The sequence below is a fragment of the Falco biarmicus genome, chromosome 10 (genome assembly GCF_023638135.1).
Source record: "Falco biarmicus isolate bFalBia1 chromosome 10, bFalBia1.pri, whole genome shotgun sequence".
Lineage (NCBI taxonomy): Eukaryota > Metazoa > Chordata > Aves > Falconiformes > Falconidae > Falco > Falco biarmicus.
The window spans coordinates 7,340,262-7,601,402 of NC_079297.1; the positions used below are offsets into that span (position 1 = coordinate 7,340,262).

The 261,141-nt window shown below is 47.5% G+C and overlaps 3 protein-coding genes and 1 long non-coding RNA gene across 6 annotated transcripts; 2 read left to right on the forward strand and 2 right to left on the reverse strand.

Moving 5' to 3' along the window:
• Nucleotides 1-244: 244 nt before the first annotated feature.
• On the forward strand, nt 245-7,503 carry LOC130156337 (uncharacterized). The gene is made up of 2 exons (XR_008824384.1): nt 245-1,698; nt 7,451-7,503. It is a non-coding gene; the product is annotated as an uncharacterized LOC130156337 (long non-coding RNA).
• KCNB1 (potassium voltage-gated channel subfamily B member 1) lies at nt 3,662-136,797 on the reverse strand. Of its 2 annotated transcripts, none has more exons than XM_056354739.1 (3): nt 136,607-136,797; nt 133,898-134,550; nt 3,662-11,359 (listed from the first exon to the last, which is right to left on the reverse strand). In XM_056354739.1, the coding sequence occupies exons 2-3, from the start codon at nt 134,462-134,464 to the stop codon at nt 9,338-9,340; spliced, it is 2,589 nt and encodes an 862-aa protein (XP_056210714.1). In that variant the 5' UTR covers nt 134,465-134,550; nt 136,607-136,797; the 3' UTR covers nt 3,662-9,337. The 2 variants fall into 2 exon arrangements, with proteins under 2 accessions (XP_056210714.1, XP_056210713.1); XM_056354738.1 differs by lacking the exon at nt 136,607-136,797 and adding an exon at nt 135,666-136,065.
• A 27,538-nt stretch (nt 136,798-164,335) lies between these two features.
• On the reverse strand, nt 164,336-204,689 carry B4GALT5 (beta-1,4-galactosyltransferase 5). Of its 2 annotated transcripts, none has more exons than XM_056354332.1 (9): nt 204,404-204,689; nt 178,254-178,388; nt 173,791-173,904; nt 172,806-172,930; nt 172,015-172,131; nt 170,993-171,180; nt 170,633-170,755; nt 170,027-170,128; nt 164,336-167,428 (listed from the first exon to the last, which is right to left on the reverse strand). In XM_056354332.1, the coding sequence occupies exons 1-9, from the start codon at nt 204,528-204,530 to the stop codon at nt 167,281-167,283; spliced, it is 1,179 nt and encodes a 392-aa protein (XP_056210307.1). In that variant the 5' UTR covers nt 204,531-204,689; the 3' UTR covers nt 164,336-167,280. The 2 variants fall into 2 exon arrangements, with proteins under 2 accessions (XP_056210307.1, XP_056210308.1); XM_056354333.1 differs by lacking the exon at nt 204,404-204,689 and adding an exon at nt 188,129-188,339.
• Nucleotides 204,690-224,728: 20,039 nt separating this feature from the next.
• On the forward strand, nt 224,729-255,595 carry SLC9A8 (solute carrier family 9 member A8). Its single transcript, XM_056354212.1, has 16 exons — nt 224,729-224,886; nt 225,629-225,807; nt 230,394-230,474; nt 235,391-235,449; nt 238,513-238,596; nt 239,545-239,646; nt 240,328-240,362; nt 241,420-241,563; nt 242,860-242,998; nt 244,829-244,934; nt 247,383-247,499; nt 249,022-249,104; nt 250,888-250,999; nt 251,430-251,650; nt 252,748-252,894; nt 254,144-255,595. Exons 1-16 carry the CDS (start codon nt 224,879-224,881, stop codon nt 254,249-254,251), a joined length of 1,725 nt encoding a protein of 574 aa, XP_056210187.1. The 5' UTR covers nt 224,729-224,878; the 3' UTR covers nt 254,252-255,595.
• The last annotated feature ends 5,546 nt before the right edge of the window (nt 255,596-261,141 follow it).

A 261,141-nucleotide genomic window follows, 5' to 3' on the forward strand; every position in this document is an offset into this window, starting at 1 on the left:
GGCTCTTACAGAAATTGCATTCCAGTATAAAAAAATTCTGATGTAATCAACTCAGAGAAAATATTCCTGAGCAGTTTGAATTACGTTTGCTCGGATGACTTGCATAATTTAACCATCCCACTGCTTCAGTTAATGGGGAAGAAAACCACGGTGGCTCTAGTAGAAAGCCCAAGTTTTTGCCTCAAGTAGCAGCCAAAGCAGCTTGTTTGTATAGTTGTCACACCCAAAGCTCTTTGTCTCCAAACCTCGGCTGTTCTCCCATCTGCATCTCTCTCCACATCTGCACGATGAAGATGCCGATTTCCAGGTGCTGCGTGTGACAGGGATCTGCCCGTGCATCGCGCACACACAGAGAGAAGCTGGGAGATGCCCCGGTCCCCGAGCCCGGATGTGGCTATGGCAGATGAGGGTAGATTTTGTCCGTGTAGGGTGAGGACTGAAGCCCACAGGTTCATGCACTGAATCCGTCAGGCTTAAAACAGGAGGAGTCCAGCCCAGCACTGCTTTCCTGAATCACGGCTGTACCCGTGAGCAAATAGCATCTGCCTAAACCTGCTGTCAACTGCAATGAGCTAAAGCAGAAACTCGGTGCCAGCTGATGGTGGTTATATTTTTGGCCAGTACATATGATCATGAAACAGAGCAAATAAAGGCTTTGGTTTTATCCATACCTTTTTATTTATTTCTGTAGTCTGTAGTAAGGGACCATTGCTTTAAAATCCTTAGACATTTGGACATATTTTACAAGACAGTACAGTTTCTGAATGTCACACATTGATCACAGTTTCATACTACTACATGCATATAAAGACACTGATTTTTTTCTTTTTTTTTAATAATTTGTTTACGGAAACAACTGGAGAGGTCAATAAACTTCAACAAAGAATGACTAAATCAAAGTTACAAAAAATGTAAGACTCTAAGTACACTAGTATATGGCTAACGTTGCTGTAATCACCCCAAAGTGCCAGGGTATTGAAACATTGCTTAAAAGGGGAGAGAACACCTGCTGATGTATTGCCCCTTGGGTCGATCCAACATAACCCAATGAAGAGATTCTGCAAGATGTGCAGGATCTGCTGGGCTGGGGCAAGAGGCACTGCCCTTCACTACAGACACGCTGGGCTGGGTTCCCCAGTGCTCCCCCATTGCGCAGCTTCAAGACTAACTGCGGTGCAAGGCAATGGAGGAACTTGTCATGTTCTGCCCTTTCTCAAGCCAGGTCACAGTCAGTTCCAATTTCCAGCTACAAAAGCAATTTGATCTACGTGTACTAGAAGAGCCACAGGAAAGTTACATTTTTCCAGTTTTTATTTGTTGTTAAACATGACGTTTTTCTTTTAAAGGGAACCTCACAGCTTGCTTATCCTTCAATGACTAGGGATGCTCACCGCTTTGGAGATGCAACAGGGAAGCCCTCGCCCGGGGCTCGCGGGCTGCTCTGCAGGTCCGGCAGCTGGCAGAGCTCTGCGGGTGCAGCAGCTGTCCTGTGCTTTGGGAGAAGGGAGACCTGAGCTGTTCCCTGGCCTGTGAAACACTGAGCAGCCGTGATGTGCAGCACAGCAACGGACTGCCCCAGCGTCCTTCCGCGGGCATGGCGCTGACATCAACAGCACTTGCAACAGCTTCTCATCGAGTGTTTTCTCCCCATTCAGGAACTGCTTCACTGGCCTGATTAGAAAGCAGGATTGTGCTGCGGTAAGTAAGTTGGGGTACCTTTTTTTAATGCTAATCTATTTGGAAAGCGAGTTTGGTTGGTAGCTGTGGCTGGCCTTTCTGATTGCAGTATCATGGCTTCAAAGTTCAAAGGAACATGGAGATGCTGCTCCCCCCCAACACCAGTGGGGAATGTTTCAATGCAAAAGCAATTTTCTGCACCCACCACCAAAAAGCCAGAAAGAATGGGAAAAAAAAATGTTCTTTGTCTTTGCCACAAGCCAACAAAACTGATATAAACAGAACAGATACCAGTGGTCACATGAGCCGACATGCGGCTAATGATACTTAGAGGCAGTGAAACGTAACAGGGAGAAGTGGCATAAAGGGCAGAGCTCCTAAATGAAATATGGAGATAGAGAAGAACTGATGAATCTTAAAATGGTCTTAAATGTAGATTACCAATAGGACCAGAGGCTGTGACACAAAGGTGACCAATGGCCCATCTGCTGGTGGTGTCCTCCCAGCATCAGTAAAATCCCTGGATCGAGGGCTGAGACTGTTGAACCGTGTGGCTGAGCTTGTGGTCCTGCTGCAGGGACAAGTTATCTGCAAGTCTGGGGTGCCACTTGCAGCATCAAGCCCACAAAGAGTGAGCTGACATGGAGGGATGCTCAGTCAACATTGGGATGACATGATTATCATCCTTATACCTGAAGTATTCTGTCCTTTCCCTGTCTCCATTTCCCATTCCCTCACCCCACTGGTTTCCTTGTAGGTGCTGTGGAGAGACACCTCCATCCCTGAGGTCATTCAGAGCTTTTGTTTGCCGTTAGCTTTTAGAGCTATGGGTCCTAATTCTTTACTGGGCTAAACGGGGCACAGCTCCATTGACCTCAATGGACTTTTACTTACAGCAGTAAAGAATTTGGCATTTCATGCAAATTTGGCTCCCTGGCTTCCACAAGGCTCTGGTCTGGGTGGGTCTTTGTACTGAGCCTGGCCCAATTGTTATTTTCTTGAAGGTCGTGTTGCTACAGCCTTGCAAAAAAACCCCTTTACAAATGTCAAAGGTTAGTCCTTGTTCAGTCTTACAGAATATCAAGAATATTATTTCTAGGTATAAAGTGAAGCTTTCTCTTCTAAGCCTCTAGACTGAAAACTTCTTGTGCGATGAAGCCAGAATCAAGCAAAGCAAAATTCTGAGTAGTATTTACAGATAGGAACACTTGTGGCACCCTACCATTGGTGTCAAAGGACACTTATTTGTGGCTTAGGTAACACCAGCAACGAAGGGGATACACACCCTGAATGCAGACTTTCAGTTTTTCTAAGGTTTCCCTTGTCTGGCCAAGACAAAGTTTCAGTGCAAGAGCCTAAATCTGATCAGCATGGGGTGTGAAACACATGCTGGAAAATAACCGCCTCTTCTTTGAAGGGCTGGTTGGTATTTGGGTCGTTTCTGTCGTGGGTGGGCTACCTGCAGGGGCAAATTTAAGACTAGTCTGACTAGAAGCTTTCTATGGTTTTGTTGATTATGCTCAAACAAACTTACTGATATGGAAGGTGCCTTTTGAAGGGATTTATGTGATCGTTAATGACAGATAGGGCAGGCTATTGCATTAACTGCTTTCAAAAAAAGAAATATCCCACCCACTTTTAATACCTTCATGTGTGAATAGGTCTTGCTGACACATCACCACATGCGGAACTGTATCTCGTTGTTATTCTGTTCATTTGGGTGGTATCTGGACTGTCTGAAACACACGGTTTCCCAAATTAATTGTTTCAAGTTAATTGGCTCATGTGGTGGGCGTATAAGAAAACCACACAAGCAAACAAAAGGAAATGGGACCAGAAACTCCATCTTTGGAAAAACCCATGGTCACTGACCAGACTGCTGGGTGGATTCAAAGGGAAATGTTTGTGCGGAGCTACAGAGCTGGTCCAAAGCTCTTTGTCATGCTAGACTTCAACAAGCCATGAGATAGCTTCAGGACACACGTTTATCTCATGGACTTTTTATTCAGTTTATGTGATGGTACAGCTATAAAGGAGCAAGGAAGATCATTAAGTAAGCAGGTGTATGGATGGACTTTACCATAACAAAATCCAAATCCGGTCCCTTTCTGAATGTATACATTCAGGTTTTTCATTCCCCCATAATTTTTTCTTGTTTCCTGATTTTGTCTGGGGCTGAAAATAGAAGTTCCAAAACCCAGTGGGAAATGAAAGTCTTGACCCTTCTGTTTTAACCCAGGAAAAGCTCCCCCGACGGTGGGAGCTTTGCCTGAGCATTGTCAGGTCACTGCCTTAAAATAAGAGCCTGAATTTCAATGCTTATCCCAACTCCACCATAATGATGAGGACAATCAGATTCAAATCCTCTCTCTCTCCTTTATGCTCTGAGCTTAATCAACGTAAATCTGGAAAACCACTGAAGTCCAGGCTGTGGCTAACACTAAAGCCAGAGGCATTTGCTGACATTTACGCTGCCATAGCCGAGGGCAGAGCCTGGCCCACGCTGTGTTTCTCAGAAGGAACACCTCGGTTTCCATAGCCAGTCCCTGGGTATTTTTAAGTACCACAAACAGGAAAATACAAAAATGTGACAACATCAGACAAACTCAGTGACCTTTTGCAGACGCACTTCCAGGAGGGATGTTGCAGGTGTTTTTCAGAACAGAAGAAAAAAAATGACAACAAAAAGGTTAAGGGATCAGCTATGTAAATGAACACCAAGAAAGCATCTAATATATTATTCTGTAATACAAAAAGAAGAAATCTGACTTGATTACCCTATTATAAATTTGCTAAAAATACAGATATATATTTATATTTTTATATATATATAATTTTTTTTTTTAAATCTGAACAGAAAAATAGACTACTCTGGAATGCATGAAAGTCACATGACTTTTCCATACATCAGATACTTATAAAGCCAACACAATGGCAAACAGGAGGTACAGAGGTAACTAGAACATCTGTACTTTATTCAAGAACTATTTAAAGCCATATTCTCCCCAAGTGGGTGATCCTAAAGCAACCTAAGGTAACACTTGTTCAGTCTGATTACCGTAAGCAGAAGTGACAGACCAAACATGAAGACATCGGAGCTAATTTGGTCGCCAGGGAAGCTCCCCTCCCCATCCCGCTCCCGACTGAGCTGCACAGGAGGGCGTCAGTGCCACACGGTCTCCATCGCTTGGCTACTTTATTCAGTAATTCTACTATGCACTTTAAAATGAGGTGTTAGAGACTATTGGAGATCAGGTAATGTGGAGCTTACCGACAGAGAGAGAACTTGGCTTTAGAAACCTTGTCTTTGCGATGAGTTTTAAATACCCTTGTGATTTACTATAAACTGTACCAGTCATAATTCTGTCAAGACATAAATATACAATAGGTACAAATATTAACAATACATTACAATTTTACAGAAGAGAATACTGTTTTCCTTAGAAATGTGTATCTTATTAGCTGCAAGGGAAGAAAAGGCTACAGTTTATCACAGCCATAGTTGCCAAAGAAACCGACCGCCTCGGATGTGTTTCTGTGTGACTTGCGCAGACAGATATTCCCCGGCATTTGACACACAGCATGTTCAGGAAGGGAATGTGCGTTCCATGGGTTTTCTTTTCCTCTTTTTTATTTTTCCTTCTTCTACCTTTATTGACTCTCGAACCTTTCAGAAAAATATGGATTTCACAGGAGACTCTTTTGTTTCGTGGTTTGGTTTTTCTTTTTTCCCCCGTAAGTGTGCTTAGGTGAAGTTTCTAAGAAAAGGCACTGAGAAATCTACTGCAATGTGACTGCTGTTTTCCTCTATTCAGGGCTAAAACTCAAAGGAGCTTTGCCTCCTGGTTAAGAAAACTGCACCCATTCCTTCCGCGCATATATATATATTATATATATATATATTTTATATATATGTATTAAAAACGATGTTGATGACGTAAGATACAAGCAAGTGCAGGCATCACACGTACATAGTCCGTTCAGATATGATGTCTTCTGCAGCAGCAGGTGAAACTCTGTCGGCTTGCTTGATACATGATGCACAGTAAATTCGCAGACCTGAATGCCAAATATCAGTGATTAAACTGCACGCTTTAGCTCGATGCAAGAGATATTGCATATATTCCCCAACTGTTATGAGCTTTGGGAAACACGTATCAAACAAACTATAAAATGAAATTGTCTTTTTAGTGTCTATAGGATTTGATGAGCGTTATGTTTTCAAAGCACTGCCTTTCCTTTTGTAATGAGTACAGATTTAGTCTACCATAGCATTATGTTAGAGTAGATTTCCCAGTGCTTACATTATATATATGTGTATTATGCACACACACACATATATAGATACATACTTCATATTCAGACTTTATTTCATTAAAATAAATTAAACATACTTCCTTTTTAACTGGGCACAAAATGAGAGCTACATCTTCATACACAAATAAGAAAGAAATGCTCTTCAAGCATATTATATGCTTAATTTTAAATTATTTGCTTTCTATAAGAAATCTATAGGACTTTGGCTATTCAGACTTAAAAGGTAGATTTTTAATGATACTTTTGAATTTGGCTTTCAAAAGTGACTCAATAAAATGCTACTTTAAAGGTAGGACTAAATAGATGATATAAGGTGTGTGTCATGAGTGATCACACAAGGCAGACAGAGGGCCTTTGGTTACAAGGAGAGTTGCACCAGTTGATTATCAGTTAAAAAATGATAGAATTGTTGATCTATACATTTTTGTCAGTGCCATCTATAAACCAAATACATCAATTTGGATGAGAGTGTGGTAAATACTACACTATATGGCTATATTTAAATACGTTCACTTTCGTGATATGTAAAATATGACTTTTTTTTCCACATGAAAGCATCAGCTCTAAAAATATTTAACTTGGAAATCACTATTACTTACTTTATCAAAAAAAAATTCCCTGATTTTTCTTCTTTTTACATTTGTGCTGATGGCAGACATGAATGATCACTGAAACATAGAGATTATGTTAAGACTGTTCTTTTTAAGATTTCTTGTTGCCGCTCTATGGCCTCGGAAAGCCACAGAATAAATCAGTATTTAAAGCTTATCTGCTGGAAAGTCACTTTACTTTTTTGTGATGACTCAATCTTAACTAGTATCTCAGCAATACGTTGGTTCCTCTAAGTACACTTGTATTTACTATGGCCAAATCCTAAAGTCCTTCACCAGGCAAAGAGCCCACTCAGAGGAACGGTGGTTTTGGCTGAGTGGAGGCAGAGTAAAAGCTAACGAACCTCAGGAATTGGCCCTGTGTAAATACTCTGGAGAGTATTTTTTGCACACGTAGGTGCCTTGAACTTATTTCGAGTACCTCCCGCATCATTCTTTGCATGGCACGAGGTCTCCTTCGCTGCCGGCGGGCTAATTCGTGAGGTGGTGGCTCAGGTCTTACTCACGCCTTCCTCAGGGTCTTGCCTTGCTGGGGCGCAAGGGTGAGTTCTGAGTGGGGACCTCGGGCTGCGTCCCGCCACCCGGGGATGGGGTCGGCTGAGCAGAGTTAACTCCAACGCGTGTACAGTTTTGTGCCAAGGAGAGACCTAACAAAGCTATCGTCGTAACCCATAATAGTTCCTAAAACATATATGTGCTTATTGCTTTTGTCCGTACATGCTGCATTCACTATTACGGATTACAGACAGAAGTACTGTACAGCTTGGACGGACAGACATTTACATTCAGGACTAACCAACGTGGTTTTTGTTTTTTGTTTGTTTTGTTTTTGTTTTTTACAATAGGAAGGAACAAAACGCAGCAGGCTCGAGCGGCTCGGGGTCTTCCTCCCTCCTGTGCACCTCCGCTCCCACGTCCCATGTCCCGGCACGTCCCCGGACCTGCTGCCTGCAGATCGCCACATACCCCGGCAGGTACTCAGAAATAGGTCAGGAAACGCTCATTGACAGAGTTATTTACAATTGAGTTTTTACAGTAGAAACAGAGAACAACAGAAAAGATTACCATCACAGTTATCACAGGACAGGTTGTGACTTGCTACAGGCGTGTAACAAATCACGGTCACAACAGGAGGCACAAATTAAAATAGTGCTTGGTTAAAGTGCTTGATTGTTACACTCTGCTATCCTACTCCAGCATCACAACAACAACAACAAAAAGTCAACGTAAAGTGCTTTCCCCCCCCGAGATTAAAAACCAAAGACAAATTATTTCCTACACAATTTGACATAACTTTATTGAAACAATAATATTTTAAAAACCTAGGCTGGTGGCTGCTAGTTCTGTTCATTTAAAATGGTCAGATCTTTTTTTTTCTTTTTTTTTCTTTTTTTTTTCCTTTTTTTTTTTTTTCTTGTTTCCTTTAAAAATGACTGGATGTTATTAAAACATCAGGCCTGATTCTCCTGTCTCTCGCAGCTGCTTGACGCCACAGCTTTGCAGGAGCCTCTCCTGCCTGACCTCCTCACGAGAGAGAGCACAGCCAGGCCCGGGGCGGGTCGCTAACGAATCCCTCTTTTTGCATATTTATTTAACACTTGCATATCTTTCACTGCGCCGCTCGGGCGCAAAAAGCTTCAGACCGACCGGTTCCTCTCCTACGCCAAGGGCGAGCCTTTGGCTGAGGCCTGGGGTCGGCGTGCGGGCGGGAAGGGGAGGCCGGAGCCATCCCAGTACCCCCAGCACGCACCGCAGGGCCAGCCGCAGCATCCCCGCCACCGCGCTCGGCCATCCCCATGGGGCAGGGCAGCCAGCACCCCCCGGCCACGGAAGGGTAGGGTGAGAGCTGAGCTCTCCTTCCAGCCCTCCGCTCCCCAGCACCGGGAAGAGGGTCTGGCTGCGATGCCCCCGGAGAGTCCTGCTTCTGCATGGCTCCTTCACTCCTTCCCAGCGTGGGCTGTGGGTCCCCTGAGGGCCACGCGCTGGCCCCTGGGGCAGGGATCAGCTTTTAGCAGAGGGTAAGTGCAAGTTTCACTATGTCCTAGGGGATGTTTGGGCTTAGATACAAGTGGTGCAACTCACCCTGCTGATATTTCAAAAGAAAACATCAGGTCCTACAGGATATCATATTGTTAAACACACACAGAGCATTTTAATAATTGGTTTCTCTAGACCGTTACTAGTTTTAAATGGGTTTTGCTTGGATTTTTCCAATAATGTAAGTGTTCCCTGTTACCTTTAGACATAATATCCATCAGAGAAAGCTGTAGATGGGGAACAGCTGCCCTGAAGCAGTGAGCATTGTGTTTTTGATAGCTTTATACCAACCCCAACAATTTATTCCAGAGTTCAAATCTGGCTGCCTTGGCATCCTTTATGGAACTAATGGAAATCTGATGTTACTATTTCCAAAAGGAGCTCTAGCGTTCAGGGGGAATGGGTGGATATTTGGTCACATTGGCTTCACTGGACAACATGAAAGGAGATCAATGTGTGATCATGATTTGCAATCCTTATTTTTGACTGATGTGGGCAACGTCTTTAGAGTTGTTTCAGAGAAGGACATTTTCACAAACCCACACTGGACCTCCCCCAGACTTTTAGAAACAGGTGGCTTGTTTCAGCCAAGTTCATGCCATGCAGAAGCTCTTTTTTTTTTTTTTTTTTTTTTTTTGTGTGTTGACTGTAAAGACATTCCTTTAAACTTTCAGTAAGTTCTTTTGGAGCCCATCTCAGATGCTTTGCTCATGTGTGTTAGCATGTCCTCCGCTGCCTGGTAATACATGGACTTCTGGGGAAATGTGATTTTCTAGTCTGACGGTCTCCTGATTGCCCTGGGTTCTTCCAGTGATACCTTCCATAGAGTAAATGCAGTTTTGCCCTATCAGCTTAGGGGAGGTGGGTAAAGCAGCAGCTTCTAGATGATTCTTCTCTGTTCTATAAACATTGTCCTTTTGCTTTAGATAGCCACTGTTTGTAACATTGTACTTGGGACTCATATTTCCAGGTGGGCTTGAATCGTAGAGCAGCTGACCTTCATCATCTGTGTCAGCATCTATATATTTGTGTATACCAGCATCGTGGAAGTTGAATGCTATGGCTGTCTGCATCTCTGGTGACTTTGGGGGTGTTCTCGCACTCGCGGTTGTGTAGATGGAGGTTTCTGGGCTCATGAGAGATCTGTCGGAGAGTAGGGAAGAATCTGTGGCGGCAGCAGCAGCTCCCTGGCTCTTGAGAGGGCCTGAATATATTCTCAGTACATTTGATGCTGGTACTAATGTGCTGGTGTCCTCTTCCATGAAGTTGACTTTCAGAGATCGTAGCTTTAAAGGGTTAGTGGCCTTTATGGAGCTTTTGGGGCTTTCTATGAAAAAAGCAGAACGGTGGCTGCCTTCAGAGCTTGGGTTCATTTCCACAAATCTGGCCCCGCTCCCCTCCGGCCTGCTCTGCTCCTGAATCACGTTGATGCCACCTTTGCAGGGAAGGGTAGCGAGCGGGCTGTGGGAAAACCTCCCAGAGTCAGGGAACTCTGCCGCGCAACTGATGAAGCTGTCGATGCTGGACATGCTCCTCATGTCAATGATCCCGTCAGTGCGAGTCGTCAGCAAGGGCACCATAGGGCCGGGAAGGGTTTCCATTTCCAGCTCTTCCTTTTGCTTTCCAGGTTGACTCGACTCTTTAGTATTAAGGTTTGGCTGGGACTGAGTCTTTGCCATTTTGTTATACATGTCCTCTAGCTGTTGGACATTTAGGTGCTGGGGACTTGAAGACGACCTGGCTTTTTCTGGAGAACCTTGTTCCTTAGTTTCAAAAGATTTACTAGAGCTAGTTTCCGAGAGCGTTCTCTTCGTCCATTTCCATTTGCTGGGAGATAAATGATTGTCCTGAACTTTATCCTTTTTGGCTATGCTTTCTCCATTCTTTTCAACCACAATGTCCATGAGTTCTATACTGCGGGCAAATGCATCCTTCATGTTCATGGAAACAATACTGCCATTCCTTTTTGCCCTTTCAAGAGCTTCCCTGCGCTTAATGGCTTTCTCCTGCCTCTTCTGCTCTTTGTAGAACTCAGAGAAGTTATTGACAATAATTGGGATGGGAAGAGCAATCACCAGCACTCCAGCAATGCAGCACAGTCCTCCTACTATTTTACCTAAAAGTGTTTTGGGGTAGATGTCTCCATAGCCTACTGTTGTCATGGTGATTGTTGCCCACCAGAAAGAAGCTGGGATGCTCTTGAATTTTGTATCATCCTCGTCCTTTTCTGCAAAAAACACTAGACTGGAAAAGATCATAATGCCCATGGCCAAAAACAAGATGAGTAATCCAAGCTCATTGTAACTCCTCCTCAGTGTAAATCCCAAGGACTGTAAACCCGTTGAGTGCCGGGCGAGCTTTAGAATCCGGAGTATCCTCATAATCCGAAATATTTGGACCACTCGTCGTACGTTTTGGAACTGAAGTACACTTTTGTTGGATTCTGTGAGGAAGATAGTGACATAGTACGGTAAGATAGCTAGCAAATCAATAGCATTCAGCGGGCCTTTGAAAAACTTCCATTTCTTAGGTGAGGATAGGAACCGCAAGAGGTATTCCATTGTAAACCATGCGATGCACACCGCTTCCACGTGGGCAAGTTGGGGATTATCTGTGGTCTGTCCAAATTCATCCACGCCTTGTAGTTCAGGAAGTGTGTTAAGGGACAAGGCAATTGTAGATAGTACAATAAACATGATGGAAATGATTGCCAAAATCTGGAAAGGAAAGAGAAAACAGTGAGTTCATCTCCGAATGTATTATGCCGTCTACCATTGCCATTAACACATGGCTGTATTTCCACTTCTACATTTCAAGACCAATTTTGCTCTCAGCGCGTGGAAGTCAGATAACTGATGCATCCTGAGGTGGTTTTGTTTTGGAAGCTGCTTTAGTTATGCCAGATTCATAAAGGAGATAAAGCATCTACTTCAGCTCCTGCGCCTTCATCTCTGTGTAGTCAAGGAATGTGTACCAAGCAGCTAGGATGCCAGGAGGGCTGTGAAGCAGTTCACAGCAGGAGCTTTTGATTAACTACTAATGAGGTACCCAACAAAGCCCATCTGGACAACAGGCTCTGAAATCTAAGCAAGAAGGAATGTGATTGTGAATGGAAGATTCAATCAGAGCAATGTCCTCCATTTAATGCATGGTTACATCTGTGATTTTGGGTGCCTATGGCTAATTCCCGCGATGTGTGTACAATTCTGTTAGATAGAAGCGTACAAGTAATACACTCTTTTTTAATGACTCATCTCTAATCTGAAACTTGATGGCTGTGAAATACACCAAAACTTTATCAAGCTTTCTAAAACATTTTGAACTCTGAGCTACTCTGCATGCGATTGACTGGCCATCCTAGTTCCTCACTGCAGCCGGGGGAAGGAGCAAACTCATCCCGGCAAACCAAACTGCACAACATGAGACAGCCAAGGTGGGGCAGGTCCAGCCACTGGGGACCTCATCCATTGCCAGAAACCAGCGCCTGGGCTACAGTGCAATGAGAGAAGAAGGGTCTGCAGTGAGCAGCCTCTCTAAAAAGCCACGTAAATCCGCTTGGGTCCAGGGCCACTGACTCTGTGCAGAGCTGGAAAGTGTGAAGTGCTGGATTAGTGCATCTGTAGCTTTCAGGTGGTGTAGGCAGGCTGTCCTTCCATACCTGTTTTATATATACGTTAATGCTGTACTTTCTAGTTTTCCCTAATTACATCTTTTAAAATAAGTTCAGGGAGGTTTTAGAACTGACAGACAATTTGAGGAGTGTTTTTTTCTATCAGTGAATTCTTTCTTTAGTTAGTTAATTGGGTGGGATTTATCTAGTTTCTTAGGTTACTGCCAAAATACCGCAATGATTTCAAAACACATGTATATGTGACTCATGTTTTATGTATTCATTTCAGTGTAAGCTGGTCCCTTATGCTCGCTTTTCTCCTGCTTGATAGAAAAGCAGCATGAAATCAATTGCAACGTATGTGCGTGATGACTAGATACACAATATTAAGCAATGAATTGTAAAACATACACCGTTCTGCATCATGAATTGCAAATCTGACACACTCTTCCTTTGCCAATATAACTAGATTTTAGACTTCCTTACAGTGACCTTTCTCAGCCAGCCTTGCGATTACCACAATATCCACAGTTACCACCTGGAGCACTGGAGAAAGGAATTCTTGCAGGATTTCTCTTTAGCCAAGCCTGGCACAGATATTCTAACATTCAGGAAATATCAGACTTCTGAATGTTTAGCCCCCCATGGACAGACACTACAGAGGAACAAGCCTTGCTGCTGCAGGAGAAACATGCAGACCCAGTACAGTTCAGAAACCCCGCGGTCTTCTCGAGATAAGTGTCCAAAGCTGAAAGGCAGAAGTGCTCAACAAAGGCCGTAAGCTTTACTTGAATTAAATTCATATAGTAAGCTTAAGCTATGACTTTAGGAGAAAAGCCCATATACCTTCAAAAAATCCAAAACTAAGGCAAAGAGTTTCAATTCTGAAATTTTTATTTCAACAAGCATTTTGAAATCCACTCGCTGTTAAGAAAACCCCTTCCAAATCAATGTAATGAAACCATTTACCTTCTAACTCACTAAAATGTACTATATAACTTTGATTTGTACGTTACACTGCAGACCTAGTAATTTAATCTGAAGAATGAGATTTGACTAGAAACAAAAATTAACTCCATTAAACACTGGTTTCATTGTCTAAATTGGATTAAATGGAAGAAGTGAACACTGTAAATAGCCTCCTGTGCAATGCTCTAGTGCTGGGAATTTTAGAATAGCCTCGCTTGCAGTTGCTAAATTGTTGCCAGGAAAAATGCTGGGAGGATTCCTTTTCCTTTTTAAAGAGGTTGCATAAAATAATATTTGTGGCTCGCTGTGCTGTGCACCGTCGTAGTGCCAGTGAACCTTTTGCCTCCTCCTTGCCACCTTCCTCTCCCATAAATTTGCTGCTGAGATATGAACAACGCCACAACAACTTGTGCAATGGGGCATTTGCCTTGTTGAGAGACTTTGCAGGTCAGTGAGGCAAAGAAGCTGTGGGAAAGGCTTGGGGGGTGCAAAAAAGGGAGAAGAACCACGGGATGAAGAGAAACAGAGAGACACAGGGGAAAGTGCTTGAACTGATGGCTTCAAGCTCAGGAGAATAAAATGTAAGTATCTCATGGTGAGAAATGCAGATGCTAACTACTTCTGCACAGTTGTTTGTTTCAAAAGACCATCTTCTGATGACCAGGTAATGCCCCCAAGAAGCAGGGTGCCTGATTTGCTTTCCTAGAAGGCTCTTCTAGTGTTTTTGCTGTCATTTCTTTGTTTACAACCCAGCATTTCTGAAGGTGTTTGGGATGTTTTCAATGGCAATTTCAATTTTTTTTCACTTGGTTTTATCTCTGCCCACTATACACAGAAGGGCTTATTTGTAGACTTAGGTGTACCTAGTGTGTTTTATCTCTTTCACTTTCGGTGTAAATATTAACACTCCATCTTTATTCAGTGGATGGCATCCAGCAGCAGTAATTGGTGTCAAAGCTTCTGTTTCCTTTGATATACCTTCCTTCTTTGAAGATCAAGGCAATGCCAGATGAACATAAATTTGAAAACTAGGAGATCTGAGGGTAAAATTTGTTTTTGGTTTAGCAGATTTAGCCACAGAGCTAAGCAATAAAAAGAGAGAGACATTTATCATTTCTTCTGCAAGTTGCAGCAAGATGTCACCTGTGCTCCTAAGATACAGATTTTTCTCCCTATTGATCTACTGCAATCATACATCTTTGTGAATCTTGTCAGGCTAAGAAAAACTTCTAAATGTGAGTTGACTGTTCTCAGGTATTCAAAGCACTTTTCATTTTGAGAGTACAAAAACCTGAGAGATGGAATATCTCCAGCGGGGATTAGAGGATCCTTCTACTTCTCTAAAGCATCTAAAGCATCCATCAGCATGTCCTGGTAGCATCCACCATCCAACAAAAGACACCCAAGGAGCAGCTGTCTATGGAAAACTGGATCCAGCTGCTGTTGCCAGGCATTAACACTGCATCCAGTGGCACAGGGCTCTATGCCAATGAATTTACAGTCTGGGATTTCAGATTCTAGAAATCACCGTCCGTCTGTCTGGTAAGGTTTTCTATCTTAGCAGCTTTCGTATTTTCATATTGTCAGTAATAAGAGACAGAAAGCTGAAGGGAAGACATTTATACCACTGAGAATGCCTCTAGCCATGCTCTGTGTGGCAGGCAACTTTTTCATTTGATTCCTGGCCTTTCCTCTGTCCTTTCTTCTTCCACTTGCTCATTTTAACAAGAATGGGACAAATCTGGACTTGAGCAGGAACGATCCCTGTGCAGAGAACGAGGCTCCGGCTGCTTAGGCAAGCGGTCACCAGGAAAAAGCGCCTGTTGTCCCTGCTCCAGAGTGCTGACCCAGAGTCTGGCTGCCGCATCAGCAGCTGCTTGCAATGGAAGCAAGAATGGGCCAGGGGCCTCCTCCTGTAGCACTAGTTTCCATGTTTCCTTGAAAACCATGCAGCACAGCCTTGTGCTGGTGAAAACTTTTGGGATGGCAACCAAAGAGCTGAGGCTGAACAGGCTTAAGCACAGAAAAGTCCCTTGAGTGCCAGCTCAGACTTGCAGAAAGAACCAGGAGGGGAAAGTTAAGTATTAGGGGCCGGTTAAGAGTTTGTGAGTGCTGCTGAAATGTGCATATTCCTCCTTATAGAGCTAGCTGTACCCCCTCCTGTATCTTGCTGATGGCTTATCTGGCATATGCTGACTTGTTATGGGAGCTAGGGAAGGTACCTCCAGTATCCCTGCAGGCACATCCAAAGCTTCTGACTTGTCTGCCCCATGTCTGCAGTAGGTCCTATAAAACATGTAGCTAAAACCACAAAAAAGCTTGCAGCCTAAAATTTGGAGGCATAGGAAAAAGATTTGGAGGCACAAAAGTCTGAAAGAACTGGCCTGAGGACAGGCTACATTGGTGGCAGAGGCAGATGAGAGAATCCATGTACTCCTGGTGCCACCTCCATGAGCGCTGCTCTCCAGCATCCTCACACGGGCTCCATTGGAGCTAACGCCAGGAGCCCTGACAGCCCAGGTCTTGCTGGGCAAGTATCCACAACAGAACATCACAGACACTCCTTAAGCAGCTCATGAAGCTGGCAGGGTTTAAGACTAGTTTTTCCCCGCACAACTTTCAGACAATTTCCGCAGCAGATTGCCAGAGAGAAGCTGTGTAGCTTCCTCTTTGCTTCTGTATTTACTCTTACATTTCACCTGTAGCAACATACTATAAATTGTGAAATACCCCATCACGTACTTTTCTAGGTGACTTGCAGAGGGTGTTGGACGGGCTCCTAATGACAGCACTGGCTCGTAGTGCAAGTCTCGGTGTGTATGGGCAGGATTCCAGAGAAAAAAAATCTCCACTAAACTGACTGTTTCAGAAAGATTTTTGTTGAGTGAATCTCTGGATTGCTCTTATGGCTCCTCTGTGAAAGCTAAATAACCCAATGACAGGCAGGGCAAGGTTTTGAATGAATTTAAAGCAGTTGCCTCAAAGTGATTAGCATGATTGTACATACATGCTGGTTATTACACATGCAAATGAGACAAGCAAGCTGATTATGTGAGTAAGTGTAACCAGTTTGTGTGCAACTGCTGCTTCCTGAGGCAGGATGGATGTGCCATGCTTGCAAGCCACTAATCCCCATCTCTTCCAGCATCTCCCCAAAAACTGGGCAGGTAAACCTGTCAGGAGATACTCCCCTGCTCTGCACCTGGTGCTTGCTGGGTGAGAGTGGCCCCAGAGACTCACCCTTTGTGTTGGCAAGGTCACTGATATTTATCACTTGATTATCTGCTCTTTGGACTGCTAAAGACCATAACTAAGGTCAAGGCATAAGACCAGAGACTTTCAAGGCTATTGAAATTGGTGAGAATTGGCTGTCCCAATCCTATAGATGGCTCTAAAATCTCAGTGTGTAAGCACCCTGAGATCTATCTGCTCATGGCAACATGCCCTACACTTTTTTTGTCTTCATACTCAGTAATGAAGCTGATATAGCAAGGAGAAGGGGTGGTGTGTGGGAGAGAGTAGGAGGGTGTTTGAATATAGATTCAATATTCTTGGAAATACGATGAGGAAATTGTTATGTAATCAAGAAGTTCAATAATGGTTTTGTCTAATGCGCTTTTTTAGCTCCATCAAGGCCTGCAGAATAAACTTGGCATCAGGAACAGGTTTCATTCATATGCTCCATTTACTAAGGGATTTTTCCTGCAGCCCCCTTACTTCCTCAAGCAAACAATCTACTTTTGAGTCAGACTGTCCAGCTCCAACCTGCCATGCCTATGCCAGCCTCTGTCTCCCCAGGCTCTGAGAAACAGAGTGCAGGGTGTATTTTGAGCGATATCCAACATGCTGCAGAGTGCACAAACAGATGGAGAGTTCCTTAATCTTCCCCCTGCTTCATTCTGCATGGGAATAACGTCTCCTGCTCATGGCAGCTATACATGCCTATGGTATTTATTGTCAGGGACTTGTTCTAGGAAATAGTTCTTCACTAGAAAATGCCTATCTATTCATTAACTGGAAGAGCTCACAGAAAATGCTCACTTCTGATGTCATGATTCTGACCACTGGGCTTGCAGGACATTTTTTCTAGAAAATGCTGATGCCATAACGAAAAGTAACATTTGCTTCTTGCATTATGGCAAGAAGTTGAGGTCAAACTTGGGGATAGAGTTGCAAGGGAAATGCAGAGAACCTTTATTTTGCTTTTTCATGTGGAAGGATGTTAAGATGCAAAATCAACATTCTTTGTTGAATCTCCAAAACCCTTAAGGCCCACTGATTCCTGTGGAGTATAAACCATGCTGAAGAGCTTTCCCTGGTGTGGCACTTTACATGCCTCTTCTGCATCCTGCCCCAAGCGGGTCCTTGAGACCCATTTGCCCCAGGAGATCTGAGCTCTGGAGGGGTAGGACCCTGCACACACCAGCTCACTCACATCCCTATGGTGTCCCCAGTGACTGTGTCCACAGTCTATGAGAAAGGAAACTATGCTCTTCTGTAAGCATCACTGCATAGTATAAAAACCATAAAACCAAAATCAAGGTAAAACCATTCATATTTTGCTTTGGAAATACATGAGATCTTAATTGTAACATTGCCTGGAAAAGTCCAGATTGAATAACGGTTAATTACCTAATTTCGGTTACACTTGTAATGATTTTACCTGTTGAGGGGGTTAGTCTGGTTTAAAAGGGGATACAATACTTCTGCTGATTATATGCCAGTGCTTCGTTTGCCTACAGGCACCCAGAGAGCTGCAGCTACAACTGCTGCTGACTAAGCTAAAGTGGGCAGAAAAGTAGCCTTCAGGCATGGCTGCCTGCAAATTCCTTAATGCTGTTAAGAACATGTTTAGTTGTCAGAGAGCTATCAAGCCCCATTAAATGATAAATGGTGTCAGTCTTCCTTCTGAGCAAAGCCCAGATGCAAATGGTGTGCTGGAGAAGAAAATGATAAATGAATGAAAATACTGAAAAGGCAAACTTCAAAGGCATATGCTGCCTTCAGACATCTGTGCAGTGATAGTGCTCAAGAGAGGATGAGAGGGGAGCATCTGTCCTATTTCTGCTGCTGTTAGCCTGGGGAAAATCAAAAAAGAAAACAAACGCACGGCACATGGAAACTGAAGTTTCCCATTTTTTTTCTCCTGGCCTTGCCTTCTGCCCAGAAAGACTGCAACCCCAGCAAGCGGCACTGCTGCAAGAGACTCAGCCCCAGCAGCACCAGACAGACCCAAACTGCGTGTCCTCCCTGCACGTCCATGCAGATGAACCTTACTGCCATGCTCAAGCCGCAGCAGCATGCTCTGCTCAGGCCTCGCATGTCAGAAGGCGACACACGCTTCCAAGGAGGGCTCCAGCCGTGCCAGTACCTGCTGTCCCCAGCTCCCCGCCAGCCGGAGCAGGGGGTCTCCCTCCCCAGCCCTCCTGCCACCACCCTTCCCAGCCCTCTGGCCTGACCCACTATGCTTTCAGCTTGCTCACACCTTCCCACCCTCTGTGCCATGCAAAACGCTGGTCTTGCAGCACAGAAGGTGGAATGGCAGTGTGGTATTGCACAGCCTGGTCTTTCCCTGGAAGACAACTAAAGACACAGACACCCCCACACCCTCACCACTCCCACCCCCCCCATGCACAGAACATCCCAGCGGCTCTTCAACCCTTTGCACTGCAGCACATCATTAGCTGTTACCAGGGTCAGGCTCCAGACCACCTGCCCAGGCAAAGCCTTCCCTCCAGCTTGGTGCTTCGCTTTCAGGTATCTCTCCCACTCCTGCTATATATATTGCATTCAAGTAGATGATGGTTTGGATTCAGAAAAATAGAAAATAATTACAGAAAAGAGTGCTGTAACCCTCAGCACTGGTAAACGCCTTGGAACATCTCTTCAAGATGCTTTTGTGATTTTACTCTGCAACAGGAACAGAATATGTTCATGATCAACTCCCACTGTCCCAAACAGTCTGCTCAGCCTCAGACATTATTTACAGGGGATGCTGTGCTTAAAGTGTTGGTGTTTGCTGGAGTAGTTGTGGAAGGGGTTTTTTTAATGGTTAAATTCAATCAGGAATGTGCCAAGATAGCATGAAATCAACTAAATGTAATTAAGTAAAAACTATTAGCTTGATTGCTAAACCAGTCTTCCTCTCATGACTATGCATGAGAATAATTGATATTAATTCTTTTCAAATCTGAGCCACATTAGTCCTGCATATTATAGTGTGGAATTTTTTGGAAGAGTAAAGCGGTTCCACTGCCACTTTCTCACCAAAAGGTATAATTAATGTTGCTGCAGGGAGATTTACCTAGTCATTGATACCATACTGGGTTGCCACATAGAGAGGAAATTAGAACAGAGCTGAAGTGACGTTTTGTCTGCAAAAATGGTGACCTGTTTAATATTTCTCCCAGAAATGTGTTAGGAGAAGTGGCAAATCCGGTTACCAGCACCAGCCACACGAATGACATTACAAAGAGGCAGGGGAGCCTGCAGGAACAGCAAATCCCTATAGATAGAAAGGCAAAGGCAATATCTTCTACCTGTTTAATATGTTTGATGCTAGCATGGCCCTGTTACCGAAGCACCTGAGCATTTCAGGAGGCTGTTCCAAAGGGCTGGCTTTAAATTACTGGGGCTGCTGCACCTGGGCTCCTGCTGCCGGTCATGTGAGATGTCTCCATGGGGTTTTAGAGGTGTTTTTTTTCCATTCATGCTTGGAACAAGGGCACAAAATTCAGGCTGAAGCATTTCTACTGCCTCACAGGCTGGGAGAGAGAGACTTCTTTAGGGAAACAAATCCTTCTGTACCTTGGGTACAGCCTTCGCCTGGGCTGCACCGCCCCAGACTTTGCCCATACACTGTAAGGGGGGCTTTGGTGGCAAAGCTTGCACTGATGAGGAAGCCTTGGGCTCACACAGGGCATTACAGCTATTAATTGTCTCTTCCTTGCAAGTAGCCTGCAAGGAAATTGAGTACTAGCACCCCTCTTTTTGCAAAAGAGACATAGGAAACCTATAGGGAGCAGGAAACATCTCTGCAGGATCCCTCCAGTCTCTCAGCACCTTCTTAATTCTTAGTCCTTTATTTTGCTAAAACCTCTTTATTTCCTGATCAGCTTCTCTGCTTTCCATCATGCCCACTCTCACCTTCGTGCTCGGCAGGCAGACCCTCAATCAGACTGAAGGGCTTTGGTGCAGGGACGTGGCCACACATGGCCCAACCTTCCCAAAAGCGGCTTCCCAAGGTTTTGCTCTAATACAGCAGAGCACGGAGCCCTTGGTGAGGGCTTTGGCACAATGTGAATCAAGTGTTTTAATCTCAAACGTGGATGGTTCCTCCCTTTGTAAGCGCTGGATTAGATATCACATATTTAATAAAAAGCAACAACTGTATACAAACTGTGTAGAAAAGCAGCTAAAAGCTAATCCTTGGCAATTAATCACTCAGTACGAGGCAAGTGGTAAGCAGAGACAGCGGATAGCGAATCTGTTTGAACACAAAAATAAAGGCAGCTGTACATCAGAATTTCAACAAGAGAATTTCATCTCAGCTCAGTAAGACAAATTTGATGCATTCTAGCTATAAATATAGAGGATGAAACTGAAGTGTGGAGATGCGCACTTGGTTCTTTATTGGGATTTGGTTGTGTTTTTTTGGTTGGTTTTTTTTGCTTTTTTTTTTTTTAAACTGAGCTCAGAAAAAGCTCAAACTCTTTGAAGTGTTGGCTGGCAATCTGGGAACGCTCACTTGGGTACTTACTGACTTCTGGACATTGACACAACAATAAACCTTTCCAAACCACAAGAAATAAAAGCCTACCTCAGATAGCCCTTGGCTTTCTGATAGCTTTGAAACCTCTTCTGATAGCCTTTCCTATGTTACTGCCTCCCAGCAGGCTCCCAACAGACACAGCCCAGGCTGGCCAGCAGCAGGACAGGCATCACACAGCATCGCACAGCGCAGTCGCTTCCCTCTCCCATCCTCTCCTTGACCCAGACCCCTGAGATCACCCCGCTGCTGTCACCCTCCCTGGGTGGTCACAAACAGCAGAGACTCATTTATGCTACTGTGGTACCTGAGAAGTCCTTTTACAACAGGAACTTACCTTTTCTTTACTACACCTTTTGCAATGGTCAGGGGACTACAGAAAATCAGAGCTGAATGAAAAGAAATAAAAAAAAGTGTGGGGGGGAGGAGGAGAAAAAAAAAGGGAGAAAAAGAAAAATAAAGCCACTTTGTTTTGATAGGGAGCAGAGCTGGGGTTTGTACTGTTTCTTGGGTTTTTTTGGTTGTTTGGCTTTTTTAGTGGCTGTTTTACTGATATTTTGCCCTTTACCCTAATAAATGTCACCTGAAACTGGAAAATGCAGGTGTGCTGCCTTTCATTGAATGGTTTTTGAAGAGAGGGAGAGGAGTAGACAAGGTTCCCTGTAAATGGCAGCCGAACGGTACCAGGTGGCATATCATATTTTAATCCACGTGCAGAATAGCAAAGCCAGTCCAGAAGATTAAAGGGAACGATACACTTCCCTGGTTTTAGCGCGTTTTTCAGTTGCCTGTTTTGGTTTTTTTTTTTTATTTGGGGTTTCTGTGTTAATATAGGATGATACCATGGTATATACTGGCTGGCAGAAATTAATCTTGTCACGAATGTACTTCTTTGAAAGGCTGAGCCTTCCTGAGCTCTTAATTTGAGCTGATTTGACTGCCTCATTATCATAGCAGCAGATTTGAGAATAGCAAAGTTGAACCTTACTTGAACTTGCTGGCTACATTAGCACTGTTTTTCTCTCTCCTCCCCACCTCCATCCATGAATAATAATAGCCAGAATCACTTTTTTTTTTTTTTTTTAATCCTACCGAGGCCTCCTAGTAACTGTTTGCTAAACAAACACACGCTAACATGGCGTGTTGGGGGAGAAGCATATTAAAGAGCCTGAGTTTTGTTTGCCAAAGATAGAACTTGTCATTCCAGGGAAACGTGCGGTTTTGACGTCCTGGGAAACTCGGGATTTTCTGTCAGGCACGCGGTCCCGTTATCTCGCACACTGAACAGACTGCAAGCACGACAGCTTCAGCGTTTGCGAAACACATACTAAGTGTGGATGGGGGCCAGGTCACTTGGTTTTTGCGGTTTTGTTCTGAAATGTCATTGCAGTTCAGCTGCCCAGCCCTCGCCTGGCCCCGCCGTTTTCCCCCTTGGAGCGTGGCTCTGCTGGACTTGCCCTGCTGTGGCTCCCGAGCTCCAGCCATGTCTGGGCGTTTCAGCCAGCAGAAAATAACCTGTCCCTCTAAACACACACATCTAAATCCTGAGTGCCACCGTCCCCGCGGCAGAGGTGCCCATCCCTTCCATCTGCAATAACTTTCTTCGGAAAGAGAGAGCGGGTCTGCAGAGGCCGTGCCCTGGGGCAACACCGCGCAATCCAGTGCAAGGTCAGACAAAAGCCACCCTGTGGGTTCCTTTAGCCGCTGGATAAAGCTCTGTCTCCCATCAGGTTGCATTATCCCTAACGAGCTCTGGCAGATGCTTCAGCTCTCTGCTCTTCCATCAAGACAAACTGGTAAGACCCACCTTCCCAAGGGCAGCACTTCACCTTTTCCATGCATGCTTGCGTGCCCACGGGGAAGCCCGGCTATGAACTGGGTCCTGAACAAGGCACATAAATTGCTCACGGTCCTGCAAAATGCTGGTTGCTGAACTGGGGGATTTACCCCAAAGCTTCCCTGCTGGAATAGGCGATCCTGGGTTCTTCTGGAATGGGCACCTATTTGTAAATACATTTGGCCTCACCATGAGTACAACACCAAATGCCAAAACCCCCCAATGGAGCGAGATTAGCAAAAGATCCCAGCTCCTCTCTAGGTATTAAAATATGGCTTTTTAATGCATGCAATACCCAGCATCTCTCATCAACAACACTTGTGGCAATTATCTGCTGCCTGGTGCGAGCTGGTCTGGTGAGAAGTCACCCAGCACATTTGGAAACGAGACACAGAGGAAGCCTGGCACGGAGAGAAACCCACTGCTAGGTGGGAAAACCAAATCCAGTCTAAACTGGGAGTCGTTTAAAGAAGGCAAAACACTAACGGGGAAAAAAACCCTCAGCGTAGCAGGGAAATAAGTTTATAGGAATTACTAAGGAATCTAGGAATAACCTTTCAATGGTTGAAATCTGGCACAGATGTGAATGAGAGTCCTCAGCAGCTGAGGGCTCTCTGTGCGCTACGTGGAATGAGCTGGCAATTCCCAAGGCAGTCCCGAAAGGCCAGGCTCATCAAAGGAGCTAATCCTGGCTTGTTGTTTTCCTTTATTTCTTAGAGAGGAAAAAGCATCCTAAGGGTAGTGATACTGGAGCTGTGTGTCCCAATTAACCTGCTGCAGGTAGGGTCAGTCTACTTTCTCCTGCATCCCCTTCAGAGGGCACAAAGTGTGTCTGTTCCCATGGCCACTCTCCCCTGGGAAAGAAAGAGGGGAAGGAAAAAAGGTGCCGCTCTATTTATGTGATAGTCCTGCTTTATGGTGCTGCCCTTCCTGCAGCCTGGCTGAATGAGCTGTCTTTTTATTTTTTTCCTCTCATTTCTCTGTCAATTGATTGCTCACTGCCAGAGGGTATTGCTGACTTCAAAAGCTTCGTTTTCTGGTTCCTGATCTGCTCATCTTCTCGTGGCTCATTGCTGCTGCTGGAGGTCAGATCCAAGTCCCAGAGTCATTAGGCCATTTTGGGTTTGACCTTGAGAGCTTCCCTTGCTTACCCATCACACGAAAAGCCCCTTTGATCATTTCAGACACACAATTTTTAAAGAAAACTCCAATGGCAGGAGATCATTATTTCACTGGTAGGTAGAAATAAGCTGGAACCGAGATGTCCCCAGCTAGGGTTAAAGAACCCCAGTGTCTGGGGGTGTTCCTGCTCACTGCTGAGCTGGGGGGCTGCAGCAGCACCCCTGCACACACCAAAAACTTGCTTCAACTCTATAAACCAACTCAATTGTTCTCTGGCGCCAACTGTTGCTGTGGATGGATTCATGGGTTGCAAGATGTTTATAGTCTGCATGAAAACTATAGCCTGTTCCTGAAGGTTTTCCACCTGGACTGGAAATTCCCAAATTGTAACTTCCAGTTAGTGGCTACTGAAAGCACAAGCTGAAAAGAAGAAGTGGTGAATCCTAATCCTGAGCTTCTGTGCTCTGCTGCTCAACTCCACCCTGTCCAGCTGGGTAACTATGGAGAAGAAGGTGCAGTGGTAAAAATGCCTTACAGAGAACAATTATTTTCTTAGTTTAACACCTTATACGTTGCTCCCTGCAATATTGCAGAGGATTAGCTTGTTCTCTGCAGAGTTTTGCTAGCAAGGTCTCATGAGATTCAAATCTTTGACGTGAGATTTCTGCTACCTTCTGGGCGGGAATGTCTTTGTCAGGTTATCGAGCAGACAGTGGACTTGTTTAGGGAATGGTTACTTAGAGCATAAGATCAGCAGGGCAAGGAGCAGACGCTTTCCCTGGGCAGGCAGGGAGCCAGGCACAAGCTCTCCTTCCTTCTGGGGTGAGCAAACTGGACATGGAGCTGCTACTACTGCGGCTAAGCTTGACTGAAGATGTGTGGCTTGGGGCTGTCTATGCGTTAACTCATTTCCTCTAAGGCTTTGTACCTTTGCAGAAGGAATAAATAATGTTCCGTTCTGGATGGTCTCATCTTGTTTTGCTGCAAATGTGCCAGCGCAGGCTCCCAGCCAGAGGCTGTTAACAGGAGCCCCAGACAAGCCAGGCTTGTGCTGACTGTATCTGTGGCCCCATGGAAGACACAGGTGAGATGCACGCTCTGTGGACAGCTGGACTTAAACATCGACCTCCCCAGTTTAGGACCAGAGATCACAGGTGTCAACTCAGGAAAAGCACCGAGAAGGACCTAAGGCAAGGAGAGAGGCTGTTCACCTGTGGGACACAGCTGGGGACAGCCCACGTGAGGTGGTGTTTTCAGGAAGGGCTGACTTCTTCAGGATCGTTCTCATTTATGAACTTTTCCTGCTTCTGAAACTCTCTGAACATTTGATTTAAGGCAAGAAGAATAATAGTTCAGGGTTAAAGAGGTCAAAAGGAAAAGCTTTGGTAAAATAATTAAAATTTAAGATGAAAATATAACAGAAACATGAAAATAATGAAAAAGTAGCTTTGTTTCACACCCTTCTATAGCACAGGCAGCTTCTGTGTGTATTGCAGTGTTCGTGTGGTGAGTCCTCAGTCACCATCTGTTTATCTTGATGTACAGAGACGTGTCTGGAGGAGAGATGCAGTGACAGGATCCTGCTCCTGACCCGGCTGAGGTCAGCAGCAGAAATCCCTTGCTTCAGTAGGGCACTGTTTCACCAGGGGTCTTTCCTTCCCGTGTTATTTGCCAAAATACAATTCAGGGTGGAGGGATGAAGTCTTTTTCTTAACAAAAAGGATGCAAACACCGGGTCTGGCACTCAGCATGCTGGCAGGGTGGTCACTGCCTGCCCAGCCATGCCCCGCTGCCCTGCTCTTGCCACCAGCCCCATGAAGGGAGGCTTGAAAACTTCCCATTTCAATCCTGGCTTTGGGCAAGCTGGATACCAAATCGGACAAAAATGGGGCATTCTGGCTGAAACATTGCTCTTGGAAATATGAATAGTTACTCAGGCTTATTAAAGCTGCATGTAAGAGATGACAGTATTGGAAACCAAATAAAAAATCACGAATACTTTGTCAGCAGGGCAGGACGGGAAGGGATGGTTCCTATTTAAAGGTGTCTTAATCAAATGCAGCCCCTTCTACACCTCTACATTATGCTCCAAAATGCAGTTAAACCGCTAAGCTAACAACGATCGCAGTTACCGAAGGGAGAGATAATGAAGATACAAAGCAAGAAAATTAGCCAGCAATGCCATGCTCCTGGTTTATTTCACTGCTCCACGGGGAAGCACTGAAATGCTGACAGTTTACCTTTCAAACCTATCAAATCAAGCAACTCTTGAAAATTGCTAAAATATTATTAACACAAACAGCAACATAGCAGCAGGGTTGCTTTGTCAAAGTGACAGCAAAGGCCACGTCTCCCCTCGCTGCCAGCAGTAGCGTCTGACAGCCACACCAGGAGGGATTTGCTTCATGCACACCTGGATGCAGGATGCGGGACCCTCCGTTCCTGCACTGTTGCACTTCTGTGGGTGGGAGATGGTCAGCCTTGCTCATACACTGAGTGTGCTACTATTGCAGCCTGAGAACTCACTTAAAGAGAGGATTTTCAAAGGCTGTAATGTGTGAAGTAATGGACCTCTGCCTCTCAGCTCCATCTTTTGCAAAACCTCCTCTCTGCACCAAAAAATAATTCCCAAATAAGTGAGCTTGAAATTAGTGTGGGACCATGTTCAGCCCCTATGAAAGGCAGCCTGGAAGGAGGGGTCTGCCTGGAAGGAGGAATCAGGAGTGCCTTTTGCAGGGCTTACCCGTCTCTTCCAAGACTTCTCCCTCCAGGTTCGCATGCTCAGAGGAATCAAGGTCGGACCCTGTATCCCCCTCCAAAGTTGCTGTTTGCCAAAACTAATTGCGGCCGATCTCCCTCTATGCGAAGACGGCAGAAAACATAGAAGAAATGGGAAATTTGGAAGGAACTATACAGTTAGTCAAAGAAAAATGTCAAGTGTTATTGTTAAAGAAAATTCTGTTGAAGAAAACAGTAACAATCACCAGCTCTCTGCATTTGCAGCTCGGTGTCTGCTGCTTTGAAATCAGGCTCTAGTTGATGTTATTTTGAGGTATTCAAGCCAGACTCTTGCTGTCACCATCTCAACGTTCTTGGCTTTGTTGCTGTTTCTCTGTTTTATTATTCTGAAGAAAATAAGTCTATTAGTGTTCTTTTTTTGGCAGAGGAACGGCTGCGTGAGCACCAAGTGGACGGACTCCAGGTGGCACAGTGGCTCAATGCATGAGTCCTTCCTGCTACAGCAAGGCGCAATGTCACGGGGATTTCCCTCCTGTGGCACAGGGGTTTTATGGGCTCTCAGGGTGTATCCTTGCAGCATTAAGCACCTGAGCTGTGCTCCAGTCCTGTGGCCAAATCCTGCCAAATGGCTTGTGCAGCCTGGATGTGATGCTGGGGGCCAGGGAAAGGGATGCACATGAGCTGGCACCTGTGTGCACATCCCACCTGGCCCTGGTCTACCCCATCCCTGCCATCACGAGGGTCTGTGCCACTAGACCTGAACTTCACGGGAAAAAAACCCAATCCTCGTTATACTGCCAAAGTTAAAATTCTCTGTAAGGGTCACTGTGTGCATGTGCACAGTGCTAGTGAGCCTTTGCCTGCCTCCAGACACACAGGGCACTGCTGCTCCCCGTGCACAGGAGTGCTGGGTGTAAATAGATGCCAGCAGCAGAGGTGACTCTCCCGAGCACAGGCTATGAACCAACCTGTCTTCAACAAGCTGTTCTTAAGATTACCTGGTAATAGCCCGACAGAGAGCCAGGCAGATCTCCTCCCTCCCAATCATTTTCTTTTAAGAGTTTATTAGATGCCTGCTGTTGTAGTAAAGACTGGTGCTGTTACAGGCTCTTGTCTCCGAGCGCTCCTTAATTGTCCCCTGAAAACCCCACCACCCCTCAGTACCCAGGCAATTTACCAGCCAAACGTTGATGCCTGTATTTAAAAGGGTGACCCTAGTTTGAGAAAGCATTTTTTGGGGGCCAATCTGTAATTTGAAACGGTTTAAACATATTTTTAAGTAACCTTGTAAAATAACGTGCTGCCAAGCAAGAGCTTTGGGTTAAATTATACCCCCATGAAAATCACAGCATGGAAAGGCAGCTGCTGGAAGTTGACAGAGTGTTAATTATGGCAGCCCCAGTGGGCGATACAGCAGCGGTACAATCAAGCCTTGGAAAACCTGTGCTTTAAGGCCGCCGGTTAATCCTGCGTGCCTTGCGCATGTCCTGCTTTGGAGCTGTGCCGCTGGCGCCAGTCATGAGCCCTGAACGACGTTTTCAAGGGAAACAGCTTCAGAATAGCCAAGCGTGTCCGTCCGCTTGCTGGGGGAGGTTTCTGGGTTTTTTCTTCTCCTAGTTCAGGCTGCTCCAAAAAATAAACACAGAAACTGCTCTGCACAGTGTTTCTTGACACGAAGCCACCGCTCTGCTGTGTTGCTTTGCGACAGCGGCATCATAAAATATACGTTCCTTGTGCTGCTCTGTTCTGACATCCCCAGCTTGCGACTTAAAAGTCAACATATTCCCCCTCCTCAGTCCTCTCCCACACCATCTCCTACAGAGCCAGAAGTATAAAAACACTAAGCCCTGTTGCTAATGGCCTAAGCAAATGATTTAATCATAGTGATGTAAAAGGAGTGAGGAGCCTGTAGGATGGAAAAAATGCTGGATAGACAGTAAGACTAATGAGGTAATGTGTAAACCCAGGCTTTTTCTAACAGACGGGACGTGGCAGAGCTGACATGTGTATTCAAAGGGACATAAAAACATAGACAAAATGATAGCCGGGGTTGGCCATAGCTTGATTTACGCAGTGGAAACATTTTCCTCTAAAGGCGAAGGGGAGAAGCGTAGAAGGCACCATGCTTGGTGGTACAGTCACAGCATCGTGACTGGAGATGCAAAACACCTGTACTCAAGCACACCCAGCCTCTGCGGCTGCAGTGCGAGGCTGTCTCATGAGCACTCATGCAGTAAGTTTCCCAGGGCTCTGCGAGATGAGCCAACATCACTGTCCCCACAAGGAAAGGGGAGCCCAGACAATCTGTTAGACATAATCTGTTAGACATAGTGTGAGAGCGCGAGTGCCATCACCGAAGCAGCAGGCTGGTGCACAGGAGCCAGCCTGCATTGCTCATGCTGGCCACTACTTGCAAGGTAGCTCCGAAAGCAAACTCAACTGCTCTGCAAACTGAAGCCCACCCCGTGCTGTCTGTGCAAAGCAGAGGGTGCCCCAGTTCACACCTCTGGCTGCCACAGGGTAACACCCATGTGCAGGCAAGCTGTCTGTTCACACCATGGTGGAGTTTGGGTAGCGCGAAGAAGCAAGCGCTCGGCAATGCTTATGGGCATGGTGGTACCACACCAGTCCCAAGGCTGGGATGAGACATCTGCTTCCCGAGCCAGGTTGGGCGCTGCTCGGTGAGAGAGCCAAGTGACACAGCTCCTGGGACTGCCAAACATATGGTGTGCTCCACGCGTGAGCTCTGTACATGCTTCTTAAAAACACCAGCTGCTCAAGGTGAGAGCAGGAGGACTGGGGAGGAGAGGACAGCTCAGGGACATGAGCACTTGTGCCCAGTTTTGCTATGGGATGGCTAATGAGGAAAGTCTGTGGTTTTGCCTGCCTGTTTTTACTGGAGAAGCCTCTTGGAAATTCCTGGTGGTACATGCAGAAAACCACGAAGCAAAAAATCTGAGTCATCTGTTTCAAACTGTCATAGCAGCTTCCCCTGTCAATCTGCATGACCCACTCAATTCTCATGCATTTTCTCCATTTTGGGGGAGCTGTGAAAAATAAATAAAATCGTTCCAGCTGATTGGTTATAACATGCTCAAACTGCAGTTATTTGGCCAAATTCTTCTATGGCTGTACCACAACTTGAGTTTTATATAACCCAGGCAATAACACCAGACACAAATCAGAGAACTTGGTCTGACTGCATTGCTGCTGTGCCCTGGACAGATTTACCACAGTTCAGTGTTCTGCAAGTAGCTTAGCCAGGGCTAAAAAAAAAAAGGAATTTAGTTATTAATGTCATTTTCCATTGAGATAGTGTGTGAAATCAATCTATCATGCTAAATCTACAAGTTCCAAACTGTATACATAAGGTATATTAAGGGATTTGGAAAGATTAAGAATAGCTCCTAAGCGTCTGTGTGTGTATAAGCACTGATTGTTTTATCTATGAATTACCTGCTGCTGTGCAGAAAAGGCAAAGATAAGGGAACCGGCCTGAATCGGCCTTGTTGGGAACAGCATTAGTGGGATTATTTGCTCGCAGCTGAGCTCTGCTTCTGCTTCTCAGGGTGATGTGACAGTATCGCAGAGGGGTGCTGCTCTCCAGAGCCAGGGGAGCCAGACAGCTACCTGCCACCCCTAAACCAGCTGGCATCTCTCCTTACTGTGCCTCTCAGGCCAGCGCTCACGGGATATGCCGGGGCCGTGGCACATTAAAAAATGCATTAAAACCCCACAGCGTTACAATGCAGGAGTGGCTGGGGCCAGTAGGAAGAGACCTCTTGCTTCCAGCGGGAGCCAAGGGTGTCTGCTGGCACCTCGCCTTCAGCATGGCGCTGCAGGGGTGTTTTGATGCCCTCTGTGTGCACCAGCTCCATGGGCATGGCAGCTCCAAAGCAGGATGGGTGGCTGGACTGTGACATGGGGCTGCAGAGCCACAGGAGGGTCTTGGTGTGCAAAGCCCACCCTGCACATGTGCCACGGCTCGGCCAGCTGCCAGCCTGCACTGCTGAGCGGGCGGGTTTCCCAGGTGGCAGCTCTTTTAAGAGCAATTGGGACAGCCTGAGGACTGGGCACTTTTAAAATTCCATCTTGTTTTCAGTGCAGCTTGCTGCTCTGTGTGCATGGATAACTACCGGGGGGGTTGTAGCTGTTCCTGGTTAGTGACAAAGCGTCAGGCTCAGCCTGGCCCCGCTCCCAGAGGACCAGCAGGACTCTGGCTCTCATAGGCAGTAGCCCAGGAGTCTTGTCTCTGCTCCTAATAAGACATGCTGATGAATTAGCCATTCACACACGAACACCATCCTGCTCTCGCCTTGTGGTTTGCTGGATCTCATCATTCCCGGAGGAAGGCAGACACCCACCTCCCACAGCCACCGGGCAGCTGCGCTTACTGGTTCTGTGTGAGCCTGGGCAGGCGAGATTCACCAGGGCTTACACAGCTGGAGGCACCTGGACTTCAGCTCCAGGATTAGTATCAGGGGAAGCACTTACAAGGAAAGACCATTCCACGGGATAGCAAATACATGACTTGCGCCGTTAGTGGCAAACCTCAGTGCCCCTGGCACGGTGAGACATGTGCTATCCCACAGCGGTTACCTGGGCTGGTTCTGGCAAACCTGCGTAAGGAAGGATACCTTTCCCCAAACGCTCATAGCGTGCGTAACTGTGCAGTTTATAAAAAGCATCCTCTGAAAAGATTTTCCTACTGGGTAAAGGCCCATTATGAGGACTTCCTGGCTTATGTGGCTGTATATAGCAGCAGTAATCCTATTATGCTTATCCTAAACTGTCCTCCACCGAACAGTGAAATGAACTTTACAGAATGCTAGAAGCTTAATTAAGCCTCCAAGCCTGCTGCGAGCAGCACAATTCTGCCTCTGCAGCCGCATGGTCATGTTATCATAGAAAACACAAACAGCACACCTGTACCACAGCCCCCCCAAAGGCTGCCTCCCTGTCTTCATTCTGATTGTTCTCCACAAATTCAAAGCAAGTTCTTTGTAGGAAGAGTTGTCCTGCTAATCCTTTATGACCGAGAGCCCAAATCCACAACCACATGCATATGGCAATAACTCTGCTCTTGCGAACAGCTCTGCTGCGGCTGAAGACTAGTTGCTCATGCATGTCAGTATTTTCATTGCACAGCTGTGAGGATAAATAAAATTGGTAATGACCAGCCAGGCCCTGAGCCTGGCCTTTCTGGAGGGGCTTTGCAAGTCTCTAAGGAAGCAAGATTACACCTGCAGCTAGTGAAAAACAGCTGGGTAGCAGTATCCCCAGTGCTCCTATGGACAATTTTTGCTGAACATCAGCATGAACCTTCACAGCACCCACGCAGACTGGAGAGCTGAACAGCTGTGTCAGGCTGTGCCATGGGTGTCAGGGCACATTTGAATGGCCTGGCCATTTCGGTTCGGCTGTGTAAGCTTGGCCGACAACATGCATGTTTCTCCCCTAACACTTTTTCACACTATTCACACTTGACAGTCTTTGAATTGCTCCAGAAAAAGCTGAACATCAATGAAGCTCCTGTGCAGAAACCAAAGGGATGAGCAAGAGCGTACAAGCTGCAGCTGGAAAGGGCTATATTGGTGATTATCCTGCAATCTTAATATTGCTAACTAGTATCTTAAATATTGCTTTAAAAACCACAACGCAACTCACAATCCCGAAAACTGCCCATCTCTGACTGCCGCAACAGTCTGTCTGTGCCAGGCATGTCCTGGATGGGACAAGACCTGACCCGAGGATGTCACAGCACATTTGCAAGCATGGCAAGAGGTGCTGGTGTCACCCCGTGTGTGGCCAGCATGGCTTAACTGCTAACCATCACTAAATACCTATTCCTGTGACCTTTTCAGACCTTCCTTGTGCCTTTTTGCACATCTGAGGTTTAGCTCTAGAAATTAGTATCTTCAAATGCTTGCTTTTTTTGGTGTAACAGACTGAGACAGGCTAAATATTTTGTGCTCTTGTCTTGCCCAGCTGGTAACCCAGATACTATTAGTGAAGCACAACTGGGTCATGTGAATTAATATTAGCATCTGCGTTAGCTGCTTTATTTACAGCACTGTAGCTGTCAAAAGTTGTAGGTAGCTTAAAAGTAATATGGTTTATTCATGTTGACACCAGCAGTAAAATAGCTAGATGAAGGAAGGCTGGCTCCTCAGGACCAAGAGGCCAGGCTGGGCTTGTGGCAAGCACAGGGCCAAGGGGGGCAAATGCCCAGTGAATGGTCTGCCCAGTGCAGGGTGAGGAGGGCAGCTCGTCCCAATGGACCAGCAAAAGACGTGGCCAGCGACACAGCCTAACAACATCCACTGGTTTTCTGTATTGCCCAAAACCAGAGTAAGTGTTGTTGAAATAATGGAGGATGGAAGGACCCTGATTTTCCCAAGCCCCCTGCTTCAGGTGAGTCCTGTCAGCGCCATTCTGGCTGCTGCTGGATGCAAACACGTGAAATGCGTGTGTCCTCATGGCTTAGCAACAGGGATAGAGATCGATACTGATTGTTAAAAAGGGAGCTCTCATGCGTCCTAAGCTAATGCCAGGTATTCTGGGTGGGGATCTGTGTTGCTTCGAGATGTGGACCTGGCAGGTTTTCATCAAGGTTCAAGTTGAACCTTTTCTTGACAGCTGATCCCTGGCTCTGCTGCTGCAAACTTCCCCACGTGGTGCTGCTGTCACATCAGGACTAAGGGACACAGGCCCTGTTATTCCCAGCTCCTGCTGAGGTGTGTGCCCACAGTGGGGAAGGGGGAGACTGCCCTGCAGCCCCCAGGGCACCCCCCCCCACCAATGTCCTGCCCTGTGAGCTTGGGTCCTCCCATGGCATCTCACTGTGCTTCAGCAGGGCTCTGTCAGGGCAGAGGCTGGGTTTGAGGCATCGGGTAGAAGAGGTCAATTTTTAAAACCTCTGATAGCTGTTTCAGTATAATTAAGGAATTAATTAACTTTCCAGCTCAGTAATTATGGAAGCTTGAGCCATATGAGGTAGTCCCTCTTTCCCTGTGGCTCTTACAGTGGTCAGCGAGTACCTGAGAACACCCTGCACGTCCTGTTTGGAGTGGGGGGAGCCAAGCTGCGGGGTCGGTGCTCAGAGGGGGCTGGTGTGAGTGAAGTCAGACTGGCATCAACCTGAGCACACAGCGTGTGGGGACAACACTTAGTCAAAGCCCAGAAGGTGCCATGAAGCGCAGGGCCAGTTGCACCTCTCTCCACTGAAGCCTGCAGCCAGCTCTCCGACATGCAGGTGCTCAATCACGTCTCTGAAGGGATTTCAAAGCCAGGGCTTTGTCTCCACCTTAGAGCCTGCTGTGGTGGGAGACTGGGACTGCCAGCTAGTGCATCTCATGGTGGTTTCATTCCTGGTAGGTGGCCACTACCTTCTCCAGCAGATACTGTGTCCCTGCTGTGTTCTGCCCCCTTTCCAAGATGCCCTGTCACCAAGAGCCAACCATCCTGTAGCCAAAGCCAATGCTGGGCTGCAATTTTATAGGAACCAAGGTAACACAAATTTCTGATTAATAGAAATCTCAGCAAGGTGGTATTTAAGTAACTGCTGGCAGGGTGCCTTTTATCAGCAGAATTCTTAGAATTCCTTTTTCTTATCGGTAGAAATTGTATCAATACATTTTTCCAGTCTGCTCAAATAAAACCTTGGACAAAGAAAACCAGAAAATGGTTACACAGACCAACTTTACTGGGCAACAATACTGTTAATTCCCTGGGTGCCTAAAACTTGTTTTGAAACAGCATAAACCAGCAGAACAAACTCAGTGTCTGCAGGGCACAGACATTGCAGACAGGCCAGGAGCTTGCGTCAAGCAGCTGCCTTTGCCTCCGGTTCAGGCAAGGGATGGAAAGAGCTTTGGAGCTACCAGGGGTGTGTGACATTGCAACAAATATCTCCCTGGATTCCCTTAGCCAGTTACAGCTGGATGGCTTATCATGTCACCGCATGGATCAGATAGATCACCAGCTGTTCCAGCAACCTGCACCAGGAATGCAATCACTTGACTGTCGTAGAGTCCAGTTATCAGTGAACTAACCAAAGCAGAAACCGCATCCTCCCATACGGGACAAAGAAATTACTATAATCCTCTTATATTACTGTTTCGGTTGTTATCTGGATAAATTCTTAAGCCATTATATCACAACAAAGGCAACATCTATTTTTTAAAGTGAGCTAGTAAAAACAAATCTCCAGGAATCAGGTGGTCCCAGAGCCAGAGATATTTTTCTCTGTTGGATTTTGCTACTACTGGCTGCTGAGTTTCTCTTTGCCTTCAAGAGACACAAGTAGCCATCTGGAAGCTTTATCAACACACCAGAACAGCAGCTACAATTGTGGTTATTGAAAAGAGTCTAAATCTGTCCCAGAGAAAACAAAACTCTCCCTAGGACCAAGCACAGGAATGCCACCCTGGACCCATGGCAAATCTGACCTCCCAGTAACCACCAGCATACTGGTAAGAAGAAAAATTCTGGCTGAAGCATAAACTTTGGAACAAGAGGGACAAGCCCTACTGCACTCCGCTTTGCTGGGTGCTCTCTGGCCCATGTACTGACCTTATTCGGTATAAATATTCCCAGACTACAAAAAACCAGGGAAAGACAGTGGCTTTCTCTGATTGCATTTTAACATGGTGAGGCGCTGCCAGTCCTTGGGATTACACTGATCTCCTTACGCTGAGAATGAGCAGAGAAGAGGCAGCAGCAGTCAGATCCTTCCCTCTACTTGTCCCAATGTGTGATTTTGGTTTTAGGAGCAGCGTCTGCCCGGCAGTACAAGGACAGCACAGTGCACTCTGTTTTTCACTTGGGAAACCACCCAACCCCAACCAGCTGGTGCCTGCTCCTCCATCCCATCCCTGCTCAGGCATTCCCCAAACCCAGATCCAGGGGAGCCCAATGTGTACATCCAGTGGCAGGAATTTATCCCTAGAGACTCTGAGCACCGAGACATGTGGTAGAGAGAAATAGCTATTTGCATACAATCAAGTGTAATTAACCTTGAGAATACATTATGCCCTCAAACCGGTGTGATTTTTCACCCAGAGTTACACAATAGCATATTTTCAGTTCAGCCTTTAGCTCCATTCTAATTTTTAAGACTCCGATTCCTACTATCCTTCTCTGCCATACAAAACTCAGTTCCTTTTGCCTGATCAATCAGTGTGATTGCTCTGAACTTGACCAGGTCAGAAATATTACAGTTACATTTGTGACAATACAATCATTTATCAAACCAGAAACATTCTGGGATCAAGAGTTGGGTTCCTATGGTCTGTGTGAAAAATAGATGCGTATTTTTGCATGTTCAGAATGTTCCCTTTCAACAACATTAAAAGAAAACCTCTCTTTTGAGCTCAAAGTGCCTTCTTTCCCTAGTTTGGTTAATTAATTTTTTTAAAATTACAGATGTTTTTGAAATGTCCTGGTCTGAAATTACTTAAATAAAATATCTTGAATACTCAGACCCAAAATATAGGATCTGGGGAGAAAAATGGTTGCACAATTTGGGGAGGGAAAATTTTCAAAGTATTAAAAATTATTTTAGACAAGAAAACTATTTCCTGCACCTCCCCAGTCTACCACCTGTGCCTTAAGAAGATCTGGCGCATTCCCTGCTTGGACCTCCTCGGCCTTTGGGTGGTTTGATGTCCTTCTCAAAGAGACAAGACACAGTCACAATCATATCTAGAGATGCAGCTCCTGGGATGACACCCAATCACTATCAGCTCTTTTTACTGTATTTGCTGATGAAAATTTACATTTTTACAAGCAGCCTTCAAGATTATGCAGGAATTTCAATTAAATTTTCAAGTTTCAACCAAATTAGCATCTCTCCTATCAGACTCATCAGCCTTGCACTCAGCTGTGACACTGCACTGTGACAGACCTGCTGGGTTTGTGCTAGAGCTCGCACTCATCCCTGCTGCAGCGTTCCCATGAAAGCCCTCTGTCCTCGCTAGCCTGTGCCTCCTTTCTACTTCAGTAACAGGAAAAGGCAAAGCTTTTCCCCCCTTAATCAACTGCTGGCTCCATAGGTGTTCCCCCATCAGTTGTTTCCAGCAGTAATCACAGCGTTAGCCTCTTCTTGCCTTGCACTAAATCTAGACAATTCCCTACCAGGCCTGTATCAGCTTTGCTCTTTGATCTCCAAGGGAAGCCTGAAATAATTATGGATTTGTGCCTTTTTTTTTTCTTTCTTTTTTTTTTTTTTTTTTATTTTTTTCCTGGCAGGTTTAACAACCCTCTGACCGGCTTTTTGGACGCTGTCCTGCCAGCTGTCAGTCATACTTTGTAGAGGCAAGTCCATAAATATTACCTCACCTTGTCTAAAAATCTCACAGAGGACTTTTTAGGGGATGATTTGTTGGTGTTGGCTGCGCAGCCCCTGCCAGCAGAGCCCTTTGAGCTGACTCTTACAGATGACTCTAAAGACAGCTTTTGAGTTACTGCCTTCATCTCTCACGGTAGTACCGACCCCAGCCATTGCCCCCGGGAAAGGAGAGAGCAGGGATTCTGGAGTTAGTATAACTTGTGCTGTTTATACAAATACTTCAGTGTAAGACACCTTGCATAGGACTTGCTCCCCCCCTACCTTTCCAGAAATGCCACCCTAGGCCCCCTGATCCTCTTCACGGCAAACAATTTCTTTGAACAATAAAGGCTTCCAGAGACTGAGAGGCGATGCTTCACTGCATCCCCTCTCACAGACACTTGCACATCCCACCTAATGATTACACAGACACTTCTCCCTGCATTAAAACTCCCAGAAGTACATGGTCAATTATTTGGAAGACTTGGGAATACCAGCAAGTGCTGCTCCTGATTTGAGGAATGAGTTGGAGCTGTTTTGTTGCTCTTTGCATTGTTGTTGTGGGGCCAAGAAGGTGGTCTGGGGGCTGCTCTCCTCCTCCTGAGGTCCACAGGAAGAGAAGTGTAGGGAGGACACAAAATACATGAAGAACTGGTGGAAGAAACAGTCACTCTGGCTGGTTATATTTGACCGAGAGCTCTGAGCATCTGTTGGCTTTAGTTTGCTAACTGTACTTTTTAATTTTGGCAAGGATGCCTGGAGCCCAGGAGAGGAATGCGCTGTATATATAATTATAAATCAAAATATAATATAATAAGTAAAATGAGCACTGAAAAATACCACTCACTAACTGCATATGCCATCTACCTAATAGTTCCAGGTTGTGAGTCACCACTTGAATTAAAGAGGTGCAGCAAAGCGGCAGAGGGCCAGCTCTGCAAAGGTACTCGGGGGTCTGGCGCCTGCCATGGCATCTACCCCTCGCTGAAGCCAACAGCTCGCAGCCCCAACCCAATCCACCCCCCAGGGACCCTGAGCTCAGCAGTGTCCTACCTGGCTGCCCTCCCAGAATCAGTGCCGGGTTGCACATCTCCTGCATTGTATAGGCAAAGAGTTAAATGCCTGAGAAATGGGATCACAGACCTGACCAGAGATCAGCCTAAAGGAGTGAAAGAAATCTTGGGCTGGGGCAGAGCTAAACATCACCGTAAAAGGCAGATGGCAACTTGCAGGAGATGGACACCTCCACCAGGGCTGTCTTTTCCCACAGGAAAAAAGGGAGAAAGAGAAGGTGGTGGCATACCCTGAGGGCTGGAGCACGGTGTTTGGGACTAGGGGGGTCAGTCCAAGCTCCGATCCCTGCTCCGCTGGGCTGGTGCAAGCCTTGCAGCAAGGGAAACAATCCGACTGCTGAGAGCTTTAGTCCTGGGGCATGGGAGGCTGTGAGGAGCAGGGTGGCTCTTAAAAAAAGTTACACAGGCTTTTTCTGAAGTGACTGCTTAAGGCACTAGAGAATGGAAATGTGAGGGCGAGAGGGAGAAAGATGCAGATATGAGAGTTTTCTGCTGTAACCTTAATGCCCTGAACACAAGATCAAATTTGCGTGAAGATAACGAGCAGGAGAGTGTGTGTAAGGGTCTTTCACGTGTTACAGAAGCAAATGTTACCCCATCCGCAGTAAAGTGTTCCCGTAACACATCTGCACGCACACGGGCTTGCACACTGAGCTGCAATGCCCAAGAAAAGCCACCAGCCAAGGGCTAGACCTTCTCTGAGACCCCCATGTCCCTGGTGGTCCTGCAATAGTAGGTGCTTAGGAACTTACAAAAACCACCAGTGCAAAATAATTTAGTGCTGCTTCACTGACAGATGTCAGGATCCCATAAGAACAAGTCAAGATGATTTCAATCCCATAAGAACAAGTCAAGATGATTTCACAGCAACTTTAAGCCAGACAGTTTCCATCCTGCTGTCAAAGCCGTGGACACATGGACACTTGGCTTTGAACCATGTTCTCCCCACTAGAATCCAGCCACCTCTGCACTGGGACACACTGGGATTTTAATCCTGTAAATGACAGCATCAGTCCTGGCCTCAGGGGCTTCCCTGGGAGCGAGGGACTTGCTGCAGGATCCTTCAGTTCTGTTTCCAGACAATTAAATATTCCCAGCAAGCTGTTAATCTTTGAGAACTGAGCTGGGCTTTGGTCATCATTACTTAAATGGAGTGGATGGCAGAAGGCAGGCACCTGAAACCTTAATAAAAACCCCAGCCAAAAGGTGTGAATATCTCATTCCTCTACCAGAGCAGCAGCTCCAGTGTGTGGCAATGCTCTAATGACATGCTGTCTTGCTGTTCCAACTGGCCAGAAACAGAAAAAAAAGCCATTTTGTGACACATTTTTCTTTACAGGATTCCAGAAAAGCTCTAGGTCTTTTGGAAACATTAGCAACAACCTCAGAAGACTTAAAGTTATTTCCCTCACAGGTGTTTTTTTGTTCCTAAAGTGCTTTACATTTCTTATGTTTGGGAATGGCAATAACAATGATTAAAGCCCATAAATCTAGGAGCGAGTCTCCTAACCACCTTGTGTGAGGTTTAAATGAAGCAGATTTGTTTACGGTATATTAAGGGCACTGGGAGGTTTGAGCATTTTTACCAGCTGTTCCTTGTGATTTTTTGGCAGCTCTCTGGATGTCATTGTCATTCCCAACATATCTCGAGATGGCTCTCAGAAGCCCAAGGAATGGCAGCCAGGCACTTCGGCACCCTCCCGGGAGGCTCAGCATGCCTTGCATGCTCCGTCGTGTTTGCTAAAGGAAAATCCCCCACTTAGCTGTGCCTTGGAGCATGAGAGGTCTGCAGGTCAAGAAGCTCCTCTCATTGCATGCAAGATGCAAAGGCAGGGAGAAAGAACACTTTTAAAAATACTATTTTAGTAATTTTAAAGCTTCTCACTAGGAGCTTTTGAATTGCTGAGAAAAAGGTGTTAACTGTGATGCTGGAAATACAGCCCCTTGCCCTCAGGCTGAACCTGGACACGGGCTTGCCAGATCTCACAGCATACCTGGTTCATGCTGATTGCCCTTACACTTACTCTTTCTGATATTTTTATCAAAATTTGCTTTATTCTGCAGGAAATTAACTGCTAAGCTTGGTGATTGCTCCTTCGTCTGATGGGGGATGGACCTTTATGATTCTCATAAGACCTTCAGTACATCCAGGTTGCGATTTGGGTGTTCCCTTTCCTGCACATTAAATGCACTTCTGATTTGTTTCTGCAAAAAAAGCTAGAGTGTTTGTTGTGGTTTGTTAATGTATTTTCTTTCTTGATTGATAACGCTTCAAGAGAATGTGACACATCTAGCTGCAAACTCTGGCAATACACCATACATTTTGTCCTGCGACAAGCCTCATCCAGTCAATGCACCAAGAAGTTAATTTTAATTCAGATACTTCTGATGATCATGTTGATGCAGTACCTGCTCTTGACACTTTTAAACATGATTACAGGCAAAAGGGCCCTTTGCAAGGCCATCGGGATAATCAGAGTTAGCCCACATTGACTGGGAGACTGAAGAGCATGAGATTGGAAGACTTTAGTGTGTCCATAGACTGAACTGATCTCAGCCACAATTTGGGTTGATGAAACAATCAGTTCCACTACTTCACAGAATCAGGTTTAAAAACCCTGTCATTATTAAAGGTTAAAAAAAGCTGTAGTCTCTCAGGTAGCTCTTCCCAAAGCAAAACAGAGCACAAATTAGTATAAATCGGTGCTTCAACACAACCGTGTAATTTGCATTTAGACTCTAAAGAGACAAATGCAAATCTTACTTTGCCAGACACGATGCTACACTGAGACTGAATGCTTCGGTGTGTGCCATGGTACAGCTGAGTCAGAAGTGAAGAAGTAGGATAGGTACCAAATGAGAAAGGGATCGGGTGCGGGGGGGGATGACAGGGTGCCCCAGGGACAGTAAGTCACAGCGAGGAGGAAAAATAACATTTGCTGTTAAAACCCAGGAAGGAGAATTAGGCAATCTGGGGCCTTTTCCTAATTATGGCATTTTGGATTTGTTCTGTGACCTGGGGTAAATAATTTATTCTCTTTGTGCACGGTTTCCTCATCTGTAAAAGAAGGTTAATAGCTACTGCTCAAAAAGGTTGGCTTTTCTTGGCTTAGGTGAAGGTATGAGTCAGGGCAGACTTTGGCACGCAGCAAGTCTGTGATGTGCTAAGAGACACTGTAGAGGTTAAAAGTGCAAATAATTACTATTTATTTTACTTGAGGTAGGTGTCAGATACAGCTGTATCGATGATGCAAAGCTGACCAGAGGGGCTGCCGGCACCGGGAGCAGAAGGAGCTGTCAGGGGGCTCTGGCTTTTATGGGGGGTGAGTCTGGATCTGCTTTGGTCAATTCTGCTGTGGGTTTGCATTTTTGTTTACCAGAGGAGCAGCGTAAAGTGGAGCAAAGTGGGTTCTGACAGCTTTAGTAGCACAGGGAGTGGAGTAGCTACATCTTGCACTGTGGGTAAGAAGCTGCAGCTCACCCTATGACCACCTGCATTTCCACCCATCATCTTGAAATCCATAGTGCTATTTTGGAAGCCAAGCAGGAAGAATAACACAATATTGTACTTTCTTTAGGTCTTTTTCAACCTAGCTATAATGCACGGCAGATGTATTCACCTTGCAAACTTGCTAGCTGGCTGAGGGTGATGCAAGACGCCATCAAATACAGAAGTTTGGGTCTAACCATGTTTTCAACCCCTTTTATGTTGAAGCTGCCATTCCCAATGTGCAACACCTCTCCCCAGTCCGAGGAAATAAGCTCCCTACAGAGTCTTCCTGTCTGGCTTTTAGAGCCTTGGAGAACCAGTACCTAGAATAGATTTATGGGATCCATGAGCAACCATTCTTATTGCACTCCAGCCCAGAGTAACTGCTCATCTTGGTATTCAGTGACTTGATCAACACAGCAGTTGATGAAGCTGATAGTATGGTTTAACCAAATTACTGAATTTCTATAGATACTCAGTGTTTGCACCAATATACATGAGAAGAGAATTCATCTCCCAATGATAAGAAACCCTTTATGAAAAGCTATAAATGTTGACCTTCTGTGTAACTTTATATTCACTTCTTGCCTCCCGTAATATTGATAATGTACAGAGTCTCTTTAATGGTAAGTCCCAGTAGAACACTAACGACAAATCTGCTGTACTACTTACCCTACTATTTCTTAGTGGTGTGAAAATGCAGAGCCCAACTCATTCATAGTATATTAGCGCTGGCCTGAATCCCTGTGAAGTCACTTATTTTAGTTTCAGTGCACAATAAAAGAAAATGCAAGAGCCCTAATGCTACTGCGGCAGGGAGGCATCAGCCTCTGGCATCCTCTCTCTTGCCACATGGAGCAGTGGGAACCGCGCACGAGGGAGCAGAGCTGGTGGGGTCTGACCCATCTCCAGTGACAGCACCGTGTTGCTCTGTGCTCTGTTTGCTCAGGATGATAAAATAACTGCTCTGTAACCCTGCAGGCTGTAGCTTCATGCACTGCTAAAGTGAATAATAAACCAGCCTGGACAGCAGATGGGTTCTCCTGGCCATATAACAATGAACAGCATCCTTATATTTTTAGTGAATTGCTTCGATTTCTGTACCTTTTGTAAAAAAAGAAGCTATGTGCACTTACAAGGCAAGTCACATTTTAGGAGTTTCCTATTATGGATGTCATTCCCAATGGTTAATAACTCATCCAAGTGTGACTTGAGTAGCCCACATCATCAATATTAAATGTGACATTTACTAACAAGAGCAAAGTTTTGGGGATGCTGCCAGCCCCACTCACTGAGCTGTAAATATTTTGATCATTGAGCAGGAAGGAGAAGGAGCTGATCAGCCTGCACTCACGCCTGATACCAGCAGGGAGTAAATGGGTGTTTGCAGAGAGCCCCAAGTGGCTCAGCAATTGCAGTCTTGGCAGGAACATCTTTGGGCTGGTGGAGCCAAGGCAATGTGTAACACGCCTGTGACCCTCTGCCCAGGCTGGTACCCTGCACTGCGGAGACTGTGCTGCTGCTGAATGTGCCAGTGGGCACATGGGGGAGAGATGGAGAAATTCCTCTGAGGTTTTAACTGCATTGCAGCTGACAATACTCTGGAGCAGCAGTTCAATCAGTCCTGCAGATGTTTGCACTAAACTGGGCACCGGGCACTTCTTGGGAACGGAAGAGCCCCAGTGCCCTGGGGAAGATCACCTGGCCCACCACAGCATCCAGTTTCCAGCAGGTCTCTTGGATGGAATCAGTGACACGTCACCTTCCCTCCTGGAGACCAGCTGAAGCCTGGCAAGTGATTCATGCAATAATTTGACCCTCTCATGATGTTTTACACATCCAGTTTGCTCATGGCTGTGTCCAGCCTGAAGCTGCAGTTGTCTGGGATGTCTAAACATCAATTAAATCCAATACATTGATTTCCATCCATAAACATGTTGGTGCCTACATCTGTTTACTATGCAATATTGTTGCTATAGCTACTTTATGATTGGAGCTGGCTGTTGCAGCATGATCCCTGCTGAATGATACACAAAGGTGCAAAACCAAGAAGCTGCTGTTTTTTGAAATATGTGTTGTCACTCTGTGGTTATACTTGTCCCACGGCCATGAACACTGCAGAGCTTATGAGAAGAAAGGCCCTTGTGAAAGACCTCCACATCGGAGTTTCCTCCTTGTATTTCACCCTTCCAGAGCAACAAGACAGCTGGAGAAGCTAAGCTGGGTGTTGCTGGCATGAGAAACACCCCACAGCTCCTTCTGCTGAAGTGCAGTGAGCTGCTCATTCTGCCTCTGCTGCATCCAGCACCAGGTTTAGGAAGTCCCATCAGCTCAGGAATTAGGGAAATGGAGCTGCAGGCTCTGCCAGTGCCAAACAGCAGTCCGGGCACCCTGGCTGTAGCCTCGCCTGAGCTGCCACAGATGCAACAACTCCACGGTTACCAGCAGCACAAGCCACTGTCTGGGGCAAGCCTGCCCATTGCAAATGTGCTGCTCTTCTTCTGAGCAACAGGGTAAATAGAGACAGAAAGCTTTCCTGCAGCGAGGAGACTTAAATCATAGGCACATACAGGGCCCAGGGGTGCTGCTTCACTCCAGCCTCTGCTTTTCCACCATTCCATAATTTAAAAAACCCAAAGCAGTTATTTCTACTCTTTTAGGCCAGAGTAAGCGCTGTGTCTTTTGCCTGCTGCCTGAGTTGCACAACTCCAGCAAGCCTTAGGTAGAGCAGAGAAGCCCTTGCTTTGGCAGGGAGGTGGGGATACAACAAGCAGTGCTGCCAAATAACAGGTTGCTTAGCTGGGAGACCACACGGAAAAACTGAAAAATAAAAATTTGACTAGACTCAAAATATTTTTTTCTGTTCAAAAGAAAAAAAAGTTTGATTTGCTCTGGGTTACCAAAATTAAGATATTTTTTTTTTTAACCAGAGAAGTTATCTTAGCACGATTTCAAAAAAGAACCATTTCATTTAGAAAATATTACAACAGATCACTTCCTTTCAGCTCAAATAAAATGTTTAGCCATCCCTGAATTACAGTTCTCATTGCTGCAGACTGAAGTATTCCTCAGGGCTGCAAGCTGTGCAATGCCCCTCTCTTCCTGAAAAGGAGTATTTTGGCAACTACAAGATTTACTAAAAAATACATCACTCAGCTATAGCAGTAAGGAAACGCCAAAGAAACACTGTTAAATAGTTATATTAATTTTTTTTCAGCATCCATTATTTTAAGGGGAATAACTTTTGGAAAAGTACCGAGCATGTTTTCATGAATGTGATCCTATAACTAGAGATGATAAATATGCCTGGAAGGTCTCATTACTGCGCAATGGCACTGTATAATAAAGACTGCAAATTCCAAATAGCTTCATTACTCCCATTATTGTCTTTTATCATCATTTAATTGTGTGTATCAATTTTTAATAAAGAAACTTCATGTGCCTATGAATTAGCTCATACTGAGAGGGGCTTTCATTGACTGCAGAAACACAGCCAGGCTAGCCGGGTCATCCAGACACAGAAGCAAGGTGGAGCAGGATGAAGCATTTTAGTTATTCTGGTCAGCATGATGAACAGAATCACTTGTTAAACTTTACTCAGTGTCACTTAACGTTATTAGCCCTCATGGACCACAGTGATTTTACTGCTCCTCCAAATAACGACAAATGGTGCAGCTGGACAGGGCTGAGCTATTCACTCCAGTGATAATTGCTGCACAATGATATTAAAGAAGCATTCACCAAAAACTTCCCCGGTTAATGATGTTTAATTCGTTATGAAATGCAGCTCATTACTGTTGGAAAGAAGGCCATTTAGCAACCATCAGCTTTGCTAATACTGCTGAAAGTTTTGCAGTGGTCAGACAGCAAGGGGGGAAGGCATGTTTTAAAAATGTATTTTCACTTCAGAATACAAATGGAAAATTTTCTGGCAGTATTTTGAAAGGAAATAACGTCTAATACCACCTGAATCTCTTGTTTCCCTGTAAAATCAGAGCAGTCAGTTGTTTGCTTCTGGAACTAATATTTACATGAGATTTTAAAGGTGTAATTTTCATTGCAAGAAAATCTCCTTATTCAGCACTTGTTCGCTGCCTGCTTCTCACCGGCTTTGCTCTGACACAAGTACAGGCTTTTTAACCACAGCCTGTCTGAAAGGACTTTCCTCACTGCCACTGAGTCACCAAATTTCTCCCAGCAGGTACTGCTGCTCATGCTCTTGTGGGTGCTCCCCCTGGAGCAGCAGAGCCCAAGGACAGTGTGGTCCCCGCACCACACGAGGTTTAAGCCTCTTACCCGAGGCAGCCTCCCTGGTGCACCTGAACACGCAGTTGCAGGATGTTTGTTTAATTGCGGTGCTGAAGGTGAGGCCAGATGGTGCTCCACTTTTGAAGCTCATTAGGGAAAGGTGTTTGGTGACTCATGTCTAATACCACGTTAATGTTTCTCCAAGCCCTCGGGTACAATTCCCAATGCGTCTTCTGGGTTGGAGTTACCGGGTAGACCCGCATCGCCCTGAGCCAGAGCTGTGCTGGCAGGTCAGCCACATAGCTCCATAGTAAGACCTACAAGTGGAGCATTAAAACCCACCAACAAGAGGAAAGGAAAGCTATAAACTCTCAAAGTAATCTGTTCTGGAGTCTGTTATCTCAAGGTCCAGGTAGACCCCTTGGCCATCCTGATACCACAAAATGTCACTGTTCATGATGCAGAGAAATGACCCAGGGGACACAAGCCGCTTTCCTGGGGTGGCCTGCAGGGGCTCTGTGGGGCTAGGTTAAACCCGCAGATTCTTCTAAAAAGCAGATGTGCCAGCGGTGTTGCCTCCCTTCCTCCACAGCTCATCTCGAGACATACGTGGACAAAGCACAGCGCAAGATCAGTTGCTGTTGTACAAGTAAATGGCAGCTTCCCCACCGATGCGCTCCGAGCTGCACACCATATGTTTACAACAGAGCCATTCTAGATATTGTACAAACATTGCTTAATTAAAGAGCAGATAATTCTCCGGAAAGGACTGAATAGCACTGTTATCATCAACATTTACACACGCAGAACTGAGATGTAATGACTGGCCCGTATTCATACTGGGTTGCATGTGTCAATATGGGCGCCCATCCCTGGGGATGGTGGGCATGGTACCTGGCTCCCAGCACGCCCTCCTGGCCATATGCACCTCTAAACCCTCTTCATTTTATTTTCCTCATTCTGAAATTGCAAGCATTACCCAAGGACTTCCAGCATGACAAGATGAGACACCTGAGTAAAGGGACCCAAATGCTCTTACTCTTCGTGGTATAAAAAACCAGGAGGGCCATGGCCCCAAAACAGCGTAAAAATTTGTTGGTTTAAATTATCTTCTCCCCGTTTTTTCCTTCTGATCCTCCCAGAACCTAGACTCTGGTTAGAACCGGTGTCAGAAAACATCTAGCTCCAGTACCGAAAAGCAAAGCCACCTTTCTCCAGATAACATTACCAGGTCAGCAACAAATCTGTACTGAAAACATGAGATTGTGTGGACCAGGAACGGGCCAGTCCTGTTCCCTGTAATGGCGCTTAGACGCCACATCACATAAAATAGTATTTTGCTCAGAAGGGAGCCAGGAGGAGGATTAATCAGTTCAAGGGACATTGCTTGGGACCTGCAGCAGGACCAAGAAGTCCCGCTGTGCTGTGGTCCGGCAGCTTGTCCCTCCCCGTGGCTTGGAGCGGGACATGCGCTGTGCCCTGAGCATTGCCTACAAACACTGCTCGTGCAAAGGCTGGAGTAAAAGCCACCACGAACCATCCCAGCAGCCTGCACTATCTACCACCACTTGCTGGAGACAGGGCTCGGCTTTCTCGCCTTACTCTGGGGTGCTGCACGGTTGCCTTGGCAGACAGCAGCTTGGGATGTACAAATGCAGCTAAAACCAACGGAGCAACCATCAGCCAGTACAGTGAGCAGTAAGTGAATTTAGGATAGGATAGGATAGGATAGGGTAGGGTAGGATAGGATAGGGTAGTGTAGCGTAGGGTAGCGCAGCATAGCATAGCATAGCATAACATAGCATTAGCATAGCATAGCATAGCATAGCATAGCATAGCATAGCATAGCATAGCATAGCATAGCATAGCATAGCATAGCATAGCATAGAATAGAATAGAATAGAATAGAATAGAATAGAATAGAATAGAATAGAATAGAATAGAATAGAATAGAATAGAATAGAATAGAATAGAATAGAATAGAATAGAGGAGGTAGATCTAGTGGTTTGCAACACAATTACCCACAGCAACCATACAGGAGCACCAGAGGCAGTGCGAAGGAACTGGGCTGCTATGGAAAAGACTGGTTTTACCTGGTGTGATGGGGCACACCAGAGTGCTCAGCTCAGTTTCAGCTCTCCTCAGACAACCACAGTACTGAAAGACAAGAGAGCAGAGGTGCCAGTTCCCTCCAAGGAGATATCTCAGCACTAATTCACATCTTTTGAGCTAAAAAATTGTACAGGGTAATGTCAGGTTATAAAACAGGCACTTGATTTGCCCTGGTTTAATTAAGATAATGAGAAGTGTAGGATGATGAGCTATGGTTCCAGGCAGCAAGGAAAAAAAAGGGAAAAAAAAAAAAGATGAAGAGCAATTACATTTGGAACAGGCCTACAGAGTTAGGGGCTGGGAAGAAGGCTGTAACAAAGGGGATGTCTACAGGAGATTTATTGGTACCAAAAATAGAGCAGGACAGGACTGGGCGACTGGAGAAGTTTGGTGTAGCAAAGCCTTCTGCATCCAGAAGGCAGGTGCCCATGCAGCCTGCTGGTCCTCTCCAGTGGTGTCTGATGGGTGGAGGAAAAATGAGCTGGGGAATATCGGCACTGTTCCTAATGCACAATTAGAAGTTCAACCCACCTGCAGATCTCTGCAGAAGGGCTGCTCCCCGGTTTGCTAGCACCACAACACTGCTGACTGCTCATAAACCTCGCCTAGTTTTGTTTTAATGTATCATTGCCAGTGGTGGGGTGACTAGCTGAATTAAAACCTGGTGCACATGCTGCGTGTCGGACAGACCCCTCAGTCTCTGACAAATAGCTCAAGCATGTGGTTAAGTCTCCAAGATTTCAGTGGGACTTGTATGGACCCAAGCTGAAGCATCTGTTCAAGTGCTTCGCTAAACTGAGCTTAGCTGCTCCCAGTACCCAGACACACATGAGAACGCTTCTTCTTTAATGCAAAATGCCGGGAAATCCTGGATAAGTCAGTCTTACTGTGAGGCGCTATTAGCTCTGCTAGCTCTGGATCAAACCCAGAAAAGGTTCAGTACTTTCCAGTTTAAATATAGTCTGCCCTTCCCTAAGTCCACCAGTGTGCATTATTTCTGTCCCAGCTAGGAGCCCGTGATATAATTTGGATGAAAGTGCCTGTTAGAGAGAGCACCGAGTTCATTACTGATGCTTTCTTAATAGCAATAATGGTAATAAAGACAGTAACAATAATACCACCACCACCGGCACCAGAACTGGTATGCCTAAATTTACTATTTCGTAGCAAATACTGTTTGCTTCTTTTATACCATTATTACAACACATTGCCTTGGAGAAAGAGACCCCTAAAACCACAGACCTCCCCTGTCCCTGCAGCATCGTTTTGACAGCAGTTGGAAACTGTATTCTAGGAAATCCAGATTGCAGGCTGCGCTGGGACAGGGAAAACTCCAGATGGGTCTGTATGTGCATGCTACGAAATCCACCACCACCACGATTAACCCAGCTCACTTAGTTCTACCAGAAGTTCTTCAGCAGTGTAATTAAGCTTATCGGTGATCTAATTGGGTCTGGCTTCAGCATCGGAAGAAGAGCCAGAGAGAGAATTGCTCGCAGCAGGAGTGAGGAGAGTTTAGGCTGGAGGCAGTTGGTCAATACTTGGCTGACATGAGACTCATTATATATCTCCTTAACAAATAAGCATTTAATTTCTCTTTCACTGTGTCTGACCCACATGACTGACATTTTATTGTATTGTGTTTCTATGCAGTTTTTATAAGTGGAGACCCAAGAACCATAATTTATTGACATTCTTTCATAAATCTTTAAAAGGGCAAGAGTGACTGACTTAATCAGAACAAATCATTTCCCCTTTGTTTGGACCTGTTTAAAATCACTTGCTTGCTACTTGATACAATTTAAGTGACTAATTATGACTTGATTTTCTCCCCTCCCTATCTCTTTGATTCATAATCAGTGCTTTCAGCTAATGAATTTACCATTCTCACAGTCCCATTAAAAACTTGGTCTCCTCCATGAATAGTCCTATTTATGCAAGTACCCCCTCGACTTCAGAGAGCATCAGAGTGATTAATTCACAAATAATTTATCTGACAAATGTTGTTTCCCCTCTCCCCCCTCCCCATCCTTGCAAACTGCTTGTGGGTGAATTAGAAATTTCTCAATTATTCATTATTCAAAATTACTTGCAATTTTTTTTTTTTTTGTAAATAATTTTTGCTCTAAACACTGAGTTTACTGCAGTGTGTGAGCACACATCATGCTCTCTTGGTCAGCTTCTGAAGCCACGTGGCCTCATTTCAGCCCACAAACAGTGGTTTCGGTATCTAACCGGCACAGAAGCAACGGAGAATTTTACTTTCTGACATACAAAATGATAGCTATTTCTGTATTATCTTCAATTATTTATCTATGAGCCCACTTCGAAGTATTTTAGGCAAGAGTTACATAAGAGGAAAGTATTGTTATGCCTTCATGTGCCCTCCTTTTCCCCGGGACGGTGCTCCTCGATCCCGCCTGCTCAGCCACCGCAGGCGTGGGCAGCTTTTCTAACTTCTGCTTGGCGGGGCTTGGCAGGGCATGTGCGCTGCTGGAGCAGCCCCTGATGCTGATGGGGAAGGGGATTCACCTGGTTTCAGAGTGCTGCTCTCCCCAGACTACACCCTGCCTTTGCCCCCTCTCACTGGGATGCCCAGGACAGGGAAATTCCCTGTGCTTCCCAGCTGCAACACCTCGACCCAACAGATTCTGAGCCGCTCTGAGCACTGGTTTTAAATGGCAACGACTGGAGCTGGTGGAGTTGTGTGACTCCCAGTGCCTTGCAGGGACAGGAGCTGTGCAGCCTCTGGGAGCGGTGGCAGCCAAGGGTCGCGTTGCCCAGCCACGTGCCAAGGACCTGGCGTTGTGGATGGGCTGCAAACAGCACCCAGAGCTGCACCAGCAAAGGAGCCCAGCACCTGGGGGCGGACTCAGGGGTTCCCCAGAGACATGCTCAGCATCAATGTTCCCAGCAAGCATGTGCATGCTGGGCTCAGGGAGACTTGTGGCAGGTGATGGTGCAACTGCTGTCATGACTGCCCAGCATCACTCTTACAACATCTGGGATGTCTGATCCCCGGCGAAGCAGAGGCTTTGTTGGAGGCAGGCGGCTGCAAGCATCTGCCAGGCCAAGTGAGGCAGCGTCCGTGAGCTGCGAGGAGAAGCTTTTTATTTGTCGGGGGATTGGATCATTATCCAACAATGAATTCTGGGCAGCCACTTACTCTCCTCTTTCTGTGGAGGCTTTTTCCACTCTTTAGACTCAATATTGTACGTAAATAGAATTGATCTAGGTCCTGAGAAGCAGCTCCTCGGCAAAGGAAAACAAGAAAGCTCTGCAGAGAGAGGTTTGCCAGGACACACACTATATCCCTCCTGGAGCAAGTGGTCCTTCTTGTAGAAACCCCTTCACATGCAAAGTGCTCCGGTGACTAACAGAGCTTCATCTAATTTAAACAAAATGACTAAAATGACTCCCTCGCTTTCCCTTCTGACCTCTGGTCCTTGCTGGTTGCCATGGAAAATGGACAGATGAAATCCACGAAGAATTTAAAGGAGAACTTAATGAAATTGAAATTGTCGCCCTAGAACCTTGTTCATCAACCTGTTTCTTTGGTGGCCTGGCTGTTAAACAATTGAACAGCAGTACTGACAGAGCACAAGTTACAAATCAAGGTAGGTAAAGGGTCAGGTGAATGAAGGCAGCTTGGCAGACGGCACTTTGAGCCGTGACAGGGTCTGCGCTGTGTGGAGATCAGCACGTCTCAGCCTGCGGTGAAGGGGGTGTCAGCACCTTCTGGCTGTGTCTCCAGATGCCCTTCTGCTGTCACTTGTTCCTGTCAGAGGAAGGGCTGGACTAAGGGTGGTTACAGGGATCTGAACCAGATCAGCCAGGTGCCAGAGAAGAGGAAGGAGGTCTGGAGGGCTTAATAACATGTGTATGGGGCTGGGAGTTTCCCACTCCATTTTATGGCCTCTCTGACCCTATCTCCACTTAGCAACATTAAAAAAAAAAAAGAAAAGTAGGTATCTATTATGCATAAATAACCTTGTTGCCATGACAGCAGCAGTATCTGCAAGCACGAAGAGTATCAGGAGCTTTTAGGTAAATGAGAACCGACACCCTGCTCACCAAATGAATCTCCCAGGTTAACCAGGTGAAGAAGAGCTCAAGTCATCTGCCAAAGGGCAAAGGGCTGGATAGAAGTGGGTTTGGTTTTCAGGAGATTTCTGAGCACAACAGATATTTCATCACTATGCCTTTGGAAAGAAACCAGCCTCCGGGGCGTAGGCTCCACCGTGGAGTGTGCAGGATGCACACGCCAGTGACAGAGCAGATGCAGCACCGTGTCATCCGTCACAGTGCTTCGCCTGTCTGCAGCTCACTGCAGCGTCATCTGTCTGTCACGTCCCCATATCTGCCGTAAAACTGGGCAGTAATCGAGGAGCTAATATTCCTAAAAGATTTGGCACATTTCCCAAGTGCCATTTTGGACTTTCATGAATGAACAGTGAACAGTGACTCACCCACCGCAGGGAGAGCCAAGCTGCGAGCAGGGATATGGGGGGAGGCAGGTTTGGCCCATGCCAGCAGAGATGGGTTACACAGTGGATCATCCCAGTGGTCTAATTCATCATCATCTCTTAGAGCAATCAAACCCAGATGAGGCCTCTAAATCTCTCCCTTTTGTTTGCAGTTAGCTGCCTCGTTCTTTTCAAGATCCTGTGAAGGAGAGAAAGGGAGTGCCGCGAGAAGACAGGGGCTCACCAACATTTTGTGGTGGGAGAACTGGCTTTTTGTAGAATATTCATCTTTAAGAGATAAAGGAATTGCAAGGAGGATGCTGTGGATAGGTTTTCCATGTACATGTGTGTGCTTTATCAAACCCTAAACCTCCATAAATTAAGCCAGACCAGGAGAGCTCAGAAATACCAATGTGCCTGGTGCACAGCCTTGCTGACTCCTGAGGACTGGATGCTTCCTTTGCCTTGGTGATCTATTTTTTTTTAAAGTCTAATAGCCAACGATTGTGGATGAAGCATTTCCAGCAGGTCCTCTGCCAGCACAGGTGGCAATTCAGCACCCGGACACCCCAGCACCTCTGGGTCAGGTTTTCCATGCCTCCCTTACACAGCCCCTGTCCCAGACACAGGCCTGATAAGCTTAATGTCCCAGGTGATTACTTTGGGAGAGCTGATCTGCTATTCCACACCAGCAGCAATAGGCCTGGTATCAACCAAAACCTGGGAGAAATCTCTCTCTTACATAATATGCAACCAAGAAAGGACAACAGCTCACCAGAGGCTCCCCCCCATCTTTTAAACATTGTTTCAGGGGCTTTTTCTCCAAGGCATTTTTGAATAGGAGCTGCAAGTATTCAGTACAGCTAAGATTAATGATATTGGTTTTATCCCAGCAATGTATTGCTTAATCTCAGGTTTCTGCTTCTGGAAAATGATTTCTGTATTAACAGGATCTCTGTGACATGCCTTCCCCACGGCCCCACTCTCTGTTCCCGTGACTGTTCCCATGACCATCACGTCCAGCACTGGTGAACTGGGCCAGCGCCTGCTTCCAAATTTATTTTTAAAAACCATTTTGCACTGCACGATCGCTGGTGCCAATGCAAATCTCTGCTGGTGCCAGATGGAGGAGAGAGGCCAACAGGTCATTCCTGCCCCAGATCTACCCCAGCCCCTTCCTGCACTCACTTCGCTGGCTCTGCTGTGTCTCAAAAAAGCTTTTGCTGGAGGGGAGCTACACGTAAGCTGAGCCCTGAAAGTGACCCCTCTTACGCGAACTAATGACTCCAATTTTTCCATGCAGAGTGCTGTAAGAGAAAATTTCCCTCACTGACCGCTTCTGCCCTCCAAGGAACAACTCCAAAAATGTTCCACAGACCCTCTGTAGATCCCACTTTGGGAATTAGTAGTGTAACTAGGATATATTTTCCCCAGGGAAAAAACAGAGGCTTTTTTGCTAAAACATTTTTCTCCTTACAGGAAAATGCTTTGCTATTGAAGTTTCAAATACAATGTGTAAATCTTTCTTTTAAACCATTAACTCTTCCTTGGCTCTTCTTATCTTCTCAACTGTCTCTTAAAAACCCAGACACAGAAAGTTACCCCTTGGCTAAAAACCATCTGGATTCAGAATTGCTGCCACTGCGCGCCTCGGGAGGTGGCCACTTTTGAAAGGAAGGGGGATCTGGATGCAACGTCAACCTACAATTCCCAGCTTGTATCTTCATGTTTAATTTTACAGAAAATCAGTACTTATCATTATTCCAGCAACACCGAGACATACTCCCTGCACACTTCTTTGTCAGACAGTTCTGCAAGACTTGTTCAGAGAAGACTGAACAGTGTCACCCCAGCATCGCACGGGGATGTCCTACTCATTCCTTTTCCTTTCTGGAGGGTGGATACTCACTCATGAACCACTAAGAAAACCTATGTTCATCTATTTAAGACAGAAATAATTACACTGACTTAAATGTGAAATCTCCAGCATGCTTTTCCCAACATTAATATCTCCTTGTATAGTAACCTTATTACAGCCAGAGAGAAGTGACCCCACCACAGTACTGGCCTTGTTTAGGTTTCTTAGTAAGTATAAGAAGATTACTATATATATTTTATTTCTGTTGCGATAAGCAGCTTAGACAATATGACTAAGGGTCACTCCATACAATAGCTCTATGTAATTATATATAATTTTCTGGTGTGCAATGAAGTGAGCTGAAGGTTTCCAACGTGTGGCTTCAGGTCTTTGCCATTAACCAAGCGACTCTGTGCTAAGACTAGAGCAGATTTTTTTTTGTTTCCCATAGGAAATAAGGACATTTTGACATTTACTGTATAACACCATTTTTGAAAATATACTATGTTTCAGATAAATAAAACCATTTTGAGAATACTGAAAAATTTTGTTCCATGAGGTCACGCCCTTAAGAAACACTATGAGCTATAGAAAATAAGATGAATCTTGGAAAGAAAAGTCATTCCAAAACTGAACCAAAGTTGTACCATCTCCATTTTATCAAAAGCAGTATCTCCCTTACTGTTTTCTTCCACAACATCCATCTCTGCTGATACCCACACTCCAGAGCAGGCAGGTAAAGCAGCTCACCGCCTGGGTACCTCAGTGCTCATGCAGGAGCAGACCCTGGTGCTGGCTGGCCTCTTGTGCAAGCCCCTGTTTCCCAGCAGAGCCAGCCAAACTGGAATTGGGCTAGCATGCAGTCAGCGTACTGTGGCTGAAGAGCCAAAATACCATGGAAATAAAGAATTTTAACAGAAGACAAGCTTCTGGAGGCAAAGTGCTTGAGGGGGAACTCCCTGGGCAGCCCTGAGAGTCTAGGTGCCAACAGGGAACTCCTGATTTCCTGGGGGGGGTTGGTCAGGAGGACTAAACCCACCTTGCCCCCAGTAATCCCAGTTCAAGAGATCGCAGGGAGTTGCCGTGCTGGGTGTGATGTACAGCAGCCCCAGCACGGAAAGGCAGTGGGTGCAAAGCCGCATCTCCTTGGCCTCAAACTCAGCTCGGTCTTGGCATGGACCTGAGACCTGGTTGTCAGCTGCATCAGCCCAAACTAACCCCCAAGCAGGGAGCCACAAGGCTTCGTAAAAACAGTGCAAACCCTGCTTTCAACATCAGCTCCACAGGGCTGGGCAGAGGCTGACGTTAGCTGTTCATGGGAGCAGAAGCAGGTCTGGCAGGAAGCACTCTCCTGCTCCCTGGTTTCCAGAGTTGTATAATTCTTTCACCCAAAACGGGTGAAGCCACTGACAACTGCATTTCACCTCTGCTCCTCGAGTGTCCTGTTATACTGCAGGTTTAAGAGCACTTCAGAGCTGTGCTTGTACCATCCAGAAACATTTCCCGTCTGTGGTAAGATGCATTAGCAAACAGGTCAAAATGCCATTTACTGAATACTCAGTATTACTCAGCCATTTGCTGAGCGAAAAAACCAGCACATTAAGGAATTCAAGAGATAATGCAGCCCAGGGCTCAAGCAAAGTTAACTGACCCACAGTCTGGTTTTGTGAACACCTGCAAATGTCAAGTTAGGGGTTGCAAAAGGAGAACCTGGGGTATTATAACTATAACAGCAATTGTCCTTATCGAGGGATTCCCTTAGGTCCCTTAACTGAGGTAGAAGAACCACAGAATGGTTTTGGTTATAATGAAAGTAAGTACTGTGCTCCTCACTGCACACCCATGCTGAGCCCTGAAATCCACTGCTCACCCACATCCAGCCCAGTGCAGGTGTAAAGAGCAATACAGGTACTCAATGAACAGCCTAATTTACAAGCCAGGTGATACCAGTTTAATATATAAGCAGTTAAAAATGCACCCTAAATCACATGTAAACAGACACCTATGGGCAAAGCTGCATCTCCAGAAGCAGAGTAGAATTTTCTTCTCCGTTTCTCACTTGCTGGGTGCATGAAGGCTGCAGCAGAAGCACCGAGCACTTGAGACCCAGTGGTCTTTGGTTATGAGGAGTGCAGCCTGTGGAGCATCTGGTAGGAGCCCTACAGAGATGCCTCCAAAAGAGCCCTTCCCTGTGCTGTCAGGCTGGGCTGGTGAGCCCAGAGCCATGCCCTGCCAACATGTGGAGTTTCCACCGTTCAGGAACCCCAAATCTCTCCCGCTTGGAAATCCCTCCTTTACAGAGTGGAGCATGATGGAGCATTTCAGGGCCCTGGGTTTGTGCTTGTCACTGGCCATGCTCTGAGCAGACAGTGAACGAGCTACTAGACATGCAGTGCTACGTCCAAAGGAGACAAAAATCCAGAGAAAGAAATGCAGGGACAGGTTAAGAGACAAAGTGATGCCAGAGACGGCCACTTCAGCACTGTCACTGTACAAAGAAACTCCCCCTCCTGCCCATGCTGACCTGCTGGCTTTGGCAAAGGTGTGGACCTGACCTGACCTGCCCCTGGGAAGAACTCATGCAATCCTGTGGAGCTGGTGGCTCTGGAAAACCCTCTGTCCCCTGCAAGCTGAGCTTGCAAGGTAGAGAAAGTGCCAGGCAGGGAAAATGCTTTTGGGCAAACTGGTGGGATATTGAGGTTCTGCTGTTTGTTAGGGGAGGGCCAGCTCTCCCCTGACTCCCAGAAGCACAGCCTGATACAGTGCTGCCCTTCCAAAGTTGTTTCATTTTCCTGACAAACAGGAGACAAAACACCCCTTGAGACATGAGCTGCAGATGACCAAAGCTTCACTACGGTCCTGAAAGAGGGCTGCAGGTCAACTTTAAGTCTTATTTGGCCATTAAGATACTGATTTCCTATTGACTTTTTCTGCTGAGCTTCCTATGGAGAAAAGCCCTCCTTAGCTGGGTCCCCCAGCAGATCCTGCTTCTGGCACATGGATTAGGTGATCCTCCAAAGTGATGGTGGCCTACAGGAATTTTTCCTGCAAGAAGATGACATGGTTTTTTTTCTGCAAGGTGCAGGGGAGGGCTGCATCTGATTTCTTCGCAACCCATTTCACACAAACCCTCATTACCACTTGCTCTAACCATTTCCCATTAGCCTGCAGTTTTTGCAGGGAGTTGACGTTGCCAAAAAACAAGGTCTGAGTAGACCAGACAGTCTGAACTCCCTGCTCACCCCTGGGGCTCCTGCCAGCCAGATCGGGAAGTGTTGCTGGAAGAGGAGCGAGGGAAGGTGCCTGGCCCCTGCCATGGGGCGCTGCATGCGAACCGCAGCTCAGCCTTGGCGAAGCACAGAACGCCTTCAGTGTCTTTCCCGATGAACAGCTTTACAACTCAGTCAATCCCCAGTATAATTACACACATCATGTATCATTCCAAGCAGATTCATTTTGAAATCAAGAGCTTAATTGTGAACTACTTTTTTATTACCTGCTTATGGAAGATTTTGAAAGGCCTTTGAAATCCAGGATGCTAAATGGCTGCTCCACGCAGAAGAAGAAAACCCTTATTTTCTACTTTCTTACACTCTTCCCCTGCCCCAGGGATGACTTTTATTCTAAGCCTTGTGTATGTCAACATCTCCTTCCATAAATCAACTATTAATACAGGGCTGATTAGCCCTAGCACATACCCAGCTCTTTGTAACCTCACTGAGTTGAGATGGGGATCAGAGAGAGGCAGGAGCATGAATAACGTATGTCAAGTGGAGATCCACCTAAAATCACATGGCTTCCATTCTTAATCAGAGAGACCGAGGGAGGTGAATGGGCTGCAGCTCACCCTCACTGTACATCTCCCTTCTGCACATCTGTCTCTCTCATCATTTGACTCAAATTCTTCTGGCCTGTTTCTATTGATCATTGGACATCACAGACTGAAAAACAGGGGCCAGGTTCACCTCTGCCACAAGCAGCTCTGACAGGACCCACAGTTCTGACAGCCTTTGCCCTGCAGCTGCAGGCAGGCACCACCGGCTTTCCCTCCCCTTCCCAGGCTGGCTCCCGGTGTGCCCGCTCAGCCCCCAGCCCTACATGAAATCAGGGATACCCAGCTTCATCTGGCCTGGAAGAAAACCATGTATTTATGGAGCAGCTCCGCTTTCTCCCCTCCACGTCACCCAGTGAAAGCCCCCCCGTGTCTGCTTTCATGAGGTGTTACAGAGCCTCACTGCACCCGAGGGTGCTGGGGGCATTGGAGGGGGGGGCAAGCAGTCTGTGCCATAGCTGGACAGCAGAGAGGATGAGGCAGGGAGAAGGGGGAGGTAGCATGGGGTCAGCACCATGCCTGGTTTGGGCACAGAGAGCCCAGTGCAGGCAGTGGATTTAGATTTACAGGCAGCCCATTCTTGCTGGGAAGGGGCCGGTGTCATTGAGAAGGAGCAAGAAAGGGGAAAGGAGATCATGTTTTCTCAATGCTCTTATCTGAAGCAAACCCTTAATAAGGATAGGGATGAGCCCAGATAGAGGGGAGGGTTACCTGTGATACTGTGAAAAGCTGGTGGCAGGCGGTGGGCTGCTGGGGAAAGGGGCAAGCTGCATGGAGTGGGGGGCTCAGCTGGCCCCCAGCAGTGCTGACGTAGGCCATGGACCTCCTGTCTGGAGGAACATATACATGTGTACACTGCTGTGGCAGGCTGCCACTGCCAGCCAGCATCTGCCTGGACAGGCAGCGCTAATCCCTGTCTCTTAACCTTGTAGAACATGTTGGATAACTTACCTGGCTAAAAATGACAAATATTACCTTGGGCAACAGGAGTCAGGGGTTCAAATGAACCCAGACCCCCCAAGACAAGGACATGGTGTAGTAGCACCTGTCTGACACCTTCCTTCTCTCCTCACCGGGACTCTTAGTTCTCATCACTGCTGGTCCTCTTATATTTGAGTTCTCGTGGCTCTAAGGTTTTGGGGAAAAAGGTGAAAATTCAGTCTTTTTTGATGAAAAGAAGGCCTCCCTCCATTCTCTAAAGAAAGCAAAGCCAGAGGACACTATGGTGTACTCTACTCTGGAGGAGAGCCCATGAAATACAGGAGTCCTGGAAGACACAGCCAGTGCCAGTGTTTTCCTTACAGACTCAGCACAACGGGAGCGGGGGGGATATGGGCGATCTGCAGGGCACCCCGCAGGGTACCATCCACACTGGACCAGATACATCCCTGCAGAGTCAGCAGAGCACAAATGGGAACTGTTACCCTCGTCCCTCACCTGTTAGCGGCTGCTCTCAAAAAAACAGAGAAACAGGGATTAAAGGATTGAAAACTCACTGGGTATTAGGAGCTACAGAAATACTCATGGTGCGTGTCGGTTTGCCGCAGGCGAGGTGACAGCAGCTGCTGTAGGACAATGCCACAACACGGTGTGGGTCTCCATCCCCTGGGCTCAGGGTCTAACAGCCATTTCAGTCCCCCCTGGTGTTTCTGTCCACCTGGGGGGAACTGCTATACTGACTGGAGCCCTGATATACTGGGAACCATCAGTTGTGGCAGAAATTCCTCTGTGAGGGCTTGGAGAACTCAGAAGTGCTATTATTTCCTGCACTTAAAACGACTGGTAATCAAAAGCTTTGTTTGGAAAGCCCCATTTGTGCCTCACACAACCCTAGGCTCTGATGTATACTAAAATCTCACTTTAATTATGCATGAAATGTACGTCTTTGGCTTTTAGGGACAGAGGAAACAGTTTTGTCTTGGGAATAACTGAGAATTATTTTGGCCTGGAGTCAAGAACACACAGCCCAGTTTTTGTTCATTTCATTTGGTTTTGGGTTACTTTCTAAGTGCGGGCAGCTGTTTGACGAGGGCCCATTTCCTACAGAAAAGAAAGTTATTGTGCTCTCCACAAATTCTCTCAACGCACCACTGCAGAGCCAGAGCAGGCAGCGTAACTCCTGTCTTCCCAGCTCCGGGGCTGCTGCCTGGCAGATCTCCAGTGACTCCAGAGGACACGTAAACCTGTTCTGAGTTGTGTTCCACCCCTCCACACCTGAAAAACCAACCATGAATCCTCCAACACTTCTAGGCACCTAATTAGTTTTTAAACAGTGGGCCAGAAAAAGGGTTGCAAATCATGTAAGTATCTTAGAAAAATGTTGCTGCTTATTTTCTGCTCGCATGCATGCTCCCTGCACCAGCCTGCAAGCCCTGACTGCCAGTCTGCCACGGCACTTGGGTGTATTTGCAGAAACCATCGTTTGATCTCAGCTGAGCCGGGTGTCTGGGCACCTGGCAGTTTCCTGTGATCACAGATAAAATCCAGATGATGCTGTCTTGCCTCCTTCCCTCTGCACACACCCAGCAGTGGGCATCAGACATGCCTCTGAGCTGCTGCCTCTAAGATACCCACCACCCAACAAGGAGACACTGGAGCTCTTCCTCTGCTCTCAGATACACAGAAGTTACCAGGAAAAACACTAAATACATGGCTGCAGATTCCTCCTTCACTTAGGCAATGTCCAGCCCTCCAACTCCATTCCTGTTCTCCCAGCCCCATGCTGGCTGCTCCAGCTCTCCCCTGGGTCACCCACACGAAGCCCAGCTTGGATGTATCCTCATTCCTCTCATCCTCCCTCTTCCTTTCCCTCTGTGGCACTCACCTCCCCCTCCTACTGCACACTAATCCCTCTCCATCCTCATCCTTGTGCTGGTCAGCGTGGAGGGCAGCAGGACCTCGGCCAGGCCAGTGCCTGACCTGCCACAGCAGTTCCCAGGGGACCAAGGGGACGCATCCATCCCTCGGAGAGAGTTGGCATGATCCCTTCTTGCTGGGATAACACACAGCCAAGGGCTCAGCGCTTCTGCCTCTGCCCCAGATCACTCAGGCCAGGTCCATCCCTGTGTACCATGTCTAAGTTTCCCTCCTCGTTACTCACAGTGATAAAAAGGGGCTCTGGGTGACCTCTCAGCTCACGCTAGCTTTTCCAGGAGAAAAAAGTTTGCCTCTTCTGAACCTCCCTCCCCTTGCAGCCATGAACAGGCAGCTGCTTGCACCCTGAAGCACAGCTGGTACCTCAAAAACGTGCCTGGATGATCGCATTCATCGGTACTTTGGGGAATGTGGCAGGAGATGAGGTCCCTTCTGCTGCCTGCAGAGCCTGGCAGGGCAGGAGGGAGGGCTGAGAGCAGGGTGGCGTGATGAGGATGGGGGATATGGAGCTGGGAGAGGTAGTGGAGGATGGGGGAAGCTCCCCATGGTGTGGACTCATCCTGGCTCTGTTTCTGACAGACAGCACTCTGGTTTCCTAGTCGGCACCAAGTGGTAAGGGGATCTGAATGTGGCACAGCACCCAGGGGAGAGACGTGGCCCCCTCTCAGCACCTGGCTCTAACACGGATTTTGCTTTTCCCCTGACTGTACAGAATAATCTCAAGAGGTGAATACAAACAACCCTAACAGATGTTCCAGCCCAGGGCTCGCGCAGCCAGGTGGCTGGACCGTGATCCCCCCAGCCATCCCAGCCAACATCTAGGCAATTCCCATGGGTTTCGGTGGGACAGGACCCAGACTGGGGTGTTTCTTCCTCAAAACCTGGCCCTGAGTGAGCAGGCAGCCGTGCAGCACAGGACCCTCTCCTGCTCCCAGCACAAGGTGAATGAAATCCAAATGCCACTGCGCTCTGCGGCAGGCATCTCGCTCACGATCTCGCTCCCGACTTCAGGAGCATCCCAAGAGCTGCTTATTTCCAGATTATGCTTCCAAGGAAGAGCAAACAATGCAGAGCTGCCATGATATATTTAACGATGAATCATTCCCTTAAAAATTATCAGCTGTGAAAGGCTTTCACCACTCTGGGGATAATGCAATGATGTATTTCATGTGAATCAGTGCAGAGCGTATCCATGGCAACCCCATCCTCTCAGTTTGCCAACAGTTGGGGTAACCGGCCTGGAAGAGTTGCAGAAAATAAACCCGCATATTATGGGTTTTTAAAGGAAAAATCAGGCCTGTTTTGAATTACAAGTGGCTTGTCTGTATGCTTGGCTTAGGCTTGTTTGGTTGGCATATTGCAAGACCTTCAGCGGGTATCACTACCCAGGGAGGTAATTCATCATCTCCGTGCAGCATCCGTCCCCACTGGGCGGGCACAGGCACCCAAGGGCTCCTTCCCCGGTGGCTCCCAGCTCACCACACACATAGCCAAGTGGCCACGGGCTGGACCCAGGGACCTGCAGCAGGGGCTGGCCGTGGAGGCACATGGGTACAGGCACAGGCGTGTAAGCCGGCTGTGATGCTCAGAACTGAGCGCTTGATTTAGTAGCCTGCCTCCTACTCTCAAAAGAGGCGTAGGCACTGCGGGGCAGATCGTCATAAGGCTACAGGCAGCTGAGCTGGCAAACAGATTCTAAGCCCACCCCGAGGGCACTGATGAAAGTAATGCAGATCCCACCATAGGGGCAGCGTTTCTGCCTGTCGGTAATTTTAAAGCAGCCAAAATACTTGTGATATGCTCAGAGCCCTGTTTCCAGTGGGTGCTCCAGAACCTGCGGTACTTTGGGAAGAGAGCAGGAAGCACCTGCATCTCCACAGGGGCTTGATCCCTCAGGATGTATTTTTCGGCAGGCTTGGAGAACACCCTATCGTGTTCGACAGGCTGCTGTGAGCTCCGGGAGGGCGGTTTGTGGAAAACTGCTGCCCTTGCCTTCCAGAAAGGGCAGGGCAAGAGACAGAAATTCCCTGTGCGATTGTGAAGTTGTACCAAGCAGCATCTTGCATTACTCAGAAGCTGAGTTTTGAAGACCATAAAGAATTGTCTCAATAATTGTCTCAAAAACTTTTCCATAAAGGAAAGTCTCAAAGGGAAAAAAAAACCATTCCAGTTTGCTCTTTGGCTTTAGCACAGGTGTTAGACTCTCCCTGGTTCAGTAATATGAATCTTATAGAAAGGGAAAAAATGTAATTATTCTGTATTATAGCAGGATTATCATCAAGTTATTTAAAAAAACCACCCTGCAAAAAGAGTGCCATGGCTTGTTTAACCCTCATCAGCTCAGTTTGGGGTCTGTGTCTGCCTCAAGGACAGAAAAAGTAGAGAACAAGTTCCTTTAAGGAATGAAATGGCTGTTTTGATGCAGATTGCTGGGCATTAGCAGGCTGTGTTTGAGGTGCCTCTCTGTGACCAGACCAGGAATGCTCAGGAACGGTGAGAGCAGCAGAGCTGGACCATCCCTCCGGAGCGCTCAGCCAAGCTTCTGAGCCTCAGCCCATTCCTGGTGCTCCAGAGCCCTGGGGACATGTGAGCTCTGCTGAGATTTCCTCTGTGCAGATACCTAATGGGTTTTATGCCTGGTATTTGGAGTTCGAAAACCTAGCCTGAGGCAGCATAAAACATGATTTTCCCCTCAGTATTATGTGGTGAGTGACTCCAGCCCATCTTTATTTTCTCTAAAGTGTTATGAAAGACTAAACACTCCAAGAAAATGGCATCCATTCACAGCACGCCAAGGGCCACTGGCAGTGCTAATAAAAATTCTAATTGCAAGAGGATAACTATCAATCTCTCTGACTCATGCTATGGAAGATGCTGAAATGGCACTCCCGTTTTCGTCTCTCCAGCACTCTGTCGCAATGGTAGTGTGTTTATGGTAATGTCTATAAAGCACATGCAGGTTTTTATATGTTTTCTAATTTCACTGAACATATCCCTTATATTTCCCCATTAAAAAGGAGAAAAACAAAGGGGCAAAGGATAAAAGGATGAAAAATGGCAGAGAAGAAAAAACAGGGAGAAAATTGGGTAAGGGAGAGGTAGAAAGAGAAACAGTTTGGCTTATGCCAACCTAAGATTTTTCAGTCTTCTAAATAATTAGAACCAAATATTTATCCATTTCTCCATGTTTCACCTCTCCAAAACTTTGCTATCCCACATGCCACTAGGTCAGCCCAGTTGCCATGCCCAGCCCTATCCTGGAGGCCGCCTCCTCTCCCACCCAGCAGTCACAGGTCAGTTGGCAACAAAGATTGCTCAGGAGAACCAGTTCTGCTGCCATGTGGAGAACTGCCAGGATGCTGGGCTATATCCCAAAACACCACCAAACCCAGCTCAGGGAAGTAAATTTAAGGAGGTATCCATTATCATATTAGTCCTCCTACTAACTTCCAGCCATAAGAATTGTGTCCTGGCACAGCCTCAGGTCTTACAAGCCCATCCACATTGTCAGCAACGCTACCTCGGTCTCGGCCAGGACCAGAGAGTACAGCCTTGGGGAACAAATGTGAGCAAAATCTAATTTTCTGCTGGATCAACCTTAATTGTAAATCGATAGCTGAGGTTTTTACTGCTTCACAGGGTGCTTTGGCGCTGACTAGGACGAAAGTTATGTACAAGTGCCGGTGCTGAGCCTGGCACAGGTGATGGAGCCTGCTGGGTTAGGAAGCCTGAATGGCAGGAAACTTTGTATGGGCAGTCACTAACATTCCTGCTGCATCACGAGTATAGAGGCGATTAATTACCCCACAGTGCCACAGAGAGGCTGGTTATAACTGGAGTAGGTGAAATGACAGAAACTGGTATTCTGAGATGTACTGGGAGGTGCAGATCCATCTATCCCCACGACTACCTGCCTGCCCGTGGTAGCTCACCTGCTGAATGGCTCCTGGTTAGTATTCAGCAATACCTGGACAAGCAGGGTCTGTCTAGAGAGGGGAGATAATGTGAATATTCAGGCTAACCTGGGTGATGCTTGTTTGGTCGTTGATATGTAAAATCTGGGGCCAGACTCTGCCAGGTGACTGCAATATTTAATATTACTGTATTATTTAAGTAGTTGCAAAAGCTCACATTTGAGGAAGGCTGAAAGGCATTTCTATACATGTATGCAGGTATATTCTCGTTTTGGAAGAATGGAAACTCAACCACCCGGGTCATAAGGGAGCTACGGGGTGCTCCATCCATGCTTTCAGCTTGGACAATGGCAGCACCAGGATTTCTGGCTTTTCTGTGTGTACCCCTTCCATGTACATAGTCTAAATGTAGTTAAATGGACGTGGCAGTGCCAGGGTCAGAGCCCAGGTGTGCCAGCTCTCAACATCCTACCTTCAGACAAAGCCATTCGGGTCCAAATCACCCATTCCAGAGGTCTCCTCTACCAAAAACAAGTAGTGATAGAGCAGAGTGACCAAGGCCCACGGTCTGTGCTTGTGTCCAGGTAAAAGCTTTGTGCTTTCATATTGAACCTAGAGGGGACAGTCTAGAAAACCATGCTGAGACTGTCTGTCCATCCTAGCCTCTGCCTCAGTGCACACCTCATGTGGGACACATCCATACCTGGATGTCCAAGGACAGCAATGGGACCAGGCTGAGATGTCGGGACCCTCCTGTAACGAATGTTGGCCAAGAAACCTGCAGCTCTCTAGAGAGGCTGCAGAGAGGCTCCCTCCCACATGGTGCCTGTCTCATGCTGGGCAGGGCTGCGTGCTCCTCTTCCTCCCAGCTGCTGCAGCCTGCCAGTTCCCATCTGTTCCCCTGCCCAGTAGCACTTGAGTACCAGCATCACTCTGCTGTTGCCCATGTTTTATTGATAAAAACTTGGTCACTCCCTTTGGCAGATGACTTGAGAGGTCTGGCTTACAAAGAAGCATCTCACCCTGCTCTGTTTCATTTCTACCAGGTTTCTGTCCACATTCTCTCTATGCAAGTCCATTGCAGCCTGAGCTGGTCTATGCCTGCCAGCTGGGCTTGGTTATGCTAATGACAACCAGATACACTGAAATTGCTCTGATTAGCAGGCTCTGCAAAGTGCTGCCTGTAGTTAGCACCCTGCAAACATGCAATGCTAGTCATGACCAAAAGGATATGTTTTCCTTACCCACATCTGCCAAGAACCATTTCACAGACTTCTTTGAAGCAAAAATACATGTCAGTGGGTAAAGCAGACCTGGACACATAAATTCGCATGGAGCAACAGAACTTCACTGTCTTCCCCTCAGAGCATTAGTCCTTTTCTGCAGAGGTAGTATCACACCACTGACAATACACATGTGCATAACAAGAATAAGATCAATGAATCTCTACCATGTATGGTAGAATGAACAGAGACTTCTTTGAGAGAGAAAGGCAAACGTATATTTTCCGAGGCCGAGGCCTGCCATGAGGTCGGCTAGTACAGCTGATATCAGCAATAAAATAAGATCTGACTGATTTTAAGGAGACTCAGCAAAGCACATTGCCATGCAGGATTGGGACCTGAGATGCTATTTTCAGTACTGTGTTCTTTTCATACTCATGCCATTGGTGAATCTGCAGCATGCAAGCAGGCAAGCCACAGAGGGGAGGTTAAAAATACTTTTTCTGAATACATAGCCCTAAACAGTGGAACCTGAATTTCATCCTATTCAGATAAGAAAATTGAATATGCCGTTCTGATAACGCTGTTTTCAAGAGGTGAGTTTTCCTCTGGAAGCTGCCACTCTATTAATACCCTATGTCCAGGTCTTAACTTTCATTTTGCATCACAAAGTGGCATTTGTGGCAGAGATAAATTGACCATTGCCCCCATTCTATTGATGACATTGTGTCTTCCAGAGGTTAAATGACTTTATCAATGTCCTATTAATAAAGAATACATTACTCTCGATTGCTTGCTTCCTTCTAGGCACCCTGAGATCTGTAGTTCTACCTCGAGAGCGGAGTCCTCCTGTTCTCAGTTCTCAGCTGCTGGATCAAACTCTGAGGACCTCCCAGCCTCCCATTAGAGAAGGTGTAACGTAATTCAACAGAAAAACTCAACAATATCCTTTTACTGTGTTGCCTTAGTGGTCTGCATTGATGGCTGCAAAAGGCAGTCATGGTTAAATGTCCAATACTCATATTTTTTTATCCCTCTGGGTTTGTTTCCTGGGCTGTGGATGCAGTAGCATGTGCTTGTGTGGTTTTACGTATGGTTTTGGTAATCATTCTTTGCAACCAGTTTCTCCTGTGGACCAGTTGGGAATGGCTGACAAGCGCCTGAGGAAGTTCTCCATGAAAACAACCTGAGGGTCTCTCCCTAGTCCTCACTGTCACCAGAAGTCAAAACTCTCACAACTCTTCTAAACCCTTCTGCTGCTCAGGGTCTGGCAGCTAGAGAATTATCTATTTCCTTGAAAGACAGTTTCTGAAATGCATCATTTTGATAGGTGATAGGATAACATTGTCCTATTTTGTAGGAATTTATGTTTTGAAGCGATACGAGTGGAGTTACAAACAAAGTAAGTAGAAAACCAGAAAGATATGTGCACACAAATTTACATGGTTGGTATGACAACAGGGATGTTTTGTTTAGATAAGACTGAAAGGCCTTCAGGGGAGAATGAAAGAACATGTACACTCCAAAAAAATGCAAATCTGGAATGGCTTCCCCAAGACAGACATAAATTTATTAATAATTTCCTTCAGAGGGAAGATAAGGTTGGCACAGAGGAGAATTAACCTGAGAATCATCAGTTTGCAACGAGCTGAAACCAAGTAGTAAACAGACATCATGATTACATTACAGCTGCAACTGGGAGAGATATTTAATTATTAATTGTTAATCATGTGAACAAGTAAATTTACTCCACCTCCGCTAACATTGCTCTGCGTGTTTGAGAGATGAAGATCTACAGCCCCTCAGAGCCACTTACACTCTGGCTTGAAAACTCCCCCCAGGTCCAGCTTTGAGTTTATATGTGCCAGGAACCTCCAGGAATCCCCTTTGTTTGTGAGTGTTTGTGAGTGAAACCCTGGAGGATCTCCTGTCTCTTTCAGACAGGAAAAAAACAGTGGAAACTCACCATAGTTGGAGTCCCACCTTGGTAGCATAAAGAAAAATTGGCCACTGGTGTTGTTACTTCTGGTGATCTTAATTTGAAAGCTCCTAGAGGGACAAAGCAGCATGGAGCAGCTGCCACGTTCCAGCATGACACTTGCAACATGGAGAAGACCCTACTCCCTCCCCAAGATGCGTGTGACTGAGTCTGTGAGGACAGCAGGGTGGTGGAGAAAGCCACCAAAGTCAGCCTGGCACTGCAGATGCTATGCTATTCCCAGCTGCAATAAACCAGACACAGAATCAAATATTCCCTTTTCTACCAAAATCGCAGCGCTTTCTGGCTTGTTTCTTTCTTTAATAGCCAAGATGGTTAGAAGGTCACTGTACGCTCAGCCTTTTAATGCATTATATGAACTGCTTTGAAGCAGCACTGGGTTTGTTACCCTCTCTTTTCCCTGCAGATAAGAAGTCGGATGGAGCAGCCACCGTGGGAGCAACCCGCGGTCTCATGAGCCGGGCTGTCCCCACGCAGCCCAGCTGGGAGCTGGGAGCGTGCACAATGCCAATGGAGCTGTGCAGAGAAGTGAGCAGCTGGGGGAAGTTATCAGCAGAGAACCGTGGAGTGTGTGACACGGAATTAATAGCACATATCGGTTCAACTTGAACCGAGAGCCAGCCAACGGCAGCATTGAAAATACATTTCCAAGATCATTCCATTTTTCTATGTCCAGCAAAGGTAATACCAGGTATATGCTGCTATGCCCTCCCAGTACTCCTCCCGCAGGCACTTTGGTGGGGGAAAGAGGGACAAACAGCAATGGAGAAGGCTGGCACATTTCCCACCCTGACATCCCCTGATTTTATGCACAACAGAGAGCTTTCATCTCTCCAGACTCAACAGCTATGATGCTGTATTTATCTTTACTTTAGCAAAGCTAATCAGAAAAATCTGTTTTGTGGAAACCTGTGATGGTCTGGAGAGCCGTCATTTTTATATTTTCTTTGGAGCAACAGAAAAGAGAACATGGGATAATGTGCTTTGATAATGAATCGTTTCAGTTTGATGAATTATGATTCTTTGTGCTAAAAGTGCAAAGTCATAATCCACTATAGAAGATGACATGTCGTATGGTTGGACTCGACGATCTTAAAGGTCTTTTCCAGCCTAAACGATTCTATTATTCTTTGATTCACATTTTAAAGCTTGTATTTTCATCTAACTCAGAAGCCAAAATGACACAAACTGAAATGATCAAATCAAAGGGAAACATTTTTACCTTAGCAAAATGAAACACCTTTGATGTTATTGAAACTAAACAAGAAAGTCAAAATGATTTGACGTTTCCCATGAAAGACTTAGTTGGTACTGACACATTTCCATGACATATTTCTAATTTGAGGAGGATCTGGGGAGGCCCCACACCATCACAGCCAGAGCCTCCCTGTCCCTCTCGCTCCCTTCCCGAGTGCTGGCTCTGCACTGACTCATTGGAAAACCACAATGCTGGTGCAAAAGGGCTCAAGTTTCCCAGCCAGTACTGATTCTGGAGGTCCTGTGGGGCTGTTTGGCATTCCTCCAAGGGGCTTCAGCTCCCAAAGCCATCCCTCGTGCCCCCAGACCCTGAAAAGAAGGAGGGTGGCTGACCAGCACTGTGTGGGGAATCCCACAGACCTGAAATGTTGCAGCTGGGGGTCAGCACGTGGGCTGGGGATGCTGGAGACGATGCAGCCCTGGCGCTGGGCTTGCAAGCCCCGCGGAGGAGCAGGATGCCTCTGTGCATGCCTGTGCTCTTTCTGTTGGCGTGAGCAGAACTCCAGAGGAGTGTGAGCCTCAGCGCCTTCCCATCTCACGCAAATCAGTTCCTTTGATGCTCTTCCCCACCTCCCCCTCTAGAAAAGTCTCTTAGACGCTTGTGGGGACAAAGTGGGTAGAAATCAGTTCCACTGCTACAAGCATTAAGAACCTGCAGGTATCAATAAAAAGTTTATGGAGAAATTTATGCAATGACTTATATGATTCAGCTGAGAATTATGCTTCATCTTTATCATCTTATACTCTAGTGCAAGAAAGAACATTATTCTTTGTAAAATCCTACAGGGTTTTTTATGACAGATTTAAGAAAGGAAACAAGAACTGCATATTCCATCTGATTCTTCAGTACCCCAGCAGTATCTTAATAAAACTAGAAAACAAGATAAGGTAGTCCAAAGTGGAAAATACTAATACCCTTTCAAGTACATGGCTTTCCCAGTACAGGTGGAATAAAAAGAGGAATTAATTGTAAAGTCAGTTAGTATGTGATTTCATTCCAAAACACATGATATTTCTAGGTCTGCCCTTTAATATTCTAGAGAGGAGAAATCTTAAACCTTGATTTTTGTGTTTTGACTTAAGGGAACACATGTCTACCACCTGTTTACAGAGCAGTGTCTCAGCCAGCCAATTATTTAAATACCGAAACACAGACATCACCTGTGACTCAATTAAGCTGTTTCTCTACCTTTCCAACCTGAAACAATCTCCCGCTTGTTCTGGGGCACTTTCTCTATCTGGCTGCTAAAGAAACAGCCTAGCCAGAAGTAATTTGCTGTATCCGAGCAAATTCACCCACAAGAGAGGAGAGGAAAGTTAATTTAAGCTCAGCCTTTTCACACAGCCTAAGACATCTGTCCGGAGCCACCCTGGGATCCAGCTGTGGCCACGCTTGGGTGTTGGAGGGGCAACAGTAGTGATGGAGCACACAGCAACACCAGCCCATGACAGCTGCTGTGTCCTGGTGGGAAACAGCAGGATCCAAGGTCCACCTCCTGATGCTGCCAGCTGCTTGCTGCACGGCCAGGCCGAGAGCGGTGGAGGCCACCGCTCTCCTCCTGGCAGTGACAGGAGCTCTCTGTTCTCCCTCCTCTCCCGGACAGGATTCAGCGTTAAAAATGGATCTCGTTCCATACATAGAAGCAGACAGACCCAGAAACGTCACCCAGCTGAGTGTGCAGCCTTTGCGAACTTGGCCGGCAGCTTCCAGGTTTACCAGAACTCCCATTCCCACTGACCTTATAGCGATTACAGAGGCTAAAACCACAGGGCCTTAACCATTAGACCAGAGAACTTGTTTACACAGTGAAGGACAGCAGCTCTAGCGGCACGAGAAGTGAAGCGGTGACGGTGTGAGAAGGGAGGATGAGGGTGCTTTCGCCATGTAGGTGGTCAGGTCTGATGTAGGGAGGGCAGGGATGCTGGGTGCCTCCCTCCAGGTGGCTGGAGGAGCCTCCTCCTGCATGAAGCAGAACTGCACGTCTCTGCTGAGGTGGGGTTTTGCACCAGGACAGGTATACATTTTGATAAGTCCCATACAATAACAAATTCCTGATGTGAACAGGCAAATAGGTCTGACCTGCACTCGTGTGTCATGGGCTTCGTGGTGCAGATGTGTGAGAAGAGGCAGGGGGGAGGGTCCCCAGTTCTCCTCCTGTTCCAGCAGTTTCAGGTAGTTCTAATGAAACCCTGGGCAACTCAGAAGCTGCCACAGTAAGGTTAAATAAGTACCTGTCCCACTGCTCACTAAAAAAATGAGTTTTCAGAGCACTGCCTTGACATAATAATAACACATCAATATTACAAGGCTGTTTGACGATACACATGAAACTGCTATCTGGAGCTAACTGTAGCTTGTAATAGATGCTAACCTGAAGCTATGAAAACATATGACAAAACAAAGCCTTAAAATAAAACAGAAGACCTTTATGAAAACAAGCAAAGTTTTAAAAGGTAGGATTGTGGTTTACCCACAGAAGCACAGTAAGTGCAAGGAAAGACTCAGCTGCTGGAACAGTACAGGACAAACCACCCACGCCGAGTTCCTTAGAACAAGTGAAACTTTTGCACCTCATTGGCCTCTCCCACGTGCCATCAGCCTCTTGAAAAGACAACCCATCCGCCACCCTCACGTTAAACTAGATGCACCAGGAGCAAATTTCAAGGAGTGTAAGGAGCCAGACAGGCTCTTCTCTGCAGAGAAGCATTATTCATCTGAGTTCACCACAGATGCTGAATGAGGGACAAAAATACATCAACAATCACCATATAACACCATTTGATAGACTGTGGGAAAGAGACCTGACCCAAGAGTACCGAATATTTATGACACAGATCTGTTCAGTGTTCAGACTCAAGTGAACAATGTTCAACTTAGTACTTCCCCTTGTGCTCATTTTTATCATGTTTGTTCAGATTGCTTCCTCGCTGCCAAATTTTTGCCAGGGCATCCCAAATCTCACTATTTAGCAATAGCTTTTTATTCCTTTTTACTGCCACCAAAGCCTAATCCTGTATGTTAGCAGCCTCCTCACAAATGTCATAACAAGAGGTGCATCTCAGCTCTGAGATCCTCGGGTCTGACTTGGTTTGTAAGTACCTCAATGGATTGCAACTCCGTTTTATCTAGATTTACTGCTTTGAAGAAAGCAGAGCATTTTGTGCCTGACAGATTCATTTGAGTTTTAACTTCAAATATTTTGCAGGATAAACTCACAGCAAAGGGTTGAGTTATACAACTGGAAACACTCAGAAAGAGCCTACAATCATGAAATACATCTGGAGCTAATCCTTTTGTTAGGGTATTATTTTGGGCTCTGAGACAGCCCTTGAAAGGACCTGAAGAGGGTTCCAACCCTTTCCCCTACCCTCCTTTGGGTGCCCCTTAGTGCAGTCACACCTGGGTCAGACCTGCCCTCCTGCGCTGAGCAGCTCAAGGGAACTCACACATTTGTGACTTGACTTCCCAGCGGGATTTGTGTGACTGCCAGGGTTCGGCATGCTCGGGGCCTTCGTGACGCATTGACTTCTCCCATCAGACTTGCTCTCCTGCCGAGGAAGTTGACTAAATGGTGATTTTTCTGATTTCTCCGCTCTCGACATGACTTGCTTTTTGAATATATTCACAGGTCCAGAGTAACTTACGGTACGCATTTTTTTCAAGTCTTCCTTTTTACATATCTATACAATGTGTTGGTAGCCATCATGTCTGAGAGCCTGGTGGGATTCCTTGGAGGCTGCATGTGCAGGACTAATGCCACTGACTCATGCAGCACTTTGGGGTCCCCAGTCCTCTCCCCGAAGCATGAGCAGTAGCGCTCCTATTTATAATGACTAATGACTTATTTAGCATTTCTCATTTCTAATCCCAAAACAGTGCAGAAGGAAAGGGAACTAACAAAATCCCGGTTTGACAGAAAGAGATTTTTATCCTCCTGTAGCACAGGATTTACACAGTAATCAGGACATGGAAAAAAACCCCAGTTTTCACAGCTTGAATCCTAGGGCCTTTGGCACTGTCCCATATTCCTTGCCCATGGATCAAGTAATTTAGCAATACATCGGTCCCTTCTTACTAAATCAGAAGTGTGCTGATGTTTGGAGAAAGTTCAAGGGGAAGGGAGTGGGACAATGATGACAACCATTATTTTTTAAATCTCTTTGTCCTGTAGAACTGGCTGATCTGAGCTGAATCACCATGGTTAATACACGTTGTTCTCAAAGCTTTTCAGAACCGTGTTTGAAAAACAGGAACACTGGAAACCTTGTAGGAAAAATCATATTCCCATTTTGAAGAGATCATTTTGGACAAGTTTACCAAAAAATGTGATGATCTATCGGACAACTTTCTAAAAGGAACTGTTACATGCTGGAACCGACCAAGGGCTTGACTCATTCAAGGTAGCTGAAAGCAAATCCATTGCACAGCTTGGGATCAGGTCTGAAGTGATTCTCTTATCCTTTCCATGAGACCAAGCGGGACCAACTGTCCTGCTGGCAACAGAAAAAGAGCAGAGCAAATGGGTGTAAGAGTGAGGTCAGAGTCAGCCCTTAAATCATCGTTAGATAACAAGCCATGCTGGCTTCATTATTTCATTTAATGACACATGAACTATAGAGGTGTGGGAGTAGAAAATGAATTATCTGAAAAAGCCAAGATTCAAATTAAAACATTTTACACAGATAAGGATTCTTTTCCTTTCTTTGAGAAAGCTAAAAAAAGGAGGGAAATATCCAGAATTTTAGCCCAAATAACACCATTAATCCTAAGCAGAAAAAGACATTATTCTGCTTGGATCCCTGGAGCAGGATGAGAACATTTTATCCTATGCAGTATAGCGATTTTCCTTGTTTACATGTTGCACATCATATGCTCCTCTCCTAACAAGCAGCAGTCATTGCCAGCCCTTCAGCAGAGCCTAGCCTGAGTGTTCATATTATATGCATGGCTGTTTCAGAGCCAAAATGCTGTAAAATAATCTACCACTTGAACTTATATTATCTTGACTGCCAAAGCCAGCTGCTCTTGCTGTTTAGCATCCCTTTTCAAAGGAAACACATTGTTTCTACCAGCTTTGGGTCTCCTCTCATACACTGATGGAAGCATGAATAGCTTTTCTGAAGCCTGTGGAGTTGTGGAGATGTAAGCTTGGGGCATGTGAGAAGGAATTTATTGCTGTCATGTTGCCTCTGTTGCCATAACTCCCCCAGCCCCTCAACCAAATATCTGCTCCAGTTGTGCTGGGAGTGCTACGACATGTAATCCTTGCAGCATCCTGACTCAAAACAAGGCTGTTTTGTTTCCTCTGTGGTTTATTCTGCTTATGTGGGAGCTCCTGTGAAGCCAGGGGCATAAATACATTGCGTGATGCTACTTAGACCTCGAGGAATTAGTTGATCTTGGAAACGATGATGAAGAGCCATGCTGTCTGAAATAGGATGATTTTTATTATTTTGTTAGCTGCTGGCACAATCAAGTCACCCTCAAGACAAAAGGTACGACAATGAGATTTACCTCTTTAGAAGATGATTTGGGTCTTATCCAAAGATCTTTGGTGCAATATGTGTTGCATACAACAGCTAAATATTTTGTGCACCTTGCAAAAGAGATGCGGAAATAAGAACATGTGGAGAACATGTGACTTCTACAATACAAACCCCTTTCCACAAAGTTTTTTTTTCATCTGCTAAGCTTCGCCTGCTCTTCACACATGACAACTGTTCACAAAACAACGGGGTCCTGGATAACGGGATTAGAAACTGTGAGCCCTGAGCTGAGCTAAGCTCCAGCCTTGCTGCATGAAAACAGCCTCTGAGCTCAGCAGATGACAGGCTGGAGTAGGGGGAAAAGACAACTTTTGGGGAAATGCAGGGGAAGTCCTGCAGTGCTTCCACCTTGGGGAGACATCAGACAGGGCTTGCTTTCTTGCAGGCTTTGGAAACCTATTGCATGGCCTGGCCCTGTATGTATTTGTTGGCATTTTCATTTGTATTGAGGGATGTCACTGAGCATGCTGCTGTGACATGGACACAGACATGGGTGACAGGACACAGGCTGGTTGCCACTGACAGCAGCACGGTGCTGCCTGACTCTCGGAGAAGTGACCGTGGTACGTCTTCATGCCACGCAGGCAACATGACCAGTGAGGGCAACCAGCTGTGACTGCTGGAAGAGCAGAGCTGTTGAAGCAGGGGGGACGGCAGTGGGAGGCACGTGCGGTGCCCCAGCAAACCAGCCCAGGCGTGCCAGACCCCGGCTAGGCAGGCACTTGTGTGTACTGCTCAGCGTGCAACGCTGTCCCCCCGGCTATGTCCAAAGCACGTTTAGTTTGGGGGGTTTACAGAGCTCCAGCAGTTTTTGCACGGAGTGATGAGAGATTATATTTATCAAAGGAAGGAGAGGAACTGCTGGCATCCTTTGTGTCTGCCTGCCTCTTTCTCTGCTGCAGTGATGCTTTCTTGCAGAACATGAGCAGTGTCTCACACCTGCTGCTTAATGCATTTTCCATGTGTGTTAATCATACAGACTGTCATTTATATGCCTGAAATCCAAGTTTTTTTGCTTTCTCAACTATTTGCCTCACTTCAAAATGCCTGGAGGTGGTCCCCTGGGCACATACACAACAGTGTTCACATGCTGCATTGGTTGGATGTTCAAGAGGTACTGTAAGATCATAAACCAGATGCAACACCCTATATTGTTGCTAGAAATGAGTGGAAGTTAATATATAAACGGTAGACAAACAGAATATTTCATTCTGCATACAAAACTGCAACTGGAATACACAGATCTAACACCAGAACTAAAAGTGTCTGTAGCAACAGTTATGACTTGTGCTCGTTCCTTCCCACCTGCATTAAAAAGTACTTCTGCTCATTTGATGGCTTTTCAACCATATCAGAGCTCTTCATCTGAGAACACAATTTCAGGCATCAGGTAGGGTCTTAGCAGAGGTTTTAAGCAAGACTTCCTGAATATCTTCCCGTTTTCCCGATTTTTTCTTATGAGCTGGCTAACCATTGCAGCCCTGAAACACCTAGGCTGATGCACCTCAGAAGCATCTGGAATACTAAGGCACAGCCTGGAGCCTCTTGCTTCAGATTAGCTGGGAAAGCAATTGCAGCACAGCATCAGCAGCTGAATGACTGCACTACCCAGTGACCTTTCGCCATTGCTGCCTACTCATGGCACCCTTCAAACGATGACCCTTCCACCAGTTATTACTGCGCTGGTTCTCCTGTGGTTCTGGAAACAGCCTCAGCGCGTGCTGCCAGGGATCCCTCTGCAGTTCCAGGCTTGCCCGTCGCATAAGCAATGGCAGCAGGGAGGGAACCAGCCCCGACACGGTGCACCCACCCACGGAAGCACAGGTTGGGAGCCTGCTCTGCAGTATCTTCATTGCTTTTATTATCCACATTAACTACACTGAAGACAATCCTAAGCCACGCTGCGGTCCCCATGGAAACAGGTCCAAAGAGCTTTGGCTGATTATTAATCAAAGCATATGAACGCCCTTTCTCCTCCAAAGGTCCTGAGGAAATGACTCCTGTTAGGACCCCCTGGAGCAGATGGATCAGCAGCAGAACACAGACCCGGGAGGGTGTAGCCTGGGGCTGGCATGGGATTTTACTTGCTTTTCCACAAGGGATGGAAAGGAGGAAATCTGCCCAAGTCTCCAGCAAGTCCCTACCCTTTTTATCCCACAATATGCCATGAGATCATTTAGAGACATGAAGTCATGCTTGTCTCCTTGGTCTCAGTGCTTGAAGGCCAGCAGTGGCATTTCCAGGGCTAGCATTTGGGATGACAAAGTGTTTGCAAGCAGGGTGAATCATTTCCCTAAGGACACCCTCAGACTTGCTGCAATGCATTCAGGAGGAGAAAATGTTCTGCCTTTGGCCTTGACAGTCTTTTAGTATCTCTGAAGTCCACCCGTCAGACAGGCAGACACACAGGGTGGTCATACCCAAGGCCTCAGCTGTAGCAATTACCGATGCTCCCAGGGCAAAACAAACACAAATCCCAGTACCAGACTGGTTACATACCAAGGGTTATGAGGCATGTGTGAGAGATTACAAGCAGCACAGTGAGGAAGGGGCTTTAGAGGACTCAGACCCTTTTTTCTTAGCAGATGACAGACCAAGGGAACTGCACTGGTGGGAAGCAGGTGCCTCCTCCTCCACCCCTGCCCAGTTCTTAGACTAAATTTGCACCGGGGTGTGATGGGCAATTTATGTCCAAATCAGAACATAAAATTTTAAACAAAATTTTAAGTTCATATAAGCAGGATAATCTAAATTATTTATGATTTCACAATATTTTTTTGTGATCTAAAAAATTGTTCATTTTAATATTAAACATAAAATATATGAAGTCTAATCATAAAAGCTGTTTTGAATCACACATCAGAAAAATCCCATTTCAAAGCTTCTCTTAAACTCTTGTTTTAAACTTGTTTCAGAGAAGGGAGACCTGAAAGCTGACACTTTCCTGTATGCAGCTTCAGCTTCAACAGTCGTCTTCTAATAAAAATATTGCACCAGAGACCCAAACAGAATTTCTACAGTGTCAGATTGTTCCCAGATCTTAAAATAGGAGACTTGGGGTTATCAAGCCCAAAGTCTTTCTTGGTCATAAGCTCTTTTTTTCTTAAAGGAAAAGCAGACTGGCCTTTCCATGAGGACCTGCAGCCCCAGTGACGCCACGAGCACTTCCCTCCCGTGGTGAACTAGCCCCAAGCTCACATTCAGCAGTGGGAATCCTTCTCCCTTTCCAGGAGTTTTGGCACTGGGCTTTTTCATGGGAACAGAGAAAAGCAGCCTGGGAAACATCACCCTCTGTGATCCACCAGCCACCACAGAGCAAGATGATGCAGCCAAGAGGTTCCAGCCACCTCCAGGACAGACATGGCACCATGCAGCTGCGCTGCTCCCTGCATAAGGTCGTTACAGCAGCTCAGCACCTGCAGGACTCTCCAGCATGGTTTTGTGGAAAGCTGCTTCTAGTCTCCCCAGGCAAATGCTTTCCCCCTTGGAAAGCCTCCACCTTCACCAACAGGCAGGACCACCAAGTGCGCAGCAGCCTGGGTGCTGCTGGGCAAGCTGCTGCTTCCCAGCTGGCCCCATTTGCCACTTCGTGTCTGCTCTGCAGGAGGTTCTCCAGGGTGGGAACTGAAAACGGCAGTGCCCAACACCAGGAGAGCCAGAACTGGAAGCTCTTTGCCATTTCTGCTTGTTTGAAAATGGCATCTTGGCAGAGTTGAGCTTCCTCTCCAGGCATGGCAGTGTCTGTGTCTGGAACCCCTGGTCCCCCGAGGAGACCTCTTGCCATCTTCCATGCTTGTGAGCCAAGGAACTACGTAGTCCTTCTAACCTGCTCTTCTAAAAATGAAAGCGGTAGATTTTCCTCTTCCATTGACCCATATTTTTTCTCCCTCAACACAAAAGGCACCCTGAGGAGTGATAAGATAAATTCCTCCTTCCCTCTGCCACTTTCATGACTAGCTACAATCGGTTTTGCTCATGAGATGCCACAAACCATATATACAAGCTGCCACAGAAATATGCAATTAGAGTAGATCTATACCATACATGGTTATGATCCCTGGGAGTTAGAGGACAGGGAAGCTTTCGTGCTCAGACCCAGGCCATGGGCAGAGGAGCACAGAGCAGCCAGGCAGCCACCAACATACCGGTGTGCGGCTCCCACAGCTCGGCATGCTCCCCGCCGTGGTGGCAGAAGGGAGCATTGACTCACTTGGAAGTGTGGTGGGATCTCATTGTTAGCTTGCAGTTCTTTTGTGGTTCTTGGGACAGCCGAAATGTTACAAGATGGCAAAGTCACTGATCACATTCCTCTCCCGGGAGTTTCACAAGCTTTAAACGTCTAAAGCAAACAATACAAATAGAGCAGCAATTATGTACTGGAAGTTTCCTTTTCTGTCTTGCATTAAACAACGCCTTTTTTCTTTCCCTCTATTCTGGAAGGTTCAGGCTCTCTGGGCTGCACCAGAGAGAGCTGCATCCCTCCACCCACAGCCGCATCATGGCCACTAAGTGGTGTAAGCACAGGGTCTCCGCGAGCCAGCCACTGTGAGGTCTGCACAAAGGAAAACAAGATTGGGACTTCATCCCTAAAATTCCTTTCCAAAGTCTTCCCAGCTACGAAAATGTCTCCTCTGAACCATTATGCCTTCTTCAAGCAATGACACTGAAAATTAGGCCATGACAGGACACTCAAAGGAAAAAATATCAGTTAATTCCAAGGAATTACGTGTTCCCTCACTTAAGTTCAGAAACGCCTGCTCAGAAGACACACACAGTTCCTCAATCTATCCTCCAGCCAAACTCAAAGAGAAATTCCTTGATCTCTGAAGAATGACTGTTTTGCAGAGTTTTTAGATAAATTCTGAGCTAGAGGCATTTTTACAGAGAAAAGAAAAGGCCCATCATCATCTTCTGGGCCATAAATGGAAGCCTGAGGCGTGGTTTTGTGTGTATGTTAAGATCAGGGTCAGAACAGGTCCGAGTTTTCTATTTCTAGTCAAAAGCTTTACAAAATAACCCAGTGCCAGCAAGTCCCATAACCTTCTTTGCATGGAAAGGGCAATGACCTCTTGGCCAGCTACAAAATGAGAATATCCAGTGTCCTTCTGATGTCATTCTTTTCTTATGGAAGAATAAAGGCTGGGGAGAGGAGATGGAAACCACTGAGAGTGAGGGGCGTTCAAGATGCCCCGTGTCAGCAGCACTATCCTCTTTCCTAACAACTCCTGACTTCAGCCAGGCTCCAGCTTCTCACTGCAGCTTCAGCACAAAGTGAAATACAGGGGTTAATCCTCAGAGGCAGCAGCTGAAATAACTGGAGGTCAGACACTAGATCCTTCCTGGTATGTTTTAGTCTTTCAGAGGATTATGAAGCTTTCCATAGAAAGAAAAGGTTATGCATGAGCTCTTGTCTCTGCCCAGAATTAAGGTGCCCTGGTCCCTCCTCACCATCCTTTGCTCTGCCCGGCAGGGAGCCACGGTCAAATGCATATGACAAGAAACAACAAAATGTTTAGACACTTAATTCCTAGTTGGACTAATAGATATGAGCTGTTAGGTGTTTGTATAGGAATTGGGAACCTTAGAGCTTTTTGAAATTGGACTTAAATTTTGGTTTTTCCTTAATGAACCAGAAAGCCTGTGGCATCATCATGAGAACAAATCACATGGGTGCTGCCTATTTTCCACATCAGCGCCTTACCCCTTGGGCATTAACAGCTTTGAAAATTCATGGGAAAACACACGCATAAGACCGCTTCGGGCAAAAATCTCTGGCCTTAAAGAAAACACAGTGATGAATGATGATCTCAACATGAAATTAACGACCTGAGAATATTTTTTGCTTTCCTTGCCATAATGAAGAATTTGTAGAATTATCCATAAATGGTTAATGTCCTCCTGAAGATGGTCACAGTTTATTACTATTATTACTATATTACTACCATAATGATTCAGAGACTGGCAGAGAGAACCTGATCAGAAGCCCAAAATCTCTTGAAGGTGAATGTCACATTTACGTTCCTCCAGAATCGTTTCTTCTTTAAAGTCCTCTAACAGCAACTGCTGTCCAAGAGCCTCTCCAAAAATTTACTCCTATCATTTGCCTATGTCGCCTTGAGGAAACAAAAATAGGAATTTCTATGGGCAACTTCCTTCTGTTGGGAAGCTTCTTCAAGCTTCAGGCTCTTGCAGGGCACATTGGAAAGTTGTAGTGGTACTTTTCAATCCTATACAATTGGGAGAAAGTACTCACACCTATCAGGATTTTAAATGGGAAGAACAACTGAAGTGTTTCATAGCACAAAGTTTCCCGAACAAGACTTCTAGCTCAGCAGCATTCCTGAGCACAGCTCAGTTGTCCTTCCAAAATACAACATGTACTGAGAAGACTTTGCTGTGTCTGAATACCTTTACTGTTCTATTTCTTCTTTTTTAAACATGCATATTCTAAGGTTGTTTTTCTTTAAATACCTTGGTCTGGTCTGGAAGGAACGAAAGGCCAGTTCTCTGCTCATCCTTTTGCTGTGCATAATCTATAGATGTGGTCTGATCTCCATTTAGTGAGTGGGAATCTTTCTGGTTAGGCAGCAACAGTGCCAGTATCTGAGTTTTACACGAGGGAACTGATGTACAGAACAATTTTTTCAAATATATATATATATATAAAAAAATAAAAATATATCTCCACTTCTGTGCAGAACTACATAGGAAGTTTGTTGAATCAAGCCTTGCTCTCGAGTCTCTTAGATCAATACCTTGGCTGACAACATCTTCTTCCCTGACTTTTCCTGTTCCTCACACAGTATCTCCACCAGCTTTGCTTACTCAGCTTTGAGGAAGGCGAAAGACTAATTCAAGCAAGTGAGATGCATCGGGAATTTTATATATATATTCAGACAGGGAATCCAACAGCCAGGGGCAGACAGGAGTTATTTCTGTTGCTGCCAATGCCAGAAGAGCGCAAGGGAACCGAGAGCTGCAGACAGCTGAGAGCAGTGGGGTCCTGGGGGGAGGCACAAGCACCCTCTGACTTTACAGCTGCCAGTGTGGGATGGGACAGACCTGATACCATACACAAACCAACAGGCATGAAGCACATCGAAGTAAAAGCTCTTTGACACTGCAGCCTTAATTTCTCCTGCTCCATTACCCTCCCATTAAACCAAAGCAGTGTCTGATGCATCTATCTGCTAGAGATGGGTTGCCTGCACCCCCAGACAGCTGCCCCCCTCTCCCACGTGGAAGCAGGTGGGCTATTGGTTTGTACTGCATGACCTACTTGATGACGGCAGATGTGTTGGCTATATTGTCCCTAGGGCTCCATACTAAGAATAAGTAAGAAATAACATTTGAAACAAAACAGAGCTCATTTTTAGTGCTCCAAGATTTTAACTTGGTGGGACTGTCTACTACAACTGACCGTAAAATGTTACATAGAAATCAGATGATACTACAAAAGCGTATGTTACAGGATAAAAGCAAGAGCTAAAAACCCAGCTGTAATTTTAGCAATCTTGTCCATAACATTAAATCACACACCAGTGCTCCACAGACTCTGGATGATGCATATTTTACAGCCTTATTTTTATTGACAATAATTTACACCCTGAAGCATTATTGCCTCTGTATGAAAAGCGCAATTCTGTTTTCCAGCAAGCAAACAGCTATCCAGAAGGCACCCAAGTCCTCCAGAGAGAGGCATCAGCAACAAAATGTTTAAGGCAGAATAAAGAATTTACTGCTGGACCAACACAGACTATAACCTATTTTGCCAGTGACCTTTACTGAACAGTGTAAATGAGATATTCCAGTCTGAAAATGAGCTATAACAATCTGGCAATCTGCTGCTGGAACGCTGAGTGTCTGAGGGGTTGGAAAACCCACTTTCCATGTAAAAAGGGATGTGCTTTCTGCAAAACACCAGCTCTGCACCGCTGCTGGCTGCCATGTAGGACAGCAGACCTGTGGACAGTCACACTCGCTGTCCTTACACAGCTGAGAAAGCCACTGGCACACCAGAAGTGCTGCTCCCCTCCTCTGCCCCCTCCCGCTTCCCATCCAGGGCATCCTTTGGCCCCCCGGAGGGCTCAATCTCCACACTGTTTCCCACAAAAGTCTTGTGGGGCAAGGTGGAAACCAATCTCGCATGTACGCAATGACCGTGGGGTGAAGGAGAAAGCTGTAAGGGGATCCTCACCATGTTCCTAAGTGATAATATTGACCAGCAATGCTGAAAGGTAACCGAATTTTGCAGAACCAAACCCAACCATTTTCCCCACAAGGCCCCCAGTAAAGATAGATTTGTCTCTCATCAATTATCCAGTCCTAATAAGCCATCTGCACTTTTACTAATAAAAAGGTGAAAAACTTTCATTTCAAACACTCCTATTTCAAGAAAATGTACCTAAATTATGTGCATTTATTTACTGCAGTTGGAGAACAAAATACCCTTTGCCTGTGCGTTCCCGGTAACTGCATGCAAACTTTAGCATAGTCTACGCATTAAAGAACACCTTAATATTTAGTGGTAAAAATAGATGGTATAAATGAATGGCTATAAAGCTCTCACAGTTTACTTCCAGCAAGGTTTGGTCTGTAATTTTTAACCAATCGACATCTTTTCAGTTGACAAATGTGAGCCGGTATGTATCATGTTGCCTTGTGAGGCTGAAAATAGATTTTGCAAATATGTTTCTTGGTGCGGAGGTGGTTCATAGAAGTGAAGCAAAAGATGAGGAGAGAAAAGATGGACACGTTTTGGTTCCCAGGGCTGGATTTGAGTGTCTCTCATCTGCCTAGGCTCATTAATCAGTCCAGAAAGGAAACTCTGATCCTATTCACTGAGTGCATGACTTGTACTCAGAGAATGGAGCCTGGGAGTGACAGTGCTTCAAATTCATGCAAAAGGATACAGCAGGAACACCATCTAATGTGTCCTACTATGTCACACCATCAGATAAAAGAGCAGGCACTTGTACTGAGATCCTTAATTCTAATGGAGCCTATGGGATTTTCCAAGTTGCATTGACTGTATTTTTTAAATCTAGAGGCTAGTAGTGGGAAACAGAAAAAAAATTGACAGCAATGTATTTTGTTTCCACTTGTATTCTATACACTTGAAAAAGGTGGAGAAGAGCGTGGCTTAGGCTCCCCACATACTCAAAGGCTAGGCTTAGTCAGAATTCTCATGGGCTGGGTAATCGCAATCCTTCACCCTTCAGCCTGACTCGGGCATCGGGGGTCCTGGAGAGCCAGGGGCTGTGGTGTCTGTATGCAGTGGAGGGGGAGGAGGCTTTACCCCCTGTGGCGTCTGATCCCTGAACCAGCACCACAGCCAAGGCTGTCACTGCAGGACCACCGTCCTTGGCTGGAGATGCTAGGGAGGGTGAGGAGGGAGAGCCCAAATGCAGGCCACAGCCAATACACAATTCAGTCTCCTGCTGAACCCCTAAGTGCTCAGAAAATCTCATATTTAAGGCATATATATCTCAAACCTGCTGCTTTTCAAATGTAAGATTCAAGGCAGCCCTAATGTTCACCTAACCCAAGTGGAAACTGGAGGTTTGTTTGGGTTTTAGCTGGAAGAGAGTTTTAGTATGTAAATCTCTACTGCCACTTAATATTTTTGTCATACTCAGTCTTTTCATTTCTTCAAAAGAAAAAGAGACACTTCATTGACTCGCTCAGTCATTGCAGGAGGAACAATGTTTGAGACCTCTGAAAAATGTTCAACAGCAACTTACGTGAAGAGCTGTAACAGCTGGAGTGGAACCATGACTTGACCAAAATTAGAATTTGCTACAACTGTATGATTTTTATGTCTGGCAAAATATAGTAAAATCATCACATAATAAATTACTTACAACTGACCTATTTTTATTTAGAGCAAGCAGAGAAAAAAGCCTCTGCAAAATGAGCTGGAGGAGAAGGGGCTCGGAGGATGTCTGCTAGAGCTACGGGAAGCTGAGCCTGTTGAAGAGGAGATACAAGGAAAAGGATGGTCAGCCGATGTCTTAGGGAGGGAGACAGTCTTCACTTTCAGAATGAAGATGATGGGTACCTGAGGGTCTAATTTCACAAACACGGGTATGAAAACGAAAATTTGCATGGATGAATTTGGTTGTCCTCCTGCCCATGGCTTTGATTGGGTAAAATTTCAGTGGGTGGCTTCCAGCTTGCTGCTCCATGGACCCATAAAGGAAAGGACAGTTTCATGGGTCTGTCAGTCTTATAAACCATGCATGAAAGAATTCCAAAAGGGCCTGGTCCCTGGGTAGGAGACACATGAAAACCGTTGGCTGAACGAGGCAAGAAGCCGTCGCTGGAGCAAACATTCAGCGTGATGCCTCTGACCCGCGCCAGCCCCCAGACAACCCGGGGGCAGCTCACACACGTGTGCCCCCCGTGCGCAGGAGCATGCCTGGGGCAGCGACCCAGCCTGGGAGCTACTCATTGCCCAGCTTCAGGGTTGCTTCATACCTGCGGGCAGGTCTTCCACCAGCCTGTGCCTCAGTTTCCCCTGGCTGGGGATGAGCGATGCCTGTGCCCTCCATACACACGGAGGAGGTCAGTGGGTGACAGGACGGGGTGCGCTGGGTGTCACAGACAGCCACACGCATGCCAGGATCTAGGTGAATCAGAGCCACAGGGACATATTGCTAACTTTAAGCATTCAGATCATGAGACTGGTACAAATACATATTTTTTTTCAGGCTCTGTATCTGCCTTCTGCGTTTTTTAACCTTTGATTTTGTATCTTAAAGCTTTTTTCTGCACTCATGAGGACCTGAGACTTTCTTTTCTTTTTTTAAATGAAGCTGAGCCCACTATGTACTCCCAGTTTTGGCACAGCAGGCTTTAAAAAAAACACATGACCAAGAGACCAGACAATTTGCACCAAGTCCTTTAGTCCATTTGCACACAGCCACTACAGTGTAATGTGTTTGTTTTGCTATAGTTTGATAGATTATTCCTGAGCTGTAAAGTACCCACCTACTTGCTGCTGAAATTATGCAGAGAGAAGCGAGCTGAAATAGGTTCTGGAGTTATCTGCCAGGGACATCCATGCATGTTTTTAAGTTTTATGATCTTAAACAACCACATACTGTTCTGTCCCTAAAGCACATCTACACAGTGAATCACAGTATATGTTCTCAAAGAAAGCAGCAATTTTCTGCCTTTCTCCTGTTACTCAAACTAATACAGAATCTAAATGAACTTTTGTCAAGTACTTTAAAATTGCCCTGTTATGGCACCAGCACAAACCACTGCCTTTTAGCTTGGGTTTCCACAAAATCAAAGTTGTAATCTTAATCCCATTTAAATCAAGGCAAAGTTCCCATTTCAAAGACTACCACTACATCCTTTGTACTTAGCCTGCCAATGCAATAGGAGCAGATGCAAAAGGAGCGGAGGGGGGATATTTTTCCATCAAGAAACGTATGCTGATGGGAAATATCCTTTTTCAAATGTTTAAATTTTCTGAGAAGTTGAAATTTTATCCAAACATTGTCCACTGAAAAAAAATCCTGTCTGTTAATGGTTGCAGTAGGTTACCTTCCATGCCCCCAGTTCTATCTGCATTTTTTCGTAGCGAAAGTTTTCTAGAAAACACTTTTCTCACTAAAGCACTGTAGTTTTGAAATTTTTTTCTGAGTGACGCTGGGAATCTGTAAAGGGGAAAGGAGGGAGAACAGGGAAATGCATTTCCATTTCCACATAGCCATGTCCTCCCATGCACCAGGCCTGCTGCACAGAGTCACGCCATGTTATCGCAAGCCATAAACACACAACAAGAAGCAGCCACACAATGCAAGCTGTTGTATCTGACATAAGATGACACAGGTTGTCACAAGAGTGCTATATCAAACAGCCGGGGAAAGGAAATAACAAGAGACACTTTACAGATGTCTGGACTGAGGTTTGGAGGCACAGCCGTTCGTGCATTGCAAGGGTAAAAACTCTTCGTTGGGTCTTGTACACAGAGTGTATCCTTCCATTAATGGCAAAAATACACCAGAATTAGATGAGTTCTTCTCTGGAGCTTCTTTCTGCTCCTGTGTATTTATAGCCTCTTTCAATCCAGATAACGTGGCTGACAAAGCAGGATTGATTTGATTAGCATGTAAATAAAGCCTCATTGCTGCTCCTAGCTTGTCTGTCATGGTTATGTTTTGATGGGATTTCTGTCTGCCTTTCCTATTTACATCTGCTTCTTGTTTGCCGAGTTCCCGAGCCTGCATGTAGGGAAGGGCTCAGGTCTCTGGGAGCTGTTGGATGGAGCCTCCTCAGGCAGCAACACCACAAGGCACATGTGGAACCATCTGAGCAGGGATCCAGGACTGATTTCCACTGGGCCACGAGCAGCACCAAGAGTGTGGTGATGCCCAGCATTTCCCCATGTTGGTCTTCACTGGTCTGGTAGAGAATGCGCAGGGGTTGACCGAGCCGAAAGAACTGCATGGGGAAGTAAGCACTCCAGGACATGGCCAAGTTTGGGAATCTCCTAGAAGGATGCTAATAACCCCCTTGAACTGTTTTACCCAGGTACCTGTGGACATCTGGGCACCACAGAGGCAGCAGACACATCCAGACATATCTAACCAAGCTGGTCTTGGACAGCAAGGAGCAACTGAGGAAATGTCTTACTGACACGGAGATATGCCTTGGTTTCCACATGACAAAAATGGAATTATTTCTTGCCTGTTAGCCATAAGGCTGATTTGATAGTATCTATGTGCTGCAGCTGATGTGGAAAGAGCCTGAAAGCCAGCAGTGCCCCAGCTCAGCCAGTCCTGTCTCCCTGGTATCCCAGCAAAAGGCTGGTGAACTGAATAGTCCATTGGGTCATGCCCAGCTCATGCTAGGGACATGAGGGGACTTTGGCCATGCTTTCCCTTGCACTGCCGGAAGGATCCTTCCGTCCTTCTAGGGGGCTGCTCAGTTCTGAGCAGAAATCCCCAGCAAAGAGCAAAAGGTCCCATCCTGAGCATGTGGCATGCACTCCTGGCTTGGCTGCAAGAGCAGAATCCCATCAAAGCCATTCTGCACATTCCTGCCCATCAGGGAGCAGCAAATACTGGTGTATTCACATCTCATTTTTCCAGCAAAGCAGTTCTGAACAGAGAAAGAAAGAAATCAAGCACATTCCACCAAATGCTGGCCAGGTAACTACATGCATCTCCGGGAACAGACCAAGAGGAGCCACAGATGGAGAGGTTCCAGACTGAACGGTTCAAGTAATGGTTAAATATGTGATCCCCAGAATTAAGCAAACAAATCCCCTTTCCAAATAAATTCTACCACTCCCCTGTCACTTACAGAGATGGGGCTGCTTTGAGTCAGTCTAGTGAGGAAGGATAAATCTGCAGAATTTTGTTCTAAAGGTAACAGCTACAGGACTGAATCCTGACAGTGAAAGATGGTTTGCAATAACATGTTAACAGGAAACATAATCCCAATAAATGAAAGTGGCAGAAATCCACAATACAAAGTAACAGACTGCAAGCAAAAATTGATCGCCAGATAAATCACTACTATCAAAATAAGACTTAAAAATAAACATAGAAATCGCCTTGCAAAACTAACAGAAGAGTTGCTAAGTAAAGGACTGGGTTTGTATACATAGGCATGTATATGTACACTCACACATGCATGAAAGCCTGTGTGCAGACCTCTTCATATGTGCAAGAGCACAAGTGTGCATACATGTATTCACGGATTAGAGAACTTTCACTTTTCTCAGAGTAACTGCATGCCCAGGGACCTGCCAGGGATGCTCACACACACCTCCAGCAGCAAAGAGCCCCTAAGAAAGCCCCAGCCCCAGTCTGGACTGACCAAAGGTGTCACACCGTGTCCCCAGAAGTAGGAATAGTGCTGCCCTCTGCTAGGGGAAGCCCTGGTTTCCCCGGAGAGGACATAGGAAATTCAATGGGGATTGCTTTTCTTTCCTCTGCTCAGAGCAGACCAGATTTTTGCCACGCCACGAGACTGCTCATAGGATGTTCTCTTTGCTTCTCGAGATGAAAATCAACCTGTTCCACATATAAAAAGCCCAGGGAACATGGATGGCTGGTTTGAGGCCAGACCTGCTGTTCAGATCATGCACGTGGAAGGCTCAGCCTGAGCAACGCGGCTGTGCCCCGCTGATCTCCCCGGGCTGCCTTCAGATGGGAAAGGGTTTATTGATATTCAGATTTTGATCTTCTAATAGTCCTAAAGCACTGCAAGTACTTTTGGTCATTCATGCCAGTCAAGGAGAATAATTACAGTTGCGAACTGTTATCTAAGAGAGGTCTCCGTCATTCAGTCCCAGATGCCACGCTGATGGGCTCCCTGGAATTAGATGTGCAGTCAGCCATTAGTGCAACAAGGTGGATTAGGAAAAACAGAACTTCTGATCCAAACTGAAAGAAGGAAACTACGTTTTTGACGTTTATACAGAACAGAAATGCAGAAAGGTGTTGTTAGAGCAATGCCAAATCAGTTGGTTTCATCGTGTTGAAGTAGCCAAGGGAATAAGCACACTACACCTTCACACCACTCGCCTCTGAAAACACAGTGGAAACGGCTCATCCTTGTGCAAAGAAGTGCAAAAAGGAAGTTTAACTGGTGTCTCTCTAAAACAAATCCAACAAAGCTGTGCTTTCAGATGGAAGACTATTCTGCATTTAAAAATTCTTTACTGTCGCTGAGAAAGCACCAGGGAGGACGCAGTGCCCAGGGCACCCTGGCCCCTCCGTGCATTGCCAGACTCCTTGGGTGGCCTTGGCAAAGCAGCTGCTGGGTGCCCGGTCATCCCCCCCAGAGGTGAGATAACGATATTTCTGCAGATAAAAAGATTCTATCATGACCAGGGATGGAGGGGCCAGCCCCTCGCCCTGCCTTCTCCTGCTGCTGAAGGTCTCCTACGGCTGCACTTATTTCTTACCCCCCTCCAATAACTTCTTCTTTCTTATTATTGTCAAGCAGCAAAGATGGCATCACAGAAGCGCTTGCTTTTGTGCACGCTCTGGGGCTGTGGAAATTAATGGGATTTTTATCTTTGAACAGAGAAAGAACAAAACCAGCAAGTGTCCCCAGCGGGACTGCTCCCTGCGCAGGTACAGGATGGGTACCATGCCTTGCATCCTTGCTGCGGGTTTAATGCTCCTGCCACGGCAGGTTTCAGCATGGAGACTTTGCAGTATGAGCCCTTAGAAACTCTGGATGTTGGCAAATTCCATTATGAGATAAATGCCAATATATCCAATGAATCTCCCTGTTTGCGGCGGTAGGGTTAGACAGCCCGCACGCTCGGATTATATTACCCAAAGGAAGCACCAGCCAAAGACTGCCTAATGTAATTTTCCCTCATTAGGAGGTTATTAGTAATTCCACTTGTAGGGCTGTACTGCGTGCTGCATCCTGACGTTCAGCAGTATTTCAGGGGATGGCATTTTCTACTCTCATTTATAGGAAATTGAAAAGATCAAGTTCACCATCATGAAGGCAACATGTGGTCTGGGCAGGGAGGTGTTTGCCCATGCATTTTTCATGTGATCCTTGCATCAAGGTTTCATGGGCATCTGACAGCATGACTTTATCAACAGGTATGTCCCTAGTTTGGGGGTGGATACACAGAGGTGAGGGACTGAACCACACGTATACCCATAGCTGGCAACAGCCACCCCTGCACAGCACGCTGGCACACAGCTCGGTGTGATTAGATGCAAACCCAGCGAGCCACAAGCAACAACACCTCTGACCACACAAAAAGGTGTGTGTCTCTGTGTGGCAGAGCCTGTCTCCCTAAGCATGGCTGGACCCAGTCCTGCCCGCTCTGCTCTGCCCCAGTTAACAGCTCCAGCAGCACCAGTACAGCATCGCGGCTACCGAAACAGCCCCAGCAAAGCAACAGGAGCACAGCTGCATCTGGGCACGGATGGAGCCATGTGGGCGGGAACCAGAATTGCCAGCCGCAGGAAATCCTGGTTATTATAGGTTTAGATAATGAAAACCTTCTGCCTTGGAAGGAAGAAAAAAAAAAAAAAAAAAAAGCCCTGAATCTTGAAATCTCCTATGGAATGAAGTTCAATAAAAAGTTGACTCACTCAAATGCTGTGCTTTAACAAGATGGATATGCATGATATTAATATTAACTATACCAAGGAAATTACAGTTAAATATAATATCTGTATTTAACACAAAATTAAACAAAACAAGACCATCAGTTCATTTGAGCTGTTCCAGTAGGGAATTCAGGCAAAATTAACATGGCCCACAAAGCATCTTAATTTAAGCATGACTGAAATGTTGTGGTTCTGCTGGCAGATTTCTGAACAAAACTGAAGTTTCTAGCTATGTTATGTGGCTTCAACAGTAAATCCATTTTCCCTGGGGCATTGTCCTACCCTAACAAAACCCCGGACAAGACTGGAACATCCCTGAAGCCTGGGGCTGTTCCCAGCTGGTGGAAGCACAGTCCCTGCTCCTGTTTTGCTGCCCCACAGCTTCCTGCTTATTTGAAAACATGTAGCAAACCACCGTTTTTAAGCAATCATCCAATTTCTCCCCAGAATCTTTTCTGCTGCCTTCTCAAGGGACTGGTACTGCTAATCACTTTGGTGTTTTGAAACCCTCCTTGTAAAAGCCATCTCTTCCTCCCCTCAGCAGACATCTGACAGAGCTGCTGCAATCAAACATCGCAGGACACAAACCAGGACAGTGATTCTTTGGGCAGGCACGCCTCTGTCTCTCTTATAACATATTAGCTATTTTTATCCATTACAGAAAGCTAAAAAAAGACGATGTGGTGGTTTGGGTGGGGTTTTTTTTTGTAAGAAGTACTTCAGGGAAAAAGAGGCTCTGCACTGAATCCTTCAGTAATTTCTGAGCAGCACCCACCCAAATACTCAACCCCCTTCCCCCTGCCTGCCCCCTCCCACAATTAGCAGGGACTTGACGGGGGGAATGGCTGGTGGGTGTCTGTCTGCCTGTCCCCCGCCAGGGCTGCTCCTCCAGCCACCGCAATATCACGGTGCCCCAGTGCTGCTTGCCATTTTTGGCAGTCAAGCCCAGAAATATGCAGAAGACATAAATAATTCCTTTTTCGAATTTGGTCAAGAGGACAGAGTGCTGGCTCCTGCCAGCGGCGCAGTGCTGGGAGGGCTGGGATGCAGGCAGGGGCTGACCGGTATCCCTGGGCTGTGGGGCACCCCGCTGCTCTCACCCCCCAGTGCAGGGGGGGTTCTCCTAAGCTGTCAACTATCCATCCTTTCAAGGACGAAGGAAGGGAGAGGAAATCAGGGATCTGGTGGCAGCCCTAAGACAGGACATGTTTTAATACTGATTCTTGCGAGGAGCACTGGGGGAGCACAGCAGAGGCTGATCCAGCGGGCACCAAGTGCGGATGGTCCCTGCCTTGCAGTGCTCCCAGCCAGCGTTTTGGGGTAACCGTGCCCTTGTCTCACGTGTCCCTGCCCTTTGGGGGAGAGGCAAGGCAGAGGTAGCTCACGCAGGGAAAGGTTTTACTGCCAGAGCCTGAAATACCGAGTGGGTGCCCCGCGGTGGCTCAGCCCTGCCAGGGCTCCCCATGTGCTGGCAGCACCGCAGCTGCTTCCCTGCTGTGGGCACCTGGGCAGCAAGGTCCCCACTGCTGCTCAGCCTCTTCCAGACAGCCCACAGCCTGGGTAAAATGCATGATTTGACCTGTGAATTTCTTTCAGAAAGCCAGGTGAAGGCAGGGACTAGGTGGACCAGAGCAGAGCAGGACCCCCTGGAGCAGGACTCTATACTGCCCAGCCTGCCTGTCTCCTGTGCTCTGCTGAGACTGCCACATCTTGCCACGGCTGCTCAAAGGGGTTGTGTGCTGGAAAAGTGCCACTGAAGAGTGAATTCCTCCTGCCCCACTCCAACATGTGTTATGTACCTGGATGCTGCCACCCACTCGGTCCTTGGCTTCTCCACTGCTGCTGCCTGCCAAGAGGCTGAAGATTACAGGCAGAGACCCACTCATTAGGGAAATAACCATTCCTCATGCACATTATGACATGGCAGAGTTTCAGAGTGACATTCAAAAGCACTGTCAGGCTCTGACCTTCTGCAAGACACATTCTCCTTTTCCAAGGCTGCTGACACCTTCCCCAGAACAGCTCCAAAACCTACCCTTACACCTCCCCACGCCCATCAGAAAATGCCAACACGTGATGAAGACCCCCATCTCCCAGGGCTCTCAGTCCAGAGCATCCTGACTCAGCAGCACAGTACCAGCACAAGAGGGTAACGAGGCACTGGCACTGCATTTTGTAACTTTTAGCAGTGTCAGGGCGACAGCTTATTGTGATACATCTGACTGCCTTCCTTCAGCAAGTCTCAGATTCTGAGAAGCTGTCTGAAGTTCTGTCTGAAGGGCTGGCTTCACTCTGACCAGGACCTATGTGCCCTTGTCCAACAGTGGGAATCCAAAACCAATTCATGCTCTGAAAAATTCTCCTTGTGTGTCTGCTATCAAAATCCATGGTCACACCTCTGCTCTTACCGGCTAGACCAGATTGGTATGAGAGCAGCTGCTCGTGTAGACAGAAGGCAACAGCACCTGATATCATGCTGATTCTTAATCTGGGACCTGTCACATCCAGGCTGAACAGAGGAAACACAAATATAGGAACAAAGCAAGCAGGAGATGTGCTTTCAGGTCGGGATGCCTGTACTCATCATCACTGGACATGGTCCTACTTGGTGCATCAGGGCATCAGTGTGAGGAAGGAGGTGATGTGAAGAGCTATCACCAGATAAGGACATGGACCAGCGCTGGTCCTTGGTCAGTTAAGGACCACACTAAAATTTGGTCAGATCCTCCCGCTCTGCTCAGTCACTTCTCTAGATTCTTACAGAGTCATCTCACCAAGTCTGACAGCCCTGTGCACTTTCTCCCCACCTTATTTCTCCCCACATCCAGTCTGTGACCAGACGTCCATCCCAAACGAGCACCTCCTATGGTAGAGGAAAAGGATGGAAAAACTCAAAGCCCGTTGCAATTTCCTTCCCAATTAAACAGATCCCTGTGGCGAGTCAAGGTATCTTTGTTCCCCACATCGACTCTGTGCCTGCAAAGCCAAACCATGCACAAGGCAATCCATAAAAAGTGAGGAAAACTGCAGGCTGGGCAAAACTGCTGACGTATGAACAGGGTTCAGGCAAGTGTTTACAACATACAAGGCATCTCGCCTCCCCAGCTGGGAGGGCAGGGGGACCTGGCAGCCTTGACAGGAGGTCCTCTCCCCACTGCTGGGGTTCCTCAGCTGTTGCTCACCGTTAGAAAGCCTACAGGAACCTGCAGTGGTATTAGAGCTAGTCTTGCATCAGAAAGGTCTCAACCTGAATATCTGAAGAGCATCTTTAAAACTGGCCTGTGACCATGCCTTGTACTGAGAAACAACCTGCCCCCTTGAAATGCTCCGGGATTTCATTAGCTGACAAAAAGCCTGTCCAGAAGAGTCCTTAGCACTGAGACAGCTGCTTTATGCCAGTATTTACTTCAGCTCTCCAACTGCAAAAGGAAAAAAAAAAAAAAAAAAAAAAAGCTGAAATATTCTCCTGGTGCCCTGAAAACAAAACACTCCAGAGTTTTGGCACCACAGGCTGATCCTTAGTAGGTGGAGATTTGCATTGACTCCAGCTGAGCTTTGCTCTTTGACATCAGCACAAGAACTCGCCTGTGTCTGCAAATACCATGCTTATGCAATGCTACTAAATACATTCCCTTGCTGCTACTCGCACCAGCTTGTAAATACAACCCAGTGCAGCCACCGGCCCTGCACAGCACGGAGCCTGCACAGCACTCAGCGCTGCAGCTGGCTGTGGGGGAACAGGGATGTGCTGGACAAGCAGGATTCATTTTGTTTGGTCCAACGGCACCGTGGGTATTGACAGGTGTGAGCTCCTGAAGTGTTGCTCCAATAATTAAAACACAGCCCATTCTCTGCAAAAAGACTTGAGAGGGTTTTTCTACCACCTGCACAGGGAGCCGCAGGTCCCCTCTGCCTGCCCAGGCACTGAGCTGCCCCTGAACCAGCCATCACCGGCCCATCAAGCTGCAGAGGGAAAAATCTCAAGTTTACTCACTGTGGGTGGAAAAATATTTGCTGGAGGGCCCAGTTTAATGAGTGAGGGGATAAAAAGGCTGCAAAAACCCCAGTAAATCTGTTTCATGTGTGGCACTTCCTTTTCTTTCATCGTAATCTTCCCTCACACTGGATGCTGGCGGCACCGACAAACTGCTTTGCCTTCCGTGCAAAGCACACGTGATGTGTGTTGCCTATGCAATAAATACAGCATAATTCAGAGATACCAGAGGGAAGGGATGCTCACAGCCCCCCATCCCCCTTCCACCTCCATGCAGACGGGGGTTCTCCTGTCCGTGGGGTCCAGCCCAACGGCCCCGCATCACCCAGCACACCTCCTGCATCAGCCCTTCCCTGCCGCCTGCCAGCCAGCAGCTCCAAAAGCTGAAGCTGGCAGATAGCCAGGAACAAAATAGGGTCCACTAACTGCCCTGCAGGCTTTGCAGGCTCCAAATGAGCGGGGTGTCTGGATTTTCCTTCTTGTGCTTTTAAAGTGTCCCCAGTCGCAGCTTGCATCTCCAGCAGTGGGAATCAGCTGCCATGGAAACCTTGCAAATGCCCTTTTCTAACAGCAGCTGTCTACGGCACAGCTGAAGTGGATTCCCTCCCCAAGACACACAACTCTGAAATTACCCCTGCTATCCCTTGTGGGATCCTCTGTGCTCCTGCAATGTTAAGATAAACGGTTTGGAAACCTGTTGTGGAGCAAATTCACCGCAAATGAGGCTGGGCACAAAAGGATCATAAGCCAGAAATTCAAAGAAATCCAGATCTACAAAACTCTGTTTCAGTCTTGTCCTGGACTAACGAGTTTTCTTCAATGACATTCACTGCCACAAAGGTATTTCCTGGCACTGTGAGGCTTGCAAGGAAAAAAGAAATATTTCCATCTCTTGCAGGTAGACCATGATTCAAATCATCTCCTACCCACTTCTCTCTCTCATTAGGGCACTGAAAAGCGCTGTCAATAAGGCACAAATTGCTCAGCTGAATGAGGCCAACAGGCAAATGGAGGCATGAGATTGTGCTCAGAAAGTGCTGAGCTATAGCAAGGCAGTGGGAGGCAGGAGCCCCTCAAAGCCTAAAGCTTCTTTGGTGCTGGTGACAGCGTGGGCTTGAAAGAGTTTGGTGAGCATCCCAAAACATTGAGTGCAACAGAAACCCCACACGCTACCCAAACGTGCTGAAATTTTAGGTGTTAAAGATGCAGCTTGAAATCTACTGGCCCACAAAGATTATTTAAGAAAAATCAGCAGATACTTAACCTATCTGAGGTCCTAAGTAAAGCCACCATGAAGTACACATCTTTTGGTACCCAAAAGCCTTTCAGAAGCCAGTGCAGGGTCAGAGGCTTGGGCTGACAGGCAGCTGCCAGCAGCAAAGGCACTATCCCGGTCCCCCATCTTCTGCTCTAGGCACACAAAAAAACTCCCTCGAACTTTGGGAAAGGCAGCCAGAAATGCAAACACCCAAACCTTCCCTTGAGTCCTTGAAGGGCCTCCTGATGGAGTCCCTGCTGTCAGAGCCTTGCTGCCACACTAACCACCCTGACTTGGACACTGAATTTCCCAGCTTATTTGTTATTTTAATAGGTTTCACAGCGGCATGAAGGAAGAACAGCAGATAAGATCTGTGCAAGTTAACTGAAACAGCCATCAAGGGAAATTTTGACAGATTGATAAGCAACTAAATGCGATTCTTGTGACAAGAGTTCTCAGACAGCTTAAAGATTAATGAACAGTACCAGCCCCTGGGAACAAGGTCTCCAGAGCTGCAGGACACTCCCAGAAGACAGTGTGCCCCATCCCAAAAATGCCCAGACAGCAAAAACAGGGACAGAGGTAGGGAAGGAGTAATGGCTACAAAAATACTGTACAAGTCATTCACCACACAGCTTAGCTTTAGGTTTCTTCTGCTTGGTATTCAGGTCATTTGACTTGTCTGCTTCCCTGATGAGAGAAGGGAGCATTTCACAAGCCAGCTAGAAATTGTTTTGACCAAACAACACGTGAGCGTTGCCAGAGTACATTGCAGGCAAAGCTGAGAGGGCTAGAAGGGAGATGAGAGGGCCAGATTTCATTTGTTTGAGGATAGATGATCAATCTGGATTTTAGCCTTTAACCATGGGGCCACAGACCCTCTCAGCCTTCTCCATTTACCTTCGTTCCATCACATCAAGAGTCTGGTGCTCAAACACCAGTTGACCCCTGACCACCAAAAGAAAGGGTCCTGCAGCAGTAACACATCAGCTGGGGGTACACCCTCGCCACCCATTGCTTTGTTCATTTGTTGTGCCTGGCTGATCTGTCTTTAATCACTTTAAGTTATCTGGCATTCAAGGGAGATGCCATTTATAGGCTTTAATTGCCAAGCTCCTACCAGTTTTTGTTGTTGCAAAACTCGTGTGCTGTCAGTCAGAGACAGTCCCTTGTTGCAAGATAACAACACGAAATTTCACTGTACAGAGACCTTTTATAAGATTGGCATCTAATTACCAGCAAAAACCAAGAAGTTGCTAATATCTTTATCAAAATACAGCATGATATGTTTCACATACAGAATGACAAAGGCTTAGCACCCAGGTCTGTCCCAGTGCTCCCTGGCATTTCACCTAATTATCACGGCACAGCCTGAGTTTGCATGTCCTGGAAATCTGCTCAGCTACAAGGAAACATTTCCCATCCTGTACCTGAGAAAAGCAATTAGCAGTATCTTCCCTCCCACCTCCTGCAGCCGGTACTCAACCCAAAAGCTCTCCACTGTCTCTCAGAGCAGACCACGTTCATGCATTTCCTTAGCTTTCCATCCATGCGGGACTACAGCAAAGCGGAGGGCAGGCAGCAGTACCCTCCCTCCCCAGCCCCATGGCTGCTGAAGCATTGAAGCTGGCTCAGGGCTCAGCTCCTCTCTCTGTTGGGAGCAGGATGCCCCCGCACCGCTGCAGATCCCACTTGGCCTCTCAACGTGCAGCCCAAACCCAGCAAACCCCCTCCAGGCTGTCTGACTGCCAGGTCATTTCAGAAGCCCCTGTGGGCACCTGGAAATGTCAGGAATTCAGGTGGGCTTGCTTTTCTCCCTCTTTCTAACTTTCAGACCTTAGTGTTAAATCAAATGTCTCTCCAGACCAGCAGAGCTGGATCACCATCACTGGCGGCTGGCAACAGCCTCGGTGTTCACCTTCCAGCCAGCTGTGTGCTCAGTGATCTTGAACTGAGCAAATAAGTCCCCTCAGGAATTTTTTTCTCTCAAGGACAGCTTGAGTAGAGATAGTCTGACCTCTTATCAAGGCCTCTGTGGTTTGGTGGTAAAGAAAATTGCAACAAATTCCTGGCCTGGAGTTAGATCTCTTCTGGGCTCGGTTTCAGCCGGTGATGGATTTCTTTCTGTAAATGGGCACCACCTTTTTGTTTCAGTCCTGGTCTTATTGGAACAGGATGACCAATAGCAAAAACTTGCCTATTTTCTTTCTATTTTGTAGGTGCTTTTCAGCTTCTTTACTTCCTGCTGTAGCTCCTCTTGGTTAGCAAGCTCCACGATGGCCAAAGGTCTCTTGACTCTCCAGTCCCAAGGGAGGGCTGGCACAACTGCAGCTGTGCTCGGCAGCCTGCCGGGATGTTTTGTGCTCCCACCCCCAGCACAAACTTCATCCCTGCCTGCAAGACATCGTCCAGCCCCTCTGGGAATCTTCCAGATGCTCCTTTACCTCTTTTTTTTTTTTTGAAACCCATGGCTCTTTATTAGAATTTGCTCTAATCTTATTTTAATTCCTTTTGCAAAGTCTCTAGCTGCCTTAGATCTACTCTAATTCCTTTTGCAAGATCTCCACCTCTTGTTTTAAGCCTTCGCTTAAAGTCTTTTGGCCTAAGGTCCTGGGCTCTGTGCATGACTTGGTTATTTGCTCCATCAGATTCAGCAGCCACACTAGCTCACGGCTTGTTCCTTTGAAACGCTCCTTCTTCTGATAGCCAGGCTTATCCCTGCTTGATTTGGGGCCCCACTAGATGACCTAATTAATAGGAAAAATTGACAAAGGACTTAGGCATTTCTCCAATCAAATCCTACTTATTTATGCAGAATGAACAGCCTTGGTTCCCTGAAAAGAAGCAGGAATGAAGTTTCCTTTCTTACAGCTCCAGGCATGTGTCAGCCAAGATTTCACCCCTCTAACTGCTCCCTTTTAAACTCTTCTGGGATAACCCCTCCAGGATGCCCCTCCTGATTTCTTCCCCTCCCTGACTCTGTTCCTCCAGCCTTTATTCTCCTGTTGCCCAGATTGATGAAAATTCATCAAACAGCTGCCTGGAGGTCCTTTCCTCAAGCCATACCAGGTACAGCGAGCAGCTGCGTACAGGAGGAAAGGAGCGCCTGTTAGAGGCAGAAAAACCAAGGGGTCAACTCCTGCTGACCCCACAGCTCCCACTAGTGCAGTCTGGGGCAAATCACTTCTTCCCTTTGAATTACATTCTCTCATTTCAAAAACAAAGGCATGACAAAGCCTTCAAGAAAATTTTGGTCCGGTTTGGATGAAATCACAGACTCTGTAAAATAAAAACCCACTTAGCATGTGCGGGCAGCTGTGCCAGCACAGGTATCACCCACTGCCTTGCACACACACGGACCATTACCAGCTCCTCTAAGGATCTCTGTGTTCCTCTCTAAACCTGGGTCTCTAAATAACATCCCGGGGTTGCCTTTGCCCGTCTTGCCCTGGAAGGAGCTGCTGGGGCAGTTCAGCCACCCTGCAACTGCCTGAACTGACCGAGGGGAAGGAGGAAGGGGAGGAGGGAGCTTGTTTTTCTACTCGACAACTTTTGGAAGTGAAACCAGCAGTAATAAGAATTGCATTGACAGACAGAAAGACAAGTTTTCACTGTTGGTAAGACCGTAAAAGACAATTGTTTATTTAAACTAACTCAAGGTCACAGAAATGTCCAGCTTGAGAGAACTAATTTTTTTTTTTTTTTTTTTTTTACCCCTTTGAAATTCTGCATCTGAAGTTGCTCAGAAGATGAAGCAGGACGGTATGTGAATGTGGCTCCCGCTGGTAGTGGGAGGGCAAAGGAGGGCTGGACAAGATGCTGCAGTCTGAAGAAAAGCAGAAGCTTTCTGTGAAAGAGTACAGATTTAGGCAGCGTGGAAAGGTCAGCCCTCCCTCCCAGCAAGAGCAAACCTCAGAGGCAGCCAGAGGATTTCACAGTCTCTTCTTCTAGTTTTGGAAAAAAAAAATCACTCTCTACCTTTTGAGTAGCGAGGATTTAAACGCTGGGTTTTCCTAAATACCACAGGATATTTTCCAGGTTCCTTCCAGTGGCAGGTGGCTGGGCACTGCCATCACCATCAGGGCTGTGGCACAGCCAGGGTGAGCCAGGGACACAGGATGGTCCTTGGAAGAATTTCTAAGCAGGCAGGGACACATCGTTCTTGCGAGCCCATGTTTCACCCAGACCTAGGGAAGGCCACCGTGCCCCTGCATGGGGCGTTGTCCTCCAGCCGCTGCACTTGAATGTGGGGTCTCTGAGGAGCTGTGCTAGCAGAAGACTTGGCTGGCTGGGCCATGGGCATGTCACTGGCACCCGAGTGCTGGATAAAAAGAAAACCACCACCACCCCAACCTCAATCTATTTCAATACGACCGGGACTGAAACAAAAAGGCGGTGCTCATTTACATCTGGGACACGACTGCCCAGGTGCACTCCTTGTGCAAGCTGCTCCACTAATCTTTCACAATTTGATGCTTTTTTGAGGATGCAGACCCTTTCCCTGATCCCTGCTGAGACCTTGCGGGCAGCCCTGTCCCTGCCCGTCCTGGCTGGCACCGATCGCTGCTCTGCCAGGTCACTTATGCTGACAGCTCCAAACTGGATCCCAGATGCCATTTGATGCAAGAAGCTTTTGAAGGTCTGTAAAAGTCCCACATCTACAAGGCTGGCTTCTCCACGGCAGGAGGGAGAAAGATTGGACAAGTCACGTGGCAGAAAGAGAGTTTGAGCCTTTTTGTTTGAAGAGACTCTGCCTGAAGCGTTGGAATGAGAAGGTGCCTAGAGAAAGCTCTGAAATTCAGATCTTGATTGTGAGCACAACCAAAGCAAAGTCTCGTGTTACAACTGAAAAGAAACACTGTCAAAACTCTTTGGATTTACGGCTACTGGAAACCACGTCCCAACTCTTTTCTAAATCGGTTCTCTCTGAATTCAAAAGAAAGCTCACTCTCTGCAGAGATTTTGCTGAAGAAGAAAAAGACGGTACTTGGAATTTGATTTTGCTTTTGTTTTATCAGGGATTGTATGATGACTTTTTCTCACATGGTCCAATACAACAGAAATTGACTGAAATCAGTGCCATGGGAAATGGATAAGTCAGGTTTGTAAGGGTTAACTTACATTTTTCCTTCATGGCTTTATATGCTTGTGATCATGTGCCAAACAGACGCATGACTTAGTTCTTAGAATCTTCTCTGCAGATAAAATACCGTTTCAACTCAGCCTTTCTATGATGCAGAAAGAAAAAGTCTTGAAAACAAGCATAAACCAAGCAGCCTCATGCAGCGAAGAGATGGGATTTCCCACTCCCCTTGGACACCTCCATCCACAGTCAGTGTGTGCTGCCTGCGGTGCCTCCCGGTGCCACGGCAGCCCACCGAGCCAGGGACGCATGTCTGGGAGCATGGCATTGGCTCCAAGACTTTCCAGCTTGGCTTTTTGTAGTGTGCAGTTCCTATCACACAGCCTGTGTTGATTTTCATTGGGAGGGACATGATTAGTCCTCCCAGCGCAGGGCTGTTACTCTAAACACACCCGTCAAAGGGAGAAAAGAACCATCCCATGACAGGTTCCCAGCCATCTGATGGTGATTGGGAGTGATAATTAAAAATTGTGAAGCAATGCAGTCTCTCAGAGGTGTTGCATATGCTTTCAAAAGTAAGTTGAATGACTCCGAACTGGAAATAGTGCTGTATTCTCTTGCCAAAAAACATTTGCAATTTTGGACCTAGCTTTTACCTACGACTGGTCAAATACCCATATACATATACACCTGCACTTGCAGCTCCATACCGTTCTATGCATGCACTGTAGGAACAATCTATAACTACCAGGAAGATCTAGTGGGTGAAGAGAGCCCATGTGCTAGGGGTTGGTCAGCAGGTATGTGACGCCTATAAATACAGGTATCATATATATGCACATTCAATAGAAATGTCTGCACTGTTTTGTTCCTATGTTAAAAAAACATCTCAAAACAACTCCCTTTGTAAAATGCTTAGAAGACGACCAAGATGACCCAAATTCAAATAAATTGAAATTTAAGGATGATAGAATTGTGCAAAAGGGACTGTGCAAGCATTTTCTTCTGAATTCATGATGCAACATAACCTGGAGTCCCAGGGTCTAGTGGAGAGGGCCCTTAGCTGTCACATACATGGCTAAGAGGAGATATATCATCAAGGGCATTGGAAAGCGAGATCATCCACTCTCAGCCAGAGCATCTTACTCATCCTAACATGCTCTGCGCACACGGCATGCTACCCATGGCCCCCAGAGCACAGCTCACCCCCGTGTGAGCTTTCCTGGCGGGGGACCCGGGTCATTGCTGGGGCCAGCTGTACCGTGTGTGCCTGTGCCAGGATCCTGCCCTGCCACCTCCAGGCAGCTTCAGACCAGCGTTGCCTCCATGGCTACTAGCACAGCTCAATGATATATAAACCGAGCCTCAACAACCACTCTCCACTTTGGTGCATGAATGGGAATTTGGAAATCTTGCAGGCGACAGGTGTGGTTTGCATCCCTGCTCTGTCCTACCCAGTGCTGTCTGGACACATTAAAACTTGTACGTGCCACATCCTAGCCTGGAAACCACAACTGCTTCATTTTCCAGCCCTAACAGCCTTGACCTCTCCCAGCCTTTCATGCACTCCTGAGACTCATACTTATCACAAGATCACAGTGGGCTTGTGTTTTTCATTCTCATGTGATTAATAAATTATGCTCTACAGATATTTAAGCTGCTCATGTTTATTTTTCTGTCAATAGAAAGAGAATGTTTATTTGATCTGGGAGCTCTATTTTCCATTGTCTGAATTTAAAGTTCAAAACAAAAACTTTAGATATTGGGTGATTTATGAGCCTCTGCTAAAAATAGCTCAGCTCATTCTCATCAGTTAATCTCCTATTTTGCTCTTAGCAGTATCCCAGCAAAGCAGTGGGTGAAAGAGGAATCAAAGTCAGTGGCTACTGGTAAACACTTATACTTGTAAATATACAGACACCCTGACAGCACATCCAACTCTGCTCTGCCAAGGCACTGCAAACACTGAAGGATGCCCCATGCAACAAGCAAGGTTCTACCATAGACTCCCTCAAGAAATGTGAACAATCTTTTGTTTGAGCTATACTAATTTATAGCTTTAGCTCGTGGATTGTTACCCTCTCAGGCTGTGGCATCTAACCTCAGCTACTGCTGAGTTTGGTGCCGATACCTCTTATTTAATCTTCATTTCTGGACCACAGCTTCTGAACAAACTTCACTTACTACATGGTTTCCTCCCTTCATAAACCTATGTGGTGCACCACAGAAAGTATGTTCTCTCCTGGGAGCTCAGAGTAGAAGGAAGAATAGGGATGCAAGGCACTGGACTACGACTCCCATGAATCCCTACAAAAGCATTTCCAAGTAATTTTTTTTTTTTTTTGGCAAAAATATCCAAACGGTCTATAGGGGGGAAAAAAAAAACCAAACACAAACCAACCCACTCCCAGCAAAAAAAAACCCCAAAACTGCTTCATTTTGCTGAAATATAGTTTTCAGCTAGAAAATGGCTTTGCTGGAAAATTTTCCAGCAGCTGTAGCTATAACAGCAATGCTTCCAGGGGCCCTGGGAAAGGACAGCGCTGGCATAGCTGATGAGCTGGTCTGCTGCCAGCGGGAGGGAACCGCAGGGGAAAGGCCCCTTTGCCATACGGGAAAGCTCCTGTACACAGGTCCTGCTCTCCTTTAAGCTCAGGGAAGCAGCCTGCAAGGCGGCCACTTGGTCGGGCTCTCCGTGAGCAGGAGCAAGGAGCCGGGCATTCCTCCTCCTCCCTCGGAAGGTGCTGTGAGCACATGTGCGAGGCAACCCCTCTGCGCCGGGGCGGCTGGGGAGTGTGGTTCCCACCTCTATATAAAGCTTCTGATTTCCTGTGATGCCGAGCGTGTGGGTGTCAGCGAAATGGATGTTTTCTGTCAGGGATGACAGTACTGGGGTGAGCGTCTGCTTCCGCAGCATGGCAGCACCGGGAAGGCAGGCACGAGCCGCGGATGGCGCAGCTGCCCCTGCTGCTGTGTGGACAGGAGCATCCCTTAGGAGAGGATTCGCTTTCCACTGTCCTTTCACTGATCTGATCTCCTTTCTTCCCCTAGAGATGCTGAAGCTGTGTTCACAGCTCAACAAAAGGACCGAATCCACGCCGTGCCCCGCAAGGCTGTTCGGTGGGGGCAGAGCAATAGATGTGTGCACAGCCCGCAGCTCCCTGGAGCTCAGGAGCACAGTGCAAATAGCAACGTCTCCCCGGCACCCACCTGGGGCCATCCCATATCCCTGTACCATTTCTCCGGATAAAGAGCAAAAGACAACTGGTATTTACAGGGCAAGGAAGGTCTCTAAGGTTACGGCTTAGGGGATAAATCATGAAAAGCAAATAAGCCAGTCTGTTGGCAGAGCGGGCAGAGCCAAAAGCAGGAGGAGTGAACCTCAGCCGTGCTGCGCTACAGGCTCCAATTCAACAGGAAGGTGCTAAAAAAATAATAAGTTTGTTTGCTTGGGTGCCTAGCTGGGGGAAACAGGCCACCGTGTCCTCCCGCAGGGATGCTCACCTATGATTAACCTGTCTGGGTGGGGGTGGGCAGTTAATAGCTCCCACCCTGCTACCTCCAAAAATCCACCTCCAGCAACACCAGCTCCATCTGCCCGGTCAGTGCTGCCTGTCCCAGCGGCAGGGCTTCCTTCCCACAGGGGACAGGGCAGGGTCTGTTCCCACCCCATCATGCTGTAGCATGGCAAGTCAGACCCTACGTGGGGAGGAGGCTACAGGCCAGGGCTGTCCAGATCATCCCCCCACCAGCAACCCACTGGGGTGGGCAACCCGAGCTCATGGACCCTCTCAATCCCTGATTTCCGGAATACGTCAGAAAAGTATAATTAAGGAGCCCTCCCCTCCTGGCGGAAGTCTGCTTGTGTCAACAGAGAGACAGGAGTATTTAGCAGACTTCTTTTTCCATCCTGCTAATTTTAGCCCCTTATATAACATTTCTTTTCAATACAACCCAGTTTCTGTAGCCCACTGAAGGAACGGCGCTTCTCATTTGTCTTACACCAGTGCCTAAAATATTCCCCAGAGCCCAAGGGCTGGCTCTGTGCTCCCCACCGCACACCGGGCCAGTGCTGCCTACAGCAGCCTGAGGTTTAAATAGACCAGCATCCAGTGGGGCACGGAGGCAAGGTGGGCGATGCCCTAATGCAGCAGCAGCACCGGGGGAAGGAATAAAAACCAGTATCTCCCAGTGCAATGACAGGACCCCAACTCCAAGTACCCCTATGCAATCACCAGCAGAGAAGAGGGGTGCTGGTGTGGCACCTTCCCAGCCTCCACATGCTGATGCCTGAACCTCCTAGTGAACCCTGAAGCTCCACGTGCAGACACTTCATCTTTCAGCCCTTACTGCAAATTTGCTCAGCCCCTTTCCTGCTCTGCTTTCAGCTGTCATCTTTGGCAGCGAGCAGTTCTTACCTTCCTAAGTAAACCTCGAAGTTTGATTGTGAAGCTCCAGAGCACATAAAAAATACATCAAAATAACTCATACTCCCTTTGACGGGCCACATAAAGTTTTCAATTAGCATTTCAAAGCTACCATCAGGCATGGAAGGCAAAAGCAAACAAGGCAGCAGCAGACACCTAAACCTGTCAATCATCCACGAGGCCGGGAGAGCTGCAGAAATAACCGTCTGAGGCCAAGTTCATCCCTGCCATGACACTGCTGAACTCAGTGGCTTTACACACGTGATAAGTTTTGACTTTTCTACATTCTTTTTCATGTGACATGGTTGGTTATCCAGCACGGCACCAGCAGGCAGCCTCCAAGTGCCTTGGGGTAACACGGCTGCCAGGTGAGTGGTGATCTGGCCAGTTAACTGATTGAAAAGCAAGGAGTTCTCACAGCTACTAAAGGGGAAAAAAAGGAGTTGCCTGCAAGCACAGAGCGCTCTAGGGAGATGCCACTGAAATGACATGTGTAAAAACAGTGTCAGCAGTAGAAGCAAAGTGTGGTGATTCCCTGCGAGAACGGGCTCTTCCCACGCTGCGGTTGTGGATCCATCCCACAGCCGACCTGCTCTCCGTGTGGGGAAGTCGCTCGGTTCCCTTTCCCCTCAGCACTCACTGGTGCAGAGACAAGCATGGTTATTTACATGCCACCTCGATGGCTTTGTCCTTTCCTCTGTATCGAGTCAGGCCTCTGAGCTCAGTATCCACCAAGGATTTCTAGTGAAGCTTTGAATAAATAATGAACACCTTATTTCGCTTTACAGTAATTAATCTCAGGGATAATGCACTAATTTGCCAATGCTGGGACCATTTATCTTTTCCTCAAAAAGAAGTTTTGCTATGAAAGTCTCACTCTAAGCCAATAAAAAACAAACCTCTGTGCCGATCCTATGCCAATAACTGGTTTTAGCAGCAGCTTAGAGAGGAAATATTTTCTCTGCAGCACAGTGGTATGGTCCCCTCCCATATCTAGAAAAGTAAAATATCTCTCTCATCCCCAGCATCCCCTACAAAGAATTGACAAGACAATAAATGGTGTTCCCCAGTCTTCATGGGGTGACCTCTGCCTTCCCTTCTCTTTTCCCTTAAAAACAATAGTAAAGCCCTCGGGCCAGGGTGCCTGCACAGCACCTCGCACAGCAGGCTCCTGGCCCCGGACTAGACCTCCCAGGCACTACCGTAATATAAATAAATATGATTCATTAAGTCTAACTTGGAATCTGGCAACTGATCCTCTGAACAAAGCTGGTGAGTAAAGCCCTGAAGAGGTGGAACCAGCCACAGTCTTCATGATCGTATTACTCAGCATGAAAGAAATCATCTCAATCGCTCTGACGTGTGAATTCGGTACAGCTGACCTAAGTGGTGGCAGAAAATTATTTTCATCGTAAGCTTGAACTGTTTGACCTTCTAATTGCACATGATACCCAAGAACATATTTTTTTCTCAGCTACCTAAGTGTTGGTGTGCAGTGCCAGACCCTGAGCTGGCATCAAGCAGCATAAATCCACCACATGCAACAAGGCTGGAGCCACCAACACCAGCTGAGAAGCTGCACAACACGTAAATAACGAAAAGGAAAGAGGGATTAAATGTTAACATCTCTAACACCCTGCAGGCCAGAATTAGAATAAGTGACAAGGTAGTGTTCCTCTTTCATAACATCCCACAGTTTGGGGTTAAAATTATGGGGAGAGCGCTACATACTGCTGTTAATGCCCATAATATAAGCATGTAAAGACAGTGATCCCCAGGTAATCAGTTACTGGCAGCTGGTGCAGCCTGGCTGGCTCAAGGGGAGGTGGGACGGTTTGTACCAGCTTGGGATGGCAACTGAGCTGCTCCTGCATGGGCACCATGGCTCTCTCCAGGAGGGGTTTGAACGGGGTGACAACATCGGTTCAGAAAGTGTGAGCCACGTCACAGGGAAACAGGCAGTGAGTTGGGCAGAGGAAGCACCGAGGGAGCTGAGGCTCTTCCACCACCTGTCCAGTAAGGCAGGGACTCCTGGGCAGCAGCAGATGCAGTGAACGAGCCAGACAGAGCAACGTCTCCTCTCCTGCTCCCCCTGCCCATCTCAGCAGCAGCACCAGGGGTGCAGAGTAACAAGGACCAGCTCATACAGCTGCGTGCCTAACGAGCCACTGCAAGGCTATCCCTAAGGCAATGGAAATATTAATTATAAGTGCATCATGCCAATGTTTGTGAACTTGTCAGTGAGGCCTGTTAGTAGGGCTGTTGAAAACCATAAAATATTTGTAAGGCAAGAATCTATGGAAAGGGAAAATTAAACCTGGAAAAAGAGTTGCTCTGCTGACGAGTGGCCATCCTCTCGACCTTCTGGCAGCTGGGGGGCTGTCACGCTTGGGGCCAGTCCCTGGGCACTGCACAGAGAGAAGATGCTGCAAGAGCCCAAGGCGTGCTGTGGGGGCTGGAGCACCCTGGGGATGGGGTGACAGCCCAAGAGGGCATCACATCTGCCCATGTGAGAGCAGCTCTTGCTACTCCAAAAGTTCCATCTCCCACCAGTTTTTCCTGCTCCATCACCTTGGGGCAGGTCTGTGCTGTGTCTTTATACTAAAGCCTAACTGGAGGTGAGGGCCTGGGGAAAGGTTTGCCCAGGCTTTTTGGGCTAGGTCTCTTCGAATTTTAAAAACCAGCCTCCCTCATTCTCCGTCAGTGTCTGCTCTGCTTTCTGCAGATGTTTTCCCATATCGTCACCTCTGGCCAGGCTGGGTCTGCCTGTCCCAGTAACGCCAGGCCCAGGGCAGCATCTGCCCCATCATGCTGTAACCGCTGACACCAGCACCCACACCCCCCCCAGCCAGCCTGGCTGCACAGCTCTCCCCAAAACCCTTCCTCCATCGAAGCCTAGGCCCTGCCATCATGACCTCCGCAGCTACCTGAGCTCAGTTAAAGATGGAAAAATTCAGTTACAGAAAATATGGTGAGAAGCACTGTCCGAGGGGCGTTGCTCAGGGGCCGTCAATCTGAAAAATAAGGGCCTTGAGTCTTCATGGACCCTGCCATCCCTCCCTCCTGCTCCCATGCTTGGATAGCAAGGGCTTAGGATGCATCCCTGGAAGTGCTCAAGGCCAGGATGGATGGAGCTTTGAGCAACCTGGCCTAGCAGAAGGCATCCCTGCCCATGGCAGGGGGTGGGACTAGGTGATCTTTAAGGTCCCTTCCAACCCAAACATTCTATGACTTTATGAGTAAACATCTGCAGGGCAGGTTTCCACAAAACATCTGCTCCCAGCCACTGTCAGAAATATCCCCTGGTCTTGGTATGACAGTCTATATATTCCTTAAAATTTACATCCTCATTGCTTTGAGTCAAAAGGACTGAAATCTCACTGGGTTCTTTGCTTCAGTAAAACCGAAGGAAGATGTATTGCTAATGACAGTCCCTCACGGAGAAAACCACCCCTGTATGAAGCACGCTCGGGTTTTGTTATTCCTGGAGGCTGTCAGGCAGCTCTGGGGCTCCTTCACCTCAGGGCCCCCCTCCAGCACCCCAGGGACAGGGTCAGCACCACTGGGGATGGGATATCTCAGGCTTTGAGAAGAAAGGAGCAAAAAATGGGGAGAAATTAAAACCAGGGCAGAAAGCTCAACTCACAGCAGGAAGAACCAACTCTTGCTTTGCAGCCTGAACAGTGCAAAGGATTTTGTTCAGACATTTCTCAGCTTATACTGTTCCACCTCAACCTTGAACACAATCCAGCTATATTTATGTCCCAAAAAGAATATCCCCCCAAAACCCAAGCATCTCAGCACATGGCAGTAGGACTTCCCCTCACCAAGAGTCACAATTGGAAGAGGGAAGGGAACCTCTATGTAAATTTGCATTACCTGCATTTTATATAGCAACAAAGAAAAGAAAGAGATGCATATATAGTAACAGGAAATGTATATATCCATAGGAAAGGAAGACGGGGTTCTAGGAGCATGTACTGGGGGAAACACAGCACAATCTAGCAACACCATTTGGAACGGCCCATGAGGGTGGTATTGAGAGGAGGAGGGACCAGACGGGGGTTTATGTGGTCAAGTGAGAGGACCCAAGGTGTGAGCAGGGAGCGAGCAGCCTTGCCTGGCACAAACCCCCTTGCTGTGGGGATGGGAAAGTGGCCTGGGCTCAGCCAGACTGAAATAAAGGACATGCAGGTGTGGGAGGATGGAGAGAAGAAACAAGGGGAAAATAAACATGAGAGAGCACGGACAGAGGAGTTGTCAGTACAAATACAAGGGAGACACCATAACTGTCATCACACGCTACCGCATAATCTAACACCTTAAACCCTCCCGGGGTTTGGGTAACTGGCACTTCAATCTCCTACTTGTGTCAGGCCACTGAAGTTGTTGCTTTACAGAGTGTTTCTCCTCCGAGGGTAATTACCCCCTCGCTGCCATCAGCCGTAGCACAGTCAGTCAGCTGGCGAAGGGGACAGAAAACAGCATCAGGCTGAATGGTCTCACCTTCATTGCAGAGCTGGAATCCAAGTGTGCTCAACAGCAATCCAGGGCGGATCTCCTTCAGAGCAAGGAGTGCCTGGGGGTCATGGGTGGCAGGGGGACACACTCACCAGGCATCCCAGGAGTGTTTGCCAGGGTTACACTGGGTGCTGTGGCCACGCACGGGCAGCCCAGCGCCGGCGAGTGGCAGAGGAGCGGCGGCGGATTGTTTCTCAGATGAGGTTTTTATTGTGACAAGTGAATCATCAGAAGTGAATCTAACAAAGATAGTGTCGTAAGCTTAACAGAAAAATTATATCCTTCTGGATGTGTGTTATATTTGGAGAATAAACTGAAGAACAAGGCATTCCTCAGTTTAATCTATCTCCTGTGTTTGCCTGGGGAAAAAATATAAACCCTACAACCCTTGTTTTCTCATTTCCACGTAACCTGCCTTTATGAAAGTTGAGACTAAGACAGCCCTTGTTAACCTTGCTCCATTAGAAATTTTTGTAAGTACACACTGTCCATGGCTTTTTTTATCCTCTGCCTCTTCAAAGAGCTCTCTTGGGAGGGATGAAAGTCCAGGCTGATGCAGCAAGATGGTAATGCCACAAGTACCCCCTCACCTGAAGTTCACTTACCATGCAGTGACCAATGCACTTAGTTTGCAGATACGGAATTTTTTAATTAGGAGAATACAAGGTCAACCTCAACTCTGATACTCTTGCTGAAGGATGGAGAGTTAAGGTCCGCATTCCAACTTCAAAGGGACTTTTGGGACTCAGCAAGTCTGCTGACATCTTTCTGATGCTGCATGTACCTGTATCAAGTGAAGGCACCATCTATGCCTTAAAGGAAAAGCCTGATGAAATCCAAAATGCACATAAGGAAGCCTGAGAAGCTGTGAAAATCTATAGGCGTTCTTTCTGAAAGCAAAACTCCATGCTTGCAAGACCACTGTTGGACAAGGTTGTCCTGCCCATAAATATGCTCATTTCTAATAAAACATCCAAAAATTACACAGACCAAAGTGAACACTTTTGCCCAAGTGTCCGTTTCAGCTGATTGCTTACACAGATTCATCCCAGGTCTGCTGGTTCCTGCTGGTCAGTGCACACAGGAAACCAAATCTGCTCTCTGCTGGGGAACCAGATGTAAACAGCCTGAGCTGGTGGGAAAGCAAACCCCCCTGCCCTCGGTTCTGAGTGAACATTGTCAGGTTGTCCCTTTGCCACTGACAAGGAGCTATGAAATCCAAGGCTTTGCATGCTGGGATCCCACAAGTTCCCAGTGGGAAAACAGCCCATTGACTGACAAGGACTGAAGAACAGGATTGCAGGGGAGCAGAGCAGAGAGAGGCCAATTTCACAGCCCATGTTTCCAATTTCACGGTTGTAGCCGCACTGTTCGGGGTGGGGATGTGTGCCCATGCACAGTGCGTCAGACATCCCTTGCACTTCCCTTGGCTGAGAGAGAAAAATTCAACTCCAGACACAGCATTTTGGTATGATGGGAGCTTTATGGGAGCTGACTTCCAGGCTCACGGCTCCTTCAGCCTCTCAGTTAATATTTATAAAGCTCATTATGCGTGTAGTGTTGTGCAAGGGGAGGAATAGGGTGTTCTGCAAGGGCAGAAAGTCCAGGGTGGGAGGTCCAGGAGAGCAGATCTTACTCCAGGCACCGGCCACCTCCCTGGCTGCAGTGGGGCACCTGATGTAACCCAGAAGTTGAGAGAATCAGGGGCAAAGTTTTCGGCCCGGGCATTTCATTCAGGCTCCATGCACCAGTGTGTCTGCAGAGGTAAAGGGCAGCCAGGATAAATCCCCAGGCAGTCACTGAGCTGCCAACATGGAGTTAAACACTGCCACATTCTCAATACCGAAATACTTGGAAATCAAGCCAAGAAGCTGGACTTTAGAGAAAGAACAAAGGATAAGTCCATCTCACTGACTTGTTTCCTTTTTGGGGTTTTGGAGGTTTTGTTTTCTTGGGGTTTTTTTGAAACTCCGATCAGATTTGCAGGAGTGGAAATGTATTTTAAAGAGGCAAGAACAGGCTGCCCCTCCAGAGGACTCTCCCCTGTTCTGCCCGAAGCCGCATTAACTCTGTCTAAAAGAAGTAGCCATGTCATGACTCATACTTTCCACTCCCCACAATCCCTCTCAGTAGGATGCAGATTTAAGAGTTTTCCTCCAACTTCAGTTTTGTTATAATTTATGCACCTGCTCTGAAAGAGCCTTTGAAAAATCTGACAGTGGAGAAAAAAGGAGCCTGTTTTATCTGTCTGACGGACAGGCTTAAAAAGTACCCCACCGCAGTGGAATTCTGCATTACCAGGAAAATAACATCTGCGCCTATAACTTTCTACCAGGCTGTTAGCAATCAAAAATAAACTACTAGAAATCCTTTGTCAGAGCAAGGGCAAAGCTTGAGCAAAAGAATAAGCAGTTCAACGGAGCCAGAAGTGTGTGGCTGACACGAGACAGAGCAAATGTCATTTTCAAAACTACGCCAATTAATTATGTACGAGTGCATGGTCAAGGGCCCAGACCTCATGTCTGGCTCCCAGTGACACCAGCAGCAGTCATGCTGGGTCCCACATGCTCCCCGGGCCTCTGGAGCCAGGTGCAAGGCAGTGGGTATTTCTGTAAAAGCATTTTTATGGGTTTTTGGAAAGGCCAATAAATAAAATTAAGTTTTGACGTGCTTGTTATTTTAGGAAAAATTACTTTCTCTCCATTGTCTCTAGGTCTGAAACAGCAAATGCCACTCCAAAGCCACTTTGGAGTTGCAGCTTTACACATAATGACAGATTACGTCCACATTGCATCTAAAAATCTGAAAGTGACAGTCCATGAGACCTTCCCCATCCAGTCCAAATGGCTCCCCAGGCCCACAGTCAACGTGGTTCAGGCTTCACAGCCTCTCTGCAGCCTGCTCTCAACACAACTCATCCCACCTGATCCTCCTCTGCCAGTCACCTGCTCTCAAGCTGAGCGCTTCCCCTGCCTGCCTTTTGTTGGCATCAGCCACCAACGCTTTCCCAAGGTAAACAGCTGTTCCTGGGCTCAAACCTCTCTCTCTTGCTCCATTTCCAGCTCTGATCTGCACTGCACGTTACTGCAGAAAGGAAAATACAAATTGCATCTCCTCGCTGGTTTTATGCATGTTGAGTTCATCTCAAAAGATAGATTTCATTGCTCCCATCCTGCAACAAATTGCTTCCAAAGGCACCTGTCTCAGTGTGTTCCCACCTGGCTTGGACGCTGCTGTCCTCTCTGCTAAGAGATGCATCCAGGCTTCCATGCAACGCTGCCCAATGCACCCCCTCAAATCAAATCCTGCCCTATAACCTATTCTGCCTCACACAGAAGATAAAGCTGTAAGCTAGGAAGATTTCCTTGGGTTACTGTTTATTCAGCATAATTTTACAGTTCTCTTGGTCTATGTTGTGTATTTTTACCGTCTCATAGATTGCTCCCTCCACCTAGAGAAATAGCAGCGAGTGCACAACATGTGCTGGAAAAACAAACAGTTTTACTGCTGGCTTTCTAGAAGCTTTTAATAAATAGCTGCATCCCATTCTAAGTGTATGTTGTTCTAAAGTGCTGATGGTATCTACCTGCCTGATGCAGTGCTTTCTGAGGCTGTTAATTAAGAAAACGTTCAGTTTTATCGGTGTTAGCATCTGGGGCTGTGTTTTGAACATACAAACAAATGGTGCCCCTGGGGAAAATTATTATTTCTGCTAGAATGCAAAGTGAAGTAATATGCGAGTAATAGAGACAGACCCTCTTAAAACAGCTCAGTTTATCTTCTCCATTTCTAGAAAGTCATATTACCCAGCTGAGAGTATATAAATGATGCAAAATTGCCAGGGTGTTGAGTTATTTTGGGATATTCCAAACCCAAGTGATAATATATTGGTACTCCTGTGATTGATTTATTGAGTGCTAATCCTTCTACAAACCCTCTCATTCTGCAGTCAATGAGTAGCTCTCCCCCAAAAAGCTCAGGAGCCTTTACCATCCATCATCTTGATGACTGCAAATATCTCTTTAATGGTGCGAGCCCCAGGAATGATTTGCACCTTTACGAGTATGAAATGTTCAGAATACTCCTTTCTCTGGAGCTTCCCTAAATGTCAATAACAGGAAGGGGACACAAGGGTAGTGGAAAGGGATTTAGAAGTTTGCTAGTCTACAGTAAAGTTGGATCCCACAAGTAACATCTCCAGGTTACCTGTGACCTTCACCATTCTTAGTGCTGCTAATATAGACGCCTTGTACCATACAAACCTTCTATCATTAAATAAATTTTAAAGGAGCAAATTTGATAGTTTATGCACTTTTATACCCTTCCCCCAGCAGTGGGGGAAGCATTCACTTGTAAAACTCAATTATAACACATCTGTTAGCTCTATAATTACACCAGTTAGGTCATTTTGAATGTAGTAGGTGTTGCTCACCTCAGCAACTAACCTGCCATTCCATTCGCATTTTGTGCGCCTTCCCAAAGGCTTAGAAATACACATACATTCTGGTGCCATGCGTGGTATCATACAACAAAACTTTACTCCTTTGAAAACCCTGGTGAGGAGACCTAGTTGTGGGCTCAGCTTGGGCAGAAGCAGCTCCTACCTTCTGCCAGAGGTAAAGGAGAGAGCTTGCTTTTGATGCTTTTCCTGCAACGCAGAGCTCAGATTAAAGACTTTAATCAAACGCTGCCAGAAATGCTGGGAATGCTGGGAAGGGGCTCTGTGGGGATGGAGACATGAAGGCAGCCAACAGCGCAGAGTTTCCCCAGGTCTTTGCCAGCACAAAGTGCTATTCATCTGCGCAGCACTGGAGCATCCCAGTGCACACTTGCCTCTTGCCGTCTCACATGAAATTTCATAAACCACCAGAGTGCTCTGTAAATAGCAAGGAAAGTATAAACAGACCAAACCACATGCCTTCACATTAATGCTGGTATACCATCAACTTCTGAACCCAAATAAACTTTGCTGTTTTTTGGGTTTTTTTGAGCTATCAGACAATCCCATGGCAACCAGCCTTTCAGACTAGTTGTCATTTGATCAACACAGCTTAAGTCATTCATCAGAAAAACCAGGTCCTTTTACCCAATCTACTTGCTTAAAAAGCATTAATTTGGCCCATACGTATGCTGTAAAGCTGCCACGTGACAGAGTTATTTTGGGATAATGTGTGGTAGGGTCACAGAGCACCTGTGATGGAATCATTTGCTGCAGAATGCTTTTATTCAACCCTCAGTGACTAACTCAATCCCAAACACAAGATAGCCTTTGCTCTTCACAGTCTCCATGGCTTCAAATACGCAATCAAGGAGTAAACTGTCTTGCACGCAGCACGTACAAAAACATCACTGTGGGGAGTTAGTGCAAAACTGGTGTTTGGTAAACACAAGCCCTGGCTTCCAGCAGCCCAATGTCCACACCCAGGCAAGCTTCAGCAAGCTCCCAGGCTAAGCCCTTCTCCCTGCCCGAACTGATACATCCACTTGCTGTTGAGAAAACAGCATAATTGCACGCCAAGTGCTAAGTCTAATGAAACTACATTGATTTTGTTGTTAAAGCCTACATTTCTAGGATTGCTGGCCTACCAAGACATGTTTTCCCAACCATACAGACAAAAAAATGCAGAGAAATCTCATTAACAATAAAACAAATAAGCCAGCAACCCAACAGTGCTTGTTCCAAATTCACATCCTAAAGGTGACAGGTTTTACTGTGCTCAGCATCTTGCCTCCTCCCTGATGACAGTTTTGAATGGCGCTGGGTCACTGGTCATTAGATACATCTTTTACACCATACCCCTACTGATATGGGGGGAGGGGGCTCACAATGCCAAAACTCCTCTGTACACAGGCACTGTGACTGAATGGCTACAGAAAATGGGAAGGATGGTAAAAAGGGAACAGCTGTTCTGTGAGAAGGAGAATTGTGTTATTGTGGGTAGTTCCTGGTTACAGAGCTCAATGATGCTGAGCAGGGATTTCATATGCGGGGACTATTCAAGTTGAAAATCTGTGCCCAAATCCGGTGCTGGGATCATGACCCCTGGAATAACAGGGTAAGTTTTTCTCACTTCCCTGCCTTTTTCTTTAATTCCTTCATTATTTTTCAAAGTTTTTGAAGTACAAGTTGCAAAGGAACACCTAAGAGATGACCCGAGGATGAATGATGAAAAATGGCAAGTCTGGGCAGCTAAGAGGGGTGGTAACTCCTGCGGTCACCCTCTGGGTGTGAACACATGGATGAGGAGAACAATGAAGGGCACCGATGTCGCTCCAGGAAGATCCATCAAGAGGAGAAAATAAAATTGTGGCTTACATTTGAACGCAGGAGGTAAATACTGAGGCAACATGATCTAGCCTCATCTGGTCTCCTGCCTCTTCATGGGCCAAGTGGGACCCTGCTGCCAGGAGGGTTTGCCAGGGATCAATCTCTCTTTGATGTCCTTGCCTCCCTCCATCACAGCACTCCAGGTTGCTCAATAGACACCCAGCCCTTCCATGCCACTGATCCTTTTCAGGAGGGCACGAGCACACCTTTAGTCAGCTTTGGTGAGATGCACACACATTAGGAAAGCACACACTGAAAGTGAAGCCTACATGTACATGCTTTGCTGAATTAGACTGGAATAAATTAGCAGCAGAGAAATTCATTCAATATTCAAAGATTTGGTGAAGGTATTTGCACCTAGATACAGCTGCTGTTCACCATACACATCCCACAGGCAGGGCAGGGAGCTGGATATCACTGTCCAGTGTCCACAGACAAGACGTGGTTTCTTCAACAACCTCTTCATCTCAGTATAGGCAGAAACCATGGCAAACATTGACTGTGTTTATGACAATCACCGCACAAAGACTGAGCGCCAGCTACCTGGAGGCTTTAAACGTGCTGGGGAAGTGCTGCTCTCCCAAACTGGGCCATTTGCTATCTTTCACTTCCACACAATCTGCAGGGCAGTAGCTTTCCAGCACAGCCTCCCCAGGAAAGTCTCTTTCTCAGAAGACGGCAGACTTTCATGCTCACAGTCTAAAACACAAGCATGCAAGAGTACACTGTCCAGAAGGAAAAGAGCCCAGGATGCATATTAATTACTGGTGGCATAAAGCCCAGGCAAGGTTGCTGCTCCATAGTCAAGCTATAAATCTGTCCAAATAGGATTCTGACCACGTCTGCCTTGTTTATATTACAAAATTTTATGGCTGTATGATTCTTCACCTGGAGAGGAATAGTATCCCTGTACAGCCAGTTAAGGCCTGAGATTTATTGTCTGACAAAAAAAGACCTCTATGTTCTCCGCAGGCTGGAGAGCATCCGTGTGTGCTGGCTGGCTGCAGCGGGGCCAGGGGCTTTCCCTGGGGAACCGCTCAGCTGCTGCACCTACAGTGAGACACCCCCCCTACGAGCTGGTTAAAAGTTCCTGTAAAAGTTTTATCCCTTTGTTTTCCCCAGCAAGAAGAGCTTCAGAGTAACAGATAGCTTTAAGCTGCCCTGCCTCTACCAGCCTATTGATCTAACTGAGCTGCTGCAAGGGCATCCTGCTCCTTCACCCTGGTGAGAAACATCGTCCATCAGAAAGCTCCTGTTACATGGATTGCTGCTTTGAGAGGGATTTTGCTATGCAGTTTGGGAGGATATTTCCAAAATGAGGTCAAAAAGAGGTTCTCCCCCCTTTGTCCCACAATTGCAGTAAGCCTGGCTCTGCAATGCTGACAGGAGAGAGAATCCAAGGTTCCCTTCAGCAGGGAGGGGAAAGGACTTGCTCTGGATGTGCAATGGGAGACAGATGGCTGAATTCTAGAAAAATACAGATTCCCTTCCCCATTTCAGCCATACCTCACAGCTCCTGGGCCCAGCACCGTCATAACTGTAGCCACAAACAGCAGATGAGACCTCAATGGTCACATAGGATGCCAGGGCTCGGGTCCATGAGATGCTCCGCTGCAGCTTACCAGCCAGGCATGCCAGCTGAGGGAGGGAACTGCTGGTGTGCCTGCTCTGAGCCCCAGCCAGGGGGGCACAGCACACACCTGATGGGCACCAGCTCAGCTGGGTGGTTTGGCACTGCCTGCACGGCTGACTTGCTGTGGGAAACACTGGCCTGTGGACTAGACCCAACTTGGGAGATGCAAAAGCTGCTAGTGTGCCTCAGTTTCCCTGCCAGCAAAGTGGAAATAATTAAGCAGACTCCTGAAGAGCGCTCTGTGATCCCCTTGGGAGGAAAGCCGCAGAGACAAGCCTTCCCTGTAGATATGAAGAATCCAATTTCTGCAATCAGTAGCAAAAAAGTATCCAAACTGACAAAAAAGGGAATGCAGGTTGCCAAACGTCTGTTTCACAGAAACAATCTCTCCAGGCCTCTTGGATGTTGCAGATGACACATTAACCTTAAGCACTGAAGAATTTTAATTAGAGGAGGAAAATTTACTTATTTACACAGAAACTTAACCAGCACATACTCCTGGCCTCCTCAGTGAAATGGGTCCCTTAATTGCACCATAACTCGCTCCCTCTTTCCTACATGCTTAATGTTAAGCAGATGCTTAAGGCTTGTCAACTTCAAGGAGACTACTCACATGCTGAAAGTTATGTGAGTATTAAGAGAAAACTGTTAGCAATGTTTTCATTTTGCTTCTAGCCAGATCCAGCCAGAGGGTCAGCTGGATCTGAGCATCATGTATGCCCCAGGCAGAGCAGGAGGATCAGCTGTCTGTTTTGATACTCACTCTTAAGAGATAACTTTGAAAAAGGGTAGGGGAAGGCATCTTCCATTCCATGTTATTATATGAACATATAGCTTCAAAAAACTCCGTTCTGTACTGGGTCCCAAAGGGAAATATTTGAAATAATCCATATTCATTAGAGTTTTTAATTCCTGACACACCAGAATTCAGCAGACTGCTAATGAAGATGACAATTATACAGCACTTCACACAAAAAGCAAACCAGAACAGGTGCAAAGGCTGGAGCTTTGCCATACTTGCTCTCTGTTCTTTGGCACAGGGCATCATTGCTTTACTTAAAATGTATTGAAACATCCCAACAGTTTAAGAAGCCAGTGTGAAAGGAAAAGGGGTGACATTTAAGATTAATCATTAGCTGTTGACCACCTAAGATACTAAATCAAAAAGGCGACAGCTGGCAAAACTAAGCTTTATTTGTATTCCTTCTGAAGAACACAAGGAGAAATGATGCTCCACCAGCAGGGCAGCAAAAAGACAGACTGTGTTTGTTTTGCCCCTTGAATTAAGGCTCTGATGTACCAGTACAGGGCAAAGAAGTGCCCAAAGGATTTACATTCTAACAAGACAAGCATGGGAAAAGCAAAGAGAGATTTGCCATCTTTTACAGATGTTCATCAGAGGTGCAAAAGAGAAAAGTCACCTTTTGGAGTTTGTGCAGAGAACTCACAGCAAAGCCATGACCCCTGAGATCTGACAATATCACCTATGTCAGTGCCCAACAGACCATCATCCCAGCTTGGGGTTTCATCCCACCTGCACGGCAGGAAGACAAACCAGAACAGTACAATGCCATAGGCCCGAATTCAAAAACATCAAGCTACATTTTGACTTGCTGGAAACACTTTGGGAAAGACTGCAGCAAGGAGGTCAATGGTGAAGGACTTCTACTGAAAGAAACAGGCTTTTAAGGGGGGGTTGCAATGTACTTTTGGTGCAAAAGATCATTCTGCAAGCAGGAAAAGGGAGTCTATTACCAGAATTATGGCTTACTCCCCCAAAAAAAGTGCTAAGGAAAAGAAATATTCCAGCAGGCTGGTGATCATGTAGGGAACAAGAGACGAAATGACAGCAGAGATGTGAACTGCTTAAGAACCTGGTGGAAAAGGAAAAAAGAATAAAATTAGGAAGAGACTTAGTACTTAGCTTCCCTTAGGATAAAAAGTCATTAATTACTGATAGAAAGGATCTGATTTGCTGACCATTTAAACACTCAACTGTACTGTATGCAATGATATGTCTAATTTGCACACAATTATCCTGTTTTTCCACACACAGATTAAGTAATTGCTTGTATAAACTGCAAGACATATTTGCGTATTCCAGCTACCTGATTTGCATGCTAAATCACGGCAACTGCGTGTACAACCTAGCTGTTCATCTTTCCTTTGCACACACATCCCTAGGTCTGCTCAAATCAGGACCACAGGTTACATTTGTGTGGAAAGTATCAGTAGCGCATTCATGTACCAGAGCTGGCATGGAGTGCCTGGGGGAACGCTACCCAGTTGCTGCGGGATTAGTTTATACTGACAAAACCTGTGATGCAACCAGCTTAGGTGAATTAAGCAGGGACAGCCAAAGCAATAACTTTCTCTCCATATCTGCCCTGCTCCCTGTTTTGGAGATCACTGCCTTCCATGCAAGTCTCCGCAAGAGGAGGACAGCCAAACAGGTCCTGTAATCCTTCGCTGCTTTGCAGAGCTCAGAGTCCTACTGAAAACCGGGATCTCAGTTTAGGGGAGCTAGGGGTGGTAAGGTAAGCAGCATGGTTAAAGAGCAGGCAGAGGCATGCCATCCTTCTGCCACTTCTCCTCAAGGAACCGGCCAGTTTGGTTATGGGATTAGCAATTATGGAAATGAATTCCATACCTTTCTACGGCAGTTTGTGTTTTCTCTGTAAAACATATTTATTACTTGTTTTGGGGTAGCGTACCTGAGCTGTAAGTCAGGACAGTGTTGCGCTTAGTGCTATGTAAACACCAAACAAAGGGATGGAACTTTCTGCAAGAAGTTTATGAACTCAACAAATTACATTATTACTCCTGGAAGTGGCATTGCCATGCCCACGTTACCTAGACCACAAAGCAAGTTTTCCAGAAGACAGTGCAAACTAAGAAGTACTCCACACCAACTTACAAGAAGCTCTTAAGAGCATCCTTAAAAATAAGTACCAAGTCAAGTGGGTTTTGTTCATGGACATTCATTCCTAGCCAGAAACTTTAGCAAATTTGTTCTTTAACTTAACAGACATGCAAAAATAGCAGAATTATACCTGCCCTAACATTCAGAAAAGAGGAAAGAAAAGCCAGGTATCACTCCAGTGGGACCTGATGCACTTGCCTAGCATGATGGGAGTCTTATATTTCAGTAGGTAGATTGCATATGCTAAAGCTGGCTTTGGCCAGGGCCACAGGTGTTAAATGAGACCATTCCCTGGGATTGCTAGAAGTCTAAAGTTACTCCTATAGAATAACATTGTGTGTAAACGCAGATGCAAAACACAAACATGTCAATTAGCAAAATGAACTCTGATACCTGACGTGATCTAGAATGCAGCACATCTTACACTTGGTGGAGGTATCTCCTTACCATGACAGCCCAAAAGTGCCCTGTCCTGCCATACCGAGCCAGATACAGGAGCCTGGGAGTCAGAAAGGGGTCAAAACACATACAGCAAGTGTTGAGTCTGTTGGTACCTTGGGTGGTGTGAAGGATGTGTGAGGTTCTGACTCCTGAAAAGCTCCCTTTGGCAAGATCTGCTTCAGTCAAGATGGGGCTGGGAGGCCCGGATGAGTAGGACTCAGGCATCACACACTGCACCTCACCTGCTTCAAATTTACTTTGAAGGATCAAAATAACAATAAGTAGGACCCAATGTACCTGGAGTCAGCTACCTATCCCACAACTTTGTCAAAATAAACTAAAAATAAGTGTCATTCGTGCTGCTTGTCACCTCCTCCAGAAGGCAAAACTCAGGGTTGACGTATCCAAGAGCTCTGGTGGTACCAGAGGGTCTTCAGCCCTCCTGGGAAACCATGCCAGACCACATTCTCGTAGTCCTTCCCAACACAGGCAGTATCTATCTTAATACCTTGCAAAAACCAGCAGGTACTTAACACTGCAAACCAAAACTGCTGTTGTGTGAGCCTGCTTTCGTCATAGTAACAGGTAGCACATTGAAAAGACATGGCTTTTCTCAGCTATATGCTGTAAAACCTGCCGAGATCAATCAGACGCTTACCTGGGGAAGACTAGAGGCTAAGAATAACCATGTGTTGACTAACTTAATCCAGCTCACTAGCAATAAGCATGAGATACATCTATAAAATGAGAGTGCATTTGCTGCCAGAACATTGTTGGGTTTTGGTTGGGTTTTTTTATCATCTCTGTTCTACCTTAAGAAAAACTATTCTTTCTGAGAACAAACCCATTCCTAAGTGATGTTGGTCAAGATAATAAGACATAGATGCTCATGCAACTCTTAGTCCATGGGCTGAGGGGAAAGAACTAAGGCCACTGTTGCAGTTGACCCTGTGCAGGACTTCCTAAAGCTTTGTGCATGGAAAGGAGAGCGCTACCTTAGGTGCGACACCACAAAAACTCCTTCCCCTGCAAAAGCAGACTCAGCCCGGGAGCAGCAGCTCTGCAGTGGCTCCCTGTGGAAGGGAAGAGAGCAGGAGAGCAGTCAGAAATGAAAGGCTCAAGGGTGAATGTCCCCCCACTCTGCGTAGTGACACCTTGGTGAGACCAGCTGCACTGGGCTTATAGCTTTGGGTCCTTGCACTCATGTGGTATGGGCACTGGAAGAGACCCCATCGCTGTGACAGCCTTGGTGGCCAGCTGGGTCTGCTGAGGGTTAAGAAGACCCTTTGTGGGACACTACACGCACTTGATGGGCTGCACCGCAGGGCCACCTCCTGCAAAGGATAACAAATGAAGGCTCTCTTGGAGCAAGGATCAGTAAATCCCATCACAGAGGCGGCTTTGGAGAAAGCCCTCCGCCACTAGCTCTGCTGCTTTCTACCAGCGACACGAGTTCTGCTGCCAGTCGCAACTTCCCTCTTGCCAGCAGAGATAATACTGTGTTGGTCTAGAAAATCTTCTAACTGCTGTCTTCAGCCTGTGTCCAACACCAATCAACTTCAGATATAATGGCTCAGACACATTGACAGGCAGACTAGTGGATTCACTTACAAAAAACGCAACCAGAAAATTATAATATCTGCTCAAACCTTCCTAAATCAGGTTTACTCTTGCCTGTATCTGGGAAATTTTCTTATTTACTATTTCTTCTGCTTTGTCATATTTAAGTGTAGATTGATGATAATAGTTACTGCACCAGATAGACATGAGGATCACTTAATTAATGTTTGTGAAGCACTTTAAGATCCTCAGATGAAAGGAGAGAAGAAATGCAATGTATAATTATGATGTTTTATTAATAAACTTCTGGCACATTGACAGGAGAGGAGACAACATTTTTTTTTTCTTCCCTTTTCTAAAAAGATTTAACTTTAGTGCTATGAAGGACAGATTTACTAAAAATTCACAAATAAATAAAAATCTCCCTATTCCAACTCCTGATAGCAGACAGCAAACATGGCTTCAGAAAGAGAGTTACACTCCTTTTCTATCCAGACACTTGATGAACCCATAGTTCTTGGGAATGGACAGATTTGGAGAAATATAAGGATGTGAAGGTAATTATTAATAGTGGAAGTGGTCAAATGCACCAGCTATGAGAAGTAAAGAGAGTCTGTTTAATGTGTGATTGCTACGGTTGATAGGAGCACGTGATGCAAAAGAAAGTATTTCTGCAGAGCAATAGATGGACATTTTGAAACAAACAGAAAAATTACAGCTGTGCGAATGAAGTTTTTCAGAGCTGAGAATATGCCAGATACAAACAAGATTCCCAGAAATATGAAGAAACCCAATCTGGGATGGATCCCTAGGCAGTTTCATGGAAGCATTAAACGCTTATATATTGCAGCTGCCTCTTGAATGCTTATGGCTGGAAACCAGCTGCACCAGAGGAGAAAAGTGGTCCTGGGATTAGGGGTGGATTATGACTCTGTTCCTTGCTCCATCACAGACCTTGATAAGCCAGTTAGTCCCTCTATACCCTCTCCAAGTAAATTGGGATAATCACGCTGCTCTCCTTTACAAGACAAACGTGAGGACAAATTACAATGCACTCAGATACCAGGGTAGAGAAAGCTAGGGACGGGCAGATGCTGAATCACTGCAGAAAAAGTTAAGAGAAGACTGGACATTGTCATTTAAAAGGGTCCTCAAGGAACCAAAGAGCTGCTCCTGGTGCTTTGTGCCACAACATGTTTCCATTCCCAGTTTATGCCACCACTAGATACCATTGAAACCAGCCAAGCCAAGCATACCTGGCAAGTGGAAGAGATTTGTTGTGTTGTGGGAAGTGTGCTTACTACAGTTCCTGCTCCCTACAGAAAAAGTAGCAAGACTGGGACAGATATCTTTGCTCACATCTTCAGTTTATTTTTTGAGCAAAATTAGTATTTTTTTTTAAGAGATACCCACAAGGAACCTTAAGTCTAAAACAAAATTGGTAAGTATAATTAAGTTTTAGAAACATTTTGTCCATCAGTACCGACAAGATAGCATTTCTGGTGTTTATGTGTTTATGTACTGCAAATGAGATTTACAGCTCCATTTTGCTCAAAAGTGAGCAAGAGCAAATGCACTTAAATAAAATAAAAAAACCTAATATGTGCTTTTGGCTGAAGACTCTTCATGAATCCTAGTCCAAATAGCACTGAATAAGTTCAACTTCTAATAACCGGAACTGATTATGCACTGCAGAAAAAAAATGAACTTTAAAATAAATTGCTCCTTCCATTTGCTTTGACTGTTCAATCCAACTTTTGTTAGCAACAATTTTTTTTATCAGATTAGATGGATGCCTGACCAATGTTGTCGATACAAGATTCGGGTACCAACAAGTACTTCATTTTTTGCTTTGATACTGATTTCTCTTGCCCACTCCCAGGCTTCAGGCACACAACTAAGGCAGAGTGCTGAGTTAACGCCACCTTCCCCACACTGCAGTGCCAGCACCTCAGGGTGCAGTCACAAAACATCCACAGCCATGGGATCGGTGGTCCACATTATTGGACCAGAATAGCTGCAACCTTCAGCAAGAACACCCAAAGGAATCACAACAGCCTAGGTGAGACTTGCAAATGGGGAAAGGAGGAACATTCCTAAAAACATCAATACATCTTTGAGGCCAGGCTAGAAGGGAGGTCCCAAACTACCAGAAAGACCAGGCTCTGACCATAACGTTCACACGGATACTGTTACTATCAAAGACAGCAATTGCTTTGTCTTAGATACTATTCGAGTTGAGTAATGTTTGAGTCGCTCATTATGTTTTCTGTGCTCAAAGCAGAACTCATTGCTAGGATTAGTTCTTAATTGACAATAAATACCTTGCTTATATAGGTTAATTTTGGTACAAAGGAATTCCCCATATGGAAGGGGAATTTTAATGTACTATGTGTGCATACATATCAACATATACTACATCAGATATGTATTATGATTTATCATTTCACAATACAGCTATTTACATATATAGTCTAACATATGTACCCTCCTGCTATTCAAACACACTTGACACCATTGACACTAGAGTCAGAGCTGCACCACAGCGTGCTGAAAATGCCTCAGCACAGACCTTCTGCTTTTAGATCTACTAGAAGACTTGCCAGTTTTCCTGTAACCACGCATTCCTCAAACATGACAAAATTTCCCAGGACCTTCCCATGCAGACTGGGCTCATTTAAGTAGGAATACCTGTGCGGAAACAAGGACAGGTTTGCTTTCTCACGCCTTCCCCTTGAATAAACTGTCAGAGGGCTGCCAGCACCTTTCCCTCTGTAATACCCCACTGCCGGCAGAGGCCACTGGAAGTTCATCTATACCGTGAAAATGTACTGGTGACACAAGATAGGGGGTAGCTAGGACCCCCCCCCAGCTCTGCCCTAGCCTTCCTCGCTGACCTTGGGGCAATGATCACCTCTTCACTTTAAGATGAGGATAATACATATATCACAGGTTTGTCCTAGCCTTAACTAATCCATCTTTTCAAAGCATTTTGAGAGCTTTGCTTGATGAGTTCAGACATTATAATACTCATCTGTTCCCATTACATTCAATGGGAGTTGAATGCCAGCACCTCCTCCTCCACAGCCGCAGGGCTGGGGCTGCTGGGGCTGTTGAGGGACCTAGAAAATAGATGTGCTTGGGGTGTGTTTAAATGCTGGCATTTTGGAAGGGGCTATAGCAGGTACAAAGGCATAGTGTTTGCTTAGGGGTGCTCAGCACTCTTCCAGGCTTGGCCTAGAATAAAGAGTAGACCTTTTTAATTAAAAATCAGAGTAAGACCTCACCGAATCCTCCTGGTAAACATGTTCAGCTAGTGCCAGGTTGTAAAGGAGACAGAGGCCTGGAAGAGTTAGGACAGGAGAGAGAAACCAGAGACCAGCCAAACTCAGCGGGGAAGCTTACTACAAGGTTTACTTTTGCTGTACTAATTGAGAGCACCAGGAGGTGAACATGTGGCTATTGCCCCAGGGACTAAACTTAGAGCAAAGTCATCTTAAGGATAAAGAGTGCCAAAGCTAAAGCAGCTCAGACGCGACAGTTAAGCGATGGGGTGTGGGGCAGGGATCCCTGAGCTGTTGCTAGCTCATAGGTCCATGGCACAGAGCAATGCAGAGCCAACATACCCACTCGGCCCTCAAAGCAGCTTTGCCCCATAATGAGAGACCTCCAAGCCTGAGCTCAGCTATTGCCATACCAATGGTGCCAGTGCTCCCAGTACTGCTGCAACACATGGGAAGCCAACCCAGCCCACGATGGAGCTAAGCCTCAAGATCCAGGAAACAAACCAGGCAACTCTCCCAACAGTAAGGGTCTGGTCCTTGTCTGCCTTAACGTGGTAGCAGCAGTGACGATGTGTATCTTCTATGTGTAACTTCTTGAGAGAAGGCTAATATTAATGTCTTGCTCACATTCACTGGCCGCATTTGTGCCTCTTCTGTTGCTGCCAGATATCTCCATGGAGTAAATCATATTGACTGTGTTTATTATAAGAACTAAGTGATCAGCTGTGAACTTTCTTTGACATAAATATTTTGCCATTAGCAATGACAAATAGCAACACTCACGTTGCAAAAGTAACATTGGATTATTCCTTTCCATGGGGGTATTTGTGTTGAAAGAAATCAGAAGAAAACTGTGATCTTCAGGATCAAGGGAAAGAGGTAAAAGGAGGAACGTGATGGCAAGGATATTTATCCCACTGTGTAAGAAGAGTTAAGTGAAGAAAGTATTTTAAAAAGTGAGAAGGATTGATTTTTTCACACAGCGCTGGAGCTCCCCTGCACAGCTAGCCTTGACTGTGGCTGCAGGCAGCACGCACCCATGGGGCACAGCATGCTTGGCTCAGCAGCACATGCAAGCGCCTTGTACAGGTACAAGCTGAAGCTGCACCCACACATTGTGTGCATTACACCACACCAGCATATCTGGGGGAGGGGAGGGTGGGGATCAGGCCCAGTACTTTTCTTCTGAATCCCATTATTACTAAACCTCTGCAGTTACAGTTGAACAAAACAGGGATTTTTCTATTCTTACAAGATTTCCTACATTTCTGACTGGTGGTGTTGGCACCTTAAACCACGTCTGCTCACAGGCTGAGCAGGATGGAAGAATGATGAGCAGCAAAGGGAATTAATTTCTCAGAGACATTTTTCAAAGGTACAAATGAGAACTGGTGCTTTAAAAATAGCTTTGACTATATTTCTATAGCGCACGTCCTGTAAGGGATTCAGCCCTAGCACATAAGCTTGTTGCTTCCCTCCTGTGACACGCAGGCAGGCAGTCTCCCACTGATGTGGATGCTTAGGCTCAGGGAAGACTTGCTCCAGGCTCTCCTAGCAGAAAGTTACAGGTTAAATTAACAATCCAGGAGTATGTGTACATATATCTGTTCATGCATACTATACTTCATGGACTGTACGGCAAGTACATCAAAAGAACTACCAGGTGTAACTGTTTTAACTTCCCTTTTATAAAATTCTTTATAGACTGCAGACCTGCAGGCTTGGATTGTAAACTGCTGAACCCAAACCATTTTCAGGCCAGAACTGCCAGGCAGCTGCCTGCCTGGATCCAAGGGCTGCTCAGGGCTGCAGTAACAGGTCTAGAGAAAGGATCACCTTGGAAGGGTGAGGCTCCCACTTGAAGAGCTTAGAACAAGTTGTTGGCAGATGCATCCCATGAAGGAAATAACATGGGATGTTGCATTAGAAATGTGGGAGACTACCAATGTAGTGTTATGTGACGTAACATATGAGAGACCCTGGACAAGGACTCCCAGCAAGATTCTTTAGAGCCAGGAAACAGTCACAGGACATTATTACCAAGCCAGCAGTGTTACTAGGCTGTTCTCTTCTACCCCTCAAACTGGGAGTTTAGGGAGGCTGTAATGCAGAAGAGTTCTGGGATCTGGCAGCACAGCAATACATTGTGGGAAGGTCACTAGTGAGGCAGAGGACACGTTGCATGGAATGATGTAGGAATTAGAGCTCCCCAGACAAAAGATTTCAGAAGTTCACAGGAAGGACAAGCCCCCAGAAAGGAGCTGCAGGTTGAAAAGAGATTGATACAGAACAGCAATGATTTGTGCACCCACAGGACAGCACTGTGCTAGAAACCCAGCAATAAACTATAGACCAAAGTGGCAAATCAGTGAACCCAGGGGAAAGGCTTTGGAACGAGGTTCTGCTTTTTTAGGATCTCTGAAGACAGGAGTTTACCTTGGATGAAGGGAAAAAAAAAGAAGTCTTTTATATATAGCAGGAAAACCAAGGCAGTAGCCGCATCAGAAAAATGAAAGCTACAGATACCAGCAAAATATGGGCAATCTGGCTTTAACAGACAAAGTCAACATCTGCCCTGTGATGGTAGCCTCAGAGGCAGACGAGACAGGGCTAAGATGTGACCCCTGCAATTAAAGAGAGGGGTTTCCTCTGCTGAATGCTAAATTCAGGCAGGTTTGGAGATGAATGAAAACTGCATGCCATAAGGGAGGGCCAGGAATAGAAAGCCCATGTGGGGGAAGAACTCTCTAGATGTAGCAAATGCATCTCCAAGAGGCTTTATCATTCTTATTTTGTCACTACTATCAACAATAATAAGAAAAGAGCTTACAGAGCAACCTCCCCAATCCCTAAGCAATGCATCCAGAGATTAGCAGCAGAGAGCAGTGGGCAGCTTGAGAAAAGCTGTTCAACAAATGTAGAGGCATGCATAATAAGATTACTGAATTGGAGTTGCATGTTTTCAGGGATAAACGTGATATTATTGCACTGGCAGACGTAGTAGGAACAGGGGAAAGGATGCGAAATAGCCTGTCAGAATGGAGGGGTTGCTGCAGCTGAGCTCCCAACAGGACAGGGACAAGTGGGAAGTGGAGGCAGCGAGGAGGAGAGGAAGTGCACATCCTACTTGACATGCAGATATGCAGAGAAGCTTTTTGCAAAGTGGGTGATGTCATCGTGTTTTTCTCAGCCTTCAGGACAGCAAGAGAAAAATAGATGAAACCAGCACATGCAGAGGAGTCTGTAAGACGAGCAGACTTCCCCCCCTCCGCTCTGTGCAACACTAATTGCTCAAATATTGATCGGGAAAATAATTTCTAAGGACTAAAAGAAGAAAGGATTTCTTTTCCTCTTAAGGGGCAAAAAGGGCAATATTTTTGCAGAGTTGCTGGAAAGGTCCAGGTGACCAGAGGATTTCCAAGACCATATAAGTTAGTTAAGATGTTGAGTTGTTCTAATTTGTTACTTGTTTATACTGGAAGGCACAGAACAACAGCAGCCTGTGATTTTTCAGGATGCCATGAAGACTAGTTGAAATAACAGCTAGGCTGGCTCTCTCAAGGGGCATGAATGTCTCACCAGGCAGGCAAGACACACACAGATCCTAACTAGCTTGGTTAGTAAAAACAACAGCTACAGGAGGGACCTCTGCTTTGGAAACCCAGGGCTGCTAGCTGCATTGTGGGTACCAGAAACAAGCTGCCCAGGCTTAGCCTTGGCAAGGGAAAGAGTAATTAAGATTAAAAGCCCAAACCAGAGTGCTGGAGAACTGCTAGTCACTACTGCCCTGACATGGACACTAAGTCCCAAGAAAAAGCAGCAGTTCTGCTTGGCTTCTGGAGAGCTGCTTTTCTTTCCTGGGGAAAGGAAATCTACCATACCAAAAAATGTAACAGCTACTCCAGAAAATATCTCCACCTCATCTTCATCTAGGGTAAATCTGGACAGATGAAAACACCAGAGTGTCCTCTATGGTTTAAAATGGATGTTATGAGTACACAAAAGTACAGGAAGAACACTGTTTAAAAAACAAAAATCAGCCACCAGACTATTCACACAGACTGAGAGAATGATAAAAATAAGCAGGAACATGCAAAAACAGCAATTGCAGGAAGAGGAGGAAGCATCCAATGAAGACTGCAATGAATATTTCTGAGAAGTACACAGACAAAGTCACTGGAAACAGGAGAAACTGGTCCTTTAATAAAACTTTTAATTTCTCCCTCTAGTCTTACAATGTATTTTAAATAACTTCTGGTTAAGTATTTTTTCATTTGGTCGATTTTGTGCATAGGGGTTTTCCCACTGGGCAAGACTAGCTCAGGGGAGTGCAGCACAGCAAGTGCCTCCCAGTTAAATGGACTGGTGGGTGAAATAGTTTGGGCCCCGGTTGCCCAGCCTGAGCCTGGGGAAGGGCTGGGAATGCTGTCCCCATGGCTTTAGAGCATCTCACACAAGGACAGCACAGCTTCAGTGACAACCGCAAGGGACTGCAGTGTTACAGGAAAGGAGCAAACACCCCAGCTCTGCTAGTGCTGGGGGGTAACAAGGCAAGCCTGGGGCTTCACCAGCTGTCCAATTCCTCATTGCAGAAATCGGGAGGCTCTCATAGAGTGGGTATTGTAAAGTCTAACAGTGTTCTCTCCAGTCACGTACAGGGTGAAGCATTGCACATAAATAAGACACTGCTTGCCATGAGGTGGTTAGTTTAAAAGCCAGACAGATTAGCCAAAAGATATGGATAAATCCCCACTGGGTAAAAAAAGCAACAAAATTTAAGGTCTGGGGGATTCTTCTCCTATTTGAATGCTGTTTTGCATCCTGAGGTTTATCACATAATTCCTTTGGGGAAAAAAAAAAAAAAAAAGTAAAACACAACTCACACTTTCAGTATTCAACCAGTCCCAGTATAACCATAAGAAGCTCTGCAGCAAGCTGTTATGGAGGAGTCAGGTCAAGCGTTGTGCAGAAAACGTGAAAATACAAACAACGTTGACAGCTGGCAAGAAAGCTCACCATGCTGGAGCGGGAGTTAGGTGGTGGGACATGGCTTACAGAGGGGTTTGTGTTAGGTTTCAGGGAGAACCTGCATTTGTAGCCATTTTCTAGACTTCTTAAAGGAAACATGAAGGTAGCCTCGATTTGTTACATTTAAATGGAAAAAAAACTTTGCATTGAGTGGCACTCTGAAGAAAAAGAATAGGTGAGATTAGTACAGATTTTCCCAATGGTGATTTTAGGTCTTTCAGTGACAGTCATTAAACCTCAGAATAGTTTACTTTGTACCCTTTCCATAGGAACAGTCTGAGCTCCCAGACCTGGCCAAGCAGATGGAGCCTGGCTTTAGGAAAGGTGACAGAAGTTCCTGGAGGCCCGTGGCCTTAGCGAAAGTGCTCCACTGAGCAGACAGCTGAGGAAAGCTGGCCAGGAGCTGTCAGATTTAGAAAAATTCAGCCTGAAAACAGAGCCTAGGCACAGCTAGCTAGGTCAGATAACAGGTCAGGCTGCCAAGTCCCTCTCCCCACATCCTTCCATCAGGAGTAGGAGATTTGGTCCAGCCTATTCAATGTGTGGAATGAATTCTCATGAAGGTGATCAAAGCAAAGGGCATACTCTGGCATGAGAGAAAAGCTATCCAGCAGCAGGGAGAAAATCGGATAAAGAATAGGCTTAGCAGCTCTTCTGTCCCTGCCTGGTAAGCTAATTGTTCATCATGCACATTTTCCTTGCTACATTTGAATTGAGTAGAAATTGGTGTTTGGGAACTGCTGGAATATCTGAGGTCTGAGAACGTACAGCACCATTTTCATTACAGTAATGAAGTCACAGAATGGTAGCTTTAAACATCAAGGGTAATAATGCATTACCATTCCCTCTCAATTAATCCAAAGCCTGCAATGCCGAATGCACTTACTCCGAGAATTTTCTCGGAAAATGATACTACAGTATTTCATTTATAAATCACAAAAGACACTTATTTGGCAAGAATGACCCCTGCTCATATACAATAAATCATGAACATCAACAGTCTCTAATGGATTTTGAGTCAGTGCCACAGACAGCAAAGCCCGGGGCCTGTGTTTCAGGATTCCAGGACTGTGCCAAAGGAGACTTATAAATGATTAATGCATTCAGCACAGTGTCATCTGTGCCATTGGAGAAAAAGAGACATTCTGGGCCTCCGTTTGTCATTAAAGAAGTGATAATCGGTTCAGCAGCCGACCATGCCTCTCCCTTCCCCTGCCAGAATGAGCCATTTAGCTCCACACTTCATAAAATCCCTTCCCCAAACTTCCACACATGCTCTTGGTTCATGATGCGCAACATTTTGATAAGAGAAAAGAGGGAAAGAAGAAGTCTGTTTTCATAAGTGGCCCACCAAAGCCAGGCTCCCTATGAGATGGAGCCAAGGTTTGCATTTGCAAATGTACATACAACAGGGAGGTGACGTTAAAGAGATAGCTGGGGCCTCTTTCTACTACTTTGCCAGACTGTGAGGACACTGGTCCATAAAAAATTCAAGTTTGGGTCCCTACTGCTCTGTCTGTCGTGCTTTTCAGTTATTCATCACACAGTTTTCAACCTCTCCCCCTTCACTTTTGTCCCCATGGTTACTGAATCACTGCGTTCAGAGAGATTTTCCTCACTAAAGAACGTGACTAACATGAGACAGCTAAATTATCAGAACCAACTCTGACATTGGTTTCTCCTAACATGGATCTTATCTTCCAAGCGCCTTCAAATAGATCTGTTGCACCAGTACCAACTTCAGAGTAAGCAGCACTTCAACTATTGACAGAGACAGAGCTGCAGCAGTATTGCACAGGGCGACTTAAAATAGGCTGGATTCAGGTAAAGGATGAAATTCAAACACTGGCTTTAGCAGATCCACCGCCTTGGAGCACATGATGCAAACAACTAGGAGATGTGTTTCGCTGCAAAATTTTAAATTAAGCCTTAGAAGGGGAGGCGTTATTTCCTGAATAGAACTGGGTCTTAAAGTTCAAATACATTTCCTCTTCTTAAAGGCCAGTTTGATTAAGCAGTAGGAGACACACATTTTAGGCCCAAAGAAATCTCTGTTACAAAACGCACCAAGGCGGCCACTGGATAACAAGCCTACAACCTCTAGCCACAGCAATCCATGTACACTGACCCACAGGGCAGTGGAGCTGCTCCCACACTGAGCGGCCTGGGCTGCCTCAAACCAGATCCCGTCCAAACTACCCGCCACACCCCCCCCCCCCCCCCCAAAAAAAATAAATTAAAACTTGTTTGCATCCGAGAGGCCTTTCTCCCCTTCACTCTGAGCATCCACAAGCCTCCAGACATGAAAGCAACATTAGCAGGACAACACCTTGTAAGAATCACCAGTCATGAGCCAATATAGACAAGGCTTGAGAAGAAACGTGAAGCTCTTACCTTGGCCGCTACGGAGGAGTTGGGCTTCTCCAGGAGGTCCCAGAGCTTTTTCCTTTTGTCAGCACAGCAAGTGTTATCAAATTCCTCCCCTTCCCTTTCCCTCAATGTCTCAGCTTCTCTCTTCAGTTCCTCATTCATCTGCTCCTTCTTCTGGTGGTAGCGGGCCTGGCAGCAGGACTCCAGGTAGATCTCATCCACCCCCCAGTAGTCCAGCTCCTGGCTGAAGGACAAGGCGCACATCTCCTCCATCATGTGCAGCTTGCCAGTACGGTAGAAGTTCAAGATTGAGGTGAATGCCCCGGGATGCCTGTCGAAGAAGTACTCGTTCTCCTCCAGGTTGTAGTCATCACAGATCTCCATGAGGGAGTCATGCGTGTTGCAGTCTCTGAGCTTACCCAGCCTGGTCCGTGGCAACCTGTCCAAGGTCCGCCAGAGAACCTCGTGGGCCAGCCCCCCCACGTTGAGCTTGACCCTTCGGGAGCAGGCCTTGCTCCTGACGATCTCGGTGGGGTCCGGAGGCAAAGAGGTAGTAGAGCGAGATCCATGCTTATTCATCCCCAGAGGCATCGCTGGTCCCCCTCAGGCTGGACGCTCCAAGGTGCGGCGTGGGGCAGGACGCTCTCCTCACCTCTCCTTCCCCTCCATGCCCGGAGCTGCAAGAGAGGCCAAGCCGTGGGTCCCCGCCCGCCGCCCCCCGCCGCCGCCGCCTGATCCCCGCGCGGGGGAGCGCCGGGCGCCGCTAATCTGCCGGGGGGGCGGCGGCGCTGTCCGCACTGGCGGTGCTGAACCGCGCTCCGGCGGCCGGCCGCTGTCCGCGCCCGCGGTGCCGGCGGCCGCCCGCTCCCACGTGTCGGCCCGGGCGCTGCCGCCGAGCTCCCCCGGGCGGCGGCCCGGTCCCGGTCCCCCCCCCTCCCCGCGGCGCCCCGGGAGGGTCGCTCGCACACCCCGTCCGGGAGAGGCGCGGAGGCTGGACACGGCCCCGGGAGCCTCTGCTAGCAAAGGTTTGGGAGCTGCCGAGCGAGAGGGGAGAGCAGAGCTCAGCAACGCGCCCCAAAAGGCGCCGGGCCGCTGGCCAGGGGTGCGCTGGCGCGTTGTCACCCATCCCGGAGCGACCGGCTGGGAGCGCACCGGCCCCGCCACCGCCGTCTCCCGAGCGCCCGGCCCCGCCGCCGCTCCCTCCCGCAGAGCGGCCCTGCCGGACCCCGGGTGCCCCTACGACCCCACCGGGGCACCCCCCGCCCTCGGAGCCGGCGATGCCCCCGGCCCTGCAGGCTACAGGGAGGCGCGGAAGCTTTCTATAACTCCAGGCTTGCAAATTTCCCCGAGGAAAGAGCTGGGGAAGGGAAAAGGGGGAGGGGGGCTATCTCCAGCCACTCTAACGACGCACTCTACCTCTCCGGGCTACCCAGGGATGCCCCCCCACACCCCCACGCCAACCTCCGCATAACAAAGAAATCAACGAAAATCGGAACAAGGAAAAACCCCGAGCCTTCCCTGCAAAGCCGGGTGGCTTATGACAGCCCTGAGCACTGTTGCTTACACAAGATGGCACGAAGAGAAACCCCGGCGCGGAAAGGAACGGCTCCCCCGCGCCCAGCCGGCACAGCCCCAGGGGTTCGGCTCCCCTCCCCGCCGATCCAGGTCCCCCCCAGCCCCAAAACCGAGACACCGCCGCTGCCCCCAGGCCGCCTCCGGGGCTGCTCCCCGCCGCCGCCGCCGCGCACGGGGAAAGGCTCCCTCGCCTCGCCCGAGCCCGGCCCGCACCTACCTCCTCCTGCGGGCTCCCAGCGAGGCGGTGCGGGGCTGTGCGGGGCCGAGGGCGGCTACATCGTGCGGCGGGGCGGGCAGCAGGGGCGGCCCCGCTCGCATCCCCCCGCGGGCAGCCTCAAGGCGGAGGGATGGCGGTGGCGCTCCCGGCTGTCCACGGAGCCCGGGGGGAGGGGAAGGGAAACGAGGTAAATCGGATCCCTCGGCAGGAAGCTTTCCCAGGCCTTCCCTCGGCTGCGGCTCCTCGCTCCTGCCTACAGTCAGCGCCGAAGCCGCATCTGCCCCCGCCCCCCCAGCCCGCTGCCGGCGCGGACACAAAGGAAAGCTCCAGCACTTCCTCCTGCTGCCTCGGAACGGAGATCAACAAGTCTAGGCTGAACCGCCGGCTTTTCCCTGCAATTCTGTCCCGGAGTTGTTTGGAGTGAATTGGAAGTTGGGGGTGGAAGAGAGGAAGGCAGCTCCACCGTGAGCTGGGATGCAGCATTGCAGGGAAGGTTAACGCTTTCCTGGCCGGGCCCCGCCGCCCCGGGGCTGATTTACAGCGGGGGAGGCGCCTGGAGCAGACCCAGCACCGGGGGGGGGAGGGAAGAGCCGCAGCATCCCTCCTTAGGGGGATGGGGCTCTTCCCACCATCCTCCAGCTCCCGGTGGTATCACCCGTGCAAATAGGAGCAGGGATTGGTGCCAGCAGATGAATGCTGAGCCGAGAGCGCCTGGGAGCCCAGCAGGGCCACCCCCCCCCCGGCTCCCAGGCCCTGCTGGCTGAGCCAGGAGCAGCTGAGCCCAGCCAGGCTGCACATCACTGAGCAGGGAGCAACCCGGGCCCTCGGCAGCCCCTCGGCAGGGGAAAGACCCTCTTCTCAGGGTGGTTACATGTATTGGGGATACAGGTCTGTGCTGCTGCTTAGGATTGTAAGTATAATAAAAAGGAGCATTCACTAACCTGAAAATACAGCAGAAGTGGAAAAAAGGGCGACTTTCCAGGCAACAGCACAGCATTTAAAGTATCCCTCTGTCCTTGCCTTCTGCCTTCACCCCCAACAAGGGAAATGGACCTTGCCTGGAGCTCCATTAGTACCATTTAATGGGTACATTAGCACTTAATGCAGTTCACCTGCTTAGGCTGGTGTACCAGAGGTATCCGGCAATGCAATGCTCGTTAGCCCTTTGTCCTCTTGTATTGATTGACCATGGCTTTTGGACTCTAGTGACAATTCCTGCTACCAGGTTTCTAAAATAGGAGCCCAGTGTCTGATTTTATGTGATTAACTAGGGGAAAAAGAGTCTCAGTGCTGCTTTTCCCTTCTTTCTATGCTTCTCTCCCTAGCCCCCACCAGTCTCCCATTGCTCAGCGTACACAATGTTGATGTTATGCTTTTATATTTGGTTTTGAATGTCCACATCTTCCTTAGAGATAGCTTTCTGAAATCCCAGGCAGTGTTTGTTTTTCTCCAGTACCTCCCACAACTGTATATCAACTGTAAATTTCAGAATTTCTTAGAAGTGGGTCACTACCTTCCTTTTGCAGATGGGGAAAATAAGATATAGAAAAGCAAGATCACCCAGAGGGAGTGGAAGGAAGAATTGGCAATAAAATCTGTTGACCAGTGTAATCCCAGACCAATACCCATCCACTGAAGTAGCTCCTCCTACCCCATGAAAACCTATAAGCAGTATCCAGAGGTGAACAGATCTCCCCTGACTTTCTCGTCATTTCACCTCCAGACCCTGCTTTACTCCTCTTATAGCAGAGAAGACGACCATTCCTCAGGGCTAGGAAACCAAACCTGTTAATGATTACAAAATGCTTTGAAAATTCCAGCTGGCAGATGCTATAGGAGAGCAAGTTAGGTTTTTGTTAGCACTGGCATCCAGGGCACATCATCTCCCCTTGTGAAAATGCAGTCTGCTCTTCTGCGGGAAGAGGGTGCTGGGAGGGAAAATGACAAGTAGCCAAATGCAGGGAGATGCATCAGATTCAATGCAGTTAAATCACTGGGAGAGAGGCAACTTGGGTTTATTAGCAAGGCATTTGTATCTTCTTGCATCACTCTTGCTACCATGCCAATGTCATTCACATGTTCTGCCAAGAGGCCAGTGAACCAGCTGTGAAGGGGGGCACGTGAAGGGGTAGCATGGAAGCACAGACTCCTCCACTGCTGTTCCTCACCCTTCCACGCATCTTCTTGCCAGTACTGAAAAACCATACTAGAGTCTCAGGTAGAAGCTGTGAGAGGGAGCCCTGCTCAGGACAGACCCTCCAACTGGCTGTGCCTGGGGTGATCCAGGAGTCTGGGGAGAGGAAAGGGTGTTTCCACCCCCAGGACATCTGTTCCCTACAGCATTTCTTGTCCCAAGATGGAGAGTTTGTCAACAAGGGGCAGTGCAGGCCTGAGGATGCAGAGCTGTGCAGCCTGCTCACTCTTCTCCAAGGTTATCTAACCCCCTGGTTTGGATATACATTTCAATTGAGATTTTTGTACTCTGAGCTTCTGCAAACTTAATTTATGGTTTGTTATTTCCACAGCCTATGGAGCCAGCCAAATGCTTGAATGCAGTCCGTGGCAACCCCTGTTCCTTTCCAGGTACTACAGCAGTTCTTCACAAGGAAACACCTTAAACCTCAAGTACTTTAGAGGAAATAGGCAGAGCCCAACAAATGCATGTTCTCCTGGGCTCACAGTCAGTAATATACACATATCTGGATTACACCTGCCAGGCAGGAAAGGTCCTTAAGACAGTGTTTGTTGAGCTACAACGTGACAGGGAAATAGGCTCAGCCTAAATGTGGAAATATCCCTCTGCTGATCTGCAGTGACTCCTCTGCCTGCATCAGGAAAAGTGTCACATCTTCGCAAACACCCACGCCTATACAACAGTCTGGCATCTTCCTGTCCATCCTGCGAAGCAAGAGGGGAGGGCAATTTACGTCATGTTACTGGTCAAAGAAGAACAAAAGGCTGTGAGAAAAGAAATACTCCTCACCAGTAAACAAGCGCTCAGCCCCGACACAGCAATGGTATTTGGAACAATGGGTTTCCAGCAGAGATGGGCACAGCAGCTTTGGTGGCCCATGATTTTTGGCTGGTTCCTGATGCTGGAGGATACTGGATTTCACATTCTAAAATGAGCTATAAGATGTAACAATTACACCTATTGTTCTTGCAGCCCAAGGGCCTTGTACTCATCCTGGTGAGTGGGAAAGACAGTTATACACAATAAGCTGTCTCCGTTACAGTGTTTCCTGTTATGTCCCTTTAAGGATTCCCTTAGTTTCCAGGGATTTTCTTTCCAGCATAGAAACACTTTAAGTACAATGGAGATTTTCTTTTGTAGTCCAAAATCCTTCCCCTTAAACGGGAAAAAAATTACCAGGTTTCTTGGCAGAGAACTGTAGCAAGTGTTGAAAAGGGCAAAAAGAACTGAGATACATAATGCAGAGTGACTTGCGCTACTGAGAGCCCAGGAGCATGGAAATACTGGAATACCAGGGAAGAATACTGGAAGCAGACAGCAAAATACAATCCAAAAATGAACCTTAAAGAGACAAGGTCCTCCTTGAAAAACTTAGGCAGAGCTTGGATGACAACAGCAGCAGCAGCTGGGCTCCACCACCACATTGTCCCTTGCTGAAAGCCCCTTTTGGAGGAGTTGAGCTGCACTACTGTGGGAAAGCAGGCTCTGCATGCAGGGGGGAAGCCATGGTAGCCACGGCTTTCCTGGCCCCCCAGCATGCTCCACCGTCCACTCTTGCCTTGTACCAGCTCCTCCTCTCACCACGGTAAAAGCCTTTCCCCAACTGTTTAAGTCCATAATAGCTTCTTGGTGCAGAAAGCAGGGTCTGACCTCTGCCAGGCTCTCTGGGTCCTCAGAGAAGTACCAAAGGATCGGAGAGGGCTGAGCTGCATGGCTGGATATCTGCAAAAGTGGGAGATGGATGGAGGAAGAGTGGAGAGGTCTCAGCAGGGACCAAGGACCAGACAGCAAATGCCCCTTGGCAGAGGGCAGTCTCTGAAAACAGTCTCAGCTATGGAAAAGACAGGTGAGGGCAGCCCTCTCTCATGTTCGGGGGGACAATAAGCCACAGGGGGACCCTGTCCTGTAAGAAGTTGAAATTTCCAGCTTATGTAAACTTTTCAGATGCATTTTGAAGTCCCAGGAGTACCCAAAGTCGTCCCATATCCCCAGTTGCAGGCAGGCTTCCCTCCCTCCTGCTGCCTCAAGGAGGGGCAGAGCAGAGCTGCTTCGCTGCTTGCCTGGCACCACTCTGCCCAGGCTCTTGGTGCTTAGTCAGCCTTGGGCTCCTTTGGCCTTCAGGAAAAGGGCAGGAAACACGCCAGTGCAAATTGGTTATCAGAGAAGCTTCTGGTTCAGGTTCCCACAAAGCGCATTCAGAGCCACCCGCCTTGGCTCCAGCTTTCTGCCTTTCCCAGGGTGTGCATTTCCTCTGTTAAGTCTCCTCTCTGCGCTCACTGACCACAAGCACACACCCTGCGACTCTTCTTCCCAAGGATGGCTCCATCAGACCCACCTTTCCTCTTATCTTGATGAGGATGAGTCTGGGGGACTGACTGAAAGCTGTGGAAGCACCAGCCTATTCCCTAAGGTGGCCAGGTGTGTAAAGCATCACCTCCCGGCTGCGCCTGTCTTGTTCACATCAGGTTTGAGATCAAATACAAGTCATGCAGGAACAAAAAATACACAAACTTCTCTGCTGATTAAGGAATAAAAAGCCCCCAATGGGCCAATTTGTTCCTGTCACCCACCTGCTAGGGAATTTGCAAAATGACCTGAGAAATGAATTTTTTTCCTACTTATCATCATCCTAAGCCAAATCCTTGGGGCCCCAGGTCCCTGTCCTGCCCAGGAAGGACTGGTGGCAGCCCATGGAGGGTCCAGGGGGACCTTTTATCCTCCTGGCTTGTGCTGTTCAAGGCAGGGCTGGCACCAAGGGAAAAACAGCTGCCTATAATATGTTACCTAACATTTAGCTTTAAGCGCCAAGATCTGTAAAGCAATTGGACTCACTGTGTTATTCAGCAACTGCAGATTTATTAGCCCCTGAAGGGCTGGAGGCTCACATTAGTCACCTCCCCACCAGTCAGGGGGAAGGGCAGCAGAGCTAGAGGTCTCAGCCAGTCTCTGCAGTGGTGATGTGACCTCTCTCTCGCAGGGGTGACCAGGCCACTTTCCCACCTGCTGAGGGCTGTAAATGGCCCTGCAGCCCTTCACACCCCTTGGGGGCTGTGGCACACCAGACTCATGCTGACTGCAGGTGGACTGGGCAGTCTTTTGGCAAAGCCAGGATGCAGGAGCCAGATGCAGTATCATTCCCAGGAAGTCATGGGCAGGAGGCCCTGCCTGCCCTCCCTAAGCTGCCCCCATGGCTGGGATTCCTCTGCCTCCCTCAGCCTAGCCACCTCCCCCAGCTGCCACAGGGATCCCAGCCATGGGGGGAGCTTGCACATAGGGGAAACCCCCTTGGACAGCCAGGCAGGGGCTGCAGACATGGTGGGGCAGCTGCTGATGCAGGGAGCAAGGTGACGTCCCAGCTCTGAACAAAAGACACAAATAGGGATGTAATGGGAACTAGATAAATATCATTGACCCTTTCATGCTTCCACCAGCCCTGCACATTACACACGAGTCTGATTCAAAGGTGGTGGGTGCTGTTTCTCCCCCTGGGTTGGAGGAATCCTGACTGCTTTAACCAGCATGTGGAGGGAGAGCCAAACTTCTTGAAGCATGCCACAACAGGGGGTGGGGAGCCCTCGCCTGCTACAGGGGACAGAAGCACTGAGAAAGAGCAGCAAGGGGAACGACAAGTCCACCTTCCTCCAGTAGACAATATGCCAGCTCAACTGCTTCAGGAAAGGCTTTTGGCAGCGGGACTCCAAGCAGTATAGCTAGCAGCTGGGTCTCCAAAAGAGCTTCCCTGTTCCAGTCCCTGGCAGCATCTTCCCGTGTGGCTGAAGCAAACACAAGTGATGCTGCAAGGGAGCTGGGGCTCTGAAGGGCAAGTCAGGGTGCAGCTGCTCACAGCATCCTTACAGCTGGAGAGGAAAAGTCAGGTTCTCTCCCTAAGCATCTTTCACCTGAGTTTGGGGACATAGTGTGGGAATGTGGCAACAAGGCAGCTGTGACCTGAACTTGTTCCTAATAGGATTCACTGCTGCTCGACAGACACCCAATTTCCATCCCTGCCCCATCTCTTGCCCAGCTCCTTTTTAACAGACACAGGCTGAAGGCTCAGCACTGGAGGCAGAGCAAACACTTAACTCAGCCAACAGATAAAATCTGCTTTGGAGTCTAATGCTGGGAAAATGCTATCACTTCAGTGTCCTGAAGTGGGAGTTTTCTCAGGATAATGAGAGTAAGAATTGCTCTGCTCTTGCATATGCGGATCCTAAAAGGATTCTGCAGTCAGAGAGCAATTTCAGATGGTTCCTGGGAGGAAAGTACGGTAATATCCTCTTTCAGGCTGAGGGAAATTGAGACTAAGAAGGATTAAAGCGACCTGCCAAAAACCACATGGGGTGGGGGATAAATGAGCAGCTAAATGTACTTTAAATCTTAAGAGTTATCCTTCAGTGATTCCTACCAAGATTGTTTGCCTTGTCCCTGTTAGTGCCGCTAACGGGGAGCGTGTCTGTCAGAGGCTGCTGCCACCCGTGGCAGAAGCTTTTCTGAGAGTCGCACATCTCCGTGAGAATAAGGCTGATGGGAGTACCCAACAGTTTAAGCTTTTTGATGCTCATCTTTTATGAGGAACTGGCAGAAAATGGGCAGGATTTGAAAACCTTGCATGAACCCAGCCCTTCTTGGCCATTTGCTGATCCCAGTTGCCCTAAGCCTTGAATAAAAGCACTCCTCCTTCTCCTCGCCATTGTGCCATTCAACAGCAGTAAAAGCTGGGCCACATTGGGGTCCAATGCCAATGGCTGCAAAGTGACGTGGCGGGGTCAAATCTAATTTCAAGCAACTATTTAACGCTATTCCTAGTATTAAGGGGGCCTAGGTCCCCTGGGGGCAGGTCCTGGAAGAAAGGCTGGGTGTCTTGTGCCACCAGTGGGGCTTACTCCTTGGAGTGGGGAGAGCTTTGATTTTGGTAACATCCAGTCACAGTTGCAGGAATAGCATAAATTGTCTCTGGGAAGGGTAACTTCCAGCCTTCCTTGGGTTATTTTGCATCTGTAACTTGTCTTTAACAAAATATGTTTTAATTTGCAGGATTATGAAGATCGCTTCAAAGCAGCTTATCTAACACACTAATTCTGCTTCCCTGTTTTTCCCCAAAGTATTTGTGGGTGATGCAGAAGGCTGCGATAAGCCATTCTTGAAGCCTGCCTCGGATTAAACTTCTTCACATGGGACAGCACTACTCCCCGTGAATTTTAATGAGCTCTTCTAAACATGCCCTTTTCGCCGTATACACGGGTTCTGCAGAAGAACAATACCCAGCACCAGCTAACCAAAAAGAACAAATCGAGGGTAATCATACAAACTGAAAACACTGCAATAACTTACCAAAATGCAGCTTCACTTCCTTGATCTCAGCAGGAGTGGAGGATGCTGAGAGCAGAGCAGGTATTGCCGCAGTGCCCAGCTCAGAGGGTGCTGCAGGTCTGGATTTTGAGACCAGGCTATTGCACAGTGCCCACGGAGCAGTAAAGCAGGGCTGGGAAGAGCCAGCAATGAAGCAAGGAGTTATCTGGAGCAGACCAGGAGGAAAACCAGAGGATGAAGCCATCTTAAGATCATATTTTTTGGATGTTTGGGTAGTCCCTCTTTGAGGGTGCCAGGGGCATTTCTGCTTCCCCTTGGGATTTGCAGCCTTGAGACCCTCTCCTAAAGTTTCATGTGCTATATCTTTCAGTGTATTGCTTACTGGTCACTTTGTTTCTCAGAGGTGCAGCTGGAAAACATGGGTCCAAGCAGATTTTTAATTTTTTTAGAAATACTTCAGCAATGAACACTTGTCGAGGGAGCAGAGACCCCTGCTCAAGTCCTTCAGCACAAATAGGCTCAAATCCACTCCCTGCCCCCAACTGCTTTAGATTTAGGCATGAAAATTCTCAACAGCTTCACAGCAAAACCTTTACCCCAACATCTAACCCAACCATCCCTGTCCCATGGAGACTCATTTTCCAGTGTGACTAAACACATAAAAAGGTCAACAGCTTAGAAATTTCTACCATCTAGCATTGGAGCGCTCTAAAAAGCATTTTACTATCAAACTCCTCACTACAACACAGAATTAAGGGTTCTGGTGAATGCTTTATTTTTTGCAAAAAACAGTTGCAATCCAGCTTTGCTGTAAAGCACATCAGGCTGCTTCTGTGCAAAGGGCAGAGGATCCGGCAGAGATGCCTCTGAAATCCCTGCCTGTGCTTATGCCAGCTCGGGGAGGGGGGATTCAGCAGAACTCAGATCCACTGTGGAAGACAGAAATCATTGTCACCTGTTTTAAGCAGAAGAAAAGGTATGGTCTGGCTACGATGGTCTGGCTAAGCTCCTGCAGCTTTGCAGGTGGTGAGTGCCTTCGGGGAGCAGCAGTCCTGGGCTGCCACCACCGGCTCTTCAAATCTCTGCTGGCTGGAAGGGCAAGGCTGGGAAGGGAAGGGGAGAAAAGGCCACAGGTTAAAAAGCAGCAGCATGACCCCAGACTTGGGATGCCTTCCTGCTCCGTGCAGTGGCATGGCAGTCACAGGTGCCCCGCAGAGGACATCGCACCCCATGGTGCACCCAGCACAGCGCAGGGAGTCACATCAGAGAGGGCTGCCTTGAGTGCAGCCATGAGACATTGAGGGCTTGACATGGTCACAGCCTTCACTAGGGGACAGACTTCTGTCCCCATGTCCTCCCTGTCTTTGAGACTGCAGGCTTCTGACCCCCCTCCATTCACATGGCTCCTGGCACAAACCGGATTTCCTTCCCTGCTCCTCGCATTTATGTTCGGCCATTCCAGTAACCAAAGTAATAACAATAGCAAAGATTCCTCAGGATTATCATAATAGAGATTTTAACTTTAAGAGAGTTGTCAGCTGTTTTCAGTTGTAGGTACCTTTTTCTTTTTCCATATGTTAAATATTGACACCTAGCCAGCATAGTGTGAAATTTAAAAGGCCCTCAGTTCAAGCAGTTATCCCCAGGAAATCCCAGTAAACTCCCAAACTTCTCACCCATCGTTGTGCCTGAAGAACAAGCAGCCATTTCAATATTTCATAATTGTTCTCCAAAATCCTTTGATGGCCATTCAAGCTTAGCCTGCATTTCCAACCTATCTCCTCACTCCTGATGGGATGTGCAACAGGGCTAAGTAAGGCTGCCGAGGGATGACCCACTCACACCTCCACCTGGTGGAATTCACCACAGCTGGAAGCACTGAAATCCTCTGTCCTGGCCGCTGATGCTAGGGGATGTCCACCTTCCCTCTTCCCTTTGATCTTGGTGCAGAGCAGATCCATGGCTCGAGGCCATGGCTCACTTGCTGGAAGGAGCGGGGTGTTTCTCCACCCCCCGCACACTGCCCGTATCACTCTGCATCATGCTGGGGGAACATAAGGCATCTGGAGATGTTCTCTCCAGTTTTCTTCAACTCCCTCACCCTGTCTTTATTTTCTGGTGTGTTTGCAAAGGTCAGCCACAGTCTTGCACTGGAAAACCAGAGGTGAGTGAACCAAGCCCATCCCAGCACTCGCTTGGCCATCATCTACAGATGGCTGCTCTTCAGGCAGTCCCTTTTTCTCTTGCACATAAAAAGTGAAGGTGGCTCTCCATCAAAATCAGAGGAGCTTAGTTAAATACCTCTGCTCAGCAACACATCAAAGCCTCCTCCCCAAGCCCAGTGTGTGTGCGGGTGATCTCTGCGTGCCTTGCCCAGACCAACCCCTTTGATACAGAAAGGGCACAATCCCTTGTGCAGGGGGGGGCTTAGGGAAGCCAAGCAGCAGTTCAGCTCTCCTGATTACCAAGGGCAACCAAGTATGGTTTCAATAGATCTTAAGCTCCATAAAGCAGCTACAATTCATTCCTAGCCTAAAGCTATTTGTCCTGCATGTGTGTTTTTCTCCTTTCTGCAGAAAAAGTCCATGTAAAATGTGGATTGACCTTTAGGGTGCCACACGTGGCTGCACAAACCCTTCCTGCCCTGGTCTTTGCTCTCCTAAATGATGCTTTCAAAGGAAAGGAGGCAGGGAGATGTAGGGCAGCAGTTCAGAGGCTGATGAGGGCTCCGAGTGTGGGCCCCCCCGCAGGGGCTGGGGGCTGCAGGGAACATGCTGCCTCTGAGGGCAAATACCCAGGGTCCCAGCAGCTGCTTTTCCAGTTAAAGCAGCTAATAGCCCCCAGGAACAATGCACACAAGGGAATAAATAAAATTAAAATAAAAAAAAAAAAACCACTGTAAAAAGCACAGGTTTTGAGCTTGCATTGTTTCTTCAGGGTAACAAAGGTAAGTATTTTATTCAGTAATAAAAAGTAGGTTTGCTTGAAGCTTCCATAACAATACCTTGAGGTTAGTTCAGCTGTTCCCCTTCCCCAGCACTGGGTGCAAGCAGGTCTTCTCCACTGCTTCTCTAGGGTTACTAAGACGACATTGGCAACTGATGGGTCCCTGCAGAAGTGCCCATCAGTGGGTTCTTTAAGTTAAAGCAGCATGTCCTACTGCAGCCATGCAAAGACCTGAAGTAACATCACACAGATACGCAGGTACGACTTACCCTGGCAGTCCCAGACTGCTGAGCATGTGCCATTAGGAACACTGTCCCTTGGTATCCCTTCCTTGCCTACGGAAGAGCCTGGGTTCATCTCGTAGGGATGTGTGAGCAGAGAGGTGTGCACTGGTCATCTTGCTGCAACATCAGCATCAACCATGTGAACAATACGTCTTGAAGTATCTATTCTTAAAGCATCCACCTTTGTGGATTTTTATTTAGTAAACCAAGAAAGACCAGTTCAATTTTGAAAGAAATTGACTAAAACAAGGGTTTCCCTGCAGAAAAAAATTAATTAGGACAGGAACAAGCACAAACAAGCAGCAGTGCCTGGGGAACCATCCCAGGAACTTCAATGGTTTGCTTTACAAGTCTTTGCAGTGCAATCTGAGACCAAATCTCCCAGCCATTTGCTGGATCAGGAGAAATGTGATGCTCCAGCCCTCATATGGACTAAAGCACACTTTAGGGGGGTGACTTTGTAGATACAAGCAAATCCTTTGGCCTGCTCACAGTTTCCAGGTTTAAATGCAGTCTTTCCAGACCCTAAAGGAGCTCCCCCAGAAGAGAGCAGGAGGCTGTCTCAGCACCGAGCAGCTGGAAAGCTGCAGCCTGGGAGAAGATGAACTTTCCAGCTAGTGCCTTGCAGGAGGGCACGTATAAGCACCAGTAGTTACAGGCAAAGCAAGACTTGTGCCTTTCTGCTAGGTGCCACCAGGTTTACCAAAGACTTTGGTTCTCAGAGAGAAATAGTCTCCCCAGGTTTGGAACAAAAGGTTACAAGATTAGCTGCCTCCTCCTCCCCCTCTTCCCTGCTTCAAACACAACTGGTCTGCCAGGGGAAAGCTGCACAGGGCAGCAGCTCCTTGGTGCTGTGAGAAGCCACTGCAGCAGCTCTGAGCCAGGTGAGCTGTGCACAGCACCTCCAGCCCTTGGGGAACACCTATACAAACACAGCAGGCACCTTTAAACACCCATCTGAGCATCTCCTGCCCAGCCATGCTGCATGCAGGTCTTCTGGTCCACCACTGCTTGGGCGGGGACCTTAAACCCTTAAAAACCCTTAAAAAGTGTCAGGACTTTTTCCCGTGGCTAAATATGGCACTAATGCACTTTATATGTACAGTTGTGATGCTGAGTCACTCCAGAGCATCTTCCCTCCAGTTCTCACTCGTTATGCTGCTGTCAAGGAACATCAACCCTCTGCCCAGACCCTGGGGCTCACTCTGTAGAAATAAAAGCACAGCATTGTGTGTACTTGAGCTCATGAGTCCATTAGCTATATTTAGCTCCCATCTACCCAAGGATTTGCAAGAAAATGGATGAATGTGCAAACTTAATTGCAAGTTACATCCTGTAGTTTCTGACAGTTATGTTTTCCCTTGAAATATGCCTCCAGGATGCAGTTCTCTTTGAGTGTATCTAGTCCTTAGTTACTTGAAATGACTGCACAGCATGCTGGAACCCCCCAGCATCCTCAGACACTCTGTGTCAAAGGTAGAGGCTCACAGCTACAAAGCTGATGTACAGCAATGCTATTTTTTGAGTGCAATTTTTTCTTCATCCCAATGGACTAATCAATATATTAGTTGGGTTGAGAAGCAGGACAGTAACAATTCTCAACAAACATACAGAGAAGTGGAAGAAGATGATCAGCTGATGGAAGGCAAGCCCTTTCTCTTTTACTCAATCTTCAATTGATATTGAACCCTGATGTCCTTTTCTAGCTGTGACATCCCAAAGTGGTGTCTTTCTCTTGTTAAACCCTGGAATCTGTGAACTTCTGTCTTTCACTTCCAATTCAGAAGAGGTCAACTGAAGGAAAATATATCTAAAATGGTAGAACAGTCAGTTCAGAAGAGCTGTCTTCTGTTGCTGCACTTGGAAGATACCTGCTTGACCTACCCAAGTTATTCCATATTCAGTTACTTACAACTTTGCCAAGATTAAAATGGCTCAGGTTGGAATTTTCCACACCATTTGTTGATGTCTAGCAGGAATCAAAGGCCATTTCAGGAAAATTGGCTATTTTCAATGACCAGATGAGGGGAAAATTACACAACATTAACAGGGATGAGATTGTTATTGGAGAATGAAAAATAAGAGATTCATCTGCCATTTGCAGGTTGCATCTCTCTGTAGATTGATAAGGGAGAGGAATTAGGATTTTATGGGAAAACTTTAATTATAGTATTTCATATCAATTAGCTACTTGATTTCGCAATTCAAGTATCCCTCTAACAAACTAGGAGAATGAAATTACACTAATTACACCAACAAAATGAAACCAAGACTACAGTGTAGTCGGGATCCTGGGAGCTCTCCCTCTATATTGCACCAGTAAATAATTCCTGCAGTTTGGGAGTCTTCCTGATCTATGGTATGAAACCCAATATTTAATTAAAAAGATAGGTATGAAGTTCTAAAAGCATCTATACAGTTTGATGAGGAATAAGCATAAATTTAACAGATGGGTTTGCTGTGTAATCATACGCTGGAGATATCAAAGGCATCCAGTGAATTTTCTATGTGATGATCTTTCTCCCAAGCTAAGGGACTTCAGCTGAATTCATTAGCATCACCATCACCAGGAGCACGCTGGGGAGGAGAGCCACACTCCGCAGACTCGCTGCACGCTTACTGCTTGATGCTACTGGCTGCACGTGGCTGCCCAACATGTTTCCTCGCTCCTGCTCCCCGCACGCTGCAGTACTGAGCCTCCCATCTAGAAATCTTCCTCGGTGGTGTCTGCATTGAGGAATCTCCTGTAGTTAAGTTCCTGAAAGACAATAATGCCACATCCCAGCTAATTGACCTGTCCCTGGTGCAGACAGCTCATGCTTGACGCATGGAGCACAGCCATTGATGCTTTGCAGTCTCCCAGTGTTCATGGGAATGAGACAGTGACAGGGGGTCACAGGAAAGAAGACCCTTGTGTGGGGACAGTTCTTTGGACAGCATCTGCAAATAGCTCACAAAGACAGGGCAGCTCCTTCAATCAAGTTTTCCTTTGGAAAGTGACACCGAGTCCCCACGCAGAGTAAGGCTGACATTTTGCTCTGGCACAGTTTGTCCCCATCCACGCCCAGCTCCAAAGCAGCGACGGTCCCCTCCCACCCACCACGGTCAAAGCTGCAGCAGGGAAGCAGCCACGTCAGCAGCTAAATGTTTTCCACTCTTGCTGGGAGATTTTTTTCTTTCAGCCCAACCTGTCTGAGGATATTCACTGAGCTAAACCAGTATCTGGAGCCCACACACCACAGCTCTGAACAGAGCAGGACCATCACACCCGTTACTAGCCAGTCTCTTGACCTCCCACACCGCCCTCACCATTTTATTATGGTTTACATTGCCGCGGTCGGCCCCGTTCCTGACCTTTCGGACCCTTACCAGGTTGCAGCGTGAAGGAAGCAAAGGCCATTTGCTCCTGTGTTACAGGAGGAAGGACAGAGGGAGGCTATGGGGTAGAACCCGTTCTATATTTGAGCCCTGCATCCGGTTGTTATGGCAACAGGAATTCCAGCCACCACCGCGTGCTCCTCCAAACGCCTCCCCGCCATCCTCTGCAGAGCCCAACTCTGCATCACTCACCAGCCTCCTGCCTAACACTTGGGCTGAAGGGGAGGCAAAAAAAAATGTGCAACTCATCTTTTCACAGAAAGATTTTTCCTCCAGAAGTGAAAAGCAAATGAGAAGAACAGCTTAAATAAATATGCCTACAGAGACAAGCGCTGAGCGCCAAGTCTAGCAGCAGAAAGGCTCAGACCCGCTCAGCTCATGGAGCCCACAGGGGCTGGGAGCCACCAGCATGATGAAACCCACCTGGTGTGTCCCCAGGCAACTGCTCTGGATGTGAACAGGGTGCTCACAGGGTGCATCCCGGTGGGATGGGAACGAACCCCTCCTTCCACACCCACCGTCGGTCCTTATCAGGGCAGACCTGAGGCTCACACGTATGGTAGCAGGAGTTTGTCCCTTGCGGTGCCACTTCCCCAAGCTTAATTTCTTTTGTCTGACAGGTGAAAGTCTGCATTTCATCCCTGCATCCATCCATGTGCTTATATGGTCCTCATCTCCGCTGTGCACAAATCTCAAGGGCCACCAGGACATGGTTTGCTTTTTTTTGCAGCTATCAAGCTGGAATTCATAAACAGAAAAGCTGTATGTGAGACATACGAAATAAACCTTCCCTTCCCCGTCACTAAAGCCTCGGCTGGAGCCCTGCATCCAAGTTTGGGCACTGTTCATCAAGAAAGAGAGGCCCAAACTGGCAAGAGCCCAGAGGGCAGCAGCAGAAGTGACCAGAGATGGAGAAAACAGCCTCTACAGAGAGGCAGAGAAAATGGGTCAATTAACTCATGAAAATGGAAGGCAGAGCAGAGATGGGGTAACAGGTTTCTGTTCCTGTAGAAGAGAGTGTAGAAGAAAGGAGACTTGCTTTCCGTGTCTGCTGGGAATCAGACAAAAAATAAGATGAGAGAATTAGAATGGCTGTTGGGAAAAACTTTCATAGCAGAAGTACAGTAAAGGCCTGGGGTAGGTTGCCCAAGGAGACTGGAGGATGGAGACATCATGAAGACTTTCAAGAAAAAGGTGCTTAAGCATCTGTCAGGGATGGTCTAGACATATTGATCTGGGCTTGGTACAAGAGGATGGATTAAGGTACATCTTCCTGTCCCTTCCTGCCACACATAACTTGGTTTTTCTGTGAGAACCTCACCTATGCATTACCATCACACACTGATCTTCCACACACCTCAGCAGCCATTTACAGCAGTCAGAGTCTTCTTGATTGCAGTGACCGGAGTTAGATCTGGTATTTCAGAAGGAAGCTAAAGTTTTCAGCGGCACCCCGGCAGCACCTCTCTTTGCAGACTCAGCAGTTTTCAGCTTGCCTTTTCATGGCCACAGCAGCCTGGAAGCTCACTGTCCCCAGCAGCAGCATTCACAGGTCTATCTGCTCCATCCCTCTCAGCTGATGTCCCTTTATCTTAAACTAGCAAAACCTGTTACTAATCTAGCAAACATGACCCAGCACTTAGAAATGTCTGTAATGCAATAACACCTTTTCTGCAGCCCATCAATGCCTGGTTTTCTACGCTTTTAAGTTTGTGCTAAACTGTCTTGACTGTTCTGGAGTTAACAGCAGCTCTTTGCATCTTACTAAGAGTCAAAATCCTTTGCTTACTAGGAGACTGTGGAAAAGAAGTCAGGAGATTGCACACAGCATCCCTGTGCGCCTGAAGAGTGTGCAATTACTAACGGGGTACAGTACCACATTAAAGCTGACAGAGCGATCCCAGTGGGGAGGCTGCTGAGCAGCCAGGAAGCTTGAATCCCAACTGATTTGAAGTACAAAAGCAAAACCCCCAACAACTGATAGTTGAAACAGAGGGAAAATGAAGGGAGTGTATCAAAACTGAAATGAAATATTTTTAAATTGTCACAAGAAAGTAGCAACTGACCCCATCTGAAATAACTCTGGTAACATGGCAGTCTAATTCCAAATGGCAAGGCAAAATAAATTAAATCAAAGCCCCAATGTTTGCTTCTGCTCAGCTCTATCAAAAACCTTCTGCTTTGTATCAAAATCAGATCCAAACTGCCCTCCACAGGCAGCCAGGGCTTCTAGGTCTGTAACCCAGCCAGGGAGAGAGCCGCTCAGCGGGCACAGCCCTGCCCCTGCTCTGGGCAAAAAATGCTCATTAAATCTGTGCAGCGATGCCACCAAACCAGGGCAGAGGTGCCCCAGCAGCATCGCACGCTCTCACTGTGCCGCAGGCAGGTATCTGGGCATCAAAAAGGATCATTTATGGGTTAGATAAGCCAGGAAAGGAGTAAGGTGCACCTGAGGGAGACCTCCACAGCTGCTGCGTGGCAAACAGATGCTCCCACAGTTGCCTCTTACCTCTGGCTTCCTCCCCTGAAAGCTGTTGTGCAACGCTCTTGCACCCTACGCCAGCTCTGCACGCGGCGACGTGACCGTGCACACTGTGCAATGGCTGCAAACCACAGACACAGGGCAGCAACTCTGTTCGAGGCATCCAGTCCCCTTGAACACGGTCTCCTAAGTTGTCCAAAAGTTTTCTTTTCTGGTAAATTCAATTCTAGGAAAATAAAGCTCAGTTATTGGGAATCAAAACACGCAGAGGAGGTGCAGCAGCCCAGAACAGCCGCATTGTCCAGCATCCCCTGGTTACATCCACATATCAGCTTTGCAGCTTGTCCCTCTCTCTGCTTCTACTACTTTTTCTAATTCACCTTGAACTGCTGCCACAGCTGCAGGATACTTTAAAAGAAACAGGAGAAGCCAAAAAACCGCAGGGCCTACATTACCCTAAAAATAAACACCCGAGAGGAGTCAGTTATTAAAACGGTGAGTAGATGAACTGGAACCAACAGAGCTCCCATAAAGCACAGAGAGGAAAACACAAATGGGTGTCAGCACCACTGTGGTGACAAATGCCACCGTCCCAGCTCGCGCACAGCACCAAGTACTACAGCGGGCTGTGAAACAGCCTCTTTACAGCAAAACCACCATTATTACAAAATAAGACTGGGAGGAAACGCAGCCTGTCAGCAGCCCAGCAAAGGGTCAGATTGGCCAGCGCTGGGTACTTTTGTTCTTGTTAATAAATAAATAAATAAAGTTGGGATGATTAAGTGGAAGCAAAACAGTACTGTTATCAATACAGAGTGCCTATGCAGTACATTAAACCCAAGTAATTTAAAGAGCAGAGCATATCACACAAATAATTCATGCTCTTTTGGTAAGCACAATGCCACTTTAGCTGCCTAAATTTTCAAGGAGAAGGTTGCTTTTTAATTTAAATGTAGGCATTTACAAACACACGTGGGTCTTTAATCATTCATGTTTGGAGCAAGCTGCCTTGGTTGCGCGTTACAAAGAATAAAGCGGCTTTCATCTTTCTGTGGATTACACCCAGCAAACTGCCGGGCTGTGAATGAGCTGAGGAAGTCTGTCTTGTGATGAGAGCGTGTTTTGGTCCCCTGTGCAGCACAGAGTCATCTGGGAAGATGCATTTGCTGAGGTCAAACCAAAAAAAGAACAAAGTGCTGGAGAGCCAATGCGATGCAAAATCAATCTGCCCCAGTGCCTGCCTTAAAGCAGGTTCTCCCTCGCAATTAGGGATGTTATGAAGGCAGATAACCAGAATGCAGATGATTTCAAATTGCTTTCTTCCTAATGACACTGCAGGAAACAGCCCTCTCCCTTCTTCCCCAGACCTCTGGCTCAATGGGAACTTCTCTGCTGGCTCGTGATGCCCTGGATGAGGGCAGTGCAGGGGGAACCCCAGCCCTGGTCTGAGCAGTAACCTCCACAAAATGGATATCAGCCCAAAATAAAGTTATACTGCTCAGAAAGCAAATCAAAAGCAGCCAACACTCATCATTCCCACCCGCGAGGAGGAGAGTAGGAGAGCAGCTGCATGGTCACCCCAGCCCTGGCAGTGACCTGTGGCCAGCATGGAGCAGCCATGGCATCAAAACCTGCTCCGCGTTCCTGAACTGCTCATAGATGTGTCCAGCCTGTAGCCCGAGAAGGTGGAGCACTGCAGTTTCCTCTGTCATTGCCAGATAGCATCAGGGACCCAGCTCTAGTCAAAATGAACAGTGAAAACACTCTGTACTCATGGTGTTTGTCTTCATCTGGTACATCAGCATTTTGGTATTCAGTGGCTCTCTTGTCACTCACTTCTCCTTGCTTTTGGACTCCTGGTTAAAACCACCAAAACCATCTCCCAAACTTCCAGCAATAGATAGATAATCGTTGCTGGCACATGGCATCCCTGGCATCTGCGGTTGCATGGCCCTCACGGCAGGACAGACACAGCCCAGCTGCTGCCCTCAGCGTGTTCGTGTCTCAGGTCCCACAAGGGCATGACCTCCACGTTTTGGTCTCAAGGAGGCATGATGTCTGGGGAGGAGAAAGGCAGCTACAGGCTTGGCTGGATGGTGATCGGGGTGGTGCAGTGATCGGGGGTGGGGGTGGCCGTGGTGCGGCTGCAGGGTTTGGCTGGCACAGCACACCTTTCCCAGGCAGAGATCAGCGTTCCTGCTGACGAGGCTGTGGGGTGACGAACACAGTGTGGGAATGAGCAGCCCCGCGCCGCTTGCATGAGCAGACCCAGCCCTCTGATCTCTTCACACCATCTCAGCAGCATCCAAGGCAGCTTCCATCATTTCCCATCCTCCTTGGTGCACGGAGCCACAGGGCTTACCCTGGGGATTTCCTGAGCTGTACGGCACTAAGCCTTTTGGAGGAAACCACGCTGGTTTAGCCCAACTCACCCAGTACACCATGGTGCTCAGACTAAGCACTCCAACTCATGGACGGGTGAGTGGGCTCTGCTTTGTGCCCACGGCCCACAGCAACCTACAGCAAAGGGATCTGGCTCCATGTCCGAAGCAAAGCCACCCCCTTGTGACAGCTCGGCCCCTGGCAAGGCACCTCCACGCCTGAGGAGGATGGAAAAAAAAATATGATCATGAGATTAAGTCTCTAACTCAGGCCTTTCAGGTTTTTAACTCACTTTTAGCAGAGTTATGCTTGTTACAGCCTTAAGGACAGTCTCTCCTCCCTAGAGACAGTTCTGCCAGCCCCATACCAGCTTTCTGCCCTTCTCCAGTGTCCTGCAGTTTAACTGCGTGGCCAAGACACTTGATATGTCCAGATCTACACAGCAACTATTGCTGCGGTGGTCTGGCAGCTAACCCACAGCCTTTGTTCCAGACCTCTCTCCTCGGGATGATCCAAGTGTATCACAGTGCATTGAACCAGCATCAGAGGGAGCTGGCTCAGGACCTTGCACAGAGGCTTGCAGAGAAACCACAGTGCCAGAGACAGAACTCGACTCACCCCGCTGCCACACTGCCTTATCCGATTCATTTTTCATCCGGTGCAGAGATTCAGCACACAAAAACTCAAACTATAACAGAAGCTGCTAATGATTTGATCCCTGTCATCTTTCAATACACTGCAGAAATCCTTCAAAAGCGGCAGAGGCAGTGGTGATGAACAGGGACAGGCGCAAAGGCTGGACCTCAGCCTAAAGTTCTTGCCCTGAATAAGAGTGTGAGGGCATGCCTTCCCCTTACGAAAATAAAGTAATATAAAAGTCCAGCACCGCTATCACTCTTCTGGACACATTTGGATAAGTAATGGGTTAGATTATTGCAAATGGAAAACCTGACACTGGAAACTCTGAGCTGCTGCTTAGAGCATGTGCAACCTCCTGCAAACACTTGGGGGTACTTCTGAGGAGCTCTGCTCCAAGCTCATAGCAGTGTCATTGCAAAGAAGAAAAAGTTACTGTTTCTGTTACTTATTAATGTCTTTAAGTCACAAGTGCATGCCATACAGACAAATAATCACAAGATCTGACAGCTGGCAAGCAAGGAAGACTGCGCTGGAGGGAAGAGGATTTAACTGTTTAAATTCAAGCCACTGGAAGTATGAATATGCTTTTGAGTGTTATTGATCCTCTCAGAGCTGCCTTTACTCACATTGTGAAGTCTCCTTTGGCTTTGAGGTGCAAGCACAGTGCAAGCGCTGAGAGTTTTGAAAAAGTATTCTGAGACACATTTATAATTTTGATCCCAAGAAAAATGTTTTCGCTTGATTGCTTGAGGTTCCTCCTTTCCATTCATCTCTTGTGTTGAAACCACACACATGACTACAGCTGGAGCAGCCTGCACAGAGGTGGCTGCTTCATCCCTGAGCACATTTCTCAGTGGTCCCCAGGCCCCCATCCCTAGGCATGCCCCTCAGGAGGGACCCTCTGTCCCTAGGCATGCCCCGCAGGGAGCAGAACCTCCTGCACGAGGTTGAACCCAGCTCACTGCAGCAGGGCTGATGACCCCATGGTGGGACAGAGCCCTGACAGCCCCAGCAGAAGGCACAAAAATGGGATTAAGGGCACAAAGGAGTGACTTTCCAGCAGCCAGTGATCATGGCACACCCGTATCAGCATCACCATTTCAGCTGTAGGCTGCTTTGGCAATCAAGAAGGGCAACTGATCATGCTGATATCTTGTTGTATCTGACCCAGCCAAGTAAATCTCTCCCAGCTCCATACACACACAGCCCTACAGCTACCTCAGGCAGAAAATGGAAGAAAAACAGGCAGGCATGTTGTCGGGAAGGGGAGAGGAAGACACCTTATGCTGTCAGCTAACAAGGCTGACACAGCTCTGGCAGAGTAACTCCTTGAGCAAGAGTGAGGGGAGCAAGGACCGTGGAGACCCTTTGCTGTGCATTTCCCTGTGTTCCTGTTGTCTCCAGAGTTATTTGGGACTGAAAATATAATGAAGTCCAATAGCTATGTGTGAACAGGTTGTCAGTACCAGGAGACATTTTCACAGAGCACAAGCTGCTTTCCCAGGTTCAGCGGCTGAGCCACACGGCGATGGGGCACAGACACTGGAGAGCAGAGGTCTGGACGCAGGTGTTTCTGAGCAGCAGATGGGTCTCCAGCCCCTCAGGCTGCAAAAACTCTCAGTGAATTTAACCATAAATGTTAAGCACCTTCAGCCTAATGGCCAAGCCATTCACTGACGGATGCTGCAGACCCTGAAGGTGCTCCTGCCTGGGTGCTGCAATGATAGAATATCTCAGGTTGGAAAGAATCCATAAGGATCATCAAGTCCAACTCCATCAAGTCCCAGCAGGAGAAAGTATTGTCCTTGAGCCACTGGAAACCAGCCAGGAAAACCACTTTTAGTCAGTCATCACAGCCTGCCCGAGTTGCAGCCATCAGTGTTTGCATCAGGAAAGTGTGGGAAGCCGCTAGTCTGAGTACAGCACTACAGGGCTCTGCACTTTTTTATCTCAAGCAAAATATCCATAACCACATTTTGCACTGAAGATATCTTAAAGAAGAAAACCAAACCAAACGCACCATCAAAACAGACCAGCTGAGTTTCAGAAGGACCTTACCTACCACCCACTGCCAAATGGTTGAAAACATCAGTCTCCATCCTCCTCCTGAGCACAACCGGGAGCTGGCAAAGATAGCTGGTGACGAGCAACCTCCCCACCCTGCTGGAGCCAGGCTTTGGGAATCCACCAAAGAACAACGTTCCAGTTTTTAACTTGACTTTAGCCAAACTTTTCAGCAGATTGTCTTTTCCCTGACACATCTAGCAATATTTTGTCATCATAAATTGACTCAGGTTTATATTAACCAGAAACCTCTCTCATTCAATATTTATTTTGAAAAATGTTGGCAATGAGCACTAATTCAAAGTAGATTTATACTCACAGACCATGATAGAGCTCTGGGGTGAACTTCCTAGAACATGAACCTTAGTTTACCAAATAAGAACATGAAAAACCCAAAGAACCGATTCACATCATCCAACAAACGCAAGATAGATACGCAAGGGCAGCAGGAATTCGCCAACATAAACCACTGTCAGACTTTGCAGTATTCATGTGTACTTAAGAAAAACATGAACTGCAGTGTCTTGAGAGGAGACAGTACTTGAAAGGAGTAAAGCATCAGGTTTAAAAATCCACCACATCCTAAACTGCACCTGGTGGGACACAGTGCTTCTGGAGCAGGGTAGGACATGTTCCCAGGGGAACAGCCACTGCTGCCGGCTTGCACAGGGTTTGGGAGCAGGGGTGAGTTAAGCCTTCAAGACACCTTGGTTTTCTGAGAGAAACCTGGTTCCCTGCAAAATTCCCACAGGGGAAAAAAAGCTCTCAAGATAGACTCATGGGATGTTCAGAAACACCTGTCTCCTTTTCCAAATGCCTTCCCATATTGTCCCAACTTACATCCCAACCTCCTCCTGTGCAGGCAGACAGCTGGACTGTCACAAACGTGGCTCACACCCCCCCCACCCCCCCCCGCAGAGGACCCAGCTCCCCACTCTCTCCCTCTGATAGCCAAACGGTTTACCCAAAGAAGGCATGAGAGCATGGAGAACTTCAGCTCCTTTCTAGGCTTGGTTAGGTCCCTGCTTGGGGGGGAGCAAGGGCCAGGAGTGCCACGGCAGTTCAAGGGGCACCCACGAGGATGCTGCACTCCCCTAAAAGTCAGAGGAAGGAGCGGAAGGGACACAACAGCAGGCAGCCGTGAAGGTTGGTGGGATGAGCAGGGCAGGGGGAACCCAGCCCCACTGGGTCCCAGAGAGAGCAGGGGCACTGGGAGGGGTGCTGGCAGGGGTGCGAGGGAGCAGGGGTGCTGGGAGGGGTGCTGGGAAGGGTGCTGGGAAGGGTGCTGGGAAGGGTGCCTTTACCGCAGAAGTGGCTGCAAGAGCACTCAGGTTTCTTGAGCCCATCCATGGGAAGGAGATGTGGCTTCACCTCCCTGTGTCCATCTCCTGCCATGACACTGACCTTGCAGCTGTTTCAGGAGGCTGACAGCATTTGACCTAGGCATGTTTATCTGATGTTTCTACAGAATAATACATTTCACTAAAATCAGGCTGCAGTCTGGGCCAAAACAGGCAGGGAAGGAGGAAAGGGGGAGCTGAAAAACGTCCAAGCACTTAAACATTTTATTCTACTTTTTTTTTTTTTTTTTTAAGGCAAATCATTTTGCAAGACATTGTTTAAAAGAAGAAAAACGTTGTGTTGATAAATATTAATAGAGAAAAGGGTTAAACAGGAGGGTAAAACAGCGTGAACATGAAACATCATATATGAGTTTGGGGACAGATGTTTCTCTTCAGCTCAGAACTTTCCCTAGTTTTGGTCACGGGACAGGAAAATCTATGGCAGGCTCAGTGCTCTGCGGAGGGGCAGTGGAAGGGAGACCCTCACCAGGCACTGTTACAGAAAGGAATGAAGCAACTGAAAAAGTTACAGTGATGTCGTCTGGGTGGAAAGTGCCAGCTGCAAGAGAGGGATAACTCACCCAGAGAAATCAGGGAAGCGTCACGGAGATGTCGGGGAGCATCTTCAAGCCCCGGCCTCATCTCACACCCAGCAAGCAAAAGCCGTCAGCCGCTCACCCGGGGGTGCCCAGCCTCCGTGGGTGCTCTGAGTCTCCTGCTTCGCTTTCACTTGGCGCCTTTTGCTGCCTCTGAAATTCTGGGATTTCTCTCCCTCGTGCAGAAACTGGTCCCAGTTTTTCCCCAAGCTATTTTTTTATTTTGCCCAGCTGGCATCATTACCCCGACCAGCAAATGCTGGGGATGCTGGGCTGAGGATTGCTCCTGGGAGCGGGAGAACCCCCTGAACCCCCTTCCCCTCCGGCGCCTTCCTCCCCCTTCACCCCCCCTGCCCCGGCTGCCCCCAGCCCCACACCCCAGCGGCCGGTCCCCCGGGCTCTGGCTGCCCGCCGCACCCGGACCGGAGCCGGCAAAGCGCCGGTACGAGCCCGCCGGGGGGGGAGCCGGCCAGCCTCGCTGCCGGGGCTTCACGGCAAAGCAGGACCCTGCGAGGCCGGGCAGGGGGCGGCTGGCCCCCGGGGGACACACGCGTGGGTGCCCCCGCCGCCGCGCCGGAAGGGGGACGCAGGGTTCGGCGGCGGCGGGGTCGGGGCCTCGCTCGCTCGTGCCGCCAGGCGGCGCTGTGGGACCGCGCTCCACCGCCCGCCCCGCCCCGCCGGAACATCCCCCGGGCCCCGGCGGCACGGCTCCCCCCGGCTGCCAGCTCGGAGAGAGGGGCCGGGGCCGGGGCCGGGGGTCTCACCCACGCCCCTGGCAGCTCTGGGCTCCTGCTGCTTGCGGAGCATCTCCCGAGCCCTCCTCCGGGCGCCCCGAGGCCCGGCCCCGCCTGCGCCCACCCCCGCCGCCCCCGGAGCCCTCAGCCCCGTCAGCCCCTGCCGCAGGGCGGTCCGGGGGGGCGCGGGGGGAGCAAGGCCAGGTCCCGGGGGCACCCCCAGCCCCGGCCCCGGCTGCCCTCCCCGGCTCCTCCCGCTCCGGGCTGCCCCGAAGCACCTGCCTGTTCCCGCCTGGGGACGGGGGCTGCAGCGGGGCGGGGGTCCGGCTCTGCGGGGGGGGGTCGGGGCTCAGCGCTGCCTCCGCAGCGTTGCCTTCTGCCCCCCGTCCCCGGAGGGTAGCAGCGGCCTGGCCGCGCCCCAGGGCCGGGCTACAGCCCCCGCCGCGGGGGTCCCAGCGGGCAGGGACCCCCCGCAGCCAGGCAGAGAGCAGCTGGGCAGGGACCCCCCAGGCAAACAGCTGATCTGCCTTCCAGTGACCCCCCGCCCCCCACGGGAGCGAGCTCCCAGCCCAGCCCGGTGCCGCACGGGATTACCGACCGCGGAGCCAGGCACGGTAACCCCGACCCTGCCTCATCCTCCGCTTCAGGGGGGCTCCAAACCCCAGCAGAAACGAGCTCTGTTAAAATGAGCTGTTCGGGGGCCCCCTGCCCTGGGGTGGCTGCCGGGGCCACGGCAGCTCCAGGCTGATCAGTCCCCCAGGAGAAGTTTCCAGCCACAGACGCAGCTCTGAATTATGAATGAATTTGCTTTGTCAGAGGCAGGGCTCTGCTCAGGGGTTAGGTCTCAGCCGTGTGCTGGGGACACTTATCGGTAACAAAGCCCCCGGCACACACGTACCCCGGGATGGATCCCGGGCCGTTGCCTCAATAACACGATTAGCTGCCATAATGCAATCAAAGCGGGGAGCGGTGCTGGGATGAAATGTAATCAGAGGGGAGTGGTGCTGGGATGTGTGGGGAGGCAGTGTGCCCGGCGGTGATTCCTGGGCAGCACAGCTGGCTGCATCGGCATCGCCCCCCAGCCTGGTCCCCAGCCTGTCTCATGGGCCGACGCAAATTGCAGCAATGTGGCCGCAGGGACTGTGCTGGGGCCACCAGTGTTAGTCCTGGGGAGGCACTGCCCGTGCCCGACCCCGCCGGGGGCAGAGCAGGGGAGGCAGGGCCCGCCTGGTCCTGTACCTTGGCTCTGCAGCGAGGCACGCACTGCGAGGTGACTCGCAGTTTTATGGCCGGGGAAGCATTCCTGTCCGCTGGGAACCCACCACCAGTGAGCAGGAGGTCCTGGGGATGCAGGTGGCTGTGCAAGGGAGTCCCAAACATGCCACCTCATCTGTGGCCTTCAGAAAGTGCCCTGCCGCCCACCGTCCCCTGCTCAAGATGGCACTTAAGGAGCCAGTTTCTCACCTGGATGTCCAGGCATCCCATAGCTCCCCTTGGCTGACCAGCTCTGCCTGTTCCCCCCAGCCACCCACCCACTCATCCTGCACCTGCGCCAGCACAACGGGGGTAAAGGACCAGCCTGAGTCCCCGCTGCTCACAGGGGAGTGTTCGCTCTAGCATCACCTGGGTGATGCTGGACGAGTTTTTGGTTTTCGCCCTTTTTGCTGTTTCCTTATCCAAAAGCAATGCGGTGGGCACGCAGCACCATCAGTGGTGCTGGAGAGCCTGGGAGCTGTGACGTGGGCCAGTGCCTGTGGCTCTGCTCCTCGCGCCCCAGGCTGCCCGGATAAACCTCACGGAGCTCCGGCCTGACCCCCCACAGCAGGGCAGTGCCTGGGGCTGGGGGGTCTCCTCCCCCCTGGGGGAGCACAGGGGGCTGGCACAGACCAGGGGGTGCCCGAAATCCCTGGAGGGATGTCACCGAGGCTCCTTGCTCCGGTGGGTGCTGCTGGGGCAGAGCAGGGTGCTGGCTGGGCACCACCAGGGTGGCCAGCTGGCAAAGGGGGCACCCGGGGCGGTGGGAGATGGGATGCAAAGGGTGGGCATGGCACAGCGGACACTGCTGTGGGGCTGAGCTATCGGTACCGTCTGCGGGGGAGGAGAGGGAGCTGCCGGCAGTCCTTGGCTGCATAAGTGGGAGAGTCTTTCAGAGAAAAGAGGTATTTTAGGAAGTCCTCCCCAGCAGGCTTTACTAAGGGCAGCTGCCTGAGAGCCTCCATGACCCCACCACTCCTGCTCGCTTGCCCCCTCACCTCATGATTACAAAGAACCCTTCTTAAATAACAGTCAATATTGTCACACTGCTCGCCCAAGAGAACAAATATCTGGGGACACCTTGCCCTTCCCGTGGGGAGCACGCCTGCAGCAGCAAACCCCCAGGCTCGGGGGGTCAGCAGGAGCCCCCGGCTGTGCCTTTGAGAGGCCAACCCAAGAGCCACTGTACATCAGCACAACACTCCTGGGAGGAAATTAGTAACCCTAAAGGGGAACAAAATTCCTGCAACTAGAAACTTTTAACCTAAAAAAATGACTTCCCAGCACTGGAGGAGCCTCTGAAGCCATACTGAGGTTTCACCAGGGGTATCACCACGTGCAGCCGCCTAATCCCAGGAGATGCACTGATGGCATGTGCCAGCAGCAGGGCTGTGCCACCGGCCACTGGGCAGACAGCCTGGCCCCGTCCTGCCAGGGTAGATGCTGTTACCCTGGAAAAGGTTACACTGATGAATCTTTGGGGGGGAAAACGTTTTCTGTGGTATTTACCAGATGTTCAGAAAAAGCCTGATTTCTAGAGCAGGTGCTCTATAGTGGAAGGAGTAGCACTAGCCTCACACTTCCAACTTGAGCTCATTGCAGCGCAGGGACCAGTGCCTCTGCCTCTCCCAAGCCATTGTGGGTGCCCACGCTCACACCCCCCAGCCCGGTGAGGCTGAACAGTGCCATAAAAATACTCGTGAACAGGACAGAAACTCCTGCCCCAAGCTCCTGCCCAGCCTTTCCACCAGCTCCTGAGCCGGGCATCCTCTGGGCATCCTGGTGGGGCTGCTCCGGATGGGCAGGGATGCCCTGCAGCTGCATGCCCCAGCACGCGTGGCCCCTGCTGCCAGCCCGGGCCAACCCAAGCAGGTCTATTGTGCCACACAGAGATGAAGAGGGGAAGAAGTGTGAGAAAACACCCTGCTTTGGCAGTTAGGGTTCTTTTTGATGCACTCTGCAGAGAAGCTTGAGGGTTTTCCAGCCTGAGCAGCGGGCGCTCTCCCGCACAGGCATGGGCTGCTCCAGAGGAAAGCCTCGGCTCTGTGGCTGCTGGTCTGCAGCGGTGGCCATGCCAGAAACGTGCTGCCATGCCAGTCCCTCGCAGGGCTCCTCTCTTTAGCACCCTCCCAGCACAGCCCGTGCAAAAGGGGGTTTGCTCCAGCTCCTGTTTTTGCAGCTGGCCCCAGTGAAGGGGTCCCACGCACACACATGGGATGCAGGCTGGAGGCTTCGCTACCCATCTCATTTTTCCTGTATAGGAGCAACCCCAATATTTTGCATGTGCATCCATCTCCCCCAGCCGCTGCAGGGACAACACAGGCAACGAACCCCTCGGGGCAGCCAGGGTACCCACAGAGGACCCCCCACAAAGTGAGGTCAGACTCCCACCAGCAAGACAAGCTCCCACCCTCGCTCCTGCAAGTGTAGGGGGAGGCAAGGCTGCCATTCCCAGGCGGGTGGCAGTGGCTGGAAGGAGCCTGTCACCCCGCAGGCTCCAGCCAAGCGCCGTGGGTGGGAGGAAGCTTCCCAGAAGACAGAGAGCTAAATAAAGGCAAGGCCTGGAACAACCCAGGGCTGCCAGCTATTTATTCTAGCATGCCTGTACACTGCAGAGCAGGAGAAAGATATTTTAAAGCTGCTCCAAGGACGCTTGTCTATCTGCCTGGGTTTGTTGATCAAAAAATCTAATCACCAGCCCTCCCCACCAACAGCTCCAAGCCCTGCACCACCTACAGCCATGTACCTTCCCAAATGCACCCTCTCTACAGCAGCCAGCCCCTCCATCAGTACTACACTGAAGCAGATGCTTGGAGAAAAGGCTGTAGCATGTACAGTGTGGTACGAGCTTGGGGAGCATCCCCATCCTGCACTCAGTTTACTTCTGTCCAGTCCTAATGACAGATTTCTAACCATAAAAATTCTAACCATTTTTAGCATCCAGGACTTACCCTTCTCCACTCAAACTGCCATAAGCACTTACCACTCTGGGCTTACAGATCTCACCTCCTTCAAACAAAAAGCACACCCCAACTCCCTATAAAAAAAAGCAATGACTGCAAACTTTGTTCTTGAATATGTATTTTTTACTGAAAAAATCATTCATAAATTAACAAATACAAAAATGTACAAACACATGGGTAAATAAATGTAATGACACAAAGGATTGCTTTGCTGAGAAGTGTGTGTGTGTTTTAAAACACTAGTCTTCAGTGCAAAAACGTCCCCCTGGCACCTCTTAAAAACGTAACAGTAAGCTCAAAAGCCATGATGATGGAAACTACTTTAGAGTTTAAAGCCACTTCTGATGGTGAGCGACCCGAAGTGCGTGGCTGTTGCTCAGACGGTACCTCCCTTAGAGAAGCAGAGCTTTATAGATAATTAACTGTCAATAAATAGTTTTTCAAATAAAATCCACATGGCTCATTTAAAAAAAAATTAAAAAAAAAAAGAAGATGTCAGCATTGAACAGGACCTGCCCTCCAGCAGGGCTGACCAACGGTGTTGACATGGAAGGGGTGAGTGGCCTTGTTGAATCTCAGCTGCCAGAATATGTACAAGTTCTCCTTAATATGAGAATTTTTACACCATAACAGCACATGCGCTTGACAGTATGTTTTTAACAGTTACATTTACTATACAGGATTTGACATAGCTGATAAGATTAACAGTGCACATTTTCAGATATTCCACATCTTAAAAAGGGGGGAAGGGGGTGGAGAAAAATCAACGTGATTAGAACAAAGGAACTATGAAGAAGGATGCTGCTGGGGCAGGGGGTGGACCCTTTTGTGCCAACCATAGAGTGCATTTCTGAGCAGAGGTAACGGCTTTTTGTTCAACACAAGGTGCGATGGGTCTCAGGTACACATCAAAGGCTGAGGATCCCGACTAAGGTAGTTTAACACCTACTCACACACACATGCATGATTCCTGGGGTAGTGGACTTGGACTAGTTGAAATACATTCCTTGTTTGAAGCACCATTAAACAAAGAGATTTCTAGCAAGGTCTCAAGATGAAAGAAAAGCGGGGTAGGGCAACACGGGTTCAGCATCTGGAAAGGGTCCACGTGAATTAGACATCGAGATTCAGAAGCAAAAGTCTTTATTGCTATATGCGCCATAAAAAGCAAGTCCTCACCTCTGCCTATAAATAGCCAGGTTGAATCCCCTTGGGAAGTGAGCTTAAAGCACATGTAAGTTCAAAGACTTTAAAACCTAAGTTACAAACTTATCAGCGCTTTTCAAGGGCAGGCTTGCTGTCCTCTCATACGGGCCGATAAGATCTACACAAGAACTCGTGTTTTCTAAACTAACATTTTCTGGACACAGGTTAGGAATGCCCTGGGCAGTCACACCCACAACAGATGCATATGGGGATCATACGTCCACAGAACCAAGAAAACAATGTAAACCATGAGGAGATAAGGAAATTGAAGGCAAACAATGCAATAAAGAGAAAGTTAAAGTACATTGGAGGTTACGTACACACCATTGTTACGTAGAAATACAAATTAAAAAGCAACCCCCAATATATTTACTTTTAAGTCAGAGGTCCAGTAGAAGTGACGGTGTCAGTGCTGTGTAAAGGACCGGACCGAGGGGCAGCGGTGGGGAGAGCCCGGAGCCCAGCCTGCCCACCGCGGCTGCGGGGAAGGAGGGGGCGGCCCACGGGAGAAGGGAGCGGGCACTCCAGTTTGGGTGGCTGGATGGGGTGTCGGACCAAGCTCTCTGGTTCCTGGTCCTCATGTTTTCATGAGCTTGATACGTGCGTCCTTCATTTCTCTCGCTAACCTCCCACAACCTACCCCACCAGCTGCGCCTGCGCAAGGGCCACCAGGTGCCGACGGTGATAACCACAGGCACTGCCTGGCTCTGACAGCACCAGTGTGCTGCTGGATTTACACAGGAACAACCTCCCAAACTGTACCGTCACGTTACGGGAGTGATGGCAGGGTGCTGCTGGTGCGGGGAGGGCTCCGTGGGGGGTCAGCCGCCCCATTCCGAGGATGGCGCCCAGGGGCTGCGCTTCCCGAAGCAGCGGGGATGTGAGCTCTTGAGCAACCTGCCATGCTCATGCTTACCACCACTGGGATAGAGAGCAACAGGCAAAGGATTTTATCCCATATGGCTTCTGGATTCATTTGCACATCGTGTTGCAAGAGTGACAGAAAGGGGAGTTTTGTCATAAATATTCCCATCTCCTCACTCTCCCTGGAAAAAGCCACCCCTGTGGTTTCTGGAATGAGCAATGACATGGCTGTATTTCATCCGCTACACTGGCAAGTTTAGGGCCCTGTCCCACAAACATTTCTGCATATGCACAGCTTAAATCATGCAAGCAGTCTCACTGGCTTAAAAGGGAACACCTTGCACAAGTACAGTGATGCACACACAAGTGTTTACAGAATTCAGGACTAAAATGAGTGACTGTATGTAAACCTCTAGCTTGGATTTGAGCCATAGGAGGAAAAAAGGGGCAATTTACACAGCATATTTACACTTACACTTCTTTAAGAAGCGATTCTGTTGTATATACTTCAAGCAGGTCATTTAAAAAACTGCACAGACATAGAAGAACGGTATTAGAAGTCGCTTGATCTCCCACCAGGGCAGTTACCGACTGAATCACTCCCGACGTTCGCCATCGAGAAGCCAGAGTCCCTCAGCTGAGCTGCTTCCTGGAGGAGAAAGCACGTCCGAGGCGAGTCCCAGTGCCGAAGATTGCTGGAGGAGGAATGTGGAGTCGAGAGCAGCAGGTCAAACAGTTGTCCTGAAACCCAGAAAGCAAGTGGCAGAAAAAAGAAAGAGACTGCTGAGCTCGCTGCACAAGTATCGGGCTGGATTGGTACAGCTAGGGCAATTTGTGCGTGCACTTTCAGCCTTATTCTCCAAAATACTGTGATCCTTCATTAGACAAAGTGTTGCTTGTCCTTGATAACCCTTGGAAAAGAAAGTCTAGTGTGGTGCTTTCTTGGTGAAGGGCAGAGCAAAGTTATTTTCTCCTCTTAATATTCAGGCACCAGAGCCAGCTCCGGTGTCAGGTTAACAGTGATGTTCTTATACAAGGCGTCATACGTGACGTTTGGAAAGTAGTTCAAGTTATTGAGGCCGTCCAGGGCTTGCCTTTCTCTCGACTTCCTCAGCAAGGCATACCTGTGGAATGAGAACCAGAGGCCAGAGTCACTTCCCTGGATCCCACAGAGCCCTGCAAAGTTCTCCCAACGCTACTAAAACACCCTTAAAACAGCCAGTCCCAGCAGCAGGTACAACCCAACACACTTCTGAGCCCTTAATAAAGGGAACAATCACACTTTCTATACTGGTAAACACCACAAACTTTGAAAACTACAGTCCATCACTGGATGAAGAGTAAAATGCTCCCTGTGCCACCAGCAAGCACTCAGCTGTCAGAACAGCCTGTCACTCCTGCCCAGAGCCTGGGGGTCCCATTCCCAGGAGGTGGATGAGCATGGGGGCCTCCTGCCAAGCCCTCACCAGACAAAGCATTCCAGAGAAAACCAGTAATGGGTGATGTGGTCCTGCCCATTTTTGACAACCTAGGCCACAAACAAGAGCAGAACTGAATTGTTTTAGTCTAAGGGATGGGGGACAAGGAAGTAAAACTAGAAAAATGATGGTTTGGGGAAGGAAACTGCAGCTGGTGCATAAAAACTACCCACCTCAACCATATTTAGGGGCAAGATGGTGAGATGTACAGGCTGAGGGTGAGACGGGCAAAAAACAAAATAAGCAGAAACATTTCATCAGGACATGACACTGACTTTCTGCACCACAGTGCTGGGTGCCTGGCAGCACCAGGACGAGTGGGAGCTGGGCTGAGACCTGGGGACAGAAAAAAGCACCAGGGAAGGGATGTGCCAGGAGGAAGAGGAAGATGCTGGGTGAGAGCAAAGAGGGAAGTGCTAAAGCTCGTTTCAAAGTCACAGCATCAGGACATGGGCAGGACACTTAAGTGTCTTGATGAACACTTTCCTTCTCCACAGCGAGAAGTGTTGGGTCCCCCTGCTCGGGTGGGAGAAGCAGCAGGGCTTTCAGATGGCAGCAGTTAGTACTTGCCTGTGGGTGAGTACAGAGGAGAAGGAAATTGAGGTTTCCGTGCAGGACACAAGAGGGTATCTATTGCTAAGCCTTGCCTAGGCTGGGCGTCGAGCTCCGGATGCAGCAGCAGAGGCAGGAGCACTAGCAGCACCGGCGCCAGCCTCACCAGGGCCACCACTGCCTTACCCACCACCACCCTTCACCACAGATCCCCCTCCCACAGCTCCTGCTGACATTGAACTCGGGCTCCTGGCTGGCTGGGGCCAACAGGAGACCAGGGAAGCATCAGGAACAAGAGCTCAATCCCACTGCACTGCCAGCCTTCCATGCCTCAAGGGTTTGACTAAATACGGCTTTAAGCCAAACCAACTTCTCTTTTTCAAGAGTGGAACAAGGTAAGTATCTCTTAGTGGCTGCGTTCTGCCTAAAAGAGAAATGGAAACTAGGGCTAAAGATGACAACCTCAAATGGAAACTCCCCAAAAAATGAGTCTTCTGTAAAGAGACCCACAGATAGCTGACATGGTGTCTGCAACATAAAAACCCTCCTTGCTGCCTCTTCTGCAGCAGCAGCCAGGAGCCCCTGCACAGAACAGAGCTTGCATGGTCCAGCAGCTCATCACTTGTAAGTGTTAATTCCTGCAGTTGTTTGTGAAAAAGGTATTTCTCTCATTTTTGTTGCACAGTTTTCAGAAGACTCGAGTTCCACCCAGGTCCCTAGGCAAACGCAGTCATTCAACCAGTTCTTGTACCTTCTGAAACAACCCTGGCTCCTGGACAAAGGGGTCAGAGATGTCCTGGAAAGCTCCAAGATTTCAGCTTTTTGAGAAAAAAAGACAAAACGTTCACGTAGTATGCAGGCTCCTTAGATGCAGGGGACAGTCAGTGCCCCTGATGGATGTCCGAAGTCTCGCAAGAGAGCAAACCCTGAGTTCAGGGGCTCTGTACACTCAGCCCAGTTTGGGGCCAAGAGGCAGGAACAGAAGAATGGGAAGGAGCGAGCTGCTCCGTCTCAGCACTGCAGTGGAAGTGTGCTGGAGCTGCTGCCATCTCCCTGTCTGCACACACCATCACGGGATGAAATCGGTGTCAGTGCTACCCTCCGACTCCAAACCCTGAACACCATCCACTGCTGAAGAACTCCACCGCAGGAGGACATCGCTGCTGTGACAGCAACTGCCTTTGCGGCACAAAGCCAGGGTGTTGCTACTGGACCTTGTCAGTGTTCTCAGGGACACCTGATGCTTTAGCAGCCACATACAGAGAGAGCCCCTGCTCTCTGCCTTCTGCGGGATGACCAGTTCCTCCTTCAACACTTGGGTCAGGCTCTCCTAGGAACACGTAAGCTTCTCTGACTTCTGGCATTAGCCACCCCTTTGGGAACATCCCGCTGGAGATACAGGACAGGCCCACAGCGTGCCATGCTGACAACTCCCTCTTCTGGATGGCACCCAAGCAGCTAAAGCCACAAAGTGAGGACCCCTTGCTGCAGGGATGCGGGATATAAAACACAGGGATGAAGGAATCCCGACAGTGCTCTACCTCCATCTCTCCACAGTTGGTTTCCTTCAGGAGTTGAGGCTGTTACTGCCCCCAAACAGCTGCAGGGAGCCTTGTACTTGGTAGACTCTTTGTGAAGGGCTTTGGAATTCTTAAAAAAAAACCCACAAGATATTAAAATTAAACTACTTGCCTTCCCAGGAACTGGACTTCTCCCCGATGATGGTGAGGAATTGATTTGTATTTCCCTGTGTCTCCTTCTGGTCGAGTCACCGAGTAACCTGCATACTGCACCCTGCATTAGAAAGGGGAGAAATAAAGTAAAAATCCGTCGTTGCATTTGCTGTGCTGTCAGCACTTGCCAGGGCTGCACAGTCAGCGCGCTTGCGGCTCCGACAGCAGCTCTGCCTTTCCACCCAGCAGATAAGCCACACAAACCTCCTCACTCGAGCCCAGGCTCCAGGCAAGCCACACGACACTCGGCACCTCAAGGCTTCAGCTCAGCCGAGATCAGTTTGAGCTCAGCAGCGTGAGATAACCGCACACAGGGCCAACAACTCCCCCAGCCAGCACTACTCTGAGTTTCCCATCTAGTGCCTGCACGGGCTGGAGCAGCCCCTGTTCCCACCAAGCCACCGCAGCCAGGCTGGCTGGTCCCTAGCCACGGTGAAGCAGGCGCAGCAAGCCCAGCGCCGACTGCCGCGGTGACAACGCTTCGTGCCGCAGCATGTGCAAAGCCCGGCACGCAGAACCACCACCAGCAGTGAGCCCAGGGGCGCCAGCTGAGCCAAGCCCATACCTGTTCCAGAGGTCATCGTCTTCGCCGCCCCAGCCCCAGAAGGCGTTAGCGAAACCATTGATCTTCTGAAACTGCTCGACAGTCAGGCCGCTCACCCCACCGAAGAACTCCTTGTAAGGGAGCCTAAGCGGGAGAGAAGGGGTTAGGGCAGAGCCCACCAGCACTGCAGCTCTCCTGCCTGCAACGGGGAAAGCCCGAGCTGGGAGGATGCCTTCTTCTATTCCCCTCCCATGTTCACTTTGCACAAAGCCTGAGAAGCAAACTGAAATTCATCTTCCTCCTTTTTAAAAAAAAAAAAAAAATACATCTGACACTGGCTCCTTAGCTACTATGGTAGTGGGGAGGAAGAACAGTGCTTACAGATACATGTACTTATCCAGCTTGGCTGCAAAGTGCCTCGGCATCTGTCCACACCCATAATAGTTACGGTCATTTTCTGGTATGTGGTCCACATCGTGGAAGATGAGACAGTCCCAGTCCAAGTCCTTCATTGCTTCCCGAAAGCCAACATTGAAGAGCATGGCACGGTTAAAGGGGTGGTTTCCAGCCTAGGAGGGAGAAAGTTCCTTCTCAAGGGGAGTCCCGTGCAGTTCATGTCCGCGTGTACTTTCTCTGTCTTGTCTAGAAAACTGGAGGGCAACCAGCTCCCACCAAGGTACCGCAAAAGGAAACGATGTATTGGGACAGACTGGTGAGATCAACCAAGACTTAAATATTCACTTTACTGTGCAGGAGCAAAAATAAAGATGCTAAAGTCTTATTTACTCAGACACTTGGAAAAAAAAAAACCCCACCCCACTACCCAGTTTTCATCAATTTTTTTAAGATAGAGCTAAATATGAAAGTACATTTACTGAGTGGATGAAGCCATGTGTATACCAAATGAGAATCTTAGGTTTAACATTTATAAAAGTCTTCTAGATACTGCCCAGACAAGAAATGTCTGACTCTGGTCAGGCCACCCTGTGCCTAGGGGATGCTCCCCAGAACAGATGTACAAACCCACAAAAATAACGCACCATTAGTTAAACTACAAATACTAGGTTCAAAGTTGTCTTTTTTTTTTTTTTTTTTTAGAAATACCTCCTCCAATACAGGACTTAAAAAAAACCAACCACACCACCCTGAATCTACTTCATTTTCAGATAAAACCAGTGATTTTTGGGCACCCCTCTTAGCTGTGCCACTTCTAGGCAGAATGGGACAACTTACACATTGCAACATGAACCCTAAACCTGCCACAGGTCAAATGATGTGATCTGGCAGGTAAGCTCCTTGGGACATGGCACAGAGCTACACTTGCAGCTTTAGCAGATGCATTTTTAGCGCAGCACATCCATGCCCCTGTGGCTGCTGCCCAGACCACCCCAGGGCTCACTCACTTGTTCCACAACGTAGAAGGCGAACTGTAAACGTTGTCGCTGCAGCATGGGAATAAGGTGTCTGAAGAGGACAGGAAGATGCTCGTATCGATTGCGGAATGGGATCAGGATTGCCACCTGATGGGGAGAGGACACAGCTCTTACTGTACTGCACCAGTGGCTCCTGCTGCTGACTGACCCCTGGGCTGGGGAGCGGGGCCGGCTGGTATGGTGTTGTCGGAGGAGCAGCACTAAACATGGTGTCTCAGCTCTCCCAAGTAGGGCTGAGCAGCCTGAAACCCATCCAACCCCCACAACATGGATTTGTTATTCACCTCTTGGGGAATTGTTGCTTTGGGGAAATTCCATGTGACCTTGACTGGGAGGGAGACCCGCTGCCCACCCCACTGCCTCTGCCCGGTGCCAGGCACAGCAGGAGCGGGGCCAGGTCCTGCTATCATGCTGGCCTAAAGCCACCGCCCGCTGGAAACAGGAGTCCCAGCACTGCCACCTTGCCTCTCTACATCAAATCCTACCCCGGACAGGCCAGCAGGGAAGCAGGCAGGCAAGCTTGCTGCCCGACCCCTCAGCAGTCCGTGCAGAAATCCAGAGCTGACTCACGCAGCACTAAAGCAGCCTCTGAGCTCAGCATTTCTTCCTCAGGCACTGCAGCCCCACACTTCAGATCCTTATATTCATTACTCTGAAGCTGTAGCACATGAGAGACATTCCTGTCTTCCCAGCACCCCCCTGGGACCCTCCACACCCCCCGTGCTCAGCAGGGACATGGGGCTGCCCAGCACCCCAGTTACCTTCCAGCGAGGCAGGCAGTCGCTCGGCTTCCAGTGGCCTCCCAGCTTGATAGAAGGGTCTTTTGAGAAGAACTGGTGGATATCCTCCATCGTGATCTCGCTCATATTTACATCAATGAGGCCCTCTGCAGAGACAGCAGGGAGAAGCAGGAGGGGGTCAGGAACTGCTGTGGTCCTGAGGTGGCTCAGTGCCTGCTCAGGGCAGCACTTCGCTGCATCCCTGCCCTCTATCCCCGGCACTGAATGCAGGCAGCCTCTTCTTTTCCCCAAGCACCAACAAAAATGATTAGGAAATGCTGCTGGCACGACTTGTAACACCTCCATCTCCTTGGCAGCTGGGCTGTTTAGCCTTTGTGGCCGATGGATGCGCTCCATTAGAGACCCACACTGGCCATGGCACCCCTCTACTCCTCCATACAGGTTTCCAGCAGATGCAACACCCCTCACCTCGGCAGAGAGCAGTCTCCCCCTTTCAGGAAAAATTTACCTGCAAAAGCCCAGTTTTCCACTGCAATATCACTTTGCTGGAAGCATTTCTCCTGGCTGTGGCTCCCTTCTGGGGGTCCACCACCAGCCTGTCTCCTGCACCAGTCCCTGCCCAGCTGTACCGGGCACAGCTCAGGCTGGGACCAGTAGCACTGCCACAGGGCAAAGGAGCCACCCCGCTGCCACTGCCCCTGGAAAAGAGCTGGCCGAGCCTTTTCACCAGCTCCCAGCACACAATCCCTCTTTTGTTTGCGTCTGCCAAGCAATGGGTTCCTGCTTCGGCGGGGAGACGTGCCTCCAACATAGCAGGGATTAATTTGTGTGAGTGGGTAAACAATGATTTCCCAGGAGGGGACCAGGCTCCAAACAGCGCTCCCATTCACCCCCAGGTACCCGGCAGGGAAAGGTGCAACGTTGGCGAGCCAGGGAACGCCACGATGTGCCCTCCAAAGCCACAGGGAACAGGACAAGGGCACAGGGCTGTCAGGATGCTACTCACTCATAGAAGGGAGCCTCTCAGGGCAGGTGAGGTTGGGGAAGTAGGTAAAGTCTTCAGGAAGAAATGTTGTGGCTTGCAGAAAGGTGTCGTTGTGGTTCAGATCAAGAGGATAATCTGAGGAATGAGAAAAAAGAAAAAAAAAAAAGAGTGCACACTTGAGCTGCAGGTCTTTTTTATTTTCAGCCACCTCCCTGTGCCACTGTGAGCAGACTCCAAAGCCACCCATGGCTAAGGATGTCCCCAATGGCATGTGAGTGTCCCCCCACAACACCAGCTCTAGACTTGCAGCCCAGCTATGGGCTCATCCCCACCCTGGGGCTGGTGGCTGCAGAAGCCCCTGTGGCCTTACACAATGCCACACCAAAGAAACCTTCACATTTTCTGGCCAGAGGAAGAATTTTGAGTGTCACCTTTAGGTACCACAAACAGCTCAAAGTGAAGGAGCACATGGCACTTGGAAGAAGGACCACGGCACAGCAGGAGGAGACTTGCCCCTCCAGCGGGTCCTTTCCCAACAGGCTCGGAGAGGGAAGTCCCCAGGCAGGTCCTGATGCCAGCAAGGACTGTCAGTGCAGCAGTCTGCGCAGGAAAATCCTGCCTTGCATCCTCCTCAAAGGATCAATAAAAATGATCACGTTACACCTGGCCTTTCCTCTGCTTTACACCGTGCAAAAGCAGAGGAGCCCCCGTGCCCCAACAGCTGCGGCAGTGCCCAGCACAGCACATTTTTCAAGCCCCCCCCAACCCCCTGCATCCTTGTACCTCCCAGGCAAACTCCCTCCAGCCTGCTACACCTGGAGATGTTTTAAGAAGGTTTTTACATAACCATGAACTTCTGCTTTCTACAGCAAAGTCACCAGCTTTGCATAAGGCTTCTTTAGCCAAGCATAACCTTCATTTTAGGCACTAGAAAAAGTTCCCTGTCTGTGGTAAAGCATCAGCTGTTACAGGAGGATGTACTTTCTCTGATCTGATGTTGGCCTTTTGGTCCCACAGCACCAACCTGACACCTCACAGTGGTCCTGGAAAGCAGCCATTTAGTGCTGAGCCACCCAGTCCCATCACAGGCAGCCCTCGGACCTACCAGGACAAGGTGGTCTCATCCTTTCTAGTTGCCTTCCCATGCAGAGGCATCTGCAGAAGCACGCCTTGGGGCTGACATTCACCATGCTGATTCAGAGCAAGAGCAGCCCTGGTTTCTCATGAGCACAGTACAAACCAGCTGGTGTTCAGGCACCCAGAGACAAAAAGGAGGTCTAGGATCCCTCCTGCCACCCCCCCCGAGAGCTGTCCAAGCAGCTCTGCTAAGCCTTGGACACAAGGGTTGGCAAGTGATCCATCAGCAAACTTGATGTTACAGTAGGGAGCCAGATTTTTAAGTTATTTGACTGAACCCAGTGTGAGATTCACACATTTTTTTAAACCAGCAGCTATAACCTTTCAAATTAAGCATACATTTAGTATCAAGAACATACTGATAGCAAAAGGGCTTCACACATTTTATCCTGAGAGCAATTTAATAAACCTAGAATTACAGTGTAGTGAAGTAAATGAATCTGCTAAGATTAAGAGTTAAGAATGTAAGTCATATTTAAGGATAGGGACATTTAAGTAATTGCTTAAGCACAGTATATTCTCTGCAGCAGAAAGGCTGCATCTAATAACCACATTCATGATGTATCTGGGAAAAATAATCTAGTGACAAGTTAATCTTTTTAAAGCAAAGCAGGGAAGGTTGTCTTTACCTGCAAGGTCAAAATCTTTCATTTCAATTAACTGGGGCAAGTAATTGCTGGACTGATATTTCAGCTTGCTTTATTGTGCTAGTATCTACCATCACAACATGAATACTGTTTATCCACGCAAAGAAGTGGCACCCAAACTCTCTCAGACTCAAGATGGACTTGTAAACAGAACCTAAGAGCTTTCCAAGTATGATAGATACTGTTTTGAATGCTTGATGCTGTTCTAAATTTTAATAACCAAATTCCCATTAGACTCCTATCACCAAAGTACACTCTCAATATTTGGTCCAGCTGACAACACATGGTGAAGCTCAGCTCCCTTCTTTCGCATAAAGGGCCACCTTTTTTGCTTGCAGAAGCACAGAAGGGACCCTTTTTGACTTACCGAACAGGAAACCTATTATTGCATCTATTAGCAAATGCAGAAAAAGATAAATTACTTCCCCATTTTAACACAAGAGGAAAACAGCTAAGGGCAAAGAGTAAGTGCAGCTGGATGGGGACAAGCACACTGTGCTCGCAGCAGACCACTCTGTGCTTGGGCACCTCGTCATTCAGGGTGGGACATCGCATCTTTAAGGAATCTGCCCCAAAATTAAAGCCCCAGGAGGACACAAACATGAGGCAGCACTGCACAAAGAACTGCTCCCCCCTGCCCAGCCCCTTGCTGGAACACAAATGATGTGCGGGAGAGGTTGCAGCTCAGAAAGCATCGGCAGCCTCCTACCTCCCAGTGCTCCCATGCAGCTGGAGCAGGGACAACCAGAGAGGGGTCACAGGGTCTTCTACTGCCCAAACTGGTTTGTGACCTGTGGAGCTCACACCCAGAAGCAGCATCCCCGACCCTGCTCCACATGCCTCGCCCAGCAAAAGGGGAGGGAGTGCAGGGATGGGGAGGGGGCACAGGGAGAGATGTGACATCCACTGCTGCCTGCAGGGCAGGGTGGAGGCAGGAGAGCCTGGGGAGCTGCTGAGATGGCCAAGGCCTTTGCTGGGTCCATCCCCACCACCGCACCAGGTGGGCTCGCTCTCCTGGCCGTCACTGTCACGCTGCCCGCAGCGGCGTGGGGAGGATGCGCTAACCAGGCAGTGCTGCCCACCCAGATCCCACCGAGGCACCCAAACCTAGAGTCAGGGAGGCAAGATACTGATCCCAGTGTTAACATAATCCTTGTGGCCACAGTGCCACGTGCCTTCCAGATGTCACCACCATCCGTCATGCATGTGCTCTGACCTGCCTGCCAGGGAAGGCCGCCCAAGAATGGTGCACAGCACTTGTGTACGTTAAACTCTCCTTGCAGCCGGAACTCTCAGGGCAGGAGGGGCATCTGCCCGTGCCTGCAGATCTGGGACAGATGTGAGGTCCAAGCAAGGACAGTTATTTCATTAATGGCACCACCAGTATTGCTGCGCTAATGTGGTAACCATCCCCCTGCCTGCTGCAGGCAGCAGGAGCACACAGCAGGCTTCTGCAGGGCTCTGAGCCCTGAGGGCCAGGACAGCAGCAGGGCTGAGGCTCTCATCACCACAAGCAGCAGTGGGAGCACCAAACCCTCCTCCCCTCAGGGGATCAGTCACTTCCTCACCCTGCGTCTGCTCTGCTCCATGTTTCCAGCCTCAAAAATAGCCCATGGTGGCAGCCCCGGCTGCCTTCGGAGGAGTCCCAGCATGTCAATCCCTTGCACAAGTTCGTAATTCCACCACCACCACCACACCACCCCCCATCCCCATCCCCAGCCAGAGTACAGCTAAACTGTCAGCCACCCCGCTCAGCTCCCCAGCAGGCTGGCCAGCAAGGACACTGCTTCTATTTCTTGTTAATAAGAAAATAATCTTGCCCCGTGAAACCCTGCCAGCCCCTGCCACTGAGCCCTCGCAGCAGAGGAGCTGAGCTCAGCTCCCTGGCACTGCTGCAGCCTGATGCCAGCCCCACCAGCATGGGGCACTGGTGACATGTCAGCAGGGGAGGTACCCGCTTGGTGTCACAGCAGCCCAAAGGCGATGATGCCTCACCCTGCCTTACACACAGCCAATGTGCATTTATGCTTCGCTGTACCAGATTTACACCAAAACTCATAACCCTGTTATCAGCTTTATATTACAGACGATGAGCAGCCTGGGAGTGGGAGCCTGCGACTCTGCTCCCTGCATTCTGCCCAAAGTTCAATATATTATTTGTGGCAGGTCTCCAGCCAAGTCATCTCTGCTCATCCTTGCATGGGAAGAGTGAAGCTTATGAGCACAGGCTCCTCCACGTGCACGGAGCCGGGGATCTGCATGCGCTTGTGCCTGGGAAGTTATTTTTTACATATGAAACCTGATCCTTGCACTGAATTCCCAATGTTTACCTTCAGACTGGTTGAAGCTAACAAGCTGAATTCCTGGAAAGCAAAGAGGTTCTCAGCTCCACATTCCATCATTTGAGACCTTTCAAGATTTTTCACCCGTTACACAAGTCAGAAGCATTTTTATGTTTTATAAAGAAATTAATATTTTTTATATATAGTGCATATATATACATATTCATTCTTTATATCATATGTATTTTATGTTACATAAAATATTCTTACATATAAAATAAAAAAAATAAACCAATTAAAGTTCCCACCCTGCATTTACCAGCATGCATTAATTCTTTCAAGCAGAGTTGACCTGAACCACTCTTATTTCCAATGGAAACAGAATCTTTGATCAAAATGACAATTACTCAAGAAGTACCTGAGTCATTCACACTGCTGTTCCTCTTGGCATAGGCACTGCGGACCACCTGCTCGTACACCTGAGCTCCTATTGTTCTCATGTTTTCACGAATCATGATGCCTTGGGCTTGCATCATGAAGAGGTAGGTGTTCACTGCAAGGAAGAAAAAAAAAAAAAAAAAAGGAATATTTCCACAAGCATCAGCTTTTATAGGAAAGAGAAATAGGAGTCTTTTGGAACCATTCCCAGCCTTCTGCTTGGTTTCAGCTCCCTCCTGCCAGGAGGATCCCCAGGTCGCACGTGCCTCGGTTGCCTGACGGGAGCTGGGAAGGGCACGGAGTCGGAAAGCAGAGGCGTAGGGCATGTCTGGAAACCCAGCTGATTAATAAGGGGAACGTCCCCAGCTAGACCTGACAACACAAGCTGAATGCTGTGTTACAGTCTAAGACCAGTACCTTTTGCTGCCCAAGTAGGGAAGTTTAATTAGGAAATATCATTATAACAGGAAACCAAGCTGCACGCCTGGAGAAGGGCAGTTGTTCCTAGACTGCAACACCAAGGGTTGACACTTGCTTGGCAAGGGTGCCTCAACGGGCACCACAAAAAACATCCCACTGCCAGTCTCTGAGCCCACCAGCAATCTGGAAGTCCCAGAGCAGGCAGCATTTTGCAGCACAAGCCCCCTGGGTCCCTGGGACCAGCCCACCCCCCACCCCACCCCACCCCCCACCCCCAAAGCCAGCTTTCTTCCCCCATTCCTTTCCCTCTGACCCTGTGCCCTGGCACAGCTCAGACTGAGCCTACTTAGGTTTCAGTTTAAGCTGACACCCGGCGCTGGCAGACACGGGTCCCAGAGCAAATGGCAGCAAGCACAGCCCTGCACCCCCAGCAGCACTCGTGGGGACGCAGGACAGCCACCATGCACGCCCCAGCACCCCTCACCAGCATCGCAGTGCCAGCCACGCGCCCCTCGCAGTGAAGTTTTAGGCTTAAGAATGAAGGGAAGAAAAAAAAAAATAATCTTGATTTCAAAACCGGGAGGAGGGGAGATCTAACAGTTCTGTATTAATATTCAAAAAACCAGGTCAGAAGATGCTCCAGGAGGGATGAAAAGGGCAGCAGGCCAAGGGAAGACCAGGGACCCCGCACAGAGGAGGGCAGTAACCGATGAAACGTCATCACGGAACATCCATAACGAACAGGTCATTTCCACAGCAGGCATATCACAAGCTGTAATAGCCTGAAACCAGAGGCTGCCGGTGCCAGGAAGGTACAGTCACTGCTGGAGTCACGAGGAGCACAGATTAGATAGGGCAGCCCAGAGATGGCACCACTATCAGAGAGTGAGGTCCCCCCAACACACAGCCAGACGCACGCCCCCCAGCCTCCCTGCCCTGCTTTCCCCTTTTACACCCACAGACTGAGTCAGCCTCCAGAAAGGCTGCTCAGATGCATTTCCCAATCCCAACCAGACTTTGTTTTCACACAGCTAAGTAAATATTTTAAAGGGCAACAGAGCCCCACGCCATGCCCAGAGCCCCCACAGGTGCTGCCCGTGCCCAGCCTGCCTCTGAGCCATGGGCAATCATCAGATTTTCAGCAAAAAGAGGGTCAGCTGCATTAAGTCCTTGGCAACTAAATGGCTTTGAAATGCAATTTTAAATGCCCATTCCCATCCCCTCCCTCCCCACAGGGTACCCTTCGTGGTGGAGCCAGTGATGGCACCCTGAGCCAGTGGTTACAGCAGCTGCAAGCAGGAGCTGCCTCAGCCAAAGCTGCACCCACCCAAACCCTCTTTGCTCACCCGCCGTCGGGGTCCATTAGTGACAGCTACAAAATAAACATGTGCTCTGGTGCAGCTCCTTGGCAAGGCACTCCTGTTGCAATGACAGCGAGGCAGCAAGGGCTGCTCCCACTCAGAAAGATGGGGAATCTGCTCTGCCAGATCCCCAGGGGACAAGGCTGAATGAAAAGCTGGCATTTTGATGTGGCACTACTGGCCAGAAAAGAATGTAGCTGGAATTCCCATGCAAAGCCTTACACCCAGCCCTAAAACCTTCATATGCTCACACTTGGACTCGTGTCCTGCTCAGAGCTCAGCATGAAACTGCGTCGCCTCCCAGCATCAGTGATTCAGCCCCAGCATCCCTCCCCACCACAGCCCCAGCATCGCCAGGCAGCTGCCAACCAGGATTTACGGAAATGAGGCGTTCCTGGAGGAAGAATAAAAATTCACAGAAATGGGCTTGTTCAGGGAGGGGGGCAGGGGGGCTAGTGGTGAACAAGCGAGCGACACAGCCAGGCTGGCATGGCCTTGGGGTCGAGGGCAGGATGCACAGGGCAGCCCTCCCAGATGACCACAACAGGACACAGAAGCTGGGCAGTCTCTCCTCTAGCTCAGCAGCCCAAGTCGCAGCTCTGCCTCGGTTGCAAAGGTGACATATTAAGGGCTGATGCTTGGGGCATACAGCTCCTCAGGACACATTTACAACGTCCTGCCCCACTGAGAGCACCCACCCCAAGCTGCGGGCAGACACTGCGAGGCTCTGCAGGGAGGCAGCACAAACCCAACACCGCGGGACAGGAGCGGCATCCTCCAAAGCCGAGGAGCACAGCAGAGTGTGGGCTCCTAAGGGAGAGCGGCACAGCCTCACCTCTGCCATCAGCGAGGGTTAGCGACTGCCCAGCTCCCTTCCCAAAAACCTGGAAGGCTAACCAAGAGCCGGTGCACGGAGCAATGGGTAGCTGAAGCCACCCGAGTGGAGTCGCAATGCTTATCAGGACCAGGCTGCTGATAAGGAAAGAGGGGGCAGCAAGCCTTCGCCTCCCAGCTCACATGGAGTTTGAGTCAGTGGCAAGGTGTAACTTGCTGATGCTGAACAAGTAATTTAGCTTTTACTTCATTACGCCTTCCATTTATTGGATAAAGCAGAACCAGGTTTGGTGAAGCATGAAAGAACAGGAGAGACTCAAACCGGCATCCAATCCCTGCTTCATTTAAGGACGAGGGAGGTTTGCTGGGCGCAGTGAAAGCGCCATTTGTTCCCCGCTGCCTCGGCGGGCAGACGGAGCAGGGCTCACCACAGCCACATGACACGGCTTGCTGGTCCACGGACTTGCAGTGGGAATCCTGAACAGACTGTCACAGCAGCCACCATCCCAGGGGAGCACGAGCACAAACAACGCCAGCTTTGTTTAAGGCAGCAGTTGTCTTTTCACATATTAACCCCTTTACTCAGATGACTCAGGAGATACCTGGCCACAGACAAGCCGTGCCACCAACACGCCACACCCCCAACACCAAGATCCCCCCTGCCCCAGCCATATGACCCCAGCCCAGGGGTGAGAGTCCCTTCTCCTGCCCCCAAAATGACCCCCACCATGAGATAAGCTTCACAAACCCCATGCTTATCCAGAACACGCAATCCATTCAGGTCAGAAAATCAGATTTAAAACTCATGATTGAAAACATTTCACTCCACGTACCCACACGGGGCTTAAATTAGCCCCACAGGGCTGCCGTGGCCAGGGCTGGGTCTGGACAGACATTTGGGAATCACTGCACCGAACTCATACCTCAACTCCTCCGTTTACTTTGCTTCTGATGAGCAAATCGGCCACGTTTTAAATTTATTAAGCCTGACCTGGCTGACCCGACATCGCTCCAGTGCCAGAGCCCCCACCAGGGAGGAAGGACATGCCGAGCATCGGGCATCCCCTCTGCCAGGGGAGGAACGTGCACACACACCCCCACGGTGCGCTCGGTCTGAACCAGGGTTCAGCCAGAAAGTAATTCTCCGTGTTGTGAGATATTGCTAACCTAATCACATAGGATGATCTTGAAAATTACATTGGCCTTCTGCCTTTATTCCATTTGAGCATGCAGCACTTCAGACCACATACACGCAGCAGTAACAGCCTGGCCACGGCCACAGAGCAGCAGGACAAGGACAGGAGAGGGATTTTTAGCTGCTGTGAGTGGTTGCGGAAATGTCCCTTTTCCTACCAGTTTCCAGCAGACCCTCACTACCCACACGTAAAACAAGCAAGCTTTAAGAGTGCATTTGCCCAAACGACTGCCTGAAAATTATTCTTGTTAGCTCGTTAAAGAACAAGTCAACCCTGCTGGGATTTAAACACGTGGAAACCATGACATCAGACCTACAGCTTGCCACCAGCTGGAGCAGAGGTCCCCGGCTGCACCCCAGGGCTGCTGCACCCCAACCCCTGCCCACAAGCAACAGGGATGGCAAGCGCTCGTCCAAGCCACGAGTGGATGCAGTGACTTCAACTGAGGAGGTAAAGTCCAATTATATAAATGAGTGCTGAAGGCTTCCTGTAATCATTTCTCCGGTGGTATTTTCGGAGCACTTCTAATCAAGAAACAGCTGACTCGCTCATGGAAAATTAATTTCACTGTGATGATATGTACCAGAAGAGGCAGCAGGGTAATTTGCAACTTGGGAGTTGATTCAGAAGAGGTCTGAGCATAAGCCGTGCCAGCTACCGGCACAGGAAGGAGACAGACCTGACACATCTTGCTCTTGACCGCAGCATGCTTCCGCCACCTGCGGAAAGGACCTTCCTCCAGCATCCCCCGGCACAGGGATGGCGCGGCACGCCAAGCCCCACACTGGGAGGGACAGCCACCGGGGCTGGGGTCAGGAAGAGGGGCCAGGCAGCTCACAGCAGCCCTGCATGCCCGCAGCAGTATCAGCGCCCAGCACGACACCCAGGCTTTCCTGAGGAAGGAGCAGGTCTTCCTCTGCTTTGAGATTCAGGACTGTTCCGTTCAGCATTTTTCCCAGTTCATTAGTCCGTCATGCAGATGCACAGAGGGGCCCCATTTGTGAGTTTACCATGGTCTCACTGCGACGTGCAGCCTTCTCCCGGGAGCTCTGGGGCAGCTGGACCCCAGCCCAGCCAGGGCAGCCAGCACATACCCCTGCCCTGCCACGGGAGCACACATCCCAACAACCCCATCATAAATCCATACAGCCAGGGAAAGGGAACTGCTGCTGCACAAACTGCTCGGCCAGGCGCTGGGAGCAGGTAGGAAGCACCCAGCAGAGCCTGCGGGACCCCCGCACGCAGGAGGCACAACAGACTCCAGAAGGGGTGAAGGTCCCACAGGCAGCAGGGCTGGGTGCTGAGGTCACCCAGCACCCTGCCAGGGCTGGGAGATGCTGCCCACTGCCAACACCTCCCACGGGGCCCAGAGACAGCCAAACCAGCAGTCACGTCTGCCTTAAGCCTTTGGTTAAGCTCTCCCAGCAGATCCCCAGCATCAATTCAGCTCTGTTAGCATTAGCAGTACAAAGGGGTTTAATCAAACTAAGCCTCCAAGGAACAGATAGACAGTTAAGATAGTCTTAACTCTTAAACAACCTAACTAGGAAATTTAGCAGCATCCCATCACTAACACACCACGAGACCTCTGTCTCTATTAGCCTTCCAGCAGCACCGTATTCCCCAGACATACAGAGTGCCAGAACAAATAAGCAAGCGGTTCCTATTAGTTTTAGAGAATATAATATTAACGCCCTCACTGTTACTTAGTCCTTCACCTATAAATAGTACAGGAAGGAATAATTTGATACGTTAAGTGGTCTAAGAATTAACAGTGCAGCAGCAGCACTGAGCTGTTAATTACAAACCATCCAGCCCCAAAATTGGCAAGTTCACAGCCTGCACGTGCACGAAGCCAGTGGGGAAGATGGGAGACTGCAGGGATGCTCGACCAGAACCTGAATACAGGGAATCTGCATCTGAACTGTCTTAGAGAAAAGTGACCCTGGGGAGGATTTAGCAAGGGGGAAGAAAATTCAAATTATTCTAATAATCCCTGAAATTTTAATGGACATATTTAAGATGGCAGCTTTCAGTTGCAATCCCACAACTGGACAAGCTAAGGTGTTTGTCACTTTGAAGAACGCTGCACCAATTTTAGGATACCCAGCAAGAAAAGCACAACATGCTCTGCACATGGGAAAACTCATGAGTCCAAGGGAGTGTTTACAGCACCAAAGTACCCATGGAAGGAGCCCTGCACCCCAGCAGCTGCCAGGACAGGCGGAGGGATTGAGCCCCAGGTCACCCAGGCACAGTCACACTGACCGGGACAGCAAGGAGCCCAGCGCCGGCACGCACTGTACCTGGCTCCACACAAGTGATGCTGCGGGTGGGGAAACCAGGAGGACAGAGTACACCCGTGCACCAGGGCAGCAACGCAACGGATGGCTGTAAGGTCACACAGGGCTTTACAAAGCCCAAGAGCAGCGAGCAGCTCAGCCCCTGGGCTTGGCTGCAATTCCTCTTTCCAAGGAAGGGCGTAGTGACATGTGCAGGCTGGAGCACAGAGCATAACAAGCATTTGCCCAAGTTAAATATTACCCTTCCCAGAGAGATTCGGACTCTTAACTGCAGCTCAGGAGATGCAATTCCACACGACTGTATCTCCTGTTTATTTTCCATCCCTCCTCCTTCACAGCAATGGGCAGCTCTCCCCATCTACAGCCAGCCTGCCCTCCCCATCTCGCCTCCCTTCGCCAGGGTCAGCGCAAACACTTCCAAGGAGAAAAAGAGCATCAGCTGCCAGCAGATTTCTCCGCACACAAAGCATAAAAGCACAGCACTCACTGGGCACTTGTGGGCACCGCACAGTTAAATGCACAATAAAAGGCTCTTCAGCAGGCGGAGTGAAATGGTTGCTAACCTCTCTGGCTGGCAGCACTGGCAGGCTGCTGCTGGCTACCAACAGCAAACATTTACAGCTCAGCATTTGTTCCTTAGGTTCATTAGGAGACAAAGCGGTGGAAATTCCTGCACCCCAGACACCATCTCAAAGCAGCAGGAATCCTGACACCTAAGCCCAATGCTCACATAGGATCAGGATAAGGAAACAGAGGGAGGGTTTCAATTTAAAAAAAAAAATAAATAAATCAGTGAACACTTGGGCAAGCAAGGGAGAGGAAGAACAGGCAGATACTCCCCCGTGCTGCCCCAGAAGCAGAAGGGCAGGGGAGGATGTGGGCAGCCTGGGACAACTCCTCATCTCCCAGGTCGTGGGAATCAGAAGGGCTGCAGGACAGAAAGGAAATCCTTTACTGCAGGCAACCCCAGGCACCAGCCTGGGCACCCTACTCAAACACGCAGCCTTAGGACGTACAGGAAAAAGGGTACACATGGGGTGGTACTCCTCAAGAAATGCATTCAACAGGGCGTTTTCCTCAGGGCTGGCCTTCACCAGTTGAAGCAATCTGGAATACAGCCAAACCACAGCAGAGAACAGAAGACAGGTTAGATTTGGATTTAAAATTTCTATATACATCACACACTATTTAAATAGATTTTGAAATCACCGATTTGTTAGCCTTCCAAATTAGGACATCAGCTGTACATACTGGAGAGTATAAAATTGTCAAGATAAAAACAATTTCAGAGTCATGGATTTACTGACTCAGTTCACACAGTACAAACTGCACTGTCTGAAGCTTTCACACCCTGACTTTAATGGAGAAAAAGAAAACGGGACTGTTGTTTAGGATATTCCCCCAAAAAACAGACAAAAGACCTGATTTTTCAAGCATGTTTTACAAGTTCAGCATGGCTGAACAAAAAGGGTTATCACATGTACAGCCTCATGTTTACGGCAATGAGCAGTTCCACAGGGGAGCCTGAGATGTTGTTTCTGCTCAGTGGCTTGCCTCTTACACCAGGCTGGACCATCCCAGTTAACACATACGAAACAATATGCCCTCCCAGTTATGCTTAAATACAGGCACCAGATTTGTAGTTACAGCATCCAGGATGGCATTTGCTCTCTGATCAGTTCAGCAAGACCCGTGGCACATCTTCCACTGCCATTTACTGCTAAAGCACGGCCCAGCTCCTGTGAAATCTTCTTTGTCTCCAAAAAAACAGATTACCATGGGGCAAGTCCTGCCCCCTGCCTAGTTTGCCCATGATGCATGCAATCCCAGGGGACCCACTCCTCACCATCGGAACGGTGAAACCCAAGGCAGCAATTTTTAGCCCCGCAGCGGTCTTTCCTACGCCAAGCTGCTGGCTGCTTCGTGTCCCCAACCTGAGCAGGGCAGGGACACCCCACAAACCGTCCCACAGGAGGTTCAAGGCAGGCTGCAGAGCGCAACCCTCCGCCTGCACTAAGGCATTTACCCTAGCAATACCCAAGCGCCATAACATGATTACTCTTATCAGCAGGGCAATATCTACCACCAGAAGATGCAGGCTCTCATCTGACCTGACATCGGGCGCTTTGACTCCTCACTGCGGCTAAAAAGCCCAGAGCCAGGAGCACGCACTGCGATACTGGGTCAGTACCTGCTGGTGGGAATAAACCACCCTGCAAATGCTCCAGCCCTGGGAAGCGTAAAAGCAGCTTTGCAGCAGACACTATTTGCACTGTGGAGACTGCATCTAAGGAGAGATCCCTCTGTAGCAATACACCAAGACTGTCCCTGCTGTGATTTCTTTCCCATACATTGCCAGGTCCTGGGAAACCCACCGTTTCAGCAGCCAGAGAAGGAGCACTGCCACAGCCCCATCTCCACACTATGCATCAGCCTGTCTCATCTGCCCATTAGCCCCTTCAACTCCTAAAAAATTCTCCAAGCTGAAATTCTTCAATCACGTGGGATTATTGTTGTCCAAGATTTTAAAAGGCAGCAGCTCGGAGCTCCCTGCCAAGGGTACTTTTACCGTACAGTGCCATTAAGATCCACAGTAGCCTGGCCTCCGCAGTAAGATTACAGAGTTGTTCTTGTCTGCAATAATTAAAGACTGCACTGCAAACAGTCCGTACAGCTGCTGTGTTTTTATAGAACAGAAAAAGCTATCAGAGACAGGATGGGACTTTGAAGTTCCAACACACAGACCATTACCTATCAGATTTTGTAAGAACTCTGATGTCCCAAGACATTTATCAGCTTTGTTGTGACTTATGCAGCCTTGAAATACCTAACATTTTTAATATGGTCTTCTTCCACCTGACAAGCAAGCTGGTAATACAGCTGCTGTAAATAAATTAACTAATTCCATTATCAGAGTAGGGAATTATTTTATTGGAAGTAATTCACATCTGCAAACTTATTTAGCACTTAACTAAGAGACTACACACCAAATCACAGCCTGTGTGATGCCCTCCTGTATGTCAGCAGAAAAACAATGGTGTGACAGTCTGTTCGGGATGCCCTGAATAGGACATAAATGTCTGAAATTGAAAAACTCTTCTCTCCACCACCCCACACCACACACCTCTGCTGCGCCCCACGGCTTCCCCCCAGGATCACCCTGCTCTCCCTCCCTCTGCTGACTCGTTCCTCTGGCAAACATTTACTAACAGCACTGCTGCCCTGGCGCCAGGCATAAAGAAAACCCTAAACCCTATTCCCCCCTTCCCGTGATAAAGTGCCCTGGCATCAGGAACCACATTTGCACCGCCCTTTACCACAATCAGCACACTTGCAGAGTTGTGCCTAACACACTACCATTAAGTTACATATTAATCCCAGATAAGCAGAAAAAAAAGCTATTAAGTGAGTGAGCTCATCAAGGGATAAGAAAGAGCGCCCACAGCCACAAGCTGTAACCAGGCTTCATGGCGTGATGGGGACATGCTGGCTGCAAAGGACTGGAAGCTTGCGGCCCCCCAACTCCCACCCCACCAGGTTTGGGGTTTATACAAACAGGGGAAAAAACCTGATGCAAGTTCAGCATCACAGGGTGCCCGTGAGCAGGCTGTGGGGACAGGGCGCTGGGCACTGAGCCCAGCTGCCCACAGCAGCCCAGCAGCATGGGGCACACAGTGCCATGCCCGTCCCACCGCAGGCAGCCAGGGCGGCCTTCTCCTGCCCGGAGCCACCAGCACTCACCTGTGTGGTGGCTCTACAGCTGCCTGGGGACTTCCAAGCCAATGTTCTTCCTTAGCACCCCCACCCCGGCAGCCCTGGAGAGAGACAAGTACATGTGGGGACACACTGGGGAACAGCAAACACCCCCTCCCTGCAACCCACTGCCCCACAGACACCTTTATCTCCTCACACACAGCAGCAGCTGAAGTTTTAGAGGTGTGTGTTTACTGAGGGATCTGATCATCAATATGAGAAACAGGGCAGGGGAGGGAAATAAAAAAATAAACTAATCAGATTCCAGCCTGCCTGCAGCCCGAAGTCAAGCTCTGCAAACAAGAGTCATACATTTGGCTACCTTGGAAAAGATAAACACGCTGGGAACAGGAGGCCAGTGCTCCCCAGGTTGATCATCCCTCCCCAGCCCCACGTGGGACACGTCCCCCCGCCGTGCCCAGCTCTGCTGTGCTGCCCCAGCCTGCCTCCTGCACAGACCCCCAGATCAGGGCGGCACTTGGCAGACTAGGAGGGGAATTAACTTCTCACAGGTGGGCACATCTCTGTTTGGGCTCAGGAGCAGGGTTTAGACATGGCAGCTCCAGAAGCCCATCCATGGGGGCCAGCACACAGCACCCACAGGTGCTCCAGCACCTACCACAGCCTGCAAACAGGACCCGGGTGGGCAGGAGCAAGGCAGGGCGAGCTGGGGAGCAGCTCAGGGCTTTGTCACCACAGCACAAGGGGGGGCTCTGGGAAAACCAGGAGCATGCTGGCACCTTACTGCGCAACCAGATCCCTGAGCAGAGGCAGAGCAAGACACCAAAGTCCAAGAGGGCACCAAACCCCAAGGGGACGCCCAGCACACAAACACTAAGGGTGGGATGGGTCAGAAACACAACCTCTAAGAGCAAACACCGGCCACCTCCTGCACCAAGGCAGCGCCAGGCCTTGCAGTGTTTCAGTCTCGGATGCAGAGAAGGAAGCCCCTGTGCTCACCTGAAGCTGTGGCTGATCCTGACATGGGCTTCCCTGCCCTTACCCAAGCAACTCCCTGTGACCATACGCAGAGCCCAGAGATGCCAGCCTCCAATTTCTGTCCCCTCTCACATCCAGCTCCCATTTAAGTCTTCCTGGCCTCCAACCCCCACATCACTACTGGGAAGCTAAAACTCATGAGTGCATCAAGCATGCTGTGAGGTCTCAGGGATGACATGTTTCCTTTGCATCCTAAAAAAATGCACCAAAAAAAATATGTATCTTGGTGTGCATCTCACAAAGATGGATCAGAGCAGCTCCCCATCAGCCTCAGGGCCAGGGCAGGCACTGGGAGAGCCCACACAGGACAGCTGGAAGCAAAGCTAGCTTCATCAGGGGTTAACCTCCTTCTCTCCCTCTGCAAACATCGCCCTCAGTTCAAACGGGCAGGGTTGGCTACTGCAGACACCCATGGGTTTGCGAAGGCTGCAGGGAAGGAGCCGGGCACGAAGCAAGCGCAGGACCCCAAGGGGCCACACAGAAGGAGCTGATCAGGGCTGGTGTCCCACAGACTGCCCACAGCAGCCCCTCCAACCCACCCAGCACGGCACCAGCCCAGTGACAGCAGCCCACCCTCCTCCTGGCCGAGGCACCAGCCCTTCCCTCCATGCTGGATAACGAGATTTTTAGATTACACCAATGTATTCAGTCAAGTTACCCGATGTGTGCAGGTTGCGCTTGCTTCTCCAAGGTATTACAGCTAAACCCCATCCTCCTCCACTCCCCCATCCCAAATGTGGCCAAGCCCTCAGCAGCACCTTGCAAACACAGCCCCTAAGTGCCAGGTCCCTCTTCAGCAGCACCCTGCAAATGGGGTGTGTGTGTGTCTGACCGGCTCCTGAACCAGGTGCAGTACCCCAAATGCAAAGTGGGGAGGCAGCTGGGGGAGTGCAACAAGGGGGAAAAGGGTTGGTGTCAGCACCCGCTGCAAGACCTGCTTTGCTATCAGCTTTCTGCAGCACAGCAGCAAACAAGACAATTACTGTGTTGACTGGCATTTTTTCTACTTTAATTATGTGAAAGCAAGGTTAACCTAAAGCACCCTGAAGCTAGGCAGCCCCCCGCCCCCAGCACAGCTCCCTCCATCTGCTCTTGCCCTACAGCCCTTCGCAACATCATGTGTGGAACCAGCAACCCTGGAGCTGCTTCACAGGGCCAGGTACCAGCAGACAGCCCACTGCTGCAACCTAGAAGCTGTAAGACCATTTGATACAACCCAGGACACCAGAAAGGCTATGCTGACAAGACTATTGCAAGCTAGCAAGTCTGCCAAGGCCTCCGAAATACAAAAAGATGCTTGACTAATCCTTGCCCATAATTACAAAAGCAAGTTAGGGCAGGAAGACACATAACGGGCTTAGGCTGGAGGAGAACTGAGGCCAAGCCTCATTTGCAGGTTTGATTAGCAATAAATTAAACATGGGAACATTTTGCAGCCGGCTGTCACACAAGAAGCTCTGCCAGCCCCACACAAGGGCTCAGGTCACATCCAGGAGAGATGGGGCAGCCTGAGTGTGGGACCCCCATGCCTGCAGCACAGGTGGGATGCAGCTGAATTTATTGCCCCACATTTACTCTGGAATAATTTCCACTGCAGCATGCAACAAGACAAAAACATGAGGAGGTCTGAGAATCAGAGCGGAGAGAAGTCTGCAAAGCAGCATCACTGCTTTAAGCAAAGGGGAAGGAGCAACAACACTGCAGGGAGCACCAGCATCTGCTGCTGCATGATAACTGCACTGTTCAGTTCATCTCAAAGCAGAAGTCACCAATACCTGTCCTCCAGTCCCAAATCCTCCAAGCCACTTGCTTGGGGTATTTTCTGTCCTGCCGGCAGTGCCAACAGTCACAAGCCAAGCACCGGATTGCTGCGAGCTGTGGCTGCCCTCCTTACGTCGAATGGCAGGGAGACAGAAGGTGGTTACCAGAATAAGCCTTTTTAAGAAAAAGGAAAGACAATTTGAATAGCCAGCATATTTTCAGCAGCTCATTCAACTAAGTCAGGGCAGCTCGCTGCGTGCAGGTGAAGCGGCACAGGGCACGCTCACAGCACAATGATCACAGACCCACAGGGACAGGGCACCCGCAAGCACCAACACACTCCCCACAGCACAAAACTGTAACCTTGTGAAAAAAAGAGACAGCCATGCACCTTGGACACCCTTGCCCTACCACTCCAGGCGGATGCTGGCAAGCACAACAGCTCTTAACTGGAAAGTGATTTTAAACTTCCCTCTATCTGCTGATTGCGACACTTCCCTCTATCTGCTGATTGCGACACTTCCCTCTATCTGCTGATTGCGACACTTCCCCCTGCCCGCCGTGGCACACACGCAGGCACAAACCCAGCACAGCTGGTCTGCTGCCATGCCCACACCGGCAGTGTGAGCAGGGCATGGGGTGGGAGGGGGCCAGGTCCCCTCTTGCCCTGTGCCAGGACAAGCTCCAGGCAGGGCAGCACCTGCCCGAGCCCAGCAGAAGCCCTGTGGCCAGCAACCCCAGGAAACAGGGAGAGGTGGGCTCCCACCGCCCGGCGTGCCCCCAGCGCAGCAAAGGGCCGAGCAGCCAGTGCCTCTGGGCTGAGAGCGCAGCAAGAGGCATCATCTGCTTTACTCCTCTGCAACCAGCACGAGCTCCTCCGCTGCCACAGCTGAAGTCCCACAGGCTCCCAGGGACACGATGCTGCAGCGACTGGCATAAGGGCAGGGGAGACCCTTGTGAGGTCCAACGCTGGCAATGGCCACTGCAGGGGGGTGCTGGCCTCCCTGTGGAAGCACTGGAGAATCTGGTCCCTTCTGCAGAGCCACACAAGCTCCACAAGTCACAGCTGCTTTTCTAGAAGGTGGAAGCCTGACTGCCAAATGCCAGAGCATCTCCCTTACCTGTCAGCACAGAGCTTTATATATCTGGAAACATGGGTTCAAACTGCAAGCCAGAAAAGGACGCCCTTTTCCCCAAAATCCTCCAGGATGCTGAATGACTAAGAACATTTGCACGCTCCTACTTCCCCATCACTTCAAACTTTTCCCATCTGGTTCTGCATTTGGTCACTGCTGCAGTCTGAAACCTGCCTGCTAAACTACCCAACTTCTTCGAAAGCAAGCCTTGCCACACAAACACGGCTGGATAATATTCTTGCTCAATAGCTGGTCTCCAGGCTGGCATTTTCAAAGGCTTTGATCCATTTCAAATAAGGCAATGAGCTTAGCCCTTGATTAAATACATAGCATAATCCACCTAAATCTTGTTAGCCGAGAAGCAAGTCGCTCATCTCACTAGTTGTGGGTGGCGTTGTGTTTCACTGCCAGGCAAGCCAGGCTACCTCCAGCGTGACAGTGCCCCTCGGGGACACAGCCCAGGCAGGCAGAAGCACTGGGGCAGCTGGCAACCACAGCAAGAAGGTGCACTGCTTGCCACCACTGCCCCAGCAAGCCCATATGGATTCAAGGTGCAGAAGTTCACAAGACCCTTCCATAAAGCTTCTCCCTGTAACTGGCAAAAGCCACCCAGGGAAAGAGCTTGTCAGCTTCCCGCTGGAGGACACAGGGAGACCACTTCCAGGCTCACCCCATGGCCAGGACAATGAGCATCCAACAGCCAGCAAAGCTCTAAAAAAAAAAAATAAATTAAAAAAAACAACAAAAAAACTACAGCAAAAGAAATCATAGAACGGTTTGGGTTGGAAGGGACCCTAAAGATCACCGGGTTCCAACCCCCAGCCATGGGCAGGGACACCTTCCACTAGACCAGTTGCTCCCAGCCCCATCCAGCCTGGCCTTGAGCACTTCCAGGGATGGGGCAGCCACAGCTGCTCTGGGCAGCCTGTGCCAGGGTCTCACCACCCTCACAGTGAAGAAGTTCTTCCTGATATCTAACCTAAATCTACCCTCTTTCAGTTTAAACCCATTCCCCCTTGTCCTATCGCCACATGCCCTTGTGACAAGCCCCTCGCCAGCTTTCCTGTCAGCCCCTTTAGGTACCGGCAGGAGCTGTAAGGTCTCCCCAGAGCCTTCACTTCTCCAGGCTGAACAACCCCAGCTCTCTCAGCCCCTCATCCCAGGAGAGGTGCTCCAGCCCTCTGCCCATCTTCGTGGCCTCCTCTGGACTCGCTCCAGCAGGTCCATGTCCTTCTTAACGCTGGGGGCCCCAGAGCTGAATGCAGCACGGGGCGGGGGGGGGGGGGGTCTCACAAGAGCAGAGCAGAGGGGGAGAATAGCCTCGCTCGACCTGCTGGTCACGCTTCTTCTGGTGCAGCCCAGGACATGGCTGGCTTTCTGGGCTGCAAACAGCCATTGCTGGCTCATATTCAGTTTTTTACTGACCAGCACCCCCAAGTCCTCCTCCACAGGGCTGCTCTCAATCCATTCTCTGCTCAGCCTGTGTTGCTGCTGGGGACTGCCCCATCCCACATACAAGATCTTGCACTTGGCCTTGCTGAACTTCACGAGGTTTGCTCGGCCCCACCATCCAAGCCTCTCCAGGTCCCTCTGGACAGCACGTCCTTCCCTCCAGCACATCAACCACACTACACAGCTCACTGTCACTGGCAAACTTGCCAAGGGTGCACTTGATCCCACTGTCCATGTCACTGACAAAGATGCTGAACAGCACTGGTCCCAGCACAGACTCCATAGAAACGCCACTCAGCACTGGTCACACCAGCGCAATCACTGGCCCCAAGTGAGGGAGCCAGGCTGGAGCGCAGGATATGCTGGTCACGCTTCCCCTTCCTCGGGACGAATGAATCTGTGGCACGGCGTTTGTAGAGCATTAGCAGAAAGGCCCGGCTGCTGCGTGGGAAGCGTGCCACAGCAAGGGCAACTTTCCCCATGCCAGACAGGCAAGAGCCTGGCTCTGGGCAAGATACAGGCATGCAGCCAGGGTCTGCCTCGCACGCACAGCCCGCTCCCAAGGGTGGCATCGCTCACCAGCTGAGGAGGAAAAGCAGCACCGCTTCCCTCCTGGGTCCCAGGCTGCCTCTCTCCAACTCCTCTGCACTTCCCAGCGCAGATGCCAGTGTGGGTGCACGCATGTTCATGCCATCCCCAGCAGCGAGACATGGGGGAACAAGGCAGTTGGGGAAGTCTGGCAAAAAGAAACCCTCCTGCCCCAGGCAAGCCTGTTCCTCTCTTGCTTGGCTCTGGGATAACTCTATAAACATATATATATATTTATATAACAGGTGAGTCTTTCAAAGCCCACAGAAGTAGAACACCAAGCAGGGGAAGACTATGAAGATGCTTTTCCCAGCCCCAAGGATGCTCCTTCCCAGCCTGAAGCTGTATGACCCCACTCCCCACCAGTTCCATCCAAAGAGAAAATTCTGTTGGGACATGGGACAGGAGAGATCAGCTCCAAAGACTACAGCATATTTATTATTCGAGTCATTAGAAGACAAATTCTCTGGAAAGCACTGCTGCTCCCTATTCCCCTCCAGGTGTCGGACCGGCTCTGAGGGGTGGTGATTTCCCCCCCAGGGCCGATCCCAACCCAGAGGCAGGAGCCCCGCAAAGCCCTGCTCCATGCTGCATTAGCAGCTCTACAGCTTCCCGCAGCAGCCAGCCACGTTTCAACGTCCACTGAAGGATTTTAAGTTAATTTAACCATGTTAATACGTTATGTGGTTTCTGTCATCTCAATTACCTTAAAAAGCTCAGGCACAGATCTCAGGGGGAATGCATGGAGGAGGAAAAAAACTACGATTTAAAAATTACTTGGGGGGGAATCTTGGGCATGATCCCAAAGCAGAGTCTCTGGCAGGTCGGGGGGGGAAGAGAGAAAACAACCCTCACAGGATTTCAAAACAAACAAACCAAAAAAGCAGTCAGAGACAGTAACTGCTTTAATCAAATACTAGCCAGGAAGGCTCAGCAGAGCAGATCTTGCCAGTCACCAGCTGGCATAGCGGGAACCAGCCTTTTGGCATTGGTATCCTCACCCAGAGCCCAGCAAGGGAAAGGGCTGCCTGCAGAGGAGCCGGGATGATAAATGACAGCAGTTGAGCATTGCAGGGGCATTTCACCGCTTCAGAGGTTGCTGCTATAACAATCTTCTCTGACTCAGCAGCTGAAAGGGACGCTGGGAAGGAAGCACCATAAAAAAAAAAAAAGTCATGCATTATTAATATGGACTCTGGCAGCAAGACATGAGTTGGAAAAACACTGAAGGGGAAAAAAATATGACTGCAGAATAAGAGCGAACTGCATGTGTGGAATCATTTCACACTCCTGCGGGAGCTGCTGCGCTCGTGGGGCTGCTGCGGCTGGGGGCCACCCCATGCACCTCCTGAGGGTCCCCAGCTCCAAGGGAACACCATGTTTGCCGACAGGACCTTAATATCCAGTTTTCTCCCCCAAAGCAGGTTGCTGCAACCCTAGCGCAGAACATACCACACGCCTTGGGCATGGCCCACACTAGTTTCAAGCCAGGACAGCCCTGGGCTTTTCTGCTGTGTAAGACAGCCATTTTAGCAGGTTTATTTAGCTGTGGTCGGTGCATCACTTGCAGACTCCCAGCAGCTTCCCCTCGTTGCTTTGCACCCCAAGCAGCCCCCCAGCAGAGCCCTGGCCACGCTGCCGGGTGTTTTAGCAAGAGCAGCCATTGCACAACGTGCCCAAGGCTCCCACGCCACAGCCACATGCCACACAGGGACATGAAAGGCAGGAAACAGGACTGAAACCCTTTCCTTTTCCTGCCAGGTCAGTGAGGGAGAGAAAAAAAAAATCAGGACTTGACTACCTGGTGCACTGCAGTGTTTGCTTTCCTCTTCTACTCTGTATGCTTTGTACACATTTTTTTTTCCAGAGGCACTTCATAAACATTGGCATTCACATAGCAGTCTTCACCACTTCCCATCCAAAATCCTTGCTCAAGACATAGCCTCTCCCAACCTGCTGCTGAGGGGAGACACCATAAATTAAGAGTACAGGCTCCCCCATCACAGGCATGACACAGACCTCCACCAGCTTGTCCTCGTTGTTGCAGCGTAACCCTCTGATCCCTGCACAGGAGCCTTTTGGCAGCGTATCAGCATATTTATAAAGTTTCAGCACAGCTTGGTCCCTGGCCTCTCCAAAGCAAGGAAGGTAGCTAACAGTGCCAGGATTCAAGACATTCCTTTGATCATCTGTACGACAATAGCATTCAAGTAAAACCGATCAATTACTTTGCCATAAAATTCCCTAGATATGCAAGCAAACACTGGCTGAAGACTGCTTATACCATAGTCCAACCTGCAGCTGTGTGATGGGGTTTTTTTGCCTGTATTTGCTTTCTTCCATTACGTGTGCCGTGGCATCCTCCATGCAGAAATACCTCCCAACGTTTACCTGGCAGGTTAGAAAGGCACAGGGAGGGAAGAGCTTTGCAGGCGCCATCTCACATGCAGCCCTCTCGCAGCAGGCTGGGAGCACACAGCCCAAGCAAGCACCGTGCAGACATGTGCCTGCTCACCGGGGCAGGAAAACAGTGGCTTTCTAACAGACAGCTCTCACCAAGCAGGGAAACCAAGACACAAACTGGAGGAAAAAAAAAATACCCATGGTGCTATTTGAACCCAAATCCCCTGCAAGCAGCCTCTCCCTTGCAGCAAGAGCTGGGGGGGAAGGGATGGGTACCCAGGTTGGGGTCCCCTCTGCTGCAAGGGGGGCTGGCCAGCATCTTCAGAGGGGCCCCAGGGCAAGACCCATGCACAGGGCAAGGACGCTGGAGGCACTTGTCTCAGCCCAGCCATGTCACACACAACCACAGGTTTGCAAAGGAAAGAGTCCATTGGTTTTGCACCTCAAAACCAAAAACCTACAAAAATGAGCTTTAGGAAGTCACAAACAACATGGCCACAGACTTTCCGCTAAAGCCCAGCCCAAGCAAGCACTAGCCCCCTTGCCTCCTCCATGTAGCCAGGAGGTACGAACAAGCCAAGCTTCTTGTACCCCTGAAGTAGTATTTACATGCCTTGGAAAAACAAAGTGTCAAATAAGGTGTACTAAAGCTTGTGGCTTTATACAACACACCCACAGGTCACTACAGAGCACAAGGGATACCCCAAACCTGCCTGCCCCCCAGGCACAACAGCCTGTTCCTCTTTAGGTTTGAGCACAACCTGCAAGCCCCAGAAAATTCCTTTTGTAACAGAAAAAGGGCTCCGCTGCCCTGCCAGTCACCAGGATGGGGGTTACACATGCTGTCCCTCCATCACCCCTGGGACCTTTCCAAGTAGCAGATGAGGACGGCCAAGAACAGTTCTCCTGCCAGGCACTGATATCACCCCTCAGCTCTGTGGTCTACCTCTCCTTTCAAAATAAGAGCAGCTCCAAAAAGCCCTGGCATTTTTAATGTTCTCAAAAACACACCCACAAACAACTCAAAAATTTCTGATTTGGGTTTTTTTCTTTGCATTTCAGCAGCACAGTCCACTATACATTTTCTGCTCCATCTCTCAAAACAGGACTAATACCCACAGTATTTACAGCAAGTGCTAGAAAACCTTCAAACACACATTAACCACCCTAACACACCAGCATTCAAAATGCTGTCAGACAAAACCACAGTCAGAACAACAGTCAAAATGCAAATGCAAAGAAAAAGCTAGTATGAAAATCAACTTTACTAAACTAACCCAGCAAAGATTTTGTCAAAGTAAATGCATTCTATTGTAACAATGATGCTTTAAAAATAAAGCTGTTCAAGGAAAGATTTTCTCGCTCTGTATAGCTACATATCAGTTTCTCTTCCAGACTATTCATCCCTTGATGCTGCCACAGGGAGAGCTGAGGGCTCTGCAGTCCTACCCAGCCAGCAGCACAGCAGCCCCAGCCAGCACCACTGCTTGAGGGTCACCAGTGCCAGCCCTGTGATATTCCCCAGAAGTTCAAATAAAATTAAGCATTTTAAGACTCCATGCACTGCTTGGATATTAAAATCCACTAACAGTAACAGCATTCAAACAGGAACAAGTGCAAACATACAGCTCCCCACATTGCTCATCTCCATTCCCTGCAGTCGTCCCCTGGGTGTTCCACCGTACCCTGCAGAGCAGATGCTGCCGAGTTAATACAATTAATGAGTCCACCTGGAAAAGTCAGCCGATCAGCTCAGGAAACAAACCAGCAGTGTCGGAGCCCTTATCTCCCCCCAAGCCAGCAGCCAGCTGAAGTGGTTGAGTACCTGGTCAAGCCCCAGCCTTCCATGGCCTCCCAAGCCCATGCAGATCAGGTCTCTTGGAAGCCTGGGCTGACAGCACTAATGGCTTTGCTTTAAGGTTTGGTCTGTGGCAGAACATCAAGTTTCGAAGCATTTAATTTGCAGGAATGAACCAGTACCTGTAAGGTTTTGTGACTGCTGAGCAGCTTCCAGAAGCCAGGCCTTCCAGAGGTAGACAGATGAGACAAATTCTTCACATCCTCCCTGCAGTTGCAACACCCTGCGAGCCACCAGCAAAATAACCCAAACCAGATGTGCCTGACAGACAACACAGGTGCTTACAGGCAAAGAAAGTCCAGTAATTCACCTGCCCTCAAATAAATCTTGTAATTTGTTAGCCTTGACCAAAAGGTGGTCTCCAGCCAATGCTCTGCACCACCAGCACTTTGGATGCATTGGCACAGGAGCAGCAATGTGCAAGCAGGGCCTCAGCTGCTCTCCTGCCTGCATCTGCCTCTGAGGAGGCTCAGTGCTGGAAAAAAGTGGTGCTACCAGAGGAGCAGTGTCCCACAGCCACCACCAGTCTCCTTCCATGCACAGCACAGGAGATCCTGAGCTCAAGTTACTGCATCTAGGAGCACCTGAGGATTTCTTACTACCCCCAGTCACTGCTGGATCCAATGACTGCAAAAACCTCAGTAGGATATGCTGAGGAACTGGGCTGTTCCTTACTTTGGTTGTGAAATGCTGCTTGGCAGATCTTTCAGGCAGAGAGGGTGGAGGAGGGCAGCACTGTTGGTGTTTCAGTGAGGTACCATACTCCCTTACACTGCTGAGGGAAGGCTCAGAAGATAAGAGCCAGGGCTACAGCCGCACAAACCTTGTGTCATTATTCCATGCTGCACCTTCACCTTCTGTCCCAGCTCAGGCAGTGCCCAGCCACGTGGCAAGCCCAGAAGGACACCTGCACCCAGCCTCTGCCCAGCCGAGCCAAGGCCACCACAGCGCACCAGTGTTTCTCTGATGAGCTGGGTACCAGCAACCCCTGCCCCCTCGCTCAGGACTCTGCGCTGCCAGCCCCCTTCTGCCTTTCTCTCCACCGGCCGCTCAGTCTAACCATGCTAGTCCTGATGGCATCCCCACGAGAGGTGCACAGAAGGTACAGCAGCAGGTACCCACTCCCCCATATGACCTCCCCACTCCCCTCGCCCAGACTTGGTGTCAGTCTCCTCCCCCAAGTAAAAAGCAGCAAGACAAGAGGAAATGGCCTCAGGTTGTGCCAAGGAGGTTTACACTGGATATTAGGAAAAATTTCTTCACTGAAAGGGTTATCAAGCATTGAAACAGCCTGCCCAGGGGGCAGTGGAGTCACCATCCCTGGAGGTACTCAAAAAACACATAGATGTGGCACTTAGGGACACGGTTTAGTGATGGACTTGGCAGTGCTGGGTTAACAGTTGGACTCAATGATCTTAAAAGTTTTTTTTCCAATCTAAACAATTCTGTCATTCGAGGGCTCACCAGCCCCAGCTCTGTGTCCCCACAGTGCCATCTCCTCTCCTGGGACCACGGCCACTACTTTTCCTCTGTTCCTTGACACCAAGGGCAACTCACCCACTCCTCACAGTGCCATGGTCCCCTCAATCTGGGGCAAACTGGCAGCAGCAAAATCTTTTGGCATTTTCACCCGTGGATCTTCTCTGTGCTAAAATTTGTCAGGCTGATGCATTAAACCACCAAACTGGATCAGCCACATCCAGCCATGTAATGTTCTTGAAAGAGACCAAAGCCACAAGCAAGCTGTACAAAGGAAGCTGCTGGTCTGCACAGTACTGCTCTGCTGTCTACCCAAACACAGCGTGAAGCAATATCATTTCAAAGCACTCCTGACTATCAAAATCAAGTTCTTGTGCCATAAAGGTAATCCAGGGATAACGCTGCTACTTCGTGTCCTGTACGACCAATGGGGAGCAATTCCCAATAAGCTTTCGGGAAGTAAAGCCAGAGCGAATTACAGCTGTCTCACAAAGGTAATAGTCTCTCACCCAATAATTTCTCAGCATTATTTTCCTGCATCAGATTCAATCAAATAAGACTCCAGTGCAAACTCGAGTTTTAAAAAAATTTAAAAAATTAAAAAAAAAAGGCTCCAGTGTCTGGAGGGACAAGGGAAAAGCCAAGGGCAGCTACCCAAGCACCGGGGAAGGTCCCTGACCTCACTGCTCCCAGCCACGCAGCAACCACCCTCTCTGCGAGGGCCAAGTCCAAGGCCTGAGAAATTCCTACTGTTGTAGCGAGTTATCAAGATGAAACAGCAGCTTGCAGTGCAAACAGCTTGTCAAAGCATTACTGTTCCAGCTGCAGGAAGGAATTCCCCTGATTTCCTAGGCCCTGTTAAAAGAGCATAAAACCTGACATTTTTAGGAAAGCTGGATGAACCACCACACCAGAACAACTCTGGCAAGCCCACTTCTTCACATTCCTTCTGGAGAAGCGAGAAGCACGCAGGGTGGCTGTCCCAGGAGGGCGAAAGCCTCAACGCCAGCAACAAGCTCTGCAAAAAAAACCTGCTGAGGTGCCTGCTGGACCCCAGAGTGAGCCCAAACAGTTCACCCAGCACCAAGCTCTGCTTATTCCAGAGACAAGGCCAGTGCAACTTCTTGTAATTAAAACAGTCTGCCTCACAGCTCTTTACCCTGCTGCTGCCACTCACAAGACTTCAGAGCAAGGAAAAGCAAGCTCCCCACCCATACAGCATCGCCTCATACCTGCTGCCTGGTGAGGCTTCTCTAGGAGGAGCGGGGACCCATGCAGATACGAGAGCATCTCCTGGAGCCTCCAGCCACTTCATCTCCACCAGCCCCGGCATGCCTCAGCCCCAGCTCACTGCGGAGCAGAACAATTGGCCGCCTCATCCAGCGCACAATGGCCACGATGAGACAGACCCACATCATCACCCCAGCCACAGCAGGGACAAAAGCAAGTGAGCGCCAGGGAATAGCATCGAATAAAAGGGCAGCCTTCTGTATTTGTGCCATCAGCTGGGTCCCTGGTAATTTACTTTCCGAGGTGGCTGTGGGAGCACGGGGATGTAAGTTCTCAGGGTGATGCGTGCGGAGGACACCCAGACATGGGATGCGAGTGCAGGGAAAGAGGCAGCACTGGGTGTTCACATTTGATCCCTCTGCACAAACTTGATGCCACAAGAAAATCTCAGTTCCACAGAAGGAAACCTCAGTGAAGAACAGAAATAAGGAGCTACCCCAGTCATCACAAACCCAGGCACAATACAGACATAAGCCCCAAGAGCTCTGAACTCTCTGGGTACCAAGCGTGGTGATTTGCTGACAGTAAACATGAATTTCTTCCTGCTTTTCCGTCTCAAGCAGACCGAGGGCATGCTGGCATTACCTGGGCTGCAGGGAGCCAAGTACAACAGCCAGCCGGGCAACAGGCCAGCGCTGGGGTAGGCAACCCAGAGCCCAGGCTGGCCTCGCCTTTCCCACCTCCAAAGGGCACCAGGAGCAGTTTTCCAGCCGACAAGAGAGCCGGCAAGCACGCCAGCTCCACGCCAATGCGCTGAGACAGCACCCAGAAGTGCAACTGTCCCAGTTTTCTCCTGGCACTGGCGCACAACTGCTCAAACACAACAAGCCTTAACAATGCTGATGAGTTTTTGCCCCCCAAATGAGGGGCTCAGGGACAGGCTTGGCCCAGCTCTGCCCTCTGCCACAGTGACAGCACATCCTACTGCAGGGATGCCTAGACCCCAACTCCCCTCGCAGGGCTGTCCCCCACGCCATGGGGCTGACACTGTCCAGGCAGGGCAGGCTGGCTCCAGCCCTGGCAGCACCAGCTGCTGACCCCCACAAGCGGGGGTCTGCTGTAACAGACCCTCCCCAGCAGCCTGTGGCACCACACAGATGAAAGCCCTTCCAGGCCCAGGCTCCAGCAGGTTCAAGCTCACTTGCAGCATCATGTCATGTTTATTTGGACTTTTTCCTTTTTAACTGATGTATGATCAAGTAATGGATTCATCACTCCTCTGCCTGTGCTTTAGCTGATGAGCTGCAAGTCCTTCTTCAGCCGCTTCTCCAGCATGTCCTGCAACAGACAGTTTTAGGACAGAAGCTTCTCCAGGCCCTTCAGTGGCTGGAGAAAACCAGCCCAGCCCTACCCCACCACACCAAGGTGGCGGCAGGCAGGCCAAAGGCCTCCAGAACACCCTGCTGACAACATCTCTCTGTCACATGCCATACAATTTATTAAAGTCCCCAGCTCTGCTCGTGTCCTCTCATTTCCTTTTCTTCCAAGCTTCTCCTCACCACTCTGGCCTGAACACAAACTCTCTTCAAGCACTGGAAGGACAAGCCCAGCCACCCCAGGAATACTGGGGCTGGGTTTTCATGACTGAACACTTTTGGCTGAAAGAGGGAGAGGAAAAAAAAAAAAAAACAGGAAGCAGATCTTCTGTCACCTGATGGGGAGATGACTCAGAACACCACTGAAATCCATGGGTGGGTGGGGAAAGGGACCACCTTCACCTCCCTGCCTCTTCTTCCAGCATCAGAGATAGTGAGAACACTGGGTGGGACATGACCACATTATCCAAGGTCCACTTAGGAAAAGGCCTCTGGGCACAAAGCTGGTTTTAAACAGTTTTTTATACCCTACAGCATCTCCAGCACCTCTAGAACTGGCAACCATGCAGAATAGGCACAAAATGAATTAGACAACTCTAAAAAAGGAACAAAACCACCCTTATAAGAGAAGTTTCCTTCTTAAACTGTACTATTTCTAAAAAGCTATTCCCTCTGGGCCCAGGGAAGTCTGTCAACACCCACACCACAGCTCTTGGAGGAGGCATCCCTTGGGCCTGCCCCACAAAGGGCTGCGGGATGCATCTGATACAACTGCCGGCCCCACAGCAGCGCAAGAACAGGACAAGTCCAGCTGTGTTTACAGAGGGAGCAAGCAGCAGCTGCACCACCCACAGCACCATGTCCTCCAACACATGCAAGAGAGCAGCTCAGCAGCTCCGAGGCCAGCCTGCAGGACAGTGGCCAGGAGCTCGGTGGCCTGCCTGTGGGGACAGCAAAGCCCTGGGCCACCACAGGGATGCCCAGCCTCACCCAGGCTCTGCCCAGACACGAACCCCATGAGCAGGTCTTCGCACACCAGCCAGCCCCTACCTAGCCCCAGGAAAGGCTCCCAAAGCCCACTGGCAGCCATGGGACACCATCCGTAAATAAAAACCCACAGAAGTCACCTTGGAAATCACACAAAGGTCTCCATGGGATGTCCAAGCTAGGAATGGCATGAGCAATACCAATGACATTTCAAGGAGAAACTCCCATCCGCAGGATTTCTTTTGAAAGGGTTGTTTTCATAGAAATAAATTGTTGCCAAAGTTTGGTTGAAGGCCAAACCGCGAGCCTTGGCTCCTCACAGAAACAAGACACACCATATCAAGACAACAGCTGCTTTCTGAGGAACGAGTCTTCCCGTATCTCAGGGGAGATGGGCACGCAGCCCCGCTGGCCCCGCCGCCAGGCACTGGCCATTTTGATACCGGGGCCCCCGCGAAGCACACTAAGAGGATAGGAAGGAACGCGCGCTCCTTCTGAAACACACACTTCTCATCTTCCCACTTGACAAAAAGATTAGGATTTCCGCCTGAGAGCGAGTTTAGACCACAAGCACTTGGACAACGCTCCGCTTCTTCAAAACAAACTCGCAGGCAGGAGGCAGGCAGGAGGCTGCCAGGCTCGCTGCCCCCCGCCCGGCTCCGGCAGCGCCACGGCCCGGGGAAGCCCGCGGGGAGCGCAGCCGGCACCTCCCGTCACCCCTCCGTGTGCCCACCCTGAGAGGCACGAGCGGGCGCCCCCCCGGGGGGAGCCCCCCCACCCCCGGGCTCCCCCAGCCCCGCAGCGGGGCGAGGACGCGCTGCCGCGCCGAGCCCCGGGGCACCGCGGAGCCGCAGCCGGGGCCGCCGGGCCCGGGCCGTCCCTCTCGGGGCAACGGCCGCCGGGGATGCCGCCCCCCCTCCGCGGATTACTCAGCGTTTCCAGTGGGAGACGGCGTGCCCCCTCCCCGCGCCCCGGGCCTCGGCCCGCCGCTTACCGATGCCCGGCGCCACATAGACGAAGTAGAGGAAGGAGGAAGAGAGCGAGAAGAGGAAGAGCGCGGCCAGCAGCGAGCGCCGGGGCAGCAGCCGCCAGGCACAGCGGGGGCCGCGGTGCCACCGCATGGCCGATGCGGCGCCGCCGCCGCCGCCCTGCTGCTGCTGCCGCCGCCCTGCTACCGCCGCCGCCGCCGCCGCTCACATGCGCCGAGGCCCGGCGGGAGGCGCCGCGCCTGGGCCGCTCCGAGCCGCCGCCCGCGCCCAGCGCCGCCGCATGAATGAGCCGCGGCGGGGCGGGGCGGGGCGGGGCGGGGCGGGAGGCGCGGGGCGGGGCGGGGCGCCCGGGGACCGGCAGCAAACTCCTGCCGCCGCCGCCGCTGCAGCGCCCGGGGATCCGCAGCAGAGACCGCCCCCCCCGCCCCCCGCGGCTGCCGGGCACCCTGCGGCCCCGCTGGTGGTCCTGGGGACACCCGGCCACGGACCTGGGCACCCCTGGTGGTCCCGCGACACCGGGCAGCGCCCCAGGGACACCCGGCCATGGACCTGGGCACCCCTGGTGGCCCCAGGACGCCTGGCTGTGGACCCTGGGGCCCCGGGCAGTGACCCAAGGACACCTGGTCATGGACCTGGGCACCCCTGATGGCCCTGGGGCACCTAGCTGTGAACCCCAGGACCACGGGCGGTGACCCAGGGACACCTGACCACAGATGTGGGCATGACTGATGGTCCCAGGACACCAGACAGTGAACCAACAACACCTTATGATGGACTGGGCACGTCTTGATGGCCCTGGGACTCTGGGCAGTGATTCAGGGACACCCAGCTATCGACCCGGGCACCCCTGACGGCCCCGCGACACCTGGCCGTGGACCCCAGGACACCGGGCAGTGACCCAGGGACACCTGACCACAGATCTGGGCAAAACTGATGGCCCTGGGGCACCAGGCAGTGGCCTCAACATGCTCAGCCATGGTCCTGGGACACATGCTGATGGTCTTGGCACACCCAGCAATGGTCCTGGGACACCCAGCAATGACATTAGGACACCCAGCCATGGTCCTGGGGTACCACTGATGGCCCTGGGACACCCAGCAATAGCCCCTGAGCCTCAGCAATGGCCCTGGGACACCCTGCAATGGATCTGAGACACTCAGCAATGGTCCAGGGACAATCAATGGTCCAGGGACATTCATCCATATGCCTGGAACACCCAGCAATGGCCCCAAGACACTTGACAATGGCTCAGGGCACCCAGCCATGGTCCTGGGACACCTGGTAATGAACCTGAGACACCCAGCCGCAGGAGAGCAAGGACACTCAGCCCACCAGGCAGCAGGGGTCTGTTCGGATGAGTGCTGTGTGCCCCCCAGACACTGCGCAGGAGGCGCAGCCTGGGAGGAGGTGATAGGCACAGATGGGCAGAAGTGAAGATGGGGCGAAGCCATCACGGTCAGTGCAATGATCAGCACCAGCAGCAATCAGCAGCCCCGTCGGTTAAAGAGTAATTAAGCAGTTTTGCACATGTTTCTGGGCAGTTCCTCTGTTGTGTGTAGGAGGAGCTGGAAGGAGATACGGAGATGCCTGAAAATGAAAAACTGGAAGAAATGCCATCCCCATCAGGGGAGCCAGAAGTAGCTGCAGAGCAGATGGGGCCCAGTCCAGCCCATGGAGCTGTGATTTTTGCCTCATTTATGATTGCAGGATCAGTGCAACTCAGACTTCATTCAGGGGAGGCCGGAGGGAGAGGTAATTCTGTATTTCATGGACAGCCAGAGCTGAGAAAACTGAGCCCGGGCTCCCAGCCAAGGGCGGGATGCAGGGCTGTGGATCAGGCATGCAGGCAGAGGCTGGCCACCTCCACCCAGGGTGGGCAGCAAAGGCAGGGGCACCTCCCGTAATGGCAGGCTGTGGGGTGGGAGATGGGGACAGACTGTCTGCTGGGACATGTCCAGTGTGTCCCCAACTGCTTCCGCGCCCCAGGGTGAGCCTCTCCCCAGCAGGGAGCGAGGCATTGCTCAATCCAGACTTCTGACCCAGCCAGACGGTGACTGCCTGGCTGTGGGCTGGGGGGTGCCCAGCGCCAGCCCCATGTCAGCCAGGGGCCAGACGCTGGGATAAAGGATTCTCCAGGTACAGCTGTATATCACAGTAATTCCAGGAAGGATTAGCACCCCTTCCAGCCTGGATGCAGTAAGGGCAAATGAAGAAAACAGTTCCCATGTTTGACAAATGGGAGACAAACATGTTCCTGTTAGAGACATAGGTTCTCAGAAGAGAGAGGAGATAAAAAACAAAGATAAAGTAAAAAAGAGCAGGGATAAGTAGAAATCTCTCTTTAAAAGGTAAGGCATTAATTTTCTTAATGTGCCAAGGTGCAGAAGGATCTCAAGGGCAGAAGACCCTCAAGAGCCAGAAGGCTGAGGAGGAAAGCAGGGATTTCCCTGAAGAGGCTGTGTGAGCTGCATTAACTTCAGGAACAAGGAAACTGGTACTTGTTCTTCTTTTCCAGAATTGCCACTCCATCACCACCTTAACTGAAATAAATTAATCCCTGAGCCCTATTAATTTCTGGGAGCCCACAATACTCCAGCAGAACTGCACGGCCAAGTGGTGGCTGGAACTGCTGTTTGCAAAATACCTTTTATCCAACTCCTAAAAGGATGCCTTGGTCAAGGAAACTCAAGATTTCTTGCTTGGTTTATGATTTGTTTGATGCAGACATCGTCAAAGGTGAGACATCGTCACAACCAATAATCTAACCTTTTAAACATATTTAATTAGCAATGACATTGCTGGAGGAGCCACCCAGAAACTCGCTCCCAGGCCCAGGCTGCCGCAATGGGGACTGTCACGGAGGAGTGAAGCCAGGGAAGCCCTGGAGCCATGCTGGGGCATGCCTGCCCTGCTGCCCTGGCTCTGACTCACCTCACCTCTCCCTCTCCCAGGGCTCAGCTCAGTCCCACTCAGCCCGCTTCACTTTCCCCACCCCACCCACCCCTTTTTTTTTTTTGCTTACTCCCTCTTTCCCTCTTCTCTCCATCCTGCCTCTCCACTAAGGGAATAGAAACATCAGCCAAAGCCATTCTCCCTCCCTTTGCCCTCTTCCAATAAAATAAAATGAAAAACAACAGGAAGAGAGATTTACAAGTCTCAGATCATTCCACAGGGCCAGGTGAGGACTTTGGGGTGGGAGCACTTCTGAGCAGGGCTGTTGCAGGGAGCGTGTGGGTGGCTCATGCCCAGGGAGTCCTGGCTCGGTCCCACCACCTTCCTCTGCCTGCCCTGCTCCAGCCTGCACCTGCTACTCCAGCCCTCCCAGCCTGAGGTGGATAAGCCAAGTCCCATTTTCTGCAGAGTTTAACATATGGATGGTGCCTGAGACACTTTAAGGAGGGCTTGTGTGAGCAGCTTTGCCAGCAGCCTGAAGGGGAAGGTAAGATCTCTTGCTGTGTGGCCATGAGCAGGAATGCAGGGACAGGTCCTGCCAGCGCACCTACGCTCACAAGAAGATGTAGCTGCACCCTTAAAGCACGTCTCCACATAAAAGGCATTCTGCATCACTGGAGGGAGAGCTCTGTTTTGATGGCTTGGGGGTGCCCCGGTGCAAGTGCGGTGCTTGGAGGGACGGTACAGGCACTATTGCACCACGCATGGTCTGGAGAGGCTGGAGCTGCATATTCACAGTGGCACCAACACAGTTGCTCAAGCACTGTGTGTGGGAGACCAGCCTGGCAGCTATCATTGCTCACTCCTGATGAACACTGGCATGGCCAGGATGGGCAGACGTCTGGTAGGGCCAGATCCTGTGCCCAGCTGCGAGAGCATCGGAGCCACTATGGGAGAGGGTGGCCAGGGGCTGCCCTGCACCCTGCAAGGAGCAAACTCACCTGCCCAGTAAGTACCCCAAGGTCTCGGACCTCTGAAGGACAGTGTCACATGCTCCCAAGGGCCAGCGGGGAGCAGGCAGGGCTGGGGAGTGCTGCACAGCAGGGTTAGCAGCAGAGCCACACGCAGGACCTGGCCCCAGAGCAGGCAGCCGTGTAAAACAGCTGCTGTGGGGAACCTAATCCTCAGTTTTGGGTTTGAAACAGTCATTAAAGGGCTGCTCCACTTCAACCACACACCTTTTATTGCCACTTTATGCAAAGGCTTGACGCGGACTGTCTAATCTGGGAGGATAATCTTTGTTCTGCCACTTCAGCGAATAACAGATTGTAGCAAGGATGTCACAGCCCTCACTAGTGTTTTGCAGTCTTTGTCATAGTCTCCAGAGCTTCTGGCACCTTCAGCCCCAATGGTAGAGACTTTCCAGAATAGACTCCATCCTGTGATTAGGAAAATGCCTCTACTTAAAGGTGAGGACAGTCAGCATTGCACCATGTCAGCCCTCCAGCTGCTCAGCAATGCTGTTTGCTTTAGATCTTCCCTGGAGTTTCTGCTGCCAGATGGTTTGTGAGCAAAGTGGGAGCCTGAGCTGTGTCACTCAGAGACGGACACTTGGGGTGGAGTAGATGCTGACCAGCTCTCAGCTTTACAAAAACAATGTGCTCCCTCTGTTTTTTACTAAAAGTCTCTTTGCAACACAGGGCTTGCTCCAGCTCCATTTAAAGCCAATGCAGTGTCATCACCAGCTTTGAGCAGGAGCAAGATACAGAGGATGCACAGTAGGAATGTAAATATTTTCTAGATTTACACCCACAGACACAGAGTATGCAATAAATATTCACTCAGCATATCGTTTGCTGTGTGCCAGATCATAGACATAATTATTGATGCAGCAGGTTTTTCAAAAAGACACAACAGGGTGTGTACTTAATTTGGCAATAAGAGCACACCTAAGTGGCCCTGGCATTTTTGGCTGTTAAGACCACTGCCACCCACGAGTGCTGCTGTTTTATCTCACATCAATGTGTCGGCAGTAGCAGAAAGGAAACCAAAGGCAGATATTTGTTTATTAAGATGGAAAAACTCAACTGAACACTGCAAGGTGCTCCTTGCCAGCAGAATTACTGTAGACCAGTTCTCAGATTATGCCACCCACTACACTTTCTAACAAGGCTGTTAGGGCTCCGATCTTAATAGCACCTGTACACGTGCCTAACCATAGGGACTGCTCATTCTACCACAGTCAACAGATGTGTCATAGCTCCCAAAAGGAGGCAATATCGACAGAAATTATTTTGCAGAGCTTCATGTTCACTTGGAAGGTGTCTGTCATCAGAAAAGTAGGCTAAAATATTAAGCTTGTCATGGCACTTTGCAGAGATTCAATTGATTTTGTTGCCTCTGTTTGCATCAGCCTACCTCTGGAGGCTGATGATCTATCCCAGTCAAAGTGGTCTTGTGCAAAGCTCATAAAATGCCTTTGGGATCTAAATATTCTGTTGAGGGAATACATCAGGCTGTACTTTCCAAAATTTCACAAGGAAGGAAACTTCAGCAGACAAGAAGTAAAATTATTGCATAATTTAGTGTAAGTCCCTTATCCAGATTTTCAAATGTCATTTAACAAAGCCCCTCTCAAAAAGTTATGATGATGGCTGGGCTAAAATACTGTCAAACAGCCTGAACGGTCTAAAAGTCAGAAAATAAATAGGCCATCTTCGGCACACCAGGAGGTCGAGATGGGGGTGCCAGGAAATTCTCCACTGGGGCCAGCCTTGTTTGTGGACGGTATGGAAGAATACTGCTCTTCCCTGGTCTGATTGTAAGGACATCGGGAAAAACCAGACGAAAGGGCAGTGCAGGCAGAGGTGAAACCCTGCCTAACTCCTGCCAGGTGATAGCGATGGAAAAGAAACATCTGGACTATTCAGACATTCAGCTGGATTTCAAAACTAACAGCAGAGGCAAGAAAATGGGATCAAACTCTGCCTGTATTGAAGCCACCTGTAAAAATGATTTCAGGACTTCACACCATGTAGAAATGTGACTGCCTTCCAGAAATCTGGGGACAAGGACAACCAGGAACAAAGAACAGTTCAGAGGAAATTGCTTTCTATTAACTCATAATTACATAATGCAAAAGTAACTTGCAAAGGCCAACAGCTTAATTGGATTCCCAAGCGGGGAAGACAGTTGTGTGGTGAATAAGAACCTTCCAGCTATGTTAAATACCGTGTTTTAAATATAGAATATAAATTCTGCTGTGCAGCAGAAAATGCCCATTACCTTCAAGAGCTGCAGCTGAGGGGATTTTAACCATTTCCACTCAATCGCTGACCAGCGCAAACTACCCAGGTGACCTGACGAGACGGCTCCATTCTGGATGCCTCCTCATGCTTCCAGCCACACAGCTGAGTCCCAATTAATTCTGTGAATATATTTAGATATTTTGCTGGAATAACGTGTAAAGGCTTCCAGCCATCTTAACCTTCTTCCCAGCCTGGATTTTGATTAAGTGGAATAAATATTTAATTAAAAAGGCAAAGAGCTGAACCTCTTGACTACCCAGGCTTTGCCTCTGTAGTCATTGCCCTTTGATGTACAGGGAAAAGGCTTGTAGGACTTTCTTAAAACAAGTGCAGCCTTTCATTTCTTTTAAAATCATAGCAAGGTTGGGCTCGTTTTGGGGTTTGTCGCTCAGAAGCAGTGTGGTGAACGTTGCACAAAGTGATTCCTGCTGAGCTTGGTCTGATGAGGGGAGGCTTGCTTTGCCCTCCACAGCCAACAGGACCTTGGGCATTTGTTTTCCAGGTCCCCATGTCACTCAATTCCCTACGAAAACCATAGGGCTGGAAGGCTGGCCCTGCTGCCCCCTGCTCCTGCAGCAGTCCCGAAGTGGTGACTGCCTGGCTAAATGTTTGCTGTGATGAGCTGTAACATAGACATGGAAAAAGCTCCTGGTCATGGCCACTGCAGAGCTCCGGGGGACCTGCCGGCTGCACTGCGGTGGGTACCAGGCAGGACCATACTCAGGATGTTCTCCTGTGTAGAGCACTGCTGTGGTGCTGACACGAGGCAGGTAACACTGACACACTGCATAGTGGGCTGCACATTGGTGACAGTGCTGGGTGAGAGGCATGCATGGTGGCCATGCTCCCCTTCCCTTCCCTGTAACCTGCAATTCAACAAAGCACTCAAATACCTGCTTAAAAGTCACCAACTTCAGCACGGCTTAGGCATGTGCTGAATCAAGGCTTGGGAAGCAGCTCAGCCCGTGCGAGCGATCTGCTAGAACCATCAACACCACCCTTTCGGGTTCCCTCTCCTCTAGGCTTAATTATCGCCTGCTTTTGGTGCTGGCACCACTTGTGCTGTATGCTTTTATTTTTCCCCGAAGGAGCATTTGCACCTTTGCTATATTTATTTTATTCTGAGGAAATCCTAATGATTTTCTGTCATGCTTGATTTTGTTCCTGTTTCCAATGGGACTCCTGCTGTTGCTCTATAAATATCTGACTCTGAAATCTTTGCAGAAGCGAGCGTGACCAAGAGCAGAAAAGGTGAAGTCAAGCTAAAGAGACCTTTACCAGCTCTAAAAACAGCTGCTGCTCTTGCTGCTGCAACTGATTTATACCTCATCTGGAGAGCAACAGTTCATAGCCCAGAATCGTTGCCTCCGATGATTTATTTGGCTGTGCTGGAGTTTGGCGACGTGCTGTATAATGTTTTTTGCATAGAAGTGTCACTCTGAGGGAGGTTTAATTGCTTTCAACATGGATGATGATGAGAACGCCTTGGAAAAGCTATTTGCATACATTTTCTCAAATGCCAAATGTGTAACTTCCTCCACGCTCAGGCAGTCTGAGGCTGCTTCCCTGCATTACTCAGCTGTGCTGGGTGCCTCTGAAAAATTAACAACCAGAAATTCCCTAGCATGGAGCAGAAAGTTAAACTCAGGGCCAGCAGGGTTGTTTGTAACAGCTATAACAGGACTCTGAATATGGGGTTGCAAACTATAAACCGCCCCAGGCCCCCAGCATGCAGGGCTCTACAGATGCTGCTGCTCGCAGAAGTCCAGCGTGAAGCAAGGGCGAGGGCTCAGCTTGCCCATTCCCAGGGTATTGGCCTGACTTACTGAGCAAAATAAAGTAAATGAGTGATTTCAACCGTACAGGGCTGCAGTCAAAGAGCTGAGCTCCCACCAAGGGCAGGGCACACACCTGCACAAAGCAGCACCCGCACCACTGCTCACACACTGTCTTTGCAGTACTGGTTCTGGAAAACACTCACCAGAGTCATCCCTGTGATGACCTTCACGCAAGGCCAGGAGGTGCCACGTGCACATCTCTTGTCCTTCTTTCTCCACAGAATTCAAGGGCAAAGTATCTCTTGAGTGGCCTCCGAGGTTTGCACAGCATCCATCACAACAATCTGGTTTAAATAGATCTTTACTCCACTGCATATCTTACTCTACAGGGCAGTTCATTTTTCTAATTACTTAATGCTTTGAAGCATCAGCTGTTGACATAAGCAGGACCCTGCCTATAGCAGTGAAATAGGTATTGATTCAATACCGTCAGTGCAAGGATCCTCAGGCACCCGGAAGCGACTTATTTCCAAACTGCAGCCATCCCCCTAGGCAAGCTTGCTGCCTGCCTGCATTTCCCAAGATACATGCTCTTTTTCAGCCTAGACGTTGTACCTGGAGAGAAGAGTTATTTACAGCAGTCCGGGATCTGCAAGCTGGTTGGCACCACTGTACGACAGCCCCAGCTGTGCTGCCACACACAGCAAAAACCAGGAAGAAGCACAGCGTTATTCTGTCCATCACATAGGGAATCTGCTGCAAGACTAACACCTTCTGGAAGGATCAGATTTATTGTAGAGGTGCTATGCAGCTGCGTACATGTGTGTGATGGATCAGCACCTTTTGCGTGCAATGGATTTGCTAAGTGTGTACAAACCATCTGCCCAGTAAAGCCACAAAGAAAGGCACCAGCCCTGGCTCCCCACACAGAATGGCAGAGGTCCCATTCACCCACAGGGAAAGACGGCAGTCATCGCAGGGTGGGCCTTGAAAGAGGCAGAGCATTTCCTGATGGACACCACATTTTTGGTGTGACGGGGTTGTCTGTGCCAGCCCGGATACTGCAACATGGCACCATTTGGTGGTGGCACCGTGGCTGCCAGCCAAATTGGTTTGGTTTTGCACATGTGGCTCTGTGTGTGCTATGTATCCATCTGAAGAACAGGAACAAGGGCTGCAATCCATGATGAGGCTGAGCCTGTGCTGATATTTCCTCTGGTGAGCTCAAGACGTCAGCCCAAGCCCATGCCAGGGTCTGCTGACAGCACAGAATGACCCAGATCACAGGGCAGGGCAGGGCAGGAAAGGCAGAGCATCACCAGCTGGTACAGGAATGGTGGAAACCGTAGCAAAGCAGAACGCAATCATCTAACCTGGAATTTAATCAAGACACCAGGGCTCATATTTGCTTGTTATGAACAACCTGAGTGACTACATGATGTAACTGCAGACAGAAATATTCCAATTAAAGGCTGGGATTAATTTTGTAATAGCAAAAGTGGAAGTTGTAGTTTCTTTATTTCTCACTGTCACCTAGTTAAAGAAGTGTAATTCTGTGGAATTTCTGTGTCAGCCAACATCCTACCTTCCTGAAACACAAGCTATGAGGTTCATTACAGAGTTTTACAGCTGTATTACGTGGTCTATGATAGAGAGGCGGCCAGTGGCGATGACCTACTGGCTCTTCTGGCCCTAACTGCTATGTGTCCCTAAACAATCGCCACCTCATGATTCACAGGGAAGAGAGGTACTCCCTGCATTACCAGCATGACAGCTGGTTTCAGCCAGGTTCACAGAGTTTCTCATCTTATGCAACCTGCATTAGTTATTCACAACAGCTGACGGCGGCTAGCAGGCGAGTTTGCTAAGAAGGGTGCCTAGTTACAACAACAAACCAAACTTGGCTTTGCCATGGGCATATTTTTCTCAGATAAACCAAGAAAAAAATTTTTTTTACAGTGTGCCGTTCATTGTACACAACATGGATTTAAGCTGTTTAGTTTGTAAGGGTATTTTGAACTAAACAAACACTTTTTGTTAACATTTTCACTAGCACTGCAGATTTCTAGGTTTAGAATAGCACTGATCTCTTTGAGCCAGTACTGCTTTGCTAGGACAGAGGGGTGAGAAGTTGTACATCCCAGCTGAAACTCTGAGACCATGCAGCCATTTTTCTGGCAGTGTCTCTGAAATTCATTGGAGGCATCAGCCGAAGGCCTGACCCTCAGGCTTTCCCTTGGCTTTCAGAGCAGGGGGAGCCGCTGGGTTACAGCTTCGTCTCGCCCCACAGCTAGGGAGAGACATGGGCAGCAGCACCGTGGCGATGGGTGAGGCACCCCCTTCAATTCGTGTACCAAGGCTGGATGGATGTGGCAGAGAGAAGGGGCAGATGGAGCTATCAGAAGGGTCATTGCGGGGGTGAAAGGAGGCTGCCAGAGCTGAGCTCTTCTTGGGAAGAAAGGATCCAAGGAGAATGGCCTTGCCAAGGAAAGAAACAATTCCCATGCCCTCAGCTCTTGGTCTGTTTTCAGCAGGCTCTCCTCCTCCAGTGCTGCTGGAGGGGGTCTGGCTGGGGTGGAGTGGATTTTCTTCAGAGGCTCTGGTCGGGTGCTGTGTTTTGGATCTGTGACTAAACCAGTGCTGATAACACCGCAGTGTTTTACCTACTGCTGAGCAGGGCTGGCACAGCATCAAGGCTTTTTTTTTTTCTTTTTCCTACTCTGCCCTCGCAACAAGGAGGCTGGGGGTGGTGAGAAGCTGAGGGGGAGACACACAGCCAGGACAGCTGACCCCCAGTTACCAAAGGGGTATTCCATGCCATAGGATGTTGTGCTCAGCAATAAAAACTCAGGGACAGGAGGAAAGGGGGATGTTTGAGGTTATGGTGTTTGTCTTCCCAAGTAACCTCTGTTTGCTTCCCTAGGAATGGTCGAACACCTGCCTGCTGATGGTAAGCAGTGAATGAATTCCTTAATTTGCTTTGCTTGCTCATGCAGCTTTGCTTCACTTATTAAATTATGTCTCAATCCACTAGTTTTTTCCTCACTTTCACCCTTCTGATTCTTTCCCCCATCCCACTGGAGAGGAGTGAACAACTTGGGTGGGTGCTTACCAGCCCACCACAGCTAGATAAGTTTCCTTCCATTTAGCCTTTCTGTTTCTTTTGTTATGTTTCCCCCCTTTCCTATGAGATGGTTACCACTCTTGCCAGTGATAAATCTCTGTTATTGTTGCTTTTTCATTTTAACTCTCTTAAATCTGTACTTCTCCTCCTATCTCTGCTCCTGGCTGCAGAAGCAATGTTGCTCTACCCAGGGCAAGGCAGGCCACAGAGCCATGGGAAGGGATGCCCTGCTCTATGATATGGGGCCTTCATGTTGTGTATCAAAAGCGATTTGTGGAGTAGGTGTGAACAGGAGCTGTGTTTTATCAACAAACCAATTGCTGTCCTGATGAGGGATTACAGAGATATCAGAAGCAGCAGAACATTCTTCTAGGGAGACACTTCAGAAGAGTGCTCATAAAAATCGCCACCAGCTGCTTCTGATGGAAAGAAGACATGAGAGAAAACATGGTTTACTAGTTAGAGCAGGAGTCAGCACATTCAGATTACTGTTTTTCTCTCTGCTATCACTTTGCTGGATACTGAACTGGATACTTGCCTCATATCAGCTGTGAAACTTCTCCCAGCAGAGGCACCATGGGCAGGGTAACAGAGCCTACCAAAATATCTAGGTCCTACTGCTTGGATTCCCAACAATCTGCTAAACAGCACTCTGGCTGCATCAGGGCTACTGAGCAGAAGCACCCAGGTGGTGGGACATCTGTGTGCACGCTGTCATTAAATCACACTTTGGGGTGCCCACCCCAGGTGCCTCCCTGTGTCCCAGCTGCCTTTGCCATGCCATCCCATTACTGGCAAAGGGCAGAGAAGATTGGCATCCTTCTTGGAAGGGCCCTGCGCTGCCTCCCGCAAGGGCTGGCAGGTATCGGAGGCAGCTCAAGAGCAGGCTGCTCATGTAAGCGTGAGGTGACAAGTCCTGGGAGTGCCCAGCAGCTCCAGGCTACTGCTCCGAGCGAGAAATGCAGTTTGTACAGTTGTTCTCTTTTACCATTGCCGTTTGTTTGTAGACATGTCACAGCAGATGCTTCTCACCAGTACAACGGATACTTGGACTCATTTGGGTCTAGTACCAGTAACTGTAATCCAGCTAACAACACAGTCTGTTTATCAGTTGTCACAAAGATTTGTTAATTCCCACTACCGGAAGGGCTTTCAGGATAGTCTGCAGCAAGGAAGGAGGAAGAATTTTTAACGTCTATGCCAACAAGAATGTAATTCAGAGAATACCTAAACACTGCCCTCAGCAAAAAGGTATTCAGCATTACAAACAACCCCCATTGGAGGGGCAGGCAGTGAAGAACTGCTGTGGGAGAGAGGAAGGCAGAGGACATGCAAGGCCAAGCTTCCTGCAGCTGGTATTCAGGTTTCACCTCCCGGGTGATGAATGGCTTCTGTCCGGGAAGCAGCTGCTGCATGGCCACCGAGGGCGAAGGCGGACACAACACTCATGGTCCCTCGCAGTGCATGGACACACATCCAAGGAAGCTGGGGCAGCCAGGTCCAGAACAGAAAAGGAGGTGGTTCTGCTCACAGCCCGATGCAAACAGGGGACTGGCTGCTAGAGGAAGCTGCAGATACTATACGTTTCCACAATTTCAAAATGCTGAAGAGTAGCTGGAGGCTATCAGGAGCAGGACTGCATCTGCTTGCCCTGCTCTTTGTCTCTCAAGAGTTCTGCTTACAGCCTCTGCTGGCTTTGTGTAGGAGAAGAGGCAGGTGTTGGTTTTTTAAATTCTAATTCTAGTCTGACCATAATTGATTTTTCCGTTCTTGGTTATTTTGTTTGTCTTTCTTAATTTACAAATGATGGTTTCTACTGTTGGCATCTTCTTTCCCTGTCATCCCCTCTATACATGCACACATGCAACATGCCATCAAATTCTGGGATAGATACACATGCACCAAATAGATACACTCCAGAAATCACACCTGTCACAGGCTGTGGGAGGCTTGAACTTGCAATGCATGTTTGAAATTAAGCATTTAACAGCCCTCTGAAGAAGAAACTACATTGACTTGAGGAAGACATTCAGGAAGATATGGAAAAGGGTGGTACTTTGCTGTCACTGCCTTCTCCCCTCATTTTCTGACCGTGCAGAAGCATTTGGAGGCCACTGCTGGAAAGAAGGCCCAGGGCCTGCAGGACCTGCTGGCCTGACACAGTGCAGCTGCATCCCTGGGCCTGGCAGAGGACATGGCCATGGCGCTGCATAATGCTGGGCTTCAGCCTGTGGTACGGTGAGCCTGTGTGGCTGGCTGCCTGTGGTGGCCACAAACATCAGATAAGAAAGGTGTTAGTGAGAGCTGTCTGTGCCAGTAAACAAACAGAAACCTGTTTACTGGGAGATTAGAGTGAAAAAGTGGGACCAGATATCCCCAGTCTTTTCGAGTCTTCAGATAAAGCATCGGTCAGAGGGCAGGTGGTAGGGGATGCTGTGAGATGTGCTTCCCAGCTCACTTGTTGACTTGCTGTCCATTTCAGGGCTGTTTCTCCAGCCTCTCTGTGCCTCAGTTTAGGCATTTGTAAAATAGCAACTGCCTCCTGCTGAAGCCTGTCACTAAGCATAACCCATTCATGCTGGGAGAGTCACGTCTTGAGACAGAAGGCCCATCACACACTGCTGCGAGAGCAGACTCGGATGAGTCATGGCACACAAGCACAGCACCAGCTCTGAAACACATGAAATGCCTGAGCTCTCAGTCCAAAAAAATTCGCTGTTTAAAAGCAAAGCTGAGGAAGGACAATTCCTCTATGTCCTGTCTCTGGGCTGCACCTCCTGGCCTCACTTGACAGGGTCTGAACCATTCACTCAGCACAGCCTGTCTGCTGGGAAGCCTGCCAGCTCCATGGATGGGGACTGTGTCTGCCTACCCAGCGGAGTTGTCGGTGCGTGGCAGGGCACAAGCCAGCATGAACAAGGATCTGGTACCAAAAATGAGGAAATGAGGTTGGAGTCAGGAGGGCTGCATTTTCCTGAAGGGCAAACAGGGCTGGAGAAGTCAGCCATTACTTCTCAACAAAGAACACCTCACCCCACCCCCATGTCCAAGGAAAGGGAGGAGTTCAGTCTCCCCAGCCTGTGTATTCAGCCACCTAACTGGCAGTGCCAGCAGGTGACATGACAGTGACCTTGGGAACATTCCCTTCCCAGCGCCCTTTGGGTCTGTGTTTCCAAGGGCTGATCCCATTTGTTTGCATTTCATTGCAGATGGATCACAAGTTTTGGTGACTGGCCACAGCAGCACATCTTGCTGGGCACTGACTACAGACATGTGATGTACTTCCCTCTGTCACTGCCTCCTCCTAGAAACACTCCAGATTTAGCATGTCAGAAGCAGATAAAACATGAAATGAAAGGCAAACAAATAGTTTCTTTTTTAGATCCATGCATCCAATAGTTTCAAACAACAAATACCAAAGCAACAGGAGAAACATTATCTGCTGAGAACTCATGCCTGGAATTTGCATATATATATATGTATATTTGCTTATATTTATATATGTAAGTGTGTGTATATGTATTCACACAGGCATATGCCTACTGCATATATCTAGAGAACAGGAGAATAAGACACTATATATACCAAGACACATTAAGAAGATATAAAGCCAAATCTATATAGTGAAGGGTTTAAAACAATTTTCAGCATTTCATCAGTCAGCTTAAGAGAATCCTTCCCATCTGCCCAAAAGCAATAAAGCAAGCAAATTACACAGCTGACTCTTTCTCTACCTTCTTAGCAGCATGTTTAACCTTTGCCTGTATAATAAATAAATGTCCTGAGTCTTATAACAAAGATCATTCATCCTTTCTTTTAAAGTACCATCAGTTCTCTCTCAGTCTCATACCAGAGTGCAGGAGAACTGAGAGAAGGGAGTAGGAGGAGATGATCTTACTGCACAGATTGTTTTCAGGCCAATGCAGCTCCTCAGCATTCACATCCCAGCCTGCCAACGTCTTCAGGAGCTGTGATGGGACCGATCCTGGGGAACGAAGATGCCCCCAAAAGGCAAGGCTTTTGTAAGCAATAAGTGCCCTGTCAGCACTTTGGTGCCATAGCCATAGGCATTTCCTCACATGCAGCCTATAGATACTGACATTTTAAGACTACTCCTGATTTTGGTATTGTTGATACTGCTGATTTTGTCTTATGTCATTGAAATCCCAGGCTCATCTTGTTGTTTGGCCTATACCATATACCACACCAAAATCAGAATCTGGCTTCAGGTGAGCTTAGAGTGTAACCACTCTCCACACCCCAGAAAGTATTTTCTTTTTACTACAAAAGCAAGCTATGAAGCTGATTGGTGTATTTAAGTACTTGTAGGATAGTTCTACATTAAACTTAGGTGAAGCACTTCTACCTTACCTACACGTGGCAGCCTCCTCCCACCACCTAACAGTGCTGCAGGAGGAAGTTCAGTGGTCTCTGTTTCAGAAAGACTTGAATCAAGGGTCACTCCAGCCTGCTTAAGATCACCGTGTTTGCAGATAATCCAAAAGGTGAATGCAGAGCTCTCCACGGCCAAAGGCTGCCATATCTGCTAAACCAGGTCCCTAGAGTAAGCGTGGCATGCCCTTGCTCTTTAGAGCTCACAGCCTCCACTTACAAGAAAGAACAAAGTCCTGTGCCTGTAAATTAGCACCTTCCCCTACATTTCCAGCACAGGGTTACAGCTGGTCACTTACTCATCTGTGCTTGCCCTCAGTGTTCCACATAGCTATCTATTTAGGCTGCTCTGTATAATTGAAGAATTAAAACTAAATACTATGTTACCTACAGCCACATCATCTTAGATGAGCTTAAACAACTGTGAAATTCCTGGGATCTATTAAAAGAAACATTCAGTGCATACATTAATCAACAGATGCTCAGTAGCTGTGTATCAGAAAACCACAAGTGAGAAGCAGGCTGAAAGGCCTCCTGCCAAAATGATTACTTTCTGTTGCCACCAAGTCCTTGGAAAACCATCTGTATAGAGATGCTAGACCGGTGTTCGGTTCAGTAGTTATCTCGGTGGCAGTAAGTCTGACTTACCCCTTCTCAGTGGCAACAACAGGTCAAGCAAGCCGTGGTATTTCCTGCTGATGAGTCAGAGGTGAGACATGAAAATCACTGTCTCTCCATACAGAACATTTTAGACATTATAATTTGATATCACCTGTGGTTACTTCACCCACAGTGTGTGCTCTCAGTGGAAATGTGACAATTCACAGTAGCTGACCAACTGCACCTCCTGGTACTTGTGGCTTTCTGTTCTCACACAGTTGCTTGACTCAGCAGCCCTTGATCAGCCTCCAGCTGCTCTGATGCTCCCTGCTCCCACAGGGGTCCCTGGGATTCTTGTCCTCCTCCTACCTTTTACCTTTTTCTTTTTTTTTCTTTTTTTTTTCCCCCCCTTCAGATCCTGGCTTTTGTGAGGTTCAGTCCTGGATTTTTATTTCTCTAGGTTCCTAGGCCTCTGCTTTCCTGGCTCAGTCCTCCTTCCTTCCACATCCCTTCCTGAACCCTTCCCATGGCCCCCAACACCCATCTGTGATTTCCCTTTGGCCAGGGCCAGCAGGCACAGTGAGGAGAAGGTCAGCTCACGTCCTGCAGAGTTGCATCTGTGGTCATCCCTTTTCTACATCAATCTCTCAAGACTAAAAGCACATGACAGCTACAAGAAAACAAGCGTGGAGTTTCCTGATCATGCCAGTTTAATGATTTAAGGAACAAAAACAACCAAAAAAATGAGGCCAAGGTCAAGGCCAAAACCAAAAAAGCCCAAAACAACACAAAACCAAACAGAAAGCAAAACGGCTAAAATTTCTGGCTTTCATTCTTAGGCCAGATGACCTATTCTTCACGCCAAGCAAAACTCGAGTGACTAAGAAAGATAGTTTTAAGTTTTTCTTTATTCTGCACCAGTCTGGTACAGAAATGAACATCACTCTGGTGACAGCTGCAAGAGCCCATTGCAACAGATGAAGATTACATGGGACTCTAGCCATGCCCTTTTCCTGGTCTGGCACTGCTGCAATGGCTCTATGTCTTCCACCATTCGCTTTTAAGCAACTTTGCCCTTGCAGACAAACCCAGCTACTCCTTTTAACTCAGAGCAGCATAGGCACAGCTATAAGATATGGAGGAAGTGGGCTACAGGGAGGAGGAGCAGACTCCTATCAGAGCTGCACAACAGGAGAGGCACCAGTTATGAAGTGGCAAAAAGGAGGCTTCCAGCTGTGCAACAGGGAAAAAGTTCTTCACCCTGACAGTGGTGCAGCATGGGGAGAGGTCTCCCAGAGAATCTGGGAACCCTCCATCCTCAGAGATTTTCAAAATTTATCTGGACAAGAGCAACGTCCTCTAACTTTGAAGTTGGCCCAACTGTGAGCAGGAGGCTGGACTGGAGCTCTCAACTATTTTTTCTCTGATTTCTAGATGGATAGGGTAAGAACCAGGCGAGGAGGACTGGGCTGCACAACAGGGGAGCTTCTTCCTGTTGTATGACCCAGAGCATGAGCCATACTGTGTGGAGGCGAGATGCCCCTGGCCCCCACTGTCCTTCTCTGCCATGTTCCCACCTGTTCTCCCTCAATCCCTTTCAATTTAACTTCTTGCATTTTCATGGAGCTTCCCAGAAAAGCAAAAGAAAACACCCTAAAATTAGTAAAAGCTAAAAACATGCAAATTTGCAGAAGACCAATTCCTTTTTAGAGATGTCCTCAAGGGAAACACTGAGAATTCACCTTTTAGCAACCAGCAACTTCCAGCCATCTAGACTGACCTCCATAGTCCTCCGGTGCTTTGACACAGGGCATTTGGAGCACTTCACAAACACTGAAATTGGCCAAGTCTTGGCAAACTTTGAATTTTAATTTTTGCACAAAAAAGGAAGATAGCATTCACAGGAAATTTCCTGTGTTTCATCCATTTAAGTGTAACACATTCTGGATCAAGCTTCATTATTTATGGATGAAGTTGTTGTTCAAAATCTCCACCTCAGAGCATCATGAAAACAGAGATCAAAGAAGCAGAAGTGCCTGAGCTTAAGATGTGTTGGAGGGCTGCAGTCGCCCCTAGTTTCCAAATGGGCAATGTCCAAATGCACCACTTTGCAAAGCTCCACTCTCGTTTTTCACTGACATCAGTAAGCTTTAAGTGCGCCACATCACATGTGCTAAACTGAAGTCACACTCTCTAAATTGTACCAAACACTACTGGGATGGAGAGAATGAGTTAAAGCAGTTAGGGATTAGCAAACTGCAGATTGTCGGAAATTAGCCAGCGTGGAAAAAAAAAATTTGGTTGTAACTGTAGTAAGGCTATCTAAGTAGGTCACCACAAAACCACATCAGAAGATGAGAGCAAAGAAGGAGGTGTGGGTTCAATCTCACTACAGGAAACCAGACATTCTCCAGCTTTGCCCTGCCTGTGGAACAGATAAAACCAGCTGCTGCCCAAATCTCACTGTTTTAAAAAACTCATGCATGTTCACACCTATTTGAGCGGCTTTCACTTTCATGTAAACGATCACATGAGTGACAGTGTGTCTGTGCCATAAATCTAAAATTTCGTTTTGATTTAAGTGCACAGCTGATACGCTAAAGGGCCTTCAAAATGACCTGAGCTATACAAACCAGTATGTCTGCTGTACAGTCCCCTTTTTTTGCCCTGAAGAAGTCAAACCAGCAACGAACAGAAAAGGCATGTAATGACATTATACTGTTTGTTTCCATAGTGCCCACCATCCCAGCATCTCAGAGTTTCACAGACTGGATGTGTGTCCATGGCTGGCTTTATAAGCTTGGAGTTGCTAATCAGCCCCATTTTCCAGGGTTTTTTTTCCATTTCCAGAATGGATTTGCGGGAGATCTCAGAGACCCGAGTCAGAGCGGCAGCCTGTGCCAGAGGACGGCATTTGAAACTCACACTGAGTAAGGCTGACAACTCGATGATATTTTAACTCAAGAGCACTTTGACACTGATTTTGAGGCACTGGCTTTCTATTTCAGTTTGATGGTAACCGGATAAATGCTGATTTGACGCTTCCTTTTTGCTGTAAGGCTAGGTTTTCAGTCTGTGATTGAGCAGTGAAAGCCGACCACGGATCAGCTGCCCAGGTCTGCTCAGGCAGTGGGAAAGGGTTAGAGGAGCTGCACGTTGATCGTGTCTTGTTTAAAAAAGTCAGGACCAATTTCCTGCTTTTAGGCAGAATACTTTGACGTGATACTTCGGCACACTTTTGCAGTCTTTATACCCAGGTTTCAGCAGACCCTCTCCAATAACCCTACGCCATCCTGACCTCAGTCTCCATTTAAGCACAAGGGGTTACGTATGAGCTTGGGTGATGGTGGTGGAGGGACAAGGAGCCACCAGGCAATGACAGTTGAGGGACAAGTTGCGGCTGAGTGATGGCAGCTGAGGGGAAAGCAGCTGGGCAATAGTGCTGGGGAAGGAGCTGTCAGGTAACAACGACTGAGGGACAAGCAGCTACTGGACGACTGTGGCTGAGGGACACGGAGCTGCTGGGCAGTCCTGGCCAAAGCAGGAGGAACCACCAGACAACTGCAGGACAAGGTGCAAGGCCAGGGTGACTGAGGGAGAATAAGCTGCTGGGTGGTGGCAGCTCTGAGGGACATGGTGCCAAGCAGCAATGGCTGAGGAACCAGGAACTGGGCGATGGTGGCTGAGGGACATGGCACCAGGCTGTGATGGCTGAGGGACCAGCCGCCACAGGGCAAAGGTAGCTGAGGGACACAGCACCCAGGCTGTGATGGCTGAGGGACCAGGGCTGCTGGGTTATGGTTCAGGGACCAGAGGCCATGGGGGATGGCAGCTGAGGGGCCAGAAGCCACAGGGTGATAGCGGCAGAGGTAGCAGAGGCCGCGGGCCGATAGCGGCTGAGGTAGCCGAGGCCACGGGGCGATGGTGGCAGCGGCAGCAGAGGCCGCGGGGCGATGGCGGCTGAGGTAGCCGAGGCCGCGAGGCGATGGCGGCAGAGGCAGCAGAGGCCGCGAGGCGATGGCGGCAGAGGCAGCAGAGGCCGCGGGCCGATGGCGGCAGAGGGGCCGGGCGGCAGGACACACCGCCACCGCTCCGCGCACGACGACGCGCCGCCACCACGCGCCCAACCCCTCTCGCCTCCCGCCGCGCGCGCAGCCGCCCCGCTCCCACGTGACGTCCCCCCTCCCGCCCCCGATCACGCGCCCGTCGCAGGAGGCCGGCGGCAGGCAGCCCCCGCGCACGCGTGCGCCCTCCCGCCCCGCCCTGCTTCTACCATAGAGACTGCGGACGCGCCCGCCAGAGTGTCGCCCAGGAGCCCCGGAAGTGGCTGCATGTGGGGCGGCCCCGCAGGAGCGCGGTGGGAGGTTTAAGCTGGCGGCCGGCAAGATGGCGGAGTGAGTGCGGTGGCGGGTGGGCCGCGGGCGGCGGGCGGGGTTGGCCTGCTTCCCCCAGGCCCTGTTGGCGGGAAGGCGCCGTCTCCGGGGCAGGGCCTCGCTGCCGTGTGTCCGACGGGGGCGCCTTTGCCTTTCCCCTTCCCCTCAGCAGGGGCTTCCGGGGGGAAGGGGGGGCAGCGTCCCCAGCCCCTCGGTGCCGGCCTCTCCGCTCAGCGCGGCGCCTGCAGCTGCGGGACGGCCTGCCGTGTAGCGGGGCAGCCCGGTGGGCTCTGCCTGCCCCTGGGCTGGGGGCTGCGGGGCGGGCCCCTGGTGGCTCTGGGAGCATCGGGCCCCCGGGAGCGGGAGGCCGGCTCTGGAGCGGCCCTGCGCGGCGGGGCGGGCAGTGGGAGCTGGCGAGTGCGGTCCCGGGGTCCCTGCACAGCAGGTTTGTTACACTCGGCAGGCTGAGCGGGGTACTTCATTCGCTTGAGTCTGGCTTTCACCTGCACCCCGAGCTGCAGCACAGAATATTTGGTATCTGAGGTGTGTGAAGGAGCTCAGCAATAATCGGCTTCATGAATCTGAAGTTCCAGTATTTATCTGTGATCAGAGACCACTTCTAAAAAACACTCTTAACGTGTTGGTCACCAGTACAAATTCACTGTGACCTGGTAGTTATTTCATATGTGCGTGTCTTTGGTAGGCTAAGTCTTCATCTTGCTGCTCCCATCCAGTGTAATCATGTATTATGTTATCCTGACAGGTCCGCAAATGCCACACGTGAAGTCATCAATGTCACCCTCCACACTACGCTGGCTGCTACTACCAAACTGGTGGTACCAACACCTGCTAAACCTATCCTTCCAGTTCAGACTGGAGTCCAAGCGCAGCAAGAGGAGCAATCTAGTGGCATGACGATTTTTTTTAGTCTTCTTGTTCTAGGTGAATGATGAACTGAAAGTCTTTTAATCTCTGTTAATTGTACTCTGTCTGAAGGATATAGGCCAGCTTTCTAAATCATATTTATTTATCCTCTGGTTTTCTCTCCATGAAGTGGAATATATAGGCACAGGGATTTAGAAAATTGGGTATACAAATGCCTGAACCTCCCAAAACTGTAGAAGGCTGAAGACTGTTCCAAACCTTTTCACCGTGGTCTCAAATGTGCAAACAACATGCTTAATTGTCTTTGCCTTCTTTATCAACACATGGCATATGTTCATATATGAAAAAGACACTGTCAGAATACTCTATGGTGTTTGCATCTGTCTTTGAGGACAGTGTACTGGATAGATGCCAATTTAACTACTTCTAGCACTTCTGGCCAGCCCTCAGATATTTTGGTATATAAACCAATAGAAGGCAGTCAGATTTACGTGCACAAATACTAAAGTTCAGTATCTATTTTTCTGGCTCTCGTTACTTTCTTACATTCCTACAAGAGTATGATAATCTGCAGATTGCCATAATTGTATTAATGTTGTACATCTATAGGCATTTTGAATGACAGATGCATGCCCAGCTTTTCTATAAGTCTGGGCTGTTATCTTATTTTAATAGAATATAGTTATCTCTCACCATCTGCTTAGAGCAGTGCTGTAATCAAAACTGTAAGAATAACAAAACTTTATGGAGGGTTGAGGTTCATCTGTTCTCATTTGTGTGTTTGGTTCCTTCAAAGCAACCTACGCAGAGACACTTTCTTGTGACAGATGGGTCACCTAGTCTTTTAAGTGGTTATTCTTTCCAGTAGCAAATGGAGAAAGTAATAGCTATGGAGTGGACAGCAATGCAGAAACTTCTTCAAGACATTGGAGTTTAAAAAAGGATTTTTTTGCCTCCTATAAATAACTTACTAAGTGCAGCAAAAAGTAGAAGGCTTCTACTTATTTCTAAAGTGTCTACGTGTCTTCAAAGAGGGTTAATGTTTTTCCAGAGGTCAGTGGCATATTAGAATTTGAACAGAAACAAAGGAAAGACCAAAGCAAAATGCAGTGATCAGAAGACCTCTAAGATTAAAAGAAAGTTTCTGAATACGTGTGTCTCGTGGATTTTAAAAGGGCCATTCATGGAAAAATTGTATTCTTAAGTCGCAAGAACAGAGCTATGATTTTTTTGGCTGTGTTCCAGCCTATTTATGCCATTTTGGTAACTTAATGGATCTTAAAAGCATCACCCTCAGGACAGGGGAGTTCCCTGAACAAAGTAAAGCCAGTATGAAAGCTTATTGTTCATAGTTATTCCCATTTATAATGTCTGATTTAAGAGTGTAGGAATAGTAAAAATGAATGTGTATACCATACTCTTAAATCTGGATGTTGTGAGCTGTAAAATGCTCTTTGAAATGGGCTAAACTGGAATAGACCCAGAAGCAGATCAGTTCATGGCTGTGTAGTGTCAGAGTCAAGCACTAAATTTCAAGTCCCTGAAGTAGCATGAGTTAGTCTTTGACCCCAGATTTCTATGGCTTGTTTATCTGTTCAAACACCAATTCGCTTTCAAAGTCTTGCCTCTGTTCTGCTGTATTCATGTGACCTATGAATTCCCTTCTTTTATATTATATGCTTTTACTGTGCTCATCCTTAAAGGGACACTCAAATGGTCTTTTAGCCTGTCCAGAACACTGGGTTTTTGAGTCTGTTGCCTTGTTGTACTCCTGATACATACAAGCGCCTGGAGCAGATGATACACTGCCAGATATGAACTGAGCAGTCTTACACAAGGAGTGGGTGACCAACAGCTAAAGAGTATACCAGGCTGCCATAATATTTATGGTGGTGGGAGTTACTTCTTAGGGTATGGTTGCTTTTTGGTTTATTGCCAAAGTAGTCAGAAGCTGCTAGAAGGGAGATGGTGATTAGATCAGTTGAATAGAAGGCATGTTTGTGCTTGCGTTGGAGTTCGCTGGAAATCCGTCATGTCCAGATGCCTTTATGGATCTATCCCAAAGAGCAGTATAGAATGCTTTTAACACAGTAATCCTAGATGTCGTTACTAGATCCATATTTTTCATGTTATGAAACTCAATAATACTGATTGACAGGTGAATAAAAACTTTGCTTGGGATACATGATGAAGCTATTGCTCCCATAGTCTGTTTGGCACTTAGCAGCCAAATATCTTAGTTGCTTGTTAGTCAGCTTCTGAACTGCTGCAGTTTCTACTACAGCATTTTAAACACACCAGCTTGCGTGCATTAAAGTATCGTACTGTAAACTCAGGTGTTTCAAGAACTGGTTGATCCAATATCTTAAAGATTGGTGGAGTGGAAGTGGGGTAAATATGTGGGAGAGCCCTGCCAGTATTCATGAGTGGAACCATCCCTGCTCATCACTCCAAACCCACAGCTTTGTCCCTGAACAAATTACATGCCAGTAATTGAGCAAATATTACTGGTTTTCATGAGTTCTTGCTCAGTTTGTAAACCCATCCATCTATCCACGTGCACGTCAATGAAATGTTTACCATGTTGTTATGAACCGAGTGTACAAGATAGCAAGTGGCAGAATGCAGGTGTTAGTGTGATATCCCGTTCCTTAGCACCATATCGGAGAGTGGGACAATGAAAAATGATACTTTATTTATGAGGTTTGTACTTCTTTGTGACTATATAGTTAATACAGATCATGTTGTAGACCCCAGTAGTTCACGGGTGGTGGGATCCAGTAAACCATGCCAGTGCTGAGAACTACTTGTGGGCCATTTTGCCCCTTTTCAGGTTGAAATCTGAAAACACTCTTCTAAACCATCTCTGAGTGGCTGGCTTTTAGCGAACTAGAAGGAGCTGTTAAACCAAATCACCAAGAGCAGTTCCAAGAAGCTAGTTCGTTCCCAGGTTCAAAATATGCACTGTTGTATTGTGGCCTGGCACTGTGCTGCCCACGCTGAAATAGGGTGAGAGTCACAGACACAAGGCACGGAGTAAGGAGAATGAAGATTTCTGTTGCAGTTGTGACTAGGTTTGCCAAGTACACAGTTTAAAACAGTTTCTGCTGCAATTAACAGGCCACAATTTGATTCCTGAATGTAAAATGCTGTTGACTTTGCTTGAGCTTCAATTGCTTTCTGACAAAACAAGCAGTAATACAGCTTATATCCCTGGCCACTGCAGAATGATTTGTTAGCAAATAGAGAGAAATACGTGTATTATAGGCAAGCAAGCCAGATGTTGTTTCTTTGGTTGACCCTTTGTTGAGCTAAATTAAAATGGGAGAAGAATTGTGGTACTTTCAATATGGGGAATATTTAGATCAAAATTCTTAAGAATTCAATAACCCAGGATTATTTGATTCTTTTAGATAAATTTCCTGCCTGCAGTAGTTGTAAATAAATCAAATGGTGTCTTCCAAAATTATCCACGGAAGGTACCCAGATCTGCTATACATCCTTTGTAATTTGCCTTTACCATTGGCACAGAGGCTGTGATGGGATTTTCCTATTACTGTAACCTTTGTTCTTGTTGTGAGACATAGGCTTTCTCCCTACTGGGTGAAATACATTACTACAGTACAAAACTGAATTTTTAAAAATAATAAGTGAATGTTGCATCAGATTTAAATTCTGGTTGTTTTTTTACTTCAAGCCAGATCTGTTTTGTGTTTTTCTACACTGGTCTTTTCCCCTCACTGGTTTAACTTTTAGCAATGCTCAGCAATAAATGTCTCTTGCTGATCTGGATAAGAATTTGGCTGCTGCTTGTTATGAGAACCGGGGTGTTAGAACAGTTGGCCATCTGCAACCTCATAGCCCCAGTGAACGGGAGTTACAGAGGCTATTTAGCGAGACACTTCTGAGGTGCACAAAAAACCAAGAAGCACCAGTCACAACTTGCAAAAAGGGAAATGTGGATTGGAGAGAAGAACATTCTTCACCATAAGACTTAAGCAGTGGGACTGGGGTTGACAGAGGTTGTGACTTCTCTGTCTTCAGAGATTTTCAAACTTGACTGGACAAGTCCCTGGTAAGCCTTCTTTGATTTCAGGTTAGCCCTGCTTTAAGCAGGAAGTTGGACTAGATGACCTCGAGAGATCCCTTCCAATGTAATTTTTCAGATTCTGTAATTATCGGTTTGGGTAAAGTCCATTTGCTCAGAGGGACTCAGACGTGAAAGTGTTGCTTTGAAATTTTAATTGAGGCCATGTGTACATGTATGTTTTAGTTAAAAAATACAAAATGGTTTACCAACAGCTTTATTAAAACTGTATTCTGTATAACTCATTTTTTACAGCTACTGCTCAGAGAATGTTTTCTTGTAAGCTGAATCAGGCTTTAAATGTAGTAATACTTGTATTTTTAGGAGATAATTTTGAGGCCTAAAATTTGCTTTTAGTTATTCTCTGTCATTTGTAGATCCATTTATGTACTTAAGTGAGAATTAGGTTTGAACTAAAATTTGGTTACTTGCATTAGTGAGTTTCTACTGAATCATTAGAAGTAAGATTTGCTGCGTGCATTTTAGTATTCCCACTTAAAAGTATATTTTATTCTCTTCTAACACTTCTAAATCTGATTTTTTTTTCCCTTCACAGCTATCTGCATCATATTGGTGCATTTACTGATAAAATACAGACTTCATTTTTTACCAGAGAGTGTGGCTGTTGTTTCTTTAGGTGAGTAACTGGGACATTTTTATATTGAATTTGTTTACAGACTACCCTCGGTAGCCTGTACTTGAAATAATGCTCTGTTATGTGTTAACCATCACTAGAAAGATGTGGCAAACTGCAGCAAAGAAAACAACCAATTCGTATGATTAGATTCATGGGAGAAATCAAGAAATGAGCATATGTGCAGAGGCTAGCCCAGTAAAATGATACATAACGGGCACTATAGGGATGTCACTACAGGCAGCTTCCTCTTATTTTTGCATCTGGACAAGATATGGCCACATTCCCTGGCAGCAAGACTCTGGCCTTCCCTTTGAAGTAGCGTATGTGTTTGTATTAGTTTTGGTGGAATGATGTCTGTGTATGTGATTTTAATCTAGTTGGGGACTGTAATTGCATCCTGAAAACTTGGCTGGACTTCCAGATACTGAACTATCCCTTCAGTAACATGACAAGAGCTCTTCCTGTGACATGAGCTATAAGAGTACCACTCTTAACGGAGATCAAGTGCTTACTTAATATGAATCAAATTGGGAATATTCCTAATCATGTAGTTTTATGTTAGGGTAATTTCATTTATTTGTATGCTGTTGCTCCTGATGTATAAATGTGTAAATGAGGAGGGAATCGGGCCAAATACAGTTATTTTCTCTACATAATGTTTAACATAACGTTTAAAGAACCTGGCCTAACTAATCCCAGCAACAGTTTTTCAGCTGTCTCTGTAACTTGTTTACAAGAATCTGTGATATTTTGCTTCTGTTAATACTGACACTTTCACTGACAGCCATTCTGAAAATAGAACACAAAGAGAAAGGTGCTAAGCTATAATCCTAACGTAGCATGGGGGAGTGTAATACTTGTTGAGCAGGTAGATTTTGTACTTTCTCCTGGGCTTTGCTGGTGTCTTCTGCTCTCATTTCTTAACTGTAGTTTCACACAATTTCTCAATGGGAGGGAGTAAGCTTTCTGGTGCTTGTCAGTACCTTATGCTTTCTGAAAAACAGGGATCTTCTTGCATCTTGGGTGTTAGATTGAAAAAATCTTAGAGCTGTTACTTAGCAGAAAGAAAAACATATTTTCCTGCAGGCGTGATTTCCTGAATTTTTAGAGAACTCAATTTGATGCAGATCACATCACATTACTGGCATAGTAGAAAGTATTGAAGCTTAGGAACATTCACTTGCAAGGCCCTATCTGAGTTTCGATATTTCTGTGCAGTTGAAAAACAAGTAGACCTGTAAATCTGTCAGTGCTGGTATGGATTTCCTGGGTATTGCATGCACACCTCATCGTTATCGGAGCAGCATCCACAAATTTGTGCGTTTGTGTTTCTGTCTACCATCTTACGACATAGAAAGATCAGAGCTGCTGCAGATCATCCTGTCTTACTGTGTCATCCCCATAGAAACCATGCAGCATTTGATTCACTGTTGACACACTTCTCTTCCCTTCCCTTCTTACATTATTGCTGTGGATAGTTGAGATGTCTTGTGTAGTATATCTTCCAGTGTCTTGAAAGATTCCAAAAGGACTGTACTATCCCTTTATATCTTCATCTTTGTACACAAAAATCCGGGTGAAGGATGTTAATTTGGCTTCTAATGAGGTTAGTTACCATTGTTAGCAAATAGCTAATCTAAATTTAAGCCTAACCCCCAATTTTAAATGCAGCAGTATATTGATTGCTCTTGCTGGCATAGTTTTGGATTTTCTTTGCTATAATTTCTTAGGGTTTTCCCCAAGCCAACTACTGGGCAGTGCTGAGCTGAGGTGTCAGGCAAGCTTACGTCACTGCTCCTGCTGAGCTTTGCAGAGAGCAGCAGAGGCACAGCCGTTCTTTTTCTGTTTCTTGTTCTTGGCATCTCAGCAGTAGGACAAGGATTTTAGCTGTGCTAGTATGTTCTGTGCTTCTGTCAGTCCCAACAAAAGCTCGTTCATGAAACTAGTAAGTTTTCTTGCTGGGGCTGTCACTGCTACTCAAGATGGGTAAGATGGTACCAGTTGTGTGAATCTCTTGTGGTTTTACATAGAGGGTGTATAGGAGACCTGCAGAGTTTGGTTTTTGTTCTGAACTGCAGCATAGCTGTAGTCTTGTCTCCCAAACCAGACAAGCTGATACCAGCAAATGCAATTCCACTAAATCAGGAGTTATACCCAGTAGCAACCCAGCTAACAGATGTCCTGTGTCACTTAAGTCTTATTTATTTAGTGTATTGACTCAGTCATATTTAAACTACTGTCAACTCTGTTGACAGGGTGTGGCATCTGTATAATTATTGGAATTGCCAGCTAATTGCTGGTCAGTGAGCCTCTGTTACTGGTAATGATCTACACAGCTGCAAGAGCACAGCTTGAGTTTCAAGTATCCAGTGTTGCTAGCCGTGCCAGAAGTGAGGTGTGTCCTATTTTGTCCTGTAAATTAAGCAAATACTCTCAGAAAGTTATTGAAGACTAGTAAAAATGGCAGCAGAGAAGACAAGTACGATTTTCATGACTGCTTTTCCTTCCATTGTCTAAGCTACTCGGGAAGCTCCACTTTACAGTTTCTAGGTTATGTTACTGTCCCAGGGGACAGGATGGGAGTGCATTCTCTGGATTGTGGTCTTCATTCTTAAAAGTTACTGGAATATTTTTTTGTAAAAACAGTTGCCAGAAGAGTTTTTCTCTTTGATTTCTTAGTGAGTTTTAACTTGTTCTCAAGAAAAATAAAGGCTGGTTGTAATAAGAAGATTCCTATAGCATTTTCAAAAGAATGAGGCTTAGATTAACTCTTACAGACTTAACTTTCCAATTAGCCCTATCACACAACTGATCTGCCTGATTAAGTATATGGAACCAGCTGAACAAAACCTGCATTCATTAATCTAGTAATAAAAGAAGAGTAGTTTGTAAGGATATGTGGGACAGGTTTTGAAAACCAGTGTCCAAGTTTGATTCTGCTGCTATTAAACCCTCTTGGTGATGCATTATTTTGTGCAGCCTTTTCATGACTTGACTTAGCATAATTTTAGTTTAGTAGTACTGTTGTGTGTAACATGCAGCTTTGTGCTATATAAAGGTGTAAGTTGTATGATTCAGGATTATCCTTTTCCCGTAATCTCTGCTGTTGCCTTAAATTTATATTGTTGTTCGCTTAACTTTTGATATCATAAAAGGACCTCATCTGTCTGTGTCACTGTTGTTAGGGTCAGCTTGTGGTTAGCTCTTCCTCTAAAAAAGAGGTCGAGACCAGCCTTTTACTTAAGCCTCGTGAGCTCATAGGATAGGGATGCCCAGCTTGTAGCCCACAGGCTGTAGTTGGCCTACTCAGGGGGGTCCAATTTCACAAAGTTGTGCTGGAGCCCTTCCACTTCAGGAGATGTGAGTTAAGGGATTCTCTTTTCTTTTAAATCTATGTGAGAGCTCTCAATACTAATTCAAAAAATACTGCAAGCTCATTCAGGAAGTATATACTTCCTAAAGTCTGTGCCTTCAGATGTATGCAGTCTGGTTGTTGTGGTTTGTTGTTTCCCCACATAAACTTCTTGTTAAATGATACAAGTACTGCCTGTACCAGTTGAAGACAGTGTTGCTCCTCTGCAGAAATAGAAATGTTGTAGTTCTCAGCTTCTGACACAGCTTCCATCCCAGCATGGAAAGCCTGCCTGTTAGTGCTGAGACCAGTGTTCATATGGCATATGAGTGGCTTGTATCTGCATTCTGCCCTCCTTCAAAGAACAGCAGACCTTTGATGTTCCCTCACTAATGTTTTGCTCTTCCTTTCTATATAAACCATTTCATGAAACAATTATTTCTGTCTTCTGGAACCAGTGCTCTCACATATTTTTTATGTGGCTTTGTGTGTATGACACATCCATCAGGAGTAATCCATGTGATGCTGTTTGTAATACTCTTTTGATAGCTACATCATGAGAGAATGAAAACGCATGACTTAAAGGAAAGCATACTTTAAGCTTCTTAGCCACATTTTACCTCTCATTCAGTGTATTTCGTGTCTACATCCCAGTGTTTGACTATGAAGTCTCCATTATGTAAATAATAAAACACAACTGTGCAGAAACACAGATCTGAACTTTGACTAAATAACATTTCTCATAACTTCTTGATGACTTTATCTGTTTGAATATGTACAGGAGGAAAGAACCTGATAACCTTTAACTATTGAGTTTGCAGCACCCTTGATAAATTCTTCTATACTCAAATTAGTATTTCTACATGACTTAAAATGTGTGTAATTCATTTGGGAAATAGTTCTGACAGTGTCTCCACCCTGATGAGAATTTGTTGCCTACTTCATTGCCAGTAAGCACTATGATTTCATTGAGACAGAATTCACTTCTGTGGAGGAGACCGATTTCACTTCATCTGTGTTAGCACTGCAAATACCATTGAAGTGACATGAAGGTTTTGTGCTATGACACAGATATCTAACTCATAACGAAGTGACATGAAGGTTTTGTGCTATGACACAGATATCTAACTCATAACGAAGTGACATGAAGGTTTTGTGCTATGACACAGATATCTAACTCATAACTTCCTGATTCTTTAGCATGAAATGTGAAATTTTAATAATATGCAGCTTAGATGAGAAACGTTTTTGAGTAAACCTGTTACCTTTATGAACCAATGAACACAGCACTCTGAATATGTGTGTTCAGGATTTGAATATCCCAAGTGACAATCTGTTGTGTAGGGAAGCTATGTAATTATGTAACGTACTGGAAAATGGCATACATCTGACCCAAAAAGCAGTTTGTGTTTTTGTGAATTGTGATAGGAATGAAAGACTTGCTGCTTTATGTTTTGCTTTGTTTTCACTTTTAAAACTATTTTGACTAAGAGTTGATAAACAGTTAATGGAAACAGTGATGTGTTTTGTGAATATTTCAGAATGTTATCTCGTTCTCTCCTAGGTATCCTTATGGGAGCTTTTATAAAAATCATAGAGGCTCAAAAGCTGGCCAACTGGAAGGTATATTTGAAGCAATGAATTTTTAATTGTAGAAAAATCCTTAAATGTTTAAAATAAGGCTGAAATATTGGTTTCTTTAGATGTAATTTCCAAAAATCAGGTACATTATACTTGATGCCAGAATTCAGGTTTTTAAAGATAATAATACAACCAATTTGAGGTCCTGATCCTGCTAAACATTTTCTGCAGAGTATTTTTTTTTTCCCCAGTAATCCTTTTCACGGTACCAAATCTGTTCCTGTTAGATACATGGTAGAAGGTACTGAGCATCTTTGGGATCAATTAGAGTAAAAAATACAGCAGTTCAGTTATTTGTCTTGGATACTTTTTGATGGTATTTTGTCCTCTTCCTCCTTTTAGCCTTGATTTTGTAGGTGTTTTCATAGAAAACAGTGTGTTTTGATAGGTTGTAAAGTCAGATGTTTTACCTGAAGATGTTGACATGGATTTCACAGAGGTAAAAAGGAGCACTTCTTCAGAATAGCTATGCTAAAATTCATGTTATTTACTTGTTTTATTTACTTATACTTAAAACGAACAAATTGTGGTGCTAAGAACAGACAGTTCTCAAAGCAATCCGTTCAGCATGGCATGTTTCCTGGGTGCTTCTTTTGCTTCTTTTGGAAAGACTGCTGAAACCAGCATGCCTGAAGCAGCAGCATGATTCATGCTGATTAAGACAATGGAAACATGATTTGAGCTGTATTTCCAGCAGAAAACGCAAGCAAAGCTTCTGTGCAGGAGGCTGGTGCCTGGTACTTTATGGATTTAGACGTTAGGAAGAAAATGTTAACAGTGCTGGCAACCAAACATAGGAACATGTGACCAGAGAGATTGTGGGAATCTTTATCCACAAAGATATTCAAAACTTGGCTTAGTAGTGAATTCTCATCCTAGCTTGCAGCTTTATAGTTCTTGGCAGTTATTTCCCTAAAGGAAGATTTTTTTTTTCCTTAGTTGAAATGCATTAAAATGCATAGATTTTAAATCAGATGTAGCTTTTTAATTACGTATTATACTCTTTGTCAACTAACTTCACTAATTCTGTGTACATTTATGTAAGCAATTACATAGTTCAAGAGTTATGTTGTAATACCTAATTTCTACGTATTTATTTATTAGAAACAGTGGATGATGCACTGGTTAGTGTTTTTTCATTCCTGTTTTGTTTCAACTGGATTTGACTTACAATTGAAAGTCAGTTAAACAACTACAAAATCAGCATTTTAAAATAGCTTCTTATTGGTTAAATAAAATACTTTGAAGAAGATTGCCTCTGTAGGAAGAAAAAAGGAATCTTGAAGTATGTTCTGATTTGAGCACTGATCCTATAAACACAGGAAATATTGATCATAGCTAGTGAATTATATTTCTGGTATGCATTGGTCAAATGTTGGAAGGCACTGCAGATGCTGTGTCCAGTTGCTCGTGTTATCAGCTAAGGTAAAGGGTTGCAGATATCACATTATTATTTGCTTATTTAAGTTACTTTCACTGTGTTAAAGCTTAGGTCTTAACATAGGCTGTCATAACTTCAGATATTAAATGTTTTCATCAATAATTATTATGTGCTTTATAAAATGGTTTTAAATATTATAAATTTACTGGAGCTTTTTTTATCTGATATGGAAAAAATTATAATATTTAACTGCAGGCTATGTACGTGTACAAAGCAAATCTTGGATGATATCCCTGCCCTAAGAACTTTGTAATGTAATTTCTTGCAATTGTGCCTTATTAAGTCTTCGGCGGACCTTGTACTTGCTGGTGTTTCTTGCTGGCTAGCATGGCTGATAATTACAGTCTTCATGTTTTACTTTCCTGGTCTCTGCTTCAATGCAGCACAAATGCAGTCCTTCCTTTTCATTATTTCTCCCCTCCTTGTCCAGCTTTGCTTTCAGGGGCTTTTAAACAGTGTAATTAATCAGGTATGTGGGTTTTTTGTTCTAGCGCAGTTACTGTGTTGACAGAAACTAGGTAGTGTTAGCCATCGACACATGGAATTGTGCATGCAGAATAATGGACTAAAGCATTTCAGTATAAAGGATGAGTTTTATTTTCTAAGTCCCCCAAATCCTTTAAGATGATTATTGCTGGTACAGACAGGAACGAGACTTTAAAGAGATGAGTACTTTTTTTTGAAAGCTGATGTTTTAACAGAACAGTCAATTGGCAGTTTAACCTGGATTTATACAAATTAATCACTGCTTACAAAGGTGACAAGTTCTGCTGTATTCAGACCTCTGGTGACCAGGAGGCAGCCTGGTGGGTAGAGCACGAGAGGCGCATTCAGCCAGGTTTGCCTTCTGTGCTTAATCTGCCAGCAGAAAAAACAAGGTGCCAGTGCCAGTTTGGGGGCACAACTCCATAAAGCGGTGTTAGTGAGTTGATGAGATAGGTGTCAAAGAGTATGGTCACCAAAAAATAACATCTTACTTCATGGTAGGCTTCATTTATATCACTCTGATGGTAAAAAGGAACATCAGAACATTAAATTACAGGCATAAATGACATTTGCCAAGAAGAATCGATCCTCAGACTCTTAACAGCAACGTATATCTTGAGCCTGTTCACTTGCAAGTGTACTAACGTGATCTGTTTTCTGCCTGTTGGGTGATAAATTTTCTAGTGAAACTGTACTTGGTCATAGCTAATCTAGATTATATTCAAACCAGTGACTGGGAGGCCACTGTCTTGACAGTCCTTACAGATTTTGAGACCATGAGATAGAATGGGAATACTTTTCTGTGGAAACAGAAAGTCTTTTCCTTTGCTATAAACAATCCCTTTTTTGTGCAGTTTACTTGGATACAGTAATTTAAAATTAGTAATGCCTAGATTTCCATTATTGGATAAAAAAACTCCAATAGAAATATCAGCCCTGGAGAGTAGCTTTCTGTTGTTCAGTCTTTTATTTTGTGATAAGAAGGGAGAAAGGTTAATGCCCTTTCCATTTTCCAACATTTTTGTTTGTTTGTTTTAAATAATTTCCCTTCTGAGAGATTAGGTGTTATTTCAATAATTATGATATCCTTGAAATTATACTTCATTTTTGTTTTGCAGGAAGAAGAAATGTTTCGTCCAAATATGTTTTTTCTGCTTTTGCTTCCACCTATTATATTTGAATCTGGATATTCATTGCACAAGGTTAGTTAGCCCCTGCCAGACAGTCATTTTACATGTTGAGGTTTTGTTTGGAACACATTCTGCTTGTAATTAATCTTCATGAAGTTTAGAATAATTGCAAAAAATTCCATCATGTTAAATTTTGCATCCTCAATTCCCTAATGATTAAGCCTTTTCAACCCAGAATGCAGGGAAGGTAGCTTATTCCTGTTAACTGAATGTTGGCAAGGTGTTAGGTACTACATAGAGCTTGTTTCCCTTGGTTGGAGAGGTTTCTTACCTCATCAGAGCTGTACGAGGGCTGATGTGGAGGAGGCAAAATGGGAAGGAGTAGGATCAGAAGTGGGAAAGGTGGGGCCACTCCATAGCTAAAGAGGAGGTAAATGTTTACAAGGGTTTTCACTGTTTGCCCGAGAGCCTGTGTTTCCGTCGGCATTTCTCACAGCGCTGGTCCTGGCTGAAGCGGGTCTGTCCTCCCTGTGTGCTGCCTTTCAGCTTGAGCTGTGCTGCAGAAAGGGAGTGAGCAGTGGGTGACAGCATTATCATGAATTGGTACCAACACAGAAGATTTTTTCATACAGAATCACAACCTAAGAGATGGGCTAGCAGCTGGGAAGTTTACAAGCCTTTTCACATGCCCTGTCTTCAATAGATGGCTTAATTTACAGTTCTGTCAGGTGGGGAATATGTCAAAGTGCTGTGAATATCTTGCTGTTGGTGTGAGCATTGGTTTGTTGTCGGTGTACCAGACTGACAGCCTGTCCTGGGTATCAGAGGGATTTGCTGTTACCCTCAGGAGAGCAGGCAAATGGGGTGGGTGGATGTCCTGGGGTACCTGGCACCAAAGTAATAAAGCTTTATTATTGGAAACCCAGTTGTGAATCACAATCTAATTTATATGCAGACCCAAACATGAGTTTTCCCTCAGATAATTTTCGTTAATTTACTTACTCTATTATTGTGTTCCAGGGTAATTTTTTCCAGAACATTGGTTCCATCACTCTGTTTTCTGTGTTTGGCACTGCAATATCAGCTTTCATTGTAGGTGGAGGAATTTATTTCCTGGGCCAGGTAAGAATAACAGTTTTGAAGCACTTAAGTTTATTTGCTTACTCTTTGAAAGTCCATCTTTCAAGAGCAGGCAAACATAGTGAAAGTGAATTCCTGGGTCACAAAGTCCAGTTCTCTGCTGTCACAGAGGCAATGCTGTATAATCCCTTCCATAGATACAGCATGCTCCACGTTAAAAGCAATTAAGACTTGAGTTTTACTTTTTTAACTTACTCAATCTTCCTATCAGAAGGCTGTTCCAAAACCTGTATTCTCTAGAGCCTTCTAATTTCCAGTATTAAACTTACTTGTTCTTCTCTCAATATTTTTTTTTTTTTTGCTTCTCTTCTTTGGTTGATTAGTTACAGACATAGATAATTACATTTTCTCTCAGACTTCATTCTGGTAGGCCAAACAATCCATACTTTCCTCTTTGCCTCTCAGATTTTCATTCCTTTGAATACCTTAGTTACTCTGCTCACCTGTATCTTTTCCAGTTTCATCTGGTCTTCCCTGATTTTGGGTGACCAGAACTGTAGGAGTAGATCACTGTTGAAGGGTAGTGTTAGACTGGCTAACATCACTACTGTGATTTTTTTTCGTGATAGCAAACTTAGGATTTGATGAATAGTTTCATTTTTTGAAACAGCAGAAAACCACAGTGGGTTGTGATTTGTTGTAATGTTTTACTTATTTTTTCAGGCTGATGTAATTTATAAACTCAACATGACAGACAGGTAAGCTCTTGGGAAAACGGTGTATATGAATGAAATGAAGCATTATTCAAGGTAACTGTCTATGGGAAATGCACTGTAGTTGGCCAGCTCTTCTGCTTATTGTTTACATTACTTAGATTCAACATGGTGTATGACAGTAATAAACAGATCAAACACTTCTAAACCCTATTTATTACACCCTTGTTTCCAAATAGTAGTCTGCGCTTAGTGATTTTTCTAGCTGGGTTTTTTAACCAACTTTTAAATTAAGTTAAAATGTACAAACTTTGGTTGCTATTACTAATATATATGATAGGGGCATAAGTTCCTTGTCCAAATCTTCTCTTAGAAGACAGAATGAGTTTTTCAGTGTCAGTAATGAAGATTTTTTAAGAACTTGGCAGAGGATCTAATCAGTTTTTAGGAGTACAGCACCCTACCTGTTTGTGCCTCATTTAGTTGGGATTTTCGTTTGTTTGTTTATTGTATAGCAAATACAACAGTTTTCTGTTAAAAACCATAAATAAATGGATTACCAAATAAATTGGGTGGCAAGCAAGAAAATAACAAGTAAAATATGCATGAACAGCAAAAATCTTCCTTACTTGGTTCCAGTGTTCAACTTTACATAGCCACAGCTGAGCAGTCACATTGCCTCTGTATTGTCTATTTTTGGATTCCAAAGTAAAGGAGTTTTAGCAATTCCCTTTAAATCTTCCTGACTAGTACTCCTGAACAGGTAACACTATACATGTATGGTACGTGGTTTGGGCTGCGTCTGTAAAGTTGTTTTCGTTTCCCATTCCTCTGATTTTTTTATTTAGTTGGAGCAAGACATTGATAGCTATTTCTCCAACATCTCCTCCAGCTGGATAACAACTTTTCTCTTTGGTATATCAGAAAATGAAAAACAAAAACTTCCCTTTTGTCCCTTCAGGTTCTTATGAATGGGAAGACTACTTTTCACTGTGTAGAAACTGTTAACACATAATGTCTTTGTTACTAGTTGTTCACGTAAGTTTACTAGGTACACAGCTTTCTTTAATCTAGCTTTCTGGGTTTTTTTGTGTTTTCCCAGTTTTGCATTTGGCTCTTTAATATCTGCAGTTGACCCTGTGGCTACTATTGCCATTTTCAATGCCCTCAATGTGGATCCTGTACTTAACATGCTGGTTTTTGGAGAAAGCATTCTCAATGATGCGGTCTCTATTGTCTTGACGAAGTAAGTGCGTTGGAACTACACGTGTTTATGGAAACAGCAACCATGCTATGTTCTGTTAATTAATTGTTCAAATATACAGTAATTCTTCCATCTCCATTTGGAGCAAATCATGTGTTTCTGGTGTAAAGCTGAATTGTGTATGATTTTTCTTTGTTAAAAGCAGTCCATAACATAAACTGTGCAGGCAGAAGACAGTTAATGGATGTCTTATTACCACTACCTGAATGTCTTATCTCATTGACCCCAGATAACTGATTGTTTTCTAAGTCCATACATTGACCAGCTCTCTTCCACCTGAGGGTCCTGTCAACAGAAACCCAACCTGTGTCCTTTCAGGCTTGCACAAAAATATTTAGCTTGCCAAATACACAGCTGTGTCTCCGGTATTGGCTTGTACCCAAGAGTCACCTTCAGCTGGGGGGAGGGCAATGATACCTCAACATCCATGCAATAGGTTTATGTATATGTTGGGACTATATGGAAGAAAAACATCCATATACTTATGCTTTGTCCATGATAATTCTTTGGGATTGAAAGAGTATAAAAAAATAAAAAGTCTATCTTCATGTTATTGCTAAGGTCAGTAGATATGACTATGAATGTATAGAAGTAGATACACGAAGAAGGTAATGAAGTTAGTCATTTTTCAGTGAACTAACTGCTTTTAATACAGTTGTGGTTCTTTTATGGAAGACCATGAAGGCTAACAGGAGTCAAAAGGAACAGTAGTTGGAATCCATGTCATCTTTGCATGGAATTTTTATGAAATACATTGCTGAAATTCAAAGAGAGTTCTCCCCTTTCCTCCTGAGAGCTTCTTCGTTCTTCTTCAGTGACCTTCTTGCCTCTCATCCACACCTAAATATTTGATGAGAGGTCTTCCTGTTCATTTGTTCTTCTCTGAAGATCACATGATCCACCTCTTTTCTTTTTCATGCCCTGAGTTTTTACCACTGCAAAATGTGTTTTCCTTTTCAGAGTCTGAAAATTGTTTTGTAATACTGGGCATTACCATAGCCTATTTACGCCATTCTGGGGATTCTTCAGCAGAGCAATGCTGGATTTTCAGATTTTTAGCAGAATTAGGTTTCCCTTTGGGGATTATGCTAAGATTTGATTTAATGTGTTTTGACATTCCTCTTGTTATGTGTATCACAGTAAAAGCCTTTTAAGAATGGTAGCCACAAAGAAACGGAAGTCTTTTTTTTTGTTGTTCTCAAAAGACGTTTGGAATTTTGGGATCCAGTCTTAGAATTTGTAACCGTTTCTTTTTATTTATTCGTTAATTGTATCTAGCACAGCAGAAGGTTTGACAAGAGAAAATATGTCAGATGTCAGTGGATGGCAAACCTTTCTACAGGCACTGGGATACTTCCTCAAGATGTTCTTTGGCTCTGCAGCACTGGGCACACTTACTGGTCTTATTTCTGCATTAATATCCTTTTTTAATTTTGGTGATACACATGTATAAATTGGTGAAATTCAGCATTTGAATAGTATTTTAGTTTCCCATCTTCTCCAACATTTCTTAGGGCTTATTTCTTATTAGATGTTATTTTGTTGGCTGCAGATTTCCTCATGCTCATTTTGGTTTTATATTAGTGTGCATGCATGTGTATTAAAAAGTTGCATAAATTTTTTATGAACATAATTAATGTCGGAAATGCTGTATAGTAGTGTATATTATGTGCATTGGAGTGTTATAAAATATGCTAATTGTTTTGTGAATTCAAAATATCTTACTCCATTTCAATACTGATCCATTTTTACAAGCATATGGCTCCTTTTTTACATGCATAAAACAGTTAATTAAAAAGGAAAAAAAGAACTTTTTCCTGAGGGCTTTTGAGTCAGACCAGCTCATTTGTCCCTATGTATCATATTCAGGCAGCTGAATAGATACTGTTCCATTTGGATTTACTCTGAGTTATATTTTGCCTCTTTTACTACCATGAATTGGTTGCTAAACAACCCAGCGGCTTCTCTGTTGAGATAAGGAGGGACGTTTGCTGTAAGTCAGACACCTTTGTTACTTTTCAGAGCTTGTTTTATATTAATACTGTCTTTGTGCTAGGTTTGTACAACAGTTATTGATGTCATTTGGGACATACTGTGAAGCACTTTGTTTGTAAATAACAGGAACAGAGTGTTTCATTAAATGTAGACACACTTCCGTGTCTTAGTTCATTAGCCTGATTCCATGAACTTTTAAATTATTCCATGGATCCGAACAAAACTGGGAGACAGATGTTCAACACTTCTTTCACTGGTATCTAAATTATATTAAGACAAAGAGAAAAGCAGCTTGTTTGCCCTATTGCAGTTACTTGTGCCTCAAATTATTGGATTTACCCTAAGCACGCAAAATTTCAGTGTGGCAAAGGACATCTTTTACCAGTTGCTATCAAATAAATATCGTTGAAGGTTGTTGCTTGTTCATGACCCAGGAGGAATGTGAACTTCCATGTCACAGGCATGTGAATTTTAACAAAGATGGTAGGTGGAGTATCTTAAGCGTTAAGGCAAGGATGTGATTGAAGGAATATTCCTCGCTGTTAATATTACTGCAAATCCGTCACATCCATTTGAAAGTAGCTAGAAGTCTAGTGACTGAGCAGAGGAGATTGCATGCATGCTTAGTGTGACAAATAATGATGTCTGACGCAAAATGTACTTGTACTTGGCCACTGTGCTGCAGAACCATGCATGAGATGCAAAGCAGAACTTGTGGCCCCTTGACAAGAGTCCACATTTATGACTACAAACGTAAAGTAAGTTTTAAATATTATGAGTATCAAAAGGACATTATTTTTGTTAAAACATAAATGAGAGCTATTTTACTCTTACATTTGCTGTTTCATAGTGCTCCTTTACTATTTAATGATTCTCTGTGGATTTTCTGCAATAGTTTTGAGGCAGATATTTCAAAGACTGAATGTGTAGGGAAATGGCCCTTCTAGCTCCGAACAGTTTGGTGTGTTGCTGTCAGTGTTGTATGGGTACATCAGTAGCAGATCTTTTCTGTCTTTAGGTCTGTCCTTTCTGTTAAATTTCTACCAGCAGTAGATTCTATAAGAAACAGTCCTCGTAAGAAATTATTCATCTTTCCATACTTGAGTCAAAGGCCAATGTGCAGGCTTTAGTAGCTATTCAGTAGATGCAGTACATTAAGCGTAATCCTGGTTTTGTAATGGAATAGCACAGATTTAAACTTGTCTTTGAAATGGTTTTTTTTTTACTTTTTCCATAACGTTTTCATGTGTACGTGCTAAAGCATATTGATTTAAGGAAGACACCCTCCCTAGAGTTTGGGATGATGATTATTTTCGCTTACCTTCCATATGGACTTGCAGAAGGTATCTCACTCTCAGGTGAGTAGCAAAATGAGTGGGTGCTGGTTTCTTTGGTACATTTAAGGACTAGATATTATTTGCGTCTAAGAGGGCCCCTGGTTTATCACACGTTTTCTCATTTAACCTATGCTTTTACTTTTAACTTTGACATACTTTAAATAAACACTTATTCTCTACTTCATGTTATAAAAGTATAGGAAAGGTAATTGCAGTTTTATAAGCATTAGTTAATGAACATAAAGACTAGTATTCTCCTTGGTTACCTCTGCCTAACAGAGAATTAAAATTTCAGCTGCATGCTGTAGATCTGAGCCACATCTGAGCTGACTTGGATCATATCCAGCCCACTACGCTTGTAGCCGTATTTCTGCCTGTCCTTCAGTGCCATTGGGGAAGTCAACTGAGACCACTGGGTGTCATATGTATCTCTGAATACTTGGTGGAAGTTTTGCTAAAGGCCACAAGAAGAGGCTTACAGTTGAACTTCTTCCATCATTCTGTGGAACCAAGTATGAAGACAGGGTCCAGTTCTGCTGGATGCCCAATGTCTCTGATCTTTGCTGATTTAAGTGGTTTTTAAAGGCAATCAGCTTCCCATCTCATTTCTCAAAGAAAAGTAGGAAAGGATGTAAGAGTTACTATAATCCAAATAGCTAGAGCCTCTGCTTGGCTCTTGATTTTCCTTTTTTCCCTTTTTTCTAATTTTAAGTGCATTAAAAGATATATTTGCTCTAGAACTTGAACTGTGTAAGAATGTTACAAGTTTGTGAGGAGTAGCAGCAGGACTAGATTTCTTGTAAATGAGCTGCAAGTTTGAAGTCAGACTTTCTGAAGAAGTAAATGTGAGCTGATATGACTGTTTTGAAATGGAAATGTAGCAGTGTATATCAGCATACCTTCACTGTCAGTGGAGTTGTATTTTTTTAATATGTATGAAGATATGACCTGTAATCATGGTAGTTACACAACGAAGGTGCGTAATCCTAATGCAAACATTCCATTCTGCCCACTTGCATCCAGAACTACTCCATATGTGTGTATAGGTCAATACATATGTAGGGAAATGATAGTATAGGAAACCTGAGCAAGTAGTTTGATATGTTAAAATATCTGTATTGCTGTAAAAACAAGTTTTTCCTTGTGAGAAGATTATTCTGGAGGGTTTCAAAATGTGGCCTTTTCTATTTCTAATTTATATTGCTTATTAATATAAAATTATAATAAAATACTACAGAATTACAGTGTCATTGCATTATATAACCAACATATCTGTATGTTGGTATACAATGAAAAAGAATTTACAGTAAGATTCTTAGTTAGTTACTGTCAGGATGATAGAGGTTCTTTGTAATTTTATTTGTAAAGACAACCTCTTTAATTTGCTGACATGCCCTCAAGAATGACTTCTCAAGAAATACAAACTTTGAATGACCTTAGGTCACCTGTGTGTTTCAGACAAAGGATTCTTGTATTCTCAGGTATTTTAATCCTTCCAGTTGCGTTCAGGGCCACTCCCAGGCACGTAGCTCCAGCCAAATACTTCTAGTCTTTTGAACCTTGCTTGTTTGGGGCAAAGAGGACATAATCCCACATGTCATCCTGTCCTCTCGAGTTTTGCATTGCAATTGATTTCGTCTGGGTTATGCTGTCAATTTTGGTCAGTCATTTCCTCACAGGGAAGTTGTTCTTCAAGTGGACTGCTAAATTTTTCCACAACCCTAACCATCATCTCAGATGACATCCTTTGCAGGTGTAAGTCTATGCAGCAGCCGTGGAAATGCTTAAAGATATCCAGCTCCCTCTGAACAGTGAACAGCTGACAGCACCTGTGATATGTCTTGAGCAGTTAGCAAGATAGAGTGAAGTTCAGATTCTTCCCATAAATAACCAAGAGCTGGCAAGCAAGGTAGATGGGAAAAATCCCTAACACAAATCAAAATACAGTGAAATCTGAGGTAGCTGTTCTGGCCTGTGATATCTGTTGCTGTACCTCTGTCCAAGCTGTGCATGTCAGTAGGGGGACAGAACTCTATAAATGGCAAATTTGGTGCATTTTCCCATAGTGGATAGCCAAGATACATCTCTGTAGTAACTTACAGCAGATGCTTTAGTGACGCTTTCTGCTGGAGATAAGGGACATTCTGCACAGTAGCGTTCCTTGTGGGCCTTAGGTATCAGGCTGTACCTTCCTTACAGTTGGGATTCTATGATCCCTATGAAGGTAATTTTTGCCCTGAATTCTCAAGTGTCAATAGCTTTTCTCATTCTCAGATTGATGGAAAATTGGGGGTACACCTGTATGTGCTGCTCATTCTTAGCTTTTTATGGTATTGGTGGATGTGGTGCACCATACCGGAGTGGCTCACTTATTTCTTCGTAAGCTTTTGAGTTAGTAGGGGTGATGAACACAAATATTTGCAGTGCAAGCTATTCGTCTTCTGTTGACTGTCACATTTTTATCTCCAGGTATCATGGCAATCCTCTTCTCTGGCATCGTGATGTCTCACTACACACACCATAACTTGTCCCCAGTGACACAGATTTTAATGCAGCAGACACTGAGAACTGTTGCTTTCATGTGTGGTAGGTTCTACCTGCTATTCATATCCAAGATTAATGGTTATATTAATATATATTAATATCTAATATTAATAGTTTAAACATATATTTGCCTGAAATGATGATTCTGATGGCAGCAGCAGAGGTGTGAATTTTCTTTAGGCCATGCTTATGTCAGTAGTACATGTCTTCAAGAGAAGAATTCCTAGTAGTGGAGGCTGGAAGGCAGTCAAAAGTCACCTTTCCTGCCATACTGGATAAAACATCCAGTAAATCTCTCCCATCCTGCAGGCTCCTGCTAGGATTTGCCACAAGACTGATAACCAAATGAGATCTCTGACTCCTGTATTCCTCTGGTCAATTTTTAGTTTTAGGAGATGGATTTTTAGCGGTATTTTTAAAAGCAGTTTTGGATATAAGAAGATACTTGCAAAAACGATAGCTTCACAAATGGAGAAGTTAGTTTTGGAAGTAGGGATACAAGCATCTTAGAATCCCATAGTCTTTCTGTTTCTTTTTACAAGCAAACTTTCAAAGAAGTGGCATGCTTCTGTATTACTAATATAGCCCTGGGTTTTAGGGGATGGCATGAATGCGTTCTGTATTGTTTGCAGGAATATGCATTTGGAACATGGTCAGGGAGCGGCCTTGCTGCAAACTAAACCACTCATTACCTGAGCACCAGTAGCTCATCAGGTTTGGTCTTAATCTATTACAAATGCTAAAAAAGCACGTATTCATTCAAAAGACTGTAAAACACGTCTGCAGCAGGTTGTGAACATGCAAATGTAAGTGGCCAGTACCCAAAGCACGACCAATGTCTTATGCTGCAGTAACTCAGGTATTGCTACTGTCTGTCCAAAACTGTCCTTTTTTTAACTGCCTTTATGATAAGGAACCTACCTTGCTAGGGCAGCAGTGAACTGACGAAACATCTTGACTCTGCAGTTCTCTGATGGTGTAATGGATTGGTGCTGTGGAAATAAAATGTCTGGATTACTGTAGTCACTGTGCAGTGGTGGTACTATTTCAGATTTGCAAACATCGCTTCTAGGGTTGTTAGATCATACAGTACAGTATTTTATTACAAATCAAGTAATGAACTGCTGCCATTTATAAGAATGTAAGGCATTTAATATTTCGTAGTAGTGTTCAATTTGCAATATATGAGATTGTGCCTTGACATTTCAGTTTTGTATAGAATCTGATTCAAAGCTACAGAAGTCATTAGGAGTTGCTCATGTAGCTTGTGTTCTGCAGTTTGTCCTATATTCCTCAAGTAAAAAATTCCTCGGTCTTTAGAACAAGGTTTTGCTAGCTTTGTTTCATACTCATTAGTAATTTACAGCTAAAAAAAGCCTGCACACGTAGACTAAGGTGCTGTCCACTGACAGCAGGAGTGGAAGAATCTGGCCTTTTGCTTAATGCCCTTTGTGCATTCAAAACTCAGGAAATAGTATTTTATGTACCCTATGTAGTGACTTATAATAAAAGTAAAAAATATTTTATATCATTACTTATTTAACATGTGATTTCTCTTTTTCAGAAACGTGTGTTTTTGCATTTCTTGGCCTGTCAATTTTTAGTTTTCCTCACAAGTTTGAAATGTCCTTTGTCATCTGGTGCATAGTAGGTATTTACTTTCATACTTCTTTAGATACCTTGGTATTCGGGAGGGTGGAAACACCTTACAGTTAAAACATTTTAGAATAGTTGTTATGTTTTGTTGGTTTTATGAAAATACTTCTATGTTTTTATATATTGCACAAAGTTAACTATCACTAATAGCTAGCGTGAAATTATTCATCTAGTTCTCAGCACTGTGGTGTACAAATGCATCAGTCGTCTTTAACGAATTTTGGTTTGCTGTTTTTTTGGAGCTCTGTTGTGTAAGATTATTAAAAAGAAGGAAAACAACCTGACTTGTTTTGACCCTATTAGATTTATTAAAATAAAAGAAATCTCAAAAGGTGTTGAGAGGTTATTATACAGGCCACTTTATTCTAGAAGTTATTTTACAGAAAACAATCCTGAGTTTTTACGTATCTTTAGCGCGAAGGGGCAGTTTGTAGAAACTACAATGCAAATGAGTATCAAACTCTGCTCCATTTCATCTCTCCAGGACTACAGACTGCTCTTGAATCTTTATTTCTTGTATATCATTGCAGTTTGTTTAGATAAACCGATTAATTCCATCACTCCTTCAATTTAGTATCACAATCCAATTTAGTATCACTTCTTCACTCTGTGCTCGCCTTCTTCAGAGGAAGACCTTACTCAAACCTTCTTCAATGTGTACTCATTCTTTGACTCCATTCTTAAATCTTTTGCTTTCATTCTGTATTTCAGCGTAGTTTTATGTAGTGGCACTTTGACTTCTGTTTCACATGGCGGTTACCTACATCTATTGCTATTATAATTGTCTAACATAGACATGAAGGGTATGTTCCGTTTTGCAGAGTCAAAAGAGGGAAATGTGAATCCATTTCCAGTCATGTACAGCAATGTATACTGGCACATTTTAGTCCATGGTTCAAGGGGAGAATTGTTACCTACAATTTACAGATAGTAGTAGCAGCATGGGGAACTGCTCTCACTGCATTACACCCAGCTTCCTTATCTAATATATATCTAAGGTGTGACGCTTCCTTATATTGCATTGCCCTCACAGGTATAATGCAAATTGTGTAATTTTGGGGTGATTCATAAAGGAAAACAGCACAGCCCTTCAAGGATCCTGCTGACTAATTTGAGGATATTTACCTTACCGAGGTCTGTTTGTAGTGGAGCTTAAAAGCAATGCCATTGTGAAAACCTTTGTTATTTGAGTTGAAGTTTTCACTGTATTTGTTAATTGTCTGCCATTAAATCAATAGTACCTCCACACACACACCCCCCTCAAAATGTTACTTCAGTGCATGGTATATTTTCTAAGCGTACCCCGGGAAGTGTTGAGGAACTGGATTACATGCTGTTTGTTTGGCTTCTGGCCTTTTTCTCTGAGGAACTGGTCCATGGGGAGACAATAGAAATATCTTACTGCCTTTTAGCTGCTGTGCCAAGGGAATGATTAAAGGGGCTGAACTGAGGAGAACTTTTACCCAAAGTAATTCTTGGTCTCCCTGGAACGCCTCTTGGGTTTCATTTATTTATTAAAAGTAAAGTGGTGTCTGGTCTCTGTCAGTGACAAGTCTGGTTGAGTTTCAGTTAATCAGACAAAATGTTTAAAAAGTTGAATTCCACAATGACCTATGCTGAGGGATTTCTCTATGTCAGTTTAGCAGCACGCCTGCTTGCAAGACTTGTGAGTGAAAAGAGCATATTCACCTTACCCTGTGCAAACCAGGTGCAGCCGGGGCCTGCTTGAATGTAACACATCAAACAGTCTTTTGCTTTTATTTCTGTTTTTCAGGTACTTGTTCTGTTTGGTAGAGCAGTGAATATTTTCCCACTTTCCTACCTACTCAACTTTTTCCGTGATCATAAAATCACCCCCAAAATGATGTTTATCATGTGGTTTAGTGGTAAGTTAAAGCTCAAAGTGCAGAGAAATGGAAAAAATGTTTTACCTTTTACATTGTGTGGGCTACTCCAGGAAGAACTGGGTTTCCATCTGTGGAACAAAACTCAACATTTTCACTGTTCTGAAACCCAAGTGCAGTGTATGTGTTCTCTTTCCTGCTTATGCTAGAGGACTATGCAGTGGTGATCCCCACTAAAGCTTTTCTGCAGAGAATCTACTTTTCTTCCTAGGTCTAGCAACTTCACAGTTTGAACAGTATCCAGAGAGCTCAGATTGATTTTAGGGTGGCAACAAATGATAAACAAACAGACACAATACAGGATTGTAAAAAATCTTTTAAAGATGGAGAATTCCTGTTGAGTTATCAGGGTGCTGTAGACCAGTGTGCTTGTTGATTCAGTCTTCATTGATTTACTGTTCTCTTTGATCAGGCTTACGTGGTGCAATTCCCTATGCCCTCAGCCTCCATTTGGGCTTGGAACCGATAGAGAAGCGGCAGCTCATTGGGACAACAACAATCATCATAGTACTGTTCACAATTTTGCTGCTGGGAGGAGGAACCATGCCGCTCATCAGACTGATTGACATTGAGGACTCCAAAGCACGCAAGAGGAGCAAGAAGGACATTAATCTTAGCAAGACAGAGAAGATGGTTGGTTTGGGTTTTTTATTCAGTGGGTCACTGATTTGTGGGTTTTATTTTTGCTTTTTACATTTCCCAAGACTTGTGCATTATATTTTCTAAAAAAGATAAATGAAAGCGGTGGAAAAAGCCAAGCAATGTAATTTTAAAATATCCCAAAGGCAGAGCTTGGTTAGTGTTAGCACAGAGTAACTATTTGGACAAAGGGAGGAGAAACAGTTTCTTAACTTACTTTTTATCTTAATTATAATTATGATCTAATTTTAAATTGATCCATACAGATTAAAGTAACCCCTGAAAAAGCATAAAGCAGATGAGAGAGGATTGAGTCATATACAGAGGGAAAGTAGCTAGTACAGTGAGTCATGAATTAATCATAAAAGGCAGATGGGAATTATTTTGAAAGAGTCAAAGCAAAGGCCATGAGAAGGTGGTAACAACAGCACCCCTCTGCCTGGGTTTTATTTTAACGCAATTTCTGGCTAAGCAGGAGTATTAAAGAAAACTTAACAGCCAGTCTGAAACCTCATGTGCAAAAAGCTGGAGTACATAAGTCATCCCAGAGCATTTGTCTGTTTTTCCACAAACCATCAAACAATATACGGAGGGTATTGTTCTGTAGGATCTAAAGAACAACTCCTCCTGCCATGAGGTTTCAAAAAGCTTGCAGTCTTCAAAATTATCTTACTCTGTCCATGTAGGGAGGTGTGTATAGGAGCACAGGGATAGGGTGTGTTCCGATACAGGGCTTGTTTTCAGCGAGACAATGACATTAGTGTTGCTTGCTCAATAAAATCTTTGTCCAGCTCACAAGAGAAAGCCTGCACACTAGAAATATGCTCTCAGCAATAGTAACAATACAAAATATGGAACATTTGAGGTCTTTTACCTTTCAGCATGAAAAGGGAAGCTAAGTGGCTCTGGGTATCAACAGCTAGACTGATCCGTACAGCTATAAGCCCTGGTAGGCTGGGCTGATAATTTCCATATTGTTCCAGCATAGGAGTTGGTTATGAGAAGGGAGAACACAGAGAAGGGGGCTGAAATAAGCTGGAGGGATGACTGCCACATTTCTTATGTTGTTCCAATATTTGTGGTCTTTCTAGGGAAATACCATAGAATCCGAACACTTATCAGAGCTCACAGAGGAGGAGTATGAAGCCCAGTATATAAAACGCCAGGACCTCAAAGGGTTTATGTGGTTTGATGCCAAGTATTTAAATCCTTTCTTCACCAGAAGACTCACACAAGAAGTAAGTCTTTCTTGTTTTCTTGAAGAAACTGTGGTAGACCTGGTTGTCATTTCACTCCACACCATTCGAGGCTCATAGTGTACCCATGCAACTTCTACGTGAGGAACAGTGAGTTATCTAATGTATCATTTGTGCATATGTAGAGCAGCTGTAATGAAAAGCTGCACTGTAAAATTGCAGGTTGGACTAAATGAGCATCTCTCAGAGCTACCACAATTAAACTTTTAAAGGTGTATGGATTTATTGAACTTGCCTTTAATCCTGTAAAGTACCACAAAGAGTATCAGGAGTCACTAGTTACTACTGTTGCTAAAAAAACCTGCTGCAGCTTATGTGGTTTTTAATGAGCTGTTACACAAAGTTCCTGCCTTTTACTATAGGTGGTCCTGAGGATTCTGGAGCTGCAATTTTTCTGCAGAGTGCAGATTTTATCTTGGATATATGCACCAGCATTGCAGCCTTCAAGACTTCGAAGCTGTAAATGCAAAATGACACCTGACTGAACATGTAACTTAACACTGAGTAGCTCCGGGAGGTGTAAATACTATGCCATTTTCACTCCCACGCATCAGAAACCTGAGACTCGTTAGCCATGTAATTCACTGGTTTTCCAATTTGCCACAGAATTAAGCATTTTTGCTGTAGAGTAATAACTTTGTGTAAAGTGTGCACATTCCATCTTCCTAGCCTGCTCAAACATACTATTTTTCCTCTTGTTGTGTACCTTTCTTTTCAAAAGAATGCTTTCTGCAGTTTCCCCACAAAAGCTAAAGGCATTCTTTGCAAAACAAAAGGAAATCAAGAAACCAGAGTAAGCATCTGATTCGTAGTTGGTAGCCAAAAGCACAGGCTGCCTTCCAGACTGCAACCAAAGGCTAGAAAAATAAGTATGTGAATCGCCAAAGCAGGTCACAAGCTTCCCACTGTCTCTGGGAATGTGTAGAGAGAAGTGAGATTCAAAGCCAGGCCATCCAGACAGCATTAGGATTGTTAAAACCCACAGAGCAGGACTGTCTATAAAAAAATAGGTAAAAATACCTGTCATCAAAAACATCATCCGTGGAAAAAAATTACTGACTGAACACTTGATAAATATTTTCTGGTAGGAAACAGAGTTGCTTTGCATGCTTAAAGACCAGGAGTGGATTATTTCTTTTGGAATATGTTAAACTGGTCTTTCTCTTTTGCTCTAACAAACAAGTAGTGTTGTAGCTATGTAACGAACTGTTCTGGTTTCTGTTTGCCTTAGGACTTGCATCACGGGCGCATACAGATGAAAACCCTCACAAACAAATGGTATGAAGAGGTACGGCAAGGACCCTCGGGCTCTGAAGATGATGAGCAAGAGCTGCTATAGTAGACCAGGGCAGGAGTGCAGTGAGTTTATCATTTGAGCATTAGAAAGAGGATTTAAAGTATCAAGGGTCTGACTGCACAAAAGCTGGAAAGCTAAGAAGGAACTTTCTGATTTCAGACATGTCTTACGCTACCTGTTTAGGTATAAAACCGCAGACGGGCTGTGCTTGATGTTACTGGTCAGTGATGGAAGCCCATTAAGTGTCAGACACTGGACTGAATGAAGAGCCTTTCATTCAGATGGCACAGCATAGCAAATTTCATGCAGCAGAAACATCTGCCGTGAAACGATGACACTGTTTAATAGGGGAGGTCTTCTTCCTGTTACAAAATCTGCTATACATGTATGCTGAAGTACAGAGCCATTGTATGACTCTGCAAAACAGAATGAATTGCACTTTATATACACGTATATATATATATATATTCATTCACAGCATGGAGAGTCTTGACAGTTTATACTGTGAATTTGTTTCAGCACTAGTAAGGGAAGCAGACTGGAATAAATCTGTAATTTATGGGATTTGCACATTATGAATCCAGGGAAGATGCATACCTTGACAAAAAGCAGCTGTTGCACATACAAGGAAACACCTCTGAAAACTGGTGGGTTTGTCATTTAAGAAATTAATTATTTCTATTATTTTTTTTTTATACTGAGGTATCTAATCCACAGAAGTGATTATAGCATGGTTTGGGAGAGTGGGCGATTGTATGACACACTACAGGACTGCATTTTGAAATTGTAGTTTTAATGTATTTTTTTCTTCGGCTAAAGCCAGTTGCAGTTGGGTTTCTGTAATTGGCTGTTGCTCCTTGCTGACACTTTGGCTTCAAATCTTAGAAAACAGCAGCTTTTGTTTTGCTGAGTTCATGAAGTGTCCCAAACACTCCAGAATTCCCTAGTGGAATTCTTAAGTTCTAGTGGAAGCAAAAGCAGTGTGTACGTTGAGCCTGCAAAAATGGAATCCAGGTACAGAAAGGTTAATACTGCACATGGCTGAAGCCGCCTTGGTGGGGAAGTGCCAGACAGCTTTCATTAAGCTGTCCCATTTTTTAATAAGAACTTTCTCTTCTGTTTGCACTGTTTCAAAATCAGCAGCAGCATTTCACTTTCTCTACATGGCCTAGTCCATTTGCTCCAAGCGGCATACAACAAACACCGTGTGTGTAGGTGCGCATTTGCCATGGTTACACATGCAGCAGTTTGCTCGCACTGCCAACCCAAATTCCTTATTAGTCATTTGCATATTCACTGTTGAAATGTGAATTGTAGTTCTGCACATAAATTTGACATGCAAGTGCACGTTTGTTTCTGAAAGTGAGACATATTTTTGGTCTGGTTTTGCTACTAAGGTTTTTAATCAGCCGCTTACCTGCTGGGAGGAATAAAAGTTCAAGAATGTATTTAGAATCCTAAACCTGTGTTGTCTGAGCAGTTTTTCCAAATAACACAACTTACGTCCAGCCTCCCTTCTCCCCTTTCCCTGCTCCATCACTTCAAAGAACTTCTCTGCTAATCCCAGAGCTGAAACACACACTGGTGGGACTCTGGGTGGGACATGAATTCAGCTTCTGGTGTTGACCAGAAAGCACCTTGCTCTACAATCCTTAGGAGCAGATCTGTGTAAAAAAGTCAGAGTTCATCTTCACCTTTCTAGACAACAGTAGACTTAATTACATTTCAGTTATCCATCAGCCTTACTAGGTTTCTCAGGTTGAACGTGCAAGCCCAGGAGTGGGCTGGAAGGTCTCTGGGAGCTTCTCTTGAACTGGAAGGCGTACGTTGATCTAGATGCTATTGCACTGGGCTTACTATTACGCCTTAGTCATGATGAAATATAAAATAGCGTCTAATTTCTATTGTTATTCCGGTGAAATAGGTCACCTGAGAAATAATTAGAGGTAGGTGCCGATAGATCAGCCCCGTGGGAACTGCCACCAAGGCAAAGTGATCGGTTCCTGCCCTCTGCTGGCCACGAGCCGTTCGCTGGGAATAATTTTACATGTTAAATTGAAGCAATTAACTGATACAGCTAGAATTAATGAAATCACTTGGAAGCAATTAATGTGAAAATTTGGATGGCTTAATTTAAAAGCACCTATTCTAAAACTTCAGAAAATACTAACTCCCAAGTTTTGACAAGTGTAGGAGCTTTGTTCTCTCGGTGCATGCGCTAGCTTCCTTATTTTGGAACCAATGGAAGAAATTTTTACCATAGTGGCCAACTTTCATATTAATTTACCAATACATTGACTTCTTAGTGTCAGTCATTTCAGAGTTTGGACTACTTTGCTTAAAGTAATATGCTTAGAAAAGAAAAATTATGTCTCCTTATTGACTTGCTTTGCAGTTACTTTAGATAGTTTCCTATTTTATCAGACCAACATTAAACTCTAATCCTCTTTCCAAAAGTATGAGCAGCCCCATCCTAACCTGGTGCGATCTGCAGATTTGTGCAAGGGTAAACTTGATTTTTGCACTCTCAAATACGGAGCCAGCAGGAAGTACAGTGCAGATGTTGCTAATTACAGAGCCATGAAGTTCTGCCAGACAGCAAACCCAGTGGCTGTTTCTCCTGACGACTGAGGAGCTGTGCACAGGAGAGGCAGGGGGAGCCCAGAGCCCAGCTTCTGGCAACTCAGAGCCTCCCAGGAGTTTTTTTTCCACCCCTTCCAGCCCATCCTATTCCCCAAACCAACAGGAGCTTTCACCAGTTTTCACACCACTGCTCAAGAGGACAGCAGACCCGCTCTGCTATGCGGTCACGGCCAGCTCACAGGCCTGATCTGTGCCTCAATTTACCCAATAATCAAGATCCCCTTTGCAAAGCCAGTGGGTGGCCCTCCGAGCTGCTTGATTTTTGGGGCTGCTAAAACTGTGGTCAGCTTGTCCAGCCTAACAGCAACCCCTGTGCCAGGCAGGGAGGGGATGGGGATGCCCCCGCCTGCCCCACTCCTTCGCATCCCCCATCTCAGGGCAGCTGCACTGAGCACAGTCGTGCCACCAGGCTTGGGACAGCACCCAAGCGCCCACCCTGTGCAGGGCTGCCGCAGAGTGACATGTCCGGGGCACCTTGCATCCCGAGACAGCTGCAGGACCGGCACACGCAAAGCGGGTCATCGCCACAGGGTCTGGTTTAAGTTTAACGTGCGCTGCCTTTGAGCCCCATCCTGCCCCAGGTGCCCGAGAGCCAGACCCCGGCCCCAGCCTGCTTGTGACTCACCAGCTAAATGCAAGTAAACACCTCCAGCTTTCCCTGCCTTGGTTTCATCATGATGAAGATATTTTTAACTCAACCACACCAAGAAACACTTATTTTAAACACAAAAGCACCTACGGGCTGTTTCTACAGCCTGATCTAAAAGCCTCCCTAGAAGGACCAAAAGCAATAGTCATTATCTACTGTTGAGGAGCTTCACATTTGGAAAGGCAGAGCAGGGTTCTGGGCTTGGTTTGTTAAACACCCTTCACCTCTTCCCAGCTGCTGTGCAGCCTGAAGGTGAGGCCACCCACCTCAGAGAGGAGGTTTCCACCCACAGGGCTCCGTTTAAAGGTCAGTGGCACAGACCGCAGCTGAGGGCTGCTCAGCCTTTGAGAAGAATGGGGCCACAGGAGGTGTCGCCAGAGGGGAACGTACAGCTTTGTGCAACCACTGATTTTGGAGGTACCAAGGGCCTGGGTGCAAGGGGTTGCTGGCCATTACCTGGAATGGTGGTGCAGGTGAAGGACAGCTTCGATTTGAGCTGATGGGAACGTCATCAGTTATTCCTGCTTTAATATGAGCAGGAGCCGGATGAGCTTGTGTGGGACCTGCCAGAGCATGAAGCTACTGGGGATACTGGTCCTGCTCCCAGTCCTGCTGGTGGGGAGGCCAACAGCAGCACAACAACCAAGAGCCACCGGCTGGGAGGGGTTTATACATTCAATTCACCACCACAGCCAGAAGTAATGAAATCACTCTGAAGCAATTAAGACGGAGGAATGTTAAAAGGCAACTGCACTAAAACGTCAGAAGGCGCCCACTATGCTTGTCACAACTTGGAGTTAAGATTTCATTTTCCCTCAAACTACACGTTAAGCTCCATAGTTTGGAACCACCGGAAGAAATTTCTACCATTATATCAATGATTCATTTTCACATCCATTTGTAATTTTGCTGACTTTCCCCAACAGACACCTTCTTCCCCATTTTTCCTTTCCCAGGGCACATGGTTTCCCTGCCACCTGCAAGTGTGTTGCTGTGCCCTCAGACCCCCAAGTGATCCCCGGTTTTGGTGGCACACAGCTCACGGTGGGCCCCGGGGATGCTTGGGTTGATGCGCCCTGGCTATGGGCCACCTCCAGCTGGTGGAAGGTTTTGTCTGTGGCAAACTGAAAACCAAGCAGAAGGGTAGAGCGTGTCCCTGGGGTCTCAGAGTGGCTCCGAGGGGAGCACAGCAGGCACCGTTCACCTTGCTGGAAGTGAAGCTCTCCTTGCGGAGCCAGTTCACAGCACCAGTGCTAATACAAATTAATCTCAAAGGGCAGATGATTTTTTTTTCCCCAAAAAGGTTCACGTTTGTACACAATCCCACCGCTGCTACCCTTAGCCGAGCCCGCTGCCCAGGCTGGAGCGGAGAGGGAAGGGGTAGAAGAATTAGATTTGCTCTCAGCTTCATGTTTGTGAAAATCCTGGTTTACTGGCCATGAGCACTGTGAAACCTGGCCTGAGAGTGCGCCTGGGGTCTGGAGAACACAGCCCGGCCGGGGCCTGGATCGCCGGGAAGGGGCAGCCTCGGGTGAAGCCCTTTGGTAAATGGAGACCGAGGCTCAAATCACACAACAGCCGCTTTGCCGTGGCCAGCTGCAGGGTGCTGCATTGCTCCAGGGTCCAGCCCTGCACACAGCCAGGGTCGGTGCGACAGGACACTGCTGTGAGGCGTGTGCCCGTGTCCCCAGGACAAGCGGGAAGACCGTGGACATGCACCGGCTGCTTTAATTCACCCTTAAATTCTCTTTCAAACCTAAACTGCTGCTGCGAGGCTCGGGCTCTCCTGGCAGGGGTAGGAGTGCATTGCTCGCCTGCCTCCCACCCAAGGTAGGGCACAAAGGAGAAGGTGTCCTGGAAGTGCTGCAGTCCGGCAGGAGTTGGGAGGTGGTTGCTGGTTGTGAGAGCTGATTTCTTTAGCTTTTGGTGCTGCCGCAGCAGCCTGACCCCCAGCTCTGAGCCGGGGGGCTGGGGGCTGTGTTACTGCTGGGCAAGAGCCTGGTCCTGTGCAGGGAACGGGCCAGGGGTGCCTTGGGGTGGGTCTGGTGCGTGGCGGTGGGTGCTGCGGGTGCTGCCTTTCCCACTCGGTTCTGGCTGAGTTAGAGCACTTGTGCCTCTCGCCAGCGATGGCTTTGTTTTCAAATAGCCATCGTATTCCAGGCTCAGTCAGCCTCTTGAGGCTGAAGAAGCTGAGGCAAGAGCAGACACATGCATTCCATCGACCTCCATGTGAGCAAGATGTAGTTACCGCTCAGCCTGAGCCAAAACACCTGCAGCAAGAAACCTTTTTCCAGGAGAGATGCCTTCCCAAAGGCAGGCTGGTGGAGGCCAGTTATAACCAGTTTCACAAGGCGGTTGGCCCATTCTGGGATTATACTTGGCGCAAATCTTCCATGACTTCACATCCATCAGCGTCATAAAATCACTTTGGTAGCAGCCTGGTTGCGTAGGGCAATGACCCCTGGGCTTTCTCCACCGACGGGACCGTAGGGCTCTGGGATGTGGGGTTTTATTCTTCCAAAAATAAAGGGACCCAACCCCCTTCTGTCCTGGGCAAAGAGAAACCCCCTCCCACCCCGCAGCGCAGACCCTACCTCAGCCCTGCAGGACGAAGCCATCAGGCTCACTGCAGGGGCTGCCCTTGCAGGGGGGGGCTCTTGTCCTCAGGTAATTGATGGCAGCTGATGGCCCCTTCCCAGCTGGGGACACTCGTTAAATCGGCACCAGCTGTGCCGTGTCCCAGGGGAAGGTCCAGGCGCGTGGGTGAAGGTACCCGGGTTATGGCAGCCCTGGGCTGTGCCAGGGGAGGGACCCTGGACTTACTGTTTGGCCAGGCCATGGTGTATGGAGTTAATTACGTTGATGAGGGTTTTGCTAAGTGACTGCAGTGCTGCTGTCTGGACTGTCCAGCAGCCCCAGTGTCCCTACGAATGTGGATTAAAGCACACTCAGTATTACATGCTTGCAGTGTTAGGCACCCTCACACCGAACTAGAGATGAAGGTGCTGATCTGGGGTTTTCCTGGAGTAATAAAGGAGCTGGGGGATTTGCAGATATATACGTATTTTTTTCCTCTTTAGGTGAGTTCTGGGTGGCAGTGTTTCCTAGCTAGCAGGGGCCAAAGCAGCAGGCCAGGAGGGCTGGTAAGCAAAGCAGGGACCCGATGCTGCATCAGTGGCTGGACCGTGCCATGTCCTGAGCCCCTCACAGCCCCCAGCCTGACGGGGGTCACATCCTCAGCCGCCCATCACCCCAGGGTGGCCATGGCCCGAGAGCCCCCAGGAGATGGCAGCAGCCCTTCGTGTGTCCTCGCGGGGGGAAATGAGCCCTGGGGCAGCTCTGGAGGCTCCCCTCTGCCCAGGGCAACGGGCAGCAGGTTCGGTGGGGCAGGGGGGCAGCTGGGGGGCACAGCCCAGCCCATGGGCCCTGCTGCCCCGGGCTTGGCTGCTGGGGAAGGCGAGGTTTGCCTGCCCTGAGCCATGCCCTGTCTCTGCCAGCACCCACCACTGCACCCAGCCTGGCCGCAGCAGGCACAGCAGCAGCATTTCCATTCATCCCAGAGCGCGGCTAACACCCAACTGAACCAAGCCGAATGCGTTTTGCATGAATGAATTTACTTTAGAAATGTACAATTTCTGGA

Excerpts from the sequence above, each read along its gene's own strand:
- KCNB1 (XM_056354739.1), bottom strand. The coding sequence starts at position 134,464 with ATGCCTCTGGGGATGAATAAGCATGGATCTCGCTCTACTACCTCTTTG. Across the intron at positions 11,360-133,897 it reads ACTCCTCCGTAGCGGCCAAG|ATTTTGGCAATCATTTCCAT; the intron begins GTAAGAGCTTCA and ends TTTCCTTTCCAG.
- B4GALT5 (XM_056354332.1), bottom strand. The coding sequence starts at position 204,530 with ATGCGGTGGCACCGCGGCCCCCGCTGTGCCTGGCGGCTGCTGCCCCGG. Across the intron at positions 172,132-172,805 it reads ACTGCCTGCCTCGCTGGAAG|GTGGCAATCCTGATCCCATT; the intron begins GTAACTGGGGTG and ends TCTCCCCATCAG. Across the intron at positions 171,181-172,014 it reads CCTTCTACGTTGTGGAACAA|GCTGGAAACCACCCCTTTAA; the intron begins GTGAGTGAGCCC and ends TCTCCCTCCTAG.
- SLC9A8 (XM_056354212.1), top strand. Across the intron at positions 251,000-251,429 it reads GTTTATCATGTGGTTTAGTG|GCTTACGTGGTGCAATTCCC; the intron begins GTAAGTTAAAGC and ends CTCTTTGATCAG. Across the intron at positions 251,651-252,747 it reads TTAGCAAGACAGAGAAGATG|GGAAATACCATAGAATCCGA; the intron begins GTTGGTTTGGGT and ends TGGTCTTTCTAG.